Source organism: Thunnus albacares, chromosome 8 (genome assembly GCF_914725855.1).
Source record: "Thunnus albacares chromosome 8, fThuAlb1.1, whole genome shotgun sequence".
NCBI classification, from domain to species: Eukaryota; Metazoa; Chordata; class Actinopteri; order Scombriformes; family Scombridae; genus Thunnus; species Thunnus albacares.
Window position 1 is genome coordinate 33,002,963 of NC_058113.1, and position 260,166 is coordinate 33,263,128.

The 260,166-nt window shown below is 38.7% G+C and overlaps 7 protein-coding genes and 2 long non-coding RNA genes across 16 annotated transcripts in view; 7 read left to right on the forward strand and 2 right to left on the reverse strand.

The window, feature by feature from the left end:
- The first annotated feature begins 4,671 nt into the window (after positions 1 to 4,671).
- LOC122987207 (NLR family CARD domain-containing protein 3-like) lies at positions 4,672 to 18,196 on the forward strand. The gene is made up of 12 exons (XM_044358971.1): positions 4,672 to 4,918; positions 6,770 to 6,838; positions 6,960 to 7,021; positions 9,079 to 9,216; positions 10,069 to 10,114; positions 10,345 to 10,570; positions 11,166 to 12,951; positions 13,049 to 13,222; positions 14,581 to 14,754; positions 14,846 to 15,019; positions 15,637 to 15,683; positions 17,543 to 18,196. The coding sequence occupies exons 3-12, from the start codon at positions 6,996 to 6,998 to the stop codon at positions 18,076 to 18,078; spliced, it is 3,327 nt and encodes a 1,108-aa protein (XP_044214906.1). The 5' UTR covers positions 4,672 to 4,918; positions 6,770 to 6,838; positions 6,960 to 6,995; the 3' UTR covers positions 18,079 to 18,196.
- An 18,093-nt stretch (positions 18,197 to 36,289) lies between these two features.
- Positions 36,290 to 47,996, forward strand: LOC122987206 (NACHT, LRR and PYD domains-containing protein 3-like). 3 transcript variants are annotated; one of them, XR_006404470.1, is made up of 12 exons: positions 36,290 to 36,378; positions 37,521 to 37,532; positions 37,940 to 38,080; positions 39,056 to 39,101; positions 39,367 to 39,592; positions 40,176 to 41,958; positions 42,063 to 42,236; positions 45,893 to 46,066; positions 46,157 to 46,330; positions 46,808 to 46,854; positions 47,245 to 47,873; positions 47,907 to 47,996. XR_006404470.1 is itself a non-coding variant. In XM_044358969.1 (11 exons), the coding sequence occupies exons 1-11, from the start codon at positions 36,290 to 36,292 to the stop codon at positions 47,811 to 47,813; spliced, it is 3,435 nt and encodes a 1,144-aa protein (XP_044214904.1). In that variant the 3' UTR covers positions 47,814 to 47,996. The 3 variants fall into 3 exon arrangements, 2 of the variants coding, with proteins under 2 accessions (XP_044214904.1, XP_044214905.1); XM_044358969.1 differs by having other exon boundaries at positions 47,245 to 47,996; XM_044358970.1 differs by having other exon boundaries at positions 39,059 to 39,101; positions 47,245 to 47,996.
- A 4,183-nt stretch (positions 47,997 to 52,179) lies between these two features.
- On the forward strand, positions 52,180 to 78,865 carry LOC122987205 (NLR family CARD domain-containing protein 3-like). Of its 2 annotated transcripts, none has more exons than XM_044358967.1 (12): positions 52,180 to 52,185; positions 66,178 to 66,189; positions 67,618 to 67,708; positions 68,757 to 68,894; positions 69,883 to 69,925; positions 70,948 to 71,173; positions 71,753 to 73,535; positions 73,638 to 73,811; positions 76,244 to 76,417; positions 76,510 to 76,683; positions 77,145 to 77,191; positions 77,578 to 78,865. In XM_044358967.1, the coding sequence occupies exons 3-12, from the start codon at positions 67,635 to 67,637 to the stop codon at positions 78,126 to 78,128; spliced, it is 3,384 nt and encodes a 1,127-aa protein (XP_044214902.1). In that variant the 5' UTR covers positions 52,180 to 52,185; positions 66,178 to 66,189; positions 67,618 to 67,634; the 3' UTR covers positions 78,129 to 78,865. The 2 variants fall into 2 exon arrangements, with proteins under 2 accessions (XP_044214902.1, XP_044214901.1); XM_044358966.1 differs by lacking the exons at positions 52,180 to 52,185; positions 66,178 to 66,189 and adding exons at positions 65,718 to 65,740; positions 65,962 to 66,103 and having other exon boundaries at positions 67,571 to 67,708.
- A 4,740-nt stretch (positions 78,866 to 83,605) lies between these two features.
- Positions 83,606 to 205,630, reverse strand: LOC122987210 (atrial natriuretic peptide receptor 1-like). Its single transcript, XM_044358974.1, has 22 exons — positions 204,872 to 205,630; positions 200,936 to 201,751; positions 152,655 to 152,842; positions 145,778 to 145,891; positions 138,627 to 138,762; positions 105,652 to 105,743; positions 104,169 to 104,304; positions 102,656 to 102,740; positions 101,355 to 101,472; positions 101,125 to 101,199; positions 99,664 to 99,741; positions 98,090 to 98,194; positions 97,733 to 97,804; positions 97,411 to 97,573; positions 96,897 to 97,052; positions 92,492 to 92,660; positions 90,289 to 90,435; positions 89,558 to 89,681; positions 88,499 to 88,567; positions 87,585 to 87,759; positions 85,848 to 85,946; positions 83,606 to 84,562 (listed from the first exon to the last, which is right to left on the reverse strand). Exons 2-22 carry the CDS (start codon positions 201,693 to 201,695, stop codon positions 84,417 to 84,419), a joined length of 3,207 nt encoding a protein of 1,068 aa, XP_044214909.1. The 5' UTR covers positions 201,696 to 201,751; positions 204,872 to 205,630; the 3' UTR covers positions 83,606 to 84,416.
- On the forward strand, positions 160,036 to 166,638 carry LOC122987236. The gene is made up of 3 exons (XR_006404473.1): positions 160,036 to 160,045; positions 165,957 to 165,961; positions 166,554 to 166,638. It is a non-coding gene; the product is annotated as an uncharacterized LOC122987236 (long non-coding RNA).
- Positions 205,631 to 218,321: 12,691 nt separating the features above from the next.
- Positions 218,322 to 231,922, reverse strand: creb3l4 (cAMP responsive element binding protein 3-like 4). The gene is made up of 10 exons (XM_044358995.1): positions 231,815 to 231,922; positions 228,042 to 228,194; positions 226,007 to 226,277; positions 224,524 to 224,648; positions 224,357 to 224,446; positions 224,068 to 224,174; positions 223,853 to 223,921; positions 222,480 to 222,564; positions 221,286 to 221,379; positions 218,322 to 219,464 (listed from the first exon to the last, which is right to left on the reverse strand). The coding sequence occupies exons 2-10, from the start codon at positions 228,189 to 228,191 to the stop codon at positions 219,139 to 219,141; spliced, it is 1,317 nt and encodes a 438-aa protein (XP_044214930.1). The 5' UTR covers positions 228,192 to 228,194; positions 231,815 to 231,922; the 3' UTR covers positions 218,322 to 219,138.
- On the forward strand, positions 228,505 to 231,923 carry LOC122987235. The gene is made up of 2 exons (XR_006404472.1): positions 228,505 to 228,739; positions 231,854 to 231,923. It is a non-coding gene; the product is annotated as an uncharacterized LOC122987235 (long non-coding RNA).
- Positions 231,924 to 239,111: 7,188 nt separating this feature from the next.
- Positions 239,112 to 247,181, forward strand: LOC122987227 (zinc transporter ZIP1-like). Its single transcript, XM_044359002.1, has 4 exons — positions 239,112 to 239,266; positions 240,729 to 241,030; positions 242,057 to 242,187; positions 245,584 to 247,181. Exons 2-4 carry the CDS (start codon positions 240,829 to 240,831, stop codon positions 246,253 to 246,255), a joined length of 1,005 nt encoding a protein of 334 aa, XP_044214937.1. The 5' UTR covers positions 239,112 to 239,266; positions 240,729 to 240,828; the 3' UTR covers positions 246,256 to 247,181.
- A 4,373-nt stretch (positions 247,182 to 251,554) lies between these two features.
- The window catches only part of LOC122987203 (NACHT, LRR and PYD domains-containing protein 12-like), a 30,480-nt gene continuing 21,868 nt past the window's right edge, over positions 251,555 to 260,166 (forward strand). The window contains exons 1-4 of one of the 5 annotated variants that reach the window (XM_044358956.1): positions 251,555 to 251,797; positions 252,610 to 252,797; positions 255,748 to 255,983; positions 256,083 to 257,988. In XM_044358956.1, coding sequence (XP_044214891.1) covers positions 252,670 to 252,797; positions 255,748 to 255,983; positions 256,083 to 257,988 — 2,270 coding nt within the window. In that variant the 5' untranslated portion in view covers positions 251,555 to 251,797; positions 252,610 to 252,669. Of the gene's footprint in view, positions 251,798 to 252,207; positions 252,798 to 255,747; positions 255,984 to 256,082; positions 257,989 to 260,166 lie in introns of those variants that run through there. The other 4 variants (XM_044358955.1, XM_044358957.1, XM_044358961.1 and 1 more) reach the window with 4 other exon arrangements.

Sequence of the window (260,166 nt, forward strand, 5' to 3'; positions counted from 1 at the left end):
GTAACTAAATTATAACCTGAACTGAAAGCATAAATGACATTTGGGGTCATTTGAATGAGGAGAAAGGATCTATAACAACAGCACATGGACAGAAAACCCCCTTCTCTTATCTAAACAGACCAAGCATCATAAACTCTTAAGTCACATTCATGGAGTCTCCCTGCAAATCCGAGCCAAATCTGAATTTCATGTAAATCAAATGTTTAATAATCATGTAAGTTATGTAACGTTGTTTGTCATGTAAATACACAAAGAATGGTATAATTTTAATAGCTGTGTGATTATCTGTTGAGCAGATTTTTTAGATATTATTACAATTTTTACTACATGTGACAATACTGCCTTCTAGTGATAAGATTTTGAATTTCCTTATGTTAAGAGTTACTGAATGTTTATATGTTAACTATGCAATGGCATTTCAAAATCACCTAAGTGTTTAATGTTTGATCTATTAACCTCACAGACAATCATATTTTAATAGTTAAATTAGATAAGTAGTTGTATTGAGTAAATGAAGTTTTTGAAGGAATAGAAATATAAAAATTATAACATGTGAAGAATTGAAAACTCATGTGCCAAAATAATTCTTATTAATCCCCAAGATGTTTAACTATTAATAAATGTTTTCATTTATCCTAAGAAGTGGTTGTGTGGTTTCTTTGAGCTCAGTAAACAGAGGTCACTGTTGGGACAAGAACTTACATTTATGAGACTGATTCATTGTTAAACTGAACAAGGGTTAGTGCTTCCCACTGGCACTCACAAATTATAACCAAAAAGGGAGATGGTGCATGTTTCATATTAATAAATGTCTTAATGTTGCAACAATACTTTTGACTATAGGGGAGAGGGTTCTTTAAACTTATTTGATCAAAGACCTGTAGACGAGGAACTTCCAGAACCTGTTGGAGCAGAGGATGAGGATTTCACAGGGAAAACTGACATGATATAATTCATAGTAAGGCACTTAACCATTTGGTCTACACACTAATAAAAACTATTAAAAAGGCTATCTGACCTAGTGGAGAAACACAGAGAAGGCACCCCCCAAAGCCGAGCAATTATTACACATTTGGGCTCAACCAGGGGACAAATTTACAGTGATTACTTAAAAAATGGAACGAGGGTACAGTCAGTGCCAATCGCTGGGACAGCTAGAGGGACTTCTCTGAGAAGTCTTACCTCTCCTCTTCAGTGTAGGTGATGCCGTTTCCCCCATTCCCCTGGGAGGACCATGTAAGACAATCACCAGAGTATAAGAGCCCACATATTCTCAAAACAGACACATCCTAATCTTCAACACAGGAACTAGAGTGCTAAGACAAAGCACCACTGTGAGAGGAAAGAAACATCACAAGAGACATTATCCCTGATCACAGGATAATCAAAAGATGAAATCCATACCACCATACATCATTAGTGCGAGTAACCTCTCCATGGTGGTGGCCCTTTACTGTGCGCAAAGTACAATGTACAGTGTGATTCAACCCCAGATTGAACTCCTCCAGAATTATGATATTTGTGTGTAAAATGTATTGATTATTTTTTGCTTGTTCAAACATATTTTAACTGAAGACAGAGTTTTGCAGTATTACTTTGGAGAACAGAACATGACGAAAACAATGTTACAATGGCTGAATGTTTTAAGTTGAACTATGCATTAAGGTGTTTTCATTTTTACTATGCTTTCAAGTTTTACCCGAAGTTTGCTGTCTTTATCTTATATTCTTAACATTGATTGCAGACCTTTAAGTGCCAGTTTTAAGTGCTTTAATCAGCAGGTATTTTGATGCTAATATCTGAAAGCTAATATCACTATAACCAGAAGACCTGAGATGAAAGTGAATTCAGATCTGTTTAAAATACTATGACTATTGTACTCAGTAGTTCTTAGTTAGTAATTTATTTCTTGTTTTTCTTCTTTATATATATTTTTTACTGTAATCATGTTTGCATTTGTTTTAGGTTTATTTGTGCTTACTTTAGATAGATGTCAGAGGGCCTCAAGAGATCTCCTCCTTTGAGGTTTTTTTCTCATGGCACTAATAGTTAAAGTAGTTAGACACAGTCATCTTTTACCCTCCTCTTGTCAGTTGGGAGGAGGGAGGTTTGGCCAGTGTACCTGTGAACTCTGTCAGGACTCTTCATTTCTTTTGAGGATCCTTTGAACCTGATTGTTGAGTCTGACAGAGCCGACAGGACACAGGGTAGATAACTGAAGGTTTAATGTTAGCATGGAATGCTAAAAGGGGGAAGGGAAATGGAAACTAATACCCTTATTGCCTTAATTAAAAATACCTGTTAGGGTGATGAGTATGGGATGTTTGTGACACATGCAGCTGTATGTACAAATACTGAACTTCTTCAGCCTAGCAAACTGGGAGATGAACATTTGCAAATGTGAACTGGTTATTGCAGTAAAACTCTTTATGTTACTTCATCCTTAAATTTCCACGACAGAGATCAGAGCAGAGAAATGTGCAGAAAAATGTCCTGAAATTGACACATCACAGGTTTGATCCCCAGCTGTCCATCCTGCAGGCAGATCCTTTAACTGTTGCACCAACTGTTCGAGTTTAGGTATCATTTTTCTAATTTTTCAAAAATTCAATTCAATTCAGAAAAATTCAAGAACAAACCGTCTTGTAATTGCAACATTTTAATACAAAACACAGGAAACAGTTGTTTATTTACAGAGAGCTTTCTGTTGAGCCAATGAACAGCTGAACCCAAATAATAAAACCCTGTAAACATGAAGAGTAAAAAAACCTGCAGCAGCAGGAATCAAACTGAACTGATGAAGAAGACATGAACAGACTCTGGTCACAGAGTTTATACTGTGTTCAAGTGTTTTTCTTTTTCTTTATATGTTGCGCTGGTGCCAGATTCATTGAGTTTGATGTATAATGTGTTGGTCGTGGCTTGTAGTGATGAACCTACAGAGAATTATCAGTGACTCTGCAGCTCCTCTCGGCTTTACGGAGGTTTATAGTGAGTTTCAGCTCATTGTTTATCTGTCCGGCTGCAACTTTACTGTTCTGGTTCACTCTCAGCGCTCTCATAGCGTCGGTTTGGGCCACAGCAGGCAGCTGTTTTCAGAGAAAAAGCTCTATAAAGCCACTGTACACTATCTGCTCATTCATTCAAATAAGAATTGCAATTAATCGGAGAATCGTTCTTTTTTTTTTTTTGGTTTTGTTTTTTTATCCAGCCCTACTGTTAACAACAATAGTCTAATTATAGGAGTCTACGTTTTAATCACGACCAAAGTCTCTCTAATCAAGGAGATGACTTTGTTATTTTTTATTCTGTAGCTGATAACATCAGGCTATTTAACTAATATTTCCATACATGTAGCTTCGCAAAGCCAGAAAACCCAAAATACCTCAGTAAAAACTTAAAAGATCCCCTCCAGACATGATCCCCTCCAGACACACGAAAATATTCAGCTTGGAATAATAATTTGTGTCTGATATAGTTTTTCCACAAAAAAGTTAAATTACGTGGCTTAAAATTCTCCCTCAGGTCAAAATCCAGAATCTCTGAATATGTAAATATTGTTCATGTCTCCTCCTTCACTGTAAAGTCCATTCTCAGTTTGTGCACTTGTATAAGTTCATGCTTGACCATAATTGGCTCCAAACTAGTTGTGATGTCATAAATCCTAACAGTATGTCCAGGTGTTAAACTGAGATTTAAGGTGAGCTCAGAGAAACTTTCCTCCTTCAGCAGATGAATAAAAACAAACACAGAGAAGAGAACAAACATCCAACTGAAGGAACAAGAAGAAAAACATGATTTTAATTGGAGGAGGGCTTTAATATTTGGTTCAGCTGTTCATTGGCTCTACAGAAAACTCTCTGTAAATTAACAAATGTTTTCCTGTGTTTTGTTTAAAAAGTTGCGATAACAAGATGTTTTGTTCACTCACACGCACGCACGCGCACACTCACACACACACACACACACGTAGAATAGGACTAAAACTGCTGTATATTTTTTCTGTGTGTATGTGTGTGTGTTTTTGTAACCTATGTAATTTATCTGCTGTAACACTGAAATTACCCTTTGGGGATAAATAAAGTACTCTATCGATCTGTCTTGAAAAATTACTTAAGCAATAACTTTTTCAGTGTTCAGATGTTTTGTTACAACAACATTGTTCTCCTCAAGATAATTGTGAAATATGAGGAACAACGACCAGAGCCAGAGCTCTCTGAATGTGATCCTTTTCAAACTTTGTCAGGGATCCCTCTGACCTTCATCAGACAACATGCTGCCATCAGGTGTACACATGTTGTTACAGCCTGTTCAAATCAAAACAGCTTTATTGTCCACCTTTGTTGTAATTCGTTCAGCTTTCAATGAATTAATAAATTGCCAGAAATAATTTAAAATACATGCGATTCAAAACAATAACGACATGTCCATTAATTACCGGTTTAACTGATGTTCGTCCTGTGAGAGGAATGATTATTTATAGATATTTTTCTTTGTACAGGAGACTCTATATTGTCTCTCTGAAGGCAGGAGCTGAAAATGAAGATTCAGGAGATGACATGAATCCTCCAAGATTTTGTCTGTCATTCATTAAACAGCTGTGTCTTGGTGATAAACTAACAGGTGCTGTTTACTGCCTGATGTTGCACATCTGGAGAGTTTGGCCTTGTTGGAGATGAAGAAGAGGGCAAAGTTTAACTTTGACTGACATATTGACTTCTCTATTATTTATCTAACAGCTTCTCAGGTAATCATGGAATTTGAACCAACAGTCGTGTCACTTTTCATTTTTGCAGCCAAATGCATATTACAGCGGATGTGGAGGAGGAATGAAAGTGAAACTGTCACTACGCCACGTCCGCGCCGAAGACCTGCTCTCCCGCTTCAAATGTCGCAGTTGAATTCATATTTACCACAGGTACGTTTTTAAAACAAATATTACTGAAACTGTAAAGCGAAGAAAATGACAGTTTTCACATTTCATACAAAAGTTATAGGCCTGGTTAAATGAAAATCATAGCTGAGTGTCGGCGTCAGGGTAGGCAGACAGCAGCAATGCAGAATGCATTTCCTGATAAGTTTTGGTAAAGTTTAGTGTCTCCTGGTTTTGCTGCACAGTTGAATTTCATGTTCAGATCAGTTTTAGCTGTTTATCTTCAGTCCAGCGCTACAACAGAGATGTTTGATCTGTGTTTTCTGAGACGAGGCTGAAGTTTGCTTCGGAATTTCCTACTCCGCCCGTGTATGGCGGTGTTCATTCATTGTCAAGCTAATTCATGAACTGAAAAATTTAACAAATACGGGGAAAATGAAATGAGAATAATGAGTGGAGTGAAATTGTCCTAATTTTTGAGCATTTTAACTGTAGCATATTTTTCTTATTGTCCTTACTAATGGTAAACTGCTGAGGCCAAGGCTGTCAACAATGATTTTTCACCACAAAACATTTCCATATAGGTAGGTCATTGATTTTCTCTCCTCAAACGTTGTTCCAAAACGCATCAAACTGACAGAAGCACTACATGTGTTCAACCGCCTGCATATTAAAGGACAGGTTCACAATTTTTCAAGTGTCTTAAACCAGCAGTCAGGTGTCCATATGAACAGTGAAAGAACTTTTCTTCGCTGTAATCATCCCTCATGTTCATACTGGCTGTTAAAAGATCCCCTTCAAATGTGTTTTCAGCTAAGAGCTCTATCCAATATTAATACATCCATGGTTTTCAGTGTAAGTGATGGAGGGCCAAAATCTGTGGGAGCTGAGAACGGCCATGCTTGCAATTATTTTTGAAATGCCATTATCTCAAGAAAACAAACCCTACAACAGATTCAGCTTCATGTAGTTACAGTACACTGTAAAAGTACACAAGTAATATCACTTGCCTAAAACATTAAAAAAAGAAACAATTACAAGCACAGACGTTGTAAGTGTAAATGTAAGTGGACTGTGTCCACACAGTCATTTGGTTCAAATTTGCATTTAAAAGTTGATGTGAAGCTTCTATTCAGCTTCAGCAGTCTGAGTTAGTCATATCAAGTGGATATCTGACACATTTACAGTCTTTTTAGCATCAAATTCCCTCTTTGTGTTTCCTCGGACAGTGTTTCCCTGTTGAGCTGCAGGTGGAAGTATAGTAACAAAAAGAGGAACTTCGGCACTAAAAAGACTGTAACGTTGAAAGATATCTACTTGATTTGACTCATTTGGACGCTGAAGCTTCATATTAGCTTCAGATAAACTTTTAAATAGATTTTTGCACAGAAGGAGGACTGTGGATATTGTAAGTGCATTATGAAGGGATCTTCTAATGGTCAGAATGAACAAGAGGAATGATTACATCAAGAAAAACATGTTTCACTGTTCATTTGCGCTCCTGACTGTTGTTCTAAGACAACAGTCTTTTGAGACAGATACTGAGACTGTATTCACTAGTAGGCATTATCTGTGAATTTCCTACTGAAAAGCAGCCCAACTGTTTTTGTAAACAGTGACTGTCATCGTCACCTCTTCTTGGTTCTCTTCAGAGATGCACTGTTTTTCTGGTATTCTTTGCTTTTAAATTTGTTTGAGGTTTCAGTTTCTATGGTAGCAGAATAAGATATCTGGATAGAGAACCTGATGTTTCCCTCTTTGTTGAACCTCAAACAGTCTACTGACTTTTATATTAATATGTAACCCTAACCCTTAAAGCAAAAATGCCAAAGATTTGCTGGTTTTAGCTTCTCATATGTGATGATTTGATGCTTTCTTTGTCATACATGAGAGCAGACTGATTTTCTTGGGCTTTGGACTGTTGGTCGAAGAAAAAGAGACATATGAAGATTTCACCTTTAACAGGTATTTTTCAGTATTTTTTAGACATGATTAATCAAGAAAATAGATCAGCATGATATAAAGATGAGTGTATATGGATCTGAAGCTGGATCAGCACGTTCAACACTGTTTTCTGTCTGCTCAGAGTGATCGTGCCAAAGACTGTCCCCCAGCCTTCAGCATGAAACACAAAAAGAAACAAAAAAGGTACAGTAGGAGTTTTCTTTAAATTTGTAAATGCATATTTTTCTCTCTGTCTCATCCCTCTGTCCAGACTAAATTGCAGTTTTTTCTCCCCATTGAATCTGAGCTTTTCCAAAACCATCTCCAGAGTGTGTAAATCCTAAAATTCCAGCTTTGCATTTCAGTAGCTGGGTTTGCATCCAAATGTAGCACAAATTTTAACCTAATTTCCAGAAAAAAATAAATTCAATATAGAATATGTTTCCATCTACTACTGTTTTTATGAATATTAGGAGATAAACAGCAAGTGGCGCTAATTCTCCACTAAACCGTTGCAGAAGAAGAGGACACAACAAGATGACGTCATTAAAAGAGCGGCAGTCAAAGCTGAAACCATGCACAACCATGTGGAAAACGTGATGGAAATATGACATTTCTGTTAGTTTCATGTATCGATGTGAGGAAGGTAACAGTCTCCTCATCGCTCCACACAGATCTGATGTTTTCAGCTCTTCAATGACATTTAAGTCACATGATTCATGTACGTCATCATTTATTCACCAAGTCTGTTTACATTTGTATTTTGTCAACACAATTTTTTTTCCCCAATTTTTTCCATATTTCCGCTCCAGTTTTTGCAAATTCAAAATGCAAATAAAAACAGGTGGATGGAAACACACCTAGTATTTTCAGGGAAAACTGATCTTTTGCAAAACAGAGACGTAAGCTGTTGAATGAGGTTTGGGGACTGTGTGGCAGTGAAGTTGTCTCTAACCTTCTCTTTGATCGTTCATCTTAAATTAAAATTAAAGAGTGGTTGTCATTGACCTTGATTATGTTGATTTTGTTAGATGTCATGATTATATAACAATAATTTGCAGCGGCTTTGGAATGACTGCTGGTTAACAGGTAGTATAAGATGTGATTAAATCAATATTTCATATATCATTCGTTCCATTGTCTGACAACAGAAAAATATGTAAATGAGACCAACTATGTTGTGATTTCAGCTACATTAAAACAGGATAAGTGATCACAGAGAGCAGGAGGGAACTGAACAGAGCTTTAACAGACTGAATCTCAGCAGAGTAACAGACTGTCTGTAGCTGTCAGTCACAGTCAGCTGTGTGACAGTAAAGTTAAGAATATAACTTTTGTTTCCGTTTACAGCTTCACTAACTTGTTGCGCTACATATCACAACTACTGGACTTTGTATTACATTATTACATTTCTCAAAGGACTTCTGTACAAAGTCAAGAGGTTGTGATATGTAGCACAACAAGTTAGTGAAGCTGTAAACAGAAACATGTTCCCGCACATGCTCAGTAGCTTCTGCCTCACACAGAACTACTCTCCAGAGACTAGGGGTGTCATAATTCTCGAAATCCACAATTCGATTTTTCTTTCAAATTTAAGGTCACAATTCAGTTCAATTTTCAATTGAAACGCTTTTTTTTTTTTTAGCACTGACAGCTATCAGCTGCCATTGTTAGACAACAGATCATTGGTTTTATGCCCTGACAACTTTCATTTACATTTTCAAATTCTTCTTTTAATAGATAGGATTAATCCTGTTGCACTTTTTAGACACTCTCTGTGCATTCCTCTCACAGCCAGCTGTACATAAAGACCAATCTTATCAGTCCAGCTTTGGGGGACGGCTCTTTTTGGTGAAAATTAGATTGTAGCTAGTTGTCTATCTTACTACGGTAGGAAGGCATTGTTTATGTTTTTAACAACATTTTGCTTAACATGAGATTTGTTGACAATAAGAAAAATATATAAAATTGCCAGCCTTATCCTTTAACCGCATTTAATATTCCCGTTTGGCACATCCCAGATTCTGTACCTTGACTTAGTTATCTGTTTTTATTATGTGTCTGGTTTCTACTGCAATCATCAAATGACAAAGATTAAGGTCCTTACTAGACTTGATACTGAGCAGCTGCATTTTTCAGCACCAACAAAAGTCTGTATGAGATTATGTATTTCCGTTACAACAAAACTGTATCAGATTGTGGTTGCGTCCAGTGCTGCAAAAACATTGGTTGTAATCTATGTTGTTACTGATCTACTTCAGAGCTGCTGAAGCCAAGAAGATGAGAAAATCTGAGAGCAAATCAGCATCTTCAACAATCAGTTCTATGTCTGCTAAGACTGATCACTCCAGAGAATATCCTCCATTCTTCAGCACTGAACCCAGAACTTCAGGAACAAGGTACAATTTTATTATATTGGTATTGGTAATAATAATCTGTAGGGATGTATTACTCTTCAATTTTAAACTTTAATTCATATTGGAGGGGGAAATCCAGCTTAATAAAATAGCAGATTGCCGTCAGCCTGTAGGGTGAAATTACATATTTTACCATGGATAGTTAGTTTTAATATCCATCGAGTTATTTATTGCAGAAGTGAATAACTCTACAAGTGAAAGTGATTACAGTCCATGAGATTTACAAGATAAAATCTATTTTGTGAGTCCAGAACAAGTGTTATTCTCCTGTTGATGAAGATGACATATTCAGGAGACATAGTGCAAAGCATTAGAGAGGACATATCATGCATGTTTCCAAGTCCATTTTTTAAATTTTTTTGCAATATTTACAGTTAAAAATGCCTTATTTATCTCAAGCCCCTCAGTTCAGCCTCTGTCTGAAACAGGCCGTTCCTGTCTCTTTAAGGCCCCGCCTCCCAATGAGCCCACTCTGTTCTGACTGGCCAGCCTCAGGAAGCTACCTCCGGCTCCGGAGGCTACGTAAACAAACTATAGTAGCAGGATTTCACTTCTTTTTCTCCTTCTTTACTCAAAATTTCAACTTCTCAAGTACATCTGTACATGTTGGAGCTGAATCAGATCTGAAATATGTGAGCAAGCAATGCAACCTGTGGAACAACTGTAGCAAAGGCTACTGAAATGATGGGAATTTTAAGATAAAAGGATAATGATAAATTTGATTAATTCCATAGTGGAGTAGGTAGAATATTTATCACGTCTGACAAGACAGACTACTTGGTTGGTTGATTTGAAAATGTTATGTTACTATGAGGACTATATCCTTTTTTTCAGCAGCCCGACAGCATCAAGCTTTCAGCAGAACCCAGACACACTGAAGGTGAGCAATACTGTATATATCAATGGACTAATGATAAAGTAAAAATACATAATGAATCATCTTTTGTTTATTATTATGTTTTTCTATAGCATTAGCTATGTCTAGTGTCATTGCATTAACATAATTTTAAAATAAAACAGTAGTGTGTAATGTCTATATCATGTTCCCTTGGGGATGTAGTATATATTAAAAAAATCTTATAGGTCAATAAAAAACTTTGTATTTGTCAGGTATTTGAATCCAAAACCATGGCCTTTCTAAAGCAAGCTGTGAAAGCACATAAGAAGGTCCTTTTTACAAAACACAAAGGACTGTTTGAGGAAGACGAGCAGGAGGATGAACTCCCTGATCCACAGGTTGAGTGTGATGATGAAACAAATGAAGCAGCTCTGAAGATTGCCCTTCATGTTTTGAGGACGATGAACAAGGAGGAACATGCTCACACACTTGAGAAAAGTAAGAGACTTCATGTTATCTTACTAGAACAGCTGATGTTCAATAAATGTAACATTTAGTTAAGTTAAGTTGACATTAAGTTTTTGTACCAATTCATCCATTTATTAACTTTGGTCCAGTGTGAAACATCTCCACACAGACCTATAAATTTTCATGAAATTTGATGCATGGTTCCCAGAAGATGAATGATAAATATTTTAATGATCCTCTGTCCTTTCAATTAATATGACCAACAGGCCAAAATTTCAATTTGTCCAACACATGACTGAGACCCCGTTACCCTCAGATGCACTTTGCATGCCAATATCCTGAATTCTTTGCAGGCTAATATTTGATTTTGAATTTGGGTTGAGTAAGGTTTTGTTTTTGCTGATTTGTCTAATTGTCCTCATTAAAAGTATGCCAAATTTGCTATTAGCAGCTCCTGTTTTCACTGAGGCCATGTATGTACAGACAACTATCACTGCATTACTTTGATACTGAAGAAAACTTAAAATCATGATGATTCTCAGACAAGTTTTGGAGTTATAAGAAGTGTTATGGTAACATAACGGTTTGGGCTTATTATTGATGTTACATATTTCTGTGCTGTTAGGTCATTATGGAGAACTCGGAATGTATCAACAGAAACTAAAATCTTCTGTGAAGACAAAAAATGAGAACTTGTTGGAAGAGATAAGTGCAGAGCAATGGCCTGTGCCTTTCAGAAAGATTTACACAAAGATCTACCTGAGAGAGGGGGGCAGTGGAGGGATCAACAATGAACATGAAGTGAGACAAATTGAGATGGCGTTCAACAGACGGAAATCTTTGGAAATTCTGATCAAGTGCAAGGAGATCTTCAAGCCTTTACCCAAACAAGAAACACCAATCAGAACGGTGCTCACCATGGGGATAGCAGGCATCGGCAAAACAGTGCTGACTCAGAAGTTCATGTTGGACTGGTCAGAGGGGAAGGCCAATCAAGACATCCAGCTCCTGTTTTCAGTTCCTTTTAGGGAGCTGAATTTGTTTAAAAATGAGAAACAAAGCTTGATGGAGCTCCTGCGTAACTTCTCTCCGGACCTGAAAGAATCTGGAATCAAAGACCTGAAAATTTACAAAGTTCTGTTCATATTGGATAGTCTCGACGAGTGCAGACTCCCTCTGAATTTCGAGGGAAATGAGAGATGTTGTGATGCTACACAAGAAGCCTCAGTAGATGTCCTGCTGACAAACCTAATTGCAGGTAACCTGCTACCAGAAGCCAGTCTGTGGATAACTACCCGACCTGCTGCCGCCAGCTGCATCCCTCCAGAGTATGTTGACCGGGTGACTGAGATACGAGGCTTCAACAACTTACAGAAAGAGCAGTACTTCCACAAGAAAATTGAAGATGAAAACTTGGCTAAAAGAGTAATTGCAAACATAAGGTCAGCAAGAAGTCTCTACATCATGTGCCACGTGCCGGTGTTTTGCTGGATTTCTTCTATCGTCCTGGGAAACATGTGTGCCAAAGCAGGAGGAGGAAAAATGCCAAAGACTTTGACTCAGATGTACATCCACTTTCTGGCTCATCAGACCACAAAGAAGCATGTCAAGTACGGCAAGGAGCAAGAACTGGATGCCCAGGGGAATAACAAGGTGATCATGTCACTTGGGAAGTTGGCCTTCCAGCAGCTGGAGAAAGGCAACCTGATCTTCTATGAGGAGGATCTCAGAGACTGTGGTATTGATGTCAAAGAAGCATCTGTGTACTCAGGAGTGTTCACTCAAGTCTTCAGGGAAGAGTTCTGCATGCAGCAAAAAGTCTTCTGCTTTGTACATCTGTCAGTTCAAGAGTTTCTAGCAGCTTTGTATGTCCATGTGATGTATAAGGTGTCTGGTGTAAACCTGATGATCAGCTCTGAACAAATGACCCAAAAAAAGCCTGTATCTGAACTACACAAAGCTGCAGTGGACAGAGCTTTAAAAAGCAACAACGGCCACCTTGATCTCTTCCTGCGTTTCCTCCACGGACTCTCTCTGGAGTCCAGTCGGGCTCTGCTCAGAGGCCTGAAGATACAAGTAGAGACCTGCGACTCCCAAAGTCATGAAGAAACCATCAAGTACATCAAGGAGAGAATCAGTCATCTGACTCATCATCCAGACAAGTACACCAATCTCTTCCACTGTCTGAATGAGCTAAACGACCACTCTCTGGTGGAGGAGATCCAGAGCTACATGGAGTCAGACCGAGACTCAGTGATGGACGAGTGCTCTGCAGCTCAGTGGGCAGCTCTGGTCTTTGTGTTGCTGACCTCACCAGAGAAGCCAGAGGAGATCCAGCTCAAGAAATACTGCAGGACAGAAGAAGGCCTTCAGAAGCTCCTACCAGCCATCAAAGCATCCAAATCAGCAATGCAAGTCTCTCTCATCATTCGCAGTTTCATTTTTAATAATCATCCATTGAGGTTGCAAATTTAAATAACAAATTGACTTTGCCTTTCTGTTTATCAGGTTGAATGATTGTAATCTCACTGCAGACTGCTGTAAGGAGCTGTCCTCCGCTCTCAGCTCAAACTCTAATGAGCTGAACCATTTAAACCTAAGTGACAACAACTTACAAGACTCAGGAATCGAACTTCTCTGCACTGGACTGAAGAGCCGACACTGCAGACTGAAGACGCTGAGGTGAGTCAAAGCTGCACCTAACAATAATGTGACTGAACAAAGATTTTGGAAGTCTCCAAAAATCTGACAACTCTGCAACTACAGACAGACTCAACAGTATAGTAATCACATTTTAGATGATGCTTTGCAAGTCATCGTACAAGAACTTGTGGGTTTGGCTAACAAAATATTTTGTTGTGGTAGCAGCAGTTCCACCATTTTGGCCCAAACTGAAATATCTCAACAAATATGTGTTCATTAGCATGAAAGTTTGTAGATTTCCAAGGTCTCCAAAGGATGAATCCAATGACTTTGGTGATCCTCTAACCTTTCATCTAGCACCTTTTTATGAGGTTTACATTTATCTTGATTTTTTAGTAACACTAACAAACAGGTATTTGATTAATTATAATTTTGACAAGATTGAGATTCATGTTCCCTACAGGATACATTTATGCAATTTCATTCGTCCATTACAATGGTTTATGACCATATCTGCAAACTAATGACATTCTCATTAGGTCTCATCTCTACTTTCTTTTTAGTGCTACTTAGTAAATGACAGCATGCTAACAAGCTAAACTATGAAAGTAACCAGGTAAACATTACCTACAAAGCATCATCATGCTGAACTGAAGGAAAACACACTCCTGTTCTTGTGAGGTGATGACTTGCAGGTATATGTCAAAGAAAGAATGTGAATCCTGCTCACTCATATCTCCAGTACAATCATTTATTTTAAAGATTGTGAGATTAAGTACAGAGCTGCTGGCAGGACTGTAGACTCTTTTTCTTGTAGCAATAGTTCTTCTTTTTTATCAATTCAGCCATGACTTAGTATAAGTTTAGGCTCTTGTAATATTGTGCTACTATGTAGCTTTTGCACTCAGTCTAAAGAGGGTTGTCTTCATCTACATAAGATTTAATAGACAAAAAGGGAAACTAAAAAGTAAAGCAAACATGATACAAAAAGCAAAAGTGTGTCATTCAGATTCTTTATTTCAATATTTTATTTTACTTTTACTTTCCCTTGTTGTCTGTATTTGCTTAAGGTGTTAGTATGAGACATGACAACATTTGACTTTTTGTTTTGACATGACAACCAATGTTTCAATATCTAGTACACATTTACTGGTTGACTGTTAAACTCTCTACAACATTTTACTAATAATAGTTACATGAGCAAAATCATACAGAATGACAAAGAAGACTTGACAGTGTAATATAATCCAATACAAGAGCCCTGAAATAAGTGCAGCTTGTAAAGCTTATAATGTTCAGTTTTGACAGGTTTGATTTAACTATGTGATCATTTTAATGTGGTAGTTTTTTGTATCTTTGCATTTGATTTCTTCATTTTGCATTGTTTGTCCCTTCAGGCTGAACCGATGCAGTCTCACCCAGAGATGCTGTGAAAACCTGGCTTCAGTCCTGAGTTGTCCTTCATCACCTCTCAGAGAGCTCGACTTGAGTGACAACAACATCAGAGACTCAGGAGTTCAGCTGCTCTGCAAGGGACTGGGAAATGTGGGCTGTAAACTGGAAACCATCAGGTATCCTTTTAAGCAGACTAGTAATGCAACTTTAATAGTTATGAAGAGTAACAACCAGCTGTTAAAGATGGATTCTGTCACTCTGTCACAGGTTGTCGTTCTGCAACATCACAGAGAAAGGTTGTGGTTTCTTGGCCTCGGCTGTGAAGTCCAACCCGTCCCACCTGGGAGAGCTGGACTTGAGCTACAATCACCTTGGAGAAAGTGGAGTGAAGCTCATCTCTGAAGCTCTGGAGGAAGGACGATGTGAATTTACTAAACTGAGGTAAAGAAAACAGTCTGATGGTTGTTTCTAGCCTGTCGGTCCACCACTTTGATCTAGACTGAAATATCTCAAAAAGTATTGAATGGTTTAAGATGAAATTTTGTACAGCCATGCGTGATCCTCAGAGGAAACATTCAGACAACTTCAGTGATCCTCTGTCAAACTGTTGCGCCACCAGCAGGTGAACATCTTCTGTGAAATATCTCAACCTCTATTAAATGGATTTGCACACAGTTTTGTACAGACATTCATGGCTCCCAGCGGATGTATCCTACTGATTTTGGTAAAAGAATTTTTTTTTTTAATGCTGGCGCCACCATCATGTTGACATTTGTGGTTTTGAGTCAAATATTTCAACAACTATTAGATGGATTGCCATGAAATTTGTTTCACCATCGTCAAGTCAAAATTTTCATTTGTCCCAAACTTCGATTCATGACTAAATATCTCCAAAAGTGAATGACTTCAGCCTCTGTCTGTGTCTGTGTTTAGTGTTGTTTTTTAATGCTGTGATGTTTTCAGGGGTCAAATTAAGAAGTTTGAACAACCTTCAGAGAGGCTTTAATGCTTCTTCTTCAAAATAATCCAGACAAAATGTGTTTCTATCTGCTCCACAGAGTCGACCACAATGCAGAACACTGGTTTAAACCAGGACTGAGACGATGTAAGTTTGAATTTTTTATTTGTCAAAAATCTGTTAGACATGGAGTACTATACTTCTGTGTTGAAAATGGCAGTGGAGGCCCAAACAACCCCAGTAAAGGCAATCAAGAAAGAAATACCATAAAACCCTGGTGTGTCATTATTACTACAGTTTTGCTCTAGCTAAACTGTGCTAACAGGGCAGGTATCGTAATCAAGTAACATTAAACTTAGTGAAATATTATGACAATAGTCCAACTCAGTGTGAGTCCCGGAGCCGGTGAGAGCAGGAGGTAAACCAAATGTCAATCACAGCTGTCACTCAACACCAACATGGCAGACATCAAAACTACTATAAGCAGTGGTGGAAAGTAACTAAGTACGTACTTTACTTGAGTATTTCCATGTGATGCTACTTTATACTTCCACTCCATTACATTTCAGAGGGAAATATTGTACTTTCTACTCCACTACATTTATTTGACAGCTTTGAAGAAGATTTGACACAATGGATAATATAAAATACAACACATTGTTAAAGATGAAACCAGTGGTTTCAAACCTTTTTGGCTTTTGACGTCTTACAAAAAGCAGTGCAGTCAGGGTCACATTTCACATGTCTATGAGTTGTACCATGTTTCTGCAAAGCATCTCTCACTCCCAGTCAGTCTGCCCCCCCACCACGCTGTATGTACACACAAAAACACACACACAGACGCTCCTGTTGCTCTGTGACTGCTGGCTGGTGAGAGCCAATCCGCACCGCACCAAATCGCACAAATATGCGTTAATCAACCACCCGGACCTGACCCGACCCACAAACCGCCAACTTTTTTTTTACCAACTGTGTTTTATAAACACCAGTAGGCTCAGGGAGCTGTCACTGGGCAGCAACGCCCTGACATTTTGTTGTGAAATGCATGCTTATTAAGACCTTTGGATTACCAACAGTAAAAACAAACAGGGTAACCTATGTTCTGCTCTCTCTCCGGAGCTTGTTCTCTGCTCCTTTGTTGAGGAAATAATGTGCTGTGTGTGCTCCGGAATGGACAACTTGTCATTGCAGGGGTGTTTTTGTTGTGAAATGTGTAGTGGTTGATGGAAAGAGGGTGTTGCAGGGTGTTTCTAGTCGGGTTTACCATTTTTGTTGTGTTGTTGTGTAGTTATGCCGGTCGTTTGTTTATGTTAGTGGAGAGAGGCAAGGTACTCGGGAATGTCCAAAAATGTCAATTCCATTGGATTTTTGCAGAAAATCCGGCCCAGGTCCTTCACACAGAAATCAGTCCATAGAACCTTAAAGTAAAGTAAGTTAAGTAAATCTGAATACTTTCTCCACCACTGACTATACTGTAAGTCTTCAAATTGTATTACAGGTTATAAATTCCAAAATGACCACCAGCACACTTATTAGAGGGCCTGAATTTAAAGATTGAGACCTTAATAACTCACTGAAAACAATGATTGACTTAGTATTTCTAAAGAGAAGTTGAGCCTTTTTGAATGGGAATCATTTGGAGCATCTAGTGGCACTTGAAGGTACTCCAGCCTGAAGTCGTGGTTGTATAGACTTGTTATTATGGATCAAACTGCTTTTCTGGCAAGACCCGCCCTACTCTGCCTCCCACTGGCTAGTACTTGTTGCCTTTGTTGCTTGGGTTGGTTAGGTTTAGACATGAGGAGTGAGACTGGTTAGGATTAGGGTAAGAGTATAAGGGTAAGCCAGTCAGAGACAGAGTAGGGTGGGTCTTGCCAAGAAAAGCAGCGGGATCCATAATAACATGGTATAGATGCCTGCCAGCCAACGAGTAGTAAGTCCCTTCAGTGGCGGTGGTATAAACTGTCAATATAAATACTGACTGCTTGACTTCTTCCTGCCATCAGATGCATGTGAGCTCACAGTGGATACAAACTCAACCCACAAACTCCTCATCCTCTCTGAAGGGAACCAAAAAGTTAGCCAGGGCCAAAAGGAGCAGCCGTACCCCGACCACCCGGACAGGTTCGACTACTGGACCCAAGTCCTGTTCCAACAGGGCCTGAAGGGCCGCCACTACTGGGAGGTGGAGTGGGAGGGGAACTGGGCCGGGATGGGAGTGACCTACAAGGACATCCGTCGCAAAGGTCCAGACCATGACTGTGTGATGGGATACAATGGGGTATCTTGGAGTCTTCACTGCTCTGCTCATGACTACAGAGTGCATCATAACTTCAAGACCATCGTCCTTCATGTCCCTCCGGCTGGCTCTAGCAGACTGGCAGTGTATCTGGACTGGGAGGCTGGCATCCTGTCCTTCTACAGAGTGTTTACTGAAGGATTGCTGACACACCTGCACACCTTCCACACCAAATTCACCAAACCGCTCTACCCAGTTTTCAGAGTTTGGGGTGTGGGCTCTTCAATGAGGCTTGTTAAGTGAAACAGCTTAAACAGAAGAAAAAGCTGTTCATGTTTGCTGTTTTACTTTTTACTTGATGGTGTTTAAATCCAAAATACTGTGAAAGAAATATCAAAGGAACATGGAAAATGCTCCTCTATTTTTTTTTTATTTTTTTACTTAATTTCTTTTCTTGCTTTTACATAACATTATTGGTACAACTTTATTGAACGACCAGGGCTGGCAGTGCCACAAAGTGCTACAGCCCCCCCCCCCTAACGGTTCAACGGCTGCACATGCGCACTGCACAGATCATCAACCACCTGCCTCTTGGCGCGGTATGCCTATGTCGTTGGACTTGGACACGGCTGCAACGGCCATTATTTCAATTTTGGGATTTATCGTTCTGCTGCTGCTTGGAACATTGATATGGTGAGTCCATGCTTGACTAAAAGGGGAACTATGCAAGTGTGTTCGATTTTCTGCTGTTTCGCTAACAGTTCTCCCGGCCAATGCATTTGTTTTCGATGAAACCGACCAGAAAACAATCGATAGAGCGATGGATAACATTATCTATCATGTACGATGTTAGGACGTGTGTCTCTGTGTAGTCTTATCCGTCATTTGGGGTTAGCATTAGCTAGCGTTAGCAATCGCTAGCGTTAGCATTTATAGTTTGTGCTACCAAATAATTACAGACCTCTAAATCAACCCAAAAAATATATTGATGGCTTATATCCAACAACAGTATAGTGGTGCTTAGTGCTCAAAACACATTTATAACTTACATTTGTGTGATGTGGTGATTTTCAGTTTGGGTGAGAAGTGTCCATTGTTCCACACTCAACTTTTTGACTGTTTTGAGTGAAACATCTGGGTACTCACAGTGTATTTTTACATACTTCTCAGTGTGAACGCACTTACTTTCTCAAAATGAAGTAACTAAGTAACTAAGTGTAAGTACAGAAGTATGTGATTTGAGACACAGTACAAGTCTAGGGCTGGGGGTGGGGGGAAGGGGGGTTATTTTCTTAGAAGTTAAGTTAGCTTGGAGATGCAAGGACACGTTACTCGCAAAACACGACTGTCAAACGTAGAATAAAGTTGTAAAATCCCAAAACGTCAGTGAAATTAGGTGCTTTTGTTGTTGTCGCTAACGTAGGCTTTTTTTTAGGTGAAACCATGAGGGTGCATGCCTGGTGGGTCATGTTAACTTAAGCAATATTACTGGAGTGGGTGTTCTTTAGCGCCATTTGAGATCGTGAAAAAGGAGCCTGCTGTACAGGACATAGTGGAACGGTGGCCAGCCCTGTTTACAGAAGGAGAGGTAAGTTATTTTTGTCATGAATGGTCACTGGGAGTTTTTACTCTTGACTGCATATTTGAAAGCAGGTTTGATAAGATAAACAAAATAAAAATTGAACTTGAGAAAGAATAAATTCACTGCAGATTCACAAAGATATAAGTCTTTGTAAATGTTTATGCGTTAACATGTTCTTTTCAAGTAAAGAACTCTTGCTCTTACAGTGAGAATTTATTGATGTCATTCAGTTTTATATGAAATAGTATGGTGTGTGATTTTACCATACTTAACTGGTATTCTCACTGCCCCCCCACTACCCCATTGCCCTACTTTTTTTTTCTTAGGTCTTTGCAGAGTTTAGCAGAATTGCCACCAAACATCTTGAAAGCAGTTTCTTTGAGTCTCTTGACAAGCACACTCCACGGATCATTGAACTCCTGCAGTCAAAAAAGGGAGCTGCTGGACTGAAGATTCAAGAGTTAATGGCCAACTTGGTAAGAAATTAATTTAATAATTTAAGTTTTAAGTTCTTACTCTCATCTACATACACTTACAGACCAACATTTTCATTCTTTGTCTGACTTTTTTTATTCTAATTGATGTTTTCTGTCTCTGTCTTATAAGTCATCGGATGTAACTGCAAGACGCTCCGTGGTCCTCAAAGGCCTTCCCATCGTCTTTGGTGATGACCCAAACAAGTTCTATAAGACATGTTTTGTAAGTACTTGCACAAAATGCAGTATATTCACTTGTAATACCGACATCAAAGATATATGTCCCTCACATTTCTGCCTGTATTCATTAATGTAGGCCTTCCTTTACTGTCTTATCTTTCACTTCATTTCAAATTTAGAGGGTGTTATTGTAGCTATTGATTGTTATTCTATTGTTCATTTTTTGTCTCTCCATCGCAGATCTTAGTGTATAGTTTATAATGATCATAGTGTCTAACTATCCAAATACTTCCTGACTACACATTGTTTTGCTGATTGTTTGTTTCTTTGCAGGAGACAACGAAAGATGAGGCCATAGACAATGTCACAGTCGGTGTATTGACCATCCTAAGTGAAGACGATCCTGAGCAGCCCGTGTCCACAGCCATCGTCCTTGAGGGAGGTATTGTGATGGACAAAATTCGGGACTTGCCACAGGCATTTTGCCTCATATTTGGCCTCACATATGCCTTGAACCTCGATTACCCAAAATGTGTTGGAAACACATTCAAATTCATTCAAAGTGTAATGCTTGGTTTGGGAAACAAAGCCCTCCCCCCCAAAACTGTTAACAGTTAAAAACATGTTGTTTGACGAATGAGGAGTCAGATGTGAGGTAGCACTCAAGAACTGCTTATGACAGAGACATGAGAAGACATGCCTTAACTAAACAGTATTTTGAACATTTTAAGAGCTGCCTAGATGCAGTTTATTTGTTGAGTTGATTTTCAAATCTGTTCAGTGCTTTTATGCTGGTGGTATATATAGTGCCCTCTTGTGAATTCAGGTGTTAAAATGTTGTGTAAAAAGAAATATATGTTGGATAATGTGGCATACCGTTAATGTTCTTATGACAGAGAAGAGGCGTTTGATGCTTTTATAAACAGCATTTTGAACTGTTTAAGAGTCAAGTGAAAATATAATCATCATTTCATTGTTCAATTGATACTCAGACCTGTTGAGTGCTTTTACAATAATGCCTTCTTGTGAATTCTGATGTTAAAATGTTGATTAAAAAGAAATGTGATATGTTGGATGATCTAGCCAGCAAATACCTGTAATCCAGCATAAATTGTGCGTGTTAAGATTCACAGTAAGTATGCATACTGTTAATGTTTTTATGACAGGAAGAGAGGTTTGCTTTTAGCATTTTGAAATGTTCAAGAGTGACGTGAAAACATTTTCATTTCATTTCAATTTTTTTTACAATAGTGCCTTGTGAATTCAGGTATTAACGTGTTAAAAGAAATGTGATATGTTGGATATTTGGATACTGTGACCAGCACATAATCCATCAAAAATTGTGAGCACAAAATCTGCATACTGTTAATTCTGTACACGTTTTAAATAAATTGAATGCAGATGACATTCTTTTTCGCAGTATTTTTTTCTTTCAAATTAAGAGATGATAACAAAGTTATTTTAAGTACTGAAGACTCAGAATTGACGAGTTAATTTCAATACAATAAAGTTACAATAAATTACTTATTTTAAGTCCAATGCAGTCATAACCAGCAAGTTAATTCAAGAGCTGTGAACTCAAAATAATCATGTTTAGTTTAGTTTAGTAAACTTATTATAAACAAGTTCTCACAAGTACTGCACACTTATATTTAGTAAGTTACATATACTTAACTTAATCAAGTTTACTTAACTCAGTTAGTTTAAGGCAATGAGTTTGCATATTTTTTTTGAGTAACGCCAACTAATTACATTTTACAGTGTGGGCTCTGAGACTAAAAATTTATAACAGGAAGATGTGACTGTTTACCAGACAGGGAGGCTCTAATGAAAAACACTATTCAGGTGCATTATGGGAAATGTAGAATCCACTGCGTGACGCTTACTGCTGACTGGATATGTCGGCTTTGCTGCTTCAGTTTTCATGATTTTTTGCAATTTTTGTCTTGCAAGTCCAACAACTTTATTAATGAAATTTAATGAAGCAACAAGTTAAACCTGCATTAACTGATTTTTTGTCCACTAGTTTTCATCAGAAACAAGCAGTGAACACAACACTGACATATCATCACATTTTAAGTTGATATGTTGAACTTGTTAGCAAACAGTTGCTTTATTTCCACATTCAGCAGTTACGGAGCAACATTATCATTCATGTGGAGTCGTGTTTCTGTCCACCTGGTGAATGTGAGTCCAATATTCACTCTCTTTTAGCTCTGTTTTTGCTCTCTACCAACTCCTGAGGGAAATATCTGGCTCTTTAGCTGCTAAATGCTCCACTATGTTCACCAACTAGTCTACAGCTAACTGTGTCTGTTTGCAGTTTGGTGCTGAGCAGGTAGTGTGCAGCGGCTTTTTACAGCTTTTTCTCTGAAAACAGCTGCCTGCTGCGGCCCAAAACAACGCTATGTATATTTATAGTTTGATGGTAGATATATTTTGTCTCTGAGCAGTTTACAGCAGGTCCTTTTCTCTCATTTTTCTTTCTCATTTTTCTTTCTCATTCTCACTCAGAACACATTTATATCTGAATATAATCCCGTCCTGGTCTAAACATCAAATGTGAAACAAACATGAAAAGAAAAGGGAAAAGGCCACGAGAAAGAAAGAAAAAACTGAAATTTCGACTTTCATAGTTTGCATTAAAACTTTTCCATACTTTTTTTTAGAAATCTACTCTAAAAAATAAAATATAAATAAAATAAAATAGAAACATAATATAACCTTGTTATATTCAATACTGACTCCACACAAAAAGAGGCATTAAATCATGGTTGCGCCATAATTCTTTTAAAAAGTTAAGTCTAATAAACACACCAGAAAGGAAAGTTTAATGTTATAATTCCACATCTGTAGCCTGTTCAACCAGAATAAATTTGTTCTTCACAAACACAAATGGTTGGCTGTTAAATAGAAATGTATTGGTGACATTTTCGCTCTTAGATACAGTCCTTAACAGTGTTATGAATCTATTATATTCTTAAAGGACAGTTCACAATTTTTCAAGTGTGTGTTAAACCAGCAGTCAGGTGTCCATATGAGCAGTGAAAGAGGTTTTCCTCGCTGTAATCATTGCTCCTGTTCATACTGGATATTAAAAGATCCTTCAAATGTGCTTTCAATGTGATGGAGGCCAAAATCCACAGTGTGTCAACACAGTCATTTAAAAGTTGATGTGAAGCTCATATGAGGCTTCAGCAGTCTGAGTTAGTCATATCAAGTGGATATCTGACACATTTACAGTCTTTTTAGTAGGGCTGTGCGATATGACGATATATATCGTGTTATGATAGAAAAACATCTGTTGTTTCATATTATGCTCTAGCATTTATTTCATTGTGTCACAAATCACACTCTTTATAGCAGCATTTTTCGTCATTTGGTGTCTGTCCATCTGAGTGGATTATATTAATAAATTACTCTTTTTGTTTTTTTTACTTGCGGAGCTGTTATTGCACTTACAGTAACGTAACGAGCGTAGTTGTCATCAACTCGAGTACTTCACCTGTTTCACTGTCTCTCCTCTGCTGCGCTGTGTGCACACGCAAAATAATAATAAATAACAGCAAAACACATTAGAGACTATGTTTATTTATGTTATTTACCTAATTTAAGTCTCTAAAAGTATTTTCCTAAAACAGCTGGCTACTGTGGTTTTTAACAAACAAACAACAGGAAATACTGTGGTGCATTTGTTGGGGACTATTTTAAGCGGTGGATGAATCCACATTTGGTGCTCTTGTGAGTATTTTTGGCAGCAGGAGGGTGTGTGTGGGACTTAGTCAAGATAAACTATAATAAATAAACTAAAGGAAAATGCATCTTCTGACTGAGCAGAAGCATGAAAAAGGGGGACAGGATTTTAGGATTTTGTCTGTTGTTACGTGTCAGTGCACAGTGACCTCTGACCTTTACTGTCAGTAGTTTGTATTGTTGTTGATGCAGGATTTTAAACGGTCTCTGTTATTGATCTGTTTGTATGCAAATCAAGAAAAAGACAGAAATTTAACAACATAAACATAAGATAAAATAAAGTGAAAACATAGAATACGTAGCATGTATACAATGAAGTAAAATTCATAGGTTAGCAGTGAGTGTATATCAGTTGGTGGAGCCAAAGCATCCCTCTTTCCAACTTCCAGGACACCCCTTTCTGCTATTTACAGAAGCAAAATAAGCTACAGCACCCTATATGGATTTAATTAAGTGAATTTAGCGTGTGAACTTCTTTTTAAAACATTTACAGGCTGGTGTGTGATTCAAATGAGAACCCTAACAATTTGAACCAGAACGAATGATTTGAATGATAATGCTATGAATTTGATACTTTAGCTGTTGTACTGAAATTGTTGTCTGACTATCAACACCAACTATGAAATTAATGTTAGACTAACTTAAAATAGCTGAGCTTGATGACTACAATCCACTCAACTTAAATTATAGCATACTATTCGAAATTTGTTATTATTTCTCACTATACATACAATTAATGAATTAATTTGAGATTAAAATTCACACTTAAATTACAAGAAGAAAGAATTATAATTAATAAAACAAAAGGACAAGGTATAGGTACTAGGTAAGGACGAGGTAATTCATTAATAAAGTATTAATACTCTTACACAACAGAACTAAAATTTTATTGCTACTTTTGATTATTCATTGAGTTAACTATTTGTTGAGAGGCATATTGAAATAAGTGGAGAGAGGGATATGTGACCTACTGTAGCTATAAAATATATTTAAAAAATATTATTGAAAAGCATTTTAAAGCTAAGAAGATAAAGGGCAACAAGGGACATCCCTGTGTTGTACCTCTGACATTTTCCACTGTATGTATTTGGAGTGTGCCCAAATACAAATACATTATCCAGCAAAGCACAAATAGTGGGGGGTTGTTTTACGAATATTTGTTTCATACAAATATTTTTTTTAAATATTTGTTAGTTAGAGGTCTATCTGCAATGAGGTGAAGAGTAAAGTTTTAGCTCAGTAGTCAGCGCAGTTGTCTATGATCTGGGAGACTCCAGTTCGAGACCCAGTTTGGGGACCTCCTTCGTACGATAGTTTATTCATGAACACTTATTGTAACACTTTAATTTTCCAAAATTAAAAGCGTAATAAAAGCAAAAACAGGATTTTTAAGCCTCTTTCCACTTTTATTTGAATACAAATACAAATCATTTTTCTGCCTCAACAAATACAGATACAAATACAAATACTGGACTCTCTGCACATCCCTAGTATGTATATTTTTCTTTATTTACGCTATTAGCCTAAACTTAAGACATTTACATTCTAATCTATTAAAACATATTGATAGCTCAGCCATTAACCATTAACATTTTAAATAACCATTTAAAAAATGTTTCAGTATAATTTTATATAATTATGTAATGTACTGTGTGGTGTAGCCTGACCGGAGTGGCTGGTCACTTGGTAGGAGGCAGACACAGAAAACCTTGTCCAGGTATCACAAGGTGGTTTATTTACAAGAAAAAGTGGCACCATGCTACACATGTAACAAAAAAAGATATGTACAAAAACAAAAAACAACTAAATAGTTAACTTGGTCTAACTGATAAAAACTCAACTCATAACAACTCAACTTATATTAACTTATCATCATATGCAAACAGCTACACACTGATGAACTAACCCCCCCCCGACAGCCAAAAAGCAGCTGCTTAAATAGACCCTTCCATCAGCAGTCCATCAGACTCACTCTGGGCTGTACCATTGCTGCAGGTACATCCTATGTCTCTCCTAAAAACAGATAAGAGATAAAGTTATTCAATCTTACTAACCTCCAAGGTGAAACACTTTTCCATAGCTTACCATATAACACACTTGCAACCATACATAAACAGATCAAAGTCACAGTAAATAATTTATGTGACAGCCCTCTGGTTTGCCATGGCCCTTAAGTTTGTGTCTTGCCTTGGGCTGCTGTGTTTGTTTCTCTCTTTAGGTGCAGGTAGGCGGAGATTCAATTAATGCAACTGGGTGCACCTGGCCAGTCCATCCAGAATGTATTTAGGATCAGCCATTCCACTCCTTGCTCTCCCTGACTTCATCTCTGGCTCTCCCCCTGGCACCACATGTTTCTTTTGTTTGGTTTTGTTGCATTTCTCTTTGGTTTACACCCTACAACATTACACATTCACACATCATCACACCAACACTACTGATCTACTGATTGACCACTTTACACATTAGATTACTATTTTGTTGTAATTTCTTTAAAAATAAATAAAATTGCGTACAACCGTTTGTATTCTCCTGTTTTTGTCACGGCCTAAGAGCCGGGTTGTAACAAATAACATAATTTACTACCACCTCCCCCCCATTATCCAACCCAGTGACATCACTAATGATGTCACCCAGTGTATGAATACAGGACATTATTGGGTGCCTCCTCCTTATGTCTGGAGCATTTGGTGGGTATGCACAGAAAGAAAATGATTAAATTATGAAACGCAGAACCAACCCAATAAACAAACAAACTAACAATACTTGTCGGTGTTTTACTTTATCCAAAATGTTACTGGTATGTGAACTGTAACCAAACATAATGCAAACCGGGAATAGTTTGTGTCTGCAAGTTACAAATTAATGCTGGACCTATGGCTAAACAAACAATTAACAAGCATGGTTAAATTCATAATCTATGTGGCATTTATGGTGAAAATGAGGACAAATGCTGTATTCTCACCCACTTTGTCACATACTGGTAATATTTTTCTATATATATTTCTATCTTTAATGAAGCTTAAAATTGCAGTTTGATAATTAAACAGGATCACTTGGTAAACTCCGAAGGGGTAAAGCAGCGTCCATTTCTGTAACACTACAACACCACTTGATGGCGCTAAAGTGATCATTTTCAGATTCTTCACAAATTGACAAATATTCATCATGATTTCCCAGAAAAGTCATGTTTTCATATTTTATATTTAGTTTGACCAACAGTCCAAAAAATCCCCAGAGAAATTTAATTTACAATGACATGAAATGAAAAAAAGACACAATTTTTGATATTAAATGAATTAAGTTAATTTTGAATTAATTAACAAAGTAGTACTACTACTGCAGTTAGTCATTAGTGCAATCCTGTGTATTTATCAGTCATTTTAGGGTTACTGAGTTTTGGTGTGTAATATCCTGGTTTCAGGGTGTGAACTACAGGAGATCCAGGGGGAGCTTGGCTCCTCTTAATAAGACATAAGCTCCCCTGAAAACATGATTTGTGAAATTTTGGGGGGGTCTCTAAAATATTGACAATATACTCTTTTTGCCATGCATATCTAGATTTCTGTATCTTCATCATCATGGATCATGTGTAAAATTAGGCTATTATTGATGTATGATTCATTCACTGCACCCCAAATTACAAAATGATTGATGGCATAAAACACACAGAAACTTTAATGATAGGTTATTGAGTTCCACTCAGTTGACCTGTGATGACTGAAGCTTGATGATACGTTCTAATGATCATCTCTCACCAGATTCAATATATGAGCCTCAAACATTGTATCAGAGTCCACATTTAATACACATGTAATGGCACTATATACTTAAAGCTGTCCAGTTGTGATCGGATCACCCAAGATGCATATTAATGCCAGATGTAAACAGGGCCATTGGCTATTCTAAAATGTAGTTTTAGATTTTGTCAATTAATATTGTATGTTAGTATGTGTGTTTATATCATCCAATGAGTCTGCTTTAATTAAACTTTTATTCCACTGCCTTTAAGCCCCTAACATAATTCCATAATCTTTGATAACACTAACATCATGTCTAGTACCATTCTGCTTGTTTTTCTCTCAAAATGCTAAAGCCACTATCAAAAATACAAAAATAGAAATCATGCAATTGTTAAATTGTAAATATTTTTGATTCAAAGAATAACAGCATTCGGGAGTTGAACCCACCTGTGAATGGACACAAGACCCAGACTCCAGCTTCTCATCCCAGCACATCGAACTCCATTTCTGTGAGAAGTCACCCCAAGGCAAGTATTCCTACAAAACCTTCAACTTGCTTGAACCCTGGTGCTTTCATAATTTGTAATTTCATTGACAATTCAGAGCTAAGTTGTTTTATTATTGATTTGACTTGCTGATTCTCTGGAAACAGTCATCTCATCTGTTTATCAGGTCTTTCATACCAACTACACATTAGATATCTCTGCATCATGCGTTTGAAACATTCACTAGCCATAGCCTTGTGTACCAGTTTCCCTTTCCCTTTGTGTCCTGTTTGTAAAATGTTGTAATGTTTAGTACTTGTATTTGTAGTATTAGTAATAAATGTATATAACTAAAAGTGAACTTGTTGGTGTTTTCTTGTGCTTGCATCTCAGTCACTTACTTACTTTCCCCATTATTGTACATACTCTAATATGAGTTGCTATTATGTATATGTATGTGTATATATATATATATATATATATATATATGTCACTGGACAAATCATTTCATTTATTTGAGTTGTGCACAATAATAATTCATAAAATCCTCATGAAATCATAAAACTATTTGAACCATTTAGAACAAACACTTTGAATCCAAAACAATCAAGCTCCTTAAACACAGTTTGAAGTGTTGCATGACTCCCACTGACACTGAACACCAACCCAAAACCCCATTTCTAGAATATTAGCTGAAATATCTGATATAAATCAACATCTTTACTTTTTCTAAATATGAATCATCCAGATGAAGTGTAATTATTAGTTTGGCTGTAATACATATTTGATATATTCACTAAATATATCTTTTTACAACCCTACTTACCCCTACAACTCTACCCAAACTGGAAGAACTACAACTGTGGTGCTAATTTATATCAAGCTACATGGTGTGGCTCCAGGGAGTTGTAGTTTTTAAAAAATATGTGTGTTTTTCCTAGAATTGGGAGTTGTAAATACTGAATTGAGAGTACAACGAGGAGTTTAAGGGGATGGTAAATACATTTGTGAAATCAGATTTTAAATATCTAATTGTTAAATGGATGAAAATGAATTTTAACTATATTTTACCCATATTTTACAGCGCCCCCAGTTGTTGACTATACTCACATGATAGCTGAGGTCAAGAGCTCTTTATAACAGTTGGTCCCATGTCTGCAGCCCTTTTTGTTTCTGAATTATAAGCCTTCAAATATGCACTGAGGCCAACGTTCAAAGGTCAGTATTTCAAAGCAGGAGCCATGTAGAATCTTCATACTGACATATGTTACTCATTTACAACAATGCATTTGGTTTAGCTCTATGACAAAGTTTTATTTTTCTCATTTCATGGACACAAGCCATTCCAGGCCTGGTGTCAGAGAGCACTTTGATAATTAATAATAATTAATAATCACAAAACATTGGTAAAAAAAGAGGTGTAGCCACTAGCCAGCTGTAGGGACATGTATGGTTCAAATTTTTTTCAAATCTTTTTCTTATTCATAAACAAGTTATTTGTCCCGTTTTGCACATATCACAGAGATTCAGCAGACTGCATTAATGCCATCTCAGGACTTTTTATTTCCTTGTTGCAATAAAAGGCATACATCAGATTTTATGATCCAGCTGGTAAAGTTTTATACTGTTTGTTAATATTTGACTTTCGTTCCAAAGTTCAGAGCTGCTGTTCTGTGATCAGATTTCCTTTAACACTTCAGGTTCTGTTTGTTCTTCTGGTTGGTTTCCTGGTTGAAGCTTCTGATTATTTTCATCTTCACTCATCAGTTTGATTCAGATTATTTTCAGCATCTAAAGGTAACGTAACCAACATTTTTCATCATGTTTGTGTCTGCATGTGTTAAAATGATCTGATTACAGTAGAGATGGTTGTTATAGTGATGAGTTATGTTGCTTTGTTGTCTGCACTGGTGGAATGAACGAAATGCCAGAAGAAAGAAATGAGTGTTTATCAATATTCTTTATTGGTTCTTTTTCATTACTTAAGAATTTGGGCTTTTTAATTATTACTTTAAAAAAGAATAAATTCAGAACAGGTTTAGGATCATTTATATTTTAAATATGACAAGATATCGTTTCTTACAGCAGCAACAGTAATGTTTCCATCAGCAAAGTCACTATATAAATTTAATAATATCATACTTGAAAGAAATAAAAAATGTCACTAAAATATATAATATTCCTGACATTAAAATACTGAGTGAAGTTTAAAAAGAATGAAGAACACAGACATCAGTCAGTATCTTCATCCCGTCCTCTTCCTCTTCCTCCTCCCTCTGCTGCTGGTTGAGAGGAGGGGCTGTTTCAGCCAGTAGCCAAGTTTACAGGAATTTAACAAATTTTGATACATGTTACAAATTAAACTAAACACAAACACCAACAAATCGAGCAGAGAGGACAGAGAAGCAAACCGCGGTAGAGACTCAGCATAGTTTCGCCTGTGTCTACACAAGAGGCGTTCAGGTACAGTATGAGTGTAAGTCAACCACGTTTTCGAAGCGCTCAGAGTATGTTTTACATTTGTATGTAGTTACGCTTGTAAAATGGAGGAAAATAGACTTGACAGCGCTGTGAAAAAACATAAGAAAACCTGAAGTCTAATGATGAAATTGTGGAAATGTGCATTTGAATGAGTAAACTGGCATTACAAACAGTGTCCCCCATTTAAAAATATTTCTTCCAGCGCCGACCCGATGAATGCCCCCCGTGGAATCACACCGCCCCTGTTGAGAAACGTTAATCTAAGGGCTAACTACAGGCTTGGAGGAAGGCCAGAAGTGCTTGGTTAGGGATGAAAAGACCAACCTGTTCTCATTCATGCATAAGTTACTATTTACACAACCCTGTAGATTTGTTGTATCTTTATGATTCTTGGTTTTGGGATTTTTTGACAACATGACAAATGGTAGCCCACAATCAGAATATGTTTTATTAGCCAATGCAGGCATACGAAAAATGTGTCTTGGCATTTGCTCACAAAAAACACAACACAGAAGAATAAAAATAGACAAAAGTAAGGCAATAATAATAATAATGAAACAAATAAATATTAAAATTAAATTGAAATTTTAAAATCTATTTACAGAATGGAACAGTAATAGTTTTAAAATGGGATATAAAACTTGAAATGAAATATTGACTATATAAAGGAAATATGAACTGCACTATGGACAAAGAAATAAAGTATGAAATATATGAAGGTGACGAGAGTAACAATTAAACATAACATGTGCATAAATTAATACATAATGTAACAGTGGAGGTTTAATGCAGTGCTTATCTAAAGTCCAGTTTGATGAAATATATGGAAGTGACAAGTGCAGGGATTAAATGAGGGATGTGAAATGTGAAGTCCAGTTTGATAACTCTGTCTACATCCTGTTCACACACACGTAGACACACAGATAAGGTTGGGCTGCTTTATTGGATGATGTGACTCAATATTAAAATGAAATGAAATAAAAGGAGGTTTAACAGCCCAGCAGAACACAGTGTACCTACTCAAACTGCTTAACTGCCTTGTGGGTGTGTATATGTTATAGCAAGGCTAATTATCATATAACTGTATATTCTGTCATAAAATTATGTAATAAAATGCAATAAACACAACAGTTGCATGAGTGTGTGTGTGTGTGTGTGTGTGTGTGTGTGTGTGTGTGTGTGACTTGCTGCATACAGTATGTCCTTCATACGTTATATATTGCCACAGCACACAGTTTGACTCTTCTACTTTTTTGTGCAGAATATGAAGCAACAGCAGTTTTTTTTTATCAGTTTGTATGTGAAACAGTCGAGTTCACTGAAATATCAACTTTAAAGTTCATCAAACTTTTTTTTAGTGTACAAACTTGCTGCTGAGCTCAAACATTAGCTTTTGCTTCATTGCTTCATGCGAAAGAATGAGACTGCTGGCCTCAGTGTTAGCATGGTGCTACACATCATGTCAGTGTCCTCTGGTCACCTCAGCTTTATCTCCTCAGAGTTATTCATGTGCTATTCATGGAGGTCTTGTATTCTGGTTTAACTTTGCACCACTGAAAGGACATTACAGAGAACAACTACCTCTATGTTATGTATAGAAACACTCTGTGTCCTCTGTACAAACATTTGTACTCCAAGGACTCAGGTTTGATCATAATCCGTTTTTATGACATTATATTATTTTGACCTTTATGACTGTGGTGCAGCTTTTACTGCTGTGATGATGACATCTTCTTTTACAGTGTTACCAGTTAAAGGATGAAACAATATTCAGGAGCCCAAATGAACATTAAAGCTGTTTTTCTTGCTGTAATCATTCCTCCTGTTCATACTGACCATTAGAAGATCCCTTCATAATGACCTTACAATGGAAGTGATGGAGGACAAAATCCACAGTCCTCCTTCTGTGCAAAAAATGTATTTAAAAGTTTATCTGAAGCTAATATGAAGCTTCAGCGTCCAAATGAGTCAAATCGAGTAGATATCTTTCAACGTTACAGTCTTTTTAGTGCCAAAGTCCCTCTTTTTGTTACTATACTTCCACCTGCAGCTCAACAGGGAAACACTGTCCGAGGAAACACAAAGAGGGAATTTGATGCTAAAAAGACTGTAAATGTGTCAGATATCCACTTGATATGACTAACTCAGACTGCTGAAGCTGAATAGAAGCTTCACATCTACTTTTAAATGACTGTGTGGACACACTGTGGATTTTGGCCTCCATCACTTCCATTGAAAGCACATTTGAAGGATCTTTTAATATCCAGTATGAACAGGAGGAATGATTACAGCGAGGAAAACCTCTTTCACTGTTCATATGGACACCTGACTGCTGTTTTAAGATAGACTGGAAAAACCTGTGAACCTGTCCTTTAACATTTACAACAGCAGATTGAATTACTACATGAACTCTTTTGTTAATTATTTATTCAGTATTTTATCACCACCAGTCATCAGAATTATACTGTATCATCGTGCTGCTTCCTGGAGTTCATATTCTTCTAAAAAGGGAAGCTGAACATTAAACTCATGGCAGGAAAAGAATTATCTCTGATGCAAATACAGCAAATTATTTATCATAAAGAATCAGATCTATAATGTTAAAACTATGAGTTTATGTAGGCAGCATTAGTGCACTGATAATGTGTAAACAGCATTATCTTATCACAGTGAGATAACCTTATCTGCAGAAAGTGAAAGAATCTTTGAAGTTATTTATATTGAAACTTAAAGTCACTTGTGGAACAGGTTGGGCGATGGCTGCTCTGAATGTTCAGTTTCTGTCACATTAACGAAGCTTTGGGGAGAAAATTAGATTTAACATTAAAAATACAATAAAAACGAGTCGATGTGACGATGTTTGAGGAGAATAAACAGTTTAGACTTTAGAGGGGGAGATGAGACAAAGCAAGAGCTGATTAAATATAAATATTAAATATTATACAAGAATAATTTTTTTTGTGCTTTCTGCAGACCAGACGCTAAAACAAGTTTATGTTTAATAGTTTGATGTTGTTGATGATTATAAGAAGTAATTTAACTTCCTTTCCCTCAAACGTCTTTATGTGCATTATGCAAAATGCATTAAAATCCACACAGACAGTGCATGTATGTATGTATATATATATATATATATATATATATATATATATATATATGTAATATTATGTGATTGATTATGCAGTGCCATGTAGTTACAAAATACAATAGTAAAAGAATAGACAGAAAACCCTGATAAACATAGAATAGAAACAAAACTAAAAGAGGAATGCATTAAAATAAATAATAAATTAGAGTGAATACATCACAATGTAATAGGGATTTTATTGTAAGCGGTTTATAATTACAGTATGATGCTGCAAGCCAAATGTTGGTGTACCCACCTGCTCTGCTGTTATACCAAATCATGTACAGTGGTGGAAAGTCACTAAGTAAATTTACTCAAGACCTGTTTTTTGTTTGTTTGTTTGTTTTTTGAGGAACTTGAATGAAAAGACAAAAAACAACAATGAATGAATCTAGATTTATACTTGACAGAAGGGGTTAATAGAAGTCCACCACTCCTGTTAACTGTATCAGGCCTCGGCCTTGTAATGTTTTAATTATATTCCTGACACAAACTAAATTAACATTATTTCCACTGGTGCAGGGTAACTAAGTACATTTACTCAAGTACTGTACTAAAGTACAATTTTGAGGTACTTGTACTTTACTTGAGTATTTCCATGTGATGCTACTTTCTACATTTCAGAGGGAAATATTGTACTTTCTACTCCACTACATTTATTTGACAGCTTTAGTTACTTTTCAGATGAAGATTTGACACAATGGATAATATAACAAGCTTTTAAAATACAACACATTGTTAAAGATGAAACCAGTGGTTTCCAACCTTTTTGGCTTTTGACGTCTTACAAAAAGCAGTGTGTAGTCGGGGTCACATTTCACATGTCTATGAGTTGTTAACAGCTCCACCAAATAGTGATTTTTCCCTCTAAACTTCTCACATGCTTTCATTTCAATAAATGTTTAAATGATCCAATATTTCAGCAAAAATCAAAGATTAGAGAAAAAGTCCAAAAACTGAAAACAGATTTGTGTATCAGAACTTTGTTTTTTCTTCTTTCCTCTCCCATTAATCATCTCACCACCCCTCAGATTTATCTGTTGACCCTTTGGAGGGGCCCGACCCCTAGGTTGGGAACCACTGGACTAAACTAGCTAACTGTATATAAAGTAGTGTAAACTAGCTCCACCTCCAGCAGCTACAACAGTAACATGCTGCTCTAACACTGATGCTTCACTATTAATAATCTAATGATGTCATATATAATAATATATCAGTCAGAGGGACCAAACCACTACTTTTACTGCAATACTTTAACTACATCAAGCTCATAATACTTATGTACTTTTACTGCAATACTTTAACTACATCAAGCTCATAATACTTATGTACTTTTACTGCAATACTTTAACTACATCAAGCTCATAATACTTATGTACTTTTAGTTTTTTCATGCAGACATTTCACTTGCAACATAAGCTTTATTTCTTTATTTTGTGTTTCACCATATGACCACTTCTCCTCTCATGTTTTACTTGCTTCCACAGGTTTTTTACTCCTCTCACAGCATCTGACAGTATGTCAAGGTACTCTACAGACTTAACAAAAGTGAGTGCAATGTTCTGTTCTGTTAAAATGTTTTATTTTATTTTTCATTCTCATTACTGGTCATGTTTTAGGACTGAGCTGCAACGATAAGTCAATAAGTCGATTGACAGAATATTAATAATTTTAGTTCTTTTGAAAGCAAAAATTCCAAATATTTGATGCTTTCTTTGAGAGTAGAGTTGAGAGTAGACTGATTATCTTTGTTCTTGGGGCTCTTGATCGAACAAAAACAAAAATGTCACCTTTGACTCTGGGAAATTATAACAGGCATTTTTCAGTATTTTGTGGACATAACAGCTCTAGTTTAAGACACTTTCCTTTTTCTCTGCAAGTGTCACTCACATGACAAATAATGTGAATCAAACACTCTGGAAAAGAGCCAACTGTATGTCTTTGGTGCTGCATATTACCACCACTGCTTGTTTGGTTGCTCCTAGTCAGCACATTAAGTCTGAAAAGGTGTTCAGGTGGTCGTGGTTATTTCTTACTTTGTACAATCAATATGTGTATGTGCAGGTGAGGAGAGAGACCAAGCTGAAAGATCCAAACAGGAAACAAAGACAGGTATATCCATCACATTCAGTAGAAAAATACACTGCAGGATAAAGAAAATAAGGAAATCCAGATATAAATGTTTAAACTTTAAACTGTTTATTCAAACAGGAAAAGCAGCTGGTCATGTTAATTCCAAACATCTGAGTTTCACATCCTGCAGACATGAAGCAACATTATCCATCTCATAAGATTCCTGTTTCTGCCTGATAAATGTAAGTTTAAGTCTCTTTAACTGCTTCATGTTTCACTTTATATACCAGTTAGTCTCTTAACTGTGTCTGTTTGCTGCAGCAGGTCGTTAACAGTGAGTTTATCAAATCTCTTTTGATGAAAACAGCTGCCTACACTATCATATGGAGGGTTTATTAGTATTAATTAGTGTTAATGTTAGTGTTTTATTCCATAACTTTGTTTTTTTAGTTATAAATAAGTCATATTAGGAAAGTAATATTTGTAATGTGTAATTCTGTTTTTTAGTGAAGCTGTCTGTGGTTGAAAGTAACACAGACACAAAATCCTTATGAGATCTTAGTCAAGCTTGATGTAGACTGCAGTGATCTTTCTATAGACTTGCTGAAGGCCTGAAGATGAATGAATGTGGATCTGAAGCTGGATCAGCATCTGCTCAGAGTGATCGCTCCAGAGATTTTCCTCCAGAGTTCAGCATGAAGCGCAAACCTTCAAATCTTAAAATTCCAACTTGGTGTTTCAGTAGCCACGTTTGCATCCAAATGCAGCGCAAAGTTTAACTAAATTTCCAGATAATCTGGAAAAGTAAATTCAATACAGTGTACGTCAAAGCTCAAACGATGGAAAACATGATGGAAATATGACATTTCTGTTTGTTTCATGTATTCTTTTGAGGAGCGTTAAAGTCTCCTCATCACTCCACACAGATCTGATGTTTTTAGCTATTCAGTGATGTTTATTATATATAATAGTATCATTTATTCACTGCGTCTATTTGCATTTGATTTTTATCCACACAACTTTTTTTTCCAATTTTTCCACATTTGGATGAAAACACACCTGAGTGTGTTCAGCAAAAACTGAGCTTTTGCACAACAGAGACGTAAGCTGTTGAATGAGGTTTGGGGACTGTATGGCAGTGAAATTCAGAAGGACTTTGTTGTCTCTAACCTTCTCTTTGATCGTTCATCTTAAATTAAAATTAAAAATTAAAGAGCAGTTTCGTTAACCTGGATTTATGTTGATTGTGTTAGATGTCGTGATTATAAAACAATAATTTAGCACAGCAGAGCAGCAGCTTGGGAATGACTGATGGTAAGATGTCATTAAATCAATATTTCATACTCATTCTGTCAACAACAGAAAAACATGTAAATCAGATCAACTACGTTGATTTCAGCTGCATTAAAACACTATATAAGTGATGACAGAAAGCAGGAGGGAACTGAACAGAGGTTTAACAGACTGAATCTCAGCAGAGTAACAGACTGTCTGTAGCTGTCAGTCACAATCAGCTGTGTGACAGTAAAATTAAGAAAATAACTTGTTGTGCTACATATCACAACCTCTTGACTTTGTGCTGAAGTTCCTTGAGAAATTTATAATGTAGTGTAAAGTCCAGAGGTTGTAACATGTAGCACAACAAGCTATTGAAGCTGTAAACAACAATGTTTCTGCACATGCTCAGTGGCGTCTGCTTTACACTGAAAGAGACTAAAAACATGATCACTGTCATTAGTCTTTGGAGCCGTTTCTAAACAAACTAACGTGACCAAACTCTTCGTAATGAAGGAACATGTCACCCAGTGCAGCGGTGTGACTCATTGATGTGTTTTTAATTGTTTTTGGACAACAACAGAGGTCTACGACACCAAGGAATAAGATATATCAGGCTTTGATGCACACACAATACTTGTTAGTAGATCAGTTAATTGTTGGTTTGGATCCAATCATGAGATTTGTTGACAAGAAGAAAAATATAGAAAATTACCAGCCTTTTCCCTGTATCTTGAATTATTTATCTGTTTTCTGTTATCTGTTTGTATTATGTATGTTTGTATTTGTATTATGTGTATGGTTTCTACTCATCAAGTGACAAAGACTAAGTTCTTAACTAGACTTGATACTGAGCAGCTGCATTTTTCAGCACCATCAAAAGTCTGCATGAGATTATGTATTTCTATGACAGCAAAACTGTATCACATTGTGGTTGTGTTACTGCTGCAAAAACATTGGTTGTATACTATGTTATTATTGATCTTCTTCAGAGCCACTGAAGCCAGGGAGATGGGTATATCTTGGAGTAAGTCATCATCATCATCAACAATCAGTTCTATGTCTGCTAAGACTGATCGCTCCAGAGAATATCCTCCAGACTTAAGCACTGAACCCAGAGCTTCAGGAACAAGGTAAGATTATCAATGCTGTCAGATGTTCATGATTACAAAGAGCAAGATTTTATACTATTGTCCATCATACTGAAACCAGAACCAAAACGTTCTACTATTCAGTTTTATTGTATTTGTATTGGTAATAATAATCTTTAAAGATGTATTACACTTAAATCTTTAACAATTTGATACATATTGGAAGGGCAAATCCAACTTAATAAAATAGCAGACTGTCGTTGGCATATAGGGAGATATGATGAATTTTACCATGGTTAGTTTTAATATCCATCGAGTTATGTATTGCAGAAGTGAATGCCTCTATAAGTTAAAGTGATTACAATCCATGAGATTCACAAGATAAAATATATTTTGTGGATCCAGAACAAGTGTTTTGTTTCTCTTGATGAAGATGACATATTCAGGAGACATAGTGCAAAGAATTAAAGGGGATGTATCATGCACTTCTATATTTATATTCTGGGTCTCTACTGGAATATCTTTGCAGGATTTACAGTTAAAAACTCCTTATTTATCTTCTACTGGTCCTTTATGCAGCCCCTCAGTTCAGCCTCTGTCTGACACAGGCCGTTTTAGCTCCTGTCTCTTTAAGGCCCCGCCTCCTGATGAGCCCACTCTTTTCTGATTGGCCAGCCTTACGAAGCTTCCTCCGGCTCTGGAGGCTATATGAACAAACTATAGTAGTCAGATTTCACTTTATTTTTCTCCTTCTTTCCTCAAAATATAAACTTCTCAAATACATCTGTACATGTTGGAGCCTGAATCAGATCTGAAATATGTGAGTGGACGATGTGAACAACCGTAGCAACAAAGGCTACTGAATGGATGGAATTTTTAAGATTAAAGTATAAAGATGAATTTAATTAGTTTCACAGTGGAGGAGGTAGAATATTCATCATATCTGACAAAACAGACAACTTTGTTGGTTGATTTGAAAATGTTATGCTACTATGAGGACTATATCCTTTTTTTCAGCAGCCAGACGGCATCAAGCATTCGGCAGAACCCAGACACACTGAAGGTGGGCAATACTGTATATATCAATGAACTAATAATGAAATAAAAATACATTATGAATATTTTTTTGTTTATTATTATGTTTTTCTAAGACATTAGGGTTGTTATCTATATATATCTATATCTATATCTATCATATCTAATGTCATTACATAAACATAATTCCAAAATAAAGCAGCGGTGTTTAATGTCTACATCATGTTCCTTCAGGGATATAGTATATTTAAAAACAAATCTTATAGTTTAATAAAAAGCATTGTATTTGTCAGGTGTTTGAATCCAAAGCTGTGGCCATTGTAAAGCAAGCTGTCAAACAACATAAGAAGGTCCTTTCTACAAAACATGAAGGACTGTTTGAGGAAGACGAGCAGGTGGATGAACTCCCTGATTCGCCGTTTGAGTTTGATGATGAAACAAGTGAAGCAGCTCTGAAGATTGCCCTCCGTGTTTTGAGGAAGATGAATGAGGAGGAACATGCTCACACACTTGAGCAAAGTAAGAGACTGCCTGTTATCTTACTACAACAGCTGATGTTTAATGAATGTTATACATACATTTTTGTATCAATTTTGTATCAATTTGTCCATCTGTTAACTTTCGTCTTGTGTGAAACATCTCTACACCTAACAGATGAATTTTCATGAAATTTGGTGCTCCCATTCATGGTTCCCAAAACATGAAACAAAGATTTTAATGATCCTCTGACTTTTCATCTAGTAAAACCAGCAGGTCAAGATTTCAATTTGTCCAACACTAGTGACTGAATCCCTGTCACCCTCAGATGCATTTTATAATTAAACATAACACAGCATCCCAATATCCTAAACTTTACTTGTTAGAGGGCTAATATTTGTATTTGAATTTGGGTTGAGCCAGGTAAGTATGCCAAATTTACTATTAGCAGCTCCTGTTTTCACTGAAGCCATGTATGTACAGACAACTATCACTGCATTACTTTGATACTGAAGAAAACTTAAAATCATGCTGATTCTCAGACAAGTTTTGGAGTTATAAGGAGTGTTATGTGAACATAACAGTTTTTGCTTATTATTGATGTTACATATTTCTGTGCTGTTAGGTCATTATGGAGAACTTAGAATGTATCAACGGAAACTAAAATCTTCCCTGAAGACGAAAAATGAGAACTTGTTGGAAGGGATAAGTGCAGAGCAACGGCCTGTACCTTTCAAAGAGATTTACACAAAGATCCACCTGAGAGAGGGGGATAGTGGAGGGGTCAACAATGAACATGAAGTGAGACAAATTGAGATGGCGTTCAACAGATGGAAATATTCCGAAAGTATGATCAAGTGCGAGGAGATCTTCAAGCCCTTACCCAAACAAGACAAACCAATCAGAAAGGTGCTCACCATGGGGATAGCAGGCATCGGCAAAACAGTGCTGACTCAGAAGTTCATGTTGGACTGGTCAGAGGGGAAGGCCAATCAAGACATCCAGATCCTGTTTTCAGTTCCTTTTAGGGAGCTGAATTTGTTAAAAAATGAGAAACAAAGCTTGATGGAGCTCCTGTGGAACTTCTCTTCAGACCTGAAAGAATCTGGAATCAAAGACCTGACAATGTACAAAGTTCTGTTCATATTGGATGGTCTCGACGAGTGCAGACTCCCTCTGAATTTCAAGGGAAATGAGAAATGTTGTGATGCTACACAAGCAGCCTCAGTAGATGCTCTGCTGACAAACCTAATTGCAGGTAACCTTCTACCAGAAGCCAGTCTGTGGATAACTACCCGACCTGCTGCTGCCAGCTGCATCCCTCCAGAGTATGTTGACCGAATGACTGAGATACGAGGCTTCAACAACCTACAGAAAGAGCAGTACTTCCACAAGAAAATTGAAGATGAAAACTTGGCCAAAAGAGTAATTGCAAACATAAGGTCAGCAAGAAGTCTCTACATCATGTGCCACGTGCCGGTGTTTTGCTGGATTTCTTCTATCGTCCTGGGAAACATGTGTGCCAAAGCAGGAGGAGGAAAAATGCCAAAGACTTTGACTCAGATGTACATCCACTTTCTGGCTCATCAGACCACAAAGAAGCATGTCAAGTATGGCGAGGAGCAAGAACTGGATGCCCAGGGGAATAACAAGTTGATCATGTCACTTGGGAAGTTGGCCTTCCAGCAGCTGGTGAAAGGCAACCTGATCTTCTATGAGGAGGATCTCAGAGACTGTGATATTGATGTCAAAGAAGCATCTGTGTACTCAGGAGTGTTCACTCAAGTCTTCAGGGAAGAGTCCTGCATGCAGCAAAAAGTCTTCTGCTTTGTGCATCTGTCAGTTCAAGAGTTTCTAGCAGCTTTGTATGTCCATGTGATGTATAAGGTGTCTGGTGAAAACCTGATGATCAGCTCTGAACAGATGACCCAAACAACGCCTGTATCTGAACTGCACAAAGCTGCAGTGGACAGAGCTTTAGAAATCAACAATGGCCACCTTGATCTCTTCCTGCGTTTCCTCCTTGGACTCTCTCTGGAGTCCAGTCAGACTCTGCTCAGAGACCTGAAGATACAGATAGAAACCTGCGACTCCCAAAGTCATGAGGAAACCATCAAGTACATCAAGGAGAGAATCAGTCAGACTCATCATCCAGAGAACTACATCAATCTCTTCCACTGTCTGAATGAGTTGAACGACCACTCTCTGGTGGAGGAGATCCAGAGCTACATGGAGTCAGACCAAGACTCAGTTATGGACGAGTGCTCTGAAGCTCAGTGGGCAGCTCTGGTCTTTGTGTTGCTGACCTCACCAGAGAAGCCAGAGGAAATCCAGCTCAAGAAATACTGCAGGAAAGAAGGAAGCCTTCAGAAGCTCCTACCAGCCATCAAAGCATCCAAATCAGCAATGCAAGTCTCTCTCATCATTTGCAGTATCATTTTTAATAATCATCCATTGAGGTCGCAAATTTAAATATGTTTTAACAAATTGACTTTGTCTTTTTGTTTATCAGGTTGAATGATTGTAATCTCACTGCAGACTGCTGTAAGGAGCTGTCCTCCACTCTCAGCTCAAACTCTAATGAGCTGACTCATTTAAACCTCAGTGACAACAACTTACAAGACTCAGGAATTGAACTTCTCTGCACTGGACTGAAGAGCCGACTCTGCAGACTGAAGACGCTGAGGTGAGGTGTTTTTTGATAATCCTGAATTCATTATTCAATAACCCAGAATATGTTCAGGGTGTCTTCTGTACACTGGAAAATATGTATTTGGCTAAATGTTTCAGGTCAAATGGAAATGATGTAATTCATATCAAACCCGACTATCAGGAATTTTCAGCCTCACATGACTGAATAGAAATGACGATAAATGATGTAAAATATAAATGTGTTTAACTGTTATTATGGATAAAATTAAAGTCAGGAAGAGTCTGTCTGTCAGCAAGAAACAGTTTAATGGAGAAAATAACATCATGAAAAGAAAAATCTGTCTAATAAATGAAGAAAGTTGTTTATGGTTCTTTTGTTGATCAGACCGACAATTGACAGATTTTTAACTATGATGAATCAGAAAACAAGTAAAGCATAAAACTTGGGAGTGATACATTTAAATTTAATCTGTAATCTGTCTCCACTTCGGTATGAAACTGCAGTGATGCCTTACCCTTAGTGAGCACTTCTTTACTAGATATGATCAATCTGTCTTTAGTAACAGGCTATGTACCACAGTCCTTTAAAGTAGCTGTAATTAAACCTCTTCTTAAAAAGCCTACTCTTGATTCAGGTGTTTTAGCCAATTATAGACCTATATCTAACCTTCCATTTCTATCCAAGATCCTTGAGAAAGCAGTCTCTAATCAGTTATGTGACTTTCTACATAACAATAGTTTATTTGAGGATTTTCAGTCAGGATTTAGAGCGCATCATAGCACAGAAACAGCACTGGTGAAAGTCACAAATGACCTCCTAACTGCATCAGACAAAGGATTTGTTTCTATACTTGTCCTGTTAGATCTTAGTGCTGCATTTGACACAATTGACCATCAAATCCTTTTGCAGAGACTGGAACATTTAATTGGCATTAAAGGAACTGCATTAACCTGGTTTAAGTCCTATTTATCAGACCAATTTCAGTTTGTACATGTGAATGATGAATCCTCCGTGAAGGCAAAAGTTAGACACGGAGTTCCACAAGGTTCTGTACTTGGACCAATTCTATTCACCTTATATATGCTTCCTTTAGGTAATATTATTAGGAAACACTCCATAAATTTTCATTGTTACGCAGACGATACCCAATTATATTTATCAATGAAGCCAGATGAACCCAATCAGTTAAACAAACTCCAAACATGCCTTAACGACATAAAGACCTGGATGACCTGCAATTTTCTACTACTAAATTCAGATAAAACTGAAGTTATTGTGCTTGGCCCTAAACACCTTAGAAACAAATTATCTAATGATAAAGCTGCTCTGGATGGCATTACCCTGGCCTCCAGCACCACCGTAAGGAATCTGGGAGTTATCTTTGATCAGGATATGTCCTTTAACTCCCACATAAATCAAATTTCAAGGACTGCCTTTTTTCACTTACGTAATATCACAAAAATCAGGCACACAATATAGGCCTAGACTACTGGGGGACTTCCCATGATGCACTGAGCTCCTCTCTCCTCCTCCTCCTCTCCATCTGTATGCATTCATGTAACATCAATGCATGTCACTAACTTTTCTTCTTCCCCGGAGTTTTTTGTGCTTTCTCATCTCACAGAAAAACCTGACTCCCGGGCCGAACCTTTGCGGTCCTTCACAGTCCTGATGGCATCCTTCCCTGGCTGTTGCTGCTTGTGCTTGTTGTTGTTTGTTGTTGTCATTGTTTTTCTTCTGTCCCCCCTCCCCCTTTCCCTCTCTCTTTCTCTCTCTCAACCCAACCGGTCAAAGCAGATGGCCGCCCACCAAGAGCCGGGGTCTGCTTGAGGTTTCTACCCGTTAAAGGGGAGTTTTTCCTTACCGCTGTCGCCAAGTGCTTGCTCATGGGGGAACTGTTGGGTCTCTGTAAATTAAAGAGTACGGTCTTGACCTGCTCTATGTGAAAAGTGCCTTGAGATGACTTCTGTTGTGATATGGCGCTATATAAATAAAGATTGATTGATTGATTGATTGATTGATGTATCAGATCAGTCTGATCAGCTGCAGCGTCCAATCAATAACTGATATCCAATAAGGGGGCGTGTCGGCTGATAAAAGACTTCCATGAAGGCTGCTCTCATGTTTCCTCGCCCCTCGCTCCTCAGAGCAGAATAAGAGACTTGAGACGCCCGTCAAAATGGCGCATCAGAAACAACTTCCGGCTCAGGCGAGGAGCGCAGAGACATAAAGATACATAACATAAGAACATAAGATAGAAGATCTCACTGTTCTAGTGAGATGCTGACTTGCAGGAAGATGTCAAAGAAAGAATGGGAATGCTGCCAACTCATATCTCCAGTGCAATCATTTATTTTAAAGATTCTGAGATTAAGTACAGAGCTGCTGACAGGGCTGTAGACTCTTTGTCTTGCAGTAGTGCAGTTCTTTTCATCCATTTATCTATTAGTTATATATAAGTTTAGGCCCTTGCAATATCGCGCTACTGTCAAGTTATGGTGCAAGAACTTATGGGTTTGGCCACCAAAATGTTTTGTTGTGGCCACCACTTTGGCCCAGACTGAAATATGTCAACAAATATGTGTTCATTAGCATAAAAGTTTTTTGTAGATTTCCAAGGTCTCCAGAGGATGAATCCAATTACCTTGTTGACCCTCTAACCTTTCATCTAGCACCGTCATGAGGTTGACATTTGTGTTGTTCTTTTACTGACAACAACAAACAGCTACTTGGTTTATTAAAACTTTGACAAAACTGACATTCATGTTCCCCACAGGATAAATTTATCCAATTTCATTTGTCTGAAACATGGTTTATGAGCAAATTCCTGCAAAACTAATGGCATTCTCATTAGGTCTCATCTGTACTTTGTTTTTAGTTCTATTTAGTAAATGACAGCATGTTAACGAGCTAAACTATGATAGCAAGCAGGTAAACAATTGAACTGAAGGAAAACATACTCCCGTTCTAGTGAGATGCTGACTTCCAGGCAGATGTCAAAGAAAGGATGGGAATGCTACTCACTCATATCTCTAGTGCAATCATTTATTTTATAGATTCTGAGCTCAAGTACAGAGCTGCTGACAGGGCTGTAGACTCTTGTCTCACTGCAGTAGTACAGTACTTTTTATCCATTTATCTGTGAGTTATATATAAATTTAGGCTCTTGCAATATTGTGCTACTGTGTAGTTTTTGCAGTCAGTCTAAAGACGGTTATGTTCAACTACATAAAACCTAAACAGAAACAGAAACTATAAAGTAAAACAAGATTGATACAAAATGTAAAAGCAAAAGTGTGTCATTCAGATTTTTAACATATTTTATTTTACTTTTACTTTCCCTTGATGTCTATATTAGCCTATGGTTTTAGTATGAGACAACATTTGACTTTTTATTTTGACACAACAACCAAGTTTTCAATATCTCGTACACATTTACTGGTTGACTTTTATACTCTCTACCACATTTTACTATTAATAGTTACATGTGCAAAATAATAAAGAATGACAAAGAAGACTTGACAATATAATACAATCCAATACAAGAACCCTGAAATAAGTGTGGCCATTGTAAAGCTTATAATGTTCAGTTTTTGATAGGTGCAATTTAACTATGTGATTATTTTGATGTGGTAGTTTTTTGTATCTTTGCATTTGATTCTGTTATTTTGCATTGTTTGTCCCTTCAGGCTGAACCGATGCAGTCTCACCCAGAGATGCTGTGAGGACCTGGCTTCAGTCCTGATTTGTCCTTCATCACCTCTCAGAGAGCTCGACCTGAGTGACAATGACATCAGAGACTCAGGAGTTCAACTGCTCTGCACTGGACTGGGAAATGTGGGCTGTAAACTGGAAACCATCAGGTATCCTTTTAAGCAACTATTAATGCAACTTTAATAGTTATGAAGGGTATCAACCAGCTGTTAAAGATGGATTCTGTCACTCTGTCACAGGTTGTCGTTCTGTAACATCACAGAGAAAGGTTGTGGTTTCTTGGCCTCAGCTGTGAAGTCCAACCCGTCCCACCTGGGAGAGCTGGAGTTGAGCTACAATCACCTCGGAGGAAGTGGAGTGAAGCTCATCTCTGAAGCTCTGGAGGAAGGACAATGTGAATTTACTAAACTCAGGTAAAGAAAACAGTCTGATGGTTGTTTTTAGCCGGTCAGTTGGTCCATCACTTTGGTCTAGACTGAAATATCTCAACAAGTATTGGATGGATTAGGATGAAATTTTGTACAGACATTTGATTATCAGAGGAAACATTTAAAGAACTTCAGTGATCATGTGACTTTTTCTTTAGCGCCACCAGCAGGGAAAAGTCTTCACTTATCCTGTGAAATATCGCAACAAGTGTTGAATGGAATTCTATGAAATTTGGTTCACCATCATCAAGTCAATTTTTAATTTGTCCCAAACTTTGGTTTATGGCTAAATATTTCCAAAAGCTAATGACATCAGCCTTAGCTGTAGTCCGTGTTTAGTGTTGTTTTTACTGCTGTGATGTTTTCATGGGTCAAATTAAGAAGTTTAACAACCTTCAGAGAAGCTTTAATGCTTCTTCCTCAACATAATCCAGACAACATGTGTTTCTATCTGCTCCACAGAGTCGACCACAATGCAGAACACTGGTTTACACCAGGACTGAGAAAATGTAAGTTTGGACTTTTTTCTTTTTTTTGGTCAAAAATCTGCCATGGAGTACATGAAGCACTAACTATGACAATTTTCATCGATCAGAGGAGGCTGTTTTTAAGTTTTCCTCTATGTTTTGAAGCATTTCCTATCAGTTTAATCCATGGTTATGTTAGTTTTACCAGTGAGTTAACAGAACATGAAGCATTAGTACTGTAGTGATGGATACCTGCAGTTTAAAATACCTTGAGCACTGATTTAAACAGTGATTACATTGTTGACTGGAGCTATGTTTGATGTTTCCTGATGCATGGATGCCTGCCAGCCATTGAGTAGTAAGTATTTTCAGTGGCGGTGGTATAAACTGTCAGTATAAATGTCTAACTGCTTGACTTCTTCCTGCCATCAGATGCATGTGAGCTCACAGTGGATCCAAACACAGCCCACAAACTCCTCATCCTCTCTGACGGGAACCGAAAAGTTAGTCAGGCCCGAGAGGAGCAGCCGTATCCTGACCACCCAGACAGGTTTGACTACTGGACCCAAGTCCTGTTCCAACAGGACCTGACACGCTGCTGCTACTGGGAGGTGGAGTGGGAGGGAAGCTGGGCTGGGATGGGAGTGACCTACAAGGACATCCATCGCAAAGGTCATGACCAAGACTGTGTGATGGGATACAATGAGATATCTTGGGGTCTGCACTGCTCTGCTCATGGTTACCGAGCATATCATAACTACAAGAGCATCGTCCTTCATGTCCCTCTGGCTGGTTCTCGCAGACTGGCGGTGTATCTGGACTGGGAGGCTGGCATCCTGTCCTTCTACAGAGTGTCTACTGGCGGATCACTGACACACCTGCACACCTTCTACACCAAATTCACTGACCCGCTCTACCCAGTTTTTAAAGTTTGGGGTAAGGGCTCCGCAGTGTGGCTGTGTGAAGTGAAACAGCTTAAACAGAAGGAGAGACTTGATTAGTCATCATTCATATTAACATTGAAACTATCAAAATGATCAGTTTTACTCAGAGTTAATGACATTATCTCACAGAACAAAATTGATAATAATAACAAATCAACCCATTTTATTGATATAGAACCTTTCAAGCAAGAAATGCAGCTCTAAATGCTTCACATAAAGAGAAAACTTCATATAAATGACAATTATAAATTTTAAAAGTATTTCTATCTATACAGTCCAAAAAGACAAAGTGGGAAGTTGATCTTAAGACTCAGACCTACCAAATTTAGAAAGAACTTTTAGATGTGCCTACTGTTCGGGTTTGTCCTAGAAATCTGTTTTTAACCATTTATAATGTAGGAAGACGGCTTTGTTTGTTTTGAATTCCATAAAGAGAATTTTTTATTTTATTTTATTTTTTTGTTTTAACACTCAAAAGACAGTATACAATCTCTGCAAAGAACTGTGTTGCAGTTCCTCATGAAACTAGTGGTCAGAAAACACTTTGATGGGGAAAAAGGACAATTTAAAGTCTGTGTAGTCAAAGAATAACTTAAAGGACTATTTCTGCTAAGAGGGTTTAATTTAGAACATACCACAACTTAGCATAAAAAGAGTGGAGTACAATTAATTGTGCCTACTTTACTTTTGTTGTTTTTTTAAAATTCATGGATAAAACAGCCTCAAACAACATGCCTCAACCCCTGACTCTGGACTGATTTCTGTCAAGTGGGTGTTGGTCAATATGATACTTACCAATGTAAACACTGTGACAAAATGGGAATTGAACAGACCTGAGAGATCATTTCTGACCAATAACTATATTATAACCTGAACTAAATGCATAAATGACATTCGGGGTCATTTGAATGAGGAGAAAGGATCTATAACAACAGCACATGGACAGAAAACCCTCTTCTCTTATCTAAACAGACCAAGCATCATAAACTCTTAACTCACATTCATGAAGTCTCCCTGCAGATCTGAGCCAAATCTGAATTTTATATAAATCAAATGTTTAATCATTATGTAAGTTCGGTAATGTTATTTGTCATGTAAATACATGAAGAATGGTATAATTTTAATAGCTGTGTGATTGTCTGTTGAGGAGATATTCATTTTAGATATTGTTACAATTTTTACTACACGTAACACTAGTGCCTTAATGAATGTTTATATGTTAACTATGCAATGGCATTTCAAAATTACCCAAGTGTTTAATGTTTGATCTATTAACCTCATAGACAATCATATTTTAATAGTTAAATTAGATCAGTAGTTGTATTGAATGAATGAAGTTTTTGAAGGAATAGAAATATAAAAAATCATAATATGTGAAGAATTTCAGGTTGAAAACTGCCAAAATAATTAATCCCTAAGATGTTTAACTATTAACAAATATCTTCATTTATCCTAAGAAGTGGTCGTGTGGTTTCTTTGAGCTCAGTAAACAGAGGTCACTGTTGGGACAAGAACTTACATTTATGAGACTGATTGATTGTTAAACTGAACAAGGGTTAGTGCTTCCTACTGGCACTCACAAATCCTAACCAAAAAGGGAGATGGTGCATGTTTCATATTAATAAATGTCTTAATGTTGCAACAAAACTTTTGACTATAGGGGAGAAGGTTCTTTAAACTTATTTGATCAAAGACCTGTAGACGAGGAACTTCCAGAACCTGTTGGAGCAGAGGATGAGGATTTCACAGGGAAAACTGACGTGATATAATTCATAGTAAGGCACTTAACCATTTGGTCTACGCACTAATATAGACTATTAAAAAGGCTATCCGACCTAGTGGAGAAACACAGAGAAGGCACCCCCCAAAGCTGAGCAATTACGACACATTTGGGCTCAACCAGGGGACAAATTTACAGTGATTACTTAAAAAATGGAACGAGGGTACAGTCAGTGCCAATCGCTGGGACAGCTAGAGGGACTTCTCTGGGAAGTCTTACCTCTCCTCTTCAGTGTAGGTGATGCCATTTCCCCCATTCCCCTGGGAGGACCATGTAAGACAATCACCAGAGTATAAGAGCCCACATATTCTCAAAACAGACACATCCTAATCTTCAACACAGGAACTAGAGTGCTAAGACAAAGCACCACTGTGGGATGAAAGAAACATCACAAGAGACATTATCCCTGATCACAGGATAATCAAAAGATGGAATCCATACCACCATACATCATTAGTGCGAGTAACCTCTCCATGGTGGTGGCCTGTTAATGTGCACAAAGTACATTGGTTGAGGAGTCTACGATGTGATTCAACTGCAGACTGAACTCCTCCACAATTATGATGACATTTGTGTGTAAAAGGTATTGATTATTTTTTGCTTGTTCAAACATATATTAACAGCGTTATGTAATATTACTTTGGAGAACAGAACATGACGAAAACAATGTTACAATGGCTGAATGTGTTGAGTTGAACTATCCATTAAGATAATTTAATTAATCAAGTCTTAAGATTAAGAATATACGGTAAAGACAGCAAATTTCAGGTAAAACTTGAAAAAAATAGTAAAAGTCATCGCTCACATTAACACTGAAACAATCAAAATGATCACTGTTAGGTGTACCTACGATGTATGTATTCATTTAATATGTTTGTTACATATGTTAAATAAACATAAGATTTGAATATATTATTTCTTCTGTCTTTTTTTGAGGACACCAAATTCAATGTTTTTAAAGACTTTTCAAGACCTGCAGAGACGCTGTGCCAGCAATGAGGATCAATTATTGCTCTGAGGATTCATTTGGAGAATCAATAAAGAGGTTATCTGAAAATAATAACCTGTAAGTAACAGTGACAGTGAGAATTGTAATATATTTTTAACAGTGACAAAAATATAATTAGTTTTATTTCATCAACATGACAAACTGGAGCCTGCAACATAAAACCAGCTCTGCACAGCACTTTATTCAGACCACTACAGGTCAGTACAAACACACAAACACTGCTGGTTTGATCCCCAGTAAAAACAAATGGCTCATTTTCACTTTTATGAATCCCCACTTGAACTGAAGCTAACTTTTAGCCTAATGCAGGGATGCAAAATGGCACAGAAAGGGAAGTGCAACAAGATACAAACAAGAAAAGTTCAAATTACAAAATGATTGACGGCACAAAACAAACAGAAACTTTAATGATACGTTATTGGTTCCACTGAGTTGACCTGTGATGACTGAAGCTTGATGATCTGAAGCTCTGATGATCATTTCTCACCAGATTTGATATATGAGTCACTTTGGAGTCCACATGTAATACACATGTAATGGCACTATATAAAAAATACCAGAGCCTCTTTGTACTTTTAAGACACTTTCACAATATGAGGCCTTTTCAGTTCATGAGTCCAAGAAAATAATTTGTCCCGCTAACAGCTCCGGTGCTTCTGACCCATATTTGCTGCTCTGTGGTGCTTCAGTCTGCAGGATGTTGGAGGTCAGAGCAGAGAAATGTGCAGAAAACTGTTCTGAAACTGACACGTCACAGGTTTGATCCCCAGCTGTCCATCCTGTGAGCAGATCCTTTAACTGTTGCACCAACTATTCGAGTTTAAGTGTCCTTTTCCTAACTTTAATTCAAGAACAAAATACCTTCTAATTGCAGCTATTTAATACAAAACACAGGAAAACATTTGTTAATTTACAGAGAGCTTTCTGTAGAGCCAATGAACAGCTGAAGCCAAATATTAAAGCCCTCCAATTAAAATCATGTTCTTCTTCTTGCTCCTTCAGTTGGATGTTTGTTCTCTTCTCTGTGCAGAGTTTGTTTTCATTCATCTGCTGAAGGAGGAAAGTTTCTCTGAGTTCACTTTAAATCTTAGTTTAACACATGAACCTACGAGCAGGAAGTGTGACATCACAACCAGTTTGGAGCCAATCATTGTCCAGTATGAACTTACACAAGTGCACAAACTCTGAGAATGGACTTTACAGTGAAGGAGGAGACATGAACAATATTTACATATTCAGAGATTCTGGAGTTTTACATGAGGGAGAATTTTAACTCACGTAATTTAACTTTTTTAATTTGTGGAAAAACCATATCAGACACAAATTATTATTCCAAGCTGAGTATTTTCATGTGTCTTATAACATGTCTTTTCTAGCTTTGCAAAGCTACATGTATGGAAATATTAGTTAAATAGCCTGATGTTATCAGCTACAGAATAAAAAATAATAAATTCATCTCCCTGATTAGAGAGATTTGTGGTCATATTTAAAACTTTGACCCCTATAATTACATAATTGTTGTTAACAGTAGAGCTGGATAATTGCAGTTCTTATTTAAATGATCCAGAGATCGATCTTTGCATTTGCACCTTTACTCAGTGTTGACAGTTTGTGTCTATAATGTTCAAAGAAACAAAAGCGTTGCTCACTTGTTGAATGTAGAAGTAATTTAACTTTTTGTTTTAGGATAAATTGAGAAGAGAAATTAATTGATTCTGGACCTGAATTGAATCCAATCAGGAGATCAGTGGTGATATCCAGTAAACAGATTTGAAAATACTTAATAAGTATTACAGGGCTGCTGTGAAACATTAAAAGTCAGAAAACATTAAAGCAGGAGGACACAGAGGGAAACAGAAAGGTCAGATTTAGTAAAAAACAACCAACTGTTGCTTCTCTTGTCTTCTGATGTTGCCGTGAACAGAATTTTACTGTAGTTATTACTGTATAATTAACTTTATAATGCATCTTTTAACTTTTCTGCAATATTCTTTACTGCTGTCACTGAAGTGTTTTCACTCTTCGTGTGTGTGTGTGTGTGTGTGTGTGTGTGTGTGTGTGTGTGTGATAAAACAGCTGCAGATTTTACACCTGCTCCTCCCAGATGTTCAGTTTCAGACAGTTTTCAGCTGCTTTTGCACATTTTCTCCTCCCATATTTTGCTTCAGTCCAAAACCACAAACTTACAGCAGTGCAACTTTTATTCTACAAAATACAAGTTGCTCATTCATTCTTATTCACTTAGCTGCAACATTTAGTCGATTAAAAGAAAATCTGCAACTATTTTTATTATTTTTTGATCATTTAAGTCATTTTTCAAGCAAAACTGTCAAATATTTGATGGTTTCAGGTTCTCAAATGTGAGAAATCGCTGCTTTACAGTAAACTGAATATTTCTATGTTTTGTTTGATAATGTGATGGCTTTATTTAAAAATTATTTTCTGATGTTTTAAAGACCAAATGATTAATCAATTAATGGAGAAAATGATCTGCAGATTGATCAATGTGACTGTTTAGTGTCTTCATAATAAAATCTTTTCCATCACTGAAGCTTCTCTTGATTTTTAAAGGCTTCAGAATATTTTTCTCATAAAATAATAAAATTCACTTCTCAATAATCCAACTCAACTACTTTATGAAGTTTTAGTAATATGTTCATGTTTGCTGTTTTACTTTTTACTTGATGGTGTTTAAATCCAAAATACTGTGAAAGAAATATTAAAGGAACATTCCACCAATTCTACACATAAAGATCAGTTTACCTGCTGTTGTCAGTCCTACTCAGCCTATAAAAACTGTTGCATAATCTCAGAAAATAACCCTGATGATGTCATAGTGATGTCATCAGCCTGGGCTCTGAGACTAAAAATGTATAACATGAAGATGTGACTGTTTACCAGGCAGGGAGGCTCTAATGAAAAACACTATTCAGGTGCATTATGGGAAATGTAGGATCCATTGCATGACCCTTACTGCTGACTGGATATGTCGGCCTTGCTGCTTCAGTTTTCATCATTTTTTGCAATCTTTATCAACAACTTTATTAATGAAACAAGTTAAACCTGCATTAACTGATTTTTTTTTTGTCCACTAGTTTTCATCAGAAACAAGCAGTGAACACAACACTGACATATCATCACATTTTAAGTTGATATGTTGAACTTATTAGCAAACAGTTGCTTATTTCCACATCCAGCAGTTACGGAGCAACATTATCATTCATGTGGAGTCGTGTTTCTGTCCACCTGGTGAATGTGAGTCCAATATTCACTCTCTTTTAGCTCTGTTTTTACTCTCTACCAACTCCTGAGGGAAATGTCTGGCTCTTTAGCTGCTAAATGCTCCACTATGTTCACCAGCTAGTCTACAGCTAACTGTGTCTGTTTGCCGTTTGGTGCTGAGCAGGTAGTGTACAGTGGCTTTTTACAGCTTTTTCTCTGAAAACAGCTGCCTGCTGCGGCCCAAAACGACGCTATGAGAGCGCTGAGAGTGAACCAGAACAGTAAAGTTGCAGCCGGACAGATAAACAACGAGCTGAAACTCACTATAAAGCTCCGTAAAGCTGAATGTTAAATGTCCACACCTGCTCACACACACACACACAAACACACACACACAATAAGACCTGCAAGGAGGATGTTAATGATCAGACATCCTGATGTAAATAAGATGCCTTCAACCTCTTTTTTTTCTGACATCATATTATTATCATTTTTAATGCAGTGCTGGATTTATAGTTTGATGGTAGATATATTTTGTCTCTGAGCAGTTTACAGCAGGTTGTTTGAATGTGCAAAATATTTTTATGAAAGAGAAGTAAATGTAAACAGTGATTCTACAAAGAAAAAATCTTCGTCCTTTTCTCTCATTTTTCTTTCTCATTTTTCTTTCTCATTCTCACTCAGAACACATTTATATCTGAATATAATCCCGTCCTGGTCTAAACATCAAATGTGAAACAAACATGAAAAGAAAAGGGAAAAGACCACGAGAAAGAAAGAAAAAACTGAAATTTCGACTTTCATAGTTTGCATTAAAACTTTTCCATACTTTTTTTTAGAAATCTACTCTAAAAAATAAAATATAAATAAAATAAAATAGAAACATAATATAACCTTGTTATATTCAATACTGACTCCACACAAAAAGAGGCATTAATTCATGGTTGCGCCATAATTCTTTTAAAAAGTTAAGTCTAATAAACACACCAGAAAGGAAAGTTTAATGTTATAATTCCACATCTGTAGCCTGTTCAACCAGAATAAATTTGTTCTTCACAAACACAAATGGTTGGCTGTTAAATAGAAATGTATTGGTGACATTTTCGCTCCTTAGATACAGTCCTTAACAGTGTTATAAATCTATTATATTCTTAAAGAACAGTTCACAATTTTTCAAGTGTGTTTTAAACCAGCAGTCAGGTCTCCATATGAGCAGTGAAAGAGGTTTTCCTCGCTGTAATCATTGCTCCTGTTCATACTGGATATTAAAAGATCCTTCAAATGTGCTTTCAATGTGATGGAGGCCAAAATCCACAGTGTGTCCACACAGTCATTTAAAAGTTGATGTGAAGCTTATATTCAGCTTCAGCAGTCTGAGTTAGTCATATCAAGTGGATATCTGACACATTTATAGTCTTTTTAGTAGGGCTGTGCGATATGACGATATATATCGTGTTATGATAGAAAAACATCTGTTGTTTCATATTATGCTCTAGCATTTATTTCATTGTGGCACAAATCACACTCTTTATAGCAGAATTTTTCGTCATTTGGTGTCTGTTCATCTGAGTGGATTATATTAATAAATTACTCTTTTTGTTTTTTTTGCTTGCGGAGCTGTTATTGCACTTACAGTAACGTAACGAGCGTAGTTGTCATCAACTCGAGTACTTCACCTGTTTCACTGTCTCTCCTCTGCTGCGCTGTGTGCACACGCACACGGAGCAGAGCAGCGCGACCATAAATAATAATAATAAATAACAGCAAAACACATTAGAGACTATGTTTATTTATGTTATTTACCTAATTTAAGTCTCTAAAAGTCTCAGTATTTTCCTAAAACAGCTGTCCACTGTGGTTTTTAACAAACAAACAACAGGAAATACTGTGGTGCATTTGTTAGGGACTATTTTAAGCGGTGGATGAATCCACATTTGGTGCTCTTGTGAGTATTTGTGGCAGCAGGAGGGTGTGTGTGGGACTTAGTCAAGATAAACTATAATAAATATACTAAAGGAAAATGCATCTTCTGACTGAGCAGAAGCATGAAAAAGGGGGACAGGATTTTAGGATTTTGTCTGTTGTTACGTGTCAATGCACAGTGACCTCTGACCTTTACTGTCAGTAGTTTGTATTGTTGTTGATGCAGGATTTTAAACGGTCTCTGTTATTGATCTGTTTGTATGCAAATCAAGAAAAAGACAGAAATTTAACAACATAAACATAAGATAAAATAAAGTGAAAACATAGAATATGTAGCATGTATACAATGAAGTAAAACTCATAGGTTAGCAGTGAGTGTATATCAGTTGGTGGAGCCAAAGCATCCCTCTTTCCAACTTCCAGGACACCCCTTTCTGCTATTTACAGAAGCAAAATAAGCTACAGCACCCTATATGGATTTAATTAACTGAATTTAGCGTGTGAACTTCTTTTTAAAACATTTACAGGCTGGTGTGTGATTCAAATGAGAACCCTAACAATTTGAACCAGAACGAATGATTTGAATGATAATGCTATGAATTTGATACTTTAGCTGTTGTACTGAAATTGTTGTCTGACTATCAACACCAACTATGAAATTAATGTTAGACTAACTTAAAATAGCTGAGCTTGATGACTACAATCCACTCAACTTAAATTATAGCATACTATTCGAAAGTTGCTATTATTTCTCACTATACATACAATTAATGAATTCATTTGAGATTAAAATTCACACTTAAATTACAAGAAGAAAGAATTATAATTAATAAAACAAAAGGACAAGGTATAGGTACTAGGTAAGGACGAGGTAATTCATTAATAAAGTATTAATACTCTTACACAACAGAACTTTTTTAAAATTTTATTGCTACTTTTGATTATTCATTGAGTTAACTATTTGTTACTGAGAGGCAGATTGAAATAAGGGGAGAGAGGGATATGTGACCTACTGTAGCTATAAAATATATGTAAAAAATATTATTGAAAGAAAACTTTATCATTTTTTTGAAAAGCATTTTAAAGCTAAGAAGATAAAGGGCAACAAGGGACATCCCTTTGTTATAGCTCTGACATTTTCCACTGTATGTATTAGGAGTGTGCCCAAATACAAATACATTATCCGGCAAAGCACAAATAGTGGGGGGTTGTTTTACGAATATTTGTCTCATATAAATATTTTTTTAAATATTTGTTAGACGTCTGTCTGCAATGAGGTGAAGAGTAAAGTTTTAGCTCAGTAGTCAGCGCAGTTGTCTATGATCTGGGAGACTCCAGTTCGAGACCCAGTTTGGGGACCTCCTTCGTAAGGTAGTTTATTCATGAACACTTATTGTAACACTTTAATTTTCCAAAATTAAAAGCGTAATAAAAGCAAAAACAGGGTTTTTAAGCCTCTTTCCACTTTTATTCGAATACAAATACAAATAATTTTGCTGCCTCAACAAATACAAATACAAATACAAATACTGGACTCTCTGCACATCTCTAGTATGTGTATTTTTCTTTATTTACACTTTTAGCCTAAACTTAAGACATTTACATTCTAATCTATTGAAACATATTGATAGCTCAGCCATTAACCATTAACATTTTAAATAACCATTTAAAAAATGTTTCAATATAATTATATATAATTATGTAATGTACTGTGTGGTGTAGCCTGACCGGAGTGGCTGGTCACTTGGTAGGAGGCAGACACAGAAAACCTTGTCCAGGTATCACAAGGTGGTTTATTTACAAGAAAAAGTGGCGCCATGCTACACATGTAACAAAAAAAGATATGTACAAAAACAAAAAACAACTAAATAGTTAACTTGGTCTAACTGATAAAAACTCAACTCATAACAACTCAACTTATATTAACTTATCATCATATGCAAACAGCTACACACTGATGAACTAACCCCCCCCCCCCCCCCCCCCGACAGCCAAAAAGCAGCTGCTTAAATAGACCCTTCCATCAGCAGTCCATCAGACTCACTCTGGGCTGTACCATTGCTGCAGGTACATCCTATGTCTCTCCTAAAAACAGATAAGAGATAAAGTTATTCAATCTTACTAACCTCCAAGGTGAAACACTTTTCCATAGCTTACCATATAACACACTTGCAACCATACATAAACAGATCAAAGTCACAGTAAATAATTTATGTGACAGCCCTCTGGTTTGCCATGGCCCTTAAGTTTGTGTCTTGCCTTGGGCTGCTGTGTTTGTTTCTCTCTTTAGGTGCAGGTAGGCGGAGATTCAATTAATGCAACTGGGTGCACCTGGCCAGTCCATCCAGAATGTATTTAGGATCAGCCATTCCACTCCTTGCTCTCCCTGACTTCATCTCTGGCTCTCCCCCTGGCACCACATGTTTCTTTTGTTTGGTTTTGTTGCATTTCTCTTTGGTTTACACCCTACAACATTACACATTCACACATCATCACACCAACACTACTGATCTACTGATTGACCACTTTACACATTAGATTACTATTTTGTTGTAATTTCTTTAAAAATAAATAAAATTGCGTACAACCGTTTGTATTCTCCTGTTTTTGTCATGGCCTAAGAGCCGGGTTGTAACAAATAACATAATTTACTACCACCTCCCCCCCATTATCCAACCCAGTGACATCACTAATGATGTCACCCAGTGTATGAATACAGGACATTATTGGGTGCCTCCTCCTTATGTCTGGAGCACTTGGTGGGTATGCACAGAAAGAAAATGATTAAATTATGAAACGCAGAACCAACCCAATAAACAAACAAACTAACAATACTTGTCGGTGTTTTACTTTATCCAAAATGTTACTGGTATGTGAACTGTAACCAAACATAATGCAAACCGGGAATAGTTTGTGTCTGCAAGTTACAAATTAATGCTGGACCTATGGCTAAACAAACAATTAACAAGCATGGTTAAATTCATAATCTATGTGGCATTTATGGTGAAAATGAGGACAAATGCTGTATTCTCACCCACTTTGTCACATACTGGTAATATTTTTCTATATATATTTCTATCTTTAATGAAGCTTAAAATTGCAGTTTGATAATTAAACAGGATCACTTGGTAAACTCCGAAGGGGTAAAGCAGCGTCCATTTCTGTAACACTACAACACCACTTGATGGCGCTAAAGTGATCATTTTCAGATTCTTCACAAATTGACAAATATTCATCATGATTTCCCAGAAAAGTCATGTTTTCATATTTTATATTTAGTTTGACCAACAGTCCAAAAAATCCCCAGAGAAATTTAATTTACAATGACATGAAATGAAAAAAAGACACAATTTTTGATATTAAATGAATTAAGTTAATTTTGAATTAATTAACAAAGTAGTACTACTACTGCAGTTAGTCATTAGTGCAATCCTGTGTATTTATCAGTCATTTTAGGGTTACTGAGTTTTGGTGTGTAATATCCTGGTTTCAGGGTGTGAACTACAGGAGATCCAGGGGGAGCTTGGCTCCTCTTAATAAGACATAAGCTCCCCTGAAAACATGATTTGTGAAATTTTGGGGGGGTCTCTAAAATATTGACAATATACTCTTTTTGCCATGCATTTCTAGATTTCTGCATCTTCATCATCATGGATCATGTGTAAAATTAGGCTATTATTGATGTATGATTCATTCACTGCACCCCAAATTACAAAATGATTGATGGCATAAAACACACAGAAACTTTAATGATAGGTTATTGAGTTCCACTCAGTTGACCTGTGATGACTGAAGCTTGATGATACGTTCTAATGATCATCTCTCACCAGATTCAATATATGAGTCTCAAACATTGTATCAGAGTCCACATTTAATACACATGTAATGGCACTATATACTTAAAGCTGTCCAGTTGTGATCGGATCACCCAAGATGCATATTAATGCCAGGTGTAAACAGGGCCATTGGCTATTCTAAAATGTAGTTTTAGATTTTGTCAATTAATATTGTATGTTAGTATGTGTGTTTATATCATCCAATGAGTCTGCTTTAATTAAACTTTTATTCCACTGCCTTTAAGCCCCTAACATAATTCCATAATCTTTGATAACACTAACATCATGTCTAGTACCATTCTGCTTGTTTTTCTCTCAAAATGCTAAAGCCACTATCAAAAATGCAAAAATAGAAATCATACAATTGTTAAATTGTAAATATTTTTGATTCAAAGAATAACAGCATTCAGGAGTTGAACCCACCTGTCAATGGACACAAGACCCAGACTCCAGCTTCTCACCCCAGCACATCGAACTCCGTTTCTGTGAGAAGTCACCCCAAGGCAAGTATTCCTACAAAACCTTCAACTTGCTTGAACCCTGGTGCTTTCATAATTTGTAATTTCATTGACAATTCAGAGCTAAGTTGTTTTATTATTGATTTGACTCGCTGATTCTCTGGAAACAGTCATCTCATCTGTTTATCAGGTCTTTCATACCAACTACACAATAGATAACTCTGCATCATGCGTTTGAAACATTCACTAGCCATAGCCTTGTGTACCAGTTTCCCTTTCCCTTTGTGTCCTGTTTGTAAAATGTTGTAATGTTTAGTACTTGTATTTGTAGTATTAGTAATAAATGTATATAACTAAAAGTGAACTTGTTGGTGTTTTCTTGTGCTTGCATCTCAGTCACTTACTTACTTTCCCTATTATTGTACATACTAGTTGCTATTATGTATATGTATGTGTGTATATATATATATATATATATATATATGTCGCTGGACAAATCATTTCATTTATTTGAGTTGTGCACAATAATAATTCATAAAATCCTCATGAAATCATAAAACTATTTGAACCATTTAGAACAAACACTTTGCATCCAAAACAATCAAGCTCCTTAAACACAGTTTGAAGTGTTGCATGACTCCCACTGACACTGAACACCAACCCAAAACCCCATTTCTAGAATATTAGCTGAAATATCTGAAATAAATCAACATCTTTACTTTTTCTAAATATAGATCATCCAGATGAAGTGTAATTATTAGTTTGGCTGTAATACATATTTGATATATTCACTAAATATATCTTTTTACAACCCTACTTACCCCTACAACTCTACCCAAACTGGAAGAACTACAACTGTGGTGCTAATTTATATCAAGCTACATGGTGTGGCTCCAGGGAGTTGTAGTTTTTAAAAAATATGCGTGTTTTTCCTAGAATTGGGAGTTGTAAATACTGAATTGAGAGTACTACGAGGAGTTTAAGGGGATGGTAAATACATTTGTGAAATCAGATTTTAAATATCTAATTGTTAAATGGGTGAAAATGAATTTTAACTATATTTTACCCATATTTTACAGCACCCCCAGTTGTTGACTATTCTCACATGATAGCTGAGGTCAAGAGCTCTTTATAACAGTTGGTCCCATGTCTGCAGCCCCTTTTTGTTTCTGAATCATAAGCCTTCAAATATGCACTGAGGCCAAGGTTCAAAGGTCAGTATTTCAAAGCAGGAGCCATGTAGAATCTTCATACTGACAAATGTTACTCTCCAGGTCGAGACCTTTCCAACAATGCATTTGGTTTAGCTCTATGACAAAGTTTTATTTTTCTCATTTCATGGACACAAGCCATCCCAGGCCTAGTTTCAGAGAGCACTTTGATAATTAATATTAATTAATAATCACAAAACATTGGTAAAAAGAGGTGTAGCCACTAGCCAGCTGTAGGGACATGTATGGTTCAAATTTTTTTCAAATCTTTTTCTTATTCATAAACATGTTATTTGTCTCGTTTTGCACATATCAGAGATTCAGCAGACTGCATTAATGCCATCTCAGGACTTTTTATTTGTTGCAATAAAAGGCATACATCAGATTTTATGATCCAACTGATAAAGTCTTATACTGTCTGTTAATATTTGACTTTCGTTCCAAAGTTCAGAGCTGTTGTTCTGTGATCAGATTTCCTTGAAGAAAACTTCAGGTTCTGTTTGTTCTTCTGGTTGGTTTCCTGGTATAAGCTGCTGATTATTTTCATCTTCACTCGTCAGTTTGATTCAGATTATTTTCAGCATCTAAAGGTAACGTAACTAACATTTTTCATCATGTTTGTGTCTGCATGTGTTAAAATGATCTGATTACAGTAGAGATGGTTGTTATAGTGATGAGTTATGTTGCTTTGTTGTCTGCACTGGTGGAATGAACGAAATCCCAGAAGAGAGAAATGAGTGTTTATCAATATTCTTTATTGGTTCTTTTTCATTACTTAAGAATTTGGGCTTTTTAATCATTACTTTAAAAAAGAATAAATTCAGAACAGGTTTAGGATCATTTATATTTTAAATATGACAAGATATCGTTTCTTACAGCAGCAACAGTAATGTTTCCATCAGCAAAGTCACTATATAAATTTAATAATATCATACTTGAAAGAAATAAAAAATGTCACTAAAATATATAATATTCCTGACATTAAAATACTGAGTGAAGTTTAAAAAGAATGAAGAACACAGACATCACGTCAGTATCCTCATCCCGTCCTCTTCCTCTTCCTCCTCCCTCTGCTGCTGGTTGAGAGGAGGGGCTGTCTCAGCCAGTAGCCAAGTTTACAGGAATTTAACAAATTTTGATACATGTTACAAATTAAACTAAACACAAACACCAACAAATCGAGCAGAGAGGACAGAGAAGCAAACCGCGGTAGAGACTCAGCATAGTTTCGCCTGTGTCTACACAAGAGGCGTTCAGGTACAGTACGAGTGTAAGTCAACCACGTTTTCGAAGCGCTCAGAGTATGTTTTACATTTGTATGTAGTTACGCTCGTAAAATGGAGGAAAATAGACTTGACAGCGCTGTGAAAAAACATAAGAAAACCTGAAGTCTAATGATGAAATTGTGGAAATGTGCATTTGAATGAGTAAACTGGCATTACAAACAGACACACACAAATGCCCCCTAGAACACTTCAATGTCCCCCATTTAGAAATATTGCTTCCAGCGCCGACCCGATGAATGCCCCCCGTGGAATCACACCGCCCCTGTTGAGAAACGTTAATCTAAGGCCTTACTACAGGCTTGGAGGAAGGCCTGAAGTGCTTGGTTAGGGATGAAAAGACCAACCTGTTCTCATTCATGCATAAGTTACTATTTACACAACCCTGTAGATTTGTTGTATCTTTATGATTCTTGGTTTTGGGATTTTTTGACAACATGACAAATAGTAGCCCACAATCAGAATATATTTTATTAGCCAATGCAGGCATACAAAAAATGTGTCTTGGCATTTGCTCACAAAAAACACAACACAGAAGAATAAAAATAGACAAAAGTAAGGCAATAATAATAATAATGAAACAATTAAATATTAAAATTAAATTGAAATTTTAAAATCTATTTACAGAATGGAACAGTAATAGTTTTAAAATGGGATATAAAACTTGAAATGAAATATTGACTATATAAAGGAAAAATGAACTGCGCTATGGACAAAGAAATAAAGTATGAAATATATGAAGGTGACGAGAGTAACAATTAAACATGACATGTGCATACATAATGTAACAGTGGAGGTTTAATGCAGTGCTTATCTGAAGTCCAGTTTGATGAAATATATGGAAGTACAAGTGCAGGGATTAAATGAGGGATGTGAAATGTGAAGTCCACTTTGATAACTCTGTCTACATCCTGTTCACACACACATAGACACACAGATAAGGTTGGGCTGCTTTATTGGATGATGTGACTCAATATTAAAATGAAATGAAATAAAAGGAGGTTTAACAGCCCAGCAGAATACAGTGTACCTACTCAAACTGCTTAACTGCCTTGTGGGTGTGTGTGTGTCTTATAGTGAGGCTAATTATCATATAACTGTATATACTGTCATAAAATTATGTAATAAAATGCAATAAACACAACAGTTGCATGAGTGTGTGTAATCAAAGATTACAGAAAAAGTCCAAAAACTGAAAACAGATTTGTGTATCAGAACTTTGTTTTTTCTTCTTTCCTCTCCCATTAATCATCTCACCACCCCTCAGATTTATCTGCTGACCCTTTGGAGGGCCCCGACCCCTAGGTTGGGAACCACTGGACTAAACTAGCTAACTGTATATAAAGTAGTGTAAACTAGCTCCACCTCCAGCAGCTACAACAGTAACATGCTGCTCTAACACTGATGCTTCACTATTAATAATCTAATGATGTCATATATAATAATATATCAGTCAGAGGGACCAAACCACTACTTTTACTGCAATACTTTAACTACATCAAGCTCATAATACTTATGTACTTTTACTGCAATACTTTAACTACATCAAGCTCATAATACTTATGTACTTTAAGTTTTTTTATGCAGACATTTCACTTGCAACATTATTATTATTTCATTTTTCACCATATTCTCCTCTCATGTTTTACTTGCTTCCACAGGTTTTTTACTCCTCTCAAAGCATCTTACAGTATGTCAAGGTACTCTGCAGACTTAACAAAAGTAAGTGCAATGTTCTGTTCTCTACAATTTTTTAATTTTATTTTTCATTCTTATTACTGGGCATATTCAAGGACTGAGCTGCAACGATAAGTTGATCGTCAGAAAATTAATTGTTTTATTCTTTTTAAAGCAAAAATGCCAATTTTTAGTTTTTTTGTGGACATAATTAATCGGGAAAATAATCAGCAGATTAATCCATAATGAAAATAATCGTTAGTTGCAGCCCTAGTTTAAGACACTCCATCTTTTTCTCTGCAAGTGGTCACTCACATGACACATAATGAAAGTCAAACACTCTGGAAAGGTGTTCAGGTGGTCGTGGTTATTTATTACTTTGTACAATCAATGTGTCATGATAAAATATAAGCATTAATAAAACTAAATGTGTATGTGCAGGTGAGGAAAGACGCCAAGCTGAAAGAGCCAAACAGGACACAAAGACAGGTATATTCATCACATTCAGTGGAAAAAGTCACTGTAGGATAAAAAATAAAATAAGGAAGTCCAGATATGAATGTAACTGTTTGTTCAAACAGGAAGAGACGCTGGTCACGTGATTTCCAAACATCTGACTTCTACATCCTGCAGACACAGAGCTAACAACACTAACAACATGCTGCCATCTAGTGGACACGTGTTGTTATAGCCTGTTCACATCAAAACAGCTTTATTGTCCACCATTGTTGCACAAAAGTAGAAATTCATCTTCAGCTTGTAGCATGACAATCAACATCAATATCACATCATTCACATCTCATTCATCCTCTTTGTGTTTCCTCGGACAGTGTTTCCCTGTTGAGCTGCAGGTGGAAGTTTAGTAACAAAAAGAGGGACTTTGGCATTAAAAAGACTGTAACATTGAAAGATATCTACTTGATTTGACTCATTTGGACGCTGAAGCTTCATATTAGCTTCAGATAAACTTTTAAATACATTTTTGCACAGAAGGAGGACTGTGGATTTTGTCCTCCATCACTTCCATTGTAAGGTCATTATGAAGGGATCTTCTAATGGTCAGTATGAACAGGAGGAATGATTACAGCAAGAAAAACAGGTTTCAATGTTCATTTGGGCTCCTGACTGTTGTTTTAAGACAGACTGACTGTGAACCCGTCCTTTTAGACAGATACTTAGACTATTTGTTAGTAGGTGTCATCCGTGAATTTCCTACTGAAAAGCAGCTCGATTGTTTTTGTAAACAGTCGACTGTCCACCTCGCCTCTTCTGTGTAGCAGCAATGGGCTTATTGGACTCCTGTCCACCTCAGGCAGATGGGGGCGAAAGATACACATAACATATTTGTTTGAGGTTTCAGTTTCTATCATAGCAGAATCAGACATTAGGACATAGAACCTGATGTTTCCTTCTGTGTTGAGCTGCGTTTAGCCTACTGACTTTTATATTTATATGTGACACTCACCTGTTGGCGACTGGAGTGTTATCCCAGTCCTCTACACTGACCAGCAGAAATGACACTTCCTAATATTAACATGAGTTTTTGTCTTAAAGGAAAATAGAGGAAACAATGAAAGAGCAGAAGGTACAAAACAGTTATGTGAACTACTGCTAACCATTAACTCATTTAACACATTATAGACCCTGTGTGGCCTCATAACAACAAGACTAAAGTTAAAATTCTGATTTTGGATGAAGCACTCAATGATTGAAAGAAATAAACAAAAACCTTAAGCCTTTTTAAGATCAGTAGTAAAGTAATTCTTGAGTTGATATAATCTACAGTGTTACTGATCTATTTCATAGATTTTCTGGAGCCAAGAAAATGAGTGACTGCATTTGAGGGAGGATCAGCATCTTCAACAGTCAGCTGGATGTCTGCAAAGAGTGATAAATCTGGAGAATATCCTCCAGACCTCAGCAATGAACCCAGGCCTTCAGGAACAGAGTAAGATTATATAAAGTTTATATAAACATCATTATGGACTTTTAGGGGAGGGAAGATGGAAGCTGGTGCTGCAGCACTGCAAAAACTGAACCAAATGTGGCAGCCACAATGTGGGTTTTGTTTTAAAACACACCTGAAGATGCAATAACACAACTGATGAATCCTAAAGCATTCTTGTTGTTATTCATTGCGCACCAGTTAAAGCTTCAAGTTAAAGCTTCACTAAGCTTTAACTGGTGGCTCACATTATAGCTAATAATAATAAAAGTTTAAGAAACTGTAGTACTTTAATTTTGTTTTTTTATCAGTACTTTTATACATTTTGGCCTCTCCTCTGCTCTCTGTGTCGGTTTGACCGAGAGTGGAGCTCAGCTACTCGACACACACACACATACAGAGCAGACAGCAGAGCAGAGATGTGGAGACAGTGAAGCAAGTGAAGTGAAGACGTTTTACTCGAGTTGATGACAATGTAACTGTAACTGCAATAAAACCTTAGTGAGTAAAAAGCCAATAAGTACTTTATTTCTCAAAACATCTGTTCAACAAGCAAAAACATGTAGAAAGACATATTTTCAACAGCTTTGTCCACAGTGTCCCATCCACTGTCGATATTTATCTTACTTCTTACTTTGTATCTTAAAATCTTTTTTTTTTTTAGATGATTTTTGGCATTTGTGCCTTTATTGGACAGTGGGCAGTGAAGAGGCAGACAGGAAACAAAGGGACAGAGAGATGGGTAATACATGCAACAAAGGTCCCTCACTGGAATCAAATCGGGAACGTTGCAATAATGTGGCATGTGCATTTGGCTACTAGAGCGCTCCACGTATCCTAAAATCTGGAGAATTTTTTTTAAGTCGGTTGCTGGCTGAGACAAACCAGCACCTCCTCTCTACTAGCGGTACCTGCAGCAGTGAATCACTTCAGCAGCAGAGACAGGCTGGCTACCATGAAAAAAATAGTGAAGACCACTGCTTTAAAACAACATTTCTATTTAAGGTGAATTAAATTAAAGATAAAATTCTCACAATACCGGACATTGAAAGGCCCACAGCAGCAACTACTACAGGATGTGTGAAATACAGTGTCTCTGATCTGAAACACCAGACGAAAGTCTAATGATTTAAAATTTGACTAAAACTGATATATAAGAAGAAAAGACAAAAACTAAATCAAATAAGGAGCCAAAATGAACACTGTGTATGAGTGTATGTCTACACCCTCAGCCAGTGCTTCATCTACTGGAGGTCAGTAGAAACATTTTCAGTTGGTGCTTAATTACCTTTTAAGGTCCTCACAGTACTTGACACTGATTCACCAACAGCAACAGTTTATTCATCAGCACATACAAGGCTTTATATGGTACGTTGTTTCTGTTACGGCAAAACTGAAGCAAACTGTGGTTGTGGTTTATGCTGCCAGAACATTTGTTTTAATCTACACTGTTAATGATCTACTTCACAGAGTCACTAAAACCAAGAAGATGAGTAAATCTGAGGGAGGATCAGCATCTTCAGCAGTCAGCATAATGTCGATGAAGAGTGATAACTCCAGAGGATTACCTCTAAACTTCAGCAATGGACCTGGACCTCCAGGAACAAAGTAAGATGGTCGGCACTGTTAGTTTAAAACATTATATAATATTAGGGGAGGGAAGCTGGTACTCCAGGGCCCCTGGAGCACCTCGCTTGTGACTTATTTATGTGTGAAATTTACTTGTGAATGTTTATAAATGTCTTTATTTATTGAAAATTGACATTAACTTTTCATTTAATAATGCTTTCATTAGTTATTGACCCTTTCCTTATGTACATACAAGAGAACTACTTTTTCTTGTCAGTTAATGTCACCTCTCCTCCTCTGTGAAACAGAGGGAATGCAACGTTTTCCTTCTGCTAATATTCACTATTCAGGAAATACAGATATCAAACTTAAAGGACACATATTTTGCACATTTCCAGCTCTATATTTATATTCTGGCACTCTACTGGATCATCTTTGTTTAATTTACAGTTAAAACTCCTTATTTATCTTCTACTGGTCCTTTATGCAGACCCTCAGTTCAGCCTCCATCTGAAACAGGCCGTTTTAGCTCCTGTCTCTTTAAGGCCCCGCCTCCTTATAAGCCCACTCTGTTCTGATTGGTCAGCTCTCAGAAGCTGCCCCTCGGCAGACGTCCGCCAGCTCCAGAGGTTACGTAAATAAACCATGAAACAAACTATAGTAGCAAAGTTTAACTACTTTTTTTCCTTCTTCACTCCAAATAAAAACTTTTCAGATTGATCCGTACATGTTCAGCTGAATCTGATCCGAAATCCGAGAGTGGACAATGTAAACAATACATGAAAAAACCTTAGCAACAACCTTACCAATCTGTTACCACATCAATCATACATGAGCTGCTAATGTGTTCTCAGTTTGATTGTAAATCACAGCAAAGAAACTCTGAACAATATTGGAAATATTGGAAATGTGGAAGCTAAAGAACAAGCTTCATGAAGTGATGTCACCCCTGAAAAGCTTCCAGTGAACATTTCAACCACAACAGAGTAACAGACATGTGGCACAACCGTAACGAGATGCAGCCTCAACCAGTGAAGATTCAGGTTGACTGAACACTAATCTACACTGTTACTAATCTACTTCACAGAGTCACTAAAACCAAGAAGATGAGTAAATCTGAGGGAGGATCAGCATCATCAGTTGTCAGCATACTGTCGATGAAGAGTGATAATTCCAGAGGATTTCCTCTAAACTTCAGCAATGAACCCGGACCTCCAGAAACAAAGTAAGACGATCAGTGCTTTCAGATTACACTCTCAGGATTATGTACAACAGCATTTCTGTATTAATGGGAGATGTGACACCTTTGTTGTGTAACCAAGTTCTTAAACTTGAGTATAAAAAGGTGTAATGTCCAGGTGAAGACACTGGTTTAAGTGTTCATTAGTGAGTTGTTCATTGTATTCATGGTTGAAAATGTTTGATTTTACAATTATTCTGCTGGAGTCTTGATATCACAACTTTAGCTGGTTCAGTTCTGTGGTTCCTACCTTTGTGTTTTGGGATAGTTCTGTTAAAAACAGGCATGTTTGGTGTCGTAGTGGCATTTTGCATTCCCACTCTTCATTATGGACACAGTTCCATTGCAAATGAAGCACAATGGTTTTGTACTTCCCTCGGGCAAAATGAACACATGGGCAAGCAATTTTCATTCAGGTAAACAGGTGCCATTTTGGAGTCCAATATCCAGTTCCTATAATACATCCATACTAATGGAACTGGCTGCAGTGTCTGCCATGTTTTTTACTGCCTGCTTTATGTGCCACCCTCTTATACCGTTCAAGGACAAAACTGATCTGCCAGCAAATCCCCCACATCCAACCTCCAATGAATGTAACTTTGGCTTCCTAACACGCTCATCTGCCTCTGCTGCCAACTATGAATATTTAAGTTTCCTCTTCTTTCCCAACTAATCCACCATCCCTGCTTTGCCTGAAAGTCTGTGTCTGCACATTTAGGAACCTCCTCTAGCCTCTGGATCTAGAACCAGTTGTAGAGTTGAAATCAATTTAAACTCTTCCTTGAAACAATTACAAACAGTGTCTATTAGTCATAAATTGTAAAAGTTTTTATTCAGATAAATTCAAATTTAGTGACACTGATATCACTATTTTGTTACTTTCATTGTGCAGTATTTATTTCAAAAGGACAACAAAAATGAATGTATGCTTTGATAGAAAATGTTTTTGGCTTCTATCTCTTACTTTTTTTAGTCAGACTACATCAAGCACTCAGCAGAACCAGGACACACTGACGGTGGGTAATTATATTTTATAATCAACTAATCTGTGTAATTATTATTATTTTGTTTATTATTACTATTTCTGTGAGTTACGGAGGTGACTTTTTGCAGTCAGTCCCTTCAGGAAATTGCTATTTTGTGACTGAAATCTCCGCAATATTGGCGAGAGCCTGCAATTTAGCTAAATTACCACAACCTTTCTGCATGAAATGGAAAAATCACCAGACCACTTGTTATCTGGACCAATTGTCACATTTGGAGTGGTTGTTCCTTACGTCACCGCAGCGTATTCAGGTGGAAGATGGACAAATCTCTCCTGCTGACAGAAATGATGCCATAGACCGAGCAAAACAATTACCAAATGTTCACAAATGAGGTTTACATACAGTTAGTCAGATGAATACAAGTTGATGTTGTTCAGACAGCAAAAATGGACATAATCTACCTCAAACATAAATATGGGCACTTTGGAAATGAAACTATATTTTTATTTTATGTTTATGTTATGTTATGGATTTATTTTAATTGCATTGTTGACTGATTTTATTTGGTGCTAATGTTGAGGTGGAAGTTTATTAAGTAAAGGCTTATAAATGAAACTCAAGTACAGTATTTTCTTTTGGTCACAATAATCACAAAAAAAGGTGTCTAGATAACAAAATAGTTAACAGCTCGCAAAATATTTAACAGTAGGAAACTGTAAATGATAGAGTTGGAAGCTGCAGGTTCATGAGGAATCATTTCTCTTTGTTTTTAAGACTATAGCACAATGGTTAAGGCATTTTATACATATGTTGACACAGCAAAAAGTCATCTAAAGCTTAATTATTAACACCAACAAATCTCACCAGTTATTTAATTAAATTTACCCAAAAACATGTGGAGTGGTATTACTCATTATAGTATCATTGCATTGTAATTCCAAATAAATATTTGATTTATAATGATTTATACTTTAGACCTACATCTGGGGAATAAGATTACTATTACATAAAATGACTAATAGTTGAATAAAACGTTTCATGGTCTTTCTCAGGGGTTTGAATCAGAAGCTATGGCCTGTTTAAAGCAAGCTCTGAGAGCACATAAGAGCGTCCTTTCTGCAAAACACAAAGGACTGTCTGAGGAAGACAAGCAGGAGGATGAACACCCTGATCCGCCAGTTGAGGTAGATGATGACACAAGTGAAGCAGCTCTGAAGATTGCCCTCCATGTTTTAAGGAAAATGAACAAGGATGAACATGCTCACGCACTTGAGCAAAGTAAGTGACTGGATGTTATCTTACTACAACAGCTGATGTTTAATAAATGTTATACATTAAGTTTTTGTACCAATTCATCAGTCTATTAACTTTAGTCCAGTGTGAAATGTCTCCACAAATATCAAATGAATTATCATTAAATTTGGTGCTCTCTTTCATGGTTTCCAGAAAATGAATCCTAAATATTTTAATGATCCTCTGACTTTTCATCTAATAGAAGCAGCGGGTCAAAATTTCAATTTGTCCAACAGACTGAATAGACTGAATCCCTGTTACCCTCAGATACACTTAATGATTAAACCTAACAGCATGCCAGTATCCTGAACTTTACTTGTTTGGAAGGGATGGGGGTTGTCAATTTGTCAAATTGTCCCATTAAAAGTATGCCAAATTAGCTATTAGCAACTCCTGTTTTCAGTGTAGCCATGTATGTACAGACAACTATCACTGGATTACTTTGATACTGAAGAAAACTTAAAATCATGATGATTCTCAGGCAAGTTCTGGACTTATAAGGAGTGTTATGGGAACGTAACAGTTTGGGCTTATTATTGATGTTACATATTTATGTGCTGTTAGGTCATTATGGAGAACTAGGAATGTACCAACAGAAACTAAAATCTTCCCTGAAGACAAAAAATGAGAACTTGTTGGAAGGGATAAGTGCAGAGCAATGGCCTGTGCCTTTCAGAAAGATTTACACAAAGATCTACCTGAGAGAGGGGGGCAGTGGAGGGAACAACAATGAACATGAAGTGAGACAAATTGAGACGGCATTCAACAGACGGAAATATTTGGAAAGTATGATCAAGTGCGAGGAGATCTTCAAGCTTTTACCCAAACAAGAAACACCAGTCAGAACAGTGCTCACCATGGGGATAGCAGGCATCGGCAAAACAGTGCTGACTCAGAAGTTCATGCTGGACTGGTCAGAGGGGAAGGCCAATCAAGACATTCAGCTCCTGTTTTCAGTTCCTTTTAGGGAGCTGAATTTGTTAAAAAATAAGAAGCAAAGCTTGATGGAGCTCCTGTGTAACTTCTTTCCGGACCTGAAAGAATCTGGAATCAAAGACCTGAAAATTTACAAAGTTCTGTTCATATTGGATGGTCTCGACGAGTGCAGATTCCCTCTGAATTTCAAGGGAAATGAGAAATGTTGTGATGCTACGCAAGCAGCCTCAGTAGATGTTCTGCTGACAAACCTAATTGCAGGTAACCTGCTACCAGAAGCTAATCTGTGGATAACTACCCGACCTGCTGCCGCCAGCTGCATCCCTCCACGGTATGTTGACCGAGTGACTGAGATACGAGGCTTCAACAACCGACAGAAGGAGCAGTACTTCCACAAGAAAATTGAAGATGAAAACTTGGCCAAAAGAGTAATTGCAAACATAAGGTCAGCAAGAAGTCTCTACATCATGTGCCATGTACCGGTGTTTTGCTGGATTTCTTCTATTGTCCTGGGAAACATGTGTGCCAAAGCAGGAGGAGGAAAAATGCCAAAGACTTTGACTCAGATGTACATCCACTTTCTGGCTCATCAGACCACAAAGAAGCATGTCAAGTACGGCGAGGAACAAGAACTGGACTCCCAGGGGAATAACAAGGTGATCATGTCACTTGGGAAGTTGGCCTTCCAGGAGTTGAAGAAAGGCAACCTGATCTTCTATGAGGAGGATCTCAGAGACTGTGGTATTGATGTCAAAGAAGCATCTGTGTACTCAGGAGTGTTCACTCAAGTCTTCAGGGAAGAGTCCTGTATGCAGCAAAAAGTCTTCTGCTTTGTGCATCTGTCAGTTCAAGAGTTTCTCGCAGCTTTGTATGTCCATGTGATGTATAAGGTGTCTGGTGTAAACCTGATGATTGGATCTGAACAGATGACCCAAACAAAGCCTGTATCCAAACTGCACAAAGCTGCAGTGGACAGAGCTTTACAAAGTAACAACGGCCACCTCGATCTTTTCCTGCGTTTCCTCCTTGGACTCTCTCTGGATTCCAGTCAGGCTCTGCTCAGTGGCCTGAAGATACAGGTAGAAACCTGCGACTCCCAAAGTCATGAAGAAACCATCAAGTACATCAAGGAGAGAATCAGTAAGAATCTTCATCCAGAGAAATACACCAATCTCTTCCACTGTCTGAATGAACTGAACGACCACTCTCTGGTGGAGGAGATCCAGAGCTACATGGAGTCAGACCAAGACTCAGTGATGGACGAGCGCTCTGCAGCTCAGTGGGCAGCTCTGGTCTTTGTGTTGCTGACCTCACCAGAGAAGCCAGAGGAGATCCAGCTCAAGAAATACTCCAGGACAGAAGAAGGCCTTCAGAAGCTCCTACCAGCCATCAAAGCATCCAAATCAGCAATGCAAGTCTCTCTCATCATTTGCAGTTTCATTTTTAATAATCATCCATTGAGGTCGCAAATTTAAATGTTTTAACAAATTGACTTTGTCTTTCTGTTTATCAGGTTGAATGATTGTAATCTCACTGCAGACTGCTGTGAGACTCTGTCCTCCACTCTCAGCTCAAACTCTAATGAGCTGAATCATTTAAACCTAAGTGACAACAACTTACAAGACTCAGGAATCGAACTTCTCTGCACCGGACTGAAGAGCCGACACTGCAGACTGAAGACGCTGAGGTGAGTCAAAGCTGCAGCTAAAATAATGTGACTGAACAAAGATTTTGGAAGTCTCCAAAATACTGATGACTCAGTGCAACTACAGACAGACTCTTTTTGTTGTGGTAACAGCAGGACCACCACTTTGACCCAGACTGAAATATCTCAGCAAATGTGTTCATCAACATGAAATGTAAAATATATATATAGATATGTGTAAAAATTCATCTAGCACCATTATGAGGTTGACATTTGTGTTGTTTTTTAATGACACCAACAAACAGCTATTTGGTTTATTAAACTTTTGAGAGTAGTGAATTGATAGTGAATTCATTATTCAATAACCCAGAATATGTTCAGGGTGTCTTCTGAACACTGGAAATATGTATTTGGCTAAATGTTTCAGGGAAAATGGAAATGATGCAACTCATATCAAACCTGACACAATTTTCAGCCTCTCATGTGATTGAATAGAAATGACGATAAATGATGTAAAATAAAATATATTTATATATATAAAATAAATGTGTTTAACTGTTATTATGGATGAAATTAAAGTCAGGAAGAGTCTGTCTGCCAGCAAGAAACAGTTTCATGGAGGAAATAACATCATGTAAAGAAAAATCTTTCTAATAAATGAAGAAAGTTGTTTATGGTTCTTTTGTTGATCACACTGACAATTAACAGATTTTTAACTATGATGAATCAGAAAACAAGTAAAGCATAAAACTTGGGAATGATACACTTAAATTTAATCTGTAATCTGTCTCCACTTCGGTATGAAACTGCAGTGATGTGTCAGATCCGTCTGATCAGCTGCAGCGTCCAATCAATAACTGATATCCAATAAGGGGGCGGGTCGGCTGATAGAAGACTTCCGTGAAGGCTGCTCTCATGTTTCCTCGCTCCTTGCTCCTTGGAGCAGAATAAGAGACTTGAGACGCCTGTCAAAATGGCGTATCAGGAACAACTTCCAGTTCAGGCGAGGGGCGCAGAGACATAAAATAACATACTTGAGATGTACCTACTGTTCTAGTGAGATGCTGACTTGCAGGAAGATGTCAAAGAAAGAATGGGAATGCTGCCAACTCATATCTCCAGTGCAATCATTTATTTTAAAGATTCTGAGATTAAGTACAGAGCTGCTGACAGGGCTGTAGACCCTTTGTCTTGCAGTAGTGCAGTTCTTTTCATCCTTTTAACTGAGTAATATATAATTTTAGGCCCTTGCAATATTGCACTACTGTCAAGTTATGGTGCAAGAACTTATGGGTTTGGCCACCAAAATGTTTTGTTGTGGTAGCAGCAGTACCACCACTTTGGCCCAGACTGAAATATGTCAACAAATATGTGTTCATTAGCATAAAAATTTGTAGATTTCCAAGGTCTCCAGAGGATGAATCCATTTACCTTGTTGACCCTCTAACCTTTCCTCTAGCACCGTCATGAGGTTGACATTTGTGATGTTCTTTTACTGACAACAACAAACAGCTACTTGGTTTATTAAAACTTTGACAAAACTGACATTCATGTTCCCCACAGGATAAATTTATCCAATTTCATTTGTCTGAAACATGGTTTATGAGCAAATTCCTGCAAAACTAATGGCATTCTCATTAGGTCTCATCTGTACTTTGTTTTTAGTTCTATTTAGTAAATGACAGCATGTTAACGAGCTAAACTATAATAGTAAGCGAGTACACAATTGAACTGAAGGAAAACACACTCCCGTTCTAGTGAGATGCTGACTGCCAGGCAGATGTCAAAGAAAGAATGGGAATGCTACTCACTCATATCTCTAGTGCAATCATTTATTTTAAAGATTCTGAGATCAAGTACAGAGCTGCTGACAGGGCTGTAGACTCTTTGTCTTGCAGTTGTGCAGTTCTTTTTATCCATTTAGCTATGAGTTATATATAAGTTTAGGCTCTGACAATATTGTGCTACTGTGTAGTTTTTGCAGTCAGTCTAAAGACGGTTATGTTCAACTACATAAAACCTAAACAGAAACGGCAACTATAAAGTAAAACAAGATTGACACAAAATGTAAAAGCAAAAGTGTGTCATTCAGATTTTTACGATATTTTATTTTACTTTTACTTTCCCTTGATGTCTATATTAGCCTATGGTTTTAGTATGAGACAACATTTGACTTTTTATTTTGACACAACAACCAAGTTTTCAATATCTCGTACACATTTACTGGTTGACTTTTATACTCTCTACCACATTTTACTATTAATAGTTAGATGTGCAAAATAATAAAGAATGACAATGAAGACTTGACAGTATAATACAATTCAATACAAGAACCTTGAAACAAGTGTGGCCATTGTAAAGCTTATAATGTTCAGTTTTTGATAGGTGTGATTTAACTATGTGATTATTTTGATGTGGTAGTTTTTTGTATCTTTGCACTTGATTTCTTTATTTTGCATTGTTTGTCCTTTCAGGCTGAACCGATGCAGTCTCACCCAGAGATGCTGTGAGGACCTGGCTTCAGTCCTGATTTGTCCTTCATCACCTCTCAGAGAGCTTGACCTGAGTGACAACGACATCAGAGACTCAGGAGTTCAGCTGCTCTGCACTGGACTGGGAAATGTGGACTGTAAACTGGAAACCATCAGGTATCCTTTTAAGCAGACTATTAATGCAAAATGTAATAGCTATGAAGGGTAACAACCAGCTGTTAAAGGTGGATTCTGTCACTCTGTCACAGGTTGTCGTTCTGTAGCATCACAGAAAAAGGTTGTGATTTCTTGGCCTCAGCTGTGAAGTCCAACCCGTCCCACCTGGGAGAGCTGGACCTAAGCTACAATCACCTTGGAGAAAGTGGAGTTAAGCTCATCTCTGAAGCTCTGGAGGAAGGACAATGTGAATTTACTAAACTGAGGTAAAGAAAACAGTCTGATGGTTGTTTTTAGCCAGTCGGTCCATCACTTTGGTCTAGACTGAAATATCTCAACAAGTATTGGATGGATTAGGATGAAATTTTGTACAGACATTCATGATCCTCAGAGGAAACATTTAAAGAACTTCAGTGATCATGTGACTTTTTCTTTAGCGCCACCAGCAGGGGAAAGTCTTCACTTATCCTGTGAGATATCGCAACAAGTGTTGAAATTTGGTTCACCATCATCAAGTCAATTTTTCATTTGTCCCAAACTTTGGTTTATGGCTAAATATTTCCAAAAGCTAATGGCATCAGCCTTAGCTGTAGTCCGTGTTTAGCGTTGTTTTTACTGTTGTGATGTTTTCATGGGTCAAATTAAGAAGTTTAACAACCTTCAGAGAGGCTTTAATGCTTCTTCCTCAACATAATCCAGACAACATGTGTTTCTATCTGCTCCACAGAGTCGACCACAATGCAGAACACTGGTTTACACCAGGACTGAGAAAATGTAAGTTTGGACTTTTTTCTTTTTCTTGGTCAAAAATCTGCTATGGAGTACATGAAGCACTAACTCTGACAATTTTCATCGATCAGAGGAGGCTGTTTTTAAGTATTCCTCCATGTTTTTAAGCATTTCCTATCAGTTTAATCCATGGTTATGTTAGTTTTACCAGTGAATTAACAGAACATGAAGCATTAGTACTGTAGTGATGGATACCTGCAGTTTAATACCTCAAGCACTGATTTAAACAGTGATTACATTGTTGACTGGAGCTGTTTGATGTTTCCTGATGCATGGATGCCTGCCAGCCATTGAGTAGTAAGTATTTTCAGTGGCAGTGGTATAAACTGTCAGTATAAATGTTTAACTGCTTGACTTCTTCCTGCCATCAGATGCATGTGAGCTCACAGTGGATCCAAACACACTCCACAAACTCCTCATCCTCTCTGACGGGAACCGAAAAGTTAGTCAGGCCCGAGAGAAGCAGCCGTATCCCGACCACCCAGACAGGTTCAACTACTGGACCCAAGTCCTGTTCCAACAGGGCCTGAAGGGCCGCTGCTACTGGGAGGTAGAGTGGGAGGGAAGCTGGGCTGGGATGGGAGTGACCTACAAGAAAATCTGTCGCAAAGGTCATGACCAAGACTGTGTGATGGGATACAATGAGATATCTTGGGGTCTGCACTGCTCTGCTCATGGCTACCGAGTGTATCATAACTACAAGAGCATCGTCCTTCATGTCCCTCTGGCTGGTTCTCGCAGACTGGCGGTGTATCTGGACTGGGAGGCTGGCATGCTGTCCTTCTACAGAGTGTCTACTGGAGGATCACTGACACACCTGCACACCTTCTACAACAAATTCACTGACCCGCTCCACCCAGTTTTTAAAGTTTGGGGTGAGGGCTCCTCAGTGTGGCTGTGTGAAGTGAAACAGCTTAAATAGAAGAAAAGACTTGATTCGTCATCGTTCACATTAACATTGAAACAATCAAAATGGTCAGTTTTACTCAGAGTTAATGACATTATCTCACAGAACAAAATTGACAATAATAACAAATCAACCCATTTTATTGATATACAACCTTTCAAGCAAGAAATGCAGCTATAAATGCTTCACATAAAGAGAAAACTTCATATAACTGACAATTATAAATATTAAAAGTATTTCTATCTATACAGCCCAAAAAGACAAAGTGGGAAGTTGATCTTAAGACTCAGACCTACCAAATTTGGGAAGAACTTTTAGATATGCCTACTGTTCAGGTGTGTCCTAGAAATCTGTTTTTAACCATTTATAATGTAGGAAGACGGCTTTGTTTGTTTTGAATTCCATAAAGAGAATTTTTTATTTTATTTTATTTTTTTGTTTTAACACTCAAAAGACAGTATACAATCTCTGCAAAGAACTGTGTTGCAGTTCCTCATGAAACTAGTGGTCAGAAAACACTTTGATGGGGAAAAAGGACAATTTAAAGTCTTTGTAGTCAAAGAATAACTTAAAGGACTATTTCTGCTAAGAGGGTTTGATTTAGAACATACCACAACTTAGCATAAAAAGAGTGGAGTACAACTAATTGTGCCTACTTTACTTTTGTTGTTTTTTTTTAAAATTCATGGATAAAACAGCCTCAAACAACATGCCTCAACCCCTGGACCCTGAACTGATTTTGTTTGTCAAGTGGGTGTTGATACTTACCAAGGTAAACACTGTGACAAAATGGGAATCGAACAGACCTCCTGAGAGATCATTTCTGACCAATAACTATATTATAACCTGAACTAAATGCATAAATGACATTCGGGGTCATTTGAATGAGGAGAAAGGATCTATAACAACAGCACATGGACAGAAAACCCCCTTCTCTTATCTAAACAGACCAAGCATCATAAATTCTAACTCACTTTCATGAAGTCTCCCTGCAGATCCGAGCCAAATCTGAATTTTATATAAATCAAATGTTTAATCATTATGTAAGTTCAGTAATGTTATTTGTCATGTAAATACATGAAGAATGGTATAATTTTAATAGCTGTGTGATTATCTGTTGAGGACATATTCATTTTAGATATTGTTACAATTTTTACTACATGTAACACTAGTGCCTTAATGAATGTTTATATGTTAACTATGCAATGGCAATTCAAAATCACCTAACTGTTTAATGTTTGATCTATTAATCTCATAGACAATCATATTTTAATAGTTAAATTAGATCAGTAGTTGTATTGAATGAATGAAGTTTTTGAAGGAGTAGAAATATAAAAAATCATAATATGTGAAGAATTATTTTTTGCTTGTTCAAACATATATTAACAGCGTTTTGTAATATTACTTTGGAGAACAGAACATGACGAAAACAATGTTACAATGGCTGAATGTGTTGAGTTGAACTATCCATTAAGGTAATTTAATTAATCAAGTCTTAAGATTAAGAATATACGGTAAAGACAGCAAATTTCAGGTAAAACTTGAAAAAACTAGTAAAAGTTATTGTTCACATTAACACTGAAACAATCAAAATGATCACTGTTAGGTGTACCTACGATGTATGTATTCATTTAATATGTTTGTTACATATGTTAAATAAACATAAAATTTGAATATATTATTTCTTGTCTTTTTTTGAAGACACCAAATTCAATGTTTTTAAAGACTTTTCAAGACCTGAAGAGACGCTGTGCCAGCAATGAGGATCAATTATTGCTCTGAGGATTCATTTGGAAAATCAATAAAGAGGTTATCTGAAAATAATAACCTGTAAGTAACAGTGACAGTGAGAACTGTAATATATTTTTAACAGTGATAAAAATATAATTAGTTTTATTTCATCAACTTGACAAACTGGAGCCTGCAACATAAAACCAGCTCTGCACAGCACTTTATTCAGACCACTACAGGTCAGTACAAACACACAAACACTGCTGGTTTGATCCCCAGTAAAAACAAATGGCTCATTTTCACTTTTATGAATCCCCACTTGAACTGAAGCTAGCTTTTAGCCTAATGCAGGGATGCAAAATGGCACAGAAGGGGAAGTGCAACAAGATACAAACAAGAAAAGTTCAAATTACAAAATGATTGACGGCACAAAACGAACAGAAACTTTAATGATACGTTATTGGTTCCACTGAGTTGACCTGTGATGACTGAAGCTTGATGATCTGAAGCTCTGATGATCGTTTCTCACCAGATTTGATATATGAGTCACTTTGGAGTCCACATGTAATACACATGTAATGGCACTATATAAAAAATATCAGAGCGCCTTTGTACTTTTAAGACACTTTCACAATATGAGGCCTTTTCAGTTCATGAGTCCAAGAAAATAATTTGTCCCGCTAACAGCTCCGGTGCTTCTGTCCCATATTTGCTGCTCTGTGGTGCTTCAGTCTGCAGGATGTTGGAGGTCAGAGCAGAGAAATGTGCAGAAAACTGTTCTGAAACTGACATGTCACAGGTTTGATCCCCAGCTGTCCATCCTGCGAGCAAATCCTTTAACTTTTGCACCAACTATTCGAGTTTAAGTGTCCTTTTCCTAACTTTAATTCAAGAACAAAATACCTTCTAATTGCAGCTTTTTAATACAAAACACAGGAAAACATTTGTTAATTTACAGAGAGCTTTCTGTAGAGCCAAATATTAAAGCCCTCCTCCAATTAAAATCATGTTCTTCTTCTTGTTCCTTCAGTTGGATGTTTGTTCTCTTCTCTGTGCAGAGTTTGTTTTCATTCATCTGCTGAAGGAGGAAAGTTTCTCTGAGTTCACTTTAAATCTTAGTTTAACACATGAACCTACGAGCAGGAAGTGTGACATCACAACCAGTTTGGAGCCAATCATTGTCCAGTATGAACTTACACAAGTGCACAAACTCTGAGAATGGACTTTACAGTGAAGGAGGAGACATGAACAATATTTACATATTCAGAGATTCTGGAGTTTTACATGAGGGAGAATTTTAACTCACGTAATTTAACTTTTTTTATTTGTGGAAAAACCATATCAGACACAAATTATTATTCCAAGCTGAGTATTTTCATGTGTCTTATAACATGTCTTTTCTAGCTTTGCAAAGCTACATGTATGGAAATATTAGTTAAATAGCCTGATGTTATCAGCTACAGAATAAAAAATAATAAATTCATCTCCCTGATTAGAGAGATTTGTGGTCATATTTAAAACTTTGACCCCTATAATTACATAATTGTTGTTAACAGTAGAGCTGGATAATTGCAGTTCTTATTTAAATGATCCAGAGATCGATCTTTGCATTTGCACCTTTACTCAGTGTTGACGGTTTGTGTCTATAATGTTCAAAGAAACAAAAGCGTTGCTCACTTGTTGAATGTAGAAGTAATTTAACTTTTTGTTTAAGGATAAATTGAGAAGAGAAATTAATTGATTCTGGACTTTGTGAATTGAATCCAATCAGGAGATCAGTGGTGATATCCAGTAAACAGATTTGAAAATACTTAATAAGTATTACAGGGCTGCTGTGAAACATTAAAAGTCAGAAAACATTAAAGCAGGAGGACACAGAGGGAAACAGAAAGGTCAGATTTAGTAAAAACAACCAACTGTTGCTTCTTTTGTCTTCTGATGTTGCCGTGAACAGAATTTTACTGTAGTTATTACTGTATAATTAACTTCATAATGCATCTTTTAACTTTTCTGCAATATTCTTTACTGCTGTCACTGAAGTGTTTTCACTCTTCGTGTGTGTGTGTGTGTGTGTGTGTGTGTGTGTGTGTGTGTGTGTGTGTGTGTGTGTGTGTGTGTGATAAAACAGCTGCAGATTTTACACCTGCTCCTCCTAGATGTTCAGTTTCAGGCAGTTTTCAGCTGCTTTTGCACATTTTCTCCTCCCATATTTTGCTTCAGTCCAAAGACACAAACTTACAGCAGTGCAACTTTTATTCTGCAAAATACAAGTTGCTCATTCATTCTTATTCACTTAGCTGCAACATTTAGTCGATTAAAAGAAAATCTGAAACTATTTTTATTATTTTTTGATCATTTAAGTCATTTTTCAAGCAAAACTGTCAAATATTTGATGGTTTCAGGTTCTCAAATGTGAGAAATCGCTGCTTTACTTGCTTACAGTAAATTGAATATTTCTATGTTTTGTTTGATAATGTGATGGCTTTATTTAAAGATTATTTTCTGATGTTTTAAAGACCAAATGATTAATCAATTAATTGAGAAAATGATCTGCAGATTGATCAATGTGACTGTTTAGTGTCTTCATAATAAAATCTTTTCCATCACTGAAGCTTCTCTTTATTTTTAAAGGCTTCAGAATATATTTCTCATAAAAGAATAAAATTCACTTCTCAATAATCCAACTCAACTACTTTATGAATGTTTATGTTTTAGTAATATGTTCATGTTTGCTGTTTTACTTTTTACTTGATGGTGTTTAAATCCAAAATACTGTGAAAGAAATATTAAAGGAACATTCCACCAATTCTACACATAAAGATCAGTTTACTTGCTGTTGTCAGTCCTACTCAGCCTATAAAAACTGTTGCATAATCTCAGAAAATAACCCTGATGATGTCATAGTGATGTCATCAGGGTTATCTCAGCCTGGGCTCTGAGACTAAAAATTAAAAAAACATGAAGATGTGACTGTTTACCAGGCAGGGAGGCTCTAATGAAAAACACTATCCAGGTGCATTATGGGAAATGTAGGATCCACTGCGTGACCCTTACTCAGGACTAAAAGTCAGGATATGTCGGCCTTGCTGCTTCAGTTTTCATCATCTTTTGCAATTTTTGTCTTGCAAGTCCAACAACTTTATTAATGAAACAAGTTAAACCTGCATTAACTGATTTTTTTTTGTCCACTAGTTTTCATCAGAAACAAGCAGTGAACACAACACTGACATATCATCACATTTTAAGTTGATATGTTGAACTTGTTAGCAAACAGTTGCTTATTTCCACATCCAGCAGTTACGGAGCAACATTATCATTCATGTGGAGTCGTGTTTCTGTCCACCTGGTGAATATAAGTCCAATATTCACTCTCTTTTCACTCTGTTTTTACTCTCTACCAACTCCTGAGGGAAATATCTGGCTCTTTAGCTGCTAAATGCTCCACTATGTTCACCAGCTAGTCTACAGCTAACTGTGTCTGTTTGCCGTTTGGTGCTGAGCAGGTAGTGTACAGCGGCTTTTTACAGCTTTTTCTCTGAAAACAGCTGCCTGCTGCGGCCCAAAACGACGTTATGAGACGCTGAGAGTGAACCAGAACAGTAAAGTTGCAGCCGGACAGATAAACAACGAGCTGAAACTCACTATAAAGCTCTGTAAAGCCGAGAGGAGCTGCAGAGTCACTGATAACTGTCATCGTTAGGAGCCACACCTCTCACATTACACACTGACATTTATACATTTCATTCACGTTGATACAAAAATATCAATTATAGCCGCTTTAATTTTCTTATTTACCAGCTGAAACCATGTAGACATGAACCTTAAGTGATGGATAAAACCACATTATGATCATGACTCATCAGTGTTACAGTATAAATCTGTACATCATTCAGCCAACTCGAACAAATTCATCCTGTGTTGAAGTCAAACCTCAGAGACCGGGAATTAAAATCGACTCTAAACTGAACCACAGTTTGATTTTCTCCTTAAAACTTAATGAATCTGGCACCAGTGCAACATGTAAAGGAAAAGAAAAACACCTGGAAGTCACAATATAAAGTCTATAACCAGAGTCTGTTCATATGTCTCCTCTGTCATATTCCAGCCCTTCATTAGTCCAGTTTGATTCCTGCTGCTGCAGCTTTTTTCTTCTTCATGTTTACAGGTCGTTTTCCTTCTTTCTTCCTCTGTGTTTTCTCTTGTCACTTATCCTTCTGGGTTTTGCAGTTTTGTGTACATGTGTGTTGCAAATGTACCGCTACTTTCCTCCGTGTTGTGAAATACAGGAACAAGAAACAACCCGGAGGTGACGAGTCCTCTGACAGAGCAGCTGCAGGACGACGAGGACCTGAGACGTCTGAGGAGATTCCTTCTTCATCAGCTTCACCTTCCTTTTTTCACTTTGTCTCCCTTTATTTGCTCCCTCATTTTATTTTCTCCTTCCTTTCTTTAGCTACATCTTACCTTTGCTGACCTCCTTCCCTCCTTCCTTTCCTCCCTATCATCTCTCCCTTTTCCTCTCTTCTCCTCCTCTCCTTCATCCTCTGTCGTCCTCCTGTCCGCGGTGTTTCGTCATTGGCTGTCGCTCTCTCCCAGTAGCCAATAGGTGGTCATCTTTCCTTTGCCCTTGATGTCGATGTCTCCTCGCAGCTCCAGCTGGAAGCAGTTGAACTCCAGCAGGACCTCTCGAGTCGCCGCTGATACGTGGATCTTCAGCGCTGTGAGAACACACACAGGTTTGTTACAGGTTCGTCTTTCACTGGAGACACTTCATCTGTCTTCAGTAAAGCAGCGTTATTAGATAAAGTTGAGATTAGTGAGTGTTTAGGTTGTAGAAACAAGACAATTTGATATTTATTAAGTTAAGATTTTTGTGGATAATTTAAGATACATTTTATGTTTCCAGGACATTCGTGTTTGAAAATTGGAGGCAAAGACGAAAAACAGAAGAGCCAGTTGAGTGTTCATCCAATCAGAGAAGTAGAAAAGGTTCATGTTGATGTTGAGTGAAAACAGAACTGTGAATCATCTGTTATATGTCTGTTATATCTGTCGCACCAAATTTCCAAAAAAAAAGCCAAATCTCATAAAAGTGTTGTTGTGAGGACATCAAGCAACAGAAAAAAAACAGACAAAAAACTGTTTTTACTCACTAATTAACTACAGTAGAGCTGCAATGATAAATCAATGGATTGATCTGCAGCTATTCTGATAATCAAGCAAAAGCACAAAAAAATCATAAATAAACATTTTATAGTTCCAGATTTTCAAATGTGAGAATTTTCTGTGTTTCAGTACCACATAGTGGTAAATTGATACTTTTTGGGTTTATGAAAATATAAAAATACATTTTATGACTTCACATTGGGTCGTAGGAAATGGTGATGAACGTTTTTCACTGTTTTTGGTGTTTTTACAGTTGAAACAATCAGAGCTGCAACTAACGATTATTTTCATGATCTATTTCTCTGTTGATTATTTTCTCGATTGATTGAATAATTGTTTCATCTGTAAAATGTCAGAAAATGGTGAAAAATGTTCATCAGTGTTTCAGATGTCGTCCTCAAATGTCTTGTTTTGTCCACAACACAAAGATCTTCAGTTTACTGTCACAGAGACTAAAGAAAACAGAAAATATTCATATTTGTGAAGCTGGAATCAGAGAGTTTAGCACTTTTTTCTTAAAAATGACTCAAAACAATTAACAGTTAATGGTCTCTGATTAATATTCAGTCAGATCACCTAATAAATTCATCGGCTAATTGTTGTAAACAATTAATCTGTTAATCTGAAAATTGTTAGCTGCAGCTTTAACTTGCAGTTGAGACTTTATGAGCCTTTATGAGCGACTCGCCTTTATTTGTTCCTGCAGCTGCTATTTAAACATGATTTTATGAGTTATAGTAGCTAAAATGTTCACTGTGTTGTTGTCGTGATGCTGTTCTGGAGAATCTTTCGTGTGTGTTTACTGACGGGAGGTTTGTGTGTCTGTGCAGTTTTTACCTTCTCCAGTCGACTCCATACGTGACGACGTGTTGACCGTGTCGCCAAACAAACAGTAACGTGGCATCTTCAGACCGACCACGCCTGCACACACCGGGCCTGCTCACACACACACACACACACACACAATAAGACATGCAAGGAGGATGTAAATGATGTAAATAAGGTGCCTTACGCCTCTTAGTTTCTGATAACAGATTATTGCCAGTTTTAATGCAGTGCTGGATTTATAGTGTGATTGTAAATACATTTTGTCTCTGAGCAGTTTTATTGAAAGACAGTTAAATATAAACAGTGATGAATGAAAATGCTCGTCCTTTTCTCTCATTTTATATCTGAATATAATCTTCGTCTCAACATCAAATATGAAACAAACATGAAAAAGAAAAGAAACAAAACCACAAGAAGGAATGAAAACCATGAAGACATCAGTGACTCCTCACAGTCGCACTGTAATATATGTACATATACCTGAAGATAATTTACAGAAAGACAACAGAGATAAAACTTCAGTCGATTGACAGAAAATCAATCAGGTATCAATCTGTTAATCAATCAGTTGTTTGAGTCAAATGTTCTCTAGTTTCAGCATCTTGAGAAGAATCAGTTTAAAAAACAAATAAAATAATAAATAAAATATAATAAAATATTTTGACCTTGTGTGTTTCCTGATTATGTTTCTGTATGAGGACATAGAGCAGTGGTGGGCAAATAGCGGCCTGTGGGCCAAAATACTTTTGCCCTCCAGCAAAAGTATTTTGGCCCCTGATTCTAGCTGAAATTTCGACTTTCATAGTTTTCATTAAAACTTTTCCAAACTTTTTTTAAAAGTATGGAAAATCTAATACTGCCTCCACACAAGGAGAGGCATTAAATCATGGTTGCGTCATACTTTTTTTTAAAAAGTTAAGTCTAATAAACATTCCAGAAAGGGTAATAATTCCACATCTGTAGCCTGTTCAACCAGAACAGATTTGTTCTTCACAAACAGAAATGGTCGTCAGTCGAATAGAAATGCTCCTTAGATACAGTCCTTAACAGTGTTATAAATCTAATTTATTCTTAAAGGACGGGTTCACAATTTTTCAAGTGTGTGTTAAACCAGCAGTCAGGTGTCCATAGTAACAGTGAAAGAGGTTTTCCTCGCTGTAATCATTCCTCCTGTTCATACTGGATATTAAAAGATCCTTCAAATGTGCTTTCAATGGAAGTGATGGAGGCCAAAATCCACAGTGTGTCCACACAGTCATTTAAAAGTCTCTGTGAAGCTTCTATTCAGCTTCAGCAGTCTGAGTTAGTCATATCAAGTGGATATCTGACACATTTACAGTCTTTTTAGCATCAAATTCCCTCTTTGTGTTTCCTCGGACAGTGTTTCCCTGTTGAGCTGCAGGTGGAAGTATAGTAACAAAAAGAGGGACTTTGGCACTAAAAAGACTGTAACGTTGAAAGATATCTACTTGAAGCTTCATATTAGCTTAATTTTTGCACAGAAGGAGGACTGTGGGTTTTGTCCTCCATCACTTCCATTGTAAGGTCATTATGAAGGGATCTTCTAATGGTCAGTATGAACAGGAGGAATGATTACAGCAAGAAAAACAGCTTTTTAAGACACAATTGAAAAACTGTGAACTCGCCCTTTAAATGTAGGTCTGCGTTCCACTGCATTAGTTAACTGGCTCATGTTGAATCCTAACTGTGTCTGGTCTGTTCTGAGTTTGGGGATAAATGTCTCACCGCTGTGAATTCCTATCCTCAGTTTCAGCTGTTGTTCTGGTCGGTGGCGGATCTTGAAGGTTCGGACGGCGTCCAGCAGAGCCAGGGCCATGCGAGCGATCTCCCGGCCGTGCAGGTTCCCGTTCCTCACCGGCAGCCCCGACACCACCATGTAGGCATCGCCGATGGTCTCCACCTGGGGGCGCCGCAGGACCACGAACAGCAGGTTAGTGTCAAGATCTGAACCTCTAAAAGTGAATTTTAAGGTGTTTGTTTTTCCTAAAAGAAGGACACATTTAATATTTTCTGTATATTTTCACATTTAATAGATTTCTGTTCATGGTTTTTGCTCTACTGTTATTTTGCAGAAATGTATTTATCTTTTTAAATATTTTATATTTTTTAAATTTATATTTTGGCATTTGGCAGACGCTTTTATCCAAAGCAACACGTGATGTAAGATTTTAGGTTCTAATTTTTAATATGGTTGTTTACATCTTAACATTTTCTATTTTCTTTCTTATGCTTAAATTTGCTTATATTATCATTACTCTCTGGGTGAAGGAGATTCTGCAGCTGATCAGACTCATACTAATGTTTTATTCCAATTAAATTGTGTTTTTTTTCATAGAGACTGCTTCTTATTTTCCTGAAAAGTTGATATTTTGGAGATCCACTGTCTTCATCTGCCTTTGTAGTGAACAGCAGGAAATACTTTGATCCCCTTTGATGAATAAAGCTCAGTCTAATCTCATCTAATCTTAAAGATGTTTGTGTCTTTGAAGCATGAAAGAACATAATTAGTTGAGAGGTTTTGCACACAGAGCTGATTCTTTTCTTTCTATCATAAAGCGAGTACAGAACCTCCACTGGACGTCTGCTGGACTTTTCTGTCAGTTTCTACCAATAAACTAACAGAGTTTCTGTTGATTCACCTTGTAAACATCAAAGTTGTCTATGATGGCATCGAAACAGGTGTACAGGTCATTCAGCAGAGTCACCACCTGCAGAGTCACAACAACAAGACGACGAGGACGAAATCAGACACAAGAGAAGAAGATTAGCTGAAAACTCAAAGCTGAACCCAACATTAGACTGAACAGTTAATAGGAATTCACACCAGACATGAAACACTGCAGCTCATAAACTCCACTGAAGCATCAGTTTGTCCTCAGAAGCTGCTGCTGTCAGCAGGAGGACAAACTGTCTTTATTAGGCTGAGAAACTTCAGACATTTACTGCACGGAAATAGTTTTACAGTCGGCTCCGTGAAGCGAATACAGAAAGAAAACACGCATGCATGGGAAGTAAATACGTTCAACAAGCTTTTAGACCTCAAGCAGCTCACGCTTCCCTAAACATACAGGATAAAAACATTGACTTGAAGTGTCACTGACGGCGCTCTGCTTTGTGTCTTGCGTCGGGCTGCTGTGTTTCTCCCTTCACGTCCAGCTAGGCGGGACTGTATCAGTGTAACTGGTCAGTCCATGCAGACTGCAGGATCAGCCTGATCCATTCCTCTCTCTCTCTTCATCGCTGGCTCTCTCCTCGCACCACATGTTTTGTTTAGTTTGCACCATACAACACTACACATTCACACATCTACTCACCAACACCACTGATCTACTGACTGACCATTACATTAAATGAATATAAAAGAAACATGACATTACTTAAAAACTTTGTTGCAATTTGTTAAAAAATAAATATAATTGATTGATTTTTGAATAAAACTGTTTATATTTCCCTTTATTTGTCATGGTCTAAGAGCTGGGTCATAACAGTGAGTATAACTTGTTATATTTGATAACATAGAGCTGCATCTGTTCTGCACCAACAAGACGTTTCCTTTTACACAATGATTTATTTCAAAAAAAGAAAATAATTAAATTGTTTGAAATGCAAGAGCACTGGTCCAAAAGCTTTGAATGATTATTGAATTAAATAATGAAGTTGTCCAGAAGTCATAAGCTGAAGGAAACAGCTGCTCTCACCTCCATGGGCGTGCTCTCTGCAGATATGGAGGTGAATCCCACGATGTCACTGAAGTAGATGGTGACCGAATCAAAAGCTTCGGCCTGAACCGTCTCACCTCGTTTCAACTGCTCCGCCACCGAGCTGAGAGCAGGACGAGAGAGGCAGAAACACACTGAGAGAGAGAGAGAGTACTGTAGTACTGACTGTGGTACAGCAGTATGTGTAGTACTGTAGTACTGACTGTGGTAGTATCTGGTACAGCAGTATGTGTAGCACTATAGTACTGACTGTGGTAGTATCTGGTACAGCGGTATGTGTAGTACTGTAGTACTGACTGTGGTAGTATCTGGTACAGCGGTATGTGTAGTACTGTAGTACTGACTGTGGTAGTATCTGGTACAGCGGTATGTGTAGTACTGTAGTACTGACTGTGGTAGTATCTGGTACAGCGGTATGTGTAGTACTGTAGTACTGTATCTGGTACAGCAGTATGTGTAGTACTGTAGTACTGACTGTGGTAGTATCTGGTACAGCGGTATGTGTAGTACTGTAGTACTGACTGTGGTAGTATCTGGTACAGCGGTATGTGTAGTACTGTAGTACTGACTGTGGTAGTATCTGGTACAGCAGTATGTGTAGTACTGTAGTACTGACTGTGGTAGTATCTGGTACAGCAGTATGTGTAGTACTGTAGTACTGACTGTGGTAGTATCTGGTACAGCAGTATGTGTAGTACTGTAGTACTGACTGTGGTAGTATCTGGTAAAGTAGAGCTTCAGCTTTGCGTTTCTCTTCATGATAAGCTTGCGTTCGTTCCTCCACCAGCTCCTCCAGGTTGTTGGCGTACTGCTCCATACGGGACAGCAGGTTGTCCAGGATGTTGGTCCTCGACTCCCTGCACGCACACACACACACACACACACACACACACACACACACACACACACACACACACTTAAGCTTTTTTTGTAGGTGAGGGACCAAAAGTCTGTTCTTGGCTGTTGGATAATTGACGTTCACTGAGTGTCGGTCAGGACACTGATAACAAAAATCAAAGATTAGAGAAAAAGTCCAAAAACTGAAAACAGATTTGTGTATCAGAACTTTGTTTTTTCTTCTTTCCTCTCCCATTAATCATCTCACCACCCCTCAGATTTATCTGCTGACCCTTTGGAGGGGCCCGACCCCTAGGTTGGGAACCACTGGACTAAACTAGCTAACTGTATATAAAGTAGTGTAAACTAGCTCCACCTCCAGCAGCTACAACAGTAACATGCTGCTCTAACACTGATGCTTCACTATTAATTAAAGCTGCAAGCAGCGTTGAACGGGCCCTCACGCTTCCGCGCACGTCAGGCCGCAACGCAGTCGAAGGGCTTCTGTGACGGGCATGTAGATGTCTTCAGACCCGGGCTGTTTTCAGACAGTGCAAGAAGGAGATAAACATCACTTCCTTTGTCCACTGTTTTGCCTGCTGCTGGGGCTGCTTCACTGTAGGGGGCGCTATTCAGCCAGTTTGCATCACTGATGGAATATTGTCATGTAGACGTGTTCAGGGCGGGAGAAGTTTGGTGCAGACTGAAGCATTTACAATAAAGTTATAGCAACTTCCTCTGTCATGGTGAAACATCAAATCTCAACGGTGTGAGAATTTTCTGCAGGGTGAGACATGGCTGTCTTGCTCACACCTGTGTCATCAAAATCATGCAAGTTTTGGGCCCATTCACTTGAATTTCAATGAGTGAACTGAAAACTCTTGATGAGTTTGTGTGTAAAACAAAGTAATTTCCTAATTTTCATCAAGTCCATTTTTAGAAAAGTAAAGACTTTTGACCCACATGACCTGGTCAAAGTTTGATTGACATGTGACATTTAGCATATACATATTGATTGTCTCTAAACAAAGAAGAGCTCATTTTAGCCATGGACTGGTTCAGATGTGTGATTTTACCAACAAAGTGAAATTCAAATTTATAGTGTTGTTCTATTGTGACAACAGATTTATGTTCTCATCACATGAGAAGATGTCACATGATTTACACGTGTTTCCTGTATTTTCTTAGTATACAGAAATATATAAAGTACCACAGAGCTTATAATGTGATACAGGAACAGATCGGTGCTGAATACTAGAAAGACTGAACACTAAAAACATTCACAGATCTAAAAGTGTAGGTTCACATCAGAAAGTATTAATGCATGTATCAAATACATGATTTACACACTCTCATCTATGTGAAAGACATACAAAATATAGTCTACAAAGCTGACGTGTTAACACTAGGGGTGCAACGGATCACAAAACTCACGGTATTGCAATATGAGGCATGATACCTTCCGCTTTTCACAACTTTTTTAACAACTTTTTTTCAGCACAGTGTCATAAGTCATGTATCAAAGTTTGAAATCAACAGCATTAACGCCCTTGGAGGAGATAGCGTTTGTTCAGGGGCCAAAACTGAGGCAAAGTCTTATATTGACAGGCTAATTGCGGACTTCCTGTATGATTTAAGTCAGGGGTATCAGCGTATGATTTGTAGATCTTGATGAGTCAGTTTTAGTTCGATCTCTCTACGACATTCCTACAGGCCGTGGTGGCCATTTCAGTTACATCGGTGGGGCTAGAGAGCACATTTTGGCACTTTGGGGTTTAATTCTTACATTTTATCAAATTGTTCACCAGACCTGATGTGCGTGCCAAATTTGGTGAGTTTTTGAGCATGTTTAGGGGGTCAAATTTAGATCTGATGTCCCATAATAATAAAGAAACAAACACACGAAATACAATAGTGCCTTCATACCTTCAGTGCTCAGACCCTAATAATATATCAGTCAGAGGGACCAAACCACTAATTTTACTGCAATACTTTAACTACATCAAGCTCATAATACTTATGTACTTTTACTGTAGTAGGATTCCAGCTTCAGACAGCCCTCTTCTTGTAACTTACTTGTTCTGTTTGCGCAGCAGCAGACAGATGTGGTTGAACTCGGGTCTCTCTGTGGGCTCCTCGGCCCAGCAGCGCTGCATCAGCTGACCCAGTTCAGGACTGTGACTCTGCGGGTCGATGGTCGGCCTCAGGCATGGCCACTCGCCCAGAATCACCCGGTCCACGATCTCTGCACAGGGAGGAGAGGGTCGAGTCAGAATTCAGAGAAGAGTCATTACAGGCAACATTTAGCAGCCTGATTCTTACGTATGAGAGAATGAAGTTTGGTTATTGTAAAACAGGATTTAACAGATTCAACCTGGTCTCCTACAAACTTTATCTGCATCTATTCTGCATTATGATTTATGTATTTATTAACTCAGGAGCACCTCGGGGTTGGGGGAGCTCAAGTTTTCTGATGATACTTTCAGATGTCATAATGTGACCTAAATTCCTTGTGATAACCAGCAGTCGTACAGTCTGTGAGGGGAGATCGTCACCAAATACGCAACCAAAAATAGATGAACGAGGTGAAAATCAGAGGAAAAAGGAGCAAATATGGACTGAAGAGGAGACTCTGTTTAAGAATAAAACTACATTTATAAATATTTCTCAAGGACTGAAGGCTTCAATCTGCATGAAACAATCTGAATGTTGGTTTCGACTCACAGCATCTGAAACCTGCTTTCTGTTGAGTTTTAACCCACTTTATGCAGTAATTGGGTTTGAACTTCTCTCTCTAGCTCTCTTTTTTCATTCTTCACAAAACTACTTCTGTCACTTGCGCTGCTTCTTGTCGTTCTTTTCATTGACAGGTCTAACAAGTGGTGCAGCCGGCAGCATAAAGATATGCAGATGGAGGATTGAGGGCCTGTCAACTGGGACTGGAAATTAGATGGAAATGAGGCTCGTGCACATGTGCCCAGTTTCATAATGAAACAGAACCATGTGTATTAGTTGTAGTTTTTCCTGCTGCAATCAGGACTCTAAATCCTGCAGAATATATTTGTGTCTTACAACGTGTCTGCAGGGGATCTTTAAACTTGTGAAAATCACGTTTCTCTGTAGAAACAACCATAAAGAAAACATTTTGTTGTGCAGCTGGACAAAGACCCCAAATTAAATGAATGCTTCTTGACCTATAAAAAGGTCTCACCACAGAGTCAATTCAGTAGCTGCTGTGTAGCCTTCAATCAACTTCCTCAGCAGTAAGCAGATGGAGTTGGCTCAGTTGTCACAGGATGAACTTTCAATCTTGATATTAATGCTGAGTTTTACTTGAAGGCCAAAATTCCTAGAAACACACTTCATCTGTAACTCTGCTCCCCCTCCTTCTGTCCTCTGTGGTTTGGAAACAGAAACTTTTCCACGTTGACTGTAAACTTTCTCAGCAACAACAGTGATTAACAGTAGACGCCACACTACAATTGAAATTCGAGCATGAGCCGGTTTTAAATAAATGAGGCCTCATCAGACGGCAGGCTGACAGCTCTGTGGCTGTTTTAGCGGTTTAAGCCTGTAGTTGGACAGAAAGACTGCTGAGTGATCGAAGCCTCGTCCAGCTGGCTGAGCGTCACTGCTGGCAACAGGTCACAGTTTCTTTTTCACCTTCTCCATCACACAGTCACTCTCTCTTCTCGCTTATTTTCCTTCTCCTCCTCCTCCATCAGGGTGTAAATCGCTGGTTTCAGTCATGTCATGCTCCGTCTCTAATTCCTCTCATTCAGTCCTCGTCACGACTCAGACTAAATCGCTCCAAATCCCTCCATCCGCCACCGCCAACCTGTCTGGCTGCTTCCTGCTTCCCCGATCGATGACTAAACACAGCTGCAGTTCCCAATCAGCTCGATTACACATATAACATTATTCATTTACATGTGAAAAAGTACACCGATCAACCAAAGCATTAAAACCACTGACAGGCGAAGTGAATAACATTGATTATCTCGTTAAAATGGCACCTGTCAAGGGGTGGGATATATTAGGCAGCAAGTGAACAGTCACTTCTTGAAATTGATGTGTTGGAAGCAGGAAAAATGGGCAAATGTAAGGATCTGAGAGACTTTGACAAGAGCCAGACTGTGATGGCTAGACGACTGGGTCAGAGCATCTCCACAACAGCAGGTCTTTTGGGGTCTTTCTGGTATGCAGTGGTGAAAGTGAAAGTGAAAGTGTTCCAAGGAAGGACAACCGGTGAACCTGCGACAGGTTCATGGGCGCCTAAGGCTCATTGATGCATGTGGGAAGCGAAGGCTAGCCCATCTTGTCCGACCCCTCAGAAGAGCTACTGTATGACAGGTTGATGAAAAAGTTGATGCTGGCCATAATAACCAGGTGTCAGAACACACAGTGCATCACAGCTTGCTGCATATGAGCTGCGTAGCTGCAGACCAGTCAGAGTGCCCATGCTGACCACTGTCCACCACCAAAAGCACCTTGGAGTGATAGAAGAAGGTGGCCTGGTCTGATGAATCACGTTTTCTTTTACATCATGTGGACAGTCGGGTGCATGTGCATCGTTTAACCGAAGAGATGGAACCGAGATGCACTATGGGAAGAAGGCAAGCCAGTAGAGGTAGTGTGACGCTCTGAGCAATGTCCTGCTGGGAAACCTTTGACATGTACCACCTACCTACACTAAGTACATCCCTTCATGGCAACGCTATTCCCTGACGGCAGTGCCACACTGCAAAAGGTGTTCAGGAATGGTTTGAGGAACATGACAAAGAGTTCAAGGTGTTGCTTTGGCCTCCAAATTCCCCAGATCTGAATCCAATCGAGCATCTGTGGGATGTGCTGGAAAAACAAGTCCGAGTCCTGCATCGATGGGTCAGAGCTGTTTTGATGACACAAGAGGAACCTACACAATACTAGGCAGGTGGTTTTAATGTTATGGCTGATCGGTGTATGCTAGAGGTAGACTGCATGTGGGGATCTAGCCGAGTAAAAACGGTTTCCAATTAACCTTTACATACTGTTCATATCCTTACCACATACTTAGTAAAACTTCTTAACCACAAATCTATTTTTCATTCATAAATACCTCATCAGACACTAATAAATGGGTGATTAATCCTTAATGAAGACAGCAGAGAGAGTGTTTTCCTGAACAGTATGTAAGAGTTAATGAGCTGCTGCTACAATCAGGTGATCAGGACAGACACACGGACAAAATTCTGCCTTTATTAAACAAGAAAGACAAGAAAATCAAAGGCTGCTTGATGCTACATCAGCAGAATAAGCCCTGATGAAGCCCTGAAGCTGCTGGAACACGTTCCTGATTTGACCCGATCTGACTTCTTGCTTGTTTTCTGACTCAAAACCTCTTCAGACCGCTTGTTTTTCTGGACAAAAACGCTGAACTGCGGCAGGTAAACTGCTTTTTCTTCTCGTGTTCTTAGAGATACTTATTACAGAGTCATAGTCTGGTAATCTGTAGTACAAGCTCCAAACTTTCATTCCAAAAAACATCATTGTAAACCCGACTTTACCTCAGATTTTAACCTCAACTGAAGGCCTTTTGCCCAAAACGCAGCCAAACTAAAACAGAAAAATTGGGAATGTCAACTTTCCAGGATGATTTGTGACTGCGGTTTGGCCCTTTGAGCTTTTTTATCAAATTTTTCACATTTGAGAATGTTTACAGTGGAACAAATGTGTTATCAGTATGTGGCTACCAAAGTAGCAGCATAAAAAACCCCAAAACATGTGTCTTTCTGGATTCTGTCTGCTTAGACCACATTTTTCTAAACAGTATTTTTATTGTTTATCATAAAGCCTCAGAATGAAACGTGCTGGTAAGATGAGGAGTCTTAATTAATTGATTTGTTGATTGCTGTTAATAAACTGTACTCCAGACAGACAGAGTTTAAATTGTTTCTGTTTGGACCTCAATAAACAAATGAAGAAGAAGTTTCATAATCAGAAAACAATGCTGCAAATGCATCTCAGGTAGGTAAAGTTCATCAGTTAGTTTCTCTAATGATCTCTGTCTCTTCCTCTCTGGATGTAGTTGAATCCTTCTGTCAAAAAGCAGCTGCAAAAGTAAAGCGTGAAGAAAACAAGCACTGACATGGAAGGGTTGAAAAGAAACGTATCAATGCAAAATAACTGGAAACAAAGTGGTGCAAAGAAAGAAAATTACTGGAAATGAAACAAAAGAGCCCAAAATGTTTTGTTGACCGTGTGAAGTATCTCTTCATGCATCCGTGTCCTGATAATTATCCACATCCAGTCTTATTTTGTTGCTTTTAATCTTTTTTTTCTTACTGACTTAGATTTTTAGGTTAAAATAAGAATAATTTTAGAATAAATAGCAATAAATTCTCATCTCAGCTGCTCGTCTGAAGAAGCTCAGCTGGAATGTAAATAAAAATCAAATATATTATTTTGTTTCCTGACACTCCGTATGTATTCTGTTTCCTACCTTTAGGACTGAGCGGGTCTCCCTCCAGGTAGAAGGCTCCTCGGCGCAGCGCCACCTCCTGGAGGATGATGCCGAAGCTGTAGACGTCTCCTTTCTGAGTTCCCTGAAGAGGAGGCGAGTCCATCCTGAGCAGCTCCGGAGCCATCCACAACCTCTCTGCAGGGTGGAGGAGGACAAGTAACAGGTTGGCAAGATGACATGACATTTTAGGAGTCTTGCTGTTCTTTTACAGTTTCTGGGGAGTATATTCTAGTGCTGAATTTACTTATTCGTTGATCAGATGGTTCCTGATTTACATAAAAATTTTGCCAATATTAGACTGTATTTCACCAGGCAGAGGTCTTGTTTGGTTGCTTATGTTTAGACAAAATGAAAAACTAGCTTTTGTTAAATAAAAAAGGGTTACATAGAAAATGATACCTGGTTCTAGATGATGAGAATGTGAGCCCTGAAATTTACAAATGATAGACCGCTATTATAATAAAATGGATAAAAGGTTGAACATGCGACTCACGGGCGTAGTAGGCGTGAGCGTCTTTGCCTGAGTCGTTCACAGATCGAAAGCTGCACAAACCGTAGTCTGTGATCTTCAGGACGAAGCGGTTGTCGACGACACAGTTTGACGACTTGAGTTTACCGTGAGAGAAGATGACGCTGTTGTGGAGGAACACCATTCCCTGCAGAGAGAAGAAGAAGAAGATCAGGACTAAACATGTATGATGTGATATTCCAGGACACCACTGGAGACACATTAAATATCTGCACTGATAATAAACAGTGAAGAAGAATGTAGGAACTGATGAAATACAAAATATAAATATAAGTAAGAAAAGCACCTTGACGATGTCATTGATGAGAGAATATTTGAACATCCAGTCCAGAGTGATGCTGTCGTTCTCCAAGATGTCCTGAAGACACAAAATACAGACTGTAAAGAAGACAGACAGACAGACAGACGGGCAGACAGACGGACAGACAGACGGACAGACAGACAGACAGACAGGCAGACAGACAGACAGACAGACAGGCAGACAGGCAGACAGACAGACAGACAGGCAGACAGACAGACAGACAGACAGACAGGCAGACAGGCAGACAGACAGACAGACAGACAGGCAGACAGACAGACAGACAGACAGACAGACAGGCAGACAGGCAGACAGACAGACAGACAGACAGACAGACAGGCAGACCTGCAGACTTCCTCTTGGACAGTACTCTGTGATGACGCAGATGTTCGGAGGGTCGATGCAGGAGCCGATGAATCTGGTCAGATGTTCGTTCTGAACGTCTCTCATCTACACAAACAAAGGAACATTTTAACACTTAAAACCTTTCAATACTCACTTTACAGTGAGCTTGTTTCCATCCACCTGATTTTATGCACATTTTCAATCTAAATAAAATCTGAACGGCAGTGAAGTCATGCTCAAAGCAGACGACTCGACACAGTATCGACCTCTTAAAAGGGGAAAGTATCATATCGCTTCACCACAGCAAAAAATATGTGATAAACCGTTATAAATATAAATAAAATGCGATACCAAGAAATCCCCAACAGATGTCGACATTTTGACTATCAAACACTTTGAAACAGTGAAGCATTTCCAAGACAACTGCTTCATAATGATTCAGTGCTTCAGAGAGCTTAATTTCCCTCTCACTACAGAGTTCTCACTGCAAAGTTGTTTGGATAAAAAGCAAACGTAAACAGATTTAGTGAATAAATGATGACGTTCATGAATCATGTGACTTAAACGTCACTGTAGAGACGAAAACATCAGATCTTTGTGGCTCAATGAGGAGACGTTCCACAAATTAACACATTAATACATTCTGCAACGGTTTAATGGTTCTGACTGGAGATTTAGCAGCACCGACTGGATTGAGTGGATTGAAATGCAGCGTAATTTGCATTTTCTTTTGCTGATTTCCTGGAAATTCTGTTAAAATTTGCACAAAATTGAGAAGGAAACTTGATTAGTGAGATTAAAAGTCCGAAGTCCTGCTAGCTAGCGTCCCCTAGAGGCTGCTGTATTCATTATAACCACTATATGCAAACAACATCCTGATGATTTATCTACTTTTAGAGTCTTTGCAGTAGTGGAGCTAAAATGTCATTAAAATCTGAGGGTTTCATCCTCTGAGGAGCAAAGAATGTGTTCAGTAAATTTCATGGAAATCTGCCTGTTAAATTTGGAGTTTTGTCCTGACGAAGCACAAGATGAAAGGTCAGGAAGGCCGTCAAAGACATCCTGATTTATCCTCCAGGGAGCATAAATTAACTTAACTTTGGACTAAAATGTTTCACGGACAAGCAGACCAACATTATTTACCTGGACTGTTTTTCAAATAAAACTCTGGGAGCAAACAGTTTGTTCTGAATCACTGATTGGAGGTTAAATGATCCCACAGAAAGGTTTTTAATTGCCAGTTTGGCATTTAGGAGCTGTGACATTTCTGCATCGGTCTGCATGAAAAAATATACACAAGAGTCATTTCTGATCTCCAAATGATTGAATATTTCAGCTACTAGACCACGTTAATGTTTCTACTGTTGTATTTCAGTTTGTTTTGCTAGTTTTTCGCAGCTGTATCAAGTGGAGGAATCATCTTTTATACAACAATTTCTTCTCTTTCTATCATGGTTCTTTTTATAATCAGATCATGTGGCTCTGATCGTTCCTCCTGTCATGTGATTGCTCTTCATTTTTTTTTTGAAGAATTGAAGCTTGTTTTTGCTTGAAACAAAAAGTTTCTCACTCACGTGTTTGAGTTCAAACAGGACCTTCCTGTTCAGCTCGATGCGTTTGGTGTTGGAGTATTTGATGGCAACGATGTTTCCCTGGAAGAACACAACACAAGAAAACTAAATCCTGATCCTGGTCTCAGCTTCAACCCAAAATCCTGATCCAGGATCTTCTCTGTCTCATCTTCATGTTTACATTTTCATAAAAGGTTGAACTTGTGTGTATTATCACATGCTTTTGTTTAATGTTTTTCTGCATGACGACAATAAAAATAAGTTAAAAAAAAAGTCCTGCATTTAAACTCCTACTTAAGTAAAAGTACAGAAGTATTATAAAGTATCAGCAGTAAAAGTACTCGCTCTGCTGTGACGGATATATGATTCTATATGACATTAGTTTAATCCAGTGGTTCCCAACCTAGGGGTCGGGCCCCTCCAAAGGGTCAGCAGATAAATCTGAGGGGTCATGAGATGATTAACGGGAGAGGAAAGAAGAAAAAACAAAGTTCTGATACACAAATCTGTTTTCAGTTTTTTTGCTTTGTGTTGTTAACAAGAAATCACTCTTTGGTGATATTAATAATCATAACATCAATCTTGTTGTTTCCATACTGTGAGTTTGATCTTAATCTCGGTCTTTTCTGTACACACAACATCTATTTCCTGTCTGTCCGTCCTATTTCCTGTGGTTTCTTCCATTTTTTTCCATTAAAGGGGTTTTTTGGGGAGTTTGTCTTCATCTGTATCGAGAGTCTAACAACAGAAGAAGTTGTGTTGCTCTGCAGATTTGTGATATTAAACTATGCAAATAAAAGCTGACTTGAAATTGACTGAACTACTTCTAAGACACAACTTTTTTTGTGATCACCAGCCAAAAACATTGGGAACAACTGGTTTAATCTTTATTAATGCATTGTATTTTATAAGCTTGTCATATTTTTTATGTAAAATCTTAAGTAAAAAGTACAATATTTTAGAGCTGCAACAATGAAAGAAAATTAATCTGCAACTATTTTTTTAATTGAACAATTGTTTTAGTCATTTTTTTAAGGAAAAATGACAAAAAATGTGGTGGTTGAAGCTTCTAAAATGAGAGGATCTGAAGATTTATGTGTCATATATGAAACTGATATATATATATATATATATATATATATATATATATATAGCAGTTGGATATCGTTCTGGTGATTCAAGACATTTGCCTTCTCGCTCTAAGACATAACGGACATTTTTCACTCTTTTTATTTAAATTATTGTTAGTTGCAGCTCTACAATATTTCCCTGTGAAATGTAGTGGAGTAGACGTATAAAGAAGCATTAAAAGGAAATACTCAAGTGCAAGTAGAGTACTTGAGTAAATGTAATCTGTTACTTTCCATCACTGGAAACAGAGGAGAGAAATTGTCTATAATTACAGCTGTAGTCCTCTACTTTCTGTCTGACTCATCATCACCACAAACTAACAGACAAACTGACCTTGTAGTATCCAGTCTTTGCAAAAACTTGCAGGTTTCCGTCTCCGGTCATCAGGGAGCCGTAGTTAGAGCCTCTCTGGAGACAGACACAGGATCAGAGTGAGTGTGTGGCTGCTGACAAAGTGTTTCATTTCACAGCGAACAAAAGACACGATTACATGATTACAGAAGGAAACAAGGACAATAACAGACAGGAAGTGTGTGTGTGTGTGTGTGTGTGTGTGTGCTGACCAGTGACAGTGTGATCCTGCTGCCGCTCCGCAGCACCTTGTCCAGGTTACTCATGTGGATGTCTTCCCAGGAAACCCTCCAGAGCTGAGCCACCAGCTCCTTCTCCAGTTTCATCCTCCTGCAGGAGACAGAAACCAGTTACACACCAGCAGCGTCTCTGCTGCACAAACAACCACATTTATCATATAATGTGAAGCAAACACTGCTTCTATAAGTCGGTGAGAAACGTGTCGAGTTTGTTTGACAGGTTGAGCTTAAAAAGATCGGATGATACTTGTGTGAAATAAAATGTAATCAAACCATATAAACCAGTCACTTTTTCTTGTTTTAACAACATGTGGAAGTTTCTTGTTATAGCAACATATCAGTTATAATGAGACAAGTGTTTGTGATAAGTTATGTTAATTTTGTCATAATAAGATAAAGTGATGTGTTTTTTAAAAAACAGAATAATTTAGTATCTAATAATAATAATAATAACGAGAAAATATCTCAGAATAACGTAAAAAATATCTTATAACATGAAAAGTTTTGTGTTTAAACAAAAGAAGTTTCTTGAAGTTTATAATAAGAAACTGAACAAATATTTCTGTCACTGTGGCAACAATATGCTGCTGTATAACATTTATAAGCAGTATGTTAACATTTAATACATGTTATAACACACTATAATATAGTTAGCAGATATATTTTAAGTCTTTATAAATGTTTAGTATTTGTCAGTAATTATAATATTTTATTTTATTACAGCTGTGTTTTACTATAATATTCATTATCTGTTTATACAGCAGCAAACACTTCTGTGTGTCCACAATAAGAGTTATATTTGTTGACAAATATGTTAATTATCACTTATATTTGCTTACAAATAAAGCTGCAACTAATGATTATTAATTGATTAGTCTGAGTTTCCCACAGCTTAAGGACATGTATGTAAAATTTGACCAACAGTCAAAAACACAAATATATTTGGTTTATTTTCATGTATGAAACATAAAAGCTGCAAATCTTCAAATCTGAGAAGTTGGAACCGAAGAAGTTTTGGCATTTTTGCTTGAAAAATGACTATAAAATGTTAATTATTCAATTATCAAAATAGTTGCTGATTAACTTCCTGTCAATCAACTAATCATTGCAGCTCTACAGTGTTATAAACCAGTTATAAACCAGTTATAAACCAGTTATAAACCAGTTATTATCTGTTTATAAACGGCATGTAAAGGGTAAATATGGGGACTTATAGTAAAGTTTTACCCAAAACTCTCACTGGATTGACTATATAGTTTTTTATTTGAGCTCACCTGTAGACGAAGATGGTGATGGTGAGGGTCATGGTGAAGATGAAGAAGACCACAATGGAGACCATCTGGTGGATGGTGATTGTTTCTGACAGAAGGAGAGAGGGAGAGTGTTTAATGGCTGAATTTCAACTGTGGATGAATATTAATATTTATTAGACGTGCACATAAGAATCGCGATTCTGCCGATTCAGAATCGATTCACATTTTTCAGTCTTGCCTCGACGCTGTTTTCTATTTTTTCCTGACATGAATTAGCTGCTAAATCCCATAGATGACGCAATGACGCCGCCCCGGACCCAAATCCAGGGGCAAGAAGGAAGTGAAGTGTGTGTCATGGAGAGGACGCGAGCAATGGAGTACCTGACAGAAAACTAATACAACCTGGTCCATCGGCTGTGAAGGCGATCATTTGGACATATGTTGGATTTTCTCATCTCGAAGGGAAGAAGGAGCTTAATGCCGTTATCAGGTGTTGCAACGCACTTCTGCAGGTTTGTGCCATTGTGGGCTTATTTACTTGTAACCGCTGTGAAACAGTCAGAAAATAACGTTTGATTGATCTGATTCATCAGCTTCCTCACGAACGTTAGCAGAGCTCCCTCTCCTCATTCACTCTCTAGCTCGTCTAGCCTGTTAGCTAGTTAGCCTATAATAATTACTCGCTAACAGTGATCAATTATATTGTTTGCACTTTGCAGCTAAATGTAGCAGGCAGCTGTTGTTTGTTTGATTTTGTGAACTGAAGGAGGAATTTAAGTAATTTGAGGTTTTATTATTAGCAGTTTATCTTTGCAATCATTTTTATTTTTGTATTAAGTGTTAATTTGACCCTTTGTCTCAGAGCGGTTTGGTTTCCTGTTGACCTATAAAAGTGTCTGCTGCAGTCAGATGGAAAGAGTCACTCAAAACATCAATCTAGAATCAAATCTATGGATGTATTGAATTGAGGACTGATTTTGAATCGCGAATCAAAATGGTGATATTTCCTGAATCGTGCACCCCTAATGTTTAAATACAGTTTCCGGGGAGACGGAAGGAACGTCAGAGTCAACAAAACACTACTGAAGTAAAACTAAATGACTAATTTCAACACTGTGTCCAACCTGCTCCGTCCCCAGTAATGCGTGCGTGACAAAAGCAGCTTCAGTGCAACATAAACGATTGTGAGTAAGTTTATTACACATCAAACTGTGCAAGACGCCTGTAATAACATCTTGATATCAGTGTGAAGCTGTCAGATTGTGAGATGTGTGACGAGTCGTAGAGCTACGACGTAAACAGAGAAAAGTAAATGAGAGCAGAGACACGTCGGGCTGCTCGGTCTATTCTGTGTCATTTCAGTGTTTTATGATTGGTTGGTTTGTGGATGTGGGTCGTAGCAGATCTCACAGTGAGATCTAGGACTCTGTTTGGATTGAAAACCAAAGATTTCACCACGTTTCTCTCAACTTTGATCTCAGACAGCCCAGAATCACGCATCCTTAAAGTAAAGCTGATTGGTCGATGCACTGACTTGCCAGGCAGATGGGGTTGTCGTTCTTGAAGCCGCAGACAGGAATGTCAGGAGGACAAACGCCACCCGGCCACTGCAGCGTTGTTCCGGGGATGGCGGTCAGCTGCTCCTCCGAACTGTTGTACACCAAAACTATCTGGAATAAAAACAATTAAATATTAAATCTTAGTAAGAAATTTAAGTTATAATATTTCAGATTTCAGTCCTGGTTGATTTGTTGACATGTGAGGTTACTGGTGGTAACAGGAAGTCCAATTTACAGGACAGTAAGTAGTTTAAAGCCTTTTTAGTCTCCGGAGGAAGATGTGTGAAATCTGACAAAAAAATGCCTCAAGTGATGTCACTTGAGTCAGCGTCGGCTGAGGTCTTAGACTACAAGTTTAAAAAGTGAATCAATCTGAGGGTTTGGAGTTAGAAAGAAGTGAGGTTAACAGACCTCCAGGCTACATTAGCCGCTACTAGCATAACACACCACAATCTGTACTGTTGAGTTAATAGAGTCAAGTTGCATTGTGGGTAATGTAGGCGCCAAGTGTTAACAAGAAGAAGAATGTGTGGAATAAAAAAAGACGATATCTCTGCTGCATCGATTTGGATCTTTTTTTCCAAACTTACACATTTTTCTTATAGATCTGTTGATATTTTTTGCCAGATATCACACATATATGCAGATTCTCTGGAACAAAATCATTATTTGTTTTCTTAAAGCAGCTTGAACTTTGTATTAAAAGTATTTAATCCTCTCTTAACAAAGAGGCTTTAAAAACTTTATCTGTCTTTAATAATTATAATTTGTTTCCTCAACTCTTGTTGTTTACTCTTTTTCTCTACATTTATGTTAAGTAATTATTTCTCTACTTTAATTCTCTATTTTTTCCAAGTTTTTGTTTTCACTGAAAATAAAGTTTTAAAAAGTTCTTCTTCTGTTTCGTTACAACAAACCCAGAAATATAGAATACATCACTTCTTCTGCTGCAGCCTGTTCAGTATGACTGTTTATGTGTCAAATTAACTTTGAACTTTATTCAGCTATTACCATCTATATGACCCTCCTCCACCACCAGATTCATGAGAATTAGAGAGATGAAAAGCAGGTCACAGGTCAGATAAAGACGACTTAAAGAATAATTTTACACCAACAGTAATATCACTTCTCTGTGCTCTGACTCTCATCAGTTTGGATAAATCTTACGTGATTTCCCAAAAGATTTACAGGATTAAAGAGGCGACGGAGGACAGAATGAACTTTCACACCGAGACAGAAACTATCAGAGTGTGAAGGAGGATGAAGAGAGAGAGAGAGAGATGGAGAGAGGAGTGAGGGAGGAAGAGGAAAATAAATTAAGTGCTGAAGAAAAACCCTCATATCGAGGTGGGTGAAGGTCATAGTAGAGCTTACCTGTATGTGTGTGTGTGTGTGTGTGTGTGTGTGTGTGTGTGTGTGTGTGTGTGTGTGTGTGTGTGTGTGTGTGTGTGTGTGTACCTGGAAGGCGCTGGTGTTGGTGTCGATGTCCCACAAGGCGAAGTCTGTCTCTCTGTCTCCGTTCTCGTCCAGGTGGACCAGACCTGTTACACCTGAGGAACAAAGAGTTATAATAAAGTAAAGTAAAGATCAATACTGACTGTTTAGTATCAATTTATTAATCTGTATCTGTTGTTTTTTCTTGTTGTTTCTCTGTCAGCAGAGATTTGTCACTGATTCCTCCGTCGTCTCAGGGAGCAAATTAAGGTTCACAGTGAATTCATGCATGACGAGATAAATATGCAGGACATCTGTCATGTCAGATGAGGTTTATATGCAGATGCTGCTTGAAAGAGAATGTTTATTAACGAGAGCAGCAGCAAATACTGCTGAAAAACAGTAATTATACAGAAACACTGAAGCTGAGAAAAAAAGGGTTTATTTGAAAACAACAGCAGCCACAAACAAAATGATTTCTTCCAGTTTTTTAACTGATTAATCAATAATTTGATACATTTATGTGATTTAAATGTAGCTTAAACACATCAAATCAAAGAGCAGTTGAGATGTCGTGTTACTGCTACTCTGTCTCCTAGAAATTACGTTCAAATACGACTTTAATGACGACAAAACTGCAAATCAGTGTTTTGTTATAAATGTAACGCAGGCTGAATTAAGTTTTCTCTCAACATAATGAGAAAATGTTAATTAGTGTATTTGGCAAGTTGCACAAATGTTGATACTGAATGTACGAGAGAAATGTTCACTGACGATGTAGCTGCTTGTTTTTCTCTGAGTAAAGTTTATTATTATTAATTGTTTCCTCTTTTGGTCTATTTAACTCTGTATCTCAACATCACTGCAAATGAGGGAAACCTCAATGTTTTTCAAGGCTTAAACGCACAATATGTAATTTCAGCCACTAGGGGTCTCAATCAAAACAATAACAAAAGATGGAGTGTGATGACGGTGTGAAGTAGCAAGGGATCATGGGAGTTGTCTTCATTGTTAAATAACCAGCTTCACCGGGATAGGATTACTCCAGTGTTCATCATTCAGGATGTTTTTACCCGCAGAGGTCTCCTCCTCTCCAGAAACAAACGTACACGCAGATTAAAATCATTAAAATACTAATTAAAGCTGTTTCACCTAAAAAATCAATATTTCTCCGACGATGTTTGGTGACCACCGGACTTCCTGGAGGGGCTGTTAGCCGAGCTGCTGCTAACGTTTATCCAGTTTATTTCTCTGATAACTTAAGATCCAGACGTCCAATGACTAAAATCCTTCTTCCGGCTAAAAGATATAGTTAAAAACCACCTAAATTTATCATGAAAATGTGGCTTAAAACTGAATAAAAGTCCATTTATAACAGTTTGTGTGGAACAACCACAACACCGATGTATTATCTTGTATGTGTGTAAGTTACTCTTTGGTAGACGTCATTGTAGCGGACAAACACAGCGCCGCCGTATGCATCTGGTGTGTGTTTACTCTTTGGTAGAGGAGGTATGATGTCATCGACAGGCGACCAAATGAAACGGTCCGTTACTTTCATTAAATTACAGATTTCTCTGAGTTTGAAAACTGTTGGAAACATTTGGGATAATGTAAGTACACAACTCAACAACATATATAACACAGGTCTAGTTGTTTTTAGACATTTTAATGTGGAATAATTACATATTTTAGCTTTAAATAAAAGTTTGAATGAAGATGAAAAGTGTTTGTTTGTTTCTGTTGTTTTCTTCTTATGTTCATGTATAAACCCTCCGACTAATCACAGTCTGCTCTCTCCTGCTCCATCGCTAATTTCCCTGTTTCTATGGAGACGAGTCTGGATCTTAATAGATAGCTACCCATCCCCCGACACACACACACACACACACACACACACACACACACACATTCTCTAACTGCTAATTGGCTGTAATTAACCTCTAATGGCTATTTTCCTTTTTCCCACCTATAAATCAGAGAGATGCAGTCCAACACCTCCGTCTCTCTCTCTCTTCACAGCCTGCAGTACTTTAAAGCAGAAACTCCTGATAATACTGATTTACAGTAGTAATGTACTCTCATGAAGTTCAGGGAGTAATAAAATACAATATAACTTTATTGTCCTCTTGAGTGGGAAATTATTTTTAGCTCACCAAATCATAAAAGCAGCTCAAGAACATGAGACACATAAAATATGTGAGAACAAATGAGATTTTTTTAAAAAAGTACACTACAGTTAACAGGTAAAAATACATAAAAAGCTTTGGATTAAAATGCTGATCTGCTTTTGGAATAAAAGACATCTTAAAAAACATTTTTGGTTGCCATAAAAAGAATCAAAAACATAAAGTTTAGGCAGCAGAGAACGAGATATCCTGACATGAGTCAAACTCCAAATACACTGAATCCTACATTTCCCATAATGCAACTGGTTTTTTTGTTAGACACTCCCTGAAACATAAACATCCACACTTCCAAACTCTGACACACTGTTTACATTTTTGTAAATTTGTATTTAAGAATTTATAAAAATGGCAAAAGATCCACTTACTGGAACTTTTCCTGAGCTTTCAGCTGCATCACATGACCTAAGTAAGGAATTTTGCACTAAAGTAATTTATATTCTTCATCTTTCTACATGCAGAGACTTTTAAAAAAGTTAACAAGCACAGATTCAAGCAATTCAGCTGCTGTGTTGTTGCCTCGTAAAATATATTCAGTATCATGATGTCAGTTTTTAATGTTTCATACAAATCTGAGAACCTTTATATTGTTGGTGGAAGAAATATTCAGATCCTTTACTGACGTAAAAGTTTCAATACAGCAACGTAAAAAGCACAAAAACTTACAAGTAAAATTCCCACGTGAAAAATCCAAAGTACATAAGTATTATGAGCTTGATGTAGTTAAAGTATTGCAGTAAAAGTACATAAGTATTATGAGCTTGATGTAGTTAAAGTATTGCAGTAAAAGTACATAAGTATTATGAGCTTGATGTAGTTAAAGTATTGCAGTAAAAGTACATAAGTATTATGAGCTTGATGTAGTTAAAGTATTGCAGTAAAAGTACATAAGTATTATGAGCTTGATGTAGTTAAAGTATTGCAGTAAAAGTACATAAGTATTATGAGCTTGATGTAGTTAAAGTATTGCAGTAAAAGTACATAAGTATTATGAGCTTGATGTAGTTAAAGTATTGCAGTAAAAGTACATAAGTATTATGAGCTTGATGTAGTTAAAGTATTGCAGTAAAAGTACATAAGTATTATGAGCTTGATGTAGTTAAAGTATTGCAGTAAAAGTAGTGGTTTGGTCCCTCTGACTGATATATTATTATATATGACATCATTAGATTATTAATAGTGAAGCATCAGTGTTAGAGCAGCATGTTACTGTTGTAGCTGCTGGAGGTGGAGCTAGTTTACACTACTTTATATACAGTTAGCTAGTTTAGTCCAGTGGTTCCCAACCTAGGGGTCGGGGCCCCTCCAAAGGGTCAGCAGATAAATCTGAGGGGTGGTGAGATGATTAATGGGAGAGGAAAGAAGAAAAAACAAAGTTCTGATAAAAAGCAGCATCGCCACTAAGACCAGTGACGACAAAGAAAACGTGTTGATGAATGTAAAATTGACTGTGTACCGGCTGAAAAAGCACCAGCTGGTGTTATTCTGATAACAGTGTTGATATGCACGGTGATGACGTCATGAGGGGGCGGGGTCATAGTGTCAGATAATGAGGCGGAGCGGCGTCCATGCAGAGCGAGTGGTGGTCCGGTGTCTTTATGTCGGTGGATGACATTTAGAGACGCGCTGATTGGACGGGGGGTGTGCTCCTGCCACTGAAATGTCAGAGTGCTGAGAGCTTATTAAAGTCATAAATATATCTGGACCGCACGTACACACACACACACAAACACACACAAACACACACAAACACACACACACACAAACACACACAAACACACACACAGAAACAGGAACAAACCAGGGTGTTTCAACTCTGACATCATGATATTATTTGCACCTGTGGCAGATATTCCTACATGTTTAAATCTAAAGCAGCTATAATCAATATTTTAAGTTGATATGTTGAACATGTTAGCAAACAGTTGCTTATTTCCACATCCAGCAGTTACGGAGCAACATTATCATTCATGTGGAGTCGTGTTTCTGTCCACCTGGTGAATGTAAGTCCAATATTCACTCTCTTTTAGCTCTGTTTTTAGCTCGCTACCAACTCCTGAGGGAAATATCTGGCTCTTTAGCTGCTAAATGCTCCACTATGTTCACCAGCTAGTCTACAGCCTTTACCTCTCCCCTTTTGTTGTCATACTTCATGGGAGAGGTTAGCGACGTTTGTGCACTTTCTTTTCGAAGTTTGTTCATCAGTTTGGACTTACTGTACAGTATGGTAACACAATTCTGTTATTTAATTTGTGTAGGAACCTGAGTTAGCGTCACAACTGACTGGAGGATATTTTCTTTTCATTTACTTCTGTCAGTTGCCGGAATAAATGGTCGCCTCCAAAGACGCCCTGGTCCTGAGCCTCTTCCTTATATGACAACACTAGAAACCACCGGTTACATCTATAACCCACACCACGTTTCAAGTGATCATTTTAACCAAAACTCTGATCTTTCCCAAATCCTAACCAAGTGGTTTTTATGCCTAAACCTAACTAGACCTTAACCTCTGCGCTGTCACGCCATAAAACATCATTATTTCTTACAATTACTGCCGATAGAGGTGGCATATTAATAAAACGCTCCTACGCGACCTATGAGGACGTGTTGCTGCGGAGTACAGCTCATACAGACGGATCCCAGCGAGAGACACAGAACAATCGGAGCAGCTGCGGGAATGTAAGCAGCCATGATGAAAATTGGCTTCAGGCTGTGTTGAATCAACCAACCACAGAGGCGTGATAATGGACCATCTAATTACAGTTCATCAGGAATAGAATACCATCAATCAGGAAACGCTGGTGGCTTCAGGTATGCAGGAAACATGTGGAGAAGGAAACAGCATGGGAACATCATGGGAGAGCTATAAGGTGAAGGCAGCTAAAATTAAATAAAAACCCGCTGTTATACAGCAGAAACAGATTATTTAAAGGTTCTATTTGTAAGAATCAGAAATTCCTTCTCATTAGTGACACCTGTGGCTGTTAAATGAGCTGCAGTTAACATCCTGTCGCTCGCACTCACGTGTGCTCGCGGTGTGATGTCTTTGTCCTCAGTTACACTTCTCATAATTACATAAACCATCTCTAACGTGTTTTGCACCGTGTGTCAGCGAAGCATCTCTCCCTCCCAGTCAGTCTCAGTGAGCTGTGGTCAGGGAGCAACACACTGCTGTGCTTTTATTGTGAAATTTGTGCTTATTACGACTTTTGGACAGCAACAGGAAAAACAGAAGGGGTAAGCTTTGTTCTGCTGTCGCTCTGGAGCTTGTTTTCTGCTCCTTTGTTTAGGAAATAATGTGCTCAGGAGTGGGCGACTTGGGTTTTTTATTGTGAAATGTGTAGTGGTTGATGGAGTCAGCTAGCTGTTTCATTAGCTGGAGAGCTAATATCTGCAGGGTGTAGCACCGTTTTTCTTGTGTTGTCGTGTCGTTAGGCCTCAGAAATCAGTCCAAAGGCTGATATACCTAACCAACAAAGCAATTACTAATTGTAAATTGCTTAATAATTCTTACATGTAGAACCTTTAATAATGTTATATTGCTATTCTTGAACACACACAGGACTCACAGGATACAAACCCTCATCCTGCATCTTGTTCGTCCACCCTGATCTCCTCCCCCTTGACTTCACAGCGATATATATGAATGTAGCTTCATTCATTTGAAAGAAAACGTCACCTGTGAGCAAAATCCTGGCAACGATTAGGTTCGACGTAATTGAGAAAACAGTTTAGTTATATATGAATGTAACTTCTAGGGGGACAGGGTTGACATAGTGGAACATTTAGCAGCTGAAAAGCCAGATCTTTCCCTCAGGAGTTGGTAGAGAGTGAAAACAGAAGCTAAAAGAGAGTGAATATTGGACTTACATTCACCAGGTGGACAGAAACTCCAAATGAATGATAATGAATGGAAATAAGCAACTGTTTGCTAACAAGTTCAACAGCTTAACATTTATATTTAATTGATATGAATTTTAATCTTCGGTTTTGCAACTATTCTGAGCTGAAGAACATTAAGCTGCTCTACAGCCAGATGGAAAAGTGAGCGAGTATTTCTTTTTTCTCATTTGATTTAAAAATGTACATGAACACATTTATGTTTTTACGGAAGTCATGATTTCTCGGCTGTCTACTTATTCTCTGTGAACGCTGCCTCCACACATGAACTAATCCTCATTCATGCATATTAATACTTAATAGAGGGTGATAAGGCCACAGTCCTCTGGAAAATTATATATGAGGAGGGAGAACAAGTGTGCGTGTGTGTGTGTGTGTGTGTGTGTGTGTGTGTGTGTGTGTGTGTGTGTGTGTGTGTGTGTGTGTGAAAGAGAAGGAAAAGGCGTGAATGAGACGGTTAGAGAGGTGGAGAGTAATAAGATTTCATCAGATGATAATATCCATGACAAACAGGGCATGGGAGGAAGGAGGCAGGCTGACTGTAAAAACCATGAATAGGAGCTGAGATGGAGATCAGATTACAGCTTCCTCTCTCTGTCGCTTCCGCTCCATTAACTAATGGACAGACACTTCTCACCGTGTTTGATGGATTTGGGAATATTGCCACCCATCTATTGTGCTGCTGTGTTCAGCAGGTTCAGTTTTTCCTCAGGAGAGAAACGACAACATTAGTGATTCGTTCAAATGCTTAAAACCACCTTTGTTTACATTATCCTGACGTTAACCTCATGGCCGTGCAAGTTATGACGGTTGTCTCTCAGATGCAAAGAAACAAAGATAAACAGGTGCCTTCCTGCTTTTATAGAAACTAAAACCTGTGTTTACTGATTATATTTAAAGGTGGAATAGCAGTCAGGAAATATAACACTAGTATCAAGCTAAATCTTTAGCTGTATCTGGTTGTTTTTTTGATGCTAAGAATGTGATGAAAACCAGGATTTAATGGAGATTTATGAATTCAAATTGATTACATGCAACAGACGCTGGTGGCTTTTAAATGGATGATAAACCAATATACAATATGATTGTTAGCTTTGGAAAAACCCCCTTCCTCCACATCTTTCCAATGTTTAGTATTAAGGGGGGGGCGGGGGGGGCTGTGTTTTCAGCAGCTTTCCGAAACAGACAATCACACTCCACATCGTCATCAGTCAGCTATGTGAAGGTGAGGAAAGAGCCAAGGGTTTGTACTGCCACATGCAACACAATAAATGTCTTCCATTAGAGACTGTCCGAAAATATGTGCTGTTACCCCCGTGTTTAAAGAATATCACGTCTCCCTCCTCTCTAAAGAGACTGGTTTTTCACTCTGCCTTTGAGTGCAGCCCTTCCTCTTTGTTGTTAAAGCAGCTGATAACAGCACAGAACAGAAAAGAGACGTCTGTTCAAACCTGACTAAGGTTATAACCTTTTGTAATGGCATACAGTGACTCTATTTTCAACATATAATTGGTTCTACAGGATCTCCTGGACAGATTTCTTGGCAAAAGTACATAGAAAGTGAAATCGTTGACATACATTAGAGTGAGGTACCACCGCAGTGATGGCGGCTTGTCTAATAGATCTGATCCAGAAGTTTTCAAACTGTGATGCGTGCGACGAAGAGACATAAGGAGCAACTTGCATCAAAACTCGTCCTCCTTCTTTGAGTTGCAGACATGATCCACGTAGTTCATCATATCATATCATTATCTGTGACGTTCGTTGTGAATAAACCTCCATAAATATGCTTAGAAATCCTAAACAACGATCCTTTGGGCTCGAGAACTTGCTTGAGAATCATCACGTTTTTAAGTTTTCTTCAGTATCAAAGTAATTCAGTGACAGTCGTCTGTGCGTCCATGTTACACTGCAAACAGCTGATTCAGCAGACTTTTAATGGAATCGATTTGAGCAAATGTAAATTTATAAATTTATAGCTCACAGCTCAACTCGCTGAATCCATGGTGATATCACACCGGAGAAGGAGAATGACAAAATCCATTATTATACAACACGTAGTTCAGACCAAGCAATCTGATTGGTCAACTAGACATTTAGAACGTGCTCAAATCAGCATGACAGCACACCTAGCCGTGCTCAAATGAAAAAAGCCTCATCACTAGAAATATCACTCCGCCATTCATTAGAACTACAGACTGTGACGTTGTGCTGACAACAGGTAGACGACTGGTGGTTGATTTGAATTGAGTTTTGAGTTGTCTTTGTCTCTGAACTGAACTGATTAGGGGTTGTAGGGAAAACAAAACAGATCCTTTGCCGAGTGGACTGAACTCTGAGACTGTGGGACGAGTTACACACTCACACACACACACAAAACCCGAACGCTTCTTCATTCTTCATCATTACCTGGAACCCCCATACACAGCAAAACGTAGCCATTTTCCCTTCAGTTGAGACTATATCTCAGCTTCCACTCCGTCATTCTCCATCAGCTGTGCTGTTGCCACGGCGTTACTAGCTTAAAAATGTCTGTGAAGTTTGCGGACAAAGTAGCTAAATCTGTCCATGGAAAAAAGAATTTTTTCAGCGGATATCTTAGTTACAACAAGATTGAGCTAATAAAGCGTTTTTTTGTTTATATGTGAGGTATTAATTCTACTTGCTGGAGTAGTAAACTAGGTTTCATTACATAGGATTCTACTGACATGAGTGATTGTTTTCCAGGTATTAGTCATACCCCATGTATTTCCATGGAAATGGAGGTAACACAAGCAAAAAGTTTTTTTATTTTTAGAGCGAACTGCCTCACAATATGAATAACTTTTGTTCATATCTTTTATTTTGTTGGTAATTGTTGTGATGCGACGGTAAAGCACGCCCTCTCATGTAATATTATTAAATATCAACTTTTTCATGTTGCACTATCTATATTTGTATGACATTATTGATGCTGAGAACCTGTGGTTTGATTACTAGGAATCAAACTCCCCTTGAATGTTTTGAAATGTGAATGGTTTACATTAGCTCTCTGTCTCTTTTATTGGTGCATTTAGAACCTTTCTGACAATGACAACAGTTGAAACACATAACGCAATGTATGAACTGCAGAAATGTGGTTAAAGTCACTGCTGTTCATTGCATGCATGTCCTGTACATGTTTGTCCTGATAAGATATAAAAAATATGAGGAGACGTTCATCAAAACTTGCTCTACGGTGCCACTAGTGGTCAAAAACATCACTGGAGACCTTTAAATTACTACCTAACTAGGCTCAGCTTAATTCATGAATTAATTAATTAATAGACCTGATATTTCAGACAGAAACCAGATCTGTAAGACTTTATTATTTCTTTCACAACATCTGGTGAAGCTGTTGTACAGCACAAACAGCACAGGGCAGGTCTGTTTTTAGGAGCCTGTTTTGGTCCTGAAAACCGAAACCTGTTGCTTAGTAACCAGAATTGCCTCATCATTGGTCTCACCTGCCGACGGCTTATAAATCAAAGATTAGGAAAGGATGACAAATCTCATTATAACGTCTCTGCTCTTTCATCACATATTGTCAGGTCAGACTCAGTTGCAGAGCAGGTAAACAGGTTCATCACACAGCAACAGCATGAATACACATAAAACTACAAACCTCCAGAGCTTCAGTGAGTCTGTGTGTGTGTGTGTGTGTGGTTATGAGAAGAAAGGGCTAATCTACGGCAGCCAGCAGGAGACATAAACTACTGTAAATGACAGCTTCTTCGGTCCCTGCTGCCATCTCTCTCTCTCCAGGTGTCCATTTCTGCAAAGAGCAATTATTCTTTCATTTCAGCCAAAATGACAGCATCAGTTTTGAAGTGCGAGCCCCTCTCTTGGGGAGCGCCTGAAATGGGTTTCAAATGTGTTTTTCAGTGTGACTGAAAACTGGCAGCGATCCTGGAAACGGCCAGTCGAAGTGGGAATTTAAAGAAAACGGACAGATAGGAAGAGAAAACACTCCCAGCAGTCCAGCAGATGGTTTACGTATTAAATGACCGAGATTCACAACTGTACTCACTCTACAATGAGGGGTTTCAAAGTCTGACGTTATGTGCTCCCTCACACAAACAGCCCCCCCCCCCCTCTACCACCACCACCACCACCATCACCCCCAGGCTGATTTCAAAGAGTAATAATTTAGTTTTTTGTCTGGTTTTCAACAGTAGGATAGAGGAATGTGTCTGTGTTCCAGGAATATAAGATATTTCACTTTACTTATGATAAACAATAGTTTCTCAGCCCATATTATAAGATAAATGAGATAAAATGAGAGAACTGACAAGCAGCTGAGAAAAATGGTGAAGCTTTATTTTACAGGTCCTTTAATTTTATATTAATTTCCTGTGTGAAATTTTCTGTGTAATTTGCAGGTATTTAATGGTTTATTTCTGGGATACTTTACAGAGAGGGTGGTGCAATGTGATACAAATTATAAGAAAAACAGGAAAAAAAACAACTATTGTACCAACTCATTATGTTGTTCACAGACAGAAAATACTCTATAACTATAGTTTTGTCCGTCAAACTACATATTTGCATATTAGATTCTTTTTTAAAACTCTATAATGAGTGAAGGTAATTCTTTGTATATTACCAAAGTACATAACCCTTTCAAAGGAATGTCCCAAGAATTACTGTCCTATTAATTAGCAGGTTGTAGTGTTACCAAAATTGTTGATAAACTCATTAAACATTTTTTATGAAACAACCTAATATGCTAATATATCTTTTGACACATAAAACTACACACACTTTTTTGTCTGTTAAATAATTGTTGAGAATCTAATTTATTGAGCTTTTTTTGAAAATTAACAACTGCGTATGAACTCAAATACACTAAGTGGATTCCTACCAACTAAAAAACTTAACTCACTTTCTATTTTTCTTATAATTTGTACCTTATTGGACCACTCGCTCTGTAAAATTTCCTAAAAATGAATCATTAAATACCTGCAAATCTCCAGGAAATAAGTATAAAATTAAGGGATCTGTAAAATAAAACATTACCAGTAAAACTAATGGATGAAAACCAGCTCTGCACCACAGAGACACCTTCACAGTCTTTGCTTAAATCCACATACTGTAGTTTTCCGTTCACATCTACTATCCATCTGTTTCAGATCCATCGAGCAACTCCTTCCTGGCTCAGGGAGAAATCCCAAATCACAGCTGAGCTCAGTCAGAGAGCTCTTTATTGCAGTTAATGCTCACCTGCTTGTATCAGAGCAGTCACATAAAAGAGCATTTATTTTATTTACACAACAGGTTCAGTAAATAAGCCTCCTATGTGGTCTCTGAAAGGTTTTGGGAAGCAGCTTCAACATGATCTTAATTAGCTTGATTTATGATAAATGAAGCCAGACATGGAACTGCTGCCTCAGGAGCAGAAAGCTGATAATGATGGAGGTGTGACTCCCACTGATCTCTCCTGATGGCATGTCATAATAAAGCACACCTGTTGCCGAGGAAGACGAGCGGCTGATGTGAAAGGAGGAGGTGTGATATAGAGACGTGATGAATTATGAAAGCCACCTGACTGTGTGTGAGAGCTACAGGCACGTTTGGCTGCCATGAGGCATCCATGTTTGTTTGGTTTTCACACACTTCTGTATTATTTATCAGAGCTCAGATAAAACAGTTACATTCACACCTTGAGTCACTGAGAGAAATACAAGAAGTTTAAAAGTTAAAAGTGTTTTCTAAAAAAGCTCTTAAATTTCTACTCTACTATAGATTAAAGGTACATAAGTCACAAGAGTAAATGTTGTAAATTACACAAATAAATGTTTTATACTGGAAATTGCTGAGTATAAAAATGAAGCTTAATGACCAATTAACAGTCTACAGTCTTTACAATTCATGTTACTGGGTGGAAGAATCATTACTCTTAAAGAGGACTTTTTCTGCACATTTCCAGCTCTATATTTATATTCTGGGGCTCTACTGGAATATTTTTGCATGATTTCCAGTTCAAAACTCCTTATTTATCTTCTACTGGTCCTTTATGCAGCCCCTCAGTTCAGCCTCTGTCTGAAACAGGCCGTTTTAGCTCCTGTCTCTTTAAGGCCCCGCCTCCTGATGAGCCGACTCTGTTCTGATTGGAAGCTTCCTCCGGCTCCGGAAGCTACGTAAACAAACTTTAGTAACAGGATTTCACTTCTTTTTCTCCTTCCTCTGAGAATGGACAACGTGAACAACACCTTAGCAACCACCTTAGCAACAAAGGCTATGGAATGGATGGCTGTTTGTGGGCATGTGCGAATGATAGTAGAGGTAACTTTACAAACAAAGCGTTAAAACAGGTTGAAGACCTGACTTTTGACTGGCAGGCAGCATTTCTACATATGTTCACCTCAAGTTTTGGACCTTTGACCATCATTCTGTCATCTTGCAGCTCAGTTGTTTAGTTCTAATTTAAACATCAACGTCTTTGCAACTTTTCCTTCTTTCAATTGCTGTTAAACTATCGTCAATGAAACTCAACATTTACTGCAAACATATTCACATTAAAAGTCCTCCAGTAGCTCAAAGGACAAAATTCTATCCTTTCCTGGTGGGCTTTTAATGTGAAATACATGCAGGAAGTGTTAGCCACCAGCCTTTATCTGTTTAAATGTTATTTTAATACCAGCTTTTATTTAAACATTTATGGTATTTATACGAGGCTCCAGAAATCCTGAAAGATGATATTTTTTGTAGAAAAACAAGTATGAACAAGATCCATATCTCGTGTGCTTTTGGGACTTTAGGGGCTCCATATATCATCTGCTCAGGCCTTATTTGGTTGAAAAATAGCCTTTTAGTTTGGCACATACAGTGTTTATTTATGTGCACTATCCTTGTTTAATAAAACAATTTTTTAAACTCTTAATTGGATGGAAATTGAATTATCAGAATGAGTAAATTTACTCATTTAGCCTGTTTGGTCAAAGTTACACTAAATTTTCACTCAGATGTGTCTTTTACTTTATTATCTACCTTCAGTGTGAACAGTTAAAGCTGAATTTTGAATCTTATCTGAAACCCGATCAACTCTACCAGCATTTCAATTACTGTCATTCATTTTCCATCTCCACTGTCATTTCTTGTCATGTTTTTCCATCTTCTGCTCTCCATCCGTCTCATTTCTGTCACTCAATCACGCCAACACCCTTTTCTGCCTCCTCTCATCCATCTCCCCTTGTTATTGAAAGAGACCTGATCTCTCCTCTCCTCCCCGTCTCATTGTGAAAAGCCCCAGTGAGGCGGTGCAGGAGACCCCCAAAATAGCCTGGAAATCTAATCGTGTGAAACCAGAGCCTCCCATCTCGTCCTGACTGGGGGAGGGCTCTTGTTTCTTGTCCACCCTGCTGCCCTCTGCTCCTCTGCCTGTCTACTATCTCTGCCTGTCTCTGCTTTCTCCTCTCTGGACATCCATCACTTTGTGGCCTTTAAACAGCGTCTGTATCACCGCAGCACCACCACATCTCTGTAATACCTGTGAGAAAGGCAGCCTAATGAGGGCTCTGACCTGGGCTGATAATTAGAGTTAGACAGTTATCTGACAGTTTGGAAAATGTTGCACAATTAAAATGCAAATAAAAATACAAATATAGCTCCAAATAATGATTATTACTATTTACACTGTAATGTAAACACCTTTAAACGCACAATATGTAATTTCAGCCGCTAGGGGTCTTAATCAAAACAATAACAAAAGACGGAGTGTGATGACGGTGTGAAGTAGCAAGGGATCATGGGAGTTGTTGTCTTCGTTGTTAAATAACCAGCTTCACCAGGATAGGATTACACAAGTGTTAATCATTCGTTCAGGATGTTTTTACCTGGAGCCGAATCACCCGCAGAGGTCTCCTCCTCTCCAGAACAAACAGACCCGGAGATTACAGGTAAAAACACTGAATAAAGCTGTTTCACCTAAAAAATCAGTGTTTCTCCGACGATGTACGGCGACCACCGGACGTCCGGTACGGGCTGTTAGCCGAGCTGCTGCTAACACTTGTTCAGTTTATTTCTCTTATAACTTTAGATCCAGACGTTCGGCCAGTTTCTCCCGGGAGCCAAATTATCCGCAGAGGTCTCCTCCTCTCCAAAAACAAATACACACGCAGATTAAAATCGTTAAAATATTAATTAAAGCTGTTTCACCTAAAAAATCAATATTTCTCCGAAGATGTTTGGTGACCACCGGACTTCCTGGAGGGGCTGTTAGCCGAGCTGCTGCTAACGTTTGCCCAGTTTATTTCTCTGATAACTTAAGATCCAGACGTCCAATGACTAAAATCCTTCTTCCGGCTAAAAGATATAGTTAAAAACCACCTAAATTTATCATGAAAATGTGGCTTAAAACTGAATAAAAGTCCATTTATAACAGTTTGTGTGGAACAACCACAACGCCGATGTATTATCTTGTATGTGTGTAAGTTACTCTTTGGTAGACGCCATTGTAGCGGACAAACAAAACGGTCCGTTACTTTGATTAAATTACAGTTTGAAAATTGTTGGAAACATTTGGGATAATGTAAGTACACAACTCAACAACATATATAACATAGGTCTAGATGTTTTTAGACATTTTAATGTGGAATAATTATTCTGAGGCCAAATACAGTAAATATGTACGTAATTATTTACATATTCCACAAATACTATACTAAATGCTTTACAGGAGCTGGTGGGCATGACTGAAAACATTTAATCTACAGATGGTGTCACCAGGTAAATGTGAACACATCTATATATTGTTTTTTATTCTCTTTTCCTCTTCTTCTGTTGTGTTTTGTCTCCTTTCTTTTGTTTTCTTCTGTGTGCACTGTAAAGCGCTTTAGATCATATATAAATTAAGAGCAGTTGAGGATTTAAATATAACATCATTCACATAGAACATATTGATGATTTAGCTGTAGAGTCTCACCAGTAGTGAATATACAGTACTGTGCAAAAGTTGTATGTATCAATTAGCTTCATAAAAAGTTGAGTAAACAGCAGAAACCTAAATTAGATCGGTAATTGGTGTGAGCTCTGTGGGGGTCAAACCATCTGCTGCAGGACTCCTTGTTCTTCTTGTAGCTGAAGATAGTTCTTTGTGACTCTGGCTGGATGTTTTGGCTCATTGTCATGCTGCAGAATAAATTTGGGATAATCAGACGCCTCCCTGATGGTGTTGCATTATGGATGAGAATCTCAATATCTAGTGCCAAAAACATTTGCACAGTACTGTACATAAACTTATAAAGTTTAGAGTGGCGCTACAGGAAAAGTGATTAAAATCTAAATGGACTTTGGTGAATTTGCTGAAGTTCTTTGAGAAATTTATAATGTAGTAGAAAGTCAAGAGGTTGTGATGTGTAGCACAACAAGTGAAGCTGTAAATGCATTTCTGCACATGCTCAGTGGCGTCTGCCTTACACAGAACCACTCTCTGGAGACTGAAAACATGATCGCAGTTATTCGTCTTTGGAGCCGTTTCTAAAAACACCAAGGAGGCCACACTCTTCATGATGAAGGAACATGTCACCCAGTGCAGCGGTGTGGCTCACTGACGTGTTTTTAATGGTTTCTGGACAACAATGGAGGAATAAGATATATCAGGCTTTGATACACACACAATACTTGTTGGTAGATCAGTTCATTGTTGGTTTGGCTCTGCAGATTCTTGAGGATTTCTGTATTTTTTCTGTATAAATGTGGCCTGATTGTGGCACTAGAGGAAAGGTCAGGTGGTCATTTGTTAGTTTTTTATCTTCCGCAGATCATGATTACCCTCAACAAATTTAATAGAAATCATTTTTGAGATACCTTGTCATGGACCACACCGCCAGACAATATGAACATTTTTAAACAAACTAAGCGTCGGCCTCCAGCACTCGACAGTTGGAGGCGACGGCCGTCTCTTTACCTTCAGGTCACAGAGAGTGATGACAGAGAAGACACTAATGGAGGGTAGATGGGTGGAAAAACAAAGAGGTGGAGAGGCGGGTTTGAAGAGGGACAGACAGGAATGAAGAGCAGGACAAATAAAGCTCCGTACACACATGTGACCTGCAGTCACCTCCAGTGTTTTCACAGTGTGAGGACTGAAGGAGGCACAATGCAAATATACTCCATTAAAACTAGTCTTTATTTAAACTTATAAACGGATGTTTATGTTTTCATTTAGTTTTATTCCGTCCTTCCTGTGTGTTTGATCTTGTATGTTTTTATTTTTTAAGGCTTATTATGTGTGTACAGCACATAATAATATCATTCATTATCACTTGCATTTTATATATTTTCTTATTTTTCTTAAAGAGTAAAAAACATTTTAGTGGATTAAATTGTTTGTTAATTACAGAAATTTCAAATACACAATACGGTCTCTTATTTATGTTGAACTCAACATTATCTTATTGGAACTGGCATTAATTAAGATTTGATTGATTATCTATTTTGTTTTCTTGTGTAAATTATTTCTATATATACTGTATGTATTCACATTTTCAATTTGTGTGTTAAAGAAAGAATTTTTTTTTTAAAACCCTCGACTGAAGTGGAAAAGTTTGAATGTAAAAAGAATTAGTGACGTATATGAATCATGTGACTTAAACATCACTGAAGAGCTGAAAACATCAGATCTGTGTGGAGCTCTTTTAATGGCATCGTCTCGTGTACTCTTCTTCTGTAATGGTTTAATGGCACAGACTGGAGAATTACCGCCATCTGCTGTTTATCTCCACATGAAACGTGCCTTAATTTGAATTTTCTTTGGCAGATTTTCTGGAAATTGGGTTAAAATTTGTGCTTCATTTGTATGGAAACCTGGCTAATGATACACAGAGAGATAGGGTTAGTTATATTTACAGACAGACTGATTGATCGATCACAGGACAAAAAGTGATTTAACACTTACGGGATGAAATATGTCAGAAATAACATTGCGCTGAAACTCTCCTTTATTTCTCACTTTCCAACCTTTCATTATCAGTCACCAGTCTACTCCTTCTCACTGTGATCCTGTGACCCTTAAATAAAACACCACACATATTCTCCAACGCAGCCAAGCAAACAGCACCTGAACAGACAAAAACCCTCAGGAAGATCAATCAAAGCTGCAGTTCTTTTCATTGGACGGGTCAGGTGAGGACAGCTTGTCATTGGCCTAAGATGATGAGTGTGTCAAACGAGTCTGACCTGACGACGAGGGCGACTGAGGAGAGAGACATATGTGTGTGTGTTTGTGTGTGTGTGTGTTTGTGTGTGTTTGTGTGTGTGTGTTTGAGCCTCTATGGTCCGTCAGCCCGGCTCAGTGTGGTTTGTGTGTTTTGGAGAAATTACAACAGAGGAAGTTGGTGGAGTTTCGTGTCATTCATCAACTGGATCCGCAGGCAGAACTCACCTCTGACGCACAGAAACCTCCCCTAATACCCACAATAACAACTGCTATCAGGCCTCATCTATACACTCACTGAGTACAAAACCTTTAAACAGAACAGAAAACTTCACATTTAAGACTTTTTGGAGGAAAAAATTACATAAAAGGAAACTTTTTGTGCTCTCTTTTTATTTCATTAACTAAATATCAAGCAGATTTTGCATGGTAGAACTGCTGACCTTTTCCAAAGAATACATTTGTGGATTGATTTCTGGGAAACTACTGGTTTTAATTCACTTTCAGTGCTCCATAATTCAGCACTTTCAACAGAGACTTGAACCTTACTGCAGAGTCAAGATTGAAATTACACATGTATCAAACAGTCGGGAGAGCAACCACATCCAGCAGCTACTCTTTCAGGAATACAACAGAACACAACAACAATGTTGTGTTTTGTGCTGCTTTGTATGTACTTCTTGTTGAGTTTTGTGTTTTGTGCTTTAATGTATATATATGTATTGTTGTACAGTTCCATATATATTTTATTGTTGAGTTTTATGTATTTTACAGGCTCATCTAGGGACGGGCATCGCAAAGTAGCTTAGGCTATACTTTAAATGTTGTGGTATGAGGCACAAGTTCATGCTATATACTTGTCCCTAGACAAATAAACATTAAATAAATAAATAAATAAATAAATGAAGAACTGTTTACAGATGTTCCACGTTTTCATAAAGAAGATATATTATGTAACCAGCACACTTGCATCAGATTTTGTTGCATCATTTCCTGTGAATCTGTGCATGTTCATGGACTCACAAATCCATTTTCCGCTGCTTATCTGGGACCAGGTCGCAGTGGCATCAAACTGATTAAAGAAACCCAGACATCCTTTACCCCAGCAACATCCTCCAGTTCCCCCTTGGGGATCCCAACATGTTCCCAGGCCAGAAGAGATATGTAGTCCCTCCAGCGTGTTCTGGGTCTGCCCCAGGGTCTCCTACCAGTAGAACATGCCTAGAACAGCTCCAGAGGGAGGCATCCAGGAGGCATCCTAACCAGGTGCCCAAACCACCTCAGCTAACTCTTTTCAATGTGAAAGAGCAGCAGCTCTACTCTGCTCCCCCTGGATGTCCCAGCTCCTCACCCTGTTTTTAAGGCTGAGCCCAGACACTCTCTGGAGGAAACTCATTTCAGTTGCTTGTATCCACAATCAAATTCTTTTTAGTCACTACCCAAAGCTTGTGACCATAGGTGAGGGTTGGGATGTAGACCATCTAGTAAATTGAGAGCTTTGCCATCTGACACAGCTCTTTCTTCACCACAACAGTCCAGTACAACACCTGCATTACTGCTGATACTGCACCAATCCACCTGTCAGCTTCACGTTCCACCTTACCCTCACTGGACAAGACCCTGAGATACTTGAACTCCTCCACTTGGGGCAGCAACTCACTCCCAACCCAGAGGGAGCAGTCCACCTTTTTCCAACAGAATCCCATAGCCTCAGATTTTGGGGTGCTGGCTCTCATCCCGGCTGCTTCACATTCGGCTGCAAACCGTCCCAGTGCCTGCTGGAGGCCACGGTGTGTTGAAGCCAACAGAACCACATCATCTGCAAAAAGCGAGAAGCAATCCTGAGGTCCCCAAATCGGACTTTCTCCTCCCCAAGGCTGCACCTTGAGATTCTGTCCATGAGAATCACAAACAGAATCAATGACAAGGGACAACGCTGGTGGAGCCCAACACCCACTAAGAACAAGTCTGGCTTATTGCTGAGAATGCGGACACAGCTTTCACTGAGGTTATATAATGATCAAACGGCTTGCAGCAATGGTCCCAATACCCCATAGTCCCACAGCACTAGCGACAAGGTGCCCAAAGGGACACATTAGTAAGCCTTCTCCATACCCACCAAGCACATGTAGACTGGATGTGCGAACTCTCATGACCCCTCAAGTAGCTTTGCAAGGATGAAGAGCTGGTCTACTATTCCACAGCCAAGACAAAATCTGCATTGTTTCTCCTAAATCCAAGGTTCACCAATCAACCAGAGCCTCTTTACAGCACCCTGGCATAAGCCTCCCCTAGGAGGCTGAGTAGAGTGATACCCTGATAGTTGGTGCACACCCTCCGGTCCCCTTTTTTGAAAATGGGAACCACTACCCGTGTCTGACAGTCCATAGGCACTGTCCCCAATATTCATGCGACACTGATGAGGTGTGCCAGCCATGACAGCCAAACAATGACCAGAGCCTTCAGCATCTCAGGGCAAATTCATCAACACCCGGCGCCTTGCCACTAAGGAGCTTTTTGACTACTTCAGAGACCTCTGCCAGGAATATGAGTCAGGCTTCCTCTGAGTCGTCCAATTCTGCTCCTCCATAGAGGGCATGTTGGTCAGGTTTAGGAGGTCCTCAAAGTGTTCCTTCCACTGCCCAACAATGTCCCCAGTCAAGGTCAACAGTTCTCCACCCCTACTAAAAACAGCCTGGGCTAAGCCCTGCTTCCCCTTCCTGAGTCACCTGACAGTTTGCCAGAACTTGCAATTAGGCATAATTAGATGCAATTAGATGCAAATTTATCTGGAGCGGAACAAGGACACTGAGTTGAAAATATTTCAATTTGAACAAAAAAATTCATGCAAGAGGAAAAAAGAAGAAAGACTGGAGGGAAATAACAGAAAGAAACTGGTGAGTTCTGAGTTCAGTCAAAAGTTGAACTGAACACGAACACAAAGCACACTCTAACAGAAATGGTTATGCATCTGTTGCTAGCTAGCTCACAGTTAATGTACAGTTGTTAAATTGGCTGTTTGGGGTGAATAAACACAAACGTGGTGTGATAGACGCCGGGTCAAAATTTACTTTCCTTTCTTTCTGCAATCTACTGCTTTAAAAACATGCACACAGCGAGGTCCATCAAAGTAAATATTTCACAGCAAGGTCCATCAACATTAAAACCCGCCACACAATTCTTCTCCAGTACACCATTCTTTATTCACCACATGAATTCAGCTATCTCACTGTCATCAGGGTGGTGCCTGAGACTGCTTCTGCATCCATTCTCCTCCCTTAAATATATGGGAGTTGAGAAGGTATGCTTGTCAAAGAGGGGTGGATTTGGAGAGATTGCTCAGTAAGAGGGAGGCTTTCTATATTTCTAAACTGAGCACTTTAAACCCAAGAGGGTTAAATTATGAATTAGCTGAGACTTTAAGCCATTTTTGTAGAGTCTACTAGGTCATATTTGTTTTCAAATGAAAAAGTGTTTTTACAGGTTTCATTTGGAAACAATTGGAAATTGCATGAATGAATTGACTTCAATGTGATTAACTTTGTAATTGCTTGGGATTATTCATAATGTACACAATACAGAATTTGATTACCCGAATTGGAAGATAAATGTTCCACTAATTGATGGCTTGAGACGAAAAAGTACATGTTCAAGTAGAATTTGCATCAACAACAAGCCGTCTAACAGTACTGACCTTTGAGGAGCCAGAGAAGCCAAAATGGCAGAGGCAATTGTAGCTTATTATCTGTGTTGCACCATACAGGAGTTATTGAACCTCCTCCATCAGAGTAAAAACTGTTCTACAAAAGGTTTTCAGACACTTATGATACAGGAGTCGATGGTACAAATATGTCTTTTGAATAAACTACCACCAACTATTTACATTACCATCATTTCCGTATTTATTTGTCATTTTCAGAGGAACACAGAGCCACACATGTAGCCACAAGGTAGGAGCTTTCTACTGGTCAAACAGACGCAGAGAACCAAAATTAATGAATTTTCAAAATACGAATGGGTGTGTAGAATCTAAGAGACACTGAGCTGCATTTAAAGTGATTTCCAGTTAACTGTCTTAAACTTTGAACAACCTGATTTTTTTTACAGAGTTTAAACAGTTTTTTAATGTTATTTCTTATACGGAGTCCAACAAAGCTGCTATTCAGTGAATAAAATCCCAGGTGATTGTGGTGTGAAGTATTTTGAATATATTTTAGCAGTAATAGTAGGATTTCAGGAAACGTTGTTTACTGTGATATTTTTACCTACAATAAATTGATACTGGCACATCTCTAGACCTCCCTAAGGACTGGTGGTGCATTCAAGCACACCACATAATGAGCGGCTATGACTCAGGAGGTAAAGCAGTTCGATCCCGGATTCCTCTGCATATCGAAGTGTCCTTGGGCAAGATACTGAACCCCAAATTACTCCAGATGGTTGCGTCAGCACCGTGTGTGGTAGCCTGCTGCCACTGATGGTTGAGTGTGTGTGTGAATGGGTGAGTGAGCAGCAGAAACATTGTAAAGCACTCTGGATGTAAAGTGCTACATAAATGCAGCCATTTATTTACCATTTTACATGATGTAATTTTGAAAAAAAAAAAAAGGATAGATGACTAAATGTTGACTGTAAGACATTTTTCAGTCACTTCAGCTACAGAAACTGTATGAAAACTATGGTTCATGTGCTTAAAATGCAAAACCACAAATAATTGACCCCTGTTTTCTTCTTATATTGAATATATTGAAATTGCTGCATTATAAATGTTATCCTATACTGTTTTCATCACTTTTCATTGAAAAATACTAAGATTTTCTAAAAGGAGCTGATTATTTAAACTGATTTTCAACTGAATTTTATGTCATAGTGCAAAAACGAATCACTGCAGTACATCTAATTCTCAGCTCTGATTTGCTGAGACATTACATCAGCCATCACAAAATCACCAAACACATATGTGACAGCATCAGCAGTTCAATTAAAAATGAACGCAGTGTTAGAGTGATTTGAGAGCAGCTGAAGGAGGAGTTTCCTGTTCTCAAACAGAGCCACATGCCTCCCACCTGGATCTTATTAATAGACTCTTGAACGTAACACGTCATCAGGATAAAGTGGAAACAATTCCTGTGACATCTCCTCCTGCAGCAAACGGAAATGTGCTTCCAGGGAAGCCAGAGGCTGAGAGCTGAACGGAGCTGCTGCTGATCTCTGGTTTCTGCTGCCAGCAGAAATGAGACGCTGGCATTTTCTTTCCCTCTTTGTTTCCTCTCCAGGATCCTGAGGAGAAGCTGAAGGGAAACATCTGCTCGTCCCCCAGAAACCAAAAGAACCAACCAAACTGATGTCTTTTCCAGTCTTGGTGATGTGAAGCAGCCTGCTCAAAATGTTACCACCACAACTCTGCATTCATATTTACGGCACCTTCTTTTGTTACAGCCAGGGGCGCCGCCAGGGATTCTGGGCCCAGTGAAAAGATATCACATGGGGCCCCACCACCCGACCACCACAGGCCATGCTAACCCTGTGGATGATGTAACAACACCTCCAGAACCCAATCGACCCATTAAAAGCTTTGAATAGCTTAACCTTTGCAGGCTTGCAACTCTCTTGTCGTCCAATACTTACTGTACAATATATACAATATATATAAGAAATGTGCTAAAGGCCAACTTAAAGTCTAAATGTAATGATGAAATTCCCACTGACATGTCACTCAACACAGTGCTGCTCTCCCCTTCTTCAGTTGGGAGCAGGGCTGGTTCATTAATGGGGAGATGGGGAGTCAAGGCTGCTGAGCCTGAAGCTGCATCGGTTGGGCCTGGCACCAGGCAGAGCAGGACAACCGATTCAGTATGAATAGTTTGGTAAAAGTTTTCTGTGAAGATGTTAAGAACCTAATGTTAGGAGAGCAAAAGTAGCCTCTTTCACTATAGACTAAGCTGACAGGTTCATTTCCACCACTCACAGACTACACTCACCTTTCTTTGGGGAAAAAGTGGGTGACATACTGTCGCCCTTTCTTTTCTTTCTGCTGAGACATGATGCTCCACCGGAACTCCTCACTCACAATTCACCGCTAGCAAAGTACCGTTCACGCCTGGTTTGGGGGCAGGACCGAACCATTTCATGTCAATTATGTCCTCTAATGTTTGATTGTCTTGCGTCACTTTTAAGTCGCTGTGGATAAAAGCGTCTGCAAAATAAATGTAAAGTTCCAGTAAATCTGGTCAGCAAAGAAATTGACAGAACAGAAATGAACAAAATACTTGAATGATGCATTAAGATTCATCATTCCCCGAAGTTTCAGCAAAATCTGATCCATGACAGCAAGACTCTTTGAGTAATGATGGATAAGGGAACAGACAGAAAGACTGACGCCGGCCTGAAGTCCTTCAGTCAGCTCATTTTCAGCAAAACTGTCCAAAGAACTTTGAATGAGTAAACAGAATCAAAGCCAGACGAAGCCACAGAGTGAGTCGAAAAACACATATATTATAATTTCTTCTGTGAAACATTCACATCTCATTCTGACTCTGACAGGCAGAGGATGTTCCGCTAATGTTTGTTTTTGGTTTTTTTTTTTAGACATTAAAATATCTGTGTTTTTGTTCTGTTCTGTTTAAACCAACAGCTTGAATGAGATTCATTCTCGGTTTGTTTGTGTTTCACATTTCTGCATTTTAATCATTTACTTAAGAAAACTTTTACAGAAAAAACTTCTTCAGCGGTGAACATTTTATTGATCAAAGGTCACGGCAACAACAGAGAGAGAAACCTATGAGATGATGGAGGAGAAGGTAAGAAGATTCAAGGAGAGAGCTATGTTTTAACAAAACATGTTGCTTGATACTGTATCAGTCCTCCTCCTCTACTTTCTTCTGACCTTATCTATTGCTTTTAAAACAGGACAAACATCGGGGAAATCAAGGTAAAACAAGTAAATCATTTATTTTCAGAGATTAGAGCAGAGCTGTAGAGTAATATGGTGGCTTTTTAAAGTGCTCTTAAGAATATTTTTTTGCCGATGTCATCTGGTTTGTGTTTTATGAATCAAACAGTGATGGATGATGCTTGAACCCAGCTTTCCTTTCTTCTCTAAGACGACAGTATTTCCTCTGACAGCAGTAGGGTTTTGGTGGAGGTCAGAGGGCAGGACAATAAGATAAACTGATACTTTTGGGGCTAAAGATGATGTATGAATCTCATCTCTGCAGAAGTCTTTTACTGTAACAAGACACAGACCTCTGCAGACCAATCTGCAATGATGTAAGGTAAAGCTCAAGAGAAACACATAATGAAAAGATGGTAAAATATGATCATTGTTTTTCAGCGAGGATTCAGTGACTCGGTTACAGCAGGAAGCAGGAAGCAGTTGTGCTGCTAAAGAAAGACGACCTTGATGAACTTCAGGGTCCTTTTTATTTTAACTGAGTCAGGGGGCAACTGTTATTTCAAAAACCCCATTTTTGTTATGGTCAACATCTGCAATAGCCATTCAGTCTATTTACTGTATGTGCATCTTACACAGTACTCATTCAATAAGGCGACATTCTCGTGCAGGATTCAAACCTTCATGGTACAGCAGGTAAATTTATCTTTTATCTTTTTTTAACCTGTCATTGATAACAGCCTTCCTCTCTGCTGCCGTATAAGATCTGTTTTAAGTTACCGCTAATGCAAACCCAACATTTCATCGAACATGGCATTACATTAACGCAATTCTATGTTTATTATTATTTGCACATTTGCACTATGATCTTTTGCATATTCCCAGTCAATATACTGTATGAACAATACATTTCCTTCTCTTCATTTTAAACTCTACCAGCTATTTTCAGTTTAGAATATATTTTACATATTTTTACATATACAAAAATTTCTGTTTCATATTATTTATGATTACTTGACTTGAATTTATTCTCTTACTTTGAATAGGTACTTGTGTGATTGTTATGCACCACAATATCAATGTAAATTCCTTGTATGTGCAAACCTACTTGGCAATAAACCTGATTCTGAAAAAGACACAGAGTCAGATGTTATATCCCAAAGATATGACTGCACAAAAGTGGAGTTGGAGACTCAGCCAGGCAAATATCCTCTGTTGACGAGTTGGAGTGCGCCCTAAGACCCGCCGCATAGCTTTTGCGAATCACAACTACTACAACTATTGAGCCTGAAGTTGGATGCAAGGACGTTGGGACAACAGGTTCAGCTCTGTCCTCACTGATAGACCTGCAGGAGGGATGAAGAGAGAAAGCTCAGATATCCGCTGTTGTCTCAGCAGACGAAGGGCCTCAGAGGAGCATCATCTTCACATCCAGACTCGCCTCCTACTACCATGTGCTGTAAAAGTCTCAAACGTAAGCAGAGAGGGAACGAGAGGGCAAAATAACTCACTGATCCACGATTGTGAGTAGAGGATGATACCACATGGTGGGAACACCTGCACACACACAGTGAACTTATGTTGAGAGAGTAGACAGGGACAATTGTTACACACTGGCAGTCCCAAAGACTCCAAATAAGTTAAGAGAGCTGGAGTATATGACAGCTTGTAGCGCACATAACAGTTCTCCACTGAGATGACAATGTGTGCTTAACATTCTGAGAGCTGGCGGTGTGTCACGTTCAATACTGAATGAGTTATGATGCTGCTGCACATATGAAGCTTTGCGTAAATTCAGGCAGGAAGACTATCTTTAACCATTCATTCATTTCCCTCTCCTCTCTCTCTCCGCCCCAATCCTGCTGCTTTCGCATCAGCTGTCAAACTTTAAAATCTGTTTCCCTCTCTGTCGCTGCCAGCTGTCATTCCAGAGCGATCATCGCGACCCTCCTCCGCCCCATCCACGTCCACGGCCGCACCCCGGAAGCTCTCTCCTCCTCATCCCAGATCACCATCTCGCCTTCTCCACTCCAGGCCCGAGTTCACCAGAAGCCACTACTCTTCATCACCACCACCAGTGTCTAGACTCCATCGGGGGGGGTGTTATCCTATACTACTCTCGCATTCACCTCCCCCTCTCATATCCAGTGACATCACGATGGGGTCTAATCGCCAAAGACTTTTCCACCTTCATTCTATCATGCTTGTTCAATAAATATCATTCACTTCATAAAGAAACTGAGTCTCTCCTGATTGAAATGTCTGCCACTGACATCCCTCTGAGAAGAGCTGTGCAGGAGGACAAAACTCTCGTAGAGTAGGCACGAATACCAGGCGGCGGGTTCTTTCCCCACTACGACATACAGTACACCTGTCTGATAGCTTCACACAGCCAGTGGGCCAAGCGTTGTTTCCCTGAGAATGTTCTCTATAATACACATCATGTGTTGTGCACTTTCACTGTAGGTTCTATAGGTTACTGCCTGAATTTACTTAAAAATACACTTAGCATAGACATATTTTTGATGCTCAAAATCTTTAAAAAAATAAATAATAACTTTATTTATATAGCATCTTTTAAAAACAAAGTTTATAAAGTGCTTTGACTGACAAAGCAAATGCAGTACAATGCAAAGCAAAGACAGATCTGACCTTAAAAAGATGGCGGCCGAAGGCAAAGAAGGACAATAAAGAGATGATAAAAAGTTTAAAAGGAAGATGAAAAGTTTAAAAAAGTTTAATAGAAAGAGGACCTAAAGACAACATTACATAAAAGCAAGTCTGTAGAAATGGGTTTTAAGAAGTGATTTAACAGTAGTCAGTGATTCTGCGAGCCTTATCTCCTCAGGCAGGTCGCTCCAAAGTCGAGGGGTCCTGATGGAAAAAGCACCGTCACCTTTAGATTTAAGCCTCGACTTTGGAACAGCCAGAAGGGCCCCAGCTGAGGATCTAAGGCTGCGGGCTGGCTCGTACGGGGTCAGCATATCTGTTATGTAGCTTGGAGCTTCAGACCCAGACGTGCTTTAAAAGTGATCAGTAAAATCTTAAAATCAATTCTAAAACGAACAGGGAGCCAACGGAGAGAAGCCAGAATCGGGGTGATGTGATGTTGTCTGTTAAAACCAGTAAGAAGCCGAGCTGCTGGGTTCTGGACTGGTTGGAGGTGGAACAGGGATTTTTGTGTTATACCGGAGAGGAGGGAGTTGCAGTAATCTAGTCTAGAGAAAATGAAAGCGGAGATGATTTTTTCAAGGTGGGAATGGTGGAGCATCGACTTAATTCTGGAGATGGTTCTGATTTGGAGGAAGCAGGACTGGACAACTTTGTTAATGTGTGGTTTGAAACTTAGACCTGAATCAAACAGTACTCCGAGATTTTGGGTAGTGGGCTTCATGTGGGTGGATAGGGGACCAAGACTGATGGGGTTATTTGGATTAGGGGGACTGAACAGTATGACTTCTGTTTTTGAATTGTTGAGTTGAAGGAAATTTTGTCATCTTATTGATATTTCTTTTCTTGTCTTTATTTGCATATTTGCTATTGAGGAAATCCAAAAGTAATGGAAAGTAATCAGTTACTTTAATATTGTGATACTTGGATTAGGTTACGTTAGGACTACATTTTTGAACAGGTAATTATATCAGAGTACATTTTTAAAGTAACCCTCCCAACCCTGTGAATCACTCGCGGCTCCAAACCTTTAGACAGCTGACAAATGAGTTTTTATTTCCTGTCACGCTGATATCAGAGCAGAACATACTGTACATTCTTGGAAGGTTGCGAAGAAAACTGGCATTAGCCGAGGGTGCAGCTTTAGAGATATGAGCTTTAAGATAAGCTTTCTAAAGCGGGAAACACAGCACAATGAGACCAACACAAGTCAAGCACCAACAGAGTCAGCTCTGAAGTTCAGGGTCCATATTTATCAGAGATCTCAGCAGTCAGTTAAATGAGAAGCCGTTTACAGTTTCAGTTAATAAGGAGCCATAAGACCTAAAAAAAAACGACATCTAAAGAACTGTGAAAACTACTCAGATAACACATTTTTTTTAAAAAAAAGTCTGTTAATTAGAGTAATGTTATATGAGATAATGTTATTTAAAAGAAGTGAGAAAGTTGAGGATTATAAAAAAAAATGTGGAATAAATTTATGTGACAAATGAAAGGACAAAAAAATTAATTAGTGTGTTTAGTTGAGTCAGTTATGTTGAGTATAAAACATAACAGATGAACTGTAGTGCAGGTTAATCAATTGTTATCAGGTATATTATAAAATACATATATATTATTTCTTATTTCTGTTATTGCTCAACTCTCAGCAAAAAGGTGTAATTAGCTGTTTGGACACAAAAAACACAAATAAAGAGTTTCCTGTTGTCTGATGTGTAACAGACTGAGTGAATAAACGATGAATCATGTGACTTAAACGTCACTGAAGAGCTGAAAACATCAGATCTGTGTGGAGCGATGATGATGAGGAGACTGTAACCTTCCTCACATCAATACATGAAACTAACAGAAACGTCATATTTCCATCACAGTAAATTAACCCTTTCATGCATGAATTATTAAATCACAGAGTAAAACTTTTTTTTTTTTATTGTTTATTTTTACTCGTAAACAAGTGAAAAATCATGTCAGTAATTTTTTTTTTTAATATATTGAATTTTGAAATGTGTGGGGGGGGTGTGTTTTGAATACACCTCCGTTGTTTTCACAGGTAATTTGTCAGTCTGTCCCTCCCGCCGCAGGAAATAATGGATTAATCCTGGAAAGCTGTTGATGTAGCACTTTTCTCCTTATGAAAATAACACGGAGATTATTCGACCAATGAGAATTTAGTTGGACGAGAGCATATCGACCAACTAATCAACCAGCAGACTACAACCCTACTTTTTACCTGTTTTTTTCCTCTGAGACTAAAAGTATTTAACAGATATTCCTGAGCTACTTGATGCATTTCCTCCACCCTCCGCCATTTTGAATTTATGACTCAATATCACAGAATCACAGAGAGTCAAAAATTGATATTCAGATGGAATTGTAGACGAACCTTTGGGGGTTCAACACCTGGTAGTTGGGACATCGTACTACAACTTAAATGGTTCAAGATGGCTTCCAAATATCTGTCGACTGTAGTGGACACCATGTATGCAAAACATTCAGTCATCATGTTCTTTTTATTTTCTTTTTGGTGAGACTGTTGAATTGATTAAATGAATTAATAACAAGGAGACACGCAGAGGAAAAGGAGACGTCAAGCTGTTGCTTTCCATGACTTTAAACGGATGAGTTCAACCTTTATTTACTATTAATTTGGTGTTAAATATTCGTCTCTGAGCAGGACAGACAGACAGCATCACCTCACCCTCACAGATAATAACCTCAACAGCATGTTGTAATGAGTTTGACCTCAGGGGTCAACATCATTTCACATGAGTGGGTGTCACAAATCTCAAAAGGCGAGGATTCATTTTGAAGTGAAGCTCTTCAGGGGTTTTTTTTTTTCAGATTTCACGTTAAACCTTCAGTATTAATTTAACTCTGAGTGTGAATGAAAGTAAATTACACCTCTCGCTGAGTCACTGACAGATGAGCGTGTTCAGGTGGAAGAGCTGAGTATCACACAGCTGTAGCGAATTAAACTAAAGATGATTATTTTCTCAATCGATCGATTGATTGTTTGCTCTTTAAAATGTCAGAAAATAGTGAAAATTCCCATCACAGCTTCCAAAAGCCCAAAGAGACGTCTGCAGATGTCTGAGCAACAGTCCAAAACTATTATTACTCATTTTATTCATTTGCATCTGTATTTATTGATATTATAATTGTAAATTAATTATTTAATAATTCAGGTTATGATTAGAATGTCTTACAAACTGTAGAAGTTATTGATTAGTCTAAATGTTTTAAGTGGAAATTATGTTAATATATTTCACATCAAACAATAGTTTCTACAATGTTATATAACAGAGAAAAAAGCAGAAAATACCAGTGAATGTTTGGCATTTTTCTAGAAAATATTATTTGAATGATTAAACGATTATCAAAACAGTTTTTTTTCTATCAACTAATCAATTGATTGTTAAGTGAAACTGTGCTGCTGGACTTTCAAACCCAAACCAACAACGTCACAGCAGGAACTTAACAGCTGACAGCAGTTAAGTTCCTGCTGTGAAGCGACGTCACTGATTGAGGTGTTTACAGAGTTTCCAGAGTCGACGTTAATCAATTGTTACAAACGGAAACGTTCTCGATCATTTTAGAATCGAGATGAGTTTCTGCCAGATCAGCTGTTGTTTGATGTGAAGTTTGAGGTCATGATGCCTAATTAATAACCTGATCAATCGATGATCTGGCTGGTCAGAAAGTTTCTTCAGCCCTGAAGATTTTGATCTTTGTCCCAAATATCTTTGGTCATGATTAGGGATGTACGATATTATCGGCACGTCATCGGTATCGGTCGATAAAAGCTCTAAAATGAAATATCGGCATCAGCAGATTCTGCTGATTATGAGAGGCCGATATGTCGCCTTCTCCTCCGCCGCCTGGCTGCGCTTCCCTCCACGGACTGTTTCACCCTGACGGTCCCGGTGCTTCCTCGGTGGAGCCTGTGGTGGAAACACCGGGACCGTCCAGGTGCTGCGGTGTTCGGCTGCACAGATAGGAAATCCCTTGGCTGACAGGATGTACCACTCTGTTTGAAAAATAGAGAAAAACTTCTTCTTCTTCTTTTTGGTTTATAACAGCAGTTGGCAACCAGCGTATTAGGTGCATTACCGCCACCTTCTGCTCCGCAGTGTGGACCAGAGATTAAATCCTACTCAAAGGAAACTCTGCTGCTCCTCCCACTCAGCAGGTTCATTAAAGTTTTAATGCTGAGCTCCAGTCTTCCTAAATTCCTTCATATATTGTCTTTCTTGATCATATTTAGTACAATCTATGCTTGCATACATAATAGTCTCCTCAGCCAGCTGGAAAAAATATGTACATATATCGGCCACAATGAGATAGAAATATCGGCATATCGGATATCAAAAAATCCAATATCGTGCATCCCTAGTCATGATATATTCAGATGGATGTGGTGTAATATAACGCTGCACATGATGAGACATGTAGAAAGCAGAAAAGCCACAGTTTGTGTGGCTTTGATTATCAGAGATGCACAAAGTCAACTTGAGTTTTGCCTCTTTTATAGTTTGTCACATCTAGTCTATTAAATGTTGGTCAAAAAACAGCTATTAGTGTGACTCATAGAGGTCTGTAACATGTTAGATTAATATCCTACTAATTAATGTCCTTTGAGTTTATTAGAAACCTGCAGCGTCACACAGCAGCTGAAACAATAACTGTGTCTCTAGATTAAAGAGGCTGCTGTGAACATTTACGCTGGAGGCAAAGCAGCGGTAACTTCTTGATTAAATTCCCCCGACGCGCCGACCGGATCAGTCAGGATCTAACAAAAATGAATGTTCTGTGTTTCCTCTACAAATCCAACAGGTCAGCTGGTCAGTTTCACACACTGATTCCAGGTTTATGCAGTGAAATAGTTTGTAATAAAGCTCAAGATGAATCCTGAGCTCCATCAGAGCTGCCTGGACAATTTATTAAGTAGCTAAAAGTCTGAACTCTGGACAGTTTCCTCTGTCGTAGAGCGAACAACGCTCCTGGTCGGCTGCCTGCAGTCAGGCGGATCCATGGTATGATTTCCCAACATGACTGCTGTAAAAGATCAGTTTTAAATTATGGCAAATTTGTTTTAAGATTATTGGAGAATATTTTATGCTGTAGTTAAACTGTAGTCTGAAGGAGACGCTGTGATATAAAACTGAACTTACAGACGGATCTGAGATTTTCTTCTATCTGTTCATAAAATAACACAAAGTAACGCTGCCTTTCTCTCTTTCTGTCAACATTGTTGAGGACGCAGGTGTCTTGTTTGAATAAACTTCATTGGGATTGTCGCTCCGTGCTTATTATCCAGTGCCGCCGCTCCGCATACGCAGAGCACGCAGAGCACATGGGGCCTCAAGTACCAGGCGGGGGCCTTCAAAATTAAGGTTGATAAAATGATAATTATCACATTATTACATTTATTAACACAAATTGAAAAAAATATATAAATTAGTTATTAGTTATGGGCAGGCCCACCGTTGGTTTTTTCATTGTATGTACCTCAATCACTCAATTCAGGCAAATTAGATGTTTTTACCTAATATATAAAAAATGCCCCATTAGGGCTGTGCGATATGACGATATATATCGTTTGACGATAGAACGTAGAAACGTATATCATTTCATTTTATGTTATATCGTTTATATCGTGGTGTCGCAAATCACACTCTTTACGGCAATATCTTTCGTCATTTGACGACGTTTGCGTTCTTCCGCACAGTCGGACGTAAGGCAAAGGACGAAGGCAAGACGACATAAACAAACATGGAGGAGTCCAACGAGGAGCTCATACGTAAGACAGGTATTTATTCATTGAATTTACAGAAAATGTGTTATATCGTGATATGTATCGTTATCAGGATATGAAATGACCTATATCGTGATATGAGATTTTGGTCATGCCCCATTAATATTAATATGAAATCACAGCTGTGTCATTTTTGTTTAATGTAGACTTTTTTTATTTGTATGTCAGCTCTTTGACCTTTGGCCAGATTGGAGCACTGGAGCCCATCTTGGGACTCGACTCAAGGCCCCCATGACCAGTTATACTGAGGGCCTCCAAATGGTCAGCAGTGGCCCTGTTTTTATTATTATGTTCTGGTTGTGCAGAAAGGAAGATGAAAACGTGCAGTGTGAGTTTAAATCGGGCTTTAAATGGTGCACTGACCGTGGAAGGTTCGATTCCACATCCTCCTGGTGACGACTTTCCCCGGAGGCCGACCGTCGGACGTCGACATGGTCTCGTTCAGAGCGTGAGTGTAGAGCATCAGACCGTCGTAGAAACCTCCAGCGATAATGTTCATCTGGAAGACAAAATCAGAGGTAGTTAAAGCTATTATTGCTGAGAGGAGCAGGTCTGTCAAACAGACACTAATTACAGTTTAATTACATTTGAAACAGGGACCATTAACAGCTGGTATTAATGTCACTCAGTCGTACTGGAAGGACAAAAACAGTCCACTCAAAACAAAGTGTAATGGCCGTCTCTCCAGCGCTGACAGTAGAGTAAAATCAATGCATGATTACCCATAATGCTCTCTGATACTCGGGGTGTTTAAGCTCATCACACTGCTGCAGAGTCAACAGCAGGAACTTAATGGATAAAATGATCCCAGCAAGTCCTGTTCAAATGAAATACATGGCCAAAAGTATGTGGACAGACAAACACTCTAATATCTGAACATGTTGACATTATTTTTGACTGCAAAGACAGATGATTAAATGTGATTTAATTTGGATTTTAAGGAAACTGAATTGAAGGTATTCTGAGCCACAGTGGAAGATTGATGCAACTATTCTCCTAAAGAATAATGGACATTAAATTACAATAAAATGGGGCTTAAAAATCAACATTTGCTAGCCTGAAGCTGTGAGAAAACATCATTGAGTCCTGGTTAATGGTTAAAAAAATAAAAGGCTGGAAATTACAGAACTCTCGCTGGTTATGTCATCCCTCCTGTCTGATTAGGTTTAATGAGGCTGCAGAGAGCCAGCTGAGACGAGCCGCAGGTGGAAAAACACCAAAAAAACACAGAAAAATACAAAGACGATCTGAAAAGGAAAATATTTCCAAAAGTTTTCCAAACATAAAACATAAATTATCAAGAAAAATCTTCTCTGATTCCACCTGCTAGTCCAGTCAAAGATAATCTATAGTTTAAAGATCTTTTTCCATTGTCAACAAATCCCATGAAAAGACCAAAACCAACAATGTGTCTCAATACTTTCTGACTTCCACACTCGAGTCCCTTGTTTCCATCTGAAAAACAGCTCAACAAATACAGTATATAGTTTACTGAGTTTAAAGTCTCAGTCATTTCCAGAAACAGCTGATCACTGTAGTTTTTATCCAACAAACAGGAGGAAATAATGCATTTGTTGGGGACTATTTTCAGCGGCGGATGAATCCACATTTGGTGCTCTCGTAAGTATTTAATTTCTGGCAGCAGGATGGCGTGTGTGAGACTGAGTCAAAATAAACTACAGTCTGGCTCACAGATGTGTTTTTTAGGGCTGCAGCTAACGATTATTTACATTATCCATTAACTTGCTGATTTTTTTCTCAATTAATCGATTAAATTCTTGGTCTATAAAACATCAGAAAACTGCGAAAAATGTCTTGTTTTGTCCAAAGAACTGTCTAAAACCCAAATATATTCAATTTACTTTACAATAATGTTGAGACAAAACCTGGAAACCAGACGAATCTGCTGAGCTCCTGTTTTATTTGCTCTGGCAGATACGTCTGGCCTGTAAAGCGAGTCAATCCCCATAGACCCCCATGTTAAAATGTCCAACTTTACAGCAGAAATAAACATGTTTACAGCCTGGTACAAAACACGGTTTTGGTCTCTGTAGCTAATTTCCTCTTTCATGACAACTGTACGGGGGGTGTATTTTTTTATAATTCACCCGTTTAAATGTTATTAAGCCTTAAAGTTCTGCATAATGAAGGACATGGCTGCTTTGAGTGACAGGTCCACCAGCCGCTAGGTGGCTTGTTTCAGCCATTCAGCCCGCCTCTTTGCCCATTTTTGATTGGCTGGGAGTTAGGCAACGTCACACACTGCCAAGATGGTGACGGCCAGAGCGGCTCACTTTGAGCTTCAAAACCGCTCTTCAGAAACCAACGAGTGACGTCACGGTAACTACGTCCATATTTTTATACAGTCTATGGGTTTAGCCCTCCGGCTAATAGGGATAAAATGATTCAATCATGTGGCTCTTCTAAACTTTTGAACTGTGATCAAATTCTGATAGTGAAAAGAGTCATTTTGGGGTTGTGACGCTCAAAAAAAGTGACGTTGTAATTACACAGTTTGGCCACTGTGTCAAATTGGCTTCAAAGCTCAGCGCTGTTCCTTGGGGCTTGATCGCAACTCACCAAAATAAAATGAAACTGTCAAACTAAGCAGTGCTGATCAACTATGAATCAAGATTCTGTTACTGACAGATATTTTAATGTTCTGTTTAGCTGTAATATGAGAAAGTTTGTGACCAGGCCGCCATTTTTTCCTTCCTTGAAAACAAACGAAGCACCGCCCGATTTGCACGTGTCGCTCAGCACTACGTCACACGGTTCATTGCTCTGACAGATGAATAAGATGTATCAATAGCAATACTTGTTAGTAGATCAATCCAGTGTTGGTTTGGATCTGATTTAGTATTTCAGTAAATCACAAGACTTAAAACAAACAGATGAATTATGATGTAATTGTTGGTCCTGTCGTGTTTGCTGCCATCTGTTTGTTTCTTTTGATGTATCCTGTTTCTCCACAGGGACCACTGAAGTGTTATCTTATTATATTGCATGTGTGAGTGTGTGTGTATGTGTGTGTGTGTGTGTGTGTGTGTGTGTGTGTGTGTGTGTGTGTGTGTGTGTGTGTGTGTGTGTGTAAGTGTGTGTGTGTGTGAGTGTGTAGTGTTGTGCTGTTAACCACATTAGCTTCCCTCAGCTGTCTGTCTGCTGCTGATTAACTGGCTTCACAAAACTGCCAGACAACCTGCCTGCTTAACAAACACACACACACACACACACACACACACACACACACACACACACACACACACAATGCCTGATAAGGGACAAACTGGAGTCCTGTAATATGTTTAGATGTATTACAGAATTAAGGAAAGTGCCTGCTAATCCATATTTAGCAGCTACTAGCAGATTGTAGTCACTCAGTCGAGTCTGGATATCAAGTTTAGCCTTTAGCTTAGCACAAAGACTGCAAGCAGGGGGAAACTGCTAGCTTAGCTCCATCAAATTTATATAATCAAATATTCAGAAAGTCTTTAATCTCAGTTTTATAATCCTGTTTTTAACAGTGTGAGTTTGTTTCCTGTATAATCATTTAGAAAGAGTTCATCAATAAACCCATCTGAGCTTTCTTTCTTCTCCTTGCATATTATTTTGTATTATTTGTGTCTTTGTTTGATTTTCACATGTGGAAATAAAGATACAAGATGCAAACAAGACTTCCAGCTGCTGTAAATTTAACTCTTTAAGTTGATAAATGTGTCTTTGAATAGAGAAAAAACACAATCAGTGAAGCTGATTTAACAACCTTGATAAACTGTGTTTTATTACGAGATTATCTTTCATCTTTCTACCTTATAACACCCTCGGATCTCTTTATAAAACCATGTGCTCGCAGCTCTGAGGCACAACAACATCCTCAACATCTGGTTTTAGAAATACAGCGGATGCTTTTTGTGCCTGTACGTCATTTCAACATCTGGCTTCTGGTTCCTGTGTTCAGCTTTAAGATTTGATGGCTAAACTGTCAGTAATGTGTTTCATTACATTTCACACACACACACACCAACAGCACTGTGTCCCTCCAACCATGACCTCACAGACCTGATGTCCTTTAGGAAATACCAGAATTTATTTGAATTTTTAATTTCTGTCAACGTTTAGTCACCCATCTTTTTTATATCTCCTGACCTCTCCGCGAGGCAGCGGAGGGACAAATCTGCTCTCTGCTCGTAATCACAGTGACGTCACCGATTATCAGAAATACTTAACACACGTTCCAAGCATCATTGAAAACATGTGTTAGTGTCTTGCAAACTGTTAAATTGGCAAATATTAGATTTTCTGCAGCTACTGTTTTGTCTTTTCTGCTCTTGTGGTCACATAAACAGAAAACTAACAAGTGTTTTTGTCGCAGGCTGATGGACGGATTTAATGAGCTTGTGTTTAAAGCTATAATATGTAATAATTCCACATTAAAATGTCTAAAAACAACTAGACCTATGTTATATATGTTGTTGAGTTGTGTACTTACATTATCCCAAATGTTTCAACAGTTTTCAAACCCAGAGAAATCTGTAATTTCATCAAAGTAACGGACCGTTTCATTTGGTCGCCTGTCGATGGCATCATACCTCCTCTACCAAAGAGTAAACACACACCAGATGCATACGGCGGCGCTGTGTTTGTCCGCTACAATGGCGTCTACCAAAGAGTAACTTACACACATACAAGATAATACATCGGCGTTGTGGTTGTTCCACACAAACTGTTATAAATGGACTTTTATTCAGTTTTAAGACACATTTTCATGATAAATTTAGGTGGTTTTTAACTATATCTTTTAGCCGGAAGAAGGATTTTAGTCATTGGACGTCTGGATCTTAAGTTATCAGAGAAATAAACTGGACAAACATTAGCAGCAGCTCGGCTAACAGCCCGTACCGGACGTCCAGTGGTCGCCGTACATCGTTGGAGAAACACTGATTTTTTAGGTGAAACAGCTTTATTCAGTGTTTTTACCTGTAATCTCCGGGTCCGTTTGTTCTGGAGAGGAGGAGACCTCTGCGGGTAAAAACATCCCGAATGATGAACACTGGAGTAATCCTATCCCGGTGAAGCTGGTTATTTAACATCGAAGACAACAACTCCCATGATCCCTTGCTACTTCACACCGTCATCACACTCCGTCTTTTGTTATTGTTTTGATTGAGACCCCTAGCGGCTGAAATTACATATTGTGCTTTTACAAAATTAACAGATTAATGTGTTGTCCTTATAAATACAGTCAATTTGACTTATTTAAACAGGAAGTCTCACTGAGATCTGGATCTCTTTTTCAAGACAGACCAGTGTACAAGAATACACATATACAGTTTATAGCACAGACAGACACATGCAGCATATTATTTTCACATTAAGAAAATCAATTATAAACGGGATTAAATACATAAGAAGCCTTTTAAAATGTTTAAATGAAATCACAGAGTGTAACTTCACATTTTTTTGCATTTCACTTTCAGTTTCAAACAGACACTCTGTTACTGTGAAGTATTCTTCACCACGTCTTGAAAAATCCCCAGATAGACATTAGTTGACCTCTTAATTTAGCAATAAATCAATAAATAACAACAACAGAAACGGTCTCACCACCAGGGGTTTGCTGTTACGGATAGTTATTGTTTCACAGCCAGGTGATAATAACAGCAGTTAACAGATCTGGGAGTTTTAGTGTGAGACCTGAGTAGTGAAACACTTGTACAATTTTCATCCTTTTCTTTTGTTTTTACATGTGTGTGTGTGTGTGTGTGTGCGTGTGTGTGTGTGTGTGTGTGTGCGTGTGTGTGTGTGTGTGTGTATGTGTGTGTGTAGGATAAAGTGATTGGATAAGATCAGCAGACTAAATTAGCTTCTCTGAACTGAACCGGCTCAGTCATCCAGCTGCACTGACAGCTCTGAAAACACTAATTACACATTTGCATAATAATGTCTTTTTTCCATCTATAGATTATTGATATTTTCCAGTGTGGAAATTGTCACATGTTTAATATCCTCATTTCCTCCATTTTTAATGAATCATATTTGTCTTTGTCGGCCAGCAGCAGCGAGACCTGAGACGTGATGTTTGTCCGTCCAGCTCGACAGAAGTGAGGAAGACTGTTCAAACACCTAAATTTACCACCAAGTGACCACAGTACCGAGATTCTTCCAGTGACTGGATGTGTCCAAACTTCATCTTAATCAGTGGTGGAAAGTAACACAGTACATTTACTCAAGTACTGTGAATACAGTATTACAGTATGTCAATACAAGATTTGACATACAATAACATCTGATGAGCTTTTAAATGTCTCTGCATTGTTAAAGATTAAATGAGTAGTTCCCAAACGTTTTGTCTTGTGACCCTTTATATAAAAATCAGAGTGTATTTGTGTCTATGAGCTGTTTGCAGCTCCAACAAAGATACATTTCCCCTCACATGGTCTCAAATAAATAACTGTTTGAGGCCCAAAGAGGTAAAACTCTCCAATATTTCACAAAAATGCAAAGATAAAAGAAAAGTTCTGAAAAATTAATCCACTTTTACGTCACAGAATTATGTTTTTTCTTCTTTCCTACACCATCTGTCATCTCAGGACCCCTCAGATTTATCTTAAAACTAGGGATGCACGATGTTATCGGCACATCATCGGTATCGGCCGATAAAAGCTCTAAAATGAAATATCGGCATTGGTGAATTCTGAAAATAAAAAACTTCTTCTTCTTCTTTTTGGTTTATGACGGCGGTTGGCAACCAGCGTATTAGGTGCATTACTGCCACCTTCTGCTCCGGACTGTGGACCAGAGATTAAATCCTACACATTAATCCTGTCTGTCTAATAAACTCAATGAAAACTCTACTGCTCCTCCCACTCAGCAGGTTCATTAAAGTTTTAATGCTGAGCTCCTGAACTCCAGTCTTCCTAAGTTCTTCCTTCATATATTGTCTTTCTTGATCATACTTGGTACAATCTATGCTTGCATGCATAAATCGGCCACAATGAGTTGGAAATATCGGCATATCGGATATCGGCAAAAAATCCAATATCGTGCATCCCTACTTAAAACCTTTATAAAGTAGTTGAAACCAGCTCCACCTCCAGCCGCTACAACAGTAAAATGCTGCTAATACACTGACTCATCAGTATTAATGATGTACTCTGTTAAATGTATTTAATATAATCAGTCACAGCATGATCTTCTGCAAAACAAGTACTTTAGTTGGTAATACTTCTGTACTTTTACTTGTAATGGAGTATTTTTACATTGTGGTATTAATAGTATCTGAGTACTTCATCCATCACTGATCTAAATCCAGAGGAAGCTGAGGTTTATCTTGACTCTGTCTCTGTGCAGTAAATAAATTCGGCCTTCTAGACCAAACCTTCTGACGGATGAACGCTTTCATCCCTCCAGAGTGATGACAAACTAAATTTTCATTCCACTGGACCTCAAAATGTTTTTCATATTCATGCTCACGCTCCCAAAACCACCAGCTGACACACAGAGACTCTTCTCACCAGCGAGTCCTTGATGGTGTAGTTGAACATTTTCCTGGCGTCTGTCTTCAAGTTGTTGACAAACTCTCTGTACTCGGGGTTCTGAGGCTCTCGGTACGTCAGGATCTTCACACTCTGAAAACAGGAAGAAGAGGACTTTAAGAAAATAAAACTGAACACTGTCTAATCTCAAGTTGTTCTGTATGTATGATGCTGTCAAGTATTTATATCATACTTTCAATGAAGATACTGTTGTTCTGTATGTTGTTATAGGTAAATCTTTATTGGCAGATTGAATTCATAGTTCAATGAGTAGAAAACTTACTTCCTCATGTTCTATAGGTGCAGTTGGAAGGGAAACAGGAAGTGGAGTCGTGGCTCTGTGGTACTTATATAGATATATATGGAGGTATAAACAAGTTCACACAAATGCTGCGTTTCCCCACTTAAACCAGTCAGTGAAGTTACCCACCAGATACCATTATATGCAAAAAATATCCTGTAAAATCTAGAATAGAATTTAAAATCCTTCTCCTAACTTACAAAGCCCTTAATGGTCAGGCACCATCATATCTTGAAGAGCTCATAATACCGTATTATCCCACTAGAACACTGCGCTCCCAGTATGCAGCTTACTGGTGGTTCCTACAGTCTTTAAAAGTAGAATGGGAGGCAGAGCCTTCAGCTATCAGGCTCCTCTTCTGTGGAACCATCTACCAGATTCAGTCCGGGGTGCAGACACCCTCTCTATGTTTAAGAGTAGGCTTAAAACTTTCCTTTTTGATAAAGCTTATAGTTAGGGCCGACCAGGCTCGCCTTGGATCAGCCCTTAGTTATGCTGCTATAGGCCTAGACTACTGGGGGACTTCCCATGATGCACTGAGCTCCTCTCTCCTCCTCCTCCTCTCCATCTATATGCATTCATGTAACATCAATGCATGTCACTAACGTTGCTTCTTCCCCGGAGTTTTCTGTGCTTTCTCATCTCACAGGAAACCCTGGGTTCTGGGCCGAGCCTTCGCAGTCCTGTTGGCATCCTTCCCTGGCTATTGCTACTTATTGATATTGTTATGATTGTTGTTATTCTGTCCCCCCCCCTTTCCCTCTTTCTTTCTCTCTCTCAACCCAACTGGTCAAAGCAGATGACCGCCCACCAAGAGCCGGGTTCTGCTTGAGGTTTCTACCCGTTAAAGGGGAGTTTTTCCTTCCCGCTGTCGCCAAGTGCTGCTCATGGGGGAATTGTTGGGTCTCTGTAAATTAAAGAGTTCGGTCTTGACCTGCTCTATGTGAAAAGTGCCTTGAGATGACTTTTGGTGTGATTTGGCGCTATATAAATAAAAATTGATTGATTGATTGATGCAACACTGGATTACAAACTGGTCAGTTGGGTCAACGTAACAGAGCTGCAACTAATGATTGCTTTCATTATCGATTAATCTGCTCATTATTTTCTCAATTAGTCAATTAATGAATGTTAAAAAGTAGTGAGAAAAAGACATTTATAGTTTCTCAGAGGCAACAGAGATGTCTTCACTGCTTGTTTGACAAGTCTTCATATTTGAGAAGCTGAAACCATCAAATGCATTTTTGGGACGATCGACTAATCGATTCATTGACTAATTGTTGCAGTTCTGCTCTCTAGTTCCACAGACGGCCGCTAGCTGCTCCAACTGACTCCCGTTCAAAAAGCTTCAACTTCTCTCTAGAAATACTGAGTCAATCATTTATTTCAACGAGTCATTCTGGTCTCAATCTGTAAATTCAGGCCTTCTCATAAGTTTGCTGGTGGTCATTTTGGAAATTATTGCTCCGTTTATAAGATTTGAAGCTTTGATGTCTGCCGTGTGAGCGTTGATCGACAGCTGGATACCAGGGCGTCCCAATTTATTTAAGATTATTTCTTCAATTAATTATTGAACAATAACATTTTTTAGGATATAACATTCCAGAAAGAATGACAGATGTCCAAAGTTAACTTATTTATTATCCTGAAGGAAACTTGGTTTGCAGGCAGATGTAACGCACAGGTCACAGGAAGTGATTAATTTTAATTATATAATTATTTAGTCAGAAGTATGAGTAACATTTGTATGATTTAGTTTAACATGAATCAACTGTCTCTTAAAAATAAATCAATTTCAAGGAACAAATGTCTGTTGCTCTGGTATTAATCAGTCTCTCTCTGTGTTTGTGTGTCTAAACTCAAACGTTGTGAAATCTTTTCCTGTGAGAAAACGTCTGAATGTTGCTTCACTCCGTCAACCTGCTGCCTCTCTAAACACACGCGTGTTATTTGAGTGCAGCTCCTCTGTTGTCTTTTGTCTCGGTGACCGATCATCCGCGTCGCAGCTCGGCTCATCCTTCATTTTTATTTAATCTTTATTTACCGAGACGGACGGCTCTTCATCCAGCTGAATGCTCGCTCTCCCCCCACCGACTCACAGCCCACCTCATAACTCTGTTACAGTCTCTTGTTCTCATGCAAATGTGGAGTAAAAACTGCTTACTGCTAAATTTCTCTAAGAAATTTAGTGCAGTTAGTAAAATATGAAGTCACATAGAACAGAGAGCTGCAGACCACAAGCAACCTGAAATTTTTTCTCCTGTCCTCCCTTTTGTCATTATTCTAAAATACATTAACTGGACAGCAGTGGTATAAAGTGACTTAGTACATTTACTCAAGTACTGTACTTAAGTACAATGTTAAAGTACTTGTACTTTACTTGAGTATTTCCATGTGATGCTACTTTATACTTCCACTCCACTACATCTCAGAGGGAAATATTGTACTTTCTACTCCACTACATTTATTTGACAGCTTTAGTTACTTTTCAGATGAAGATTTGACACAATGGATAATATAACAAGCTTTTAAAATACAACACATTGTTAAAGATGAAACCAGTGGTTTCCAACCTTTTTGGCTTTTGACGTCTTACAAAAAGCAGTGCGTAGTCGGGGTCACATTTCACATGTCTATGAGTTGTTAACAGCTCCACCAAATAGTGATTTTTCCCTCTAAACTTCTCACATGCTTTCATTTCAATAAATGTTCAAATGATCCAATATTTCAGCAAAAATCAAAGATTACAGAAAAAGTCCAAAAACTGAAAACAGATTTGTGTATCAGAACTTTGTTTTTTCTTCTTTCCTCTCCCATTAATCATCTCACCACCCCTCAGATTTATCTGCTGACCCTTTGGAGGGGCCCTGACCCCTAGATTGGGAACCACTGGACTAAACTAGCTAACTGTATATAAAGTAGTGTAAACTAGCTCCACCTCCAGCAGCTACAACAGTAACATGCTGCTCTAACACTGATGCTTCACTATTAATAATTGTATTTAATAATGTCTACTTTTCTTTCAATACTTAAAGTAAATTTAGCTGATAATACTTATGTACCTTTATTTAAGTAGGATTTAAATGCAGGACTTTTGCTGTAGTGGAGTATTTTTACGTTGAGGTATTGCTACTTTTACTTGATTAAAGGATCTGAACACCACTGCTGGACAGTAAAACTTATAGCAAAGATAAAATGATGGAAACTGTGGTCTTAGCCAGTATTTAAAGAAACGACCTCATCTATATTCCACTTTACCCCGGCCTTTTGCACTTTGCACTGATCCACCACTCTGTGCTTGATGTTGAACTTGCAAGATTAAAATACAGCCTGAGGTCTGGTTGGCTGGTTGTTCAAAGCCTCCAGTTTCATTGGCCATCAGAAATGTCAATCACAACATTACCTGCAACACCTCTAAATTACAGTTGTTGTTTTTTTATGATTGGTTTCCTGCACGGTTCAACACCGAGTCCACATGTTAAAACTCTTCACACATGGAGCAAACTGAGACACTACACTAACATGTATTCATACGGATCATAACCACACGGAAATGCATCTATATTCAACCAAAAAACAAGACGTGCTGTCAGAAATAAAACCCACTGAAAGCTTTCCTGCTGCGTTTCTATGACTCGTTCCTGTAGATACACTGTAGTACGTTCTATAGAGAGCTACACATTTGACTGTATTTACACTATATACACATTTATACACTATCAACCATTAAAACTACATAAACACAATATACACATTTATACAGTATCAGTGTAAAGGAATGATGGCACTTGGGCGGTCCTCTCCTGTTTGACAGATCTGGGCCACAAGCGAGCCATCTGTCAACCAGATAAACCAGAACTGGCCCACTGCATCTTCACCATAAAAAGGCCCACATTTGATTTGGGATGTTTAGGCCATGTTTGCTATTTTACATCTGGGCAATTTCAGACCCATTTTATCCGGGCCAGAAGAAGACCATCATTGCCTGAAGCGGTCTACTTCCGTATGCTATCTGGGAACACATTTCTGACACTATCAACTATTAAAAAAACTGCATATGCACAATAAAACAGTAACCTCACAGACTGCCTGTGCTGCCTGTTGTTAGTGTTTTTATCTCAGTGTGTATGATGAGAAAAACTGTAATGTAGGTGCATCACGTTTCATCAGCCTGCTGAGACAATTATAATGAAGTCCAACATAAAGCAGTGAGATTTTTGAGAATTTTTGGATAATCTTGATAATCAGAAGCCTTTGAGCTTTCGTACCATAAAGTGTTTCAGAGAGATTTTCTTTTCTTTGATAGCTGACAACTTGTATGTTAAGTGTTTTCCTGTCTCTTTAGCAGTCTGATGATCTGTGTGGAGCTCGAGGGAGAAAATGGAAGTACTTCAGACCAAAGAGAAAGACAGAAAGAGATGAAGAGAGAGGAGGAGGAGGAGGAGGAGGAGGAGGAGGAGGAGGAGGAGAAAATCAGCCAATTTCTCTTCTGTGCAACACAGCTCTTTAACACCTCAGACAAACAGAAAAGAAGCAGCCAGTAATGAATACTGTGTGTGTGTGTGTGTGTGTGTGTGTGTGTGTGTGTGTGTGTGTCTGGTCAGTAGAGAATAAAGTCAATTTCAAATTAAAAAAAAAAGAAGCATGCAGACAGCGACAAGAGGGGAACCTGGGAAATCAAGTTATGCGACCGGCTGACGTCAAACACTCAGAGAAGCTTCTCTTGAGTCGCCCGGAGCTGTAAGTCGGCGTTTAACCCTTCGACCACCGCGCTGAAGTTCACTTTAGCAACACACAGGCTGCTTTACAGTCTACTAATTCTGCTTCCTCACGCCTCCATCCTCCGGCCCACGACCCGGACACTGATCAAGGTTCATCATCATCATCATCACCGAGGATGTTCTGATCTCTTAAATGTGTCTCAGAGGACTTATCGTTTGCTATATTGAGAAATGTTTTGTGTTATTGTGGAAAAATTTACTGTTTGTTTTCCTGGAAGTCAGCACAGACTATAACTCCTTTAATTCTGGTGGCATAATTTCATATTCCTAAGTGCAAGTTTACGAGTAAAAAGCATAACTTTATTACGTTTACAAAGGTCAAACAATATATAAAACTGATTTGTTCCTCTATGAATCCAAAAACTGTTCAGACTTCCATATGAGCTGTAAACAACTGCAGCTTAAAAATGTTACGTTTTTTTACGACTTTTGTCTTTGTTCATTGTGTTTTTGTTTTTTTTTTACTGCATTTGTTGTTTAAATTAAGAGACAAAACAGGAAAAAGTGTTTTGTAGGAGACGAGGAGCCAAAAAAGAGAAAAGAGACATTCAGGCTGTTGAGGAAACAGCTTTACTGTAATATTAATAGTGTTGTATGATTGTAAAACTATCTGTACTGATTTTAAACACTTAGCAGCACCGACAGCAGCTTTAACATCGTCATATTTACACATAAAATAAAAAACATTACTCTGAATCATGAATTAATCATAAAAAAAAACAATTTTAACAGCAGAGAAAATTATCATAATTTTGAAGTAGTTACTGTAGAAGTAGGAAGTAGGCATGTTAACATTTCATGCCATTTCCATCACGCTGAGCTGAAGTTCTGTAAAAAGCACAAAAACACCGGAAATGTAGAATATTTCCTCTCTGTTGAAAGTTTGATGTGGCAAAATAATGACTATTTCTGACTATAAATGATTTATGACTATTTGCATCAACAATTTAAACGTTTTCTTATCTGCCACCTCTATAATTAAAGGGGACATATTGAGCTTTTTGTGATTTTCTGTTATTTATATCCTGTTATGATGTCAGATATCTATGGTCAGAGTTATAAAACTTGAGGTTAACGTCTATAGAAATGCTCCCTGCAAGTCAAAAGTCAGGGCTTCAACCTGCTCTGAATGCTTCATCGCTGAAGTGCTGATGTCTGGTCATTGCACATGCCCATAAATGGTTCTGTAGCGTTTGTTGCTAAGGTGTTTCTATGTGTTGTTCACTCTCATATTTCGGATCTGATTCAGCTCCAATATGTTCAGATGGATTTAAGAAGTTGACATTTGGAGTAAAGAAGGAGAAAAAGTAGTGAAATCCTGTGACTGTAGTTTGTTTCATGGTTTGCTGACGTAGCCTCCCGAGTGGCCAGAGGTCTGGGGCAGCTTCCAAGAGCTGGCCAATCAGAACAGAGTGGGCTCATCAGGAGGCGGGGCCTTAAAGAGACAGGAGCTAAAACGGCCTGTTTCAGACAGAGGCTGAACTGAGGGGCTGCATAAAGGACCAGTAGAAGATAAATAAGGAGTTTTTAACTGGAAATCATGCAAAGATATTCCAATATAAATATAGAGCTGGAAATGTGCAGAATATGTGTCCTTTGATGTTTGGTTTAGTTTAGGTAACTAAAAATACTTTGTCAAATTTAGGGAAATACTTGTGGTCACGGTTAAAAGAAACCAGCATTGACTGTTTTTCCTCTTTTTTAGAGCAACTAGAACCAGAATTGTAGAGAATTTATTCAAGTTTTGTGAATGAACTCTTCCCCAATCATGTACCTGGAAGGCCTCCTTTGCGATGACGTCGTCCTCGTCTCCGCGGGCCCATGGCTGCCCGTGCTTGGAGTTCAGGCTGTCTCCGAACACATCGATGTAGAAGAAGACATACTGCTCGTGAATAAGATCCGACTGCCGGAACTGGACCATCAACTTCCTGAAGATGTCCGGTGAGCAGCAGACAAATATCACTGGACAGGAGAGACAGGAAGTAGTTTCAGTCAGGGTTCAAGAAGACAATAAAGCACATCACAGGTTAGTGATGACGTTTAAAGTTAATATACATTTTGGTGCAACAGACAGACAGTGTAAGGCTTCTAAATATTCTAGAAACATTCACTTCGGCATCTGTCACTAAAAACGCGCTCCCGCTACGTCACCTCCGGTTTAGCTTTTTCAGATGCGGAAGTAAAATTCTCTCAAAAAAACAACTCCAGAGGTCACTGTAGTATATATGTATATATATATATATATATATATATATATATATGCATATTTCAATGAAAATTCAGTTCCTACATCAATTTCCTACACATTGATTCACTGGGGTCTCCAACCTGCAATCTGCTCTTTACGTTTTGATGGTGCAACCTGATTTAGTAAATCGCTAGTTTGAAACTAGCTAGTAGTTACTAAGAACATAGGAAAGACTTTACGGACAAACTTAGTGATGGATTTATGAACAGCTGGTGAAACACAGTCCTGCGCTCTAAAAGACAAAACATCACTATCTACGTGTCAGCTTTCAAATCTGATGTAGTAAGACGACCAAGATGTGTCACTCTGCTGAAACAGACCAAATCGTAAAAACCTTTAAATAAAAATGTGCTAAATGAAGAAAAAAAAAAAGGTTGACAGCTGCACAGTTAAGTGAAGAATAAATTCAACTTCCAGGAAGTTTTCAGATAAGATGTTTCCTTTTTTTGAATCTTTTTAAAGCAGACAGATTGGAACGACAGACTTACAGCAGGACTGAGAGTCATTAGAGCAATAAAGACATCAACACGCTGCCAAAACTCCTGACTGAAACCCCGACGCCGAGCAGCACGACGGCAATTAGTGAACCGTCACTCCTAGAATCACTTCAAAATAAAGATCCAAATCAGAGAAAAGTCTCCGTCGCTGCTTCGTTTTTTTCTGTTTGTTCTTGGTAACACAAGTCCTTGGTCTGTTTGTGAAATGATGTTGTAGATCTACAGTTTGTTGGAAAGAAACAATATTCAATAATGTGGCGGTGAGCCTGCGGTGCGGACCGTACGGCAGCCGAGGCCGCCCAGAGTGACTCAGACAGCTGGAGGCGAGATTAGCTGCCACCTCCACCGCCGCGGGTCACACTGACTCATCTGTCAGAGGAGACATCAATGGGATTCATCACAGACGGCCGTGTGTGTGTGTTCTTCTGAAAGGCCTCTATAAGAGCATCAGCTGTTCAGCTCTGTGTTATACTGAGAAAAATCCATTAAGCCTCTGGATGAAGGAAGCTCTGGTAGCTGCTATTTGGTATCAAAGAGACAAAATCAATATGATATTGATGGAATTTATAGATAAAATGACACCACGAGGCTCTAAAGTTACAAAGCTTTCTCCTGTACACACTGACTGCAGCACAATTTGGACTGAATTTACTGTATGTCTGTAGGGAGAATGATTTTAAAAGACAGTTCCCAGTGTTCCCAGTGAGTTAACCAGCAGTCAGGTGTCCATAGTAACAGTGAAAGAGGTTTTCCTCGCTGTAATCATTCCTCCTGTTCATACTGGATATTAAAAGATCCTTCAAATGTGCTTTCAATGGAAGTGATGGAGGCCAAAATCCACAGTGTGTCCACACAGTCATTTAAAAGTCTGTGTGAAGCTTCTATTCAGCTTCAGCAGTCTGAGTTAGTCATATCAAGTGGATATCTGACACATTTACAGTCTTTTTAGCATCAAATTCCCTCTTTGTGTTTCCTCTGACAGTGTTTCCCTGTTGAGCTGCAGGTGGAAGTATAGTAACAAAAAGAGGGACTTTGGCACTAAAAAGACTGTAACGTTGAAAGATATCTACTTGATTTGACTCATTTGGACGCTGAAGCTTCATATTAGCTTCAGATAAACTATAAATACATTTTTTGCACAGAAGGAGGACTGTGGATTTTGTCCTCCATCACTTCCATTGTAAGGTCATTATGAAGGGATCTTCTAATGGTCAGTATGAACAGGAGGAATGATTACAGAAAGAAAAACAGCTTTAATGTTCGTTTGGGAACCAATATGACGACAGAAAAAAATAAAGCCATCAGGAGAGTAAGACCCCATAATAGCTCATCATCAGATGTGTTGTTGTAACAAGAGTACAGCCCAGTTTTAGCCAGTATTTGTTTACATTTTGACAAATAATCTCTGTTAAAAGTGGATTACTTTGATACTGAAGAAAACTGTGGATTAATGGAGGTTTATTGGTGATGGATATCAGAGATAATGATGTCCTCAGGAAGTGTCACACTGAATGGTATCAACATGTTTCATGTCTGTTCAGATTTGATTGAGCTATGACTCTTCACCTCATGCAGTATCCCCCCCCCCCCACCACCACCATTCACCTTTTGGCTGAATGTCTTTACAGACCAGATCCTGTCATTAAAACGCCGCCCAGAACCAGGAGTTCAATTATTTCCTGTCTGAATGTAGCTTCATTCAGTTAAACTGTTATCACATTTTTCTCAGTTTCAAACACAATGTACAATCTGAATAACCTGCATTGTTATTGTTCTTAGAAACCGTCTCCCGTCTTGTTCCTAGAATCTCTGAGTAAAAGGTGTGTTAGTGTTTTTCAGAAACACCCCTCTGCTCCTCTGTTTCTTGTCTTCTGAGCATCCAGTCTGAGTTTTCTTGGCTTCCTCACAGATCTGTGTCTCGGTGTCGGAGCCTCAGGAAGTCTCCAGAGGCGTGATGACATTCCCCCGGCCCGCCGTTCCTGTCCGAACACCTCTATTGTTTCAGGCTTTAATAACCTTGGAGCAGGAAGTGAACGGTGAAACCACAGAAACCACGCAGGGCTAAAAGCTTTCTTCCGATTGATACTGAGCTCAAAAATCCATCCCTGCCGCCGCCGAGACGAGTCTACTGAAACTTAATCACCTCACTTTAAATGCTCCTCTGTTTATATGTGTGTGTGATTTATCCTCCACAATCTAAAAATACTCTCCTCTTTCTAGTTCTTGGTTCTTTACCAAACCTTCTCCTTAGTTTAAACCTTTAAACTTTATCCATCCGGGAAAGGCTTTATACTGCACATGTCTAAACACACAAACCTGCCAGCTGTTCATGAGGTTAAAGGCACATTTCAATGAAAAGACACTGTGGTAGCTTTCTGAATGATGACTCAGCGTTTGGGCTGTAAACCGACCTGAATGAATGATCTGCTGCACAAATGTAACAGCACTTTCTGATGCAACCGTGGCTGTAAATACATCATCCCATACTCATGAGAAAATCATAAAGTGGGAGATCATATCGGAAGAATGGTAACGTCATTCAGAAATAAAAAGAGGACTGGACACAATTTTGGGCAAAATTTTGACTATGACTGGTGTACTTTCTTATATTTAACCTTTCAACCTTTCAGTGGTCCATACAGAGCACCAGACCAGCCAACCCAAGCCCCCCCCTCCCCTCCAACATAGCATACAGAAGTGGGCCACTTCAGGCAATGATGTGGCACTGCTGGTCCTCTTCTGGACAACATGGATGTCAGCCTGAAATGGCCCACATGTAGTATAGCAAATATGGCTCAGATAAACAAGACCAGTTCTGGTTTATCTGGTGTGTTCTTGGTTACATACGGCTCGCTTGTGGCCCAGATCTGGGATACAGGAGCGGACCGCCCAAGTGCCATCAATCCACGTGGTATGTGGGCCAGGATCAGGTGTTAGCATAGCTTTCTCCACATTTTGAAGCGATGTGCACTAACAGACTTTTTCCAAAGAAAAAATAACCTAACTGACAGTGAGATGCAGTCAATTATGTTCCAATCTGTGGTGTATACTAAAAGGCAAATCTATGATGCATATTAAAAAATAACATGGTGACATCTGTACATAGAAGGAGCCCAAAAGCCACAGAAGCAGCGCTGTTGTTCAGTCTGATAAAAGCTTCACTTTAGCTTCAGACAAACTAAAGTGGCAGCAACAAAACGTCATATTTAATCTCTGAGAACAAAATTTGTATCATATATCAAAACTCTGCGGAGACATCGGAGCCAGCAGGTAAATTACCATGACTGTTGATCTTGAACAAGTGCCTGAGGGCCCGAAACGTCATCTGAATAAAAGAGAACTGCGTATGGAGCCAGAGAGAGTGCGACACTTCTTTCCTGCTCTCAAATTACCAAAGAGCAGCAGAGTTCAGACTGTTCTCAGCAGGTTTTTGCTTCTCTGAGAAATTCCCAACAGGCGTTATTATTCAATTAAAATGACCACATGTTTGAAATCTAAAAGATTAGCTTCTCACCTGAAAACTATCAAAACTTAATGATACACTTCAGATATGTTTTAAGGCATAAAATACTCCAAATAAAATATGTTACAAAAAATGACCCAAATGATTGAATTAATTATCAAAACAGCTGCTGTTGATCGACTAACTGATTAATTAATGGTTGCATGTCGTGATCAGTCTTGAATGTCAGTAGTTTGGTAACGACCTAACGTGACAGGATGTTCGGTTCCCAGAAAAAGGTCGGAGTGCAGACGCGACCCTGAAACCAGGAAGAGCATAAAATACAGAGCACCTACAGGAGGAACCTCGAACACAGCAAACCACCTCTGACCTCTGACCCCCTGCAGCACTTCCTGTGAGCGTTGAGATGAAAGGAGACCAGCTTCCACTTCACGCCGCACTTTTCCACATTACAGTACGACAGCTGTGAAGATGAAAGGATTCTGGTTCGAACGTCACGTTCTTATTTAGCGAATGTTTGGTTTAATATCATCCAGAAATACTGCAGATTACATCATAACACAAGCTTGAACTTCTCAGTCTGCAGTTTGTCTTCTTACAATAATCCTTCATGTCATTTAAAAATCAAAGAATTAAGCCTTCATGCAGCCGCCGTCCTTTATACGAGGGGTGAAGGAGAAGAAAAGCGAAGGTCACGCAGGAAATGGGATGTGAGGAAAGGTAATTATCTTTCTTAATCTCCTTTTTTGAACCTTGTTCTTCTTCACTCTTTCATCTCGGCGGCTTAACACTGACGCCTCAGCTTCAGATGTCAAAACACTTTGACTTCCTCACATCAGAAGAATCAGACAAAGTGATAATTACTTTTTAAAACACATGAACAGGAGAACAGGAGGCGCCTCATGTGTCATTTTAAAAGTACAAGAACAAAGCAAGAACAAGAATTTCAATCTATAAAACCGGATGACAAATAATCTCACTGCTGGTTGTAGAAAACGTCACAAGTGGATCAGGCTGTGTGTGTTGGCTGCATCGTCACTGCACATACGGACTACAGATGCCCTCAGACGGCTGTAAAGAGTCGCCAGCTGTTGTGAATAACACACGCTGGTAAGAATCACTCATTCATCTTTATTCTGTCTCCCTGGCAATCAGGAAAGGATAAACACGATGCATTTTGGTGAGTAACACACTCGATGTAAACAAAACTTTTTGTTTGTTTACATGGAAACTCCACAGAGCAGCTTTGACACACAGTACAAGAGATCCGACAGTTCGTTTAAGTTGCTTTGCTGCCAAATTTCTGACGAGTCGACTGGTAACGATTACAAAGTACTAACCACCGGAGAAATAAATCTGACTGCTTCCAGGAGCCTGACAAGCTAAAATAATGCAGGACTTCTGCTTTAATGGAAGAATTTCATGTTTCACTTTACTCTTTAGGCTTCAGTGATGAACATCATCTTCTCAAACAGAATCTCAGGGAACAAAAGCTGCTTTAAATATCACTGGTTTTACCCTCTTTAGCTGTGTATCGTCAGGCTGTTTGGTATAAATGACTAGAAACAGCTTTTTGAAACACTAATGAGATGCTGTGGTCTTTGCTCTGATACCTTCAGCACTTTGACTCACAGATAAGAAGAAAAACAAAAATGATTACAGCCGCTACACTGAAGTGTCAGATGTCTCCGTCTGAGAAGTATTGATTGTAGATATCTGAGCTGGATCCCTCAAGCAAAGCACTTCACTTCCAGTCAAATGTGTTTTTACTGGGCAGCTCCCAGTGTCCACGACGGACAGTTTGATAGAAACACAGATGTGTTCACACTGCACGCAAACACAACTGAAAGATGCAGGTAGAGGAGTGCAGATGTAGAGTGGGTGAAATAAATGGTAAATGGCTGCATTAATATGGCGTTTTTGTTTAAAGTATTTTACAGTTTTGGGGTTTTTTCACTCAAACATCATGCGAGGTGCTGATCTGAACATCAGGAACAATTTGGGGTTCAGTAACTGAGCTGGGGATCGAACCTACAAGCCTGTGATTAGTGGATGACCTGCTCTACCTCACAGCCGCCCAGAAGATTAGTTTAAATCTTTTTGACTCCATTTAATGCACAGAGACAAGAGAAAAGAAGAGAGAAACAGCAGGAATTTAAATGGAGAGAGAAATGGAGTTCCTTTTATGTTTTCAGTGTCAGCTAACAGCTGCGCCTCACATCTGCAGGATGAAAGAGGCGATCTTTATAAAACCATCCATTAGCTATTACTGTTTATCTTCTGGAGGCTAGCAGGGAGTAAATCTCAGCTGACTGAATGTGCGAGAGGTGGGATACAGTCTGGGCAGGCTGCCAGTCAATCACAGGCCTGACATATAGAGACAGACGACTATTCACAACTACAGGTGATTTAGAGTCAACGATTAACCTGATCTGCATGTTTTTAGACGGTGGGAGAAAGCCAGAGCACCCAGAGGAAACCCACACAGGTTCTTCCAGTTGTGTAGAAATGCAGTAACACACCAACAATTGCACAGAAGAAGAAGACTACAAGCTAGTAAACAGGGATGTAAACAATATACGATTAAAAGAATAGGTTCCACAAATAATAATAATAATTAAAGCTGCAAGCTCGCACTCTAGCCCATCGGGATCAGATCATTTTGCTTTTTAAAAATGAGGGATATTTATTACAAGTGTGATGTGCTTTTATTTTGAAAGATTGACTGACAGGATGAGAATTTTCTGCAGGGTGAGACATGTCTGTCTTGCTCACACCTGTGTCATCAAAATCAAAAGTTTTGGGCCCATTCACTTGAATTTCAATAAGTAAATTGAAAACTCTTGATGAGTTTGTGTGTAAAACAAATTATTTACCTTATTTTTATCAAGTCTATTTTTAGAAAAGGAAAGACTTTTAACCCACATGACCTGGTCAGAGTTTGATTTGAATGGAAAGTGTGAGTGAACCCACACCTTTTTGAACATTTACTGCTTCCACATAGTTTTAGATACAGACTTCATTCAAACTTTAAATGAGTCACGAGACTTTGACCTACAAATCTTGAATTTACATGTTTTTTCTATCTTTTATTGTTTTTGAGATATTAGAGTGTGAGTTTTGAAGTCTTTTCTTGCTCCTCCTGTGATTTTATAATGAGTGTGTATTGCAGAATGTTTCACAGCACTGAGGGAGTGACATCACCAGGAGCAGTTGGAGAGGAGGATTTCAGAGTACGCTTCTTGTGAAATCTCCTCATAAATCCCATGACTTTGGCCAAATCTTACATTACAAATCATTTTTAAGTAGGAAATTTCGTTGCGAATCCATTGATACAGGTTTGAAAGTGATCAGACTTATAGTTTAGACATCAGAAGCCTCTGTTTGACACAAAGTTCATGCCCATAGATTGCCTCCCCATTGTTTTACATTGTAAGGGGTGATGTGGCACTGCAACTTTCAGAGCTTATTAAATCCGTTCAAGTTATTACAAAGTTTTTAACAACTTTTTTCAGCATAGTGTCATCAGTCATGTATCAAAGTTTGAAGCCGATACCATTAACGCCCTCGGAGGAGATAGCGTTTGGTCTGGGTCCAAAATTGGGGCAAAGTCTTATTTTGAAAGGCTGATTGTGGACTTCCTGTTGGATTTAGGTCAGGGGTGTCAGTGTATGATTCGTAGGTCTTGATGAGACAAATAATTGAGTTTTGGTTTGATCTCTCTACGACATTCCTACGGGCCGTGGCGGTCATTTTAGTTACATAGGTGGCGCTAGAGAGCACATTTTGGCACTTTAGGGGTTGATTTTTACGTTTTATCAAATATTTCACCAGACCTGATGTGCATGCCAAATTTGGTGAGTTTTTGAACATGTTTAGGGGGTCAAACTTAGGGTTTAAGTCCCGTAATAATATAGAAACAAACAAACAAACAAACAAACACATGAAAAACAATAGGACTACTGTATTACAGTAGTCCTCTGCCTTTTGGGCTCGGTCCCTAATAATTAGCGTAATAGCATAAGCATAATAATTTTCTATAACGGTAAAAAGCTGGACATCACCTCAGCAGGAGGCACATGTCTGAGAGGTTTGGACGTGCATCAAGTCATTGTGTTCACAGGAATTTCTATAGAACGGACACACAGTCGATAAAGAGCTGTTTACAAAACAGGAAGTGATGATGATGCTCCCCTGCTGACACAGCTGGAATAAAGCCATTAGCGGTCGTGCCAAAATACAGAGTTCAGACACAGATAAGCAATAAATATGACCTCTGTCAGAGTTCTCCAAAAGCTCATCCTGAAGCTAATCTCATTTAGCAGCTACGTAGCTTTTTCCTGCAGAGCGTGAAAGTCTGCAGCCATCAGGCCTCATGGAAGAACATCTTCTTCTCCTAAATCTCTCTGACTTTTCTCTGTGAGTGTTTCAATAAACTATCTTAACGTCTCAAACTTGTCGTAAATCTCTGCTTTCAGCCTTGATGAACGTCACCTGTTCATGAGGAGACGAACGTTCCTGAGATTTCATCCTTAGCATCATCAACACCCATAAAATGTCAATAAAAGGCGACCTGTTCTGCTCCATCTGTGGGCAAGTTTCATTCACAAAAATGCTCCCAAAGTGTGAAAAGAAGAGTTTGAGGTTGCAGGTGTCAGAAACCAGCGGACACATTTATCAGTTTCAGTAGATAGAACGCTTTGACATGAAGTTAGACGCTAAAAATCGTCTTTCTAAAGCAAATCGCTTCACGACTAATATGAGCGGCGTCATGTGACGTCACAGAGATATTAGAGGAGAGAATATTACAGCTGCAACACAACATGATGCTGGACAGAAACACCCTGAACCAGCTGTTAACTACTGACAGAAACATCAGCACATCAGGAAACAGAATATTCACTTTGCATTAAGATTGTTTTATCTATTTTATTTTAGTTCATTTTTGATGTCATAAAACTCAAATTTATGCTCTGTTCATGACTCGTACGACAGATCTGGAGCTCAGGGTCTTTACTCATTTCCACTTGGACTATTAGAAGTCTGTCAGCTTATCTGGCACATTCCTAGTTTATACCATCTGTATTGTTTTAGTAGCAGGTCATTGATTGGCTACAGGGTGTAGATGGTAGAGCAGGTCATTCACTAACCACAGAGTTGTGTTGTCTGCATGTCAAAGTGTCCTTGGTCTAAGATACTGAACCTCAAATTGTTCCCGACGGTCAGGCCTGCACCTTGCACGGTAGCTGCCACTGATGTGTGACTGAGCGCTATATAAATGTAGCCATTTATTTATTTATCATTTATCTAAATGTGTATTGAATTTGTGAGACAGAGGCGGACAGACACCCTCAACTGACTGAGAGTGTTTAAACTAAAAGGCAGAGAGAAACAGATAGCCTCGGATCATTTCTATTCATAAGAATATTTGCTTTTGCACAAAGTGTAAAATGTCTAAATTGTGAAAAGTTATAAAAACATTAGTTATATTATTTTAGTCAGAAAGTAACGTATCTTCACTCACAACAGTCCCGTCAACTGTGAGGTGAATAGTTGATTGTAGGGGAATTCTTATTTTTTAATCTGTTATTCTGATTTGGTGTGTTATAAATTGTTAGAATGATGTAATCTCTGTACAGGGCACAGTATGTTTGAATGAACTGTACAAGTAAATAGCACTGAACTCAAATGAACTTTGTTTGCTGATTGCTGTCGGTTGTTCATATTAATTTGACTTGATACTCTGTAATAAATTCCTAAAATCTGAGATCAAGCTCAGTGTTATTAATGAGTCTGTGATTTCTTGTTCCTCACCACAGAGCAAAGTATTTTTGCCTCTACATCAATAACTGCATGTGCAGCTGTAGCTAGCTGACTCTGGTTATGGAACAAGTTATTCTCTTGTAGGCTCAACATATAATCAAACAAGATTAAAAAATATCATCTCTCCGCAAAATCTGCCATTTTACATTTACATGTTGTCATTTGGAAGAAACTTGATGTACAAGTGAGGCGAGACAATCAAGGATTAGACAGTGACTCAAAACAGCCACAGTGCAAATTCTCAAGTAGCTGACGAGCTACAAGTGCAATGAGAAAGAGCTCTAGAGAAGGTTTTTGCTGGGAAAAAATGATTGAACTCATGAATCAACTTCCAGTTTGAAAAAAAATCTAGGTTTTATTTTTTGGCCTTTTACTTTAGCCTTTTAATGAGTCTTAAAAACAGCAGAAACAGTCATTTGGTTGATGTTCTGCCACTGCCAAGTCTCTGTACACCGACTGAAGTAGAAACCATCACCGGCTCGAACCGCCGTCTCTTCACCAAACACTAAAACATCTCAGAGCAGGAAAGCTCACAGCCCACAGGAAGTGCCTCAACAAAAGCTTCCTTCCATCAGCAGTCACATTGATTACCAAAGAGACGGAAGGAGAAGGAGAAATGGACCCAGAGTCCAGTTAGGCGTTTAATCATTTATTGACTGAACGAGGGAACTGTGGAACATTTGGAAACAACACGTTTAAGAGTCTGAAGTGTTGCCTCATGCTGCATTAACCTCTTTACATCCTCTTGTTGACTTTGTTTCTCTGCAGCAGTGATACAGACTCTTTGAGCAGAGGAAATGATATCTTAATAAGCACTGTTTGATTTTACGTGCATGCCTGACACAGCTAATTGGATCTCATTGCTACCGTAAGTGAAATCTGCTACCCTGATGTTCCGGTGCATAATGCTGCGCTGGATGCTGCTTCATGAGCCTGTAAGCTTCTTCATTAAGTCTTGAACCTTTCAAAATAGACGCTTTTTTATTTGTTGGTTCCTCTTCTTTCTCTTCCTTCAATCGGCGTAATCAGAGCCAGAAGCCGACGGTGAAGAGACGATTTGCTGGAACACAACACCGCCGCCGCCGCCTCAACATCACAACTGTAACTCATCATTAAAACAGGAAAGAACGAGCAGTTTCTGTCACTACACAGATATAAATATTACCTGCACCTTTCAATCTTTAGCATTTTCAGAACTTTTAGTTTTATCAAGTAAAGGACACATATTCTGCACATTTCCAGGTTTATTTTTATATTCTGGGGCTCTACTGGAAAATCTGCATGATTTACAGTTAAAAACTAAATCTGTGATCCATGGAAACAAACATTAACTCACGTTGTCTTTTATCCATTTACTTAAATGTTGGTCAAAATTTGACTTGTTAGAATGTGGAGATTATGTTTCACAAAAAAAGAAGTGAGACATAAAAATATTAATAATCAGTATATAAACATTTAATAAATGGTTTATAACCAAGTGGCAACCTCTGGGGCTGTAAAATGAAGTGCCAAAAACTGCAGTTCCTTGAATGGCCACTTGAGGCTCCAAAAGCGAGTCAATCCCTATAGACCCCCATGTTAAAATGCCCAACTTTACAGCAGAAATAAACATGTTTACAGCCTGGTACAAAACACGGTTTTGGTCTCTGTAGCTAATTTCCTCTTTCATGACAACTGTACGGGGGTGAATTTTTTTATAACTCACCCGTTTAAATTTTATTAAGCTGTAAAGTTCTGCATAATGAAGGACATGGCTGCTTTGAGTGACAGGTCCGCCAGCCGCTAGGTGGTTTGTTTCAGCCATTCGGCCCGCCTCTTTGCCCATTTTTGATTGGCTGGAAGTTAAACAGCATCACGCACTGCCAAGATGGCGACGGCCGGAGCGGCTCGCTTTGAGCTTCAAAACTGCTCTTCAGAAACCAACGGTTGACGTCACGGTAACTACGTCCATATTTTTATACAGTCTATGTTTATAACACACTGTAATGTAGTTACTAGCAGCTATAAGGACATCTTTAAATGTTTATTAATTTATAGTATTTGTCATCAATTATAACTTGTACTACTTCATTATCTGTTTATACAGCAGCCTCCACTGATGAGTTTTAATTGTTGACTAATACTGTTAACTGACTAATAGTTTAATAATAACAAAAATATTAACTGTTAATGATTTATATGGGGACATAAAGTAAAGTGTAAAGAAAGCACACTGAGTCAGTGTGGATTATTAAATTTGATGAAATGCCCACAGTTGCTAAGCTACGATTGGACAATCACTAATCCGGAGAGGAGTTCCAAGGGCAAAGTTAATAAACCAGAAAATTGTTGCAAATTAAAGAAAATACATGAGGAATGACCTCAATTCTCTCTCTATTATCAGCGTTTTATATTCTGTCAGTTTAAGTTTAAGATGTTCACACCTCCTGGAGGCTTTACCTCCTGCTGAAGGAGCTACTGTTGGAACAATTAGAGCTGACAGTATGACGACAACAGGATGGAGGAGCGAAAGAGAAACCCGGCAGCAAACTGAGCTCACAGGAAGACAATTTCCTCACAGCTGATTCTCCTTCACACCACTCAGAGCTTCGGGGGGAAGATTTCTTTGAGAGAACTGAGACATTTGTGCAAATGCTTAAATAACATCTGGTTATGTTTCTCTGACAAGCAACGTCTCACAAAGGTGGAAGTAATGACTGTTGGAAAAAGTCTCAGGGTGGATGTTCAGTCATTCAACACGTTACTAGTCAGTGTTTGTTTCTTTTAATGGTAAACTTTTTGTAATCTTCACCAAGAAGTTTTAGTTGCCTAAACTTAAAGGACACATCTGGAGTTATTCTATATATCTTATTGTAAATAAATCCCATGAAAAGACCAAAAAAACATCAATATGTATCTGACTTCCCTTCCCTGTCTGTGGGAAGCCTTATTAAACATTATTCATTAAAAACTCCTCACAAATATTTAGTTTCATATAAAGTAAAGCTCAGTAATTTGCTCAAACAGCTGTAGGTTTTGAAACATTACTTAAACAGGAGGAAAAAGCAGAAGTTCATATGTTTGTGACCATTTCCAGCGTCGATTTATCCACATTTGGTTTCCCAACAATGACTGCTTGACTCAAAATAGAAATTATAAATTGATTTAAAGTTTTGCTAACTGGACCGAGAGCTGAAACTGAAGTTTACAGATGTTACCCGGGTTACACCGCGTCTACATTGAAAGCATTTCACCAATGTTTGTCAGTTGTCTGACAGAACAGATACGCTTCTATTTTAGCGAGTAACTGCAACCCAGAGTGTATCACACATTCATACATGCGTGACTACAGAAGTTTTATATTAGACTGTGCTGCTCACGCTACACCTCCTGAGGACACACAGTGTTAGTTTGAACGTACTCTAAAGTTTCTAGATACATCTGCCTGCAGCTACTTGGTCAAAATCCAGTTTGAGCCCCTGATTTATGACTCATAATCGGAGCTTTTCACACATTTTACACACTTCAGACTGACCGAAAACAACGATTACGTAAGTTTATTGTACGTCACACTAGGCGAGACGTCTATGATAAAATCTCGGTCACTGTATGGTATCAGTTCAAGGCTGTCAGATTGTGAGATGAATGTGTGGTGAATTGTAGAAAAGTAAATGAAAGCAGAGACGCGTCATCAGCTCGTCATCCGTCTGCAGCTCTGATGTCTGAAAATGCAGCAAAGTCACACAAAACTCTTTCATTTCACCTCCATTGTTTCGGTTTGTGTGTCATGAACATATAACGTCACTCAGGAAGAAGACGACCAGATGTTACCCGGCTTCACTGGTAGTTTTATTAGCGAACAGTATACAGGCTGCCGTCAGCTGTAGCCAACACCAAAACAATAAACACCAAACTAGCAGGAAGAACAACCACATTCTCTGTAACTCTGCAGCAATCACAGATATGTGGGTAGCTGGGATGACTGAGGGGTTTCACAACATCTAAGCTGACAACATGTTTACTGTTAAACTGGAAATATCAGTAACTTCAATTAAACAGTCATTTTATCTCAGCTACACTACAATCTCTGAACACAGTGATACTTGTTTCATTTCATCCAGTTCACTACAATATGAAGGAGAACAAGTGTGTTCCTTCAAAACACCGGTGTCAGCGTATTCTGATTGGTCGGTTTGTAGTCGTGAGTCGTGGCAGCACACACTGTGGTCCTAAATTTCTGTCACTGTCTCACAGCGAGATCAAGGACACCGTTTTGCATTGACGACCAAAGATTTCACCACATTTCTCTCACAACTGTCAACTTTCATCTCAGACAGGCCAAATATCAAACAGTGTGAAGGCGCCTTAACAACCAAGGTGTGTGTGTGTGGAACTGAATAAAAACAGTGTGTGCGTTCATGGTAATGAAGCAACATGTCGCCCACAACATGTCTGTTGAACAACAACAGAGGTCTACAGCACAGAGGAATAAGATATATCAGCCTTTGGACACACACAATACTCGTTAGTAGATCAGTTCATTGTTGGTTTCGCTCCAAACATGAGATTTATTGCTAAGAAGAAAAATATTAGCAGCTTTATCCTTTAGCCAAAACCTTGACTGTAGAGATTAGATAATACTATGAGTTACATCGGCTCTTAAGAAAGGCACAAACATATTTGGGCTGTTAGACAGAAAGGCAGCTGAAAAGCATCACAGTACTAACATATATTCTACCTCTATACACAAGTAATTGTACTAACTGCTTAATTGGAATATAAGGAGAGTAATGAGCCGATATTTAAATGATGTTTAACACACTCTTCTGTCATGGGTTAATCTCTGGTCATCACAGTCTGCTGCTGCAGGAATATAACAGACCTAATAAAGGCATATTTGCTCAGCAGGGTTGTTGAGTTGAGTTCAGTTCTTTTAAAAGTGGTCACTGGAGATTCAACATGGCAGACACTGTAGGTGTAATTATGTAATTTCACAAAATTCCTTTTCTTTATTTGGTCATGTTACGAAAAGTGAAACCTGGAGTCGAGCTGTAGAGGTCACCACCGATATTTTCTTTTAGGTTCATATTAATGCTTCAATAATAACTCAGTAATTATAGAAACCCTGGTTCAGAGCAGCATTCAGGATGTTGTAAAGGCCCGGAGGGAGGAGGTGCACATAAAGAGAAGCAGATGATGTTTGTAATGCAGGTTGGTAAAAAAGTGGCAGCAGCTCGATACGTCCGTCACATGTCCAGTCCATTTGGCTTCTCGCACGGGGGCCAAAGTTTCACATCAGGGGAGGTAATTGGCTAAGGCTGAAGCTGCGGGGGACCAAAAATGAAGTCGCACCGGGAGCTCTGACACAACAGCGTGTTTTTTTATCTGCATTACGCTCAGCTCAAAGTCCCAGAGGCCCCGACCCACCAGAACAACAGCTCTGCAGCCCTCAGATCCGTCTCTGGCCTCATTTCTACTTCAGCTTATCAGTCACAGATAGATTAAACATGACTGCTTCACTTTAGTGGACCATTTCAATGAAGGATGTGTATATAAATAAAATACTATACTGTACAGTCAGCTCATGATCAGGTTTGACTGAAAATAAATGATGGGCAGGTTTCTATCTACATGTAGCGCAAATTTTAACTGAATTTCCATAAAAATCAGCAAAAGAAAATGCAAATGAATGAATGTTTCCATGAATGAATGTTTCCATCCACTCCTGTTGTGGAATATTAGGAGATAAACAGTTGGTGCCATTAAACCACTGCAGAAGAAGAGGACATGACGAGATGACATCTTTAAAAGAGCGACAGTAAAAGCTCAAATGATGGAAAACATGATGGAAATCTGACATTTCTGTTTGTTTCATGCCTTCATTTCAACAAGTCTTCCAAATTAAGTGACTAAAAACTGCCCCGACTCACAGTTGGAAACACGAAACGAGCAGCGGGTCTCCTGTGGCAAAGTCCACTGTCGGGTTTATACCACGCTGTACAGGTTTATGAGGTTTTCGGCCGATTGTCATTACTACCTATTGTGTCAGTCTCATAAATTTAATGAACGTTACAGTTTCCTCATCGCTCCACACAGATCTGATGTTTTTGTCTCTTCAGTGGAAGCTTGACTGTAAATGTGTCATGACATTTTTTTGGTTCCTATAGCCTATGTACTAGGGATACAAATATGTTATTCAGCAAAGCACAAATAGTGGGTTTTTTTTACAAATATTTGTTTCATACAAATATTTAAAAAATTATTTGTTTTCAGGAAGAAAAATAAACCATGTCAAATACCAGCGAGCAGGTCAGTTACATCACTATCTCAGTGTCTCTCCTCTGCTCCGCTGTGACGTCTATCAGCAGGTCTCAACCAGGGGAGTCACATCCACCTGCTACATGACGCACATTTCCTAATCTGGACATCACTCCCAGAGTTGGGAGTGTTCCCCAGAGATAAAGCTGAACTACTGACACACGCTTCATGAACACTTATTGTAACACTTTAATTTTCTAAAATTAAAAGCGTAATAAAAACAAAAACAGGATTTTTAAACCTCTTTCCACTTTTATTCGAATACAAATACAAATAATTTTGCTGCCTCAACAAATACAGACACAAATACAAATACTGGGCCCTCTGCTCATTCCTACTATCTACCATACAACCAGAGCCAAAATTTAACAGGTTCAGTTTAATTCTCACCCTGTTCAGATTTAACGCGCAGAGATTGTATTGTGTAACAGGGTCATGCATCATGACCTCTTGTAGGTATAATTACACAAAATCTGTCGGATTACAGTTGGTACTTGACTGTAAAGACCTCCAAACCTCAGAATGTGCATGTGTAGATGCTAGGTTAAAGTTCAGAGCTCTTCCTCCTTCATTTCTTCTTCTGTGGTGCCCACCAAAAATTCCTTTTGCCTCCTTCACATCTTTCCCCTTTTGTAAACTTTCCCTGTGGGAGAGTTAAGTGTCATTTCTTTTCACCTATCAATTATCTTAATCCTTTTATTTCTCGTAGTTTGTTGTGTATATTTTTTAATTTCTGTTTTCACCTGTAAATTTATAGATTTCAGCATTCTGGCACCTAAAAAAACAGTTGAGTGCTGCTAGTAAAGCTTAGAATAAACTGTATATTTTATTTGTGTAAGAGCAGGCAGTGGCATTTACATGGAGGTTCTGCTTTACCTTTTCTCTTGGTCAGACTAAATGGAGATGAAACCACAGAGAGATCCAGGTGTTACAGCACCATCCTAACCTCCCTAACCAACACAACACACATCTAACCATCCTTCTCTGCAGTCAAAAATAATGCCAACACTTTTTTAAAATGTATTATTAATAGTTTTGTATTATTAAAATGAAAGGAAAGCGTATTTGGGGAAACATCAGAAATGCTCCTTGTTGTCTCAGCCGGCTGGAGGGGTGTGTCAGGGTTAAAGTATAAATTTCTCCCTTTTGGTTTCTGATGTTTTCTCAAAGGAGAACACAGAGCAGGTGATTTACAGAGCAGATGTGTTGCCGTAGACCAAAAAAGGCAATTTAATTTCAGTTGGCACTGAGCATTTATCTCTGAGCAGATGTTTGATTTGGATGCGACTGTGGGAAAAACACTGGCTGCAGCTCTGGATGCCAAAATAAAAACCAGATGGGCGAGAACAGGCAAGCGCTGGTGCAACTGGTGATTACTGGTGATAACTGGTTCTGTGAAAAATCACATGTATCAGCTTCCAACCAGCCATAATGTTTCAGGTGGATGAAGAAATACTTATGGGATAAAAAAGGTCATACTTCCCAAGTTAAATGATATTAAATGCTAAGTGGCTAATATCTAATAAACCAGCAACAAGCCATTTTTGGGACTGTATTATCTCCAACTGCATGATGAGTTTAAATCCAAAACTGCACCGCGGTGGGACAGCAGGTATGAAGCAGTCTGTCAGTTTATCAGAGTAACTCAGGGTCTGTTCCTGCATATCTACAACGTCCAGGCTTCTGCAGCAGCAGGGGGGCTGGTGGGGGTTCAAGTCATGTAATATTCAAGCTTCTTACTCAGAACACACAGTACATATCTGATCAGCAAGGCTTCACTACAAAATGCTTTATTTCCATTCTGCAAAAAAAATTCTTAACTACATGTCATATGTCATGATTTGGGGTTTAGAGAAACCTTCAAGTCACTTTTTCACCCGTCAAAGAATACAATAATACACAGTTCGAATAATTAGTATGTTAATATACTGAGAACAGCTGAGGCTTAAAGACAAAACACCTGCTTTTGTTTTCTATATGACTCCAAGCGAGATGACACAACGTCATTGCGAGTTGTCGGTGTGAACGCCCACGTAATATTTTCCAGCGTAAACACACGTGAACTCTTTGGAAAAGCTTCTGTCTGTATGATGCCTGTGTGCTACAAACATGACATATTTGACATGTTTGACACAACACTTCTTTGTGTTGCACTTAAAGGACCAGTATGTAGGATTTAGTGGCATCCATCATGGCCTTTCATGGCATTCATAGTGTTGCACTCAATTGTTTACACGAAAAGTGATGGAAATAGTTTTGTAACAAATGAAAAGAAGAGAGTTTGAGAGAGAAGTTCAAAGCCTGGCTCATTTTCACTTCCATACAGCTGACAGTGGGTCTGAATGTCAAATTGTTGGTTTCGGAGAGTAATAAAAATAGTTTCCCTCATCGATTCAACAATTCAAGCCTCAGGGAGCCACTAGTGTGGCTGTAGAATATAAATCTTGTTAACAAAATAAGTCATAATTTTGAGATGTACAATTACTTGCTTTTTTTTCCAAGAGTTACAATGAGAAGATCAACATCAAACTTGTGTGTTTTGCATTAGAAAATAGTTCCTGCATGCAGCTCAGCTCCCCCCCTGAACCACAAACTGTCATTTTAACATTTCTGTACAAAGTACAGGTTAATCATGTTGCTTTAGAGGTGCTTTTAGATGTATTTTTAAACATTGGACAGGCTAGCTGTTTCCCCCTGCTTCCAGTCTTTATGCTAAGCTAGGCTAACCATGTCCTGATTGGTATTGCTTCTCTGATGTTGAACTATTCCTTTAAAGCAACATGAGATTTTCTTTCTATTTCTATTTCTACGATTTCATTATTTAATTTATCAGTTACTTAAAATAGACGTCAATTTAAAACATCAACAAGAACATGTGCCAAACTAAAGCTGCACTGATAAGGAGGAACAACAATATAAAGGACATATACGGTAATTTGGCTGCTAATTGGCGAGCAGCCTTTATAAACCATTACTGAAGCACCGTTTCCAGTGGCAATGTACTCAAAGTTTAGGTCAGTGGGTGCACTGGAGACATGAGATCACCGAATCTAAACCTGATGAACTTTTCTATCTTGATCTTTGTGGTTGTGTTGATGTTTTCAGTTCTCAGTCCAGTCTGATATCACTGATGTCACCGCAGCCCGGTAAAAACCCTTCTCGTCTTCTCGGGGCTCCTTGACTCTGAGATTCCAGCGTATTAATCTTTAACTACTGCCAGATGGACACAGGAACAGCAGCGAGGAAGAGGAAAAGAGGTCTGAAGCACGGCCTTGTGGGTAGATTTGTTCAGGATGATCGGCTCGCCCGCTTCGCCGCCACAACGACAGGAGATGAGGCGGTGACATCACCCACTCCTGTGCAGGGATGCGGGAGCCGCCGTTGGGGCGATGAGGTCATGGACGACCTGATGTCAGCAGATGTTTGAGCTCCGATCAGGTTTCCCCAAAATCAATTTACACTCTGAGCCAAAGAGTTTGGAAATCAGGCTTCAGGGCCGTAGTTCGAGTCCCCCCTCTGAGTTTGGTAATTATTTGGATGCTTTATATTCTTTTTATTTATATTTATATATGTTTAAATGCAGTTTCAAAGCTGTCTCCACTTCATAGAGCTGCCTATCAAACTATTCTATACAATCTGAATATCAAACTGTGTCAATGTTTGGTCAGATTCTTAGTCTTTATTTGTTGATTTTCTGATTTAAATTTTCTAACTTTGGGCTTTAATTTATTTATTTAATTTTTTTCTTTAACACTTATGAATTGTGCAGTTGTATATACTTTACTAAAGAACATATTGATCTTCCCAAATGTATGGTATCTGTGATGGGAAATTGCTGATCACTCAATAAACACACAAAGAGAGCATTGTTAGGTTATGAAATAATGTAATCAAATAATACAATCAGAAGTATAATGCATCATAGTTCTGGAGATAAAGATACAAACCGCCTAGCTATCTTTTCTTTGTCTGAAAAGTTGGGTTAGGGTTAGGGCATCAGGGTTAGGGTTAGGGTTAAATACTTAAATACTACTTGTACAGAATTTAATACATCTGTTTACTAACCTTACAGGTCAGCAAACCACCTTCAACTAACCTAGGAACAGTCTTTCTTCATGACCATATATGACAGTATATAAGCATGCACCAAGTAGCATCACTAAATAACATTACTACTATATTAAATTAAGGACAAACCACACCATCCTCTAAAAGCTTATTAGATTTACGCACAAACATCTACATAACTATAGTTTATCTTATCACTGGCTCAGATAAAAGTATGACAGGATAAACTAACTGTTAAACACACAACTGCCTTATCTAACACAGCAAAGTTTAGAATAGACATGCAACAAGTGTGAAACACAAACTAACACTAAACTGAACTTAAACACCATCTGAAACATGTATGATATATACAAGAAATACATCAGATGATAACCTACTATTCAGTTTTCTTTCACATATCATATAGGCAAGAATATTGATGAGCAGCTCTTTCTATTTATTAATTTATTTTCTGTTGACTTAAAGAGAGTCAAATTTAAAGAAATAGTATTTTAGTAAATATTCACTTTCTGGCAGAAAGTTTAGATAAGAAGATTGATACGACTCATATTGGTCTATTCAGTGTGAAGGCTAATTAGCTTAGCTTAGCATAAAGACCGGCTCTGTCCAAAAAACAAGAAAATCAGCCTACAAGCACCTCTAAAGTTCATAAATTAACATATCATATCTGATTTATAAAAACCAAAGTGTGATCAGGCAATTAGCATATGAAAACATTATACTGTCTAAGAGCTCAGATGACACATTGAGGTTGACGAAAATTAAACAATTTAAAGCCAAGAAACCAGAGTTTTATTTCATATTATTCCGATTTTTCATCTTTTCATCAGTGAAAGGTTAAAATATTCTCCTCAGCATTAGATTGTGTTATTATTGTCACTCAGCTGTATGTTATTTTGACCTGATGTCCTTTAATAGTTGAGTTTTCTCCAGCCCCAGAGCTTACACAATGTGTGATATTTAATATGAAAGCCATCCGTTTATCTTGATAATCACTTTGACAGCGTGTGAGGTTATCGAGGCGGGTTGGTTTTTTTTCCTGCTGTGTTGAAAGGACAGAAACACACACTGATGGTTTGATAAATTTACAATTACAAACGTCTGATGATTAGTCCAGAGGCTGTTTGCATCACTCGTTCTCTTTGTTCCCGCTGAGATTTAACGCCTCCATCAGTGCCCTCACACAAAGCCTCTTTATCTGTAATTATCATGTAGCCTCGTTCTCCATCTGCCGCCGTGATCAGGATGAAGATTACAGCTTCTGAGAGGAGGAAAAACTAAGGTGACGACTGTCGGAGATTCACTAAAGACTGAACAGACCTCAAAAGGGGATTCGATTTTTTTTAAAATTCCAGTCAAATGAAGACCACTGTCTTTATTGATCTTATCAACAAATCCTCCAAATTAAATGAGTAGATATGTGGTTTGATCATGTGACTCCAGAACGACACATAGGAGCGTTTTCTAATCCGGCGCCTCTATCGGCAGGACGACATCATCTGTCTGTGTTTTCCAAAACCGTCACAGATCACTGTTACACAATAATGAAAATTTTAAGATGTGGCAACGCTGTGGTTCAGGTCTGGTTAGGTTTAGGGAAAGATCATGGTTTGAGTTAAAATGATCCCACCGGGAATGCATGCACTGCGTTTCCTTCTCCGATGTGGTTTTGCTCCGTCATCTGCATGGCATCCTGTCCCACCGGGAGCGTTACAGAGGCAGAGCTTCTAGTCAAAGCTGATAAAGTGCCTTTAGGCTGCCGTAATTACTAAAGTAGCAGGGCAACTAAAATGCTCAATTTTGTTAACATGCTCCGCTTCTGTTGATTTGGTAATTTTGCTTGATTTTTGGGCTTCTACTACGGTTAAGTAGCCTACGTAGTTAAATGGTTTCTTTATTTGTCTGTTTTAATTATATAATCAGGAGTCTGCATGGGTGTTTTATTTTGAAAATTGACCAGATGCTCAATGCTGTTTCTGTGTCTGACTTCCTGTCCAGCTCGATCTGCTTTGTGCAGCTTAACGCGGCTTCCGTTAAAAGTAGAAGTGGCACGTATATTTAGTGCAGCGGAGCAGAGAGACGCTTCTGGGACGCTTCTGAAACACGCCGCGGCTCTCCCGGTGGGTTACGAGCATTGACTAGAGTGGCCGCAATCAGCTCTGGCGGCCATGCCGAAGCCGATAGGCGACGTACATGCGCCTGGTGGGATCAGGCCGTTAGAGGAACATGCTGTGTGGGTAAAAGTTACTACTTCTTTAAAGTTAGGCCACTCACGTCAACATGGCAACAATTACCACAAGGTTAAGGTTAAGAGGCGATCATAGTTACACTTTTTAAAAAACTGTCCCCACTCGTGGTTGGAAACAGGAAACGAACAGTGGTTCATCCAAAACACAGAGAGCACAGTGGAGACTCATTTAATCATTTACACTATTACACACAGTCCAGTTTTCCACGGCTTGGACTTTTTAATGTGTAACAAACTAATTATACCAACTTATATTATCAATAAAACATATGTCATGTGTGAGAAGATGTATTAATTTATGAATTTAATGTTTGTGAAGAATGCAATGAATGGTAATATCTTAATATAATATCATATAAAGTCTAGTTAGTAAGTATTTGGACAGTTACACATTTTTTGTTCTTCTCTTTGCTTCAGCACATTCAATTTGAAATAAAAATGCCAAGTCAGGACCCAAAGCGTAGCACCTCATCAGTCAAACACAGTGGTGCTTCTGTTATGGCTCGGACATGTATGGCTGCCAGTGGAACTGCCGCACTGGCATTTATTAATGATTTCACTGCTGAGTGAAGCAACAGGATGAATGCAGAGGTATACAGGAGCGATCTGTGTGCTCGCATTCAGACAAATGCATCACTGGACGACATTTCATCATTTAGCAGGACAAACATGCTGAACATACGGCCGAAGCAACCAAAGAGCCAAAGAGGGTGAAGAGGTGGTCAATCACCTGATCTCAGTCCAATTGAGCTGAATTCCACTTCCTGTAGATCAGATTAAAGGCAGAGAAAGAGTCCACAACAAGCAAGAGCTGAAGGTGTACGAAGTGTCTGCTGATGTCTGTGGCTCCGAGACTTCAGACAGTCATTGGAGGGATTTTCCACTAAATATTAAATATGAGGACTTGATGTGTATCTTTCCAATTACATTTGAACCCTTAAACTTTGGGTACTATATGTTAAAATGACTATATCTATTCAATTCAATTCAGTTTTATTTATATAAATCACAATAGAAGTTATCTCAGGGCACATTTCACATAGAGCAGGTCAAGACCGTACTCTTTAATTTACAGAGACCCAACAGTTCCCCCATGAGCAGCACTTGGCAACAGCAGCAAGGAAAAACTCCCCTTTAACGGAAAGAAACTTCAAGCAGAACCGGACTCCCACACAGTTCTTTCTTTAATGACATAAACATACTCAAAGGTGAGAGTTGGCACCGTTAAAGGGATAGCTTCACAATTTTTCAAGTGTCTTAAAACAAAAGTGAAGTGCTCATATGAACATGAACAAGATTTTCCTCGCTGTAATCATTCCTCCTGTTCATACTGGATATTAAAAGATCCTTCGAATGTGCTTTTTAATGTAAGTGATGGAGGCCAAAATCCACAGTGTGTCCACACAGTCATTTAAAAGTTGATGTGAAGCTTCTATTCAGCTTCATCAGTCTGAGTTAGTCATATCAAGTGGATATCTGACACATTTACAGTCATTTTAGCATCAAATTCCCTCTTTGTGTTTCCTCGGACAGTGTTTCCCTGTTAGGGTTAGGGTAGGGAAGTATAGTAACAAAAAGAGGGACTTTGGCACTAAAAAGACTGTAACGTTGAAAGATATCTACTTGATTTGACTCATTTGGACGCTGAAGCTTCATATGAGCTTCAGATAAACTTTTAAACACATTTTTGCTGTGGATTTTGGCCTCCATCACTTCAATTGAAAGCACATTTGAAGGATCTTTTAATATCCAGTATGAACAGGAGGAATGATTACAGCATGAAAAACCTCTTTCAGTGTTCATATGGACACCTGACTTGAAAAATTGTGAACCTATCCTTTAATTTTTAGTTTATCTTTGGGAGGTATCAATCCATCCTTCATTTATCCTTTACAGGGTTTCCACTTACACGTAGAAGTTATCAAAAGTGTGTGTTTTTAAAACTAAATGTGTTTTTAAAACATACGTGCGTGAAATGCAGAAAGAGTGCCCAGTAACAACATTATCAGCTCATTTGAACACATTTGCAGGGCTGGAAACTAATCTGCATTATATAACAACACTCACAGGTTCGTTAGGCACACATGGCACACGGTGGCTAAAATGAGTCACAGCTGGCAACAAGTCGATTCCTCAAAAAAAAAAAAAAAAAAGCAGCGGCTATAATGTGAAGGAGCATTGAAAGACCCTTGAAACGGCTCAGAGATTGTAATGTTCTACTGAGATTTGTTTACACATGAAACAGGATGTCAAACATTAAGCAAGACTTCATTAAGAGATCAAAAACAGGTGGAACAAATGCTGAACGACACTAACACAAACCATAACTGTGTGGGTAAAGATCTCTGAGGGAGCGCTCGGAGAAGAGGTGTCTCCATCCCGGGTGTTAAACCATAAACTGTAATCAAAGCTCAGTCTGTATGTTTGAGAGAGTTTTGATGTTTGCTGTGCTGCAACCAGATGGACAAATAAACACCCCCCCCCCCCCGCTGACACTGTTGTTGCCGGTTACATAAGAGATCAGAGCGGAGCTGCTGGTTTTAAGGTGTGCGTGACATCACTGTGAGTTCAGTGTTAATGTTCCTCCACAAGTTTAAAGAGATCATATGAATAAATAGGAAATGTCTCTGTCATTTACTAATATTGTACCACAGAAGTTTAAGATGTCTCACTTAATAATTCATGCATTACATTATGAAGACTCATGCAGTGGTTATGAATTATTCATGATGTAGTTGTCAACCCCTCAGGTCCTCGTCCAATCCGGTCTCTCCCGAGCTACAGTATGTTTATATATTTATCTGCTTTGCCACATGTGTGTTTTAGAGGAAACATAACTGCTGCCTGCATTACATTCACTGTAAATGTTTATTTTTTTACATCCTTTTACTCTTGAGCCACTTGTTTTTTATCGGAACCTATGCGTAGACAGTAGGGGTGTGCCCCAATACAAATACATTATTTGGCAAAGTACAAATAGTCGGTTTTATACGAATATTTGTTTCATACAAATACTTTTAAAATTATTTGTTTTGGGAAGAAAAAAAAACATGTCAAATACCAGTTCGCAGGTCGGTTACATCGTTATCTCAGTCTCTCTCCTCTGCTCCACTGTTACATCTATCAGGGTCCCAATGGACTCTCCATAACCTGTTGTTCCTCTTCTCCTTTCCACAAAGTTAGGTTGTAAAAAATAGGCAATAAATGAAAAGTGCAAAGCAATAATTACCTTTGAAGTTCTTCTACATGTTACATGGTGTGCTGTCTCTGTGAGCAGAAATCACTTGAAGTACTTTTACAGTAGTAAATATACCGCTGTCAAAATCATTAATCAATTATCAAGGGTGTGACAAAACAAACTATTCAAGCTGTCAAGCCAGTGAACTTCATGAAGTCCTTCATTTAGGCTTCAACTATGCAAAATCACATTAGGACTAGAGTAACACAAGACAAATAAAATCCTAAATACAAGAGCCCGTTTTGCATCCTCAATCCCTCAAATCCCACTTACAGAAGTCTTAAGCTAAGTCGGTTGTAACTTGGTGTTCTAAGTCTGACATAATTTGTTCAGAGTCTGCTGCTGCTGACGTTACTGATATTCAGCATCTCACTCTGTTCATGGGCTTAACTGCATCTTGGGGATATAAAGCATTTATGTTTTTGAGGACGTGTACAACCAACACTCTGATATAATGCAAACATATGTTAAAAGCAAGTTGTTTCTCTTATACAGCACAGATGTCATAGGGCGGAGGTCGGGGTGGATAGTTACAGTAGATGTTCAAAGTTCAGGACTGACACTAGAGACTGAGATTAATGACCTGAGTCTCACATGACTCATAAAAAACAATTCACTAACCAAGACCACTCCTTCTAGAATATGGATTTAATGGTTTATTGGGAGTGTGATGGAAGGCAGGGTGAAAAGGAGGAAGGATAGTTAGAGGGATGGTTGGAGAGGGAAGGTTGGATGGGGGAAGGGAGAGGGTCGGGGGTGTGAGGATGCGGGGGTGAGGGTCGAGGTCGTGGGATGCGGGATGAGGGGGTAGGGGTCGAATGGGATGAGGGTCGAGGGATGGGGAGAAAGAAGAGCAGGCGGGAAAGAGGGGAAGGAGGGAGTGGATAGGAGAGTGATAGATGAAAGGAGGAGATGCGTTGACGTCGGGGAGGTAAGTGGGAACAGGGGTTGAGACTCAGGGTGGGGGTGCTGTCTCGATGATCTGGCATCTGTACGAGGCCCCCTGTTCCTGTGTTTGAGCAGAGAAGAGAGGAAAGTTAGCGGAGGGGTCGGGTGGGAGGGACTTGCAAGCTGAGACGAAGGGAAGAGGAGCGGATATGGTGTGTTTAAATACCCTGTGGTGCGGAAATGAGTTGCGTACAAGGCGTGGTCTTTGGTTCCCGAACTTTGTTTATAAGTCTATAAACTTCATTTCACTAACCAAGACCACTCCTTCTAGAATATGGATTTAATGGTTTATTGGGAGTGTGATGGAAGGCAGGGTGAAAAGGAGGAAGGATAGTTAGAGGGATGGTTGGAGAGGGAAGGTTGGATGGGGGAAGGGAGAGGGTCGGGGGTGTGAGGATGCGGGGGTGAGGGTCGAGGTCGTGGGATGCGGGATGAGGGGGTAGGGGTCGAATGGGATGAGGGTCGAGGGATGGGGAGAAAGAAGAGCAGGCGGGAAAGAGGGGAAGGAGGGAGTGGATAGGAGAGTGATAGATGAAAGGAGGAGATGCGTTGACGTCGGGGAGGTAAGTGGGAACAGGGGTTGAGACTCAGGGTGGGGGTGCTGTCTCGATGATCTGGCATCTGTACGAGGCCCCCAAAGAGACTTCAACCAGAGAAGCGAGAATGGGATTTCTTAACGTTATCCGGGTCGTGATGGATGTGGGTATGAGAGTGGGACGAGGTTGGGCATGGTGCTCCGGAAATCCGGGAAATTGATTCCGCTGAGGTAGGTCTGTATGGTGGAAGACTTGATCTTGAGTTGAGTGTGGGATAATGTGATGAAGCAGGAGAGGGTAAGAATGTCCGGTGAAGGGAATGGGAGTCCGTGGTAGACGTGAAAGGTTTTAAAGGAATTCCGACCGGTGAAGTATGGAGATAGTGTTCAAGGGGTGACGCTGTTGATGATGTTGTCCCGTGAATTGGTGACCAGTTGTTCCAGTTGCGGGTTCAGTTGTAGATTGTGGCTGAAAACGGTGGGACTGGAGTTGGAAGAGGGTTGGAGGCTGGAGCTAGTAGTCTGAATTTCTGAAACATGAAACGGGAGAGTGAATCGGCGATTGCGTTTTTATGGCCTGGAATGTGGAGTGCACGGATGATGAACTGGTGCTGGGCTGAAACCAATGTGAGCTTGCGCACGAACTGCATGATGTCCAGATTGTGTGACCGGCCTTTGTTGAGGATGTCGACGACGGCGCTGTTGTCAGAGTGGATGGCGATGGTCTTTTTGGACCATTCATGCCCCCAAAGAATGGCAGCGATGACAATCGGGTACATTTCCGCGATGGTGGAGGAAGGGGCCAGGGAAGAGAAGTCGGGTGGCCATTCGGCGGAGAACCATCTGCCGCCGTAGTAACCACCGAAGCCGACTGAAGGGGCGGCGTCGGTGTACAGCTGGATGTCATTGGCGTCTGTGACGTGGACGTCGTAAAAGAAGGAGATGCCGTTCCAGGAAGAGAGGAACTGGTGCCACATTTTTAGTTCCATCTTGCACGCGCTGTCTAGCGTGACGTGGTCGTGGATGGATGGGACGGCGGTGGCTATGGAGAGAAGGTGTGACAAGAAAGATCGGCCCTGAGGGATGATGCGGGTGGCGTAGTTGAAATGGCCCAGCAGAGAGAGTAATTGACGTTTGGTGCATGTGTTGGCCATGAGAAAGTTTTGAATGAGTAGAGAAATGCGGTGGAGTTTCTCAGTAGGCAGAGATGCTTGGAGTGTAATGGAGTTGAGGGTGATGCCGAGGAATTCCAAGGATGTGCTTGGGCCTTCTGTTTTCTCTGGAGACAGGGGAACGCCAAGATCAGTGAATGCGGAAATCATTGTGGTGAGACCGTATGATGGGGGCGAAGACGGTGGCGTGACCGTGAGGAAGTCGTCAAGTAGGTGGATGACGTATGGGAGTTTATAATTGTTGGAAAGAATCCAGCAGAGGGCTTCGGACAATGAGTCGAAAATTTTTGGGCTGCTCTTGCAGCCGAAGGTTAGACGCACGGCAAAATAGTATGCGCCCTTCCAGGAGACCCCGAAGAGGTGCCAGTAGTCGGGGTGGATGGGGAGGACTTTGAAGGCGCTTGTGATGTCCGCCTTGGACAACCATGCTCCCTGGCCCGCGAGTCGGATGAGGGAAATGGCGTGGTCTATGGTGGCGTATTGCATGGAAAAGTCCAGGCTGGGAATCAGGCTGTTAATGCTTGGAACAGTGGAACCGTGGGGGGACGAGAGGTCGATGATGAGCCTCTTTTTCCCAGAGTACTTCCTGGTTGCCACTCCGATTGGGCTGACTCTGAAAGACGGGAAAGGGGGGCTGGAGAAAGGGCCAATCATGAAGGCGTCGTCAACTTCTTTTTGCAGTAGTCTGTCAACTGTGGTGGGTTCAGACAGGGCTGATTGCAAGTTGTTGCATATGTGAGTGGACTCAGGTATGGCCTGCAGACCCGGATGGAAACCGTAAGTGAAGCCCTGAATGAGGAAGTTGACGAACTGGGTGTCTGGATGGTTTTGTAGGGCGGTGGCTAGGGCGTTGATGTTAACGGGGGTATTGAGATGCTTACACAGCTGTTGCTTTGTCGGGTTGTGTGGGCATGTGGCTCTGGCGTGGGCTCCCCCGCAGAATGAACAAGTGTGGAGGAATTTGCAGCTGGAGGAGCTGCAACTGAGGTCGTTGAAGTTATTGCAGATCATCCGTCCTCCCTGGTAGAGGACAGGTCTCCCTCTCCTGTCCGTGCCTTTGGGGAGGGGGCCGAGGATGGACGGGTGATCTAAGGCAGGTTTGGGGGTGATGGATGGTGGGGGAGCCACCGATGGCAAGTAGTGTGGCGTGGCTGGGCTTTGCTTGTCTGTTACCGAGGCGCGGGGCAGGGGGGCGGAGAGGGTGCATGCTGCGGCGGGATGGGAAGGGGCGCCGCACGTTTCGCAGTGCAGAGAAGCGCAAGCTGCGAAAACTTGGCAGTATAGCTCATGGTCCAATGTTCCCCAGTACGTGCCCTGGTTGAACTGTTGGAGGCGACCGGCGGCTTGGGAGGCGAAGAGGATATGGTAGGTATAGAAACCGTTGCCGCCGAAACGCAAGGCCAGGTCGAGAATTAATGACAAGTAATCATCGAGCTCGGACCTGCGGTCGGGGGAGGCTGAACAAATTATGTCTCTATACAATGAGAATGCAAAAGCGAACTCGGCGACTGTGAGGTCCTTGGAGCGAGCAGGAAGTGGCTGTTTAAGTTCCGAGGGGCCGAATAAGGTGAGCAGTTCCCTGGGGATGTGAGGATTGATTGATGTAGGGTGAATGAGTTGAGCGAGATCAATGTAATTACCGGTTAGGATCTGCTGCCTGAGGGTGGGAGACACGGGGGAGGGCCGGGCGGATGCTAGGGGGCGCACTGGTGGCTGGGCGGTGGCCAGGGTGTAGCTGCTGGATGGAGGTGTGGGAGCCAGGAAAAGGCCGAGGCTGGCCGTGTGTAAGGCCGTAGGATAAGGAGGTGCAGGTGCTGTGGTACAGGTAATGCTAGAGTGCGGGTCGTGGGGAGCCGGGGGGTAGGGGAGGAGACAGGGAGGGTGAAAAGAAGGAAGAGGAGGAACAGGTTGGGTGTAACTCGTGGAGCTGCTGGGGCCCGCTGTTGTTTGTGCTGTCTGAGCGGCTGCCGTGGTTGGTGCGGGTGGAGGAGCAGCTGGGATGGCCGGGAGGGAAGGAGCAGCAGAGATAGGAGCCGAAGAGGAGGAAGGGATGCTGGGTTGATGGAATGTATATGCGTGGGATGTAAGTGCAGCTGAGGAGAAAGTGGGAGGAGGAAATGGCTGTGGAGCAGAGAGCGCCTGCATGGGGTTAGAAGCGGACTGCACTAGGGAGGCTGAGGTTGCTGAGGAGGAAGGTGTGCGTGTGGCGGAGCGACGTGCCGTGACGTCATGGACGTCGTCGCGCGCGCGACGTCGGGAACCCGGAAGATCGTGGGAAGATGGACGGGAGAGAGTGCTGTCCTTCAGGGAGTTTGTGTATAATTGAAACAGTCTTGCCTTGTTGTCGGTGCGGTGGAAAGGAATGTTATTTTGGCTGAGGAAATGCTTTAAGCGAGCGACGGTCCACTCGGACATGTTTGGGGCCGAGGAGCGGTCCGTACACCGGAGGCGAGGAGAGCGCTGCGCGCGGTGGCTGCTCCTCTTGGGCGGGCTCCGGGATCTCGAGCGAGGCTGGAGTGAGCGTCGGGAATAAGTAGCTTCCTTCGGACGCCGAGTACGGGACCTTCCCCTGGAGCCGCTGGGGATCAAGGGCTCGACGATACCGTCGTCGACGGAGGATGAGGGCCGAGAGGCCGGGATGAGGGAAACCGAGGAGCGCAGGCGAGGCTGCCGGAAAGATCGGACGCCGGGGGACTCCGGGACTTCGAACGAGTCCTCGTCCGAAGCGTTGAGGAGCAGTTCGAGGTCCATGATGTGAGTAAGAAGTTTTTAGTTTATGCTGGTGTGTCACAGGGTGCTTGCAAGCTGAGACGAAGGGAAGAGGAGCGGATATGGTGTGTTTAAATACCCTGTGGTGCGGAAATGAGTTGCGTACAAGGCGTGGTCTTTGGTTCCCGAACTTTGTTTATAAGTCTATAAACTTCATTTGTGGTCTTGGTTAAAACTACTCAAAGTCAATGTTAACTTGAAGCACTATACTTGGACATTGTAGGAAAACAAATGAAGTTAGATCTAACTGGTTCATGTTCAGCATGAACAATTTACAGATACATTCAAGTATTTTCTTGTTCTTTTCAAGACTATTTTTCTACAGCCTCTCATGAAGCTTAGTGTAAATTCAGGCAGGAAGACTCTTAATCATTCATTCATTCATAATTTCACTCTTCTCTCTCAGCTCCTCCCGCTTTCACATCAGCTGTTAGTCGCTTCACTTCTAGTTGACAAATCAGATTCCTCCACGATCCCTAAACAGCCAATCATGACCTAGCTGTCAAAGTTTAAAACCATTTCCCTCTCTGTCGCTGTCAGCTGTCATTTCAGGCAATAATCGCATCCACCTCCACAGCCGCAACACCGGAGCTCGCTCTTCGCTTCTCCATCCCAGATCATCATTCGTCTGCCCAACCTCACGTTCCTGCAAGGCCCCAAGTCTCCAGGAGCCGATACCACACCACCTCGATCCACGCCTCTCCATCACCGCCACCAGTGTCTAGACTCCATCGGGGGGTTATTCTATTCATACATTCATTGCCCTCTCCATATTAGGCCACATCACGATGGAGTCTAATCGCCAGAGACTTTTACATTCATTATCATGCTGTACAATAAACACCATTCACTACGTAAAACTGAGTCTCTCCTGATTGAAATAAACCTATGTGAGACTGTAATGTGTCTTGTACAGAAACTGATAAACCAAAGTATTGGACAAACTTGAAAAATGACCTGATAATGACACTAAATGAACAGTCAGAGACCGCCAAAGATCACAAAGACCTACAATGTCCAAATGGATCAAATTACATCGTATAAAACTTACATTGATTTCACCCTGAGCCACAAATGTCAACCCAATGGTGGCATTAGAGGAAAAGTCAGAGGATCACCACAGTCAATAGCTTTTGTCATCTGAGGATCATAAATGTGCAAAAATTCATACCAATCTATCAAATAGTTCTTGAGATATTCCAGTCAAGACAAAAGTGGCAGACAGTGCGTTCAAGAACACACAGTTATCATCTATTAGATCATGTCTGACATGTCTGTCATGTCATGACTGACTGCAAACCACACTGCATGAATTCTGCAAAGCAAGTTTGCTTTTACTTGAAAAGTAGTGACTGAAACAGTATTTGCTAAAATGACAACTTCTGATTTTCTTGCATCCTGAAAATTGAAAAAAAATAAACGAACATCTAGAATCTTCTTGCTGGCCAATAAAATCTTTCAACTTAACCATAAAACCTTTTAACTTTTACCTTTTCAAGCCTGTAGATGTTTTTGTTGAGGTCTGAATCAGTGGATGAGTTGGTAAACTTTGGTTTCAGTTGGTTCAGTTTCTTTTCAAACAGAAAAAAATTCAAGCAAACCAAAATGCATCAGGTGAGAAAAAAAGCCAGGTGAGAAAGTTCTCTCCTCTCATTGGTCAGATGTGTCTGAGGCGGGAGCAAGAACATAAAACACAGGAAGAAGGTCCTGAAGAAGCTCCTATCTGCCCAAATATCAAGAAGACAACGTGGTTGGTTTTTAATCCACGTCAGACATCGATTCATCCTCCAGCTAGCTGCTAGCTGCTATTATTATTATTATTATTATTATTATTATTATTATTATTATTATTATTATAGTTTTTAAATCTATTTTATTTTGTTACATTTTCATCATTTTTATTCCTCATGTGTTCATGTTAGTCTCAGTTTGTTTTATCGTTTACTGTTTACATTATTGGCTTGTCAGTCAGCCATCTGAGAGGAACTTTGAACTGCACTAACCTGCATGACTGGTGCTCTACAAATAAAGTTTGAGTGATTGGTTGATTCTTTCATCAACATCCCAGCATGCAAAGCGCTCCTGGCTACGGGAGCTGTTTATCTCAAACTTGCAGCCGTGGAGCGCCCTGGTTTGATCATAGCCAGGGACCCTTGTTGCATGTCATACCATCTCTGTTCCCTTGCGTCCTGTCTGCCTCTTTACGATCCAATAAAGGCAAAAATGTCCAAAAGTAATCTTTAAAAAAACAGACTTGCAGCCTTGTAGTCGGTCAGATGGAGGTCGGATCACATTCCCACAACAAACGAGCCGCCCGAGAATTCATTTGTCTCAGATCTGCCTAAACACACCAAAGAGGAAAACCAACCTTCATCCCATTCAAGGTTTGAAAACATCTGAAACAATTTCACATCTGAGCTTTGACTGTGATCGATGAGTCTGATGTCAGGAAATGCACAGAAATACATTAATCTACATTAGTGAAGCTGCATCAGATGTACCTGCCTGGCTCAAACTGTCTGGGTCTGAACCAAAATGGTCCTTTAGTAACGAGAGCAGCCTGCCAGCACCGGGACAGTGATGGATAGATTTCTGCTGCACCGAGGCCAACACATTATACGGCGTTTTCGCAGCAGCAGATAAAGCCGGACACACTGCCAAGCTGCTGGCTTTGGGTCTGTTTGAGTTGCTTTCTGTGTGATAAGAAAGCAGGCGTATGGTAGAGGACGGACTGATACAACGAGGAAATAAACACTGAAAATGAGGGACACAACATGAAAGAGAGAACATTAAAGAGACATGAGAGAGAGTCTGTTAAAGAGAAAGGAATTTACTGTCTCATTAACAGAGCTCCACTTTTTATGAGAGATTATTTTGCAGGATATTTTTAACAAAATATATTATGTATAACTCGGTTTCTTTTCAGGGAACTGTAATTATAAGAAGACAGATTTGTCCAATTACTGAAATCAGCTGTGCTAAAGCTTTGTCTTTACAGTGTCTTTTTACTGTCAGTACTTTCCACCTTTGTGTTATTATTGCTGCTAGTTTGGATTTATTTCTTTGTGTTTGTTTTTTCTCTTGTGGAAAAGTTTGCCAGACGCATGTTGGGTTATATTTTCTCCAGTATTATTCCTTATTTTATGTTGTTATTTATGGGTGTCTGTGGGTATTGTGATCTGTTTTGATTTTGTATCTGTTGATATATGGAAGATAACTTATTCTTAAATAAATTAGAATGAAAACACACAAAAAAGAAAAGCAAAATAGATTCATATTTTGAAAGGAGGATGTGTGAGGAGCTCTGTGGATGCCTGAATCTTTATAATTGAATATAAGGACACCCAGATGGCCAATTTCCTCTGACAATAAGGGACACACACCCCTTTTTAAATTTTTGAAAGAGGAAGACTGTAGAGACTGCCAGCTTCTTTGCACCTTTTTCAAGTAAAAATGTATAATTTAATCTATGTCAACAAAAATGACCTCATAAAAAATTAAAGGCACACTGATTTGTCAAAGTACAAAAGTTAAAAAGCCTTTATCAATTAAAAACCCAATATGACATTTGTTTTTTAGATAACTGAATCTGTTTATATTCTCCTAAAGGAAGACACATTGAACATAAATCAAAGACAAAACAATAAAGGACAACACTCTTGGTAGTAAGGATGCAAATACAACAGTATCTATCATAAAGTAAATTGACTTCTGACTTCACTTGTCTTGGCAGACAATCAGTGATGTACACAACTGAGTGTAAATCTAGTTCCCAGCAATCACAGCTGATTGCTGATTGCTGAATGTAATTAAGTCTGGAACTGTCAGACTAAGTAAGAAATGTGAAAACATCTCTGTGAGCCTCGGTATATAATGAGCATCTATGTAGTTGTTTTTTTTTCATTTATAAACCTGCGATCTTTGGCCAAGCTGACAGCCACACAGCCGTTACTTGCAGTCAAAATGTGTTTCTGGTGTTTTGTTATTATTAAAAGGAAGAAAAAATGTCTTTGGAGAAATATTAGGTGCATCAGCTCCGCAGCTACACCGTGATTACTGAGAACAGGAACTGAGAGCCGGAGAGTGAAAGAGCTACAGGACAAAATGCGAAGAGGATTTCTATTGTTTTTGTGTTTGCCAGCAGCTCTTTCTCCTGAAGACAATCACAGACAATCACAGACGGAGAGATTTCAGGTCAGTGCTGACCACATTTTCATGTGAAAATAAACCAAGTTTAACACAGACAGGTTTATTTGAAAATTACTTCTGGCTCATTTAAATGTTGTTGCACTGTCTTCCTCTCATCATTATTATTATTATTATTATCATTTTTCTCTGGCCAGGCGATGTCACTGAGCAACTACTGCCCTCCTGCCTCACCTACCCACTGAACCCACCACCTCCCATTGCTCACTTTTTAGCATTTTTGTAAATTATGCAGTGGGTGAAGATGAGTTCAGACCTGAAAGGTGAAGTTACACTTTAAATCATGTATTGCAGTTTATTGCGGCAGTCAGTTTCTAAATGAGAATCACCAGTTAAGTGTAGCTTGAAATGCCTCGTTGCTCTCATGGTCTCCTGTGAGCTTTTACACCCTCATTCAGCTATCCTCTCTTAATTAGCCGCTGTTAGCTGCGAAAAGCTAACTAAACTGCAACTCGGGTTCCAGTTAATGAGGGCAGAGCTGATTAGTTTGAGAGCAGAGGAGCAGCAGTCCTTGGAAAGATTAACTACTTCCAGTCTGGTCTCTGGAGTGACACAAGCACGCTGGAATCTCTAATTAGTTTCTCTTGTTGAGGTTGAAAATGAATAATTTCAGTTTTACATACACGCAGTCATCTGTCTTTCCATGAGAGCAATCAAGCGCTAAAAAGTCACAATGCCTCTCTTGTCCTAATTGGTTATTGACCTAAAAAAGCAGCAGGAGCTAACAGGCTAGATTTATCAATCAACTGGAGGGCTGTTCAATCACTGAAAGCTCCTCATTCTTCTCAGGTGAACATGGAGCTTCCAGCCTCTTCTCCACTAGAGAGTAGGCTCTAATTTGTCCTGTCAAAGGCATTCGCTGAAGGTTTGAATTATCGTCTGCAGGTTTTCTGCACCCAAATCAGACTGCAGATCATTCACATTGTTGTGAAGCTAACCAGCTTTTAGCCACAGTTTGTAACTCAATCAATCAATCAATTTTTATTTATATAGCGCCAAATCACAACAAAAGTCATCTCAGGGCACTTTTCACATAGAGCAGGTCAAGACCGTACTCTTTAATTACAGAGACCCAACAATTCCCCCATGAGTAAGCACTTGGCGACAGCGGTATGTATAACTATCATAAGTCTCATATTAAAGTTGGTCAGCGCACAACAAAAAAACAGAATGGTAAAAAAAAAAAAACAGTGCTTGGGTTGGAATTACCTGCAGCCTACTACAACAGCTCACATGGTTGATTTGTCTACTTCCACATCAGTACGACAAAACTCATGTTATGCCAACAGGGCTCCAGACTAGCTTTTTCACTGGTAGCGCTGGTGCTACCAACTTTCTCAGTTGGTCACATGAGCACATGATTTAGTGGCTACCTTTTTTTGGGTACAGTGTAACGGAGTTAGTGATTCCACTTGCCATAACTACCCATCTTGCCATGTTTTGTTATTGAATATGCACTGAATCCAATTTATTATTAGTTACCCAACTCTTTTAATAATATGTTATTTACTTTGTTACTCTTATAATGTGTAAGCTACTACAGAGTCCTATTTTTGAGTGTGTACTTGAACACCCCTTGAACAGACCCTTGCAGACTTCGCGGGTGCACCCCGTGTTCGGTCATCCGTCTGCTATGCCTGGTGCCAGTGGTAGGTCGATTTGTACTGAGCTCCGTTCATATATTTTATAACTTTGTTTTATGGGTAAAAGTGTGTTATTTGAATGATATGTTGAGATAAGCTTTCAGTACCACAAGTGTTGGTAACAATGTGGGTGTGTGTAATATACATGTAGCAATTTATTGAACCGGTTATCGTGATCTTGCTAGCTCAACGTTAGCTCTTAGCTACTGCTCGTGATGCAACTGGATATCGGCAGCGAGTAATTAATTTTGTTTTGTTTCAGTGAGTATTTTCTGCGACTGCTGCTGTGAGAGTTGGCTGTGGAAAGCTAATGCCACTGTGTTTGTTACCAGAATAAATCTGGGACAGAGCTGAGAAGTGAGGGTGTGCGTGTCATCCTTAACACAACGCAAGAGAGAGTACACCGCTGCTACAACAGCATGGTTTTGATTAATGACCTTGCATGCTGATGAATATATGAAACATAACTGGCAGATAAGATACATAGTCTGCAGCCAGCAAAACGCAGTACAGACTATGTTTATTTATGTTATTTACCTAATTTACATGTACTTGTTTCATTTCAGCTCAGTGTGAGACTCTCTACTGCGTTTTGTTGTCAGTTATGGTCGCGCTGAGCTTCTCTCCTCTCCTTTGTTTCACCGCGGTCATAAGGCGCTCAGCGGAGCAGAGGAGAGACAGTGAAGTAGTTGACTTGATGACAGCACTCGTTAAGCTACTGTTACTCGGTTGTTGAGAGGCATCCGCAGAGTGAAACAGATGTAAGAGCAGGGGAGTTAACAGATAATTAAGAGTGCGTGCTACTGCTTCTCTAGCAGGAACAAACACTAAACGGAAAAGCGATCCACAGCCTCACCCATGTAAACAAACACTATGCCAGTGTGAGTCCTCATTTCCCCAAATCTCTATAACAGCCATTAAAAAAAGAAAGTTAGTTACTTTTGAACTTTTCCTTTAAAGGACATCTCTTCTGACACAACAGACAGAGAGGAGTCAGTGAAAACACGGACAAACACAGACTGAATCCCAACCTGAAGCCTCACGGCGAGTCCGATTTGAGAGAATACTTATGTCCCACACAGTGTTTATTCAACCTTGTTTTATCCAGCTTTCTTTTTCAGAAAACTGCTTTACTGGTTGCCAATCTGCAACCACAATGACAGAGTTTAGGGATTAAATACTTACCATAAAGACACTCAAAAGAAGTCAAATATTTCAAAAGAAGCTCTTTCTGCACTCAGTATGAAGATAATACTGAGATTACTGACAGCGCAGCAACACCCTGCTGTTAACTTTGTAAAATAATGAACATCTGCTGCTTCTACATCACCTCTAATAATTCATGAAGAAATGGATATTCATTGTCCAGTGTCAGTGTTCACCTTTCTGCACGTAATGCTGAGGTGATAAAGTTTAAACTGTGTGTGTGTGTGTGTGTGTGTGTGAGGCTGGTGTGAAGGTAGAAATGTTTTTCCCTCCTGTAAGTTCTCAGTGTGTCTGGAACATATGGCTTCGCATTAATGAGACACAAACCAGTCTGAATATAGATCAGGCCTTCTGCTGTGCTGGAAAATGAAACTCACACAGCTTTTTCGATGGGGTCGCTGCTGTTAATCGATAGAATCCATTTCGGCCTCTCAGGTTCTGAGGAAAACATCCGCAGTACAATCAGAGTCTAAAGCCCAATTCAGACAGGATTAATGTCTGCAGGGGAGGTGAGTCAGTGAGTTTAGTCCAGTCCACAGCGTGTATGTTGGTCATTTTTCACCCCACCCAACTAATTATTACAGCTACTCTAATTTAAAGGGACATATCATGCTTTTTGTGTTATTTCCATGTGTTGTTCACTCTCATATTTCAGATCTGATTCAGCTCAAACATGTACAGATACATTTGAGAAATTGATGTTTTCAGTAAAAAAGGAGAAAAAGAAGTGAAATCCTGCTACTATAGTTTGTTTACGTAGCCTCCGGAGCCGGAGGAAGCTTCCAGAGGCTGACCAATCAGAACAGAGTGGGTTCATCAGGAGGCGGGGCCTTAAAGAGACAGGAGCTAAAACGGCCTGTTTCAGACAGAGGCTGAACTGAGGGGCTGCATAAAGGACCAGTAGAAGATAAATAAGGAGTTTTTAACTGGAATTCGTGCAAAGATATTCCAGTAGAGCCCCAGAATATAAATATAGAGCTGGAAATGTGCAGAATATGTCCCCTTTAAATCTCGTCCAGAGCAATGTCCTGATATATTAAACCTTTAAAGGGCTGCTTTTCCTTCTGCTGCATTTTATCAAGTCAGTATGAAATTTATAATAATAATAATAATAATAATAATAACTTTATTTATATAGCACCTTTTAAAAACAGAGTTTACAAAGTGCTTTGACAGACAAAGCAAAAGCAGTACAATGCAAAGCAAAGACAAAACAATAACAGATCTGACCTTAAAAAGTTGGCGGCCAAAGGCAAAGAAAGACAATAAAGAGATGATAACTAAAAGCGGTTTAAAAGAAAGATGATCAAAAGACAACATTACATAAAAGCAAGTCTGTAAAAATGGGTTTTAAGAAGTGATTTAAAAGAAGTTACTAATTCTGCGAGCCTTATCTCCTCAGGCAGGTCGTTCCAAAGTCGAGTGGCCCTGATGGAAAAAACACGGTCACCTTTAGATTTCAGCCTCGACTTGATTTAAGCCTCGATTTGACTTTTTGTGTGAAAATGAAGGAAGTATTTGCTATTCTCTTTGGCTATCAGAAACATGCTAACACCAACATATAGGTCCCTATTTGGGATCCAATTGGCCAGAAGGATCCAAGGACATAAACAGAACCAGGAGGAGAGCAACACACTGTAAGATCATTAAGTAAACAGTACGTTCAGCTACTGATAGGTAGGTACCAGTAATCTCTGAGGCTAGTCCTGCTGAATGTCCACAGTAAATGTTATACCAATCCCCCCCTCCCTCTGTAATGTTAATCCCGTCCAAATGGGACGTTATTTGCCCATGTCTTATTTAAGATATGAATAGAAAATGTAATATAGTTTACAGGCAAGCCAGCAGCTTTGAGCTAAATGGTAACATTAGCACAGCAACATGTTCAGTAAATTCATTTAGTATCTTTGTATGATAACATTTACTGATTAGGACTAAACATCTGTCCAGGGACTGCAGATGGAAAACAGCTAGTAGCTAAATCTGGTGCAATACATCTCTTCTCTTTGAATAAGATTATTATTTATGCTGTATCAAAAAAAAATATACACAATTTCAATGTACATTTTTAGGTTTTTTCAATCCATAAAAGTCTTCTAGAGCAGATATACTACTAATCACATGCAAAACAATGGCATTCCTGGCTGACACATACTGTGTAGTGATTATGCAATAAGCATATAAAAGAAGGACATTGAAAACTAGCATAAAACACCCTGAGGTTCAAAGGGTTCAATGTCAAAATAATACAGATAGTGGCATGTCTTTCTCTAACAAACAATCTTTGGCACAGTGTACAGATGCAACTTGTGAAGCACGTTTGTCAGATAACAGCCAACAGTTTCATTTTGTAGTTTAAAACTGCAAAACTTTGATGTTTTAAGGTAAATTTTTGCAAAGACACAAACCCTGCCATTAGCGAGACCTTACAAAGTTTGTCTTTTGTTTTATTTTCACACAAAAAAACATCATTTTGGCAAAAAAAACTCAGCATTGATCTTCTTAATACTCTTTTTCTTGTTAATATTTTTGTTTCACTGTTTTAAATGAGCCTCAGTGTTTGATTAAGAAGAGAAAAGGCAGAGACACAATGTAAAATTAGCCTGAGTGTGTTTGGCAGGAAATACCTACAGATCTGATAGGCCGACTGTAGTTTCCATATAAGGCTGCAGGTTCCTGACCTCTGTTAATAAATGCCCTGTTGGGAGGTTTTATCCCTCTGTGGGAACCGGAGAGGGAAGCTCATTGGGACCTGATTGAGAGCTGCTGTGTTTGTTTGGTTTACAGATTGATACACCTCCACAGATACGGGAAGCAGTGGACTGTGTGCTGAATTTATGACTCTCTTACCAAACTTTATTACTGAAACCGTGTTTGTTCGCTGCTGAGTTTTTCTCAAAGGCAGTTTGTCCTTTGATGAATATTTGTCTTAGCTTTGTCTGGACTCTGTTTCAGTTCCTTTCTTTTTATTTTCTCAGGTTAAACATCAACTCATCTCACGCCCTCAAAGCGTCGAAGATTTTATGAATCCCACAAATCGTGATTCAACTTCTCATTTTTTTTACATGCTTTCCAAGTTCATACAGCTTGCTTTTATTTCCTTAATAATATTTTACCAATTTCTTCTTTAATATAAACAGAAAATTAGCAACATCTGTGTCAAAACCACTTTTAATGCTTTTATTTCCACATCAGCTCTACAATAAAAATATCTTTTTTTTTCATCTCATCAAAAACATTTGTATTCAGTCATTCACAATTATTTGAGATTAACATATATACATATACACACATATATATATATATATATATATATATATATGTGTGTGTGTGTGTGTGTGTGTGTATACATATATATACATATGTGTACACATATATACATATATGTATTGTATTTATTTATTTAATGGTTTAAATGTTTTTTAAAGAAAAATGACTGTTACAAATGTCTCCAGTTGCTTGTTTTGTTCATCTAAGAGTCCAAAACCCAACTTGAAAACAGATTTCAATGATTAAGTGATTTTTTCTTTTTTTTTTATTCATAACTTTATAATTACAACTTTATCTTCCAATTTTGAGTCAATGTCAGTGGTTTGTTTCTTTAAGCCTCTACAACTACATTAAAACATATTACAAAAATTATTCAATTATCAGTGAAATATTGTGTGTATTTTCCTCTAGAAACGATCTTGAGACGTTGTTGAGTTTTCCATATAATAATGCCATTGATTTCTTTTACCTTTTTATGCCTTCATCACTAATACAATCCAATACAACAGCTCTGCCATAAATTTTACTGTTACTAAACTTATACATTTTCAGCTTTTGTTGACAGTGTCAGAAAGGTGATAATTCAACTTTATGTTTATTATTGAGGTGGTAGTGGGTGCTGGTGATGTACTGGAGTATGTTGTATTGGAAAAGTGTTCCTAATATTTTGCCCCCCTCAATATGTTAATGGTGTGGAAACAAAATATTAGAAACGATGTTCAATATAATAGTAGTAGTAAAAGTAGAATTTATGGCAGAGCTGTTGTATTGTATTGCATTAGATTGCTCAAGTGTTCCTAATAAAGTGCTTGGTGAGTGTATATTTATGTTGCTATGAAGCTGTGCAGGTTTGATTTAGTTTTTTTGTTGCTGCTTTTTGATTTATGCGTTTCTGTTTTATAATTTTAAAAAAAAAAAAAAGTAAAATCTGCTGCATCATTCACTGATGCAGACTTTCCACTGTGTCCTCAGGGCAGAGCCATTTACAGCACTGAGCTGTTCGCATCGATTCAGATTATATTTCTGGCTGCTGCTGCTGCTGCTGCTGATGCCGTGATGGTGCCCTGCGGCAAAGATCAGGAGCTAATGTCTGGGTTAACAAGCTGCACTGCCCAGCTCACTCACAGGGTGAACAGGGCACAAATCACACAGAGCGATAAGCAGAAACCATGACGAGGAGACAGTTTGTGTAACTTAGAGCTCAGAATAGAGATAGATAGAATTTTGCTCTGTGCAGCTGAATCAACAAGAAAACATTGAAAATGCACCGCTGTGTTTTCTGCTTATAATGATGACTTGCTTATTATCTTTGCGTGTGTGTGTGTGTGTGTGTGTGTGTTTACATTGTGGTTGTGAATATGAATGTGCAAAGAAAAGATAAAAGCTGGTACATTTATTACAGCATATTCATCCAGTAAGATAAGAAAGATTTATTTATTTTTAGCTTGACAACCTTGAGTTTAAAAAAGACTGATTCACAAAAGCATTGACTCGACCTTTCAAGAATCAGAATAGATTCACAGAATTCCAAAAAACAATTTGTCAATATGTTGTTTATACCATTGTATTGATGGAGTAAATGTGGAACTTGCCTGAGGGCAATGTAGTGCACAGTGTGCACACACTAGAGAGTTTTTGTAGTTCATCTTCATAAAAGGAAAGTATTTGATGACATGTTGGATTTAATAACTGAACTAGAAGAGTGAACTCTGACAGGTGTGTACAGTCAAGATGGCGGTGAAGAGAACAGAAACGGGGATTTATTCATCTTGTATCGTGCCTAACTTCAGTGGATCATAACATATCGGGTATGGAATTGATCAGTAGATGCTCCAGTTCAAGATGAGACCAAACTTTTCTATGATTGTCAGTTTTTTGAGCCACAACAAAGACCGAAATGTGGCCTGCAAAAGACCAGGATAGCTTTATTTTTGGCTTAGCCGATTGCCAGAAACGCCTTTTGTTATGTCATAACGCATATCGTAAAATGGCAAGGACTGCTGAAAAGACGAAAGTCTAAGCTTTACGATAGGCTCATATGTTATAGAATAGGTTTTTCAAAAATTGTGAATCACCACAGCCCAGAGATCTTTGAGCATACAGTTGTAAATATGCACAAAAAATATTAGGCTGATATGTCCAGTAGTATGTAAGATGAGCTATGGATAGATACACATGACCAAACGCATGATCCCCTCCAGGCGATAACAAAGGGGAAGTATTTGTTCAAATTTAATACGCCATCACCCAGAGACTAACGTAACGAACGAGAGCAACTGACCAACACGCACTGCTGCACTTTACAAAGCTTTAATCTGTGAAGAAAATAAGTGGCTACTTCATTTTTACAGAGTTCGGGATAATGATGGCCTCCCCTAGTGCTAGCACTTAAGCCAAACTATCAACTATCATGGTTTGACTGAAGTACCTTATCCACGCCACTGACGGCCGGCTCCAAACATGAGCTGCAACTTTGGTCTTCAAACCGGCTCCAATGCAAACCAATGGATGACGTCACACCTCGCTACATCCATCTTTATGTCTATGCCGTAGACTCTTGGTGTTATTAGACAGCAAATCCGTCACCAAATCCGCCGTTTTCCACCTCAAGAACATCTCGCGACTCCAGCCGTCACTCTCAAACACCGTTGCCGAGACCTTGATCCATGCCTTCATCTCAAATCGTCTGGACTACTGCAATGGAGTCCTGTTCGGGGTACCCAGTAAAACCCTGGACAGGCTCCAATATGTCCAGAACTCAGCTGCCAGGGTTCTTACCCACACTAAATCCTGGCAGCACATCAACACCCACTCTCATTCATCTACACTGGCTCCCTCCTCCTCCTCACCTACAAATCCCTCCACTCCCTGGCCCCTGAGTCCCCTGCGATCCTCAGACTCGGGGCTGCTCTCCATCCTCCGCACCAGCTGACGCAATTTCGGAGACAGAGCTTTCAGCGTGGCAGCCCCCCACGCTCTGGAACTCTCTCCCTTCCGAGATACGAAACGCTCCTACCCTGGACTCTTTCAAATGAGCCCTCAAAACCTTCCTGTTTGCTCAGGCTTTTGGCCCACAGTTAACCAGTTAACTTCTCAGTTGCTTATTATTTAAGCTCGGCTTAGTTTTCTTTTTCTCCTTTTTTGTAAAGCATCCTTGGGTGTTTTGAAAGGTGCTGTATAAATCTAATTTATTATTATTATTATTATTATTTAGTTTCTCGTCAGATTGCCATGAAATGTGCACATCTACTGAACATGAAGGAAGCCTATAACATCAGTTTCTAGGCTTTATAATGCACCATTTAAAAGAACATTGGGATGGCCAGGCTGGGAAATTCAAGGTGAAAATCAAGAGTTTCAAGCAGGAAAAGCACATTTTTCTCTTAGAGCTCCTTCTGAAAAAGCAACATAATCATAATTTTAAGCCGTACACTTTGTGCCCTTCATGTCTTTCATAGTACAGAGTTCCTCCATGATGAGCATCACAACATGTTATTATAAGCAGGTAATTCAGGGGAACTGACTGTTAATTAGACGTGCGGCTGTAATTTTAGCGGTCATCTCCTGCTGCGTTCTCATTCTGTCACTCTGCTGTTCACTCTGTGTTATTATTTGTCATTTTTTATTTGAGCTGAGGCTAATTCCAGCAGCCAGGACTCTGCAGGGGAAGAAAAGAAGTAGAACTCAAACTGAATTTTGATGAAAAACCTCCAACATGAAGTACGGAAGTACAAAATAAAACTTTTATTTTAGTTGTTAGTTTAGTCGATGAATGACGAAGAGGCAGTTATAAGACGCTGTCCTGCTTTTTACAGCCTACAGTTTCAATGAGGGAATCTTTTCCTTCTAAAATTAAATTACTTTGGACTGGAAATAGGAGACACTGAAAGGACGAATTGATTCTGTTTACAGGCAGCGAATTCACATATGTCAATAACAGGCTTAAAGGGGCAATAAACACAAGTGAGGGGTTGGTTGGATAATTACACACTTCCCAGGACGGCGGACATCCTGAAACTAATTACAGTGTTGTCACCTGGATCATACTGATAAAAACTGATGCAACTCTACAAAGCTCCACTGTGGGAGATGTTGGACTGTAATTATTTGTTGTAATAAAAGACAGCGCTATAAACTGGGTTTATTAGGACTTAAGATGATTAAGCATCACAACCAAAGATCTAATGAAGTTTATGGCCTGTCTTCTAACAATTAAGTTTATGTATTACTAATTGCAAACCGCGCTGAAATCCAAGGGAGGCATTCGTGTTTGACTGGGGGGGATAAAATGCAAAACGCTGACACAGACCGAGGTTCGTGTGTGTTTAACAACAAAAGCTCTAAACGACAGATCGTGGTTTTGCTTAAATGTTAATTAAAAAAAGTGGTGTGTCATGCTTCTAATCACTGTGGATTATTTTCTGTATTAACCCAAGACTATGATCTTTCCCTAATTTTAAAGGATGTGGCTGGTGATTTTCTATATTTTTCTTGTCGTCAACAAATCTGATGTTTGGACCCAAACCAACAATGAACTGATCTACTAACAAGTATTGTGTGTGTATCCAAAGCCTAATATATCTTATTCCTCTCCTTCAGGTGTTCAGATGTTCAGATGTTCCTCTGACCATCGTCACTGGTGAATGAGTCAAGTAATAACCTATTTAACAGATTCACAATTCACAATAAATGTATTACAACATTATTATAATACCACTGCAATACATTTATTGTGATTTCTATATGCATATTTGCATGATCTCGGAATGACTAAGAATTAGAATTATTAGATGATTATGAATTATGGAGAAATGTAACTATTCAACCTTCTTCCTGGGCTCCTTCCACAGCAACAGTGTGAAGCTCAGTGATGTCTGGACAGTCGTCACAGATAATGCAGCTTACTGTCTGAAAAAATACAGGGAGGTTCTGAAAGGTGTGATGCCCAACAGTCTGGTGGGTGAGACAGGCAGCACTACAAATACTTCCCTGAAGTTGTATTTCTTGTGAAATGGGTAAGATCTGTCCTCTTAAGAGAGCCTGCCAGAAAGAGAAGATGAGTGAGCTTCTTCAATATGAAAGACAGACTGCAGGCCAAGGGTTCCTCCAGAAGAAGTGAGCACCAGATGGAATACCTGGTTTGAGGCAGTGAAGTATCATGCACAGCATGTTCATCTATGTAGAGAGTTCTTGTTGGCAAATAAGTCGTCATCCCAGACAGTCACAAACATCCTCACTCGGCTGGAAACAGATGAGGAGGCACAGGCCCTCACCGTCAAGCTGACCTTCATCTCCGAGAGCTGCTCCAAACTGATGACAGCTCTGACAATCCTGGAAGGAACCCACCCTACCACAGCAGTTTCTTCACACAACGTAGTGGGGGATCTGGAGGCCTACCTTGTGAATGGAACGGCAAAAACATGTGGGTATGGTGTCAAAACAGATGAGATACTGTGAAAGATGGGGATTCGAGAGAGGAGAGACATGCTTGACTGTCTCCATGATGCATTCCACCTGGCCTTTACAAAGTTCTCAAAGCACTGGGACATAAATCCAGCTAAAGAGGTCTACAGTCTGATGAGGGTGTTTGATCCTCGGCAAGCTCCAGCCATGGAAAAGCAGATTGAAGCCTACACACAACTGAACCCCCCGAGCAAAACCATCAGCAGAGCTTAGTGAAGAATGGATTGCCTATCAGCACTGCGTGTCCAGGGAGCCCTTCACACCTGGTTCGGATCTTGCTGAATACTGGAGGGGCCTGAGTGTGAGATTTCCAAGGGTTGCAGACGTAGCAGTGCCTTACATCTACTTCCCCGTCAGCTCGGTCGACTGTGAGAGGAGTTTCAGCAAATACAAGACTCTACTCACAGATAAGCAGGAGGCACTCACTGAGCTGAACACAAAGATGCTGACAATCATGTACTTCAACAGAGACGTCTGTGAAAGATGGAAGAATGGACCAACACACAGGTAGCTCATCAAGTAGTTCAATAGGTTTTGCCTGTTTTGCAGCAACAGATTGTTACTTTTTTTCTATTTATAATGTGAAGCTCAGATTTGAAGCACTTTATTTTACAAAAGGATGGAATGTTTTGTTTTATACCTGTATTGAAGCACAAATTTTTTAAAAATCATTACTAATTCAACGTTTAAATACACGTCAGTGAGCCACACCGCTGCACTGGGTGACATGTTCCTTCATGATGAAGAGTTTGGTCACGTTAGTTTGTTTAGAAACGGCTCCAAAGACTAATAACAGCGATTGAGTTTTCAGTCTCAGGAGAGTAGTTCTGTGTAGAAGGGAGACATCACTGAGCATGTGCAGGAATAGATAAATATAGAAAAGCACCAGAATTATCCTTTAACATGTTTTCAAGAATTTTTTAATTAACCAACAACATTAAACTAGAAAGCGACTCACCTCGGCCGTCACTCTGACTGTCAGAGAGGATTTGGGAGTAGTTGATTGGCGGCTTGTTCTCCTCGAACACTCTGTCCACTAGGGTGATGTTGATGCTCTTCAGCTCCGTGTATAAACCCTCCACAGCGAAGTAACACGGCCGATCGTCCACCTTGTTGTCATTGAACATGAGCATCACATGCTCCCGCCACCCAAAGTGCTCACAGATCCTCAGGGCAAACTTCCCAAGCTTCTTGTGGGTGGGGCCTGTGTTGGTGATGGACGGATAGACCCCACCGTAAAAAGCCACAGCTGGGGCGCCCGCCGTAACCATGGGAACGTCCCAGTGGGTGGTGAAGAGGCCAACAGGGGAGGCGGTGTAGGAGCAGCCAGGCCCAATGAAAGCCCATGGGTCATAGGCAAGTTTGAGGTCCACAGCCATGAGCGGGGCGACGGACTCGGAGCAGATGCCGTCCTTGTCTTCGCTGTTCTTGAAGGCGTAGGTGAGGTGGTGGTCGGGGAGAAGGGTGGGGTCAGCGTTCACAGTTTTAACAGCCCGCTCCAAGGCGGGACCAATGCGAGGCCAAGCCCACGGGTAATCTGTGTTGCTCTGCGGTAGGATGACCGCCAGCGTGATGTTGTGTTGCGCCCGCTGCTCATGGTGTCCTCGAGTTTGACGTCTCAAGCTGCGGTGTTGAGATGATCGCCCGGCAGCTGGCTGCAGGTCCAGAAGAACCAGCAGAACCAACAGGAGAGTGGTGCCCTCCTTCCAGAAGGCCATCCTCTGCCCAGCAGGTAGTCCACTTCCACCACAGCTAAATAATGTATCCCTGTGAACTGTAGATACAGACAAGGGAGACATTAACAAAACATGCAACATAAATGAAGCCTTGTCCTGTTATATCAGGACACTGAGACGTGCTTTGGTCGGTCATGGTCGAATTCACGCTAAATATTTCATCCACGTCAGTCCTGAGTGTCCTTTGTGAGTTTGGGGCCATGTTGAGTCGTGGGAGAAAAACTCCCTGAAGCAGAAAATGAGAGGACAGTTTGCCTGCCGGCCCTGCACCATCTCATACAAGATGGACTGAGAGTATTACACTCAAGAGAGATCAGTGTTTTCTCAAGTACAGCAAGTAGCGGAAGTATTCAGATCCTTTACTTAAGTAAAAGTACCGATACAGCAATGTAAAAATACTCCTTTACAATAAAAGTCCTGCATCAAAACCCTACTACAGTAAAAATGTGTATTATGAGCTTGATGTAGTTAAAGTATTGCAGTAAAGGTACATAAATATTATGAGCTTGATGTAGTTAAAGTATTGCAGTAAAAGTAGTGGTTTGGTCCCTCTGACTGATATATTATTATATATGACATCATTAGATTATTAATAGTGAAGCATCAGTGTTAGAGCAGCATGTTACTGTTGTAGCTGCTGGAGATGGAGCTAGTTTACACTACTTTATACAGTTAGCTAGTTTAGTCCAGTGGTTCCCGACCTAGGAGTCGGGCCCATCCAAAGGGTCAGCAGATAAATCTGAGGGGTTGTGAGATGATTAACGGGAGAGGAAAGAAGAAAAAACAAAGTTCTGATACACAAATCTGTTTTCAGTTTTTGGACTTTTTCTCTAATCTTTGATTTTTGCTGAAATATTGGATCATTTGAACTTTTATTGAAATGAAAGCATGTGAGAATTTTAGAGGGAAAAATCACTATTTGGTGGAGCTGTTAACAACTCATAGACATGTGAAATGTGACCCCGACTACACACTGCTTTTTGTAAGCCGTCAAAAGCCAAAAAGGTTGGAAACACTGGTTTCATCTTTAACAATGTGTTGTATTTTAAAAGCTAGGGAGTATAAAGTAGAATCAAATGGAAATACTCAAGTAAAGTACAAGTGCCTCAAAATTGTACTTAAGTACAGTACTTGAGTAAATGCACTTAGGTACTTTCCACCACTGAGCACAGCCCACCTTCATGAACAAATCAGAAAGAGGGAAACACATTGTCATCCTTTCATGACCGTAAAAAGGATCATGAAAAAAACATGCAAGATTTGCTCCATCCACCTTAGAAATGACAGATTTAATAACACTTTGACAACAGACTCAGCTATGTTGATTAACTGATGACAACCACAGATTTAGGTATTCCACCTATGTTCAATTACAAGCCTGAACATTTTAGCTGGCATCATACAAGAGTCAGGGGGAGGAATTCAAAGTGTGTTACCAAAGGTCATTTTAATTAACCTAAAATGCACAGAGTAGTAGTAGCTGGATATATGGAGACAGGTGCATGCAGAGATTGTAGCTGCAGACATTTGAATGTGTCATGCTCATATTAAAAACAATTTGTTTTTTCATGTGTTGGAGAAAAACAGTGGATCTGAATTGCTCTTCTTCTTCTAGTAATCTTTTACTCTGACAGCTGTGGTTAATAGTTACTCTGCAAATAAAGATTTTACAAACTTACCCCATGACAAGCTCATAAAATGTGATAAACTGCAACAAATAAGACTCACTGCTACAATGCTGAAATACTGCTTTCACATTAAATCATCAATAACTGTCCACTTGTAAGAGTCGTTCTTTCAGCTACTTATAGGTTTCATATACTTCAGTATATTTTGCTTCTAATACTTCACAATTTTTTCAACTTTTCCTTTGAAATTACATTATTTATTGCTATTTTTACTTAAATAAAGGATCACAATACTTTCTCATGATTGCAATTCAGATGGTAACCCAGCCCTGTACAAAAGTTAATTATTTGAATTTGCCAAGTATTCCACCACTACTAATTGTTTTGTATGGCAGTGTATTGCTGCCACTTCTACAAAAAAGAAGGCAAATAAATCTGCTCACAATGTCTATTTATTCTTATGAAGAAATGGAAAGTCAAGTTTGCTATGAATTCTTGAATAATTGTGATTGGTTTATAATTTGTTTTTGGCTTGATGTTCTCTTGAAATAATGGCAATTTAGTTTCTCCTCTGTATGTACTTGATTGCTGGTTTGTTTGTGTTTATGTGGTTATAGTGTGTATGTATGTATGACTGTAAAAGAAAGTTTTTTGTTATGATGAGAAAAGGTTCTTTTATGTGTCCTGTATGTCTTGACATAACATAAATTAATCTTGTAATATCGGGCTGCAACTAATGACTATTTTCATTATCAATTAATCTGGTATTTTCTCAATTAATCAAGTACTTGTTTGGTCTTTAAGATGGTGAAAAATGTCAGCCACTGTTTCCCAGAGTTCAACAACAGTTCACAACCCAAAGATATTCAGTTTACTGTCATAGAGGACTACAGAAACAAGAAAATAGTCACATCTGAGAAGCTGGAATCAGAGAATTTTTTTTTCTTAAAAAAAGGACTCAAAACAATTCATCAATTATCAAAATAGTTTGGCGATAAATGTAATAGTTGGCAACAAATTGACTGATCGACTAATCGTTGCAGCTCTAAATAAATATCTCAGAATAACAAGAACAAGATCCTTTTCCAGTTATATCAAGGTTTTTTCATGTTATAATGTCACGTTTTTACGACATTACTACATAGTTATTCCATTTTACCAAGAAATATTTAACTTTATCTTACATCAAGAAATGTTATCACCATTACGCAATGACACATCTTCCTAAAACAAGACACTCTTCTCATTTTAACAACTTGCCAACTTATTTTTTGAGACATGAGTTTCTTTTCTAGTCAGTAATTAATCCCAAAAGTTTCCTAATAATTAAATTTTTGCACCATATAGCCTAAACAATCTGTGTTGGCACTAATATGCTTCCATACATGTACGCCACTCTTGTATTGCTATTGCCAGTAATGGGAAGGAACGATATGCTGCTTAAAAGCATCAATTCCCTCCGGACAAATATGAATCAATATGTCCTTTAAAAATGATATTATCACTTATAAAAAATGGACTTCTCTGTACCTTAGCGAGTGTCTGCTTTCCTCTTCATGATGTTGGTAAGTTTGGTGGTTTTAATCGGGAGAGGCTGTGGCTGAAAACAAGCTAACCACCCATGCCCGCGAAACCCAGCCTAGCGCGTGCCTCCCTCCCCGGCCGGCAGCGAGTGAGTTGCGCGCGCGGTGCAGTTACAGTAGTGTCACTATGGCAGCAGCCGTTAGGTCCCGCTTTGCTCCTCTGGATGGAAGAAAATGTCACAAAAAAAATCAAACGTTTCACTGCCGAATGACGATTAAAATAAATTATTGTTCGACGTTGACTTTTCACAGCAGACTTTTAGTGAGGAAACGTGCAGGAAAAGCCGTGTTTGAAACTTTAAAACAGGCATTTTTGTGCCGGTAAAATCCGATGGTTGAAAACCAAGCTCTGTAAGTAAAATGTCACTTATTCTATCAAACTTGTGTTAAACGTGTTCACCTGTCAACTATAAGCGCAGCTGGGGGGGTTAAAATCGCAAAAGAGTAATCCACATGATCTCCAATAAATGTTAAATATCATCAAAAACGTCTCCAGGATGGTTAGTAATTCCAGTTCAGATGAAACCTAACGGTGGATTCCGGCAAGTAAAGTCCGTTAAAAAAAATCATTTGGAGGAGATTTGTAGTCCTACAGGTGAATATTGGGCTCCACTTTAAAAATTCGTCCGCAGGTTAATTAAAATGTGTGATAAACTGCGTGTTGTTGTTGGTCCGCTGCTGGTGGACTGACTGACTGCGGTCTGAGAGCTGGCAGAGAGACGGCGAGAGGGGGAGGAAGGTACTGGGAGGAAGGGAAGGAAGGGAGAGAGAGGGAGGAGAGGGGAAGGAGACAGGAAAGGTGGAGAGGAGGAAAAGAAGGAGAATAATTAAAGGACGGGTTCACAATTTTTCAAGTGTGTCTTAAAACAACAGTCAGGATCCCAAATGAACAGTGAAACATGTTTTTCTTGCTGTAATCATTCCTCCTGTTCATACTGACCATTAGAAGACCCCTTCATAATGCACTTACAATGGAAGTGATGGAGGACAAAATCCACAGTCCTCCTTCTGTGCAAAAATGTCTTTAAAAGTTTATCTGAAGCTAATATGAAACTTCAGCTCCAAATGAGTCAAATCAAGTAGATGTCTTTCAACGTTACAGTCTTTTTAGTGCCAAAGTCCCTCTTTTTGTTACTATACTTCCACCTGCAGCTCAACAGGGAAACACAAAGAGGGAATTTGATGCTAAAAAGACTGTAAATGTGTCAGATATCCACTTGATATGACTAACTCAGACTGCTGAAGCCTCATATAAGCTTCACATCAACTTTTAAATGACTGTGTGGACACACTGTGGATTTTGGCCTCCATCACTTCCATTGAAAGCACATTTGAAGGGGATCTTAATAGCCAATATGAACAGGAGGAATGATTACAGTGAGGAAAACCTCTTTCACCGCTCATATGGACACCTGACTGATGTTTTAAGACACACTGGAAAAACTGTGAACCCGTCCTTTAAAGGAAAAGTGAAAGAGAGGAAGAAAACAATAGAGAAAGCAATATTAGGTAGTATGAGGTTCTCTGCTGGCCTCTTATTATGAGTTATAATTTCTTTCGGTAATTACAACAAAATTACACAAAAAGTGAAAATCTAGCAGCTGTATATTAGAGGAAACAGGTGCACTTCTTCCTGCTCTGATTTTCAGTGCAAATTTAGGGAAAAGGCTGCACTCCAGTGGTTAAAAAAGCAAAGAATCACCATGTGTCCTGGTCATTTTGGTGAATTTTATTATTTATTTTATTTATTTAAAGATCCCCTCTAGACAGGTATTAATACATATAAAAAATACTACATAATACAATACTGTGTGTCTGATTTGGTTTAGTCCATTCTCAGTGTTTGTTTACTGGAGGCTTCAAGTTTCCACATCACACTTGTATAAGTTGAATATTGGAACTGTATTGGTTTCCAAACTAGTTGTGATGTCACAAATCATTAAAATGTCTTTTTTTTTACTGATTCAGTAAATTAATTTTTTTTTTTTTTTTTTTTGCATTTCAATGCAAAAATCACGTCAATTCGTTACTGCCATTAAGCAGACAAAGCAACTTTGAACACAATGGTACTGTATAATACACCCAGGTATGTTAAAGAGATAATACCTCAGTAGAAACAGTACAACAAAAGAGGAGCAATTTTCACTATTTCACATTTTTGAAATATATTGGTGAGTGTCTAGAAAATTTAATTAACGGCTATTTTAGAAATGACCTCCCATCAATTTACAATTAAATTCTATACTTCCCCAAAACAGTCCGTCTTTCTTTTAAAAATATGGTCAACACTTGTTATTCTACAGCAGCAATACAATAGAGACTGTATTTTATAAGAGTTTGTTAGTAAAAACACATCAAGAAATTAATTTTACATTCAAATTTCAGATTGAAAAAAAGGCTTTCTGCTACAAATAGGGCCAGTAACACACAACTTGAGTGTATTTTTACATGGTTGTATTAGCAAAAAATACTTAAGACATTGAAAATTATGTAAATCCTTTAATGCCACAAAAGTGACAGGTCATTCTTTTAAAAAATAAAGTGAAATGATGGTGATTCAACAAAACTAATGTATTTTTACAAGATTGTATTTGCACGAAATACACTGAAATTCAATTTTATTGTTCCAGTATGACAAAAGTGGTAAATCTTTCTTCTAAAAATAATGTGAATTACTGCATTTTTACAAGGTTGTGTTAAACATACCTCATTCCCTGTGCAGCTCTAGTAGCAACGGTTTCATTGTGTAATCGAGTGCAGTGCTCAGTGCCTTTGCCCCCATTATGTTATGCTGCCATTACATTTTATAGCTCTGTTATCTTCCATCACTGCAGGTTGAGGATTATCTCATTCCCATCATGGCTGTTCCTTTTACAAGCTCTCTGCAGATCAATAAAAACAAATGCCAGCACACAATTAAAAAAGGAAGGACAACAGGAAGGACAGAAACACTCTGTTGTCCAGCAGCTGGTTACAACAATCATCTATTTATCACTTATCTTGACTGGAAAGGTGTGTTATGTCACTTGAAGAGGGAAATGAACTGGTGTGCTGGACCTTGATGAAGAAATGAGGTTCAGGTGTGTAGACAGAGAGAAACAGGATCAGAGGCCATGTTTGTCAAGCTTCCCATACTGGCCAAAAATTATCAGACTGATGCATTTTTCGTTCTAGTTTTGGGACGAGGAGTTCACAAGTGTATCTTAAAACAGCAGTCAGCAGTCAGTACTTGATTTGACTCATTTGGACATCTGAAGCTTCATATTAGCTTCAGATAAACTTTTAAATACACTTTTAAATACACTTCCACTGTAAGTGCATTATGAAGGGATCTTCTAATGGTCAGTATGAACAGCAGGAATGATTACAGCAAGAAAAACAGGTTTAATGTTCATTTGGGCTCCTGACTGTTGTTTTAAGACACTTGAAAAATTAGGAACTTGTCCTTTAAGTCCTACTCTAAGTATTTTTAGTCCTTAATTAACTCTGAGAAGTTTCATAAATGGCCCAGATAGTAAACGGACGGCCGCTGGTGGACAGGTGAGGAAAAACAGAGTGTGTAGAGAAACAAAAGAAATTCAGATTTTTTGGGGGGGATTACACATCAAAAAACATTACTAATTACTAAATTTAAGTGTGAGCGTTGGACTTTAAGTGTGGCTGAGATGTTTTTGAAGGGATTTATTCCAAATCCAGCAGATACACTGTGTCTTTGACAGTGACAGCAACTCTCCTCTTCACTTCTCTTCAGTTGTGTTTAGCTGACAGTGACAGCGTTTTGTCAGGAGAAAGGATCCGGTAGGCGTTGAGACATTGAGAAGAGCCATTAGCTTAACACAGAGTGGGATTCAGTGTCTCCTATATATCCTCCATATAAACCCTCCAGTGCTACTTATCTACTGTCACCCATCAGCACAGATTTATGCTCTTCTATGGAGTGTACTCAAACAACAAACCTCCTCTTACCAGTTAGGCGCATACATTTGTTTGTTTCTTTGTTGAAATCCGACAGAACAAGAAACATATTTTTCTTTTTTCTTTTGAAAAGAAAATATCACATAAACATTTTTGATATTTTCACCAAAAGCCCTTTTCCATTTTTTTTCCAATATACATCCTATAGGCTATAAGCATACGCAGAGAAAGAGGCAATTAAAAACAGCAGTACTTATGGGTCTTAACTCAGTCTTCAGGTAAACATCCATCTCCACTTCCAGAAGTACACTCAGCGAGCGCTTTATTAGGGACACCTGTGCAATCTAATGTAATCCAACACAACAGCTCCGCCATAAATTCTACTTTTATGAAGCTCATACATTTTCAGTTTTTGTTGACATTGTCAGAAAGGTGATAATTCTACTTTATGTTTATTATAGAGGTCATAGTTCGAGGTGGTGGTGTACTGGAGTGCATTATATCGAAAAATATTTTGTTCCCCTGATGTAATTTAATGGCATGTATTGCACGGGCATTCCTAATATATATGAAGCGAGTAAGCAGGCAGCTCAACTCAAGTTGCTGCTCCACTCACATGACATACTCCCCTTACTGTAACATATATCTAACGCACCCTTATAATCAGGGCAGAGTACTTAAAGGGGACATATCATGCTTTTTGTGGTTTTCTGTTATTTATATCCTGTTATGATGTCAGATGTTAAACATGGTTAAAGTTCCGAAACTTGAGGTGAACGTGTGTAGAAATACTGCCTGCAAGTCAAAAGTCAGGGCTTCAACCTGCGCTGAATGCTTCATTTGCAACGTTTTTGTCTATCTTGCCAATGAGCTGACGTCGGCTCGTTGCACATGCTCATAAACTGCTGTTGGTCTGTAGCCTTGGTTGCTAAGGTTGTTGCTGAGGTTTTTGCATGTGTTGTTCACGTTGTTCATATTTCAGATCTGATTTCGGCTCCAACATGTACAGATGAATTTTAGAAGAATTTTAGTTGACATTTCAAGTGAAGAACGAGGAAAAAGTAGTGAAATAATACTGTAGTTTGTTTCATCGTTTGTAGACGTGGCCTCTGGAGCCGGCGGAAGTCAGACATGATGCTGTTGACCAATCAGATCAGAGTGGGGTTTTTAACTGTAAATCATGCAAAGATATTCCAGAATATAAATATGGACCTGGATTGTCCTCTTCAATTCCAATCTGGAACAAGGCCTTTATATTTTAAAGTCTATCTTTAAAGAGCTGCTTTTTCTTGTGCTGAATTTTATCAGCTCAGCGTGACATTTGACTTTTGTGCGAAAATTAAGGAAGTCGAAATTTTTAAAAATCTAATCTTTTTTTGCTTTTTATTATATCTCTGTATGCTTATTCATGATCTCATTAACTTAAATTGTAATGTTAATCCTATATTCTTTTTCAGGGTGACTATCAAGAATGAAAAATTCACATTCCCGTCAATGTTCATTAGTCTTCCTGTTTAATAAACTACATACACTTGATACATTTTATGACATTTGTATTTAAGCAGTGGATACAAACAGGACGGATTTCAGAGAGATTGCAGGGACGTGACTGTGCAACAAAGACTGTGAGAAATATGTCATAATATATGTAAAACTCTTGCTGTTGTTCCATTTTCTTTACCGTTGACGATCCTCAGAGAGGGATCAAGGAGTCCTGGTGATGAGAAAGGCTGTGATGTAACATGAAGATCATCAGAGGGTCAATCCACCTCTTGTGAAGAGAACTCTCAGTGCTAATTGGTAAATGGACTGAATTTATATATAGCGCCTTTCTGGTCTTATCGACCACTCAAAGCACTTCACAATACATGCCATCATTCACCCATTCACACACACATTCATACACTGATGGTGCAACCATTTGGAGCAGTTTGGGGTTCAGTATCTGGCCCAACTTCAACATGCGGACTGGAGGAGCCGGGGATCGAACCACCAACCTTCTGATTGGTGGACGACCCGCTCTACCTCTGAGCAACAGCTGCCGTGATTGTGTACAGTTTGATAAACAGGTGTATAAAAGGAGAAGATGAGAGGATTTTTTTTTGTTTTTGTTGCAAGACAAAAGACAGAATGTTAAAGGGATAAGATGAGGAAAAAAACTTGTAAATTGTCAGATGCTGTGTTGATTTGGTGTTGGTGTATGTGAGTGTGTGTATGATAGATGAAAGATGAAGGAAAGAAGGAAGGAAAGAGCGAAATGAATACAGATGCACATGTTATACAGCATAACAGAGTTGTCCCATCACAGTTCCAGTCTTTGACATTTAGAGCCAGACAACTGAAGACTTTTTTAATATAATTGAAACTATGGTCTATTTATTGCGGCTATTTATAGTTGTGGTACTGTATGGTTTTATTTATGGAATAGGATCAGTGATTTGATTATCTATTATCTGGTTTGACCATACTTGGCTTTTTTAAATTATTGTTCGTATTTCTCTTTCTTCTCAATTCCTCTTTATTATCCTTCAAAACATACTGTCTCACTTAACATGTGAATTTTAGCACAATTAAACATATTAAGCATGTTAAATCTTGAATGTATATTTGTATGATCTATGTTTTATGTGTACATGTGCATTGTGTCATTGTCGGCAAGTGTGTTGTGTGATGCAGCGGCTTGGGGCCCAAGACAAATTTGCCCTTGAAGGACAATAAAGTATCTTATCTTAAGAAAAAACAAACAAAAAACACAAATACATACTGTATATACACTCATACTCATACACATACAGTATATATGCATACATATATACTTATATACACATATACTATGTATACACAGTACTGTGCAAACGTATTAGGCACTAAAAGTAAATAACACTATGAACAGTTTTTATTTATCAATTTGAAACTTGAGTAAACAGAGGAAACCAAAAGTAAATCAATATTTGCTGTGAGCAGCTTTGCCTTTAAAAGAGCAGCAGTTCTCGGTTGACCTGCACCTGCACCTCTCATGGTGTTACAGGCTGCATCCCCATTGGCCAGTTACTTTTGAAGGGTTGATGCTTTGTGTCAAAATTCAGAGCTGAAAGTAAAAAATGAAGCAGAGAACTGAAAAACCGCAAAAGATAAATCCCGATCAGTGAAAGAAAATTGAGAATACTGTAATCAAACGTTGAAGTCTTGTTTAGTTTTATTTTATTTAGTTTTGCCTTCGAGGTCTTTTTTGTTTGTTTGTTTCAATGTATTTTTATTCACTGTCAAAAAAAATTTTGTTTAATTATTATGACACAAACTTAATCCCATGCATATGTGCTTTTCAAACATTTCACATGTGATAAATTTCCACTGTATAACTGTGATTTGATATAAGACATCACATGTGAAAACAATTACATCACATCACATATTAAACACAACATACATCAAAATAAAGTCACATAAAGTCATGTGGATTATCACATGTAATGAAATCACATCCAGGCAATAATGGGGACATTTTACATGTGAAAACAGGAATTTCACATGTGCTTTTTATAGCGGTTTACTCTCTGTTTCTCCTAAATGTAACATCATGATAAAAATATCTTCAACGGGAACCAAACATCGAGGGGAAACAATTTTAAATATAAATGAGTATAAACTGCTGGGATGACTCAGTGGTGTTGAGACATGATGTGTCACTCTGGGGAAATATCAGCACAAGTAAAGCGATGATGTGAGCCTGTTAGCAAAGAGCAGAATGGAAACACAACATCAATAATGGATTCACTTCCAGAGGGCTGGCGCTTCAACCTGCTGGAAACCAGGATGGAAACATTGCAAGTCAACACGTCCGCACATAGATTTACACATCTATCTGGTTTCTATATTTAACTGGTAACCTGTTCTTTTATAAAAGATATTGTCATGATACTACAGTATGTATTAATATTATAGTGAGTCTTATCTGGATTGGTGCTGGAAAAATTGCCTGGCTGGCTAAAATGATCTCCAATTTACCCCATACAAACCCCTTAAACCTTAAAATAATACATTAATATATCCATAAATTAACCACAAATTTGGTAAGAACCCCTGAATCTGCACTTTAACTGAAACACTGAGGTCTCTTTAAGGTAAGGTTGTAATGTAATTTTGTAAATAATGAGGGTTTTTACCCCTCAATCCATGCAGGAAACCCACTAAAAACATACATTTATTAAAGTCCAACAACAAAATCCCTTAAACTTAATTAATTTACAGCTGAAGATATATTCAAACTTCTAATTTAAACCAATATCCCAACCCCAACAAAACCTTAAATAGATAATTAATGAATTTGTTAAATTTTTTTAAAAAATGTGTAAATTGAGGGAAGCTCATGTAACCTTTTAAAGGTGCAGTGCGTAGAATTTAGTGGCATCTAGCAGGACAATCTGCAATCTGAAACCTCACTGCTAGATGCCACTAAGTCCTACACACTGGTCCTTTAATAGGTTGTTGTGTCGCAGTGAATCGACTGTCTGAACTTTTAAAACCTCGTATTATCTCAGATACAAACATCTGCAGTCTCACTATGAGGTTAAATGTCCCTTTGACGCCATCCTGACAGAGATCAGAGACGTCATTGCTGCTCTACTCTGATCCAAAGGCCTCCACACCTTCACCTGTAAAATACCAGTTCCCAAATGCCAGAGAGACGTTCGTCTGTGACTCAGAGGCCTCTAGACATCTGTAGAGGCTGAGCGCTAATCTGTCCACAGCTGGCACTGCCACGGCAACACCACAGTAACCCTTCCCGGCACTTTCCTCCAAATCACCCACTGCATGTTCCGGAAATGTTTTGCAGACTGACTGCAGTTATTACACCTGTCAATGTCTCAGGTAGGAAAGTTTTCATTACTTTTACAGCAATATGTAGCAATACTGTCCATGAAAACCACTGAGCACTTGAGTCAAACACAAGAAACAAATGCACACTTACACAAAATATATAAATAAATAAACAGAGATTGAAACAAATAACTAAAATTAAACACAATTACATCATATCATCACTTTGTAAATAAATAAAATAACATAAATCAACAGTCAGCTATACGTGATATATGAAAGCATGTATGATGGATTCTGTGTGTCTGAAGCTCAGATATGATCAGATTTTAACAATGTTCCTTAGATAGACAAAAGCAAGATTGGACAAGATTGTTGGAAAAGAGGCCACGTGAGGATACATGCAGGTTGTCAGGGCCAATGATAAGGATGTTTTTATAAGGAAGTTTTATCTTAATTTACTCTAAGAAAGTGAGCAGACATCAATCAGACATTAGTCTTTTATGCTGGACAAGCTAGTGTCTTGCAGTCTTTCCTGGGACATACAGCTGTGTATCATCAGCATAAAGGAAGAGTAACTCATGTTTAAGTAATTAGTGAGAATGAGTCGTTACTGGTTTTGTGCTGGTTCAGAGTTGATCAGGAACGACTTATAAAGAAAGTTGTCAGTATGATCGATTCACAGATATTCATGAACTAATCAGTACCTAGTGGTTAATTAATATAGTCTGTTCTCTAGTAACTCGTTATTATCTATTATATATTCTTCCAAGTAGGACTTAATAGGGAAGGATTTATTAACGATCCATCAATTATCAGGTCTTTCCTCACTCATTCTTCAGTAAATACACTCAATTTTGTGTCCTGTATTGTAAAGTGGAGTCTTTGATGTTGGTGCTTGTGTATTTGTTTTGTCCTTACGGGCCACCATACTTATCAGACAAAAACATGACATTTTGTTTTGTACAAAAAAGTTCTAATTTCCTGTGAGACCAGCCACATGTTATGAAAGGGACTAATAAAGGATTAATAAATCATCTGTCTTCACTCATCTGTATGTGGATAGGTTAATATCATCAGCTCATTTGTCTGTCTGGTAAGCACATATCATCCATCCATCTTTAATCAGCAGTATTAATGCGTCTTTGCTGTGTATGTTTTGCTCCGCTGTGTATTGTTGCCATTTCAACAGGAAGTGGAAGTAGCCCCCCTTCAGGTTCTTCTTGTCAATTATTCAACATAAAAGGATCTAAATATTCAAAAAGCCATGGGTTTGCTCACCATGTGCCTGTTTGACTGATGAACTGTGTTTCTGTGAGTGAAGGCTCAGCATGTCTGATTTAAATTCTTCTCCACAGCGTCATTGAGACAAAATCTAGAGGGAGTACAGAGGCTGAAAAAAAGACAAATTATTTCATTATTTAGTGGCAGACATGTTTAGCTGCTCAACAACATTTACTGTCCAGGGATACACAAGAGTTTAAATCTTTAATTAGAAGTCATCAGCACCTCCGTATTCAGGAGATATTTTGTAAATTTGAAGCAGAAAACAGCTGATTTCTCAGCAGCGACCAACCTGACAGAAGAATTTAATTTGGACACTTTTTTTGTTATTATTAAATTTAGTACTTTAGTCATTTTTCAAGCAAAAATACAAAACATTCTCATGTTGCAGCTTCTTCAGCGTGAGGATTTGCTAATTTTTGTTTGTCATATAATAAAAAATCTGAAAGTTTTCTTTTTCTCTGTGCTTTATGAATCAATGTTAAGTAAGAATAACAAGGAAAACTAGGATATTTTTGCATTTTCTGAAGAAAATGCATGTGAGAGCTGGAAGCTGTTCCCAGCCGCCACTGCTGCTTCCCAGCCACCACGGTTACCATGGCATATTACATTTAAGAGATATGGTAGTTAATAAATAGTGTGGTGGAGTTTTATTAATAACCGCAAGGTGGGGCTATTGGTGCCATGATTCAGTATGTTGTGCACATTCTCCCAGAGAACACGTGAACCATTGTATGAAATGTTACACACTTGTGCAATGTACAATATTCCCAATTTGGTTGCAATCCAATTTAGTGTTAAAGAGTTACGGCCTGTTAAGGGCTTCAGGTCATGCCTTGAAAGGTTTGGTAACCAATTACAGACAATCCGTAAGTGATACCAGAAACAAACTCATAAGTTTTGTTCGGGGTCATCTAAATATGGTATGTACCCAATTTGGTGAAGATTAGATGAAATATGTGCCAATAGAAGGAAAAAATGTGTTTACCAAAAAATTCAAAATGGTGGAATTTTTTTTCTGATGTAAATGGGCGTGGCCTATATCATGTAGAAAAAACAAAAAAAACCTGTAAAATAATACAGTAAATTTCTGTGAAATAACTTTTTTTTTACAGTGTATGGTGATAGTCACACTGTCTCATAAACACATAATAAATAAATCAGACACAGTTTCCATTGATTGTTTCCTTTTAATAGAGTAAATATGAAGGATAAAGCCTGTGAGCAGATGAGTGAAGTGTCACACAAACACAGCAAAGCTGTTAGAGATGTTATTTCTGTTATATTTAACATAAAACCAGGTTTGTACAGTTTTTATCTGATCTGCTCAAACTGTTTAATTTGGATTCAGTGAAGTCCAAAAGCTGTTTCTGAAGAACTGATCACAAATCAGCTATAATTTCCCATCCTGTTGATGGAACTTAATAAATACATTTTGTTATTTATATAAAAATTGTTATCTTGTTTAAAATTAAAAAAAAAAAAAACATTCAGAGTTCAACTAGACTCAACAAATCCCTTCAACAAAGACAATTCAACATTATTTATAAAAAAGCCCCAAATAAGTTTCACTTTGTTACAACATTTGGGAGTTTTTCTCTCATAATACACATTTCACTTTGAGTGTTTTGACAGAGCAAAACTCTCAGTGCCCTCGAGCAAGGCACTAACACCTTTTGGAGCTGCGACCTCTTTAAAAAAAAAACAACAATAACTTGTCATGTTGTCAACAGGTTATAAAAAAAGAGTCATCTGAAGAATTTATAGAGTCCTGAAGGGTTAAACTTGAGCAAAATTAGAAAACAAACTACGTACCAGAAATATATTTCTTCTACCAACCCATCAGATTTATCTTGTGTCCCTGCTGACTATGGGATTACGTTTATGTTTGTACCATAATAATTGAACAAAATCTCCCAAGAATCAAAGACGGAAAAAAATAAAAGTGAATAAAAATAAACTGAAACCAAAATAAAAACAAAACAGACACATATAATAAAATTATATAAGAGTGAAACGTGATTACAATATTCAGACTTTTCTTTCACTGATTTTTTCTTTTGCAGTCACTTTTTTTCAGTTTCGCTGCTGAATTTTTAAGTTTCAGTTGTGACCCCCTCCGCCCCCCGATAAATAAAAGTTAAATTAATAAGAAAAGTGGGGCGAGTATCACGTAAACCATAATTCAATCCTGGAAGAGGATCTTTGCTGCACGTCTCCCACATTTCCTTCTGTCTCTCAACTATTTACAAATGAATCATTACAAAATGACCAAGAAACACACGACTTTGTATAAGATTTAGTTTTAATTTTACAGTTAATTTAACGTTAGATGTGCAGCGGTGAGTCAGCACTTTGGTGGTTGGTTACTGTACGGGGTGAAAAAGGCCACTAAGACAAATCTGAGCTGATATTTACATTCCTTTTCCTAAATAAAACAGCTGCTTATTTACACTAACTTAGACTGTGAATTAGTAAAGCGATGTAAATATAGCAGCAGAAAAGCTGTTTATGAAAATATAACCTGCACCTCATGTTTGCTGTGATGGTTTCCTGCAGTACTTTGTACAGTACGCTATATTTCTGTAGTATTATGTCTAATATTTGTAGGGAGAAGTTTTAGTGTTTTCATATTGTGGCAGAAAGCTTTGGAAATAAGTTATTCATGAACAAAATACTGAAATTCATCTGCAGTTTTAAACCAACAGCAGAACTTTAGTTAAAGTTAACCTGTAAAATGCTTAACAGAAACACGTATTCTGCACATTTCCAGGTGAATATTTATATTCTGGGGCTCTACTGGAATATCTTTGCAGGGCTTAAAAATCTTTATCTTACTCTGGCCCTTTAAGCAGCCCCTCAGTTCAGCTTCTGTCTGAAACAGGTAATCTGGTCATGTTTGGATAATTTCACAGAAATATGTAAATGTTAACCAGAGTGAAACAAACCTTTAACACCGCAAGAATCCATTAGGGGTAAAAAAAAAAAAATCTCTTCAAAAGTGAAGAGTTAACTTCTTACTGATCATTGTGGGAATAATACAGCAGCAGCATCGTGTGGCCAAAGCAAATTTACCACAAGCAGCCCAACTAAGCCAGCAAATTTAATTAAATTTATAAATTTAAAAATAACAACAAAACTGTAAAACCAATTTGTTAGTCGTGCTGACAACGAAGAGGCACCTTCAGTTAACATGTTTGGATTTAACCCTTTCATGCATGAATTATGATAAACTCAGTCAGGAAGTGTTTTTATTCCTCTTTAGGCATGAAAAAAAATATTTGAACTTCATCTTTTTTTAAAACACGCATTTTTCAAGGAGTTTGTCCAACTCAGTGGACAGATGATTAATTGTCATTTTCTCCCAACATAAAATCAATACTTGGAAATTTTAACAATTGTATTACTCTTTGGTTGTTACTTGATGTTACAAAATTTTATTTACCTGCAAGGGTCTATTACTATAGAAGGATCGGCAAGATATTTCTGAGCAGCTGAGTGTTTCCGGCCGGCAGGCGGCCATCTTGGTTTTGAGAAATTTATGGATGGCAGTGTACGGGATGATGCACTAGAGTCCACTGTGTTGGCTGATGTGCAACTATACCATTAAAACCCCATGCATATATAAGAAAACAGCTTTTGAATAGCTGTCCACTGTAGTGACCACTATGCATGAAAGGGTTAATGAGCAATCCAGGGGCTGCAAGTATTGATTATGTATTTTTAGGGCCAAAAGATAAAATAAACTGTTTTGTGAATGTAGGTCTGACGTTGGATAAAATTCGGTAATTTAGTTTCATGTTATTGGTTTTAATAATTTGAGGTTCAGTGTGTTTTTTCTGTGAAATGTAAAGTGTCAGGTCAGATATGTTTTTACTTTATGTGACATTATAACAAGGTTAAGTTTGAACTTATGAACAGCTGCTGCAGGCGGCTCTAACTGCAGTGCGGTTCATATGACGAAAGGCAGACATGTTTGTTTCTAATGTTTTATGATCAGTTTTCTTATCAGCTAAATTTAAAACCACCACCTATTGACTCATTTCTAACAGATAACATCTGATACTGATCAGCGCTGATCAATCGGAGCATCTCCGGCTGGTCGTGTGTTTACAGCGAATCTGAAACATCGCAGGGTCGACGTCAGCAGACTCGGATCCACTAAACAGTGCAGTTATTCTGGATGAAACAGTTCCTCTACATCTCGTCAGCGTGCGCCGGTTTAGCGGGATCGTGACTTCGTTTCCCGGATGTCGACCTCAAACCGAGGGCCAACGGCTCAGTCTGCCTAGCAACAAGAGTAGAGTTGTTCCCTGATTGGCTCCCCTCCTGCGCCATGCCGTCAAAGCCTGTATTTTCAGGGATTTCTGCTGGTTCTTGCAGTACAGCAGCGCCGTCCGGAGGTCCTGATTGGCTAAGGTCCGAGAGCTGCGATGAGGAGTCGGACTGGACCGCCGGACCGTCGGCCTCGTCTGCTGTCGGCTGGGAGGAGACGGGGTCTGTCAGGATGTTTCTGGAAATAACTGGAAAGATTTTTTAAAAAAAAAGTGAAAGTGAGTGAAAACTGAGTAAAGTTTTGTCGTTTTTTTATGTTACTGTATGTTTTCTGTATATATGAACAAACCTCACATCTCTAATTTTGCACAAATAAGTTGTTCAGAAAAAGTTACATAAATGAGGAAAACCTGCAAAACTTTTAAAAAAAAAATGAAGAATTAAGGATTCAAGAACCTTTACTGTCATCTCACCACAGTTACATTTATACTTTTCAGTATCAAATGCTACCTATGAATAAACTAAATTTTACCCGGGCTTGGTGAAAAAATACCATAAATGCACAGGTATTAAAACTGCAGAAGAATTAAAAAAATAGAAAAAATATTAATAGAGAATGTAAAGAATCTAGTGTGCAAGGTTGAATTTATACAGGCATAAAAAAAACTAACAGCGTTCATGGACATGGATTGTGCGAAAGATATATATAAATACATCTGGCTAATGTTCTACAATACAGAATACTAAATAGACAGAGTGCAGTTGTGCAAGAGGATCAGGTGATCCAGTAACTTTACAACCTTGTTGAGGTAGAATTGGATTTGATGTGAGTGAGTATGTGTAGGGGGGGATTATGGGTAGTTGTCTGTTGGGTGCTTGGGGTATGACGGGTGTTTCACAGCCTGCGGGAGGTTCTGGTTTTCAGGGAGGGGTGTGTACTGAGTGCTGCTGGCTCAGCTCTTATGGAAAGTGTCCTGGATGGAAGGTAACGGGGCTCCAATGATGCAACCAGCAGTTTTTAAAGACCCTCTCCACTGTCTGCAGAGATGCATGATCTGAAACATGTGGAGATGCAGCTTGTTGCAGGAAGTAGAAGCACTGTTGTGCCTTCTTGGTCATGGATGTGACATGGCAGCACCAGGTGAGATCTTCAGTGAGGTTTACACTGAGAAACTTGGTGCCTGCCACTCTCTCCACCACGGAGTTGTTAATGTGTAGAGGGGGGAGGGGCGTCTCCAGATCGCCTGAAGTCCACCACCGGTTCTTTGCTTTTGGCAACAGATTCTGTGACCTGCAGTGTTGGAAAAAGTACTCAGATCCTTTACTCAAGTAAAATTATCAATACCACAATGTAAAAATACTCAATTACAAGTAAAAATCCTGCATTAAAGTACTAAAAGTACTTCAGTAAAAGTGCTAATTTTGTAATACTTCTATACTTTTACTTAAGTAGATTTTAAATACAGGCTTTTTACTTGTAATGAAGTATTTTTACATTGTGATATTGATACTTTTACTTAAGTAAAGGATCTGAATACCTCTTCCAACATTGCAGGTCACAGAATCTGATGGGTCACCAAATACAGTGTAACACCGGTCTGGATGGGCAAGCCCTTGTCCCACGATGCAGACTGGCCTGCTTCTGTTTCACTCACAGTGTCCCCCGCCTGGAGGCTCTGTGTCAGATGGTGTCGGTGATGCCTGTGCTGCGTAGCAAACTAAGGCTCATAAGCTTCTCTTGTAGCGTCGCATCCAGTAGCAGTTTGTCAGACCTATTTCCAGGAGGATCCACAGTGAACCCTGGAACTATTTAAGCATGTATTATATACACTATGTACACTATTTAAAGCATCTATGCTATCGTTTCCAGTGATTCCACCGAAGGAAAGTTTCTTATCTTATTGTTGACGCACCCTTCGGGTCCACACCGCCGTCACATAAACTCTTAAAGAATTAAATGTATTCATTCTCCTGATCCTGCTGCATCTCTGCAAAGTGATGATTGATCACATCCCCTGTTATTTCCAGACAAACAAACAAAAACAGGAAGTGATGCAAGAGGGACTGACCTCCTGTGGGTCTGTAGTCATCGTCTGCAGACGCGTCGCGGCTGAACGGACTGAAACTCGGCATGATGATCAGACCCAGAGAGACGAGGATGATCTGAGGACACAAACACACACACGGTTCGTCTCTCACTGCAGTGATGTCAGACATGTTAACAGAGCCTGAAGTCTCCGTTCATCAGGATCTGCTATCAAGAGTCAGTTAAGCTGAACTGGAAACTGTTTCAGATTTATAGAAATGTGAATTTATGTTTTATATTCCGCTTATTAACTTCTGAAAGAATCTTTTTAGTGGAGAATTGTGAATCTTCTCAGACAGTAGTTGGTTTTAAAGCTGAAAGTGACAATTATTTTCTCCATTAATTAATTGATTCATAATTTAATCGTCTATGAAATGCTAAAAATTGTCATTATAGAAATCTTGAGCTCGTCAATCCAGAAACTCCAGGATATATGGACGTCTTATGCAAAAAGATTTACTGACAAACACCGACTCGATCAGAAGTTACAGTTCAAAGTGCTGCTGTAGACGCAGCCGCAGCAAATCTGAACGAAAAGAGCTGAAACACTCTCAGCTTATTCAGGCGGTGACCTTGTCCCTTGTCACAACATCGTTATAACATTGTTTACTTTAGCGCTGTCTCTATGGCAACAATCATAAAACCAGGTTGGCTCGACCGGGATGAAGACAGCTGTCTGTCCCTCACTGTCTGCTGGTCTATGGAGCTTTTCATACATGGCACATATAATCTGTCTGCACATAAACTTATCTTTAATTTGCTTGTTCTGTCTGACTAAACCTTCAGATATTCAATATAATGTCAAATATGACACAAAAAAAACCTTCAAATTGTCAAGTTTGACAGGCTGGAAACAGAACATTTGGCAGAACGATTAATCAAAATAGTCGACGATTCATTTTTAGTTGACGAGGCATCATTTTTCGATCGACAATTCAAATAATCGACTAATCGTTGCAGCTTTTGTTAATTTTTTTTACCTTTTAGACAAAAACTGCTACTAAATTTTCGACAACAAATAGAGCTGAATATGCTGGCTTCTTCTCTTTAATCAAATAATATGAAAAGAATCAAAACCAGGATTCAAAAAGAACTGAAACCGATAAGCAGAATCCTGAACTCTACTACAAACACACACACACACACACACACACACAGCATCTTGTGTGTTTCCTACCAGTAAGCAGGTGCTGGTCTGGGCTCCTTTGCTGACCGTCCGTTTGATCAGAGACTGAAGTTGTCGCAGCTGAGCCAGCAGAGACCTGAACACATCGATACAGTCACTGAGTTCACATTGACTTACATTATCTCTTTATTCACATCCTCCGAACATCCACAACATTTTAATCCTCTTATATCAAAAGTATTTTTAACCTTTTCATTTATCTGCTGGTTAATTCTTACTAATACCATCAGGAAAGAGTTTTAGATCATCTGTATGTAAAACAAACAGAAGGAAGTTTGGTTTTAGACTTGTGAACAGCCTCAGTGGTCCGTTTATCTTGTGTGTAGACTGATAAACGTCACCGCTGTGTGTATTTCAACTTGATTATTTTTATTGTGTGTGGATGAATTGTTTATGTGTTCTTTTGTTTGCCTCAAATTGCCCCCCTGAGGGACGAATAAATTGTTCTGAATTAAAAATCGAACCACTAAATAATCTCCACAGCTGCACAGAGAGAAACATCTGCAACTCCAAAACCAAAACAACTTCTCTTAAATGTATCATCATTACAGACTGAAAGGAAAAGATTTAGAGATTTGTTTAGACTATAAGGATCAAGTTGCTCCTCCATGTTTAAAAGTTTAACTATCACTGCAGATGAGCTGAGAACAAGAAGCCAACAGCACCCTCTGCTGCTGGAAACCTTTTCTAGGAGGGATTCTGCAGGGTCTTAACTCCCTTTATTTACAGGCTGTTAGCACAGTCACTACATGCAATATATTGTATTGTATTATAAATGTTTTATCATTTTGTTTGGATTAAAATGGAGTTTTATGCCTGTATGTTCTCAGGGTTTCAGCACAGTGAATAATACAGTCAGGAGTAGGGATGTGCAGAGAACCCAGTATTTGTATTTGTATTTGTTGAGGCAGTAAAATTATTTGTATTCAAATAAAAGTGGACAGAGGTTTAAAAATCCTGTTTTTGTTTCTATTACGTTTTTAATTTTAGAAAATTAAAGTGTTACAATAAGTGTTCATGAAGCGTGTGTCAGTAGTTCAGCTTTATCTCTGGGGAACACTCCCGACTCTGGGAGTGATGTCTAAATTAGGAAATGTGCGTCATGTAGCAGGTGGATGTGACTCCCCTCACTGAGACCTGCTGATAGACGTCACAGCGGAGCAGAGGAGAGACACTGAGATAGTGATGTAACCAACCTGCACGCTGGTATTTGACATGGTTTGTTTTTCTTCCTGAGAACAAATAACTTTTGAAATATTTGTATGAAACAAATATTCATAAAAAAAACCCACTATTTGTGCTTTGCCGAATAATGTATTTGTATTTGGGCACATCCCTAGTAAGGAGTCAATAGTTAGTCGTACATGTTGTGTTTCTCCAGCTGTTCCACTGTCCTCTGCAGCTCCTTGTTCTGTGCTGAGCAAGCAGCAGCCCTGTTAACACACACACACACACACACACACACACACACACACATACAGGTGTATTACTATAACTGAAAACCTCCTGAGAGTCCTGAGCTCTCGGGATGGATATCATGTTCTAGTAATGTGAGATTTTATCTGACGCCAAACTGAACCTGCTCTCCAGACCGTCGATGTACTCCTTCCTCCTGCGTCGGCTGTCCTGAGCCGACTGCTTATTGCGGATTTTCCTCCGAACTTTTTTCAGGATTCGTTCCTCAGCCTACAAATAAAAAGTTCATTTAAAAAAAAAAACAACTTATTGTCTCTACACTGTGTTTCACTCCTTCATGTCAGAATAAACTCAGATCTCAGTTCTTCAGGGACAAACCAGCTTTGTGTTCTTGTTTTCGTGACAAAACATCCTGAGTTTAAGAAGCTGTGATTCAACAGCAGCTGTCTGACCTTGGTGAGAGGAAGGTTGCTGGGCAGAGAAATTCCTTCTTGAGTCAGCAGCTTCTGTTCCTCCTCAGTCAGCTGAAGATCCGGGTACAGCTGCAACAGTAGAAGAAGAGTCAGACCTCCAGCATCAGCTTAACTCTGCCTCAACTCCACCTGAAGGTGAGTCTTACCAGATCTCCATCAGGGCTGGGAGGCTCGATGGAGGTCAAACTGCCGTCGAGGCGAGCGGCAGAAACCACCGGCAGCTCGTTAACGATGCACGAGTCCGACAACAACAGCTGGGAGCTCCATTCATCTGCACAGGAGAGGAAATGACATCATGATACAATCAAGTGTAAGGATCTGTAGAGGCCTCACACACAGGTAACAAACTAAAAAAACAACAAAAACAAGTAATTTGTTTTAATTAATTCAAACTCAACCCGTAGCAGCATGTAAAACCAGCGATGTCCATCCGTCTTACTGTTCAGTTTAGTCTTTATATTTGCCTGTGTGGTCGTAGAGCTGCACTGTGTCAGACCAGGTTGTAGAGTTGATACTTGTGTGGTAAACTGGCTGCTGAGTCCTCAGATGTGTTGTCATTGTCGAGAAAGGCAGCAAGTTGGCAAACAGCCTTTTCATTGTCGGTAATTTTGCTCCCAAAACACCACAAACTGCTGCTCAGATGCTTCGGTGTCGTGATTATCTGATCAGCACGACTTTGCTCGCTACTGTCCTCCATTTTTATTTACTAGCTTAGCTTACTGATAGGTTGAAGAGCAATTGGTCAAGCTGAGAGTGAATTTTAAGAACGCCTTCTGCTGGATCAAAGTCAAAGTCCAATTTATTTATGAAGCAGAAAACAATCAGACCAGAGCAGGCAGCTAAAATCACAGATACAAGAAACAGCGACACAAACAACGAGGCAGCTCTCAGGTAGAAACAGACAACACCTGAGCATCACAACCACAAACCAAAATTCAGCATCAGGAGGATTCAAACACTAGTGAATAAAAGTAAGTTTTGAGCCTGGACTTAAAAGAGTTGATGGAGGGAGCAGATCTGGTGGTGGGGGGGGTGCTGCTCCACAGTCTAGAGGCTGCAACCGAAAAGACGTGATCGCCCCTAAACTTAAGTTTAGAACTTAGGGGTAGAATAAGGGGTTAGAAGGTCTGTGATCTAGAAGGGGGGAGCAGCCCGTATAGAGCTTTATAAACAAACAGGAGAACTTAAAAATCAATCCTGAACCGTACAGGCAGCCAGTGGAGAGAGGCCAGGATAGGGCTAATATGGCTGCAGCATTCTGGACCAGTTGCAGGTGGGACAGGAACGACTGACTGATCCCAGTATACAGAGAGTACAAAGCAAAATACTTCAAATGATCTGTTGCACTTATAGGCTGTAAACTTTGAATGTGAACAGGTCATTACAGTTAGAATATTTAATTTTTCCCCAGTTCTTTGAATAAAAAGCAACAGCTCTAAAACACACCAGTAACCCTGTCAGTTTGCACGCTGGAAAAGGCGTCCATGGCGTCCCGTAATGTTGGTGCAACACATGAATAAGCAGAACAAGTGTCGTCCTACCAGACGAACATGCGACAAGTAAAAATTAGTAGTCGTGAAATCCCTTCTGTCACTCTACACATCATCGTATCTCCTGACTAAACCTCACCGAGCTCTATGGAGATGACGTCCACGTTCTGCTGTCCCGGTTCAGTCTTCACGCCGCCCAGGCCGCTGATGTCATACACCACCTGGTAGACGGTCGCCGGGGCCGTCTGGGTGGTCTCGGGAGCCGCCACGGTGACGGGACTCTCGACGACAGGATCCTCGGAGATGCCGCTGTCGCTCTCTGATGAGGGGTTGGCGGGCGGGCCGCTGGGAAACACCTCGTTTGGGTCGACACCATGGAGGACGTCCTCTGACTCGCTGTCGCTCAGCGTCTGAGAGAGAACAGACGGTTTCACACTGATGCTCGGATCTGAACAACAGTCACTATTTTATACTTAAATCACTGTTTTTAAATCAACTGACAACTTTTTAAACTTTATTGTCTTTTGTCAAGATGTAAAGCCTCATAAACTGAACTTAGACCATCACAAGATGTTAAATTTAGCACTGAAACTCAAAGTGAGACTAAAGAGAAACGTCCTGATCCAGTTACACTACAATCTGCGTCATTCAGCACATTTCTCTTCTTAACCAAAAGATTATTACTTCACTTTCTATCTTTTAATTTATGACTTCTGGCAGCCTAAATCTGCTGAAAACGAAGCCAGTTTTGGATTTTGTTCTGGTTTCTTTTCTTGCTCAAACCACAAGAACCAGAACAAGGATTTGATAAGAAGAAGAGCTGTGACGATAAATCAACTAGTCGATCGAAAGAAAATTATTTTGATAATCGATTTCTTAATCTTAAACAACAGTCAGGTGTCCATATGAGCAGTAAAAGAGGTTTTACTGGATATTAAAAGATTCCCTTCAAATTGTTTTAAAACACGCTTGAAAAATCTTCATTTCAATCAGTTTTCAAGCAAAAATGCCAAACGTTCTTTATAGGGCTGTAGTCTGCTGGTCGATTAGTTGGTCGATATGCCCTCATCTGACTAAATTCTCATTGGTCGAATAATCTCTGTGTTATTTTCATGAGAAAAGTGCTACATTAACAGCTTTCCAGGATTAATCCATTATTTCCTGTGGCGGGAGGGACAGACTAACAAATTACCTGTGAAAACAACGGGGGTGTTTTGAATACACCCCCGTTGTTTTCACAACTTTGAACTCGCCCAACCTGATGGAGACTGCTGGGTCTAACGGTACTCAACGTTTACTGAACGTTTACTGAATCTGTGTTTCTCCATAACGACACAACGAGAACCCCCGCCAGGCCAAAAAAATATATTTTTTAATATTTGATATTTAATATTGAATATCCATTCATTCGGAAATCGACAGCGTTTGGGAGTCTCTGAGCAGCGCTGTTCCGGTACGTGAGTCAACCGCTCTGTCGTTGCCTGGGAAACGACCGGTCGCGCGGCTCCGTTAAGCAGTATGTTTGCGTAGCGAGCGGGAAAGAGCGAGGAGCAGAGAAATAACGGTGGATGCGAGCGGAGCAGAGGAAAAGTAGTAAGTTGTCAGTCTGGCAGTAGATGTATAGTACAGACTACAGTGTGTCAGTTAATAAATGCTAAAAAGTCACGTCTGTTGTTTCCCCAAATGCTGGAAAAGTGAAGGGGGTTAGCTCCAAAGTTAGCAACAATGGGTTAGCATAACCTGAAGACGCTAAACAGAGAATGTGTGGCTGTCGAGTTTACTGTGCACTCTGTCCCGTTACAATTAATTGATTATTTAGAGAAAATAATCATCAGATTAATCAATAATGAATATAAGCGTTAGTTACAGCCTTGATAAGAAGAATCTGAGTTACAACATAAATAAATGTAAACTAATACCAACCCAAAGAACACAGTTTAAAATACGCAAAAATGATCATTTAAATATGAAGACATCTGACAGGAGAAAAGTAGAAGTGTATACTGTTTACTGCGTCTGGATAACTAGAAATAAGACTAATGATGTCGGGATTAAAGAAACCATTTTTCAGTCACAATGTCAGTAAAATATTTTCTCTCTCTAAGAAAGAAACCAGATCAGAAATCCTGAGAAGAGACTCCAGATAACATCACCGAACTATCACCGAGACTCACACAGTCGGGGTCTACCGCCCAGTCCTGCAGGGGTTTCTCTCCGCCGCTGAAGACGAGTTCGGAGCAGGAGAACGGAGCGTCGAGCTGCCAGCTGTCTGCCGCCACGCTGCCGTCACCGCTGAGAAATATCTCCCCGCTCTCTGCATCCATCACCTGAAAGACACGTTTACACGCTGCTCACCAGACCCACTGACAGTAAGGAGGAAGGGTCAAAGGTCAAAGAATCACTGTGAACACCGTCTCCATGAGTAACAGGGACAGATGTGTTATTCCATTAACTTCTATTGTATTTTGGTGAATATATATAAAGTTTAGAGCTGCAATGATTAGTTGATCAAAAGAAAATGAATCTGCAGCTATTTAAATAATCATTTTAGTCATTTTCTAAGCAAAAACGCTAAAAAATTGCTGGTTGCAGCTTTTCAAATGTGATGATTTGAAGTTTTTCTGTGTTCTAATTAATCGAGTAAATCATTACTGAAAGTCATTAGTGGCAGCCCTAATGAAGTTAATTATTATTTTGGTTTTAGTTACCAATCAGATTTAGGTCAATACAGAAATAAGCTATGAATATGAATCACACACCTGCAGTAAAAGCCAACATGAAGAAAGAAGAAAGTAAATACAACTGAATAAAGAGTCTGTCTGCGTAATGAGAAACCGTTGTGACGCAACACTGGAGGAGGATATCCTGGTAGGTAGGTACACACACACACACACACACACACACACCTGGCCTCTGACAGTACCAGTTTGACTGAATAGAAACCTGATAAGCTGCTACACGTGTTTCCAGTTTTTCCTCCCTACATTCAAACTTTACATCTGGGTTCCCACAAAAAAACAAGCTCTAAATTACATTTCTCAATTATTTTTTAGGTCTTATTGGTAAAATGAGACCAAACTTTAGAGGTAAAACATGACTCTAGAGGTTAAAGTGCTGACCATGAAACGCAGCGTCCCCACTTCACCTGGTCGGGAACTTTTATTGCCAGTCATTCCCTTCTTCCTCATTTCCTCTTTTCTCTACTATCACATTGCTAATGATGTTATAAATCCTGATAAAAGCCTTCTTGTGTACACTGAACTCTGTCATGAGCCTGAGTGATATATCTGCATATATCACTTCATCACAGATATATTAGTATCAGTGTATCATTATCACTGTGTTTCACGTCCCTCTTCAAACAAATCAGGAGCTCAAATGAACATTAAACATGTTTTTCTTGCTGTAATCATTCCTCCTGCTCAATAAAATGTATTTAAAAGTTTATCTGAAGCTAATATGAAGCTTCAGCTGCTCAAATGAGTCAAATCAAGTAGATATCTTTCAACGTTACAGTCTTTTTAGTGCCAAAGTTCCTCTTTTTGTTACTATACTTCTACCTGCAGCTCAACAAAGAAACACTGTCCGAGGAAACACAAAGAGGGAATTTGATGCTAAAAAGACTGTAAATGTGTCAGATATCCACTTGATATGACTAACTCAGACTGATGAAGCTGAATAGAAGCTTCATACAGACTTTTAAATGACTGTGTGGACACACTGTGGATTTTGGCCTCCATCACTTCCATTGAAAGCACATTTGAAGGATCTTTTAATATCCAGTATGAACAGGAGGAATGATTACAGTGAGGAAAACCTCTTTCACTGTTACTATGGACACCCCTCCTTTAAATATGTTTATTTTTACACTGTAAAATGTTCTGCTCACAACATATCTCAGACACAATCCTTTAAGAATGAAATTAACAAATTAACAAGCACATAATTATTAGTTAGTTGAATAATGCTGCACAATAAAAAAGTTTTTAACACATTAACCAAGTTGTGACACTCAGTTATAGTTGTCTATATGTATGTTATTATCTAATTTATGTTTACTCAATAACGAGTGTGACAATTAGTCAATTAATCAATTAGGTGCAAACTATTAAATTGCTATTTTGCTAATCGATTAATTGTATTGACTCATTTTTTAAGAAGAAAATTTCTAAATTCTCTGATTCCAGCTTCTCAAATGTGAATATTTCCTGGTTTCTTTAGTCGTCTATGACAGTAAACTGAATATCTTTGGGTTGACATTTGAGAAAATAATCAACAGATTAATCGATAATGAAAATAATCTTTAGTTGCAGCTCTAAACGAGTTACAACCAAACAAGAAGCTATTGTGTCCAGCAACTGCCTTGACTGTCAGTGGTGGACACTAACTTAGTACATTTACTCAAGTACTGTACTTAAGTATAATTTTGAGGTACTTGTACTTTACTTGAGTATTTCCATGTGATGCTACTTTCTACATTTCAGAGGGAAATATTGTACTTTCTACTCCACTACATTTATTTGACAGCTTTAGTTACTTTTCAGATGAAGATTTGACACAATGGATAATATAACAAGCTTTTAAAATACAACACATTGTTAAAGATGAAACCAGTGGTTTCCAACCTTTTTGGCTTTTGACGTCTTACAAAAAGCAGTGTGTAGTCGGGGTCACATTTCACATGTCTATGAGTTGTTAACAGCTCCACCAAATAGTGATTTTTTCCCTCTAAACTTCTCACATGCTTTCATTTCAATAAATGTTCAAATGATCCAATATTTCAGCAAAAATCAAAGATTAGAGAAAAAGTCCAAAAACTGAAAACAGATTTGTGTATCAGAACTTTGTTTTTTCTTCTTTCCTCTCCCATTAATCATCTCACCACCCCTCAGATTTATCTGCTGACCCTTTGGAGGGGCCCGACCCCTAGGTTGGGAACCACTGGGCTAAACTAGCTAACTGTATATAAAGTAGTGTAAACTAGCTCCACCTCCAGCAGCTACAACAGTAACATGCTGCTCTAACACTGATGCTTCACTATTAATAATCTAATGATGTCATATATAATAATATATCAGTCAGAGGGACCAAACCACTACTTTTACTGCAATACTTTAACTACATCAAGCTCATAATACTTATGTACTTTTACTGCAATACTTTAACTACATCAAGCTCATAATACTTATGTACTTTTACTGCAATACTTTAACTACATCAAGCTCATAATACTTATGTACTTTTACTGCAATACTTTAACTACATCAAGCTCATAATACTTATGTACTTTTACTGCAATGCTTTAACTACATCAAGCTCATAATACTTATGTACTTTTACTGCAATACTTTAACTACATCAAGCTCATAATACTTATGTACTTTTACTGCAATACTTTAACTACATCAAGCTCATAATACTTATGTACTTTTACTGCAATACTTTAACTACATCAAGCTCATAATACTTATGTACTTTTACTGCAATACTTTAACTACATCAAGCTCATAATACTTATGTACTTTTACTGCAATGCTTTAACTACATCAAGCTCATAATACTTATGTACTTTTACTGCAATACTTTAACTACATCAAGCTCATAATACTTATGTACTTTTACTGTATTTTTCATGCAGGACTTTTACTTGTAATGGAGTATTTTTACTTTGCTGTATTGGTACTTTTACTTAAGTAAATGATCTGAGTACTTCTACTACAGTGTTTGACACTATTTAATGTGGCTGTTAATTTACAGGAAAAAATACCTTTAAACCTACATTTTCATTTCAGTATCGTAGTTTGTTTTATCATAGACTCGCAGTGATGCTCCAGTCATTAGCTGTTAATTAGCTGTTAATTAACGATGAGTGTCAGAGTTCAGGCCTGATCCTGGTTCATCCGGATCAACAGGAGCAAGCAGCAGACTGAATGTTAATAACACTCACCGTACGAGGCAGATTTTCCTTCTTCTTGTTGTTTTTCAGCCTTCAGAGGCTCCGGTTCTTCATCACACAGCGTCCCGGACCTCTGCTGCTGCAGGAGGATGGTAAACAACAACACCAACAACAACAAAAACAACAACAACACGCTGCTTTCTGCTGCTTCACACTGAAATTCAACTTCCAGCTGGCAGCCAGCGGCAGTCCGCTTCCTCCTCCAACTCTTCTTCTGCCTTTATCTTCTGCAGCGTCTTCATCTCCTTCTTCTTCGTGTTCGGGGTCATTTGTTGGACGTTACAGGTGTAAATGGCACCACCTGTTGTCTGGAGGCTGAACAAATACGACTAATTGTAGAAGTATTCCGACTTTATTTTAATATTATGAGTTTAATCTAGAAATCACAACTTTATTCTCGTAAAATTCTACATTTTGCAATTGTAATTTGCACATTTTACATTTAAACTGCACATTAATAGCAATATCTTGCCTTAAAGTTTAAAATTCTATTTTTATTCCATTTTTATTCTACTTTTTTTTTAGTATAGTACTTTCTGTATAAATATATATTTTTGGTGATTCACACACACACTTCATTGTGTGTTTTTTTTTGTAAGCTACATGTGTTTTTTGTCATTCATGTAATAGTTGCTGTTTCACTGAAATTTCCCTTTGATGATAAATAAAGTATTGATATATTAAAAGTCCCCGTTCAGTCAAAATCATGTGTTTCTTCTTGTTCCTTCAGCTGGATGTTCTTCTCTTCTCTTTGCAGAATGATGTTTGTTTTCAGTGGTGGAGGAAAGACTGCGAGATCCTTTACTTAAGTAAAAGTAATTAATAGTAATCAATACCACAATGTAAAAATACTCCATTACAAGTAAAAGTCCTGCTTTTAAAATCCTACTTAACCCTTTGTCAGGATCCAGTCATGGGCCTAATCCCAATGTCCCCCCTAAGTCCTGAATCCTCAAGGACTTAATTGACGTCACCTGGTGAGTGCTTGCGTGTGAGAAGCTGCAAGGACTTGAATTGGTTTAACAAGTAATGGGACATCACTTTGCAACATATCACGTTACCTTGATGACACCAAAACATGTTATGTATGATTGTCGGTTGCCATATCAACATGATTGATTGGAATTTCTCTAAACAAAAATAGAAAAAGACAAAAATAGTAAAACCACTCACTCATAAAGCACATAATACATTAAAAAAAGAGATGATATTAAAACAGTAATATCCAACCCATAAAATAATCATGTGCATGGCAGTCAAGTAAGGGACAGACTGTCTGATCTGAACGTCTTCCAGTGGATGAGAGGTAACTGTCAAATAATCAATTTACTTGTTTTTGTCAAAACAGCATCAGTAAGCAAAAATTAAAATGGTTGATGAATAAACTAGGTGTCTAATATAACCGATGCTCCTCAGATTTCATGTGTTTTTATGTATCTTAAATCCTTGTTAATATAGTGTGTCTTTGTACATTTAGGCAGACCAGTTCACCCACTACAGAACACCAGTTTGTTAACCGTTTGTTTGGGGGGTTTTTGTTAATGCTTCCGGGCTTTCCCTGCTAACCCTGTATTTAACACTACACTATTTAACACTGATTTAATGTCACAACGCTATGAACTGTGGGTATTTCCCTCAGACAAAGTCTACAGAGATGCAGACTTACAGAAAGTTTTCTGTACTTTCCGTAGTTTATTTCTGTGCTGCGTTTCAGTTCAGTCCTGTTAGATCCTCTGTTCTGTATCTACTTGATTTGACTCATTTGGACGCTGAAGCTTCATATCAGCTTCAGATAAACTTTTAAATACATTTTTTTACACAGGGAGGACTGTGGATTTTGTCCCCCATCACTTCCATTGTAAGTGCATTATGAAGTGATCTTCTAATGGTCAGTATGAACAAGAGGAATGATTACAGCAAGAAAAACAAGTTTCAATCTTCAGTGGGGCTCCAGACTGTTGTTTTAAGACACATTTGAAAAATTGTGAACCTGAAAAAAGTCTAAAGACTCTTTCAATCAGAATCAGTTGAACTGGTGTTGGCGTCCATGTAATAAAATAGAATAAAATAAAATAAGAAAACTGAATAGAAATAGAATGATGTAATTTGATTAAAAAATGAAATGTTTGACATTATACTGTAGGCTATATTATTGGCAACTGAATTTACAGGGGAAGTACAGTCATGATAACGCGAAAATATGCATAATGTGAAGGAATATAGTGCACAAAAAGTAGAAACACATTGAAATAAAAGAAATTAAAACAAACTCTCAGCTGTGTTTGAGTAAAATGAGGGTAATTATATGGATCAGTGATTGGTTGGTGCGGATTAACGCCCCTACAAGCTGCAGCCCGGTGTTGTGTCATGACTGCGGTCCCAAGTGTTGGTCCTGGTCCAGTTTTTGGACTCTGTCTGGCCGCTCATCGGTCACTCTGACAGGCAGGATTCTTGTTCAGAGGTACTGCGATCTTTACGGCTGACAGGATTTGTCTTTTCAAACATCAGTACATTTTTAGAAAGCTTATAAAAGCTGATAACTTTCTCCGGTATTGTGCACTTTTGTTATTTTGGTCATATCTGTTGTATGGAGTAAGACCTATACCTTATTCAACAATTCAAGCTAATAAGGATCTGCAGCTGTGTGCGTAAACGGTGCCAGTCCATTGCGTAATGGCATGTTTGGCTTGTTTACCAGCAACCAGAGCGTCCATGTGTCACAGGCTGAAAGGTCATGTTCATGTTCAAAATTAAAACAATTTATTTACATACAATAGTTTAAAAACAGCCTCTGGCAAGCATAAAACACTAAACATTAATAAAAAAAAAAAAAAAGATTAAAACAATTCATGGAATAAGACTAGGACTAGGATAAAAGAAGACGATTTCTATACTCACCAAGCACTTTATTAGGAACACCTGAGCAATCTAATTCAATCCAACTCAACAACTCTAACATAAATTCTACTTTTACAAAGCTTATAGATTTAGTTTTTGTTGACATTGTCAGAAAGGTGATGATTCTTCTTTATGTTTGTTATTGAGGTCGTAGTGGGAGGTGATGGTGTACTGAAGTGCGTTATACTGAAAAGTGTTCCTAATATTTTGTCCACCTCATTAACATACATGATTTCAACAGCTTTGTTTCCTGTTGCTCTGCGTGGTTCCTGCACTGTCTTGAGAATGTTGTTGTTGTTTTCTGTCTGTAATTTTTAACCAAAAAGTTAATGGGACTTTTAGGAGTTTGTGGGGGTTTCACCAGATTATTGGAAGGCCCCACTGTTTCTGGGGGGTTTCCATGGTTTAGATGTTCTTGAATAGACCATTAGATGCTTTTGTCCATGTTGTATGTCTGTGTTAATCTTTCTGAAAACAACTTTGTTTATATTAACATAAATATATGAAGGATTTTACCCCTAAATGAATCAAACAAATGACAGACACAGTAGATTTTTCAGATTTTAAAGATGTTCAATAACAAACATAAATGATAAACATCAGGCAGATTTTTTCAACACATGGACACATGAACTGTGTTTTATCGTCTTCATATGACTGATCTGCCAGTGTGGTGTTTCTCCTGTTTTAATAAAGTTTTTATTGACTGTCTGGAGGATAAGCTTCACTGTAAAGTATATGATCTCACATGACGTTCATTTTCTTCAAATGTTTTGCTATCAACAAGTTTCCAGGAGGTCACAACAAAGCTGCCGACGCTCATGGCATCTGTTGAGTGTTTGTGGTTTACTAGTTTTATTTATTTGCTCTCTGGGGGGCTCTTGAGACATTTCCATTGTGTTTTAATGGCTTTGGGGAGTCACTGGAGACTTCTGTGGTTTTTCAAGGGAGTTATAGGGGTTCTTAAAGGTCCATCAGGGGTTCTTGGGTGAATCCTGAAGTGTTCACGAGGGTTCCAGTGTATTCTAGCAGGTATATTAACAGGATTTCTTTGAAGGAATAGTCACATCGTTGATGACTTTTTCAAGGTTCCTTATAGACCTTCAGGTGGTCTTCATGGGTTTTGAGGAGGTTTTTAACGGGTGTCAGGGATTCTTAGGGTTCTCAAAGTACTATAGAGGGTTCCTCCTCTTTTAATGGCCATCAGAGGGTGTTCATAGGGTTTCCCACAGTGTTTGAGGGGCTACCCGGGCTCTTTAAATGATTAGTTAGGTAGATTAAATTAGATTTATTTCATTCTATGTCTGGTGATTTTCTATATTTTTCTTCTTGTTAACAAATCTCATGTTTGGATCCAAACCAACAATGAATTGATCTACTAACAAGTATTGTGTGTATCCAAATATGATATATCTTACTCCTCTGTGCCGTAGACCTCTGTTGTTGTACAAAAACTGTTAAAAACACATCAATGAGCTAATAACAGCGATCATATTTTCAGTCTTGAGTGCTACATAACACAACCTCTTGAATATGTATATATATATATACATTGTACTTTAGTTCAAAGTCAAGAGATGTACTGTCGAGTTTCAGGAGTGAAAACATACAAGAGTTAAAGCACATGGATGACAATACAACCGCACACACTTCATGTTTTATGTTTGTGTTGACTTTTACCTTCAGGCCCTGAAACTTGAGTATATTTTCACAGTTACCCATAAAAGATAAAGATACATAAAAAAGATAAAGATCACCTACATCATCAGAATGATTTCTGCAACTTCACTTCAAGATATGCCACTGAAAGCCTGTTATGTACTTGTATATGTTTTCATACAATATATATTCAAAAGCAGTCATTCCAGTCTGATGTGAGTGTTATTTTTCTGCTCAACTGCCTTATCACAGCCTCTGACAAACAAGGAGTTACAAAACAAATACAGACTTTGCGAAGGTTATTTTCCAAATAACGTTAATCCGCAGAACACAAACACACTCAAACCTACAGACACCTAAAAAAAACAACCAAGAAGGATGTTTATGAAAACTGGATAATAACAATACATCAAGTGGAGAGTTACAGGCAGAAACCAAACCACAGTGCTTTTGTTGTCAAAACTTGAACATACACAGGACTCAGGATGTGAACCCGGGTCTGTCAGAGTCCTGCATCCTGTTTACTATCATGGAAAACTTGGAAAACTAGCAAGTATTCACATGTGAGAAGCAACTAACAGAGGATTTTTGGCATTTCTGCCTACAAAATGACAGTTATCAAACTTCAATTAGTGTAGTGTGGGGGGGGGGGGCAACAAACTTTTGCCCCACAGGAGGTTAATCCGGCCGTGGTCAAAACATCTAAAGATACTCAGCCCTCAGTCTTCCACTGGACTTGACCTCTGACCTCATGTTGGTTTGTGGCCTGACTGTTCCAGGATCTGTGCTCAGCTGCAGGATCAGCAGCTGGGTGGACCCTCCTCTCGGCTGCAGACTCGTCAGGTTAGAAACAACACGACTGGAAAACAAGAGATTTAGACATCAAACTAAAAGTTTGTTACGGCTTCAGTTTGAAAGATGAAAGATGTCAATCAAACTAGAGCTGAAAAGATTAGTTGATAAATCGATTGGTAGATACATCTTGATAGTTGATTAATAATTAATTAATTTTTTCAAGCAACATTTGATGATTCCAGCTTCGCAAATACAAGGATTTGATACTTTTCTTTGTCTTGCGTTATTGTAAACTTTAATGTCTTTAGGTTTAAAACTTTTGGTCAGACAGAAAGAAATTTGAAGACGTCAACTTGTGCTCCAAGAAATTATGAATTTTACTGTTTTCTGTTCATAGACCAGCTTAGTTGAGAAAATAATCGTTGGATGTTTCGATAGTTGCAGCACTTGATAAAACTACATGTAGTGCCTATTTATCAAAAATCAAAATCAAACTTAGAATCAAAGGGTCATTGATGCACCGTGAGGATGTGATGTACGCAGGCCAAAGAAACCAACTGTCTAAAGAAAATCTTTGTGTTTTCTTGAGGTTTATTTATCAAATGCAAGCAAACAAAAAAACTAAGAGTCTCTCTGCTCTGGTAAAGAACAACAGACCTGCCCAGGTGCATGCTGGTCCTACACCTGCCTCCCTACCTGTAGCTGCAACCTGAGGTGCCTGCAGTGTTACCAAATTCTAACAAAACAGAATAAAAATTAAAAAAATACAAGTAAACTAAACAAACAGTGAAACTAAATGAAAGAAGATGCTATCACAATAAAGCACAAATCTAGTGTAATCTAACAATCAGAACAAATACTAATTATCATTAATAAAACACATCGGCGGACACTAACTAAGTACATTTACTCAAGTGCTGTACTTAAGTATAATTTTGAAGTACTTGCACTTTACTTCAGTATTTCCATGTGATGCTACTTTCTACATTTCAGAGGGAAATATTGTACTTTCTACTCCACTACATTTATTTGACAGCTTTAGTTACTTTTCAGATGAAGATTTGACACAATGGATAATATAACAAGCTTTTAAAATACAACACATTGTTAAAGATGAAACCAGTGGTTTCCAACCTTTTTGTCTTTTGACGTCTTACAAAAAGCAGTGTGTAGTCGGGGTCACATTTCACATGTCTATGAGTTGTTAACAGCTCCACCAAATAGTGATTTTTCCCTCTAAACTTCTCACATGCTTTCATTTCAATAAATGTTCAAATGATCCAATATTTCAGCAAAAATCAAAGATTAGAGAAAAAGTCCAAAAACTGAAAACAGATTTGTGTATCAGAACTTTGTTTTTTCTTCTTTCCTCTCCCATTAATCATCTCACCACCCCTCAGATTTATCTGCTGACTATTTGGAGGGCCCCGACCCCTAGGTTGGGAACCAGTGGACTAAACTAGCTGACTGTATATAAAGTAGTGTAAACTAGCTCCACCTCCAGCAGCTACAACAGTAACATGCTGCTCTAACACTGATGCTTCACTATTAATAATCTAATGATGTCATATATAATAATATATCAGTCAGAGGGACCAAACCACTACTTTTACTGCAATACTTTAACTACATCAAGCTCATAATACTTATGTACTTTTACTGTAGTAGGATTTTTCATGCAGGACTTTTACTTGTAATGGAGTATTTTTACACTGTAGTATTGGTACTTTTACTTAAGTAAATGATCTGAATACTTCTTCCACCACTGATGAAACAACAGACACTTTTCATTGCACAAAATAAAAGCACACAATTCCCCCAAACGTCAAACCAAGGCAGATTTTATTTTGAAAACAGGAAAAGCTGTGTTTTATTGTGTTGTGCTTGACAGCAGCACTATCATAAAGCGGGATCAGCTGATGGGAACTGACTCACCACTTCCCGGACAGCATGTAGCCTCCTCGAGCTGCGTCCAGTGAAGAAGAAGAAGAAAAAGAAGAAGAAAAACACTGAACTGGATTTTTACTTTATTCACTTTAATAGAATCTGATTCTACTGAGGAAGATCCTCAGAGCTGCTCCGCTGGTTCAGGTAGGAAATAAAAACACTGAAATGCCAGAAGTTTCATCAAAGTTTCCACCTTTTACGGGAATCACATGCGGCGTTTCTTCCCACTGCCTTAAGATTTCCTTCACTTCTTTCCTGTTCTGTTGTTTGGATCAGTGATGATGAATTTGTTGATTGGCTGTGAAAGAAAAAGCGAGCAGACTGTTAATTCACACAGTTCTGTTAGAAAATCCAGTTTGGTTCAGTCAGAAGGTAAAAATAAGGCAGAAATACTTTCACACTTATCAAAACAGGAGTAATTTTTACTGATATAAATAAAAACATGTACATTGTGTTGGTGGAAAGTAACTAAGTACTGTACTCAAGTGCAATTTTCATCCAGAATACTTTAACAGAAATTAAGATAATTTTACTAATCAGTGTAGCTCTTAAACCATTACACAATAACACATAAAATGGACTTCAGTCTGATCTAAATCACACCGCAAACAGAGTCTTTTCTGTCCAGGGAGTCATTAAATCTGCCTCTTTATGTAACTGATGGTAAATTCTGCTTCACATGAGGCTTCACACTGTTTTTCATCAGACAATATGTTCTTAATTTAGGTTTGTAATTTCAGGTTAAGTTTGCACATCAGGAGCAATTTTGAGCTCGGCATCATGAATATTACACTGTAATTAAATAAAACCAAGTAAAAAGAGAATCAATCATATAAAATGAGGAATTCAACTCATTAATCAGGACGGGGTGTTCGTGCAAAATGTCCCAATTATAAAATTGTTCTAGTGAGCTTCTGTTCAGGCATGTTCACAAGTCTGTTGCAAAGTTTAATCATCTCACAGTTACATCTGACATTTCCATCCCATAACACCACTAATGGCCCAAACTGATGAGGGTTTATGAACTCCCAAAATCGATCAAATAGCACATGAATTTACTGTGTTACAATTCACATGTTCATGGAACCAGACCGTGCAGCATATAGGGTCATGGAGGATTTATGAAGCTGATATCTGATGTCGTCGATATGTTTGATGTCGTTTGTTTGAGTTTGACCATGTAAGTGCTACTCCTTATCAGACATGTAATATTTATTTATTTTGTTTATGAGAATTTGCAGTTAACTGTTCTTTTTTTTATCCTTGTTTTATTTTTTACTTATTTGTTACATGTTCGAAATAAACATAAACATTTGTGATATTTACCGGACAAAACAGTGATAACTGCATGTCATGCACTCTATAAGCACTATGGCTGACTGTAGGGTTGAGATGATCAGTCCATTAAGTTGTTATTTGATGGAAAGAAAAATAATCAGGTTTATTTTGGTAGTTTATCATTTCAATCATTTTTAAAGCAAAGATAGTGTGAAAAATGTCAGATATTCTCTAGTTCCACCCCCTCAAACGTGAGGATTTGCTGCTTTTTCTTTATCTATGGGACAGTGCATTTTTGACTGTGTTGTATTTTCTTTCTGTCTGACAGACTCTGGTCTCCATGTGAATCCATGGCGGGTGTTTGAGAGCTCGTCCTCCGCCGCCTGACTCACAGGAGACAGAAGAAGTGCAGATAAACCAGATTTAACATGTCTGTCGTGGGAAGAGTTTCCTCCTCCGTCCTCCTGTCTCCCAGGAGGGAAACGGTGGGGCTGCAGACCAACCCGGCCGACATCCCAGCAATGGAGATCAAACTGGGAGCGCTGGTGGTCCTGCTGTCCGTCACACTGCTGTTCGGCTTCGCTCCTCTCTGCATTGTCCGGGGGGCGGGTCGCTGCAGCGTCGACCCAGGTAAGGAGTCTGGATATGTCCCTCTGATCTGTATTGTAGCTCTGATGCTGCAGTCTGCACAAAACAGGTGTCAGTTCAATCGATTTACCCAAGTACTGCACTTAAGTACATTGTTGAAGTACTTGTACTTTACTTGAGTATTTCCATGTGATGCTACTTTCTACATTTCTACATTTATTTGACAGCTTTAGTTACTTTTCAGATGAAGATTTGACACAATGGATAATATAACAAGCTTTTAAAATACAACACATTGTTAAAGATGAAACCAGTGGTTTCCAACCTTTTTGTCTTTTGACGTCTTACAAAAAGCAGTGTGTAGTCGGGGTCACATTTCACATGTCTATGAGTTGTTAACAGCTCCACCAAATAGTGATTTTTCCCTCTAAACTTCTCACATGCTTTCATTTCAATAACTGTTCAAATGATCCAATATTTCAGCAAAAATCAAAGATTACAGAAAAAGTCCAAAAACTGAAAACAGATTTGTGTATCAGAACTTTGTTTTTTCTTCTTTCCTCTCCCATTAATCATCTCACCACCCCTCAGATTTATCTACTGACCCTTTGGAGGGCACCGACCCCTAGGTTGGGAACCACTGGACTAAACTAGCTAACTGTATATAAAGTAGTGTAAACTAGCTCCACCTCCAGCAGCTACAACAGTGACATGCTGCTCTAACACTGATGCTTCACTATTAATAATCTAATGTCATATATAATAATATATCAGTCAGAGGGACCAAACCACTACTTTTACTGCAATACTTTAACTACATCAAGCTCATAATACTTATGTACTTTTACTGCAATACTTTAACTACATCAAGCTCATAATACTTATGTACTTTTACTGCAATACTTTAACTACATCAAGCTCATAATACTTATGTACTTTTACTGAAGTAGGATTTTTTTTTTCAGGACCTTTACTTGTAATGGAGTATATTGACATTGCCGTTTTGGTACTTTTTACTTAAGTAAAGGATCTGAATACTTCTTCTACCTCTGGTTCTTGGTGTTGCAGAGTTGCGGCGCAGGCTGCTGAGTTTGATCAGCTGTTTTGCTGGAGGAGTTTTCTTGGCCACCTGCCTGCTGGACCTGCTGCCAGATTACCTGAAGGGCATCAACGAGGCCTTCAGCAACGCAGGAATCACAGTAAGATCTCACAAATGCATATTATTTTATTCTGGATATAAAAATCCTAAACCATCTGTCACCACAGAGTCAAATGTTTCTAGACATTACTGCAATGTATTTTCAGTTTGAACACTCAGCATTTTTCAGCTGACTCTCAGAGAGACTTCCTTCATCCAGTATATGAAGCTGAGAGTCAGACGTCACTGACAATGGATTACCAACCAGGTGCCCCAGCAGCCTCAGATTCACCTTATGTCAGTCGGTTTGTGGAAATATGATTAACTGCAGATTTGTTTGGGAATTTGCAAGACTAATGTACAATATCAGCTGAGATAGGTCCTTCATTATTATCTCCCAGAGTCCAGTGTGACATCTTAAAATGTCTTGTCCTACCAACAATCCAAACAAATTCAATTCAATTCATATGACACAAAACTGAGAAAAGCAGCAAATCTTCACATTTTAGAAGCTTGAGCCAGCAAATTTTTGATATTTTTGCATGAAAAATGACTGAAACGATTGAATATCGAATATGCAGTGTCAACGAATCATTTCAGCTCTAGTGTTGATGATATGCAGTTCGGTGTGGGTGTGTATATACAAGGTTGCACAATCGAAACAACTTGTCGTTCATAGTATTTTAGGTATCAGATCGCTTGTTTCTCAAATGTGATAAAGTCATAGTGAACACTTTAATCTGTGATCATGTTCATGATCATAAGTTGCATTTCGAGCCATTTAATTTGCTCCTTAGTCCAATTGTTAAGTTTCACCACAAAGTTATATGTTTTTATCATGTGCTCAGAAACTTAAAGGATGGGTTCACAATTTTCAAGTCTGTTTTAAAACAGTCAGGAGCCCAAATGAACAGTGAAACCTGTTTTTCTTGCTGTAATCATTCCTCCTGTTCATACTGACCATTAGAAGATCCCTTCACAATGACCTTACAATGGAAGTGATGGAGGACAAAATCCACAGTCCTCCTTCTGTGCAGAAATGTATTTAAAAGTTTATCTGAAGCTAATATGAAGCTTCAGTGTCCAAATGAGTCAAATCAAGTAGATATCTTTCAACGTTACAGTCTTTTTAGTGCCAAAGTTCCTCTTTTTGTTACTATACTTCCACCTGCAGCTCAACAGGGAAACACTGTCCGAGGAAACACAAAGAGGGAATTTGATGCTAAAAAGACTGTAAATGTGTCAGATATCCACTTGATATGACTAACTCAGACTGATGAAGCTGAATAGAAGCTTCACACAGACTTTTAAATGACTGTGTGGACACACTGTGGATTTTGGCCTCCATCACTTCCTTTGAAAGCACATTTGAAGGATCTTTTAATATCCAGTATGAACAGGAGGAATGATTACAGCGAGGAAAACCTCTTTCACTGTGTATTTTCAAACTGTGAAACTACCCTGTCAATGTGATTATAAAGATGATACAGAGAAATAATTTAGTCTTTGTTTATATTTTTCATCCAAATGTGAATAAATGTGATTTCTTATGTGGAGTGAAACTGTGTTTAAACGGCTTGAGACTGTCAGATTTTTTGGGAGGAGGGCAACTGAAGGTCAGTGCTAAAAAAGACTCTGCTGGGAAGTGTGTGTGGGTCTGTGTGTGTGTGTGTGTGGGGGGGGGGAGGTGGGGGGGGGGCAGTTTAACGGGAATCACTCTCCTCCCTCACAAGTACTATTGAATTAACGTCCAGCTGCTACAACAACCAAAAAGTTAGACTGTGTGTTTGATGTGTTTTTATTCTCTCTTCCAGCACTCAGCACTCATTTTTCCAACTGAATTTATGTTGTTTTTTTATTTCTTTTTTATGGCTCAAGGAGCAGTTCAGGTCTTAAATCTCCACTAATCAATACTTGTGGTATTGGCACTAAATTGGAAATGAAAGGTGTCACTCAGAGAATTCTCACCAACTCGGCTGAGCTTTTTTTCTCATTAAAACGAAGATGTTTCAGGTTCTAATGAGAAATGTAAAGTCACATTTTTCACTAAAGGAGGCTTTTCTGTGCTGCTGTAGTTTTGCTTTTTGACAAAGTCTGATTGTTATATGCTCTTCAAAAACATATGATGGAAAAAGGAATGCATATTAATTGGAAAAATGATAATAAAAAGCCAAGTGACGATAGTTTGCTGACATATTCGCCCTGCAAGAAACTGTTCTTTTACTATTCCCAGAGCTACAAACCTCCTTATATCCTGTACTTGTGATGTGTGTTCATATTGTTGGGCAATAAGACAACACATGAGTAAAAATAGACTGTTTCTTTTTGTCAGGGTGTTTTCTTCATTCTTATCTGTGATCTGAATCTTCTCCACATCCGCTGGTTTAACTCTTCAGCAGTTTTGTCATCCTGTGTTGACAGAGATGGTGACAGCAGATCAGTCTCTGCAAATTTACAGACATTTGAGTTGTAAATTCATAAAACCACAATTTACTATTTTATATTTTTCCATATTTCAGAAAGTGACACTGAATAATGTTTTACAGCTTATGTTGAATCATAACTTAAGTTGTATTTTTCATTACATACTTATAATTTAAGTTAAACAAATATAATAAAAAAAACATTTGTATATTATAATAATATAAATTGATATGTATGTAGAACTTTTCAAAACCAAGGTTGCAAAGTGCTTCACAGACAAAATCAGAAAATACAAAATGCTATTACAGAATAGAATAAACACAGTGAAATCCAGAAATACAATATAAATATTAAAAATTGCATAAAAACAAGAATAAAAAAGATTAACTAAAAGCCAATTTATTTAAAAAGTCTTTGATGTGAAATGTATAATATTTCTTAAAATTTCAAAATTTCCATCTGACTTTAGTTTCTGCATCAGAATAGCTGACTGACACTTCAACCCCTTTCGCAGTTTATAATTTTAGTGACACTTGCCTCTATCAGTCCCTGTATTTCAATATCAATATTTTAATTCCAATATTTCATACAAATATTAATCTTTCAGCTCCTTTCAGCACATTCACTTTAAGAACTGATACATGAGCTGCTTTTGAGCACTTCCATTTAACAGTCAATTAATTTTCTTTCAGTGCTTCTGTATCAAATCCCATGTGAACAACACATGGAAACCTTAGCAACAACCTTAGCAACAAATGCAACATAACAGACGGATGTTTATGAGCATGTGTGACAAACTGATGTCAGCTCGTTGGCAAGGTAGAAAAAACCTTGCATTTCTACATACATTCACTTCAAGTTTTGAAACTTTGATCATGTTTAACATCCTATAGCAGAGCAGGATATAAGTAACAGAAAACCAGTAAAAGCTGTCCCCCAAACTTAAAGAAGTTTCTGTAGAAACTAGAAACACAGACTCTCCAGGCAGCTGTTTAATTTACCTGGACTAAACTGTGTTCTTCTCTCCTTGCAGCTGCAGTTCCCTCTGCCTGAGTTCATCATGGCGATGGGCTTCTTCCTGGTCCTCGTCCTTGAGCAGATCGTCCTGGCCTTCAAGGACCAATCGTCTTTGCACCTGGAGGAGCACCGGGCTCTGCTGGTGGACTCCAGTGTCCAGCATCACTCCCATCATCGCCGCCATGGGTCGGAGGAGTCGGACGGTGGCCACTTCCATGTGGACTTTGGCTCCCAATCCGCCCTGCGTGCATTCATCCTGGTCTTCTCGCTGTCTCTGCACTCAGTGTTCGAGGGTTTGGCGGTGGGGCTGCTGGAGGAGGGGAAGGAGGTGCTGGAGATCTGCCTGGCATTGATGATCCACAAAAGCATCATCTCCTTCAGCCTGGCCTTCAAGCTATGCCAGGGCCGGCTGCGGCGGTCGGTGGTAGCCGGCTGCCTGCTGCTGTTTGCCGTCATGTCCCCATTGGGTATCGGCCTGGGCGTCGGCCTCACTGAGACCAAGGCATCCTCGCAGCACCAGCTGGCTTGCTCCACGCTGGAGGGGCTGGCGGCAGGAACCTTCATCTACATTACCTTCATGGAGATCCTGCCACACGAGCTCAGCCACGGCAGGAACCGCATCCCCAAGGTGGCCATGCTACTGGTGGGCTTCGCTGTGGTCACCGCTGTGCTCTTCATTAAACTGTAACCATGGCAACATGGACCCTTGGCAAGAGAGACTTCTTGACAAGAGTTCACATGTTCAGTATCTGCAACAGCCATCAGATGCTACACCTCAGTGTGTCTGGTTACAAACTACATTCGGAATATGTGTGAAAGAAGCCCTTTGTAGATCTAAAAATGCAAACTTTATTTCTTTTTAAACTATCATCATGCAAGTTTTGTTTGTTTTAAGGGCGCAAAATACCAGGTTTTAAAACAGATTTTCCATTCAGTCCAATGGAATCACAGTGATGAGTAGATTTGCTTGTGGCATGATGTAAATCAATGTAGATTTTTGGCATTGAGTTAAATTTTGGTAAAACTTTGACCCATTAATTTGCGCCGTTGACCAATAGCAAGCCATCTTGACAGTGCTGTCCTTCGAGGATACAGAGAGTCCAAAATGGAGGAAGCTATCGTAGCTTATTGGCTGTGTTGCACAACTCACTTTTATATAACCCCCTCTGTCAGAGTTAAACTGCTCCACTAAAGGTTTGCAGACAGTTATGAGAACAGGAGTCGATGGTACATATTCGTCTTTTGCATAAAGATATTGTGTTATTGGTAAAGTTGTGAAGTTAATTGCTAGAAATTATTTTCCCTTTAGCAACAGAGCTAAGTTAACAAGTTTCTTAACTGACTGTTAGCTTGTTAGCAGTTAGCTCACAAGGTACAGCAGTTGACCAGCTAGCCCAAACTTGCCTTAGGTGATGTAGTCACTACATCACGAAGCTTCTGGCTCCACCTGTTTCACAGGGACAAGCAAATGTCACTTCGTGGTGTGACCACCTTTCTTTTGAGTATCAATGTCTCAGCCCCTGTTTGAGGGTAAAGTAATTTGAGAAATTTATAATGTAGTACAAAGTCAAGAGGTTGTGATATGTAGCACAACAAGCCAGTATTCCTGCACATGCTCAGTGGCATTTTCCTTACACTGAACTACTCTCCAGAGACTGAAAACATGATCACTGTTATTAGTCTTTGGAGCCATTTCTAAATAGACTAAAGTGACCAAACTCTTCATTATGAAGGAACATGTCACCCAGTGCAGCGGTGTGGCTCAATTATGGGTTTTTAATAGTTTCTGGACAACAATGGAGGAATAAGATATATCAGGCTTTGGATACACACACAATACTCTGTTAGTGGATCAGTTCATTGTTGGTTTGGATCCAAACATGAGATTTGTTGACCAGAAGAAAAATAGTGAACATTGCCAGCCTTACGCTTTAAGTTTAAGTTCTTTGTACATATGTTTTGAACATAATCCAGGCACTTTTTACCATTTGCCAATGCAACGTATTTGGGAGAAAACTTTTGTAATATATTAGTGTAATTTCCAGGAGCCAGGGTTGCAAGGTGTACAAAACCCAAAACAGAGAGAAGCAGCAAATATTTCATTTTGTGCTTCGATTTCAGTGATTATAACTACAGTAATCCTGCTTAACTTTTGCTTTTACTGCCTAAAGCCTTAATTTTGTTTTCTTTCCTGTATTCTGGCGCTTTCACTGTCACATGGAACATGACTGGACCTATTTGTCACTATTGGTCGCCCCCCAAACATGTCAAACCTCTGACTGATTATTGTTAAGCATCCAATGTACAGTAGATTTGTAGAATATGAGGGTTTTTTTTCCGAGATAACCACTTGCAAAACTGACAGCTTCAGTATGACATTTGATGACTTTCTGTGTGTCAACAATCATCTCACATGATCACAGTCAAACTGAATATTAACAAATCTATCCACAACACCTGATGTCATGTGATGTGACATATTTTTAATCATCTCCAGCTAATCATTCCAAAAACAGCAAAGAATCTGCTACTCAAACCAAAAATTACAGTTTGCAGCCATGAAAACAGATGTGAGGAATATATGATTCGCTTTTTTCTTCAGATGAACAGGCCGAAACAGAAAACACTTTCCTCCTTTTACTGTTGTTGAAAAGAAGTATTTTATTTAGCGAAGGCTCTGCAGAGAAACGCTGTGCTGAACAAACACAATAGGCTGCTTGTTGTTAACAAAGTTCAGTCAGAGAGAATTTACTACAGGACTCAACACTGAAATGTCAGTGCTGGCGGGAAGAAGAGCAGATCTGGTTTATTTTTGACTTTCATTCACCTTATTTAACTGGATTTTATGAGCTGAAGAAAATGAGCTGTTGATGTGATGACAGTGATGTTTTAGACAATGGCACTTGGAAATGTATTTTTGTAATTATAACACCACAGTCATGACTATTTGAATCATTGTGTTGAATGTATGAAATACAGTATGTGTTAGATTTTGTGACAATACATGACATAAAACAGATTTTCAGATCATACCATGACTGACCTCAATTTATTGGTTTCAAATAAAGTTTTGATGTCCTTTTGATAAGATTTCTAAAAACAAAAATTACAATTGTATTTCTTAATCTTTTTTGTTACACATCTTTTATAAATCAATATGAGAAATTCTTGATCTTGGAAACTGTAGTGATTTTTTATTTGTTTGTTGTTTTTTTTAAATTATGAACATGTGATTTTTTTAAAATGGTTACTGCTTAAGTGTTGCTACTTGTTGTTTTAATAATAATAATAATAATGATAATAACAACCATTTATTTATATAGCACCTTCCATATGCAAAATTCAGCTTTACAAATTAAAAAAATTCTCTTAAAGAGAAACCAGTATATCCAGGAAACGGTGGATCCTCAATTCCCATGATGCAACTGGAGAGCATATTTTCTTTAGACCCTTCCTGCCTGGTAAACATCATGGATGCATAAAGAGAACTGGATTAAGTGCTGGAGGCAGGGCCCTGTTCATTCCTATGAAAGTTGCTAAGTGGCACATGGAGCCAAAAAAGCCACTTCCCGCTGTAAAGAAATGACCCAGATGTTGCTTATGCTTCCTGATCATTGAGCTCATAGAGCATGTGCACTAGAGACTTCTGCCGGCCGAGCCAGCTCACTTCCGGTTTAATCCTCCACTAACTTGAACCGGGATACAATAATTCAAACATGTGCCTCTTCTAGACTTTGCAGGCATTGTGACACTCAAATAAACGTATCTACCGTTTTACAACCACTCCTTTTCACATGATTGTGTGCGGGAAAAAGTCTTTTTGGGCCCAATAGCATCACATGACGGACCCAGAAGCTGGAATTACATGGTTTGGCCATGTCATTACCCAATCCATGCCAGCTGCCCGATCTGTTCTGCACATGTGCAAAATGCTACATAAGGTGGGGTGGGTGGAGGGGGGTGATCCAGTGCTTCATAACTTCAGCAGAAACAGTGGGGCCCCTTGAGCCCAACCACCATGGCAGACAAATAATCAGTTAGACTTCATGAAAACTGCCGGTGCTCTACTTAACAGCAGAGCAAGAGTGGTTTGGGAGGGGGTAGCAGCTCAACCTTGAGACCTTGGACGCTACGCTTATGTAAAAATGCCAACTCACCATCACAAGCCAAGACACAGTTATTTACTGTGCCCAAGCATGCACGACATGCTTTATCCAAGTAGAACGTGTTCCTGGATCAACATCACATTGCGGTCCTGGATCAACATTGTGATCAACCAATCACAGCCGTCTGACATCATCAGTGTGCTGCTCCTGTCATTCTCTCAAAATTTCTTTTTGGCCCCAAAGACAATTGTGCTTCTTTTCTTCAGAGGTAAGCTAAGTTTTCCTAATTGAATTTATTAATTTATTAATAGTCAGAAAACTCAACAAAATCCTTAACTGCATGTCTTTAAGTCACTAATATTTAATATTTATCCTTACAGACTAGTACCTACCTAGAGCTGTGGCTGTATGAGCTACTAGCAAGTTAAGATAGAATATTGTTCACTAACAATAAAGGGTAAATCCCTACTGTTGCTGTGGTCAGAATAATTCATCAATAAAATGAACAGGAACATTGTAGTTTTTCTGGAAACAACTTATGATGTGAACTACCCCTGTTGGTGGCTAGTTACACAATACTTATTCGTAAGAGAAATTGTCTCTGAGGCCAAAAAGAAATTTTGAGAGAACGACAGGAGCAGCACACTGATGATGTCAGAGGGCTGTGATTGGTTGATCGCAATGTTGATCCAGGAACATGATCTACTTGGCTAAATCACGTTGTGCGACCAAGCACAGTTGCACCTTCTTGAGATGACTTTAAACCTGACAGTTCAGTTATCTTGACTTTTCTCTGACTGCCGCAGCTACAGAGAGAGAAACAGAACATTAAGGAGAGAAGGAAAATACATATAATGAAGTTATAGGTTTGGAAAAACACACTCACTGTCAGTATATCTTTGTTAATGATTGCTGATCTGTGATTGCACTTGTTCTTTGCACTCGTTGAGCATTTCCTCTCTCTCACCACACACACACACACACGACTGACATTACAGAGGAAGTGGGAGGGAGCAAACTGGGAGGAACATTGGGTGCATCCCAAGTCTCTTAAATTGCATCCACGTTTCCCTCACTTGCGTCTTTTCCTTGCGTCTTAGTCCCTCCCACCTTGGATGCAAGGAGAGACGCAAGGAAACCAAGCGAGGAGAGAGGGAACGAGGAAATTTGTTTTAAGAGACATGAGACGTCCTCTCCTCTGAAGCGTCATGTGAAGCGACGTCCGTTTTTGATAACGGCGACAGCTGATCACAGCTGGATCAGCTGTTAGTCGGCTTTAACAGCTGTAGAAACCATTTCTACTCGCAGAATGCGTTTATACTATTTATTGATCATTTCCATCTGTATTTTTGATAACCCTGATAGTGAATTCATCATTCAATAACCCAGAATATGATCAGGGTGTCTTCTGAACACTGAAAAATATGTATTTGGCTAAATGTTTCAGGGCAAATGGAAATGATGTAAGTCATATCAAACCCGACACTTTTCAGCCTCACATGTGACTGAATGGAAATGACGATAAATTATGTAAAATATAAATGTGTTTAACTGTTATTATGGATAAAGTTAAAGTCAGGAAGAGTCTGTCTGTCAGCAAGAAACAGTTTAATGGAGGAAATAACATCATGAAAAAAAATCTTTCTAATAAATGAAGAAAGTTGTTTATGGTTCTTTTGTTGATCAGACCGACAATTAACAGATTTTTAACTATATGATGAATATATAAATAAACATAAAACTTGGGAATGATACACTTAAATTTAATCTGTAATCTGTCTCCACTTTGGTATGAAACTGCAGTGATGTATCATATCAGTCTGATCAGCTGCAGCGTCCAATCAATAACTGATATCCAATAAGGGGGCGTGTCGGCCGGTAAAAGACTTCCGTGAAGTCTGCTCTCATGTTTCCTCGCTCCTCGCTCCTCCGAGCAAAATAAGAAACTTGGGACACTCGTCAAAATGGCGCATCAGGAACAACTTCCGGCTCAGACGAGGAGCGAGGAGCCATAAAATAAGAGACTTGAGACGCACCCATTGAAAGTGAAAGTTTCCCGTCTTGTTCAGACTCCATTTTAAAGTCAACAGAGCAGAAGGAGGAAAACAGCAAGTCTGAGGCAGGGTGAGTGTTAATATTAGGGCTGCAAATAATGATTACTGTCATTATTGATCAAAAACCTCTTTTCTTTTCCTGGTTTCTGTGTCCTCACAGCGATGTAACGTGACACACTGGTTCAATCAAAGTAGAGGAGTCATGCCTGGGACATACTGGATGCGTGAACCTCAGCAGTGCGTGTGCGTCGCTGAACTGCTGCGTCTCGCACGCTTGCAGCGTCCATATAGGAAGCGTGTCTGCTGCGGCGCCTCTGCCACTGGCAGCCCTATCTTCGTATCGTGTTCCCTGTCTATTTCTGCTGAGAACCGCGCGCATCACGCGGAGAAAATAGGCAAGACCTCTGCTGTGTCTCAAATCACATACTTCTGTACTTACACTTAACAATTTGAGTGCATAAGTGTGTTCACACTAAGTATGTAAAAATGCAGTGCACTGTGAGTACCCAGGTGGTGCACTCAAAACAGTCAAAAAGTTGAGTATGGAACTATGGCATAGAACAATATTTCTCGCTCCCAATGGTCGCCATCTTGGCTACGTAGCGGAAGGGGAGGGACCACTTTTCAAACTGGAAATGGCGGCCGAGTACACGTAACAACGGTGAGCATCGCCGCTGAAATGAAAAGAAAGAGGTTCCGCGACGCGCACGCGCTGCTCACGCATCCAGTGTGTCCCATGCGTCATAAAGAACGACACACATGTTTATCTGAAGACTGTTTCTTGCATTTAAACCAGAGTCAAAGTTTATCTTTGTGATGGCTAGATGTAGTTAAATTTAAAGTTAATGTAAACTAATAAGAAGCTGCTAACTTGAGAGGTAGAACTGGGTGTATTATTTGTGTGTCTCCAGTGTTACTGGTTTACCTCTCAGACTCCACAAGATGAGTGATTTGGAGGAAGAGGAGGATGGAGCAGACTCTCTAACATCCAGCCTTCTGTCTATAGAGATTGACCGGTCTGTAGATGATCCTCCAGGCTTCAGTAATGAACCTGTACCCTCAGACACAAAGTAAGAGACTGTTTCTACTGTTAACTGACTTGAAAATGATTCCGTTTTTAAATGTCATTTCATTAACTGCATTATTTCTTAATTTATAGCTTTAGTTTTGTAGTAAGAGTGCTTGATTGCTGATCTTAAATGTTTATTAGTTGCTTCAACCAATATTTAATATGATTTCAGTAGCAGAGAACAGATTGTTTTGTTTGCTTTCTAAGATAAAATCCAAACTTTTCACACCAAATATTTGGGACAAATCTTCCCCAGTAATGGATTACATATGGGATGGTGATGATGTCTTTCTGAAAGAAGGATCTGATACTTCTGTTCTTGGTTGAAGGGCTGGTTAAAAAACACATTTTTCCTACTATGGTGTTATTCAAAGTTAAGAGACAAGGAAAAAGAGGTGGTTCAGTGTTACCCTAAAATAACATAATCACACTTTTGGAAATGGCATCCATTACAATAGCAAATTGTTTTGGGGCAACTGTGATACTGTAAATAGATACAAATTCAGAATAATTCATTAGAAGAACTTCTGAATTACATCGATTCGGGAAAAATATAAATTTGTTTTTGCATAGTCTGTCACAGTTATTCCAAATGAGATATTTATGTGGAGAGAAACACTGCTTGTAAATAAGAGACCAAGCTAAAAGCATTTGTTTGTGGAAATTGGCTAATCTGCATGGTAATTATTCAATATTGTAGTTGGACCTAAGTAAGAAAGGAAGATCACCTAATTTAGAGAATATATAATTTGGAATAAAGTTCCAAATGGATTCTGGGTCATAGCAAAATGTTTTGATCTAGTTGATTTGAGAAGGTGCAGTTCAGGGAATGTGAACTGTGAAGAGAATTGAGGTGAGGAACATGTTAAAGGAAAAAGTTGAACAAGGAGTTAAAACTAACTGGACAATCAGCTGTTTGTTCCTGTTTTATGCAAATAGTTGATGAATTTGAGATAAAAGTTCTGACAACGAAACTGAAGCCAAACTTATTTTAGGAAATCAGTTGTTAACAAGATTTATCCTGATAAACTTTGGATTTTTGAAATTTGATTGACAGATAGGCCTATTACATTTATTATTGATTTATATTAAATAAAATAAAGAGTAAACAGGTTAGAATATTTTCTTTTGTCTGTCTATCATTCAGTTGGCTACAGAGTGTATTATTGTTGTTACAAGAGAATGAACAGGATTTTCAGTTATTATATGTTATGAATTTATGTTTGAAGCATATGAACTAATTATTTTAATTTCTATGAGTTTACATTCGTTCTCAGGGCATTAATATTAGAATCACTGCCTGCTTGTTAATTGATCAAATTATTTGATCACATCAGGCTGCTGCTAGTGTTCATGGGTCCGCTATGTTTCGGTCCATACAGGTTGGTTCTCTGCTTTTTGAAAATTAAGTTATGCACATTGGCTTTGGGCATGTTTTCCATGGGTCCACTGTGGGTTGGGTCCAGCATTTTGGACATTTGGCATTTTCAAACCCCACACTTCTCAAACATGTAGATGTTACAGACTCTTCCACTTTCCACTTTGCATCTGTGGATAAAATATTATGGAAATACAGTGGAACAAAATAATGAACTACCTTCCATTCAGCTGTAATCTTAAACAGATCTTCATGTACATGTTAACCAGATACAGAGACAGGGCTGGTAATGGTATTTGATTTTCCAGTCAAAAAATCAAAAGTAGTAGCAGATAACTCAGGGTGATATTTACTAAGGGTTTAGTAACAGTCAAATGTTGTTTGTCCTTGTTTACTAAAGGACTGCACCAGGGTTTTGTGCAGGTAAAACAGAAGAAAATTGAGTGTTTGGTCTCCTGCAATACAGAATGTGTCTTAACGTGTTCTTGTTCAAAGGCACAAAATATGGGAGGAGGTAATGGAAATGTATACAAACAGCCTGCTGCAGCTGATTTATTGCTCCAGACTGACCACTGCAGCAGAGAAAACTGAGTCTGACGTTTAATGTTTGGGAAAAGTATAATCTGTAAAACTGATCTCACACACACAGAGGGAGAGAGATTATAGCAGAAACAGAGAGAGAGACAAACACAAATGAAAAGATGCATTATGAAGATATTTAGCAAAGCTCTCTGTTCAGCATCACAACACAAGACAAAAGAGCAGCAGTCTGTTATTTTTCACAAGTGGACTTTTCTGTTTTGCTCATTTGGCTCCTGCTTATTTTTCCTGACTTTTAATGTCTCATAGTAGCTTAAAGGAGCCATGTGGAGTTTTCTTGTTAACAGACAAAAACCATCTTAACATTGATTTACTTACAAAATGCATTGTGTCTATCCCCTCTTATGAAACATTTGCAAAGCCAATTTATGAAGCTAACATCTTAAATCCTGCTTTGTTGTGCCTAATTACTTTTGAAGCCTTGCAATTGTAGTATCCATCCATTTTATTTAAAATTGAATGTCCTGAATTAATTTTTGATAGTTATAATAGGCTGTCACCCATGCCAATTTAATATTCATGTATTCATTCACTCAGTTTATCCATCAACCAGTACTTTTTTTATATCCATCTATATGATGCAAGTTACAGAAAAATATTTTCCAACTATTCATGACAGCAGATTCAAATGCTGTTCAGAAACATGCCATCTTTAATGATGCAGTAAACGGATACAGTGACTGAGAGTAAACGCCACTGCAGAAACAAGACAAACAACAAATAGTTGTATATTTCAGTATAGATGTAAACCTACTCAAATTAAAGCAAGGGCTTGGTACTTTAATGTAGAATCCATTATTTTATTTCAAATTGAATGTGTTGAAGCCCAGAGCCTGAAGAACACAAATGTGTAACTGTCCAAATACTGACAGTCTGGACTGTTTATGTAGGGAAAGAGCTGCATGCAACTTGTGAGCTGTCGGATGGCCACCACTAATGTCACGTGACATAAAGAATGTGTTCATGTCCACAGAGAGAGGAACATGAGGGGTGTTTCTGTGGAGGAGCAGCTGTTCTGCTGTTCTTTGTGTCAGGACCTCCTGAAGGATGGAGTCTCTATTGGCTGTGGACACTTGTTCTGCAGACAGTGCATCACCTCATACTGGGACCAGTCTGCTTCATCAGGAGACTTCTCCTGTCCCCAGTGTGCAAAAAGTTCCAGAACAAGACCTGGACTGCAGACAGACAGTCAGACCAGCACTGTACAAAGTAAGACTGGAGATCTCTCTGCTGATGTCATCATCAGGAATCTACCTCCTCTATCCTACTGAAAATTTCTTTTTAATTATATTTTTTTCTTTCTTTCAGAAGATAGTGGTCCGGAGGAGGTTATAGATAAGTATAAGTTTTCACTGAGGAGGATATGTCAACATGTGACTGAAGGAATTGATGAAGCAGGAAGTGAAACCCTCCTCAACAGTATCTACACTAAGCTCTACATCACAGAGGCAACAAGTAAAGATGTTAATACCCAACATGAGAAATGGCGGTTTGAAACAGCTTCCAAGATGGAGACCCTCCACGACACTCAAATCAAGTGTCAGGACATCTTTAAAGCCTTACCTGACCAACAGAAATACATCAGAGTTGTTCTGATGAATGGCGTCGCTGGCATTGGAAAAACTTTCTCAGTGCAGAAGTTCACTCTGGACTGGGCAGAGGGCTTGGAAAACCAAGATGTCAATCTGGTGATTCCGCTTTCGTTCAGGGAGCTGAACTTGATCAAAGATAAGCAGTACAGTCTCCTCATGCTGATCCATGTTTTCCATCCAACATTACAGAAGGTCACAGCAGAACAGCTCGATGACTATAAAGTTTTGTTCATCTTTGACGGCCTGGATGAAAGCAAACTTTTACTGGATTTCAACAGCAGGAAGGAGATCGTGTCTGATGTCACACAGAAGTCATCAGTCAACGTGTTGTTGACAAACCTCATCAAGGGGAATCTGCTTCCTTTTGCTCTCGTCTGGATAACTTCCCGACCTGCAGCCAATCAGATGCCTCGTACATGTGTTGACAGGGTAACAGAAGTACGAGGCTTCACTGACGTCCAGAAGGAGGAGTACTTCAGGAGGAGATTCAGTGATGAAGAGCAGGCCAGCAGAATCATCTCACACATCAAGACATCTGAGAGCCTCCACAATATGTGTCACATCCCAGTGTTGTGCTGCATCATTGCTACAGTTCTGGAGCGAATGTTGACTACAGACCAGAGAGGAGAGCTGCCCAAGACCCTGACTGACATGTACTCACACTTCCTGCTGGTTCAGACACAGAGGAAGAAACACAAGTATGATGAGGGACATGAGATGAGTCCACAGGTTCTGACAAAGAGGAAGAAGCACAAGTATGATGAAGGACATGAGACGAGGCCACAGGAGCTGATGGACGCTGACAGGGAAGTTCTACTGAAGCTGGGGAGACTGGCATTTGAACAACTGGAGAAAGGAAACGTCGAGTTCTACCAAAAAGACCTGGAGGAGTGTGGTCTTGATGTCAAAGAGGCCTCAGTGTTATCGGGATTTTGTACAGAGATCTTAAAAAGACAGAATGTGATCTTCCAAATAACAGTCTACTGCTTTGTTCATCTGAGCGTTCAGCAGTTTCTGGCTGCAGTCTACATGTACCACTGTTACACCAGCAGCAACACAGAGGTACTGAAGGCCTTCCTGGGAGAAGAGTACGAACTTAGGAAACCAGAACAAAAGTCTTCCCTCATGAAGATTACTGCTTTTTCCAGAAACAATGACCCATCTCTGGATGTCTTCTTGACGGCAGCCATTGAGAAATCTCTCAGAAGTGGAAATGGCCACCTGGACTTGTTTGTTCGATTCCTTTATGGCCTCTCTCTGGAGTCCAACCAGAGTCTCTTAGAAGGCCTCCTGGGTCGGACAGAGAACAGTCCAGAAATCATCCAGAGGCTCACCAACAACCTGAAGGAGATGGACATGTATGATATCTCTCCTGACAGAAGCATCAACATCTTCCACTGTCTGATGGAGATGAACATCTACTCAGTACATATGATTCAAAAGTTCCTGAAGTCAGAGAACAGATCAGAGAAAAAACTCTCTGAGATCCACTGCTCAGCTCTGGCCTACATGTTGCAGATGTCAGAGGAGGTTCTGGATGAGTTGAACCTGGGGGAGTACAACATATCACCTGAGGGACGACGGAGACTGATCCCAGCTGTGAGGAAGTGCAGAGAGGCTCGGTAAGTCCAGATGTGACTAACATCATAAATCAGTGTAGATTAGTAGTTTAGTTCTTCAAATATAAACAAAATTATTATTATTATTATTATTAAAATAGTTGTTTATTGCAGAATGATGTCAGTTATATTTAGTCTCAGATGTTCTTGAACTGTTTGAAATACTGTGAGAGCAAGTAATGTTGATTTTCAGTCAGTTGTGTTTATAGCTGTTAATGAACACAGTTACTCTATTTCTTGTAATCATTAGATTTTACTGTTTTTCTTCTATTTATCTTCCTCTGGGTGGTGGAGGCATCATACAAACCTGGTTAAACAAATGAAGGACTGTAGAGGTTGTGGTTGAGGTTTTATCATGGCAGCATTTTATCACAACATATATCAGTATTTTACAGTTATCAGTGAATACAGTAAAGTCATTATTACATGAACAGGTTCTGCAAACACTGTATAATCAGACATACAGGTAATACTTGATTTTATGCTACTTTTAGTGTTAAAAATAAGATCTGAATCATTTTCCAAAGGAGACTTCTGAAGTCAGAGAGAACTGTTTTCATGCAATTATTTCTATCCCTTTTTTTTTAATGGTTTCTGAGCCATTTCCTAGTGAACACGGCATGTTAGGGGAGGCCACACCCCCTTCTTAAAGATCAGAGATGAAAAAAACCCTCCTTGAAAAAAGAACACTTCTTTACATAAACAACATAAAACTCACTTTTATGAATTGGCTTTTGATTAGTTTTACTTCCTTTTCTTATCTGTTTCTCACTGTATTTATTCTATTTTGTAACAACCGTGAAAACAGTTTTCATGCCTTTACAGCACTTTCTAAACATGTTTTTGAAACGTGCTGTGGAGATGAAGGATTAGAATAATAACAATTATAATTATTATTATTTAATTTGAGTACGTTGCTATGCCATAAGAGTTTGGTAGCACAAGCAGAGAATAGTCATCAGCCATCAGTAATGTCAGTTAAGGCTCAAACGCACTGAAAGCGATAATTGACGCTCCTATGGCGCACTGCAGGCATCAGATTTGAAATTCCAACCACAGAACCAACACAGGTTTTTCATTTTGCTCTTTGTATTAACGGCTGCATTAGTTGAATGTAATGAATGAATGAAAAGGAGAAATGCAGAGGAGGAAAATGAAACTGAAACTAAGAGCATCCATGTCCACAGAAAATCATCTTTTGACTGATTGATGGTTATTTATTTGTGCTTTAAAATGTAACTGCCGTAAAATAATCAGAATATAACGTTTTATTTCTCTCATGCAGCGGTTCACTACCGCTTGCTCTCCTTGCTTGACCACCACCGCGCTATCTCTCTCTTTTTTGGCTGCAGAGAAAACAGCTTTGGTCGCTGGGTCCGCATTTGACAAAAATTGAAACAAGGTCAGTGTAGGCTCATTAAGGCAGTTTGATGCGCCTCACAATGCTTCTAGTGCGTGTTCAGCCATTAAAAACAATCAGTGTACTTCAAAACACACGTGTCAGACGCTTCCGGTGTGTTTAGGCCTTTACACAACTTATCTTAAGTTTGCTGACATTAATTGACATTAGCCTCTGTAAACTACTTTTCAAACGAGACAAAAACTGTCACTAAGAAACCTCTCATTGTGTTTAAGTGAGCAAGTGTATTTTATTGCTTAAGAATTCAACTTATATAGAACTTTTATTAACTATTTTAAAGAGGAAAGTTGTGTTACATAGTCTTGTTTAAGTCTTTCTTATAGTCTGTCACAGAAAGAAACTCTCAGGTGTTTTCTCTTTTGTTGCTGGATAGAAGAGTAGTAGCAGGAAATACACAGAGGTGTGATGAATATTTAAGACCAGAATTGTAAAATTCAGACTTTTTAAAGAGATCTTAAACACATCAGAGGTCAATGTTATGTTTTTAATGCTGATACCCTGATAACATCTTTCTGATGACATTTTGTGGAAAATAATTAAAACCTTTTTGGTTTGTTAATTGTATTTGTGTACTGAATCTGTCACATCCTGCCTGGACTTTGTTTTTCTGGACTTTTTGTGTTCTTTGGGGTTTCCTGTGTTTCACTTCTGTTAAGTCCTTCTGGTCATATGATTTTGCTTGTTATGATTTTGGTGGTGGGTTTAGAGGACTGCATTATTAGTTAGTTCATAGTGTTTTTTGTGCTTAAGTTTATGTAATT

Bases quoted from the DNA above. Each gene is read 5' to 3' on its own strand.
- LOC122987207 (XM_044358971.1), top strand. From the start codon at position 6,996: ATGAAACACAAAAAGAAACAAAAAAG. The intron at 10,571-11,165 runs GTAAGAGACTTC...CTGTGCTGTTAG, and splicing joins TGCTCACACACTTGAGAAAA to GTCATTATGGAGAACTCGGA. The intron at 15,020-15,636 runs GTAAAGAAAACA...TCTGCTCCACAG, and splicing joins TGTGAATTTACTAAACTGAG to AGTCGACCACAATGCAGAAC.
- LOC122987206 (XM_044358969.1), top strand. From the start codon at position 36,290: ATGAATGAATGTGGATCTGAAGCTGGATCAGCATCTGCTCAGAGTGAT. The intron at 42,237-45,892 runs GTGAGGTGTTTT...TTGTCCCTTCAG, and splicing joins TGCAGACTGAAGACGCTGAG to GCTGAACCGATGCAGTCTCA. The intron at 46,855-47,244 runs GTAAGTTTGGAC...TCCTGCCATCAG, and splicing joins TACACCAGGACTGAGAAAAT to ATGCATGTGAGCTCACAGTG.
- creb3l4 (XM_044358995.1), bottom strand. From the start codon at position 228,191: ATGGATGCAGAGAGCGGGGAGATATTTCTCAGCGGTGACGGCAGCGTG. The intron at 223,922-224,067 runs GTTCAGTTTGGC...GTGTGTTAACAG, and splicing joins ATCGACGGTCTGGAGAGCAG to GGCTGCTGCTTGCTCAGCAC. The intron at 222,565-223,852 runs GTACGACTAACT...CGATGTGTTCAG, and splicing joins CAGCTGGAGAAACACAACAT to GTCTCTGCTGGCTCAGCTGC.
- LOC122987210 (XM_044358974.1), bottom strand. From the start codon at position 201,695: ATGGCCTTCTGGAAGGAGGGCACCACTCTCCTGTTGGTTCTGCTGGTT. The intron at 145,892-152,654 runs GTACATGATTGG...TCCTGTTTTCAG, and splicing joins TCGCAAAGGAGGCCTTCCAG to AGTGTGAAGATCCTGACGTA. The intron at 102,741-104,168 runs GTCAGTGCATCG...TCCTTCTGTCAG, and splicing joins CAACCCCATCTGCCTGGCAA to AAACAATCACCATCCACCAG.
- LOC122987227 (XM_044359002.1), top strand. From the start codon at position 240,829: ATGTCTGTCGTGGGAAGAGTTTCCTCCTCCGTCCTCCTGTCTCCCAGG. The intron at 241,031-242,056 runs GTAAGGAGTCTG...TTGGTGTTGCAG, and splicing joins TCGCTGCAGCGTCGACCCAG to AGTTGCGGCGCAGGCTGCTG. The intron at 242,188-245,583 runs GTAAGATCTCAC...CTCTCCTTGCAG, and splicing joins TCAGCAACGCAGGAATCACA to CTGCAGTTCCCTCTGCCTGA.
- LOC122987205 (XM_044358966.1), top strand. From the start codon at position 66,030: ATGTCTGCAAAGAGTGATAAATCTGGAGAATATCCTCCAGACCTCAGC. The intron at 66,104-67,570 runs GTAAGATTATAT...TCTACTTCACAG, and splicing joins CCCAGGCCTTCAGGAACAGA to AGTCACTAAAACCAAGAAGA. The intron at 76,684-77,144 runs GTAAAGAAAACA...TCTGCTCCACAG, and splicing joins TGTGAATTTACTAAACTGAG to AGTCGACCACAATGCAGAAC.